Genomic DNA, 251,523 nt, shown 5'->3' with positions numbered 1-251,523 from the left:
TCATGTCTTCGTCAGGTAAATCGCTCACCCCCTTTGCAGGAGCCCTCAAAAGGGCAGGCACTTGTAAAGGCTCCTTTCTCCCTGGCAGTTGGGCAGACAGCACTTCCCTCTCCAGCACTCGATCATGCAGCTACTCCCTCTCCAGCACTCGATCATGCAGCACTTCCCTCTCCAGCACTCGATCATGCAGCTCCTCCCTCTCCAGCACTCGATCATGCAGCTCCTCCCTCTCCAGCACTCGATCATGCAGCTCCTCCCTCTCCAGCACTCGATCATGCAGCTCCTCCCTCTCCAGCACTCGATCATGCAGCTCCTCCCTCTCCAGCACTCGATCATGCAGCTCCTCCCTCTCCAGCACTCGATCATGCAGCTCCTCCCTCTCCAGCACTCGATCATGCAGCTACTCCCTCTCCAGCACTCGATCATGCAGCTACTCCCTCTCCAGCACTCGATCATGCAGCTACTCCCTCTCCAGCACTCGATCATGCAGCTACTCCCTCTCCAGCACTCGATCATGCAGCTCCTCCCTCTCCAGCACTCGATCATGCAGCTACTCCCTCTCCAGCACTCGATCATGCAGCTCCTCCCTCTCCAGCACTCGATCATGCAGCTCCTCCCTCTCCAGCACTCGATCATGCAGCTACTCCCTCTCCAGCACTCGATCATGCAGCTACTCCCTCTCCAGCACTCGATCATGCAGCTCCTCCCTCTCCAGCACTCGATCATGCAGCTCCTCCCTCTCCAGCACTCGATCATGCAGCTCCTCCCTCTCCAGCACTCGATCATGCAGCTCCTCCCTCTCCAGCACTCGATCATGCAGCTCCTCCCTCTCCAGCACTCGATCATGCAGCTACTCCCTCTCCAGCACTCGATCATGCAGCTCCTCCCTCTCCAGCACTCGATCATGCAGCTACTCCCTCTCCAGCACTCGATCATGCAGCTCCTCCCTCTCCAGCACTCGATCATGCAGCTACTCCCTCTCCAGCACTCGATCATGCAGCTCCTCCCTCTCCAGCACTCGATCATGCAGCTACTCCCTCTCCAGCACTCGATCATGCAGCTACTCCCTCTCCAGCACTCGATCATGCAGCTACTCCCTCTCCAGCACTCGATCATGCAGCTACTCCCTCTCCAGCACTCGATCATGCAGCTACTCCCTCTCCAGCACTCGATCATGCAGCTACTCCCTCTCCAGCACTCGATCATGCAGCTCCTCCCTCTCCAGCACTCGATCATGCAGCTCCTCCCTCTCCAGCACTCGATCATGCAGCTACTCCCTCTCCAGCACTCGTTCATACAGCTACTCCCTCTCCAGCACTCGATCATGCAGCTCCTCCCTCTCCAGCACTCGTTCATACAGCTACTCCCTCTCCAGCACTCGTTCATACAGCTCCTCCCTCTCCAGCACTCGATCATGCAGCTACTCCCTCTCCAGCACTCGATCATGCAGCTACTCCCTCTCCAGCACTCGATCATGCAGCTACTCCCTCTCCAGCACTCGTTCATACAGCACTCCCTCTCCAGCACTCGATCATGCAGCTCCTCCCTCTCCAGCACTCGTTCATACAGCTCCTCCCTCTCCAGCACTCGATCATGCAGCTACTCCCTCTCCAGCACTCGATCATGCAGCTCCTCCCTCTCCAGCACTCGATCATGCAGCTACTCCCTCTCCAGCACTCGATCATGCAGCTACTCCCTCTCCAGCACTCGATCATGCAGCTACTCCCTCTCCAGCACTCGTTCATGCAGCTCTCCCTCTCCAGCACTCGACCATGCAGCTCCTCCCTCTCCAGCACTCGATCATGCAGCTCCTCCCTCTCCAGCACTCGATCATGCAGCTACTCCCTCTCCAGCACTCGATCATGCAGCTCCTCCCTCTCCAGCACTCGATCATGCAGCTACTCCCTCTCCAGCACTCGATCATGCAGCTACTCCCTCTCCAGCACTCGATCATGCAGCTACTCCCTCTCCAGCACTCGATCATGCAGCTACTCCCTCTCCAGCACTCGATCATGCAGCTACTCCCTCTCCAGCACTCGATCATGCAGCTACTCCCTCTCCAGCACTCGTTCATACAGCTACTCCCTCTCCAGCACTCGATCATGCAGCTACTCCCTCTCCAGCACTCGATCATGCAGCTACTCCCTCTCCAGCACTCGATCATGCAGCTACTCCCTCTCCAGCACTCGATCATGCAGCTCCTCCCTCTCCAGCACTCGATCATGCAGCTCCTCCCTCTCCAGCACTCGATCATGCAGCTCCTCCCTCTCCAGCACTCGATCATGCAGCTACTCCCTCTCCAGCACTCGATCATGCAGCTCCTCCCTCTCCAGCACTCGATCATGCAGCTCCTCCCTCTCCAGCACTCGATCATGCAGCTCCTCCCTCTCCAGCACTCGATCATGCAGCTACTCCCTCTCCAGCACTCGATCATGCAGCTACTCCCTCTCCAGCACTCGATCATGCAGCTACTCCCTCTCCAGCACTCGATCATGCAGCTACTCCCTCTCCAGCACTCGATCATGCAGCTCCTCCCTCTCCAGCACTCGATCATGCAGCTCCTCCCTCTCCAGCACTCGATCATGCAGCTCCTCCCTCTCCAGCACTCGATCATGCAGCTCCTCCCTCTCCAGCACTCGATCATGCAGCTCCTCCCTCTCCAGCACTCGATCATGCAGCTCCTCCCTCTCCAGCACTCGATCATGCAGCTCCTCCCTCTCCAGCACTCGATCATGCAGCTACTCCCTCTCCAGCACTCGATCATGCAGCTACTCCCTCTCCAGCACTCGATCATGCAGCTCCTCCCTCTCCAGCACTCGATCATGCAGCTACTCCCTCTCCAGCACTCGATCATGCAGCTACTCCCTCTCCAGCACTCGATCATGCAGCTACTCCCTCTCCAGCACTCGATCATGCAGCTACTCCCTCTCCAGCACTCGATCATGCAGCTACTCCCTCTCCAGCACTCGATCATGCAGCTCCTCCCTCTCCAGCACTCGTTCATACAGCTCCTCCCTCTCCAGCACTCGTTCATACAGCTCCTCCCTCTCCAGCACTCGGTCATGCAGCACCTTCCTCTCCAGGACTCGGTCATGCAGCTCCTCCCTCTCCAGCACTCGGTCATGCAGCATCTTCCTCTCCAGCACTCGGTCATGCAGCTCCTCCCTCTCCAGCATTCGTTCATGCAGCATCTTCCTCTCCAGCACTCGTTCATACAGCTCCTCCCTCTCCAGGACTCGGTCATACAGCACCTCTGTCTCTGGGGTTGCACTAGTGGCACTTGTATTTCTGTTATTCTTACTGACCACCACGCAAGGTATTTTGACCACTCCCCCTCCTCCTGGAGTGGGTAGTTCACCATGAAGGGCCCACATTTCCCACATTTGGCCTCTAATGCCCAGGTAGTGGTCCCAGCTGCCCTCCTCGGTGTAGCTGGCAGTGGCAGCAGCTCCTCTCTCTCCGGCACTCACTTGAGCAGCTCCTCTAGCTCTCTTGCTTGCCTCCAGGAACAGCTGCCCCTCCTCTGCTTTAGTTTCCGGGCAGGCAGTACCTCCTCTCCCTCCTGGAAGGGGCAACTCGCCACCTTGTGTCCGAACTCCTCGCAGGCAAAGCACCAGCCTTGATCCATCAAGGAGGTCTTCCAGTCCACCATCACACCGGGTCTGGAATGGGTCGGGTTGTAACAGATCCACTGGTCCATCTCTCTTGTTTCCTAACTGCTCCTTCTTGATGCTCATGGATTCGACCGAATCCCGCTTCAGGCACCAATGTAGCGTTTCTCAAGCAGCAGAAAACAGAGACGCTGGTTGCTCGTTCAAATCTTTTGTCTTTATTTATTTCTGTGGATGCTCTCCCAGCACCAAGAACAGAGACCACAGCTCATAACGACAACACAGGATTCACATACAGGAACAAAACAACCATGGCAACAACAACAACCAGAATGGTGCTGCAGCCCTCCTTTTAGGCTCAGCCCACCCCCTTATGCAAAAGCATACCTGGCTTAGGACACATCCCACTGGCCGACACCAGGACCAATTGGCACAGACAGACACACAATAACTGATGAGGATGCACAGATAACAACCAATAGAAACAGACCAGGGCAGACAAACTAACAGCGGGTTACATAGTATGGGAATACACAAACAAAAGGTAAACAAGCAATGACGGAATACAGCAGGAGGGAGTAACACACACAGCATGCAAGCACACAACGGTACATTAACACAAATGAACGGATCCTATTATGTATATATATATATATATATATATATATATATATATATATATATATATATATATATATATATATATATATATATCTCTTTTTGGTGTTTTGATGTCTATAGTATTTAATTGTTCTATTTGAAAGATATAAATTAAAGTAGAGATTCAGCTTTATAATAAAACAACAAATCATTACATAACATGGAAAAATAACAGGCAAAAGCTTATTTCATACTTTGACAAAAGAATTTGGGCACCCTTACGTTAGTATTTTGTGTGCCCACCCTTTGCTTCCTTTACAGCTTGCAGGCTTTTTTTGTATTTTGAAATCAGTTCCAGGCATCTTTCTGGAGATATTGTTGCCCATTCTTCAACACATACAGCTTTGAGTTCTGCAACCGACTTTGGTTTCCTTCAAATCAATCCAAAACATCTCGATGGGATTCAAGTCTGGGGACTGAGATGGCCAATTCATAACTGTAATCTTCCTTTTTTCAGAAATTCCTTTGTAGACTTTGCAGAATGCGTAGAGTCATTATCCTGCAGGAATACAAACCGCCATCCAATAACCCTTCTAGCACTGGGTAACAAATGAGATTGCAAAATGTATTGATATTCTGCAGCATTCATTGATCCTTCTACAATACAAAGGTTAGCAGTGACTGAGGAAGAAAAACAAGCCCATCCCATCACACAACCTCCACCATGTTTAACACTGGGCATGATGAACCTTTCTTTAAATTCTTCTCCTCTCTTCCTCCAAACTTGCTTTCTTGGTGAAAAAAAGTTATGCTTTCATTCGTCTGACCATAAAATTTGGTTGAAGAAAGGCTTTTTCAAGTATTCAATGGAAGACTCCAATTGCTTTGTTTTGTGTATTGTTTTTAATAAAGGTTTGCATCTTGGTTTTCGCCCATGGACATTCATTTTATTAAGGCATTGTGAATTGCTTGACTATCTTCTCTCAATTCTTGCGTCAAATTTTTTGCAGTAATCTCAGGATTTTTCCGGGCTGCTCGGACGATTCTTCTTCCAGATTTTGCAGAACTCTTTCTTGTTCTTCCACAGCTGGAGCTAGTTGCAGTAGTTCCTGTTCTCCTGAGTTTGTCATTAATAGAAAAACAAGGCTTTTCGGTAAAAAATCAAGTCTTTCTGTTATTTTACTGGTAGTTTCTCCTTTCCAATCTTGATGACTATGTATTTATTTATTCTATAATTATTATCAGGTGTTGGTTATCAAGTATGATAATTGTCAATAATTAGCAACAAATTAGTTTTTTAATTTAAATAATCAATTGCCCGAGCAGCCACAATTTTGTTCATTATCAGATCACAACCTGTCTAAATATAAAAACAGAACTTAAACTGACTTATACTGCTCCCCCCCCCCCCCCCCCCCCACCAGTGGTGCAATGATCTCAGACCCCAGTGGTGCAATGATCCCAGATCCCAGTGGTACAATGATCTCAGATCCCAGTGGTATAATGACCACAGATCCTAGTGGTGCAATGATCCCTGATCCCGGTGGTGCAATGATCTCAGATCCCAGTGGTGCAATGATCCCTGATCCCAGTGGTACAATGATCCCTGATCCTAGTGGTGCAATGATCCCAGACCCCAGTGGTGCAATGATCTCAGATCCCAGTGGTGCAATGATCCCAGATCCCAGTGGTACAATGATCTCAGATTCCAGTAGTGCATTGATCCCAGATCCCAGTGGTGCAATGATCCCAGATCCCAGTGGTGCAATGATCCCTGATCCCGGTGGTGCAATGATCCCAGATCCCTGTGGTGCAATGATCCCTGATCCCGGTGGTGCAATGATCCCTGATCCCGGTGGTGCAATGATCCCTGATCCCGGTGGTGCAATGATCCCTGATCCCGGTGGTACAATGATCTCAGATCCCAGTGGTGCAATGATCCCAGATCCCAGTGGTACAATGATCCCAGATCCCGGTGGTGCAATGATTCCTGATCCTAGTGGTGCAATGATCCCTGATCTCGGTGGTGCAATGATCCCAGATCCCAGTGGTACAATGATCCCAGACCCCAGTGGTACAATGATCTCAGATCCTAGTAGTTCAATGATCCCAGATCACAGTGGTACAATGATCCCAGACCCCAGTGGTGCAATGATCTCAGATCCTAGTGGTGCAATGATCCCAGATCCCAGTGGTACAATGATCTCAGACCCCAGTGGTACAATGATCTCAGATCCCAGTGGTACAATGATCTCAGATTCCAGTAGTGCAATGATCCCAGATCCCAGTGGTACAATGATCCCAGATCCCAGTGGTGCAATGATCCCTGATCCCGGTGGTGCAATGATCCCTGATCCCTGTGGTGCAATGATCCCTGATCCCGGTGGTGCAATGATCCCTGATCCCGGTGGTGCAATGATCCCTGATCCCGGTGGTGCAATGATCCCTGATCCCAGTGGTACAATGATCCCATACCCCAGTGGTGCAATGATCTCAGATGCCAGTGGTGCAATGATCTCAGATCCCAGTGCTACAATGATCTCAGATCCCAGTAGTGCAATGATCCCAGATCCCAGTGGTACAATGATCCCAGATCCCGGTGGTGCAATGATTCCTGATCCTAGTGGTGCAATGATCCCTGATCTCGGTGGTGCAATGATCCCAGATCCCAGTGGTGCAATGATCCCAGATCCCAGTGGTGCAATGATCCCAGATCCCAGTGGTGCAATGATCCCAGATCCCAGTGGTACAATGATCCCAGACCCCAGTGGTGCAATGATCTCAGATCCTAGTGGTGCAATGATCCCAGATCCCAGTGATACAATGATCTCAGACCCCAGTGGTGCAATGATCTCAGATCCCAGTGGTGCAATGATCTCAGATCCCAGTGGTGCAATGATCCCAGACCCCAGTGGTACAATGATCTCAGATCCCAGTAGTGCAATGATCTCAGATCCCAGTGGTACAATGATCCCAGATCCCAGTGCTACAATGATCTCAGATCCCAGTGGTACAATGACTCCAGATCCTAGTTGTGCAATGATCCCAGATCCTGGTGGTACAATGATCCCAGATCCCAGTGGTACAATGATCCCAGATCCCGGTGGTGCAATGATTCCTGATCCTAGTGGTGCACTGATCCCTGATCCCGGTGGTACAATGATCCCAGATCCCAGTGGTACAATGATCCCAGACCCCAGTGGTGCAATGATCTCAGATCCTAGTGGTGCAATGATCCCAGATCCCAGTGGTACAATGATCCCAGACCCCAGTGGTGCAATGATCTCAGATCCTAGTGGTGCAATGATCCCAGATCCCAGTGGTACAATGATCCCAGACCCAGTGGTGCAATGATCCCAGATCCCAGTGATACAATGATCCCAGACCCCAGTGGTGCAATGATCTCAGATCCCAGTGGTGCAATGACCCCAGATCCCAGTGGTGCAATGTGTGGAAGGACCCTCTTCTGTAGAATCAATTTTCCAACCTTCTCCACCTAATAGAACTTTCACTGATCCCTCTCTCCACGCGACATGAGGGAGAGGATTCAGTTGTATGAAGCGAGAGAAAAGTGACTGGAGGTCTTGACTTTCAGTCGACATGCTTTCAAAATGAATGTTCATATTCATGAATGGACCAGGCCAGAATAAATGCGACGCTACAGGTGCAGTTAACAGATGGTAGAGAGAAGGGGTAAGGGCTCCTCGGCCAGACTACGTGAAAGTCTGAACCGATACAACGTCTATCTGTGGCTGAAAGTGATGCTGTATATCACAATGAAATGCTGACCTGGAAAAGGGTGTCTGCTTTGTAAATAAATAATACATTAAAAAAAAAAAAATAGCAATGTTTATTTTTTTATTTTTGGGCGGCAACCTAAATTTCCCTCCGGGCAACCTGGATTTTTTTCTGGTTGCCCTGCATGGTAACTGGAAAAAAAAAGTTAGTGTAAAGTCGTGATATATGGGAGTTTTTAAATCCTTTATATTGCTTTGTAGATGCCCTTTGCTCTCAGACCTTTCAAAGAACACAGAATTGGGTCGTTTCAAAACACTAGTTCTTTTATAGTTCTTTTGGACAGATTGAGGAAAGCAAAGTCAACAGTTGTGATTTTAGATATTGCCGGCCTTTTTTTTATCAGGTTAAAAAAAAAAAATAAGTAAATGCCGAATGGAAAGCAACATTTACTTTCTCTATTGTTTTCGTGAGGTAATTATATGTTTTTTTTTTTGTTTTTTTTTGTTGTTGTTTTGTTTTTTAACAATCAATGTTGTCCGCTTTGAAAACCGGTGGACTGTGTGCCTAAAGCTGAACTGCTGATGGGGGATATCGACTGGAACTCTTAATGCAGTTAAAGCTAATGCCTGACAAGTCTGCCTTTCCCATCTGTGACATCTGTTACATTTCTCACTCACCGCTTCAGGCACGCCACATCACTCCGACCACCGTTTCACTTTCTTTAAAAGATGCTGTTGAATTCTTCAGAAGAGCCAATGAAATTAGCCGTATTGATCCCGGTTTAAAGACTTTTTAATTCCAATCTGGAATTCACTAAATAACCAATTAGCGCCCCCCTTAATTGCTTTGTAATCAGCTAATTTAGTTTCTCCAACAATCGCTGGTAATCGAAGTTTCAATTGAACGTCTTGAAGCGTGTCGTGTGCAAATTAATGACCTGTTAACGGCGTGATTACATAATACACATTTTTGTTTGTATAATACATTAACAACTTTCAAAATTTAAAGCCCTTAAAATACTCCTATACATTTTCACATTTAGAAATTATAAATAATAAATAAATACATTTTACGAGGTTCTTCTTTTCAGTATTTACATTTTGCATTAATGTGCTATTTCACATCACGTGAAAAAAGTGAACAAAACGGCCGCTCTGTATGCTTGTTTTATTTCTGATAACTTGATATCTAAACACATGTAAATCATTGCAGTGTACCTGATTTTGGCGAGCCAGCTATCCAGTATTTTCATAATCAATTGTAGCAATAAAAAAACAGAGCCCTTACAGCCACAATATTTGCAAATGTTTGTACTTTGAAAATATGTAATATATTTTGCATAACATTTCCACAAATTATCCATGTTATTAAATACGGCTCTAATTTCAACAGGGAATGAATGTTAATAAAAATAGATTATTTTATCTAATTATATATATATATATATATATATATATATATATATATATATATATATATATATATATATATATATATATATATATATATAAACTCGGCTAAAAGACACCAAAATAGGTGTAGAGATATGTTTATAAATGGTGGCACATGGCTAGAGTAAAACATAATTTTACATGTATGAAAAATGAATAAGTAAATTAATAAATCCAATATTGTTGCGTTAAAGGACAGATTAGCGTGCACAATAGCAATTAAACTGAAAAAAAAAAAAACCGCCAAGAAAGCTGATTCAGTGCCTTTATTTCTCATACTCAGTAATGGAGATTATGCTTCTTTTTAGGCAGTGCGAGGGTTTATTGATATATTCTTTTTTTCCAGGCTTGGGGGAAAATACACATAAATAAAACTAACTGAAACAATAAAATAAAAAAATCGAACAGCTTATAATGTTCGTTGCAGTGCCACATGCTGCACACTTTTACATTCTTTAATGATGGTCACTGTATTCTTTTGCTTTAATTACAATAGGTATTAAAGACTATGTTATTTAGAGGACTAGTTTTTAGGCCTATTATTATTATTTATTTATTTATTTATTTATTTATTTATTCAGCTTTACCCATTTTCGCCCATTTCATTTAAGAACATAAGAACATAAGAAAGTTTACAAACGAGAGGAGGCCATTCGGCCCATCTTGCTCGTTTGGTTGTTAGTAGCTTATTGATCCCAGAATCTCATCAAGCAGCTTCTTGAAGGATCCCAGGGTGTCAGCTTCAACAACATTACTGGGGAGTTGATTCCAGACCCTCACGATTCTCATGTCACGTCCACACAAAAGGTTATATTTTGTGTGGACGTGACATGTACTCTATTGTCGCAGTTATCAAGTGAAGGCATGCCATTTTTGTTAATAGGTGTAATTATTCTTTATACTATAGGGAACATGTAGAACATGAATAACTGTTTTAGCACAGTGAGGAAATATTAAACATCCCTATATGATTCGTTTTAAAAACACCGAAACAGATTGTCTTACGATTTTATTTAACGTCGGGCTATATGTACAGAAATTGTTTATTTTAGATTTAACTGGAATCTTGCTTGTTTAATTTCGTTTTATTTTTATTTCTTTATTTATTTATTTAAGCAGTGACCATATATCTTTTGTTAAGAATTCAGTGTCAGTCTTTGCAAGATGTTGCATCACAGTCGTGTTGTTTTCAAAGAATACATTGGCAAGTAACCTCATAGAGTTCAAAGTTATGTGTGCAAAAGCATGTTTCCATTAACAAATTGGATCGTCACAAATCGGGCAATATAAAAAGACGGTGTTCTTTCTGAGTGACTTAACTACAACACACCATTGTAATGGAAGAAAATATTCATTAGCGCCTACAACATTTTATTCTCCAAATTATAAATTCAATTATTGTTTTTGTTTTTACTATAGGCCTACTTGTAGGCTATAATCCCATCATGTTTTATATTGTTAAACGAAACAACGGGTATTGACCTATTATTAGTTCAGCATCTATCTATCTATCTATCTATCTATCTCTCTCTCTCTCTCTCTCTCTCTCTCTCTCTCTCTCTCTCTCTCTCTCTCTGTCTACCTAATTGTTAAGTAAAGTCTTTCATAAAGTAAAAAATAAAGAAGTAGCTATCTATCAATATATAAGAGCATTACTAAAGAAAGCATATGAATCCGTGTTTGATTCGCTCTCCAATGTTACAATGCTCCAGTGACCTCGGTGTGAGGATGCGATTGGCTTGCTTATTCCTCGAGAGATTGTATGATGTCATGGTGCCACCTAGTAAAAGGTGGCAGCAGGAGTTTGAAGTTAGAATTCAACAGGAGGCCCCTCGGTAACCTTCCAGAGACAGCGCCGCGCCTCACACACCCGGGCCGCCCCGGACCATAACAACGGCACAAAGTATGCAGGACAAGGGGAGTAAGAGCAAATGCGACGATTTTCCAGAGCTTTACTCAGATATAACTTCCGTGAGCTCCACTGCAGGTGACTGTCTTAGGAATACATGTATTATTATTATTATTATTATTATTATTATTATTATTATTATTATTATTATTATTATTATTATCTGTAGTAGTCTTTGTTTTTGACGCAAGTAATATTATTTGTCATAAATATTCAATACACCGCATGTTGCAGTTATGAACACTACTTTTAAATGTAGTAACTATTAATTAATGCCTTTTATATATCAATATGAATTGTGTTCTGTTTCTGTTCATAAAAATAAAGAGTACAATATAAATATAATTACCGACAAGGTGAAAAGAATTGTTATGATAACCCTAACACAAACAATAGGGTCATTTAGATGAAACTGCTGGATTTGCGAGTCCAACACTTGTAATATATCATTCTAGTGTCGGGTGAAATATACTACAGTGAGCATTATTGGTTTAATTTTTGTAGCGTTGCTTTAACACTTAAATATTATTAAGCATTCTCAATTAAAATAAACACATAAACGAAGACACGTATTAACAAATATAGAAACACATAAAACACCAATTTAATGTTCAAATAATTTCGTGTTTTCTTGCCCTGTAGTGTTATTTTCAGGTACCCAGTATTAACAATGCCTAAACATTCTTTTACATCTTTTCAAATGTATTTATCATTAATGTCATTTCTGATATGTTTCCACTATTATGAAAATAGTATGCGAATATTTATCATTGGGTCTATACATTGGGTCTTGTACTTTTTTTTTTTTACTTGTGCAACTTTGCGGTGGACGTCTCATTTTGTCTTGTTCGTTGTGATTTTTGTTTTCTTTTTAGAGAAATTGATTGTCTTTTTTCAGTTTACGTTTGAAAAAAAAATTCTGCATAATTTATGGTAAAAGTACCTCTGTTTGAGGTTCGTGCCACCTTCAGTGTGACAACGTATCGCTTTCTGACATTACACGGGGTCAAGGTTTGGTATGCATACCACATTCTGACGATGTACCACTTTCTAACACTACACTTTCAACAAATGTTTTACTGGTACACAGTATCATAGTCTTTTATTTGGGTTATGGTACACAAACAATCATACCACGACTTTGAAGGTTAATAATGTCGAAGGCAGTTTTCTTTGTTGTGTTTTTTTTTGTTTGCTTGTTTTGTTTTGTTATTATTTTGGTTTCCTGTGAACGATTGTCCGGGCTCTAGTGTGCATGGGGGATTTTTAAACGGACCAATAATATCAGTGCGTGTAATTTCGACAGTCAGTAGTTTAAAAGAAGCACTGAGAATTTCAAGATAAGCAGTTGGGAAAGTCATAAATAAGCTTTGTGTCGACTTTTGTTATATAATATATTTAAATGGAGGGGGTTAAATGGAGGCTTATGTATCAAGTTGTTTTGTTCAACCTACAGCTGAGAATCGTGCTGTGTAAGAGTACAGTTACTAAATGACAGGATAACACGAGTAAACGTTTTGCAAAGGCAACTGAACATAATTAACAGATGTGTATTGTGAACTAATTGTCCGTGAAATGGTTAACTAAGGGGTGTAGTGTTTAAGAATCAGAAGCGCATATATTGTTAAAAACCAAACAAACAAAACAAAAACAAAACAAAACAAAACAAAAAACCAAGAGCGCCTCAATGTTATGTCAGACCCGCATGTGCCCGATATGGAAACGCGTAATTACGGTTTTCGATTAGCAGTTTGTCAGAGAGAGAGCTGGCGGCGGTATTTCATTACAGTACGAACTGTTTTTGTTTTTTTAATTCCCCGTGTAGTTCACTTGATAGGGCGTGTTGTGTTGCCTGTACTCGTTGGAAAGTTTACCCATCCTTAACACAAAGCAAAAGGTATTAAAGTCTCATTCCGCTGCTTGCTCGCTTGGACGTTTTCTATAGACTTCTGCTAATGACGACCACCTTAAGAAAGCCCATAGTCATCTCGACAAATTAGTCACTTGTGTTGGCTTTTGTTCCCTTACTGAACAATATCCTCCTAGCTGTACTACACTATTCTCACGATATTGAATTGTGGAGGCTAAAGCCAGGTGATTATCAAGTTCCCATCGTAGGGAGATTGGTGAAGTAGCGCTTAATCCACGGATATGTTGGCTGAATGGATGTTGGCTGAATTTCCAGCGGCATGTTCACTTTAAGATTGTCCTGTTGTCACCAGAGATTTCTACTAACACACTACCCGTGTGTTAGTATGGATTTAGTGTGTGTGTCAGATTTAAGAATCAGTCTTTCTTTGATAAAATGTGTTGCAGTCTGAACTATTAAAGTGTGAATCACAGTGCATTAAACGCCAGTCAGTTACTAATTGCATGTATAGAAATGGTATTGAATAATAATAGTAAATGCATTTGTTTACACAACAGGGGCACATTATTGTCTTTGGGCTAATAATACCTTTTAATGTATTTTGCATGCATTTGAAGCTATTTGTTGGATTGGTTCACATGTTTAGAGGGTTGTCCAGACCCATATGGGATTAGGGAAGTAAAGACGTGTTTGTAATTAGCCATGGTGGGGGTCATTAGCGTAAATGTCCACAGAACAGACAGGACATTAGTGTGGCTTAGGGTGTGCTGGCATTCCTACTAGTAACTGCCTTTAAGAAGTATTTACTGGCATGTATTAAATAACCCCATTTGTTAATGTGTTGTTTCCAAAACAAGAAAAGCTGTCCTTCCCTCACCTCTGCATTTGAGTTCCAATTGGTGGCAATTAACTTCTGCGCTGAATGGTTTAAAAGACTGGAATCAAATTTTCCTCTCACCTGGGGACATTTTTACTGCCATGTATTCATTGTCAGTTTATGGCCTAGCTTCCAGTCAGCTTTTAAAACAATGGATGTGGAATTGCCATTGATTGGAACTCAATTGTAAAGGTGAGAGAAGGACAGCTTTTCTTGTTTTGAAATCAATACATTAGTAAATGGATTTATTTAATACATGCCAGTAAATACTTCTTAATTTTTTTGATGAAGCTGACATGTTGTTAAAGCTGACACCCTGAGATCCTTCAAGAAGCTGCTTGATGAGATTCTGAGATCAATAAACTACTAACAACCAAACGAGCAAGATGGGCCGAATGGCCTCCTTTATAAACTTATGTTCGTTTGTTGTAAGGCAATTCCGAGTAGGAGTACAGGTAGCAGCACACCCCTATAGCTTCTCACCCACTCCAAACACTGTACTACTAATGCTTGAACTGTTAGGGGGGACCTTACTGCACCACCAGCTTTCTTCCTGTAGCTTCTGATTTACCTAGGTCCTCATCCACATATTGAGCAGGCCCAAACTTACTTAGCCTCTTTGAACCGAAGGTTAGATCACATTACAATCTGCAATGGCTGCAGAAGGACCCTATTTGAAATTACAGTATAGGATATGAATAAACCACTAGTTGACCTGCAGTCCTGAAAGCTTTTGTGTAGTAAAAAGCAAGGGCTATGAAGGTATGTGATCCCAAACACATTTTGGATGAGTACAAATTTGAAGTGGTGTGTGTTGCTGGTGTAAAGCAGCTGAAACCCAATGAGCTTTGTTCCAGATGTCGACGGCCCCTACAAGAAGTTTCCTGCGGGCCCCAGGAACAGCTCTTTGCTCACTCCAGCTCACTATCCGACCCCGGCTCGCAGGCGCCATCGCACCACCTTCAGCCAAGAGCAGCTGGAACATCTGGAGACTGCGTTCAGCAAGAACCACTACCCTGATATCTACTGCCGGGAGGAGCTGGCCAAGATCACCAAGCTCAACGAAGCTCGCATTCAGGTAGGCGTGGTGCGTCGGGGTGCCATTGGTGCAGGGTGTAGCTGAGGAGCTGTGCATGTGACCAGGAAGAGATCCACCACTGCCACGTGTCTCTGCACTACCTTAGACAGCTTGGAAACAAAGCAGGGAACACCTGTTATGACATTCAGAATTGCAAAAAGTATAGAGTAAATCAACCAATGAGGATTAGGACAGATTTATTGTAATACTGACCACTTAATTGAAATATTTGGGTCTTAAAACAGATGGAGGCACTTTAATTTAAAAAAAAAAAAATAATATATATATATATATATATATGTATAAACTGACTTTGACTTTTGACTTTATAGACTACCTTAGAATAAGTAATGATATTTTAGTGTTATACTGGTAAAGAAACAAAAATGGGTATTCATGTATATATCACTGTTTTAGATTAGTTTTGTGGTTATAGAGCATTCTTCAGTGAAATTCTTTCCTACAAATGTAAACACGTGAGCTAACTAACTATGAATCCCTTTTTTTTCAGGTGTGGTTTCAGAACAGAAGAGCTAAACACCGTAAGCACGAGAGAGCCGTGCAGAAGCCTATGCCCCCCGCTGTGATCTCAGCCTGCAGCAGCCTGATGTCGGGGTTGTGTCCAGTGAGCACGTCAGTGCGCCAGTACCAGTACCCCCACACCATCAACCACCTCCCGCGCTTCTCCTCCATGGCAGCAGCGAGCTACGGGCCACCCCCGTCCGTCAGCCAGTTTAGCTGTGCCAGCAGCCACCCCCACCTCCCACCAGCCGCAGTCCCGCCCAGGCAGCATGAAGATTGGTACAGCCCCCTGCGCGCCATCAGCTCCCCCTCATCCATGCTCTCCCTGCCCCCCATGCCAGGCTTGGACCACCCCTCCCACTGGAATTAAAACCGGCTTCAAGACAGCCTCCCTCTTCCCTTTACCTCCCAGCTGAGTTTTGTGAAGCCTCCAATTTTACAAGCTTAAAATTCACTGTAAATTTCCACTACTGGTAAAACCACACTAAACTGAATTGCATTTGTTAAGTGGCTTTTTGATTTATTTAAAAGGGAAATGCAATGAGACAGTCAGCCTGCCAGCCTTGTGCTTGTGCTACAATGTAAATAAAATAAAGAAATGCATCCATATAGAGAAAGAGCTTTGCACTTGCACCTCTTAAAAATACCTTTTACTTAATGGAATAGGGCTTGGAGCACAGCATGAACATACTGTTGAGTTAAGTTGCTTTTGTGCAGTCTCCTTTTTCTGTTTTACATTCCTGCTCTAGGTTGTTCTGTTTTAACAATATTTTACATCTGCCGTTTCCCTCGCCTCAGAAACACTTGATTAGCTCCTTGCTTCTGGGGGACTGGAAATACTAATTTATATCCTGGGAGTCGGTTTGCAAGGTGTGTAACCCACACGTGCTGCGGCTTATCTAGACGATGCTGAATTTTGGTACTGGCACAGAACAAGCCACTGTGAACAAAACAAAAAAGCCAATTCTGACTTATTTTGATAGAGGATAGTTAGTAATCCCCCCCCCCAGACAGCATTCAACGGCACAAATTACTGGTGTTTCATGAGGAACATAACACAGACAGTCAGACAGATAGATAGATAGATACACACTGCATATTTTACCAAGCTGTTAATCACTGAGGAAGAAAAGTATCCCTCCAGGACAAATAACCCTCTTTGTTTAATCCAGTTGAGTACCTGGAAGGGCTTAGTGCCTTCCTATAAAACAGCAAGAGTATTCACTCTCACTGCTTGATAATGCTACATAGTGCTTTTGTAAGCAGGGTTTAAATACAATTCATTTTTTAATTAAAAAAAAAAAACGTTTATGCAAAGTAAAGCTCTGTTAAATTGCCTCAATAAAATGTGTTTGTGTAAAGTAATTGAACAAAACTTTAATAAATCTATGGGAATGACATAAACATGTTAAAGTGACGAAAACAAAATTAAACGTAAAAACCTGTTTTCAAGTTTAATTAGACTGGATTAGTTTAGTATACCAGAACATAGCAAGTAAAGCATTACATTATTACAAAACAGTTGGATCACACTTAACCAATTAAAAGTCAGAACCACTGGGCCAGACTCAAAGCATTAGCATACTTGTACTGCAGTTCAAAGCATGTAGCGCCATGATTAGATGAAGACGACAATGCTGATTTCACTCTAACCAAAATCTTACAACCAGTTTTCTTTGCTGCCTGTTAGAACTAGCTGTAATATAATTCATTTCCATTTTGTAATGCTGAATATATTTTTGATGTTCGTGTGTATGTTATACTTTACAATTTGAAAGATGCAGACAGATGTATTTATTTATTTTTTAATTTGTTATAATAGCGCAGTTGACCGATTATGCCACTAGGTGTCATCAAGCACGTTACAATCGTATTCGTATAAACAGTACAGAACAGGCTGTGTAACTGAGGCAGCACAGAGACCTGGCGATTTCCAAAGACTTAACTCAGAAGTTAAATATTGTATTCTTTGTTTCTTTTAAAGCCTGTTTTGAAGGAGATTCACATCAGCTGTTTTTCTTAATATACTATATAGAAATGTTGTGAATATATACTTTTTTTTCTCTATCAAAACAAAAAGAATATTCTTTAAATAGTTCATGAGCTGAAGCTTTGGGAATAGGTTCCAGTGTGTTATATTTAGGATGGGGAATGCTGCTATTTTTCCCCACCAATAGTCCTTCAGCTAACTATCTGCTAGAAACTAAAACTAAATCATTGAAACTTTTCATTGTATTTTGACAAAATGTGGAATTTTGACAAACTTCCCTGCCGACCACTGAACCAAGGTGTTCCGTAACGTGGAAATTACCAAACAAACACTCTTAGTAAAGAAGTAAATGCTTGTTCATATTAATAGGAATATTTAATAAGTCATAAAACAGAGGGACAGTTTTTTTTTTTATATTAGTTATATTTACGGTTATAACATATGACATAGTACAAATGTGTCACAGTATCGAATAAAGTTACAGCATGTAGCGTTTATTTGGCATTCTGGATCAAATCCCCCAAATAAACATTTTAAAACACTGACAGAAGATCTTAGTATTAATGTTATTTTTTACAAAACACAGAGCATTGTTAAAAAAAAAAAAAAAAAAACAAAAAAAAACTATTTTACAATGAAGTATACAAATGGTTTCAACTGTCAATATGGCTTTATCAAACATCTATAAAAGCCCAGCAGTATTCAAACACACAGCCATGTGTACCAATTCCACAGAATCACCATGCTCCTGTTTGAATTTAAGGACAAGAGAAAGTGTGACAGAAGAGTCATCTGATTAATGAATTGATTTACTAGATGTGCTAGCCCTGCCAAGCCGGGAGCGATGGACTGGGACTAGGACTGGGGACCACCCCCCAGAAAAAAAGGAAAACTTCAGCTAGGGTCACCGATTCAGTTCTCACTCAAAATGATTTTTAAAGACCAAAGACCAGCAGGACATTTAAGACCTACAAGTCTGAGAATTAACAGATTAACAACTCTCTCATCAAATTTATAACCTAAAACAAGATGACGAATATGCTGGGTTTTTTAAATCAATATATTGTGCTACTACCATAACATAGAAGCGTATGTGCAAACACTCAATCCATAAGAATCTCCAATTATTAGAATAAATTAATACAGTGCATTAGAGCCTCTGAATCTCAAATACTGTATTATTAAAAAACAGCCTATGTCATTACCTTAAATACACCAAAGGCTGCTTTCACATACCCTGAATAGCTAATCTTGGGTTGCCTTACCTAAGGTAACATTAGGAAGTCCAAGATTAGTGCAGATCAGGGTCTGGGAAGATACTGAAGAAACTATAAAAAATACTGTAATGTTCAGCTCCAGACTAAAATATATATATTTTTTATTTCAAATATTTGAGTTGTGTTATTGATTTGGAGATTTAGAGAATTTGAACACTGACTTGTAGTAAACCGGGGTGACTGAAGTAGTTGGCTGCTTGAAATACATAAAGGGCTAAACCACTATTTGTAGTTTCTTTCATGCCAGCGATTTAGCAAACTCTGCATAATCAATATATCCATCGTTGTTCTTGTCATCATCTCTCAGCACGTCATCTATTAAACTAATGAGATCCTCTTCATTCATTTGATGGCTATTTTCTCCTCCTTCCTGATTAAACAAAAACAAAAAACACACACACGCACACACATAAGTAACACTGTACAGCTACCCTGCCGAGGGTTTAAACACTCTACAAATGTGAGCATGTGGTTCTGAAGACACACTGCAAGCCATGGATCAACCCAACTATAGAGAAGCCAGAACTTGCACACAACTTGGGAAAAAAAAAAAAAAAAAAAAAAATACAATGCATATCACTTAAAATGCAATTGTCAACCGGACTACAATATGTAGCCCTTTTTCTTCATGTAAACCATACAATTCCATGAGTACCAGTCCGGGTGTGTCCCATCAGTCTTGGGGGGCCATTCCATTCCAGGAATAACAGGTCAAATTATACAATTAACTACTCCATGTTCTGGGTGGATGATTAATTGGTTCAAAACAATTTAGAACAGGGTTGGAACACAGAGCAGGAGTGGAAGTGCCAACTTTGGCCACCCCTGCTATAATCACTACGCAAGCTGAATGCAAACAAGACTGCAGGTGTGGACGCAGTATGCTCACACACATTGGTAATGTGTACCCACCTCTCTGTGTACATGGGTTATAGCAGTGGCCAGCTCCAAGCCGTCCAGCAGGTCGTTGCCATCGTAGTCGTGCATTTTAAAATAGTGCAGCTGCAGCTCTTGGGGCGACATGTCCGACTCAGGCTTGTCAATAACACCGTCCAAATGCTCCATAATGTGACTGAACAAGAAAAGAACCCAAACATTTGAATTCTTCTGGACAGTAGATCGTTCTTGCTGTTTCATGCGGACAGTAACAAGCCCCACAGATAGATCTACTGGACAGCTTTATGAACTCTGATTGTGTTAAAACAGTTTGTCTCTTTAATCAGCAACAGGGTTTCCACACAGTTTCCTTGTGGAGCAGCAGGAGATTGGTTCTGCAGTACCAGCACATCTTGTGGCTTAGTGCTGCTATAGTACTGTAGCACTTTGACACAAAGTAAAAAGGCTGCAGTCTTATGACATTGCCTTAACTTTACACAATGACTCCATTAGCAAATAAATGGTTTCAGAAGCTAATGAAGCCTTCCCTTAAACTACTGAAGTAATCCATTAATGTTACGAGTGTGTACATTTTGTGTTATGGCAAAATTATTAGCTATGTTTTTCTTGTACTACAACAGGGGAAAAAAAAAAACTTGAACCTACCAATCAGAAAACTCAATTTCAGGCCACTACCACACACACATCAGATACAAATGTCTAGCTTTAAGAATATGAAATGAACAGCAAAAAATTCTTGCAGTAAATAAATCTGTAATTTAAAATTACAATAAAAGCACTGTTTACCGGTTTCTCAGCAAAACGAAACCCTGACTACCAAGTATTACTTTTTCAGAATCATAACGTTCCCAGCATAGTCCACTATCATATTTCCATTCTTATTACAATATGTTTGTCCATCCATAGCAAGGCTCTTTACAATACTACTGCGCTTTACGCTATATAATCAACCGAACAGTTTCTCAGAAAGAAACCAATACTGTACATACTCTCTATCCTGGACCATTTCCCTGTCCAGCTTGATATTGGGCCGATGCCCCTCTCTGACCACATCTGGATGAGCAGGGTCCTCAGCACTGGCAGAGAGAAGGCAGGAGATGAGAAGCAACAAACTCAGCATCCACCATCTGTGAACCGTACCCTCCTGCAACATGATCCCAGGTACCTGAAACAGGAAACATGCCAGGCATCACTCATATCAATAGCAAGCTATACACAACTGTACCCTCCTGCACCATGATCCCAGATATCACTCATATCAACAGCAAGCTATACATAACTGTACCCTGATGCAACATGATCCCAGGCATCACTCATACACATAACTGTACCCTCCTGCACCATGATCCCAGACATCACTCATATCAACAGCAAGCTATACATAACCATACCCTCCTGCAACATGAGTAATGCCTGGGATCATGTTGCAGGAGGGTACGGTTATGTATAGCTTGCTGTTGATATGAGTGATGCCTGGGATCATATCAACAGCAAGCTATACATAACTGTACCCTCCTGCAACATGATCCCAGACATCACTCACATCTATAGCAAGCTATACACATAGCTGTGATCCTAATATATACAAATATAACAAAATTACAGGTTTGAGCAACACAAAGGCTACCATGGACTACATTAACATTGTATTGAATAGCTTAAGATAAGTTCATCCAAATTTCATAGTAGGGCAGGGAATGAGAATAAGCAGTTTCACCCATTTCAGGTTTTACTAGGAGTGTGATTAAACACAGTGTACAGGTAACAAGCTCAAGTGTGTTCTATTAAATTAATAGTAAAACCAGGAATGGATCCAACTCCTGTGCAATGGGAGTCTTATATACATCCCTGCGTGGTCACTATTTGGCCCATCAAAATAAACTTGCAACCTCTTTCAAGGAAATCTGTATGCAAGCACTTCTAAAATATGTATTTAATACCGTACCTGTGGTCATAGTATTTCCCCTAAAGTTCTATTCTGGCATCTTGATATTTGTCACCAATTTTAAACAACCAAAGAAGAATGTCTCACTACTCCGATGGAACGCAATGCACACCTCCATCAGACCTGATACAATGAGCCTTTAACCGAAAGCAACACAGACACAGTACACGTCTGACCACAGCCATCACTTAACACTGCAGAACTTTGAAAGAAATAAAACCGCAACTGTTCAATGTGGAAACTGCTTTGACCAACACAGACCTTTAAGCAGTACACATTCCCTGAATGTGTTCTACTAACAAAGCCAACAGTTACATGCTGTCATTTTCTCCACTTCTTTCTGAATACATGAAGAAAAGAAAACGGCAAATGGTTCACAGGCTTCCACACAGTTTATTTATTTTTATTTTTTGGTATTTTAAAAATAGCAGTTTTTGTTTCATATTATTTCACTTTGAAAATACTGAAAGCAGAAAACTTAATTCGGCTCAACATCTCTGCCCCTTCCAGATCAGCGTGTCTTGTTTTTGACTGCAGTGCCACATGGATATGCATGCACACCAGGACAGTGCAGGCTTTTCACCTTGCAGAGCCACACATTCTGGAATATTTCACCTCACAGCTACCTTTCAAAACAGGTCTACACGTACCAGAATGCATTGCGACGTGACACCTGAACTGTCCTAGTTTACTTAAACCATGTATTTTTGTGTTTTATTAACCTTTAACCCCTTTGTAAATCTTCATCCATTACCAGGAATTGTACTAAATCCAAGAAACCAATGTTTGTTGTTTGCCTTGTGTATCTCTGGTAAACCAGTCAGGGTCATTTGTAGCACACAGTCTCCTCTCTCATATCCAGTCACAAACACACTTTTGCACACTACACCTGAAAGGGTTAGGTGAAACTGCAGCTCGCTTGTGTAAGAAGCCTTGAGATCTGGGTTGAGTTTTCCAATTCCAATTCTCTTTTAATCAATTTCAACACACCACTGATCAAAATTGCAATCGCTGTATTATGTTAATGAGCTTCTCACGGACCGTGGCAACACATTACTTAAATTGAAGTCGCTGTCAAATACATTTGCTTCAAATGTTTGATTGTTCAACTGCTTTCAATGTTAATTTGTCTCTAAAACACCAATTCAAATTCCTCGCAGAACCTTTTCTTTAAACGATGAGTAGATGTATTTGTATACCAACATTATCTGCTAAAGCGATACTCTGTATTGTGTTTTGGAGCTGTTTTTTTTAATAAATAAACCCGCATCTAATCAGAATAGCAGAAGAATCACATTTGTCAAGATCACTTCAGTAAGGATTGAGCTACAGTACAGCTCCTGTGTTTGTTTCGTGCTATTTTTATTTCGGTTTTTATTTGTGTAATTTAATTTTATAATCCTTTTTTGTTTGTGTGTTAGAGAGAGAGGGCTGTGCAAAGACAGAGCATACGGTCCGATCCAAAATCTTAACGGAGCCATTGCCATGCGGATACATTTAACTTGTTGAATATAAAACAACGATACAGTTTACTACTACTACTATTATTATTATTATTATTATTATATTATTATTATAATAATAATAATAATAATAATAATTAGAGATCCTAAGTGATCCCATACAAACAATGCTGGCACAGCAAGTGTTTCATTTAAAACTGGACCTAACTGTGGTTCACGTGCTTTTTGTTTTTATATTTACCAAAAATGTACAACGCTATAAAGAAAATGCACGCAGCCATGCAACTCTCTTTATGTACGCTGACAACACAAAGTACATTTCAAACAAGGCTTACCTCCAGCTTTCTTCTACACAACCTCTGTTCCGCCAGGATCGAGACAACGTTTACTTCTGCCCGAGCTAGCGTGGTTACCATGATGTGTGACCCTTGAACCGAGGGACACGACATTTCAAAGTTTCATTCTGATTGGCTAAAACTGAAAACCACGTGGGTAATTGTCGCCGACAGACGCCACAGGTCCCTTTAAAGTAGTCCACGTGTAACTAATTCCCAGTTGCAGTGAGTGGGAGAGGTGGGCTTCAATACCAGCAGCAAATCAGCATGCAGGAGAAAATACGCTGATTGCTATACTATAGTTTGCAAATACATTTCAATATCTTTAAATGAAACTGTACATTTGAATTCCTACATTATTATTATGTTTATGTTTTTTTTTTTTTGTTGACATATTTCAATTTCAGTCAGTTTGTTCAGTTCCATATATATATATATATATATATATATATATATATATATATATATATATATATATATATATATATATATATAAATCACAACACAAAATATCCGTAGACAAGCGAAAAGCTAGTATGAAGACCATATTGTTGTCAATTGACATAAAAAAGCCAGTTTTGGGACAATGATAGGTCCATATTAACACTTATTCTTTTTTTTATTATTATTTATTTGTCTGGGCCAGGGACTGATTCATGCACATAAACCGCCTTGATATGCTTGTTAATTGTATAGCACTGTTTGATTAGGGAAGGTTTTGAATAGAGCTGGCACCCTTACAGAGTGGGTGGGTCACATTGTACATATTTATATACAGCAGACAAGCTGAATGTATTTACTTTGATTAGAATGCTATAGGCTTTTTAAACAAAGACTGCTCACGATAACAATCGGAAGCGCCCCTTTATTGCATGGAGTATAAGTATTAATTATGCTTACCACCTTCTTCCATACTTTAGCCTTTAATGTACTCCTCTTCATCAGAAAGCAGACCCCCACCCCAACTGTTTCTCACTGTCAGTCTGAGAAACAAATAGACATGCTCAAGTAGTTCCATTTCTTTTCCATATACACACTCATACAGTCGCACCCAGTCCAGGTTTTACAAGGAGTGTGATTAGCCAGAGTGTGTTGGTAACAAAATCAGGTGTGTAAAACCAGGAATTGACCAAACTGCTATGCAATGGGAGTCTTATTTCCAACCTGTTATAATGTGCATTTTTCTACACATCTTTACTATGGTAAACAGTGAGGTTTACAATTTACAGTGAAGTTTACAACTGTATCGCACAGTTCTGTGATTTACCATTCTTTAAAAATGAATGTATTATTATTTACTACACTGTGGTACAGTTATATAGGGGTGTAAGCATTGTCAAGTGGGGTTGAGGAGTTAGTTTCAGTATTATGTCATCGTTGTACTGTGATCTTTGGCAATTCATTTTACTGCCACAAGGGGGAACTTGTGTTTCATTGTTCTTTTAACAACAAAAAAAAAAAGTTAAACAAAACATAACAATATAATATAAACAAACATGAGGAATCTTTTACCTCCAAATACAATTCCTAAATATAAACTAAACTACAAAGGCAATGTCAGGGGTACCATTACCAATTCGAAAGTAAATCAAATAAACTAAAGATATCACGTTTTATTTATTTATTTGTTTGTTTTTTTGTTTTTAATTGTCTCAGTGGTGTTGATGTAATTCTCCACTTTTTTATTTTTAAACAAGGTAGTTTGGTTTATAATTTAACCATTTATTTTTATGAATATGGTATTTCCCCAAAATAATCAAAAGAAGAATCACAAATGTAATCTTCTGTTTCATGTCATCAAAAAGAAAACAAAATGTCAACACCATCAAATCTCACGTTTACCATAAATAATGCTGTGTATCGTTAAAAAAACACCTTGTATAAACACATTGATCAAACAGATGAAGCAGTTTCTCTTCAGTATTACAAATACACTATTATAATCTATGTCCATTTTAACCCTAGCCTAAACATTTTTTTTGTTGGGTAGATCCTAGGAACAATATTATAAGATACTTCTTTAACCTTATTGATGAGACAATATCTATTAAGGTTCTTTCCAACCTTCTTCCAATCTAGATAACCAAACACTGAGCTCCAATAAGAACTTGCAGTAGGAATTGCAGCACCACTACATAGAGCTGACACATGCTTATTGTCACTTTGATGAAGCACTATTTGAATTGTAGCACCATTGCATCGAGCTGTCATGTGCTTATTGTTACATTGATGATGCACTATTTGAATTGTAGCACCACTACATAGAGCTGGCAAATGCTTATTGTCACATTGATGATGCACTATTTGAATTGTAGCACCATTACATCGAGCTGTCATGTGCTTATTGTCACATTGATGAAGCACTATTTGAATTGTAGCACCATTGCATCGAGCTGTCATGTGCTTATTGTCACATTGATGATGCACTATTTGCACTATTTGAATTGTAGCACCATTGCATCGAGCTGTCATGTGCTTATTGTTACATTGATGATGCACTATTTGAATTGTAGCACCATTGCATCGAGCTGTCATGTGCTTATTGTCACATTGATGATGCACTATTTGAATTGTAGCACCATTGCATCGAGCTGTCATGTGCTTATTGTCACATTGATGATGCACTATTTGAATTGTAGCACCATTGCATCGAGCTGTCATGTGCTTATTGTCACACTGATGATGCACTATTTGAATTGTAGCACCACTGCATCGAGCTGTCATGTGCTTATTGTCACACTGATGATGCACTATTTGAATTGTAGCACCATTGCATCGAGCTGTCATGTGCTTATTGTCACACTGATGATGCACTATTTGAATTGTAGCACCATTGCATCGAGCTGTCATGTGCTTATTGTCACACTGATGATGCACTATTTGAATTGTAGCACCACTACATTGAGCTTGTGTGTGTTTATTGACACATTGATGATGCAGTTTGTGTACATCACCTACAAATAAGTTGTTTGAAAGTTTCAAAAAGCCTGTTTTAAAAATAAGTTTCTCTAGGAGATGCATCAGAGACTACAACGAACTCCTCTACAGTAAGAGGGATTTTGAAAGTTTTCTGAAATGTAACAGTCGTCCATCATCATTAAGTAATTGACTCACTAACAAAATTATTTTACGTACCATCTTTGGAAAAAACAAAGATCTAGTTTTATATCTTATATTCTTGTTTTTCTAAATAATGTAATCGTGTGGGGGAAATTATATTTGTACACCAACATCCAATTGAGCAGTGCCTGCTTATGAAAGTTAACAAGAGAAATAGGAAGTTTATTCACATCAAAATTACATTTTGGTAAAAAATCAATACCACTGACCTTTTGAAAGACATTGCTTGGAAAAATGTTACAGATACGTTTCTTATTTTTAATATTTTTTTTTTTTTATCCAATTTACCTTAAAAATAATGTTTGAAGTGTTAAAGTCTAGAACATTGAGACCTTTTTTTAAATAATGAGGTTTATTTCTCCAGATGAGATTCAATACAATATTGTCTCTTGACAACCACAAATTACATTTTCTCTTAGTTTTCTGTATAATGGGATGGAAGTTTCATCTACTTCTTTCTTTTTGGCTTTTGCAAATACTGATTCCAAGATATGTAATTACATCCTTTTCTGGGATATATAACATATTCTTTTAATTCACAATTTTTTTATGCAAATAATTCACACGTTTAATATTTAAAGTTATTCTCTCAACAGCCTTTGCATCTTCCCATTTGTCCTTCAAAAAGCTGGTGGTGTCATCTGCCAGCCGACATCTCTTCAGTTCTTTACCAAACATATTTATACCTTGGAGTGTATCTATATTATATATAGGGCTAATGTTTGTGTGGCTAATAGAAAGAGGAAAGCAGAGACTATTGGAACCATTGCCGCCATTATACAGGGCCCTGATTACCTTTTGAAAATATAAAGCAAAATCAAAAAATTATAGTTTCGAAAATAAATTGCTGTTCAACTGTGTCAAATGCTTTGTAACATTTGGAATGCCCAATCACTTTTCTTTTCACAGTGGCAATTCCCCACATGGCTCAGGAAACCCGAAGATTCAGTGGGAGTCCTCCAATCTCATGACCAAGACAGCTTCCTTTTTCACCCAGGAACCCAAGAGCAGATGTCAGTAAGCTATTGGACTCTGGAGGACAAAGACCCACCCTGCAGGTGTCCGCTCTGAGCTCACTGGGTGCCTGGCCGGCAGGGTTTTGTGTAGAGCGATGAAGAGAAACAGTCCCTACTGGTTTTACCTCCCTAACCATCGGTTGCGCCTGGGTGAATGCAAAGCTCCCTTGGGAGTCCCCAGCAAAGACTGGCCTACTTCGCACAGCCAGGACCTGAAGCTACGCTGTATCACTCGCCCCGTGCACCACGCGGCTGCGCTTCTACCAGGTGAGCCACTCGGGGTCCCCTAGGGAGCTGTTACAGATTTCTTCAGTAACACATTTGATAGGTGCCAACGCAGGACTGCGGTGTGCATAAGCACGTATTTCAGCAATATTTCCCTCTCCTTTATCCTTTATTGTGTTCGCTGAGCTTGTCATTTGTTTACTTTTTCGCTTACCTGACTTCAGTGTTGTTGTATCCATCTGTGCGAAAGGGACCACTGGTCAAGTTGGGCCTTTCCATAGAAAGTTATTTTTCTCCTTATTTCAAATTTCTTCTTATGGTAGATATGCAAATTCGTTAATTCTTCTTTATTATGACAAGAAGAAGAAGAAGAAATTACTTTGAGAAGAAGAAATGGGGGCAGACTTTGTGTTTGCTCTAAAACTGACCATTAACAGTTTTTTATTGTATAGTGTACACAAACCAACAACAAAGGTAATGAGAGACTGCACACATGCACAGTCCATTAATGAACATAGAGGTGGTGAGGAATAAAGGAACCAATACATCACTGTAACAAATGGAGTTTGTAATTATTTCCTTGGTTATGTAGTGACATTGTTTACCTCAAACATTTTTTTTTATATATATATATATATATATATAGTATATATATATATATATATATATATATATATATATATATATATATATATATACAGTGCCTATAGAAAGTCTGCCCCCCTTGAACTTTTTTCACATTTTGTTGTGTCAGTGCCTCAGAGTTTCATGCATTTAAATGAGAATTTTTTCCACTTATCTACACACCATATATACACACCATATTTTTATTGAGAAAAAAATTATATATTAAAAATACAAAACTGAAAGATCATAATTGGATAAGTCTCCAGCCCCCTGAGTTAATACTTGATGGAAGCACCTTTGGCAGCAATTACAGCTATGAGTCTATTGGGATAGGTCTCTTCCAACTTTGCTCAACTAGATTTGGCAATATTTGACTATTCTTCTTTATAAAACTGTTCAGGTTCTGTCAATTGTCTTGGGGAGCGTTGATGGACAGCAATCTTCAAGTCATGCCATAAATGTTCTGTTGGATTTAGGTCAGGGCTCTGACTGGGCCACTCAAGGACATTTACCTTTTTGTTCCTTAGCCACTCCAGTGTAGCTTTGGCTGTGTGCTTTGGGTCATTGTCATGCTGAAAGGTGAAATTCCGTCCCAGTTGCAGCTTTCTTGCAGAGGGCAGCAGGTTTTCCTCAAGGACTTCTCTGTATTTTGCTCCATTCATTTTCCCTTCTATCCTGACAAGTGCCCCAGTCCCTGCCGATAAGAAACATCCCCATAACATGGCGTTGCCACCACCATGCTTCACAGTAGGGATGGTGTTCTTTGGGTGATGGGCTATGTTGGGTTTGCACCAAACATAACGCTTTGTATTTAGGCTAAGAAGTTCCATTTTAGTTTCGTCAGACCACAAAACTTTTTGCCATATGGCTACAGAATCTCCTGAATGTTTTTTTTGCATACTTCAAACGTGATTCAAGGTGGGCTTTCTTGAGTAATGGCTTCCTTCTTGCTACCCTACCATACAGGCCAAATTTGTGGAGTGCTTGGGATATTGTTGTCATATGCACACTTTGACCAGTCTTGGCCATAAAAGCCTGTAGCTCTTGTAAAGTTGCCATTGGCCTCTTGGTAGCCCCTCTGATCAGTCTCCTTCTTGCTCGGTCATCCAGTTTGGTGGGACGGCCTGATCTAGGCAGGGTCTTGGTGGTGCCATACACCTTCCACTTCTTAATAATCATCTTGACTGTGCTCCAAGGGATATTCAAGGCTTTTGTTATTTTTTTTACCCATCCCGATTTGTGCCTTTCAACAACTTTGTCCTGGAATTCTTCTGAAAGTGATTGGTGCTCATGGTTGAGTCTTTGCTTTGAAATGCACTACCCAGCAGAGAGAACCTACAGGGACTGCTGAATTTATCCTGAAATTACGTGAATCACTACAATTTAACTCAGGTGGAAGCCACTTAACTTGGTATGTGATTTTGAAGGCGGTTGGTTACAACTGAGCTAATTTAGGATTGCTATTACAAGGGGGGTGGACATTTATCGAACCAAGCTATTTCAGTTTTTATTTTTAATTCATTTTGTACAAATTTCTAGAATATTTTTTTCACTTAGAAGTTGTGGGGTAGGATGTGCAGATAAATGAAGAAAAAAATGATTTTAGTGCATTTTAATTCCATCAAAACGTTAAATCAAAACGTTTTTTGTTTTTTTTCTTGACTGTGGTAATTTAGTTTGGGCTTTATGTAAAGCTAAACAGGAAGCAATATAAATTTATTGCTCTGTACGTTCTCAGGACATGCTTGTATTAGGAGTTTTATTAAAAACATGGAGTTTAGGAATTGAGAGTAAATGTTTGAACATTTCTTTAAAGATTGAAAGTGCTGGGTGGCCCTGATAAAGTACCGCTCTGAGTTTAGAAGCTTCTCAGCTGTGTAAACACTCCTTGTGTGTCTGAGTACCTCAATAAACAGCAGTTCAGAGCGAGCGGGTTGCTCTAGCTAAAGATGCAAGTGTGTTTTAATACCTGTATTGCACACAATAGCTCTCATTTTCATAACCCTGTGCTGAAATGCCAGGGGTTAGATGCTGTGAGTGTTTTCTCTTTCACGTTTATAAAAATCTCTCATGGCAACCAGTGTAGTTGTAGATTTCCTTTCTAAAACGAGATGAGATGTTTCAGTCAGGTAGGTCACCACCAAGCCCTGTGCAGTAAAACCTGTCTAATCCAACATCTGTTAGGACCAAAACATTATGATGGATTACACAGAGTGCTGGATTATAGGATGACTGGATTACAGAGGTGCTGTAAAATATAATACTGTACCCCAAAACAGTATAATTGACCAACTATTTGAATACTTAAAAAAAAAAACTCCATTGCAGTACATACAGTTAAAGAACTGTTCAGGTCTACCCAGTAATTAAATTTTAACATTTTTTTTTTCATTACGTGAAAAAGGATTTTACTATAGATGTACCATCCGCGCATAACATACTTTATTATAAACTTCGAAAGACAAACACACACGACTCTGTGCCAGACTGCGCAGTCAGATTTGCATTGATTTTTAAGAAAAGATTCCAGAATTGATTGGTTCTGCATTGTTGAGGGGATCACACCATACATGTCAATGGAAATTTGGGTCGGGACCCACAAATCATGCCATATTATACAGAATGCTGGTTTATAGAGGGGCTGGATTAGACAAAATTTACTGTAGATACTATCCCGCCCCCACCCCCCCAATTTCCTCTTACCAATGTCTAATTTATCTCTTACCCCAAAGTTCCTCCATTCACCATCAGATGGACCCAAAGTACTCCAAAATGTCAATTTACTGTATTCCTATCTTGACCCCATAGTGGCATTGAACAACCTGCTGAACTGTTGCCTTGTTCTTCCAAGCATTGCTGTGATATTAGATTTTACCTCAAAAGGGTAAACATGGAAACACAAATAAAAATAACCAGCACCAGTTCTGCAGACGCGCCTTCATCCTGACCTAATCACCTCCTGACATTCATTCCTGGGCCCCTGTTAAGTGAGATACAACAGCTGATTATGACGAATTGTGTGGTGGCTTTAGGTTATGGATTTAATTCACTAAAGGTTAACCTGAAACCACCAAATGCACCAATTTGTCAGGGATGGCAATAAGTCTCCTGTTGTATAGCAGTTTGATCCATGCCTGAATAATGAAAGACACTTGCACTTGTTACTTGTACACTGTGGCTCATAGTAAAACCTGGAAAGGGTTAAACTGCAATGCAACAGGAGGCCTACTGCCATCCCTGTTTGTTTCTCAAGAGGCAAACTGTCAGTTCAGCCTATAATTGACAGGCACTGATTTTATTATTTTCATTGAAGAAATCACCCCCCCCCCCCCTTCCAGAAGATTTTAAAAAATGAGAAAATATTGTAAAAGATGTACTGACACGTCATCTGAAAAGATCAGACTGTACCCATGTAATCACTTCAGAGCTGGCATGCCCTGGACTTGGGTGTTTTTGATTACTGTAGCTGGAGGTTTCAGAGAAACATTAATCTGTAGTTTCTGAGAAACAGAAGACTGAAGGGAACTCATAAGGCTTTCATACAGGTGCACTGTAGCAGTGCACTGCATCTGATCCCAGCAATGACTAGCACTTGGTGTATCCTAGTCTGAGCTGCTGGGTTTTAACTGGTTGTGCTGGTTGAGGAGCTGGTTCAACTGGTCCAAAACAATGTCCTTAAGATTCCCATTGCTGCTCTCCAGTTCTAACTGCTGTCTACAGTCCTCATATATTAATTTGACAGATCTTCTAGAAAGAAAATCACAGACCAATAGAGAAATTTTTAAAATGGCCCAGTGTTGTTTGTAGCGGTATATGTAACAGCCATTTTTGGTCTGCTGTGGTTACTGTTAGAATAAGCAGTAATCAGTAACAATTGAAAACATTCCTAATGTATTCTCAATTTTAAAGTTTAGTAAAATTAGGCCTACCCTATAATTGACACGAAAGCTATTTTTAATTCTACTGTGGCGCGGACTCTACGCTATATGATATTACTTTTTTTTTTTTAAATATCCGAATATGATAAAGTATTCTTCCAGCATGCAATGTCTGCCGCACACATGCTCAGTGTAAAAGTTAACTTGTTGACTAGTTGTCACTCACTCAGTCAGCAGCAGCAGCAGCAGCAGCCAGTGACTTCCTTGTTTAAAAATTACACGTATTGTACTCAGAGCACCATGGCAGCGCGAATCTCCTTCTCCCAGTATCGACTGGAGGCTGAAATTGAAAGATGCCGGGTCGAGTGCCAGTGGGAGAGGATCCCAGAGCTGGTCCAGCAGGCGAACCTCGCCGGAATACACGAGCACGGTGAGTTCATTTGTGCTCGGCATACTTACATTTCTTCAATGAAAACTTTGTAATAGTACAGTCGTTACAGTGCACATCTACAGTTTTGTTTCTCGTTCTGTGCGCTGAACTTTGTACTGCAATGCTTTTTACCCCTTGACTGGTCCTTTTATGCAAATAGAAATCACATGTAAACTTTTGACTTGTTCAACAAGGTTTACCTGGCTTGTTGTGCAAAGGGAACCCAAGTGTTTGTCAAAAGCAACGCGATTAATTAACGCATCAAGTGCAGTATATCAAACAGTAGCCGATCTGTCAGATACGCTTGGCTACTTACTACTTGTGGTACCACAAATGCTAGTAAAAAAGTAAAACCACGTTTTTAAGAATTTAACACATTCGATGCACACGATTTACAAGTTCTGGTTTTGCTGTTTGATAATATATTTGCACACAAAACTGCGTTTTACCTAAGCAGCACTATAGTGTAAAATAGCCTATACAAATACTAAAATGTCTTTAAAACCTGTTGCTTGTAGATTTTTTATTAATTATTAAAACGTTTATATAGTACGGATCAAGTTTTATCTTTGCCTGTAATCAAGCGTTCACCAGGTGTTTACAATGCTTTCTTTACTTACTAAAAGCTGCTATGCTTTACCGTGGCACACCGCAGTAAACCTTATGAGTGTCAATGCTGTCAACGTACATTTGAGCTTTTTGCATTATTTTACATACTGTAACATACAGCTGTATATTATCAACCCGGGGTGCGCCTTCATTGTATGGTGCAAGATGCAGCAGGACTGAACTCGTCAATGGGAATATTTGTCATAACAAGAATAAATATATCTCAGGGATATATATATATATATATATATATATATATATATATATATATATATATATATATATATATATATATATATATAAAGGATATTTTAGGTATTTAAAAAGGTAGAATAATTGATTATAAATCAATTATCAGGACGTTTCGGACTATAAGGCCTTCATCGGCTGAATAGAAAAAAACAGTACTTTAAGAAGTTGATAAAAAAAACAAAAAACAAACAAGTAGACTTTTAAACAATATTCCAGAATGTTGATGGTGTTAATGATCTCAGAATAGAATGTTCATTCATTCTTTTTTGGGTCATAGGATAAGTAAGAACAAGCGGAATACGACTGTTGGTATTCTGTGTTTTGGTATTGTACAAAGCATCTTTTTTGTTTATTGTCGATACACTTAACTCAGCTTCTCTAAGCATAGTGTCTGGAAATCCACAGTTTTTGAAAATCGCACACATGTCATTTGTTTTATTTAAAAATAAAAAAAATCACTATCATCACTGCAAATGCGTCCCAGTCTTCGTAACTGAGAGTATGGAATGGAGTTGCGACGAGCTTTGCGATGGAGGAGCCCTATCTTAGATATGAATGACAGTCTGTTTCTTTGCAGAAAATTGTAGTACTGATGGTACAATTAGAAAGCGTGATGGTAATGTCTGAGAATGAAATGTGTTTAGAAATGTTCCGTGTATATTTTAGAGCTGGATGAGACTGGTCAGTAAAATGTATGAAATGATTTAAATCTTCAGCAGTGTTGACTGAGATGGCAAATATGTCGTCAATGTATCGAAGATATAAAACTGGTGTATGCTTCTTGTACTGTTGAAAAACTTTATTTTCAATCCATCCCATAAAAAGAGGAGGGCATAGGAGGGCCCCATTTTTGCTCCCATATTGACACCTCTAACTTGTTTATAAAAATCTCCATTAAAGAAGAAACAATTCAAAGAAAGAACGAGTTTTGCTAGTTGCAGGTTCTTTTACTGTCCGTTTATCAAGGAAGTATTTTAGTGCTTGTAAACCGTCACTGCTGGGGATAACTGTGTAGAGGCTTTTGACATCCATTGAGAAGAGTGTTATATTTTTACTGTTACCATTTAAAGAAAAATGATGTATTATTTGCAAAAAATGGTTAGAGTCTTTAACATATGAAGGTAGAGATTCCACAGTGGGTCTAAAGACATCATCAAGAAACTGAGGGGCAGGAACATGCTGATACAATAGGACGGCCTGGGTTGTTAGGCTTATGAATTTTAGGAAGTAAATAAAAAGATTAGACATAGAGTTTTGTAATAAGTTATTCTGGATGGCAGAATTGATAGTAGATTTGACTGTAGTTTGTAACAGTTGGGTAAGATCATTTGGGACTTTCGTGTAAAAGTTAGTGTCAGAAAGTTGTTTAGATGCTTCTTCTATATAAAGATCATTTTTTCCAAACTACTACAGCTCCTCCTTTGTCAGCAGGTTTTATTATGATGTCATTATGTTTCTGTATATTCTGTAAGGTGTGCTATTCATCTGTTAAGTTTAAATGAGGCTGGTGTCCAAGTAGTGCTTTTGTTTTTATTGCTGGAAAATATCTATGGAATCAGAAGCTGTGTTAGAGGACTGTGAAGCACTTCATTCATTTGTGTCTGCATGAAAATGGGCAGTAAACAAACGCATGCAGCGAAAGAAAAGCTGTGTGTCATTGATGACTGCAAATATGTCAGTGGATTTCTTTGTAGGTACAAATGTGAGCCCTTTAGATTAAACAGAGTGTTCAGCGGAAGGGAGGGCCACATTTTCCAGGATTGTAACAGCAGTTTTATGTGGTCTTTGCAGTATTATATTTTGATAATTAATGGTAATCTGTAATGTCTAATATTCTTCCTTGAGCTTAATCAATTTTTTTGGTTTATTTATTTTTATGCAATCATAGATGTCTGCATTTAAATTGTGAATAAGGCGAGAAGCTTGGTAGTATAAATCATTATTATTTAACATACTATATATATATATATATATATATAGAAAGAGATTCAGAAATAGCAAACAGCTCATTGTTAAAATAGTGAGTTTTCAGTTTATCATTTACTTCCTTCTTTATTGTCTATCTATCTATCTATCTATCTATCTATCTATCTATCTATCTATCTATCTATCTATCTATATCTATCTACCTATCTATCTACCTGTCTGTCTATCACAAGCTATCTATGTCTTTAAAGTTATGAAAAATCTACAGGAAAGGATACAGGATTTGAGGAAGTTGTTATACTAAAGCAATGGTCACTTTAAAAAAAGTAATGGAAAATGAAACTTTAAATAGAAAAGCAAGTCTAAATAAGTAGCGTGAGTGTTTCCTGCAATGCTGTTGGTTTGTATTGGCTCTCACTGCAGAGCTGACTTGCCCTTGTTGCTGCTTCGTGGCTGCTGTCTTTCAGATGACTTCGGGATCCTGCTGTTGGCTGAGTCCCTGCTGGAGGAGTGTCTCCTGGAGAACGCAGCCCAGCTCAGAGACTGCACTCCGTTAATGGAAGAGAAGCTGCCCAAGCTGCGCCAAGCCAAGGCACACCTGAGCACCATTCTGAACAGAGGCAAGCTGCAAGTGAGTAGGGGGTCCTGGCAGCCAATGGGGACTGGCTATTCGCTGGTACCTTCTCTCCCTGCTTCACCAGCTGGGAGACTGAGCATACCTGGGTTAGGGACGAGGAGGGGCGGGGATATGTACACAGTACACACATACACACATACTCATCGGCCCTTGCTGACAGCATTCAGGTTTTAACAGATATACACTGATATAACATGCCCAAAACAAAGACAAAACAAGACATTGTCTAGTGAACACTGAAAAACACCAGAGACGACCGCTCACTTTGTGTTCACTTCCCTCCACTCAATAACAGTGGTGTAGAAGCATAGCAAAGAGTGCTAAAGCATGGCAAAGCAGAGGTAAGCATTGGAAAGTATTGTAAAGTCCCGGCCTGTATAGTATTATTATTACTATTATTTATTTAGATCAGCTTACAGGTGTCACAGTGCAGGGTTACAATGCAAGATCAGTATTTAAATACAGTGTAGTTTACAGTACATGCTGTGATTTCTTTGCTTCCTCAGCCGAAGTACCTGAACGAAGCCATGCTGGTTCTGGCTAAGCTGCACTATGTCGAGGGCTCCCCGAGAGATGCGCTCAGCATGTACGCCCGAGTGGGACTGGAGAGCTTTGCCATGGAGAACCAGCAGCTCTACCAGAGCAGACTGCTGGCCGAAGCTCTGCTCATTAAAGGTAGGCTTGCTGCTCGCTGCCTGCTCCAAAGTGCAACCATTCATGGAAAAAACCAATAGCACTCAATGAACATTCTAGCAGTATTGGGAAATAGTGATGGGAAAAAGAGCACACAGCTCAAATCAAACAGATGAATTCAGAGAATTACTTTCCTTAAATCAAGCTGAGGCGCTAAGAAGGCCACACTTTGGTTAATCGCAGGAGCCAGCATCATTGCCGTTGTGTGTGCTGATGCGCCAGGGAAGCTGCAACTAGGCTGATCTCTAGAGCCAGCATTACACTTCAGCCATCAACAGCAGGCCAATAGGAAATCCACATTACCTGGAGGAATTGCGCTGAAGGCTCATATATTACAGCAAAGCTACGTCTTTGTTTGTCCCTATCTCTATTTTCTCATTTTAACTTGGAGGAAAGCTGAGTCCAGTATTAGCATGAAGTACATAACAGCTACTATCATGTAATAAAATAATCTTAACTCAAACTCTGTATCTGCTTAGTAACGTAGTGTAATTTGGAACAGTGTGATATTCCCAGTCATTCTGCCATTGGATTTGAATAAATAAGCCATACCTGTTAAAACATGCAATGATTGTATATATATAGTAGTACGAAGTGAAAGCATAGAGAAAAATAACAAGTTTGTGAAAAAAAAGGTTCTTGTATTATTGCCGTATCGATTTCAGTGAATTCCAAATGACATCCGTTAAAAAGAAAAGGTGGTCAACACTGGGAAACGAGGCCCCCGTCTCACTGGGCAAATCTCCTGGTAAAATAAATAAATACAAATGCACTAAATATCTGAAGAGATTTAGTTGCACTAAAATAAATGTTTTCTGTGTTATAATGAGAACCTGAGCTGTCACTGTGGCATGTATAATCAAAGGTTAACTCCCCATGCATCCCTACACTGCGTCAAACAGGAATAACACCAACTCTGATAAACAGTGCATGCAGGGCAATACAAGCTAGACAGGAGATAAAGTGGAGAATAAGGGCAGCAGTAGATTCATAAGCTGAAGAGGGTGTCCAGTCTGAAGAGCAAAGAGATGGTTCTGCAGTACTGTCTTGGCTGCAGTTGCTGGATCAGGTGCTGCCAGGATATCTGGAGACTGGGGAATGTGGCTTGCAAGAGCTTCAGTGGAAATGTCTTGGAATCTTGCATCATTGTTGAGAATGACACACACACATGCTAGCTAACTGTACTCGCTTAGTGAAGCACGCAAGAGCATATGAAACCAAATTCAGGCAGAGGAAGAGATTGCAGGCTTTCAGACTAGGCCTGTTTGATTTGCATTCTGCCCTTATAAGGCCTGTAGGCTAAAGCAAACTCAAAGCACTGCCAAGAAAAGCCTACAGTTTTTTTTTTTTTTTCATGAGCCTGGTACAAGTTTCCACAGCCTGAAGAGATAACATTTCCTAATCTGCACCGATGAGGGATTCTTTCCAAGCCACCGCCCAGCGTGCCTCTGCTGAGCAGTGACTCCCTGAACAAACAACACAGCAGAAGGTCAGCCGCAGCCTTACAGCACTTCCTGCAAATGAGCTACCCGGAGGAAGTAATAGCAAACTGACTCAGAAAGTGGCTGGGCTTCGAGCTGGTTTGAGACTCTGGGCCATGGGCAGAGGCTAAGGCGTGGGCCCCTCCAGAATTAATGTTTTTCTGTACTCTGTAGCTATGACCTAACTTAGCCTAGTGGCCCCCCTGTGGCGTGTATCCCTGGGCAATGGCCCTGGTTGCCAGCCCCTAAAACCGGCTCTGGCAGGGTCCCTATTTTATCCTATCGGAGATGCACATGAGTATACATCTAGAAAAGCTCCTGCTAGATTGTGGTGCAATTTACTAAGGGAATTCTGGAATATTGTAAATTGTAGTCAAGTCGAGACATTTACAATTGGAGCTGTCCGCCCTTTTTGACATTGAAAAGTAAAGCTTCTATTGCAAGATCAGACCAGTCTGGTAATTGATGGGTGCAAGCACCAGGTGGTCCAACATTTCACACACGAGTGCCTATATCACTGATTACTGAGCGGAAATTGAAATCCTCACACCCACAGATTTTCATGCAGGTAGGTATATAAAGGATATCAATGACATTTGCACACTCTGTAGGTTTATTTGTTAGGGTTTCATTCCTGCAGTGTGGGCAGTTCCAGTTCGGGGACATGGTGGACAGATTTCCTGGGGGTGGTCAAGGCTGGAAGGTCATAGTTCAAACCTCCAAACCTGGCAGTCAAAGCAGGGACTGTGAGACGGCTGTGATATCTGGGGTGTGTCATAAATTCAGCTGGCCAGTAATAACAACTCATTGCAATGCCTCTCCACACTCTTCAAAACAACTAAGCTAAACAGTTCAGCTGACCAATAATACCACTGCAATCATTGCGAAATACTGCACAATAAGATCAACTAAGCTAAACAGTTCAGCTGGCCAGTAATACCTCTGCAATCATTGCGAAATACTGCACAATAAGATCAACTAAGCTAAACAGTTCAGCTGACCAGTAATACCACTGCAATCATTGCGAAATACTGCACAATAAGATCAACTAAGCTAAACAGTTCAGCTGGCCAGTAATACCTCTGCAATCATTGCGAAATACTGCACAATAAGATCAACTAAGCTACACTGTTGTTTTAATTGAGCTCCTTGGTATGTGTAAGAATGCAGGCTGCCACAGCATTTGGGCTGAGCTGCCATCATGCAGACTCACAGGTGCTTCCTCTTAATAAGAGGCTGTGGCTGAAGGTAGAAACCACAAAGGCATGTGGGTTAAAGGCTGTAAAGGAGAGGAGGAGGCAGTGTGCAGACAAGCAGCATTCAAGCGATTCAGAGAGTTAGCGCTCAGTGCTTTTGTATGCTTTTATTGGTTGGGCGACGCAAAATAAATAAAAATAAAAACATCTTGCAGTCTCATGCTTTCAGGACTTGAACAGCTGAATAAACAAACTGCTCCACCCAGACTAGCCTCTCTTACATCACACACTCTGAGCTCTCCTTTTTACCCATGGTGTCGTCCTGAATCTGAAGGTGCCGCCACTAAAATATTAATTTTCTTAAACAAGAATTATTGTATGAATTCACATCAATTTTTTTAGAGAGTTATCTTGGTGGTTCACTGTCACTACAGAAGCTGCTTCATTGAATGCCATTCCGGGAAGTCATCTTTATCAGCACTGTTAGCCTCCTTAAAGAAGTAGTTAGTAATAGAAGTTCCTAATGCTCGTTTCATTGCGTCAAGAGAACTAGTGACTGAAGCAGACAGTTTTGTGGGAGATGCTTGCCTATTATGTGCGTTCTGTTTTGGCTACACCACTACTTCTTGCACCCCTGCCCCTCATGTTTCTTTCCAGTTTCATTTCCTTCAAATAAAGTTAATAGCCAATTAGCACCACCCGCTGGACACCTATATTAAATCAGCCATACATGTGTTCCCTGGATGTATGCAGAAATCCAAGTAAAAATCCTAAACACTTTGGCATTCTGCTGAACATTGAAATCAAAACGTTGGAAGTTTTTCACTTACCCTCAGACTTATTCATTAGCATGTTACAGGGAGACAGCTAGGTAGTGCTGCTGGCATCGCGGCGGTGTAGGGTGACCGCTGACTGCTTGCACTGTGCATGGGCTGGCTGACCGTTGGTTTTATTTTGTCTGACAATAATGTACCAAAAGTTGTTGAGAGGAAAACGAAGGTAAAGACATCTCTTCTTAATTTTACAAAGCTTTTGGTTAAATAAGGTGTATCAGCTGATTACATTTTTACTGGGAAAACAACAGCATAGAGTCAGAAAGTATAGGTACCATATGACTCCATGTATATCAGGACAGTGGGACAGTTCAGGCTTTTCACTCAGAGCTCAGTGTATTCTGGTAAGTGTAATCCTGCTGTGAAAAGTACCTGACAAGTAAAACATACCAGAATGCATTGCGATGTGAGTTGAGAAGCCTGAACTGTCCCAATCTGTTCTAGTGTACATGGAGTCATATGGTAACCCTATCAGAAAGGCAAGTCCCCCTCGAGCCAACGAGATGTCTCTAATCCAGGGGTGACGAAGCTGGCCCTGAACCAATTTACCCTCCCTCCGGACCCAGTAGTAGTTCAGTATATCTGTTTAACCTGGAGTGGAATGGTCCTCCAGGACCATGACTGGACACCCCTGCTCTAATCTAACCCCTTATGTCAGTGACCTGTGTAATAATGTCAAGGTCAAAGTGTTTCTCAAACTAGAAAAGTATCATAGACAAAAAAGTTCTATAAAGGTGTTAGTTGAATATTATGCTGGAAACACCATACCATTTTGAAGTGAAGCCCTCTCTACTCCCCCAGGCCTGTCTATGGAGCGCCAGCATGTATCTGCCGCCTCCCAGGCGCGCCTGTCAGAGAGGCAGGAGGAGGCCCTGTCCTGCTTTGAGAAGGCCTGCGACATCACTCTGCTGTACCTGCAGGAGCTGGACAAGGTGAGGAGAGGGGGTGTCATGATTCATAGCCACGCCTCCTTTACATGACATAGTGCAGTGTGATACAGGACCAAAAGTGCTAAGCAGCTCTACTTGGAGTTCAAACGGCTCTTGAATGAAGAGATTGTGTGTTTTATCTTAAAAAATAAAACAACTATTTCCCATGTAAGGGTTTTTTGCTGATCTTTAATTATGCAATGTCAGGTTCTCATTCTGTAAATTCAGCACATTGCATGCCTTTGACTGAAGCACAGGGTTAAAACTTGATGGCATTCTTCTGATAATATTGTAAAGAAAATTGTACACAACTGTACACAATAAAGACGTCATATTTACTGTATGTGGGATATTATTATTATTATTATTATTATTATTATTATTATTATTAATAATAATAATAATAATAATAATAATAATAATAATAATAATAATAATAATATATGTAATGATAATAACCCTTATAAAAGTTTACCACAGTACATATGCATGGTCATTTTGCAGTTTAACCCAGATTTTCCCATGGTTATACTATGCATTTACCATAGTTTACCATGGTTTGCCATGTTTTTTAATACGGTTTCCCTTTTCCACATGGCTTTATCGTGGATTTTTGCTTCTTCATTTGCTCTGTGGTATTGTGGAAAACTTTCAGGGAACCCTAATCACCCATTCTACCCTGTTGGTTTGTTGTTGCCAGTCAGTAAACAGTCCCCACTCCAAGGGTGTGAAGAGCAGTGGCACAACGTCAGAGTTCAGTCCCGGTTTCTTCCTAGAGGTGGCGCTGCAGAACGCTTACGTCACGCACCTCAAGAAGGGGTAAGACAGACCCTGCACTCCCACTGCAGACCCTCATGAACCAGGGTCCTGACTCCTGTAGTGAAAGACAGACCCTGCACTCCCACTGCAGTCCCTCATGAACCAGGGTCCTGACTCCTGTAGTGTAAGACAGACCCTGCACTCCCACTGCAGACCCTCATGAACCAGGGTCCTGACTCCTGTAGTGTAAGACAGACCCTGCACTCCCACTGCAGACCCTCATGAACCAGGGTCCTGACTCCTGTAGTGTAAGACAGACCCTGCACTCCCACTGCAGACCCTCATGAACCAGGGTCCTGACTCCTGTAGTGTAAGACAGACCCTGCACTCCCAATGCAGACCCTCATGAACCAGGGTCCTGACTCCTATAGTGAAAGACAGACCCTGCACTCCCAATGCAGACCCTCATGAACCAGGGTCCTGACTCCTGTAGTGTAAGACAGACCCTGCACTCCCACTGCAGACCCTCATGAACCAGGGTCCTGACTCCTGTAGTGTAAGACAGACCCTGCACTCCCACTGCAGTCCCTCATGAACCAGGGTCCTGACTCCTGTAGTGTAAGACAGACCCTGCACTCCCACTGCAGACCCTCATGAACCATGGGTCCTGACTCCTGTGAGACAGACCCTGCACTCCCAAGCAGACCCTCATGAACCCTGACACAGACCCTGCACTCCCACTGCAGTCCCTCATGAACCAGGGTCGTGACTCCTGTAGTGTAAGACAGACCCTGCACTCCCAATGCAGACCCTCATGAACCAGGGTCCTGACTCCTGTAGTGTAAGACAGACCCTGCACTCCCACTGCAGACCCTCATGAACCAGGGTCCTGACTCCTGTAGTGTAAGACAGACCCTGCACTCCCACTGCAGACCCTCATGAACCAGGGTCCTGACTCCTGTAGTGTAAGACAGACCCTGCACTCCCACTGCAGACCCTCATGAACCAGGGTCCTGACTCCTGTAGTGTAAGACAGATCCTGCACTCCCACTGCAGACCCTTATGAACCAGGGTCCTGACTCCTGTAGTGTAAGACAGATCCTGCACTCCCACTGCAGTCCCTCATGAACCAGGGTCCTGACTCATGTAGTGTAAGACAGGGTTATCACTATGAACTATGAACACTTTTCAAAATGATGTGGAAAGTTGGTCAGTATGTTGAAGATTTGTGTATATTACCACTAGATGGCACACTAATCTCACAAATATATGAGACTACACTGTTCAGGGGCTCTGGACTCCTCAGTGTTTGTGAATTCCTTAGTGTGTGTCTGTATCTGTTTAAATGGGCATTGGGATTTACTTATAAATCATACATCAGTTACATCTGGGTTAGCCAGCACGACAAAACAAAGCAACTGTGCGATTTAAAATAATAAAAAGAACAACAGCATCAGTTTGAAGTTTGAACAAAGCAAAAGGCACATTTAAAACTATTTCTTAATTCCATAGCAACCTGGTCCGAGGGCAGAGGAGGCTGAGGAAAGTCCTGAGAGCTGTGGAGTCAAAGGGCACGCTGAACTTCAAAAAGGTGAGAGGTGTTCGGAAGCGTGCCTGAAAAATCCTATGCAATAAGAATAACTTACAATAATTGAAAACCAGCTTTCATTTTGGGGGTGTGCTGCATTAAAACAGAAGCAAACCACCGGCACAAAGAATTCCAGTTTCTCTGGGCCTTTGTCCAGATCGGTGCTAAATCGGACTTGCGCCTGATGCGATGTAATATCACATATGCAGTTTTGAAAGAAACACATATTTAAAAAACAACATGTACTGTTGTATTATAAAATGCTAACAGGTAATCTAGTAGTTCTAATTAAGTTCTGTTTGCAGTGTTGCATTTCCTTGGTCATTTCATCGAGTGGAATTATCTCCTTGCACTCCTGCTTTGACCGGCTCAGCTGAATTAACCAAGGAAGTTAAGTCAGACAGCAACAGGCTATCTGATTGGAAAGCATTTTTACATTTCTAGTGTGGCATTAGCTACTTCTAGCATCGCCCGATGTCTTATTGTCCACAAGTTATTGCCCAGTGATTTGGTGAGGAAGAGTAACAGTATCTTTAACACACTCACTACACTCACCCCCTTGTTGGTATTATGTAGTTTTTAGTCTGTGGAAGGATTTTGGAAATCATATCTTAATATCCCCTTATGTAATGAAGACAGTGACAGCTTGGCTCTTGGATTTGATATGATGATCTGTATCTCTGCTAGCAGAATTCAATGGCTTTGCTGCAGGTCCGTTGCACTTTGTGCACAGTACAGCTTAATGTGCAAACACAGATCAGTGCTCCACACACCCGCTGACACACACACTGCATCCCATTAGCACCTCATCCAAGTGTGATAAAGAAATCAAATTAAAAGTTGAGAGCTGGTTCCTCAACTGCATGTCGCAATGCAGCGCCTACCAGGATCCGGTATCCTAGCAACGCAGCCTCAGTTTGAGCAGCTTGTGGTTATGCAAGTCTCCTGTTTGACTGCTGCAGGATCAGTGTCTCGCAAACTTAGTTTGTACTGTGCTGCTTTCAAAGAGTGGAGAAAGTTTCTACACTGAGGACATCGGCTGGCCCTCCCTCCCCCCTGGCCTGCAAGGGTCAGCTGTTTTAAAAAGGGCATCGGACCTCATTGATCTCTTTAACAGTTCTGGATCAGTGTGATCGTTTAAAAGGAGGCTGCAAGTAGGTCTAGCTGGTGCAGGGTCACGCTCAATTCTAATTCCAATTCCAATTCCTTCAAAGGAATTCCACTGCAATCATGAGATCAGTATACTGTGTATTTCAGCATATAAAACCAGCTTGTTCTAATCCCACTTGTATGGCACTACAGCATTATGAGACTCACTAAACTTAAACCAGTCCTTTCAAACAGAAAATATCTAATACAGTTTAAAATATATATCTATGGCTTAATATGCCTTTGTGTAGTACAAACATAACTCCAGTCTGGTCTCATTTAAAGACTAATGTAAGGAATAGTCTACATAACTGAGGGACTGTAAATGGGGCTGAACAGTGTTGTTAATAACTGGCTGTAGTTTGGGCTACAAATGAGTGCCTTCAGCCTGCAGGGGGTGTGAGCACGCCTTTCTTGTCCAGTCTATGACGAGATAGTTATGTGATGAACCATTGAATTGCCTGCAGTGAAGAAACAACATTCCCGGCATACGTGAGTGCTGTGCTTTGTCATCTTTCCTGTTGTCACTGCCTGCCTACGCCTCACCAGCGCCGCCCCCTGTGTTTGAGTTGCAGACTGCAGCGAGGCAGCTGGTGGAGTTGCTGCTGCACACGATCAGCGAGGACTGCTACTGGAGCCCTTCCGCCGAGCCCCCCCCAGAGCTGCAGGCGAAGGAGCCGCCGACCCCCGTCAGCTACACCCTGGACCGTGAGCCGGAGCAGTATAGTGGAGACAAGTACGGAGCAGTAGAGTGGAAACAAGTAGAGCTGCAGCAGGCTATACTGGAGACTTACAACAGCACAGTGTGTCCCGTACAGGCCTGCTAAACAGTGTGCTTCACATACAGGACGGGGGGATTCACAAGCAAAGCACCAGAAAAACATTATTACAAAACATAGCACACCTTCTTAGGGAACACAGTCCCGCGGTAATAATTATTACAGGGTAATAGATAATGCGTGGAGGGTTATTTCTTAAAAAATTTAAAGTTGACTAAACTTTGTTTACTTAATTTATCTCAATAGTATGAGCAGCATTAAAGAGAGACCTACAATAAAGTAATTCCAAACTATTGCTATACATTAAAAGAGAGGCCCGTGGCAGTTTAGTTGATGGTTTGAATTCAGTTGATGGTTTGCAGTTTTCCCCCCAGCTTTTCCCATAGTTATACTATGCATTTACCATAGTGTACCCGGGTTTGCCATGTTTATTACTATGCTTTACCATACCTCACTAATCTTTGCAATGCTTTCCCATGCTTTCACTGTATTACACTTTGCTGTGCTTTTACTGTACTAAGGGATAGTTTAGGGACAGTATAGGGAAAGTGGCTTAACTTCATGTTTGTGATGGTATGCAGTTAAAATGGCAACCGTATTACTGTCTCCTGTAGAATGAGAGTTTAACAGAAATACAGACATTTAAGCAGACCAGAACGTTTTCTTCTGCTCCCTAGGAAAAGAAGCAAGCTACTATAACCCTACTACTACTAGTACTGCTAAGAATAATAATAATAGTAATAATAAATCTTGTGTGTGCTCAGCCAGTTCTTCAGCTCATGAAACCGTACCTGCGTTGGTGGAGGGATGAGAGAGGAAGGTATTATGTTGCAGATGAAATATGTATAAAATATCTCTTGTTACGGGTGCTGGAAAGACAAGACTCCTGGCACGAGAGTGACCTCATTTTCTCTTTTCTATGCCAGTCTGTTTTGCCCGCAAGATAACATAGAAGAGGCCCTGCTGCTCCTGCTGATCAGCGAGTCAATGGTAAGACCATTCAATATTCCACACATTACTCTGAATAATATACCACCCTGGGTGCTGAGTGCCTTTGTAGTTATTTAGTTAGGCAGCGGGATGAAGTCTGTGGTGCTTACAGAGATGAGCAGATATGAACTGATAATCCCTTGTGATCGATTGACTGGTACTTTCTAATTTGGGCAGCACAGTGCCACCAGGTGGCTGTTTATTGTAATGGTTTTCCTGCACCTGCTATAGTACCTGGCACCAAGGAGGAAGGATGAGTATTTATAGATTTTTCTGCTTGTCTTGAAATCATTTGAGTGAAAAGAAAGACCTGTGCACTGAACACATTAGGAGCTTACCTCCTGTAACTGAGAGCACTGGGGAGCCTTCTTCTAAAGGGAACAAAAGAAAAGACGCTGTCAGGAAAGTCCCAGGGGACAGGCTGGAAGCTGTGTCCTCCACCAGGGATTTGCTACATGTAAAGCTGTAAAACACATGAAGTATGATTCTGTTTTTGGATATCTTATTATAGAATAAGTGGTACAGTAAGTGTAGTTTCCCTAAACTAAAACACAATGTTAAATGTATTATAGCGATTCTGATCCAGCAGGTGGAGATACTGAGTAAAGTCCCCTGTCATTTCTATGGACTGTAGCGACAGAAAAGCAGTGTATCATGCTAATGAATCAGAATCACAAGGATAATAATCTGCAAGCAGGGTTAAGTGAGCACATGTGTGCTAGGGGGTTAGGATCTAAACCAGGGGTGGACAAAGTTGGCCTTTCAACTCCTGTTCTTTGTTCCAACACTGTTCTAAATTGAACCAATTAAACCTGAATCCAGACCCTAAAGCAGTTAATTATATCATTGTACCTGTTAACCATGGAGTGGGCTGCGATGGGGCACCCCTGATCTAAATGGAAGTGGATCCAAATCGCATGAGTCTTGCAGGTAGGATCCCCCTGGTGGTTAGCAGCTAGATTGCAGAGACTCACACACATTGATTCTCGTAACTTTGGTACATCCCTATTTTAATTACCTTAACAGTGCCATTATTTACATCCTGGCTAAGCCTTGTCCCAGTCACTGACAGTTTAACCCGGGCACTGTGGGACGGAGAGGCTGTGAGTTGGTTCCTGTCCTGGCTGCTTTGTTCCAACTGTATTAGCGTGTGATAAGAAGTGCGACAGGAACCACAGTGGATTGACTAATAGGACAGCTAAGTGTTGCCACCTATGGCAGACCTCTGTATCGTCCCATGTTAAACCCGGGGTGCTACAGATTCCACATGTCTGCTAGCAGCAAGAACACTATCCAGAGACAGAGAAGGAACACCAGGGTTCAGTGCCTCATTTTATCTTCAGCGAGGGAATAGTCTAAGCGGATGTCGTGTGGGCTCCTCTCTCACTCTCATTTAATTATTTACTAAGACTTGTATTTTACATTTCCACTCCTGAGTCGGCCTGACCAAAATCAATCTGCATTGATCTGGAATTGCAGTAAATAAAAGTGAGATTTAATTTTCCACACAACAGAGCTTGCACTAGGACTGGAGCACGGCATGGTAATGTCATACATTTCTCCTAGTGTCTGTGAGAGTAATGCCATGAGTGAGTGCTGGTGGAATACCAAACAGACCAGTACTGTCTGAGTCCACTCTGTCAGGCAGTTACATTGAGGCTCTGCACCACTTATTTATTTCTGTAATGTAGATACGGAACAGGGTGTAACCCCAAGAACGCCATGGCCATTAACCTCACCACACAAACGTCATGAAATTAAAATGGGACACAGAGCAAATGCAGACTGGACTGCACTGATAAAGCCTCCTGTGATCCAGTGATCAGAGCACCTGGGCCGGGGGGGCGGGGGGGAGGCGGTGGTTAGGATAGAGCTAGTGCCACCCTAGATTGAAATACAAATCTATGACAAATCATTAATAAAGTGAAGTTAAACACAAAAATCAAAGTATAATAATCTTTATTTCAGGGTCATTTCTAAGGTTGTATATTTTTACAAATTAGTAGCAATAATACCCCCCATTAGCAACCAACCCCCTTTGTAGGGTCCCATTTTATGTGACATTTTCTAAGCTGCACATTTCAATAATGTGCCCCCTCCAAAACTACTTGGTGCCCCCCGTACTGCACACTGTGCCGACCGGGCATGCACAGCACTGGGAGCTGCAGTGTAATCAGCCTGCTGGATTATACTGAAATGTTACAAGAGTAGCATCCCTGCTGTACCTGTTGTGCAGGCCTGTCATAATATTAGCCATTCTCAATAGCCTGCAGAATTGAGTGGTGTTCCACAGCTCGCTATACTGTCCTGCATTGACTCACAAGTTCTGTTTCAAAATATAACTGGCACTTAGAGAAATGAAGCAGTAATGTCGGAGGCAGCAATCATGATCTTCTACTTGTAGAGCAACAGTTAAGTGTCTTGAGCCGCAGGCTAAGACAAGGTTAGTTATATACAGGTAATGAATGACCTCTGCATTAATGAGTGGCTGTCTACAGGCAAACAGAGATGCAGTCATCAGCCGAGCCCCTGACCAGCTGGAGGACCGGGCGGTCAGTCTGGAAGACACCTCTCAGGTCTATAACCTGCTGAGCATAGCCATGGCCAGGAGGGGGCAGTATGGAATGCTGTCTGAGGTAAGACTGCTCCCAGTTGCTTGTAGGAGTTTTGGTCTCATGAGGGACATTTAATGATTAGAACATAAGAACATAAGAAAATGTACGATTGAGAGGAGGCCATTCGGCCCATCTAAGCTCGTCCATTTCCTAGTAGTTTAAAAGTTGTTATACTGTAAAAATGCATATAGTTGCTGTCTCCCTGCACTGGGTCAATCAATTATCAATCCTTTATTTAAACATGTAGTGCAGTTTAGAACAAATTTACGTTTACAATGGTGACTAGCTGGGTTAGCAAAAAAGGAACCTATGAACATGTATTGGGAATCTCATCTCGACCCTTTCCACTCCTTTAAATAACCTGCAGCATCAAACCCCAGCATTATCGGAAACTGCTTTTATGACTCAGCCTAGATTCGATGGGATGGGGTCCAGATAGGTCTCCATTAATAAGCTGCATTGCCGCTGATGGAAGTGCCAGTGGGCTCCATGCTTATTATGGTGCAGATCCATTTACAGAGTTAAAAACTAAAGGAAAGGTCAGTAGATCCCAGACAGAAAGTTACAGCTGTGCTCAAAGTGATGCTCCTAGGGGGTAACTGTCGCTTTGCTATCTGGGATCTATCTGTGGTTTCCGTAGCAAATAATCAGATGGCAGTCTGCTTCAGTATGCTGAGGCGCGGTACTTACCTGTGTTTCTCGTTGCATAGTTCCCCCCAGGATCAGTCTGACACTGCCTGAGCTTGACAGGGGACTTCACCAGACTGGAACCCAGGTGAAACACAAGGGCATGGCGCGCATTAATCCGGTCCCCCTATAGAGAGTACGTGCATTAATCCGGTCAACCTTTAGGAAGTGCGTTCATTAATCCGGTCCCCCTTTAGGAAGTGCGTTCATTAATCCGGTCCCCCTTTAGGAAGTGTGTTCATTAATCCAGTCTCCCTTTAGGAAGTGTGTTCATTAATCCAGTCTCCCTTTAGAGAGTATGTGCATTAATCCAGTCTCCCTTTAGGAAGTGCGTTCATTAATCCAGTCTCCCTTTAGGAAGTGCGTTCATTAATCCAGTCTCCCTTTAGGAAGTGCGTTCATTAATCCAGTCTCCCTTTAGGAAGTGCGTTCATTAATCCAGTCTCCCTTTAGGAAGTGCGTTCATTAATCCAGTCTCCCTTTAGGAAGTGCATTCATTAATCCAGTCTCCCTTTAGGAGTGCGTTCAGTGCGTTCATTAATCCAGTCTCCCTTTAGGAAGTGCGTTCATTAATCCAGTCTCCCTTTAGGAAGTGCATTCATTAATCCAGTCTCCCTTTAGGAAGTGCCATTAATCCAGTCTCCCTTTAGGAAGTGCGTTCATTAATCCAGTCTCCTTAATCTTTAGGAAGTGCGTTCATTAATCCGGTCTCTCTTTAGGAAGTGCCTTCATTAATCCAGTCTCCCTTTAGGAAGTGCGTTCATTAATCCAGTCTCCCTTTAGGAAGTGCGTTCATTAATCCAGTCTCCCTTTAGGAAGTGCGTTCATTAATCCGGTCTCCCTTTAGAGAGTGCGTAACAACCCCATCAGTCACTGCCTAAACACATCCATGTGCTTCCCCGGTGTAATTAACAGGAATCCCTGGGCTAGTGGTGACCACATGTCCTATGGGCTTAGTGTGGTCTCTGGTAGTAATAATTAACTTCTTCATTGCAGGGCCACCTGAAGCTCACTGATGACCATTTTGAATGCAATTCCTTTTGTTTCATACTGGAACCCTATATTAATGATCTGAACAGCTGTGTAACACAGCCATTAATGCGCGGTCAGGATATCTTCATAGTTTAATGATCTTAATCATTTTAAGCCTTTGTTAATCTTTGGACCAAAGGCGTTCCAATCTACTCGATCTGCCATAATATAATACATAGCCGCTGAAAAGTAGATTTGTGTTTGAGAGACGAAAATGAACGTTGCTTTGTTGAGATCATTTAAACAAACCCCTTTAACAAGGTGATCTGTGTCTGCTATCAGAAACAATGAAAGCAGGCGAATGGGACCCCTGTTGTCATGTTGCACCTGGTTTGTCTTGCAGTGTTTGGAGCGGGCCATGAAGTTCTCCTTCGATGAATTCCACCTCTGGTACCAGCTGGCTCTTTCGCTGATGGCTTGCGGACGGGTGAGGTTCCAATTCTTAGACAGCGTTAAACTTACAGAACAGCCATGCTGGCTTTTTTTCAGATTTTGAATGTTTGAATAAGGCTACACAAGTAATGGATTATATGTGATTTTTATGTTTACATCCAGGTGAATAAAATACCTTTGGTAATGTTGAGATTGAACTATCAGTCACCCAGTTCAGAAGACTGCAGTGGATGCAGTTCTGCTGGTCCCTGCTTGGTTCTGATTCAGTGCTGCACTCATTATATAAATATTTTTGACTAGAATCATGTTTCTTTCTGTTATCTGCAGACATTAACTGGTTTTATTTTGCCTTATTACACTAACCTTGCAAGATGTCAGGCATGATCTTATTCTGTTTAGCTTTGTATTCTGTGCACCTAGTTTACCTGTGTGTCAATTAAATAGTTATCCACCCTAAAAATACATTCAGTTCAATTCAATTATTCTTTATCTTCTTCTTAAACTCAACCTGTAACATCCTTGAACTTCATTCCACCCCCAGGTATAAACTTGGTTACAGGCATGACTATAGTAAACGAGATATGTCTGTGGGTTTCTCATATTTTATTAAATAACAGAAAGACTGCAGCTGGGAAGGGTGAATTGATTTATTCAGGCAGTCTGGTGACTTGATACAGTGAATTGATCAAGTGTCTGGAAATAGCCAGGGTCTTAAACAGGGAATTGGGGACATCCCTTTTGTAGACAATCCCATCTGTGCTGGTATAGCGTTCCTTTCTATTTGTGGAGCACTCCCGCAAGATTCCTGATGAGCCCTCTGCAATGCGTCATGCCACTGAGCATCGGCAGCCTTCTCCCTCTCCTCTTCTTCTGCAGCGGCTCTGTACACATGCCTGGATAAAAAGGCAGGTGCAATGCAGATCGGAAAAGGGGAGACATAGGGAGGCAAAAGAAAGAGAGCCGGAACAGGACCTTCAGTCTGAGTTACGGTTCTTCCTGATTAAACCCAGCTCACCGCTCTGTGATAAAGTCTCCTTCAATGTTGTCGTTACCTCATGCACCTCAGTACGGTGCAGTATTAATACCACCACACACCCTGATTATGCATCGCACATTCCATCAATTGCAATTGCATGCACAGGAATGTACCCACTCTGCAGAATTGTGTTCCATGCTACCCCTGTTGATTTTCTCACTTAGCAGTCCTGGATTCTGGGTAGAAATTGCATATGGGCAGCAATGTTTAACAATAGGATTTTGAAGAACACACTGAACATGTGAGCATGATACCGAAGCTTGAACCTCGTTCAGGATTTGTGTCAAATCCAGAGGTAAATTTGTTGGCCTCGTTCACACTGTCAGCAGTGGAAATGGGTAGCTAATACCATTCTGGTCAGGCCTGAGAAACAAGCAAACAACAGTTAGGAACAAAAGTTTTTTTTTTGCTAGGTTCATGAGATGAAGCAAAGAAGGAGTTATATAATACTGCTCTGATGCTCTGTGGAATGAATTGATTTAGTTTTATACCGTCTGCTGGTTTCCTAGGTAAAACACTGTCTGGTTGCTTGGAAACTGTTAATGAAAACACATTCGTCTTCAAATTGCAAGAGAAGAGCCCCAGTAAGAGGAGAGACACAAACCCACTCAGAGTATTTGTAAGCGATAATTATTCCAGCCTGTCGGCAGAGACATGATCAATTACTAATGCACTCCTTTAATAAAAGCTATCCTTTCTACTTCACATTAAAGAATAAACAGAATTTTCTACCTGCTATGTTTGATTGGTTCAACCCCTAGCCTACGCTACTTTCTGTCGAGGTGCTGCAGGGGCAGCAGGCCTGTTCTGGTGGTGATAAAACAAATGCAATCTCCAGAGGTGACAAGACATGTGCAGCTCACGTTTGAGATGCAAGTGTTCCAATCAGGGGTGTGGTCCTAAATCTGGTGGTGTGCTCCCACTCGACTACAACACTCGTTCCAATATAACACTGTAGGCGGTGCTGTTCTGTTTAGTAACGATTTGGTTGCCGTTTTTTTAATAAGGGAGCAAGCAATGATTGAGGGATGACAATAAGAATATAGAAACAAAAGAGTTCTACAAACGCTAGGAAAACTGGTGAGCTTCTTTGAGCTTTTCAATGTTATTTGCTACTGAAAATAAATACAAATAATTATCTAAGTGACCTCTAATGAACAGTGAAGTCCACAACAGAAAACAAAATGTATACTCCAAAGGATTCATGTGGCATTCTTTAGTCATGTAAAACGAGCTGCTTGTAATTGTAGGTAAATCGCAGCAGAGATCAATTGCTGCCGGTTTCACTCACTGTTGAGTAATTATGCTACAAAGGACATCTGTGTGTTGATTCTCCTGTTTTGTCGAGGCAATTAACACACTGTCCTTTTCTGTAAGTGATATCGCTGATGAACAATAGGCATAACAGGCAAGCTGTTTCAATCACTTCGACCTTCCTGGAGTATAATAGAGATGCTGTTGTGCTTCCTGTCAGGGTACTGTAGTTTGGTCTAGGGCAGTGTGTGTCTGGAAAGCACTTTGTTTTCAGGGTTGTACCAGCTGCAGATATGAACACTGTTCGAATTGTTAGTTTGGATACCTGGTTGATCCTAGCCTCTAGCTGCAAAAATCTATACTAATCTTTAACCCTGTTTCAATAAATCAGTAATTTCTTCCACTCTTAAATTTTACAAATTCAGTTTCCAGGGTGAAGAAATGACAGTTGTGCGGGAGATGTGAGTCATGTGACTTAGTTTGCCAATATGCCATGCTACAATGTTACCCTCTGAAAGAAAAGCCACCCACTTACAGATAGATGAAAGTGTGCTGAGCTTCCAGGTCCAGGACCCAGTTCCAAGTGCAGTATAGTTAGAATGGAACAAGGACTGTCACTGATCACATGATACCGTGTCAAAACAGGGGCTATTGAAAAGATGCCAGTGTTGACTAACTCACAAACAAAGATTGTCTAGTTGTGTGTTTGGTGAACTTGATTTAGCACACTGTGGCATCAGATCATCAGTATTATGCATTATGTGACAGCCAAGCAGCTATTCTTGATAGCGCTATGGTCTTTTTTTGTGACCAGTGTAAATTTAATTATTACTGTGTAATTCCAGAAAGACTCCAAACAACCTCCCCCATAAATCCCTCCCACTGTCTATCTAATATGCCGTTCAAAGCCCTCACTCAATCACCATAAGCAGGGAAAAGTAAGTGTGTGGCTGCCTTGGGTGTATATCTCACTCACTTGCCATTTTTAGAACTGCAGTGTTTATTGCTGGACAGTCTGGACTCTTGTGCTATCACAGTACTTCAGTGATTTCAATGTGGACGACCAGCGTAGGGCTGTTTCTTGTGTTGTTGTCTCATTACAGTTTTAAATCAGAGCCTTTCTGATGTGGTGTCATACTGGCGTGACACCTGCCACAAAACACTGTTTATAATGAAACAGAGCGGAACAAGCATCTGGACTTGCCGACCCTCCCAGTATGTAATAGCTGTGACAATTGGATTATATATATATATATATAAAATATAATCTATTGTACATCCGCTCTGTTTATCCATCATGATCAACATTTTCAGCAACGTTAGTTTATTATTGAATAGAGATCAATTCACCGATTGTAGATCCCACCAAAGTTTCCGTACACTGTGTTGCATGTGCTCCGTGCGCAACCATTGCTGGCAGTGTCAGGTAAGATGTTCAGTGTGTTGATATGCAAATAAATCCTGTTCACCTGCGGGGCGCATCAACTTCAACCTCCATCTCGCTCTCCTGTCTGTCACTTAGCAGTGAACGCACGCACCCACACGTCAGACAGCTACCCTGTCACAAGCATTAATACCCTGTAAAAGCTGAATCTCAAAATAATGCTTGTGTGAATGTAGTAATTGTTACAGCTGTGTATAATGGTATTTAAAACAGGATTCATTCATCCAGCTTGTTACATATCTGCCCTGACTGTTTTCTGCTGCAGTCAGATATGCGACAGATTACTATATTGTGAGCAATGGCCACTGCCAGATAGCTCAGCTACTAGAACTCAGTTCACTCGCTAGTTTCCAGGATTGATTTGAACCATGCCACATAGATATAGGTCAAGGTCTTTTTAGCTAGATCCAACTATTTTGTTTTATTTAAATTGAAGGTCACTAGAACTACTAAAATGAATGTAAGCTGCCTATTCTCTCCTGCAGCAGCAGAACTGGGAGAGAGAGAATCCTCCCCAAATTCATTCTCTTAGTTCATTGTTCTGTTCTTGCTTAGACTATGATTTCAGGAGATGCATTGAGTGCTATACTTGACCAACCAAAGTGCATTTATATTAGTAAGCACCAGCACCATCTAGTGCACAAGAAGTGCATTATCAGCAAATCAAAAGGAAACTTGATACAAAGAGACCGATCACTGGATGGCGCTGGCTCTTCTATAAAGACACTTTTGCCAATCTAGAACGTGTTGCATATATCTATAGCAGGCAACCAGAACTGAAGAGCAGCTCCTGGACTAAGGAAGGAGCACCTTAACACAGACCTACCAAAGTAAAAATAAATAAATAAACAAAACAAAATACAATATTTGAGCAATTGCAATAAGGACCACTCTGTTTGTTAAAAATCCTTTTAAAACATAAATACTGCCAGTGCTGTATCCAGTCAGTGTCGAATGCTCTACATTGCAGATCTGACAAGCTGCTAATTAACTTTGTTATTTTTTTCCCTGTCTCTCAAGTCGGCGAGCGCAGTGTCTATGCTCCGGGAGTGCTCTAAGCTGCGACCGACTGACCCCACCACCCCCCTCCTCGCTGCAAAGATCTGCATCGGACAGCTACATTGGGTGAGTGAGCGAGAGAGAGAGTGGACTGATGCACAGTCTCTTACGTAATGCATGAAGCATGCCGCATTAACAAGACTGGAGTGCTGCAGTTTAGCGACAGCATGGGGGGAGGAGGGGAGGCAAGCAGGCAGGGGGATACTTAGAGCAAGGCAGCTTTCTGCAACGGGGTTACTAGGCTTCCCCCCTTCACCAGGCTTAATGCCATCTGTTACAAGAAAACTTTATTTATCTCTTCATTTTAAATTCTCAGACACACTGAGGAAGGCTTCTAGCCGCAACGTGTCCGTGTTTGCATGTGCGCTGTAAATAACAGAGTAACATGCAGTATTTTCTCTTTGACCAAAGCACCTGAAGTGAATATACTGCGAATACACTGATAATGTATTAAGCCCACCTGTCTCGTTTGCTCAGGTAAAGGCCCTTGCTCTCATTTGCTGTATCCCTTGATGCTGTCATGACCCCGTGTGTGTCAGTGCCTGCTAGTTAAACATTTGTTTGTGTGTTTGGAGAGAGATCTGGAGCAGCTGGGGATTAACCCAAAGCCTGGCTGGCCCTGCCTATCCATACCCTGTACTATGTGCTATGTGTCTCTGGATCAGCAATCTGAAGGAGCAGTGACTCGCTGTTGGAGAGTCCGGTTTGGGTTATGAGATACATATTGTTAGAACATGCAGTATTATAACAACTGACCCTTCATAGAGGGTTCATCTTAACAGTGAATATCTGTGTATTTCCTCTACAGTAATGGGTTCTAGTCAATTGATTGAAACAGTGGCTGAGCTTATTAAATATAAATGCAGTATACATATGAAAAATAGGACAAAACCCACCATTGTATTACTGTACTTTTAAAACACAAAACAGACCAAAACAAAAGTGCATTATTTATGAATAATGAAAGAACGATGTGTCAATAAAGCCTGCTGAAAATTACATTTCCTGATCATTTTTATATGTTAGGTTATAGGTTATATGTGCGCATACTGTGCTGTATTGCCTTGACAAGCATACTAATAGGGATTAGGGAGCAGGAGACAGACAGCTGTGTGAAAACAATGCACTGTACCTTGTACCACGTGGATACTGACCCAGACCCTACAGACCAAGCTGTGGCGTTTCCCATGCAGCCACAACCCCACAGAAGAGACTCTCTGAGAACGGAATCGTAATACACGTGAACGCTCCATCAAAGAGCTGCTGCTGTTGCAGTTTATACACCACACTGCAAAAACTCCATCTCCTCTGAGATCACTTTTAAAGGTAGCTTTAATTGATTTTGTGAGCGCAGGGTGTCTGAAATGAATTTGATTTGAGGCCTGATGGAAGCACTGGGGTAGGGAATGCAGATCACTGTGAGAAATGACGGCATTCATTCCAGATCAGGAGGAATGTGCAGCAGCTCATTGTTTATAGGAAGGCGTGGATAGTGGGATAGTGGGACAGCAGACTGATACTGATGAGGAAGAGACTGAGAACTAATAGGGATAGGGTTCAGGAGCCAGGCAGGACTAGTAGACAGGACAGTATTATTAAACTGCGCTATACTGCATTAGGGTAAAAGCATAGCAAATTTTAGCACAGTGAAAGCATGGTAAAACAAAGGCAAGCAAGGCACATATGTACACTTTAGGTTGGTTGTCCTTTTGACAGCCATGCAAATAAAACATTCTCTGTAAAATATTGCAGATGAGCTGCTGCAGTTGAGCTTCTGTATTTTAAACCTGTCTCCATTTAACCTGTTTCCTTATGACCCTAATAAAAGTTCCCCACAGTAAAAGCAGAGCAAAGTGTAATAAAGTACAGTGAAAGCATGGTAAAGGGTAGGCAAACATTTTAAAGTAGGGTAAAGCACGTTAAAAAATGCAAAAATACCGTACAAAAATACAGTGGTTATCTTTTATAAGGAGACATCGCACAAGTGTTCAACTTCAAGGTTAACCATATAAAAACGCATTTAATTCATAGTACAAGCAAACAGAGCCTGTGCTTGTTCTATCTGGTGTGCCTTAGCTGCACTGCAGTGTCACTGGGATCAGTGATAATGCTGACGGGGACTGCGGTCCAGCTGACAGCCTGACAAGCCCTCTGCAGGAATCAGTGAGGTGTGCTGTGATCTCGCAGCAGCAAAGTCATCACAAGGAATTGGAAGATGGGCAGTTTACACCCTTTTCATTAATTTACCTGAGTCCTGAAGGGGTTATAGGGTGCTGGTACAGATCCAAATGTTCTATCACCTGGTCTTGGTCCAGATGTTCTGTCACCTGGTCTTGATTCATATGCTCTGTCATCATCTCACACAGCTGGAGGAAGGAGAGGTCTTTTCCAGGATGGTGGTTGATATGGCGGAGGAAGCTGGAGAATTCCTGGCCAAGGGACACCTGGCTCTGGGACTCTGCTACAGCCTGCAGGCCTCGGATGGTAAGGGCTTTGAGCTGCCTGTGTGTGTGTGTGTTTATCCAGAGAAACTCTATATGCTAGAAGTTCATGCACTGTGCGGTTGACCCCGCCTCTCGTCGTGTAAGAAGGTCTTCTCATGTCTTTAGAAAGGCAGATGTTTCATTTGGAACCCAGTGAGTGTGTTCTGTATGATTCTCCATCATTGTTTCTTCTCAAATTGTTAACTTCTTGTTGTTGTTTTTTTTGTCTCTTCTTTGCAGCTTCTCTTAAAGGTGATCAGGATAAACTAAACAGGAAGGCACTGGAGACTTTGAAGAGGTGATTGACACAAACAAGTGCTGGAACACTTCACTGCCCTTGTACCATTTCTCTCAGTATATGCAATATACCCAGCACTCAAACCTTTGCCGGCAATACAATGCTTTGTATTAGATGGTACTGCCAAAAATTGTTTAAATGCAGTAAGACCCACTAGGAATGATTGCAACTATCATAAGAAGGTAAGGACTGTGAAAAGAAAATAAAAAAAGCTAAGAAAAGGTCATTTTAATCAGCAACATCCCTTATGAAAGTCTACTGCGGTATCTTTGCAGTTTCTGCATGCTTTTACCATGGTTATACTGTGCATTTCACATAGTTTACCATGCCTTGCTGTGTTTTTTAATATGGTGTACCCCTCTGTCCTTCCCAGTGCTTACAACTGCTTTACAATGCTTTCGCTGTGCTTTATCGCACTTCGCTGTGCTTTTACTGTGGGAAACGTTTATACGGAATTCCCACTATTCCCCCTCTGGAAAACTATGGATTTGTTATAAAACAGGATAATAGGACAAGATTTAATAACAGATGTTGTACAGGATTGGTATTTTTTAAATCACCTACAATATTTCTGATAAGTAAGCTGCTTAAGTTTTATAAATGACAGGCTCAGTGAAATTATTATCACTTTCATGCTTTCAGATCACAGTGTCTTTGTTTTATTATGTCTGCAGTCAACAACAATTAAAGACGTTAGGGACCAGGTGAAAGAGCATACCAGGATATTGCAAGAGAAAAGTTGATCAGATATTTTGCAGAAATCAAAGAAATTAAAAAAATGACTATAATTAAAGGCCCTCTTTTGCTGCAATGCGTGCAGTAAACTGGGGTTTAAAAGCAGAGCCATCACAAGCTTTTTCCATTTGCTGTATTGCTTTATCTTATTAAATGAAGCCATTCTCAGCCAATCAAAGCGTCAGATTTCAGAATGTGGCAGCGCAGCTAATCTTTAAGTGTCGTCACATGCACGGTAGAATAAAGATGTGGATGACGACATTAACTATATATTGTGTTCTTTTTTATTCATGATTTATTTATTATTTATTATTTGTTCATATGTACAGTTAAGCCTGTCTTTTAGGGTATAACAGTGTCATCTTGCCTTGCACTTTTTAGGCCAGGAAGCTTGTCCTGTTGGTGGAATTCAAAAGCCATTCAAAAGCCATTCTAAAGTAATTCAAAAGCCATTCAAAAGCCATTCTAAAGTAATTCAAAAGCCATTCAAAAACCTTAAATAAAAGTACAAGAGGGATCCAATTATAACACCAAGATATTACTCTGTTGCAGACTGACAAAAATGGCAATGCAATAGATTTGGAACAAATATAGCAGAGGTGCTGACATGGTACAGCAATGTGCCTGTACTGGTCCATACCACTGGTATGGTAAAGCATGAGAATTTTGTCTCTGTGATACCAATCGTATGTAGTAGCTGCTACCATTGCCCTTACTTACTGCAGTGCCTGAAAGGTGCACTGCATATGGAGAAATTTGGAAAATAGTCACAGGGAAGACCTTTGGCTAATGGGTCTGTAGTTGTTTTATTCAGTGCTATTTATTGGGGTTCTCTGTTCTAACCAGTAGCATGCAGTTTCTGTACACATCCCTAGATGGCAACGTGTTTTCTCCCTGGTTTCAGAGCCCACGAGCTGGACCCGGACGACCCTCGGATATGCCTGTACCTGTCTCTGCAGCTCGCTCTGGTTAGACAGGTGAGTCTCTGCAGCTCGCTCTGGTTAGGCAGGTGAGTCTCTGCAGCTCGCTCTGGTTAGACAGGTGAGTCTGCAGCTCGCTCTGGTTAGACAGGTGAGTCTGCAGCTCGCTCTGGTCAGACAGGTGAGTCTCTGCAGCTCTCTCTGGTCAGACAGGTGAGTCTCTGCAGCTCGCTCTGGTTAGACAGGTGAGTCTCTGCAGCTCGCTCTGGTTAGACAGGTGAGTCTCTGCAGCTCGCTCTGGTTAGACAGGTCTGCAGTGAGTCTCTGCAGCTCGCTCTGGTTACAGGTGAGTCTCTGCATCTCGCTCTGGTCAGACAGGTGTGTCTCTGCAGCTCGCTCTGGTCAGACAGGTGAGTCTCTGCAGCTCGCTCTGGTCAGACAGGTGAGTCTCTGCAGCTCGCTCTGGTTAGACAGGTGAGTCTCTGCATCTCGCTCTGGTCAGACAGGTGAGTCTCTGCATCTCGCTCTGGTCAGACAGGTGAGTCTCTGCAGCTCGCTCTGGTCAGACAGGTGAGTCTCTGCAGCTCGCTCTGGTTAGATAGGTGAGTCTCTGCAGCTCGCTCTGGTTAGACAGGTGAGTCTCTGCAGCTCGCTCTGGTTAGAGAAGTGAGTCTCTGCAGCTCGCTCTGGTCAGACAGGTGAGTCTGCAGCTCACTCTGGTCAAACATGTGAGTCTCTGCATCTCGCTCTGGTCAGACAGGTGAGTCTCTGCATTTCTCTCTGGTCAGACAGGTGAGTTCTCCTCTCCTGTTATTCACAAGGGCTGCTGTTGTCACACACGACCACTAGTGTTTTTTTTTCTCCATAATCGAGCAACAGCTCTATTCACAAACAAACTCACTAATGTCTGGTTTTAGACTTAGGCACTAGCCTATGGCTGCCTTATGTATGACACACATACATGTGAGGTAGTACTTTAGATTAAGGGGGGGGGTAACATAACCATGTAATAAAATGGTAATAAATGTGTAACTACCAGTGGGTCTAGCTCTTATGTGGCAACTACTAGTGTAATAAATGTGTAAATACTTGGAAATGGCATTTACCATGCTGTTACCATGCAATTCAATTGACAACAAGGAGTTATTCACAAGGTCAATCCCAGGTAAAATATCAAGAAAGAACCATTGTGACTTGCCCATTTATTACAATGTAATTACATGGCTATTCGTGCTCTGTAATCGGAAGTGCTACCAATCTATTTGATGAATAAAAATCTGCAAGGATTATATGAAGCCAAGATTTATAGTTGTACATGATAGATATGTACATAAGATATGTACATAATAAGAATTAACAAAAAAGTAGCTGTACTGTATTAGTTAATGTAACTGTATTTTGAATTGTATTTGATATATGAAATAGATAATGACCCTGGTTTAAGGAAGCCTCAGCATTGCCCAAGCTTGTGTGTAGGATGTTATGACACTCTCCCCTTGTGTCTGAGCCCAGATCTCTGATGCAATGGCGCCCCTGAAGCAGGCCCTGAAGGTTGAGAAGGATGACTTGCACTGCCTGCACCTGCTGGCCTTGCTCTTCACTGCACAGAAACACTACCAGCACGCCATGGACCTCATCAACATGGCCATCAGCGAGCACCCAGAGAACTTCAGGTACCCCCACAACACAGCATAGAAACATTACCAACACGCCATAGACCTCATCAACATGGCCACCAGTCAGCACCCAGACAACTTCATGTACCCCCACAACACAGCACAGAAACACTACCAACACGCCATAGACCTCATCAACATGGCCGCCAGCAAGCACCCAGACAACTTCATGTACCACCACAGCACAGCAGGGGGCAGGCATTAGGCTAATGGGTCTGTACTGGAAAATCTGTAGGATTTAGTGGAGATGGGAGTATAAATTCGTATGCCACATGTTTTGCATATGTCTAAAGAACTGCTAATTGAGATGAAGGTAAACTCTTTAGAACAAGGTATTTAGATTATCTGAATCTGGATGGTCTGTCTGTAATGTGTCTTGTAATAATATGTATTAAAGCATTATTTTAAAATATTATAGTTACGAGATAATGGAACTCCTGAGTCAATAAGCCAGAGACAAGAGTTCCAGCAATGTCATTATCACTATGTTTTGCCTGATTGTCTGAAATAATCACTGTGGTCCCTTTGATAGACCCTTAGAAAGGCTGTAATGATCTGTAGTGTTTCATTCCATTCTGGGTACCGAGAGTCTGTAGCAGTGGACTCTCATTCACTGTAAATGTGACATATTCTTTGTGATCCCTTCATGAAGGTGAAGTATTGGGTTTTAATTGTAACCAGTCTGTTATCTCAAATTGCACGTATACAGAAAACATCATCAACTGTACATCATCAGAAGAAATATAGGCCTTGTGTACAGCACTAGGAAGTGTCTAATTAAATAGGAAAATGTTAAAAACAGCTGACCAGTAATATAAATTAATATACCAATAAACTCCACTGGGATCACCCATAGCTGGATTGTTTTAAAACATTTTACAGCAACGGGAAGTCCATCTGGATTGTATCAACCACTTCTTTTTCCACTGGATAATCATGGTAAGGTGGTTGATCCAGTGTGTAAACCATTATCATCCCATACTGTACATGCATTGAAGTGCACTGTATCTGAACCAGGCAGTCTGCCCTTCAGAACCCGTTCTTTGCTATTTTCTCTGCTGGCTTGTTGTTTTTGAAGACCAACACAGTAGTCGGTACTTTATTATATCCAGATGTGTAGGATCTCATAGGAAAGTATTCGGGCCCTGGTATTTCAAACAGGACGGCTCCACTACATTATTTTCATCTTTTAATCTCTTGGTGGCTTTCCAAGGGGGGCCCAGCTACACTGTAACACTAGTGTGTGCAGATGGAAGCAGTCTAGTTTTATGATGTCATCTGAAACACCTCAGTAAAATGTTATGAAGAGTTCCATCAGTGAATGCGAATGTGGAGGCTGGGTTCATGACTCCCACTTGGCTCCTTCTGGTACATCTTGACATACAGACTTGATTAAAGCGTTTGTTTAAGCGTTTTACAATCAAATAACTTATTAGGTGTAAATATTTGTGCACCACCGATATGAAAGCCAGCATCTCGAACTGTCATTTTTAGTCTATTTTTGTAGATTTGTATTCTTTAAAAATATATCAAACAGCAGGAGGGAGCCTGCTATGTATTACACCACCATTTAGATTCTTCTTCTTCTTCTTCTTCTTCTTCTTCTTCTTCTTCTTCTTCTTCTTCTTCTTCTTCTTCTTCTGGGCAGCTATATTTAGATTCTTAATTTGAGTTTTTAGATCCTACTAAAAGGAGTTCAGATTTGCTAGTGTTCAGTTGAAGAAAATTGGCAGACATCCAGGCCTCGATCCTTGGGGGACACCACAAGTGACTAGGTTTGCAACACCACTGCTTCCATCATAGAAGACAGACTGCATGCATCCGGATAGGTAAGATGACATCCAGGAGAGACAGGTTCCAGAGATCCCAGCATAGATGACAGCAGCTTGCCCGTGAACAGGGAGTAGGAGAGGTAGTGATAAAGGAGTAGATGATAGCTAGAGCTATGAACAGTGAGTAAGAGGGGTAGTGCTGAAGGAGTAGATGTTAGCCAGCACTATGAACAGTGCATACTGTCCTGCACAACATAGCTCCTCGGATGGGGGTGTTTTTCCATTCTGCTGCAGTGCTGTGTTGTTCATCGCCACCAGGGGGCAGTGTTGAGCTCCAGAGCGGGAGAGGCAGGTCTTTCTTCTTGCTCAGCACCGTGTTGGTTGTTAGTCGCAGACTGCAGTAAAAAGATCAAACAGGGAAACCTGCTTGAAGCCGCATGCAGCACTGGCAGACTGCCAGAGTAGAAGAGGAGAAAGGAGCTGTCAGCACATCAACCCCCTCCTCCTCCCCGCCAATGTTGTGCTTGCAGTGTGACCTGCAGAGTACCAGGACCCACTGCTATCGATTAGTGCGTTGCCCCAAATCTCTATCTCAGCAATGACGAGGCTCCAGCAGGCAGTGGGACATACTGCTGTTAGACAAAAAATGCACTGGATATATATATATATATATATATATATATATATATATATATATATATATATATATATATATATATACACACCTGGATTTGGCAATATTTGACCATTCTTCTTTATAAAACTGATCAAGCTCTGTCAAGTTCCTCGGGGAGCGTTGATGGACAGCAATCTTCAAATCATGCCACAAATTTTAGATCAGGGCTCTGACTGGGCCACTCATGGATATTTACCCTTTTGTTCCTTAGCCACACCAGTGTAGCTTTGGCTGTGTGCTTTGGGTCGTTGTCATGCTGAAAGGTGAACTTCTGTCCCAGTTCCAGATATCTTGCAGAGGGCAGCAGATTTTTCTCAAGGACTTCTCTGTACTTTGCTCCATTCATTTTCCTTTCTATTTTGACAAGTGCCCTCGCCCCTGCCGATGAGAAACATCCCCATAACATGATGCTGCCACCACCATGTTTCACAGTAGAGATGGTGTTCTTTGGGTGATGGGCTGTGTTGGGTTTGCACCAAACATAACGCTTTGCATTTAGGCTAAAAAGTCAGACCACAAAACTTTTTGCCATGTGGCTACAAAATCTCCTGAATGTTTTTTTTGCATACTTCAAACGTGATTCAAGGTGGGCTTTCTTCAGTAATGGCTTCCTTCTTGCCACTCTACCATACAGGCCAGATTTGTGGAGTGCTTGGGATATTGTTGTCACATGCACACTTTGACCAGTCTTGGCCATAAAAGCCTGTAGCTCTTGCAAAGTTGTCATTGGCCTCTTAGTAGCCTCTCTGCTCAGTCATCCAGTTTGGAGGGATGGCTTGATCTAGACAGGGTCTTGGTGGTGCCATACACCTTCCACTTCTTAATAATCGTCTTGACCGTGCTCCAAGGGATATTCAAGGCCTTAGATATTTTTTTTACCCATCCCTTGATCTCTGCCTTTCAACAACTTTGTCCCGGAGTTCTTTTGAAAGCGCTTTGAGGCACTACCCAGTAGAGGGAACCTACAGGAACTGCTGAATTTATGCTGAAATTATTATGTGAACCACTACAATTTAACAAAGGTGAAGGCCACTTAACTTGGTGTGTGATTTTGAAGGTGATTGGTTACACCTGAGCTAATTTAGGATTGCTGTTACAAGGGGGGTGGACACTTCTCCAAACAAGCTATTTCAGTTTTTATTTTTAATTAATTTTCTACAAACTTCTATAATATTTTTTTCACTTGGAAGTTGTGGGGTAGGATGTGTAGATAAATGAAAAAAAAAAAAAATGTAATGCATTTTAATTCCAGGATATAAGGCAACGAAAGATGAAATTTTGAAAGGGGGTGTAGACTTTCTATAGGCACTATGTGGGTATATATATATATCACATGACCACAGATAGATCCAACTATTGCCCCTGTGTCTCTGCTTGCGGTCAATGCTTTTTTTTTTTTTTTTTTTTTACAAACTTCCTCAAATTACGTCATCATGCTGAATGTCCTTCTCTTCACACAACAAAGCAAAATGAAGGACAACAGCAAATTAATTACAAAATATACTACGAAACAAAAGTGCTGCAAACACTAAAATCATTGTAAAAAACTTTGCTTTCAGTGTTTTCTAACTTCCTAACATCCAACTCAAAGGTGTAAATAAATACGACTTTAAACACAACGGACTCTTCCGAGAATTCTATACTACAGTGAGAAAGTCAGCCGAACAGTTCTATGCCAAATCTACGTTAATAACTCTGTGGTGTGGATTTCCAAAACATGATTTTCTTGACCGATTTATAAAACAAATCTGGACTGCAGACCTCGGCTCATAATGGGAAACTAAGGGCCCCTCAGGAAGAGCTATAGTTACTTGCAGGGGACAATGCCCAATAGTCCCCTGTTGGTAATTGTACTTCCCTCGGGGGCCATAGTTTCCCACTATAGTGCTCCTCTCCAGTCCATATTCTCTCTCTCTCTCTCTCTCTCTCTCTCTCTCTCTCTCTCTCTCTCTCTACCCTGGAGGTAACACTGGTCTTCCCGAGGGGCATTTCATTTTCCACTGTGGCTGAGTCTGCAGTACATATTTAATACATGAATCAGTCAAGAAAATAAGTGAGGTTGGATAGTAAATATGACTATACAGTATACGTAAATAAATACTGACATATATTATGTTTAAATATAGCTGATACAGCATAAGTAAATTATTATTATTATTATTATTATTATTATTATTATTAATTATAATAATAATAATAATAATAATAATAATAATAATAATAATTTTTCTTAGCAGACGCCCTTACTCAGGGCGAATTACAGCTGTATACAAAAAATACATGTCAAGAATTACAGTACAATTAAGAGCAAGATACAAAATACAATGACTTCAGTCTACTTTCAACAAGAGCAAATACACAACACAGAATACAATGTGCTGGGAGTAGGAGAAGCAGGGGTCCAGGGTTACTCTGAGGTTCTTGGAGGAGGGAGGAGAGCGTGGTGGATTCCAGAGGAATGGAGATAGACAGATAAGAGGAGGGGAAGATGAGAAGGGGAATAAAAGGAGGTCAGATTTAGAGAGGTTGAGTTTGAGGTGATGCGAGTGTATCCAGGAGGTGATAGCAGACAGACAGATAGAGATATGGGAGGGGATGGTGGGGTCAGAGGGGGGGAACCAGTAAATGATCTGAACATCATTAGCACAGAAATGGTATGAGAAACCATATGATGCGATGAGGGGGCCCAGGGAGCTGGTGTAGAGAGGGAACCGCAGAAGAACCAAGACTGATCCTGGGGGGACTCCTGTTGAGATAGGGTGAGGTGTGGAGGTTGAGCCGTGCCAGGTTACCTAGTAGGTGCGGTCAGAGAGGTAGGAGGAGAACCACACCAGAGCTGTGCCAGAGATTCCCTGGTCAGCGAGAGAGGATAGGAGAATATAGTGATTGACAGTGTCAAAGGCAGCAGAAAGATTGAGGAGAATTAGGACAGAAGAGAGAGAGGGATGTTGAGGAGGGAGAATAAGTTAGAGAATAGTTTCCAGGGATTGGATAATAGATTGGAAATAGGAGTGTTTAGCAGAAGCGAGAGTAGAGGAGGAGGAGAGGAGGGAGCGGTAGAGGTCTAGGGCAGCAGGGAGTTTGGTTCTCTTCCAGTTCTTTTCAGCAGAGTACAGTTTGGTTCTTGCTGAGCGGAGCCAGGTTTGGGGAGGGGAAGGGCGGGCAGGTCGGGAGGTGAGGGAACAGAGGGGATTGAGGGAGGAGGTGAGGGAGTCTATAGGAGGGAGGTGAGAGAGAGTGGTTGAGGCAAGGACAGAGGGGGAAAGAGAGCGGAGGTTATGGTGGGAGGTGACATTGGGGGTAGGTGGAGTAGGGACAGACAGAGAGAAAGAAATGGAATAGTGATCAGAGAGGTCCAGAGGGGTGACAGAGATGGTGGAGGGGCAGCAGGCCCTGAAGAAGTTGAGGTCCAGTTAACGGCCAGCTTTGTGGGTAGGAGGGGATGGAAAGAGAAAGAAGTTGAAGGAGTGAAGGAGAGGAAGGAATCCGGCAGAGTGGATGGGGTTGGAGAGATGGATATTGAAATCACCTAACAGGAAAGTTGGGGTGTGACAGAGGGGAGGGAGGAGAGGAGATAGTTGAGTTCATTGAGAAAGTGAGTGAGAGGTCCAGGGGGGACGGTACAGTACAACTAGCAGGATTTGATAGGGAGAGGTTAGTTGGACAGTGTGAAATTCAAAGGTGTTAACAGAGAGTGAGGAGAGGTCAGAGGGGACAGAAAAGAGTAAGGAGGGAGAGAGGAGAAGACCAGTCCCACCTCCCCGTCCAGTGAGACGTGGAGTATAGGACAGGATGTAGAGAGAGGATAGGACATCTTCCAGAGCGCTGCTAGGTTCAGATTTTCTCCAACAGCCTCTCGTCGCTGGACTCTCGCAGCTAGACTCTCGGTTCTTTGGTAGAGAGGCTCTTTGACTGGCTGGCGCACAAATAGGCTAGCTGTCTATTATACTAACTAGATGGTTAAAAGCTGTGTGTAAACCAATTAAATTGTAAATCAACCTTTATTCAATTTAACCACACTCACCTGGTACTACTCACAGCAGAACACCCAATTAAAACCTTTATAATGTTACTTAAATACAGCTAATGTTAAGATTTGGAATGAGGCCTCTAATAGCCACTGGGAGAGAATTGGAGAAGGTCCTCTCTCGGACAGCCTCAGCTCAAACTGCCCTTGGACGTGTGGCCCTTCGACGGCTGCTGATTAGAATGGCTGTCGTTCTAAGAAACTGTTTGCCAATTTATACTGTCCTGCAGGTCTAGACCTGGTCCATTTTACATGCTATCTAAATTCACTTCAATCAGCCACAGCTCTGAACACTTTAATTCCTTCAACCAACTAATGCAGTTACATCAGCAAATGAGCATTCAATTGTTCTCAATCTTTATTCTTACTTTCTGACTTCAATCAGCAAAATGCAATCCAAGCAGGTCAGTCACTGGAAACAGCAATAAATAGCAGAAATAAATAACAGAAATGTTTTTGAAGTTCATACAGTAGTTCTGAAAGTCTTTTTGGCGTCCAGCTCTCCGTGTCGCTTGCTCACTGCTGCACAATCCAGTTTATATCCTGCCCGTCATTTGTTTACATCTTGAGTCAGAAAACAGTGACAGTAACGTTTTAATCACCATTTTAGTGTTTGGAGCAATTTTCTTTGGTAATTAGTTTTGTAATTCATTTTCTGTTAAATCACAGAATAGCTGTTCAGCCATTTTCTCTTGTTGTGAGTGCAGGGGAGAAGGGTGTTCATTTGAAAAGGGGCGGGACTGACAGTGATGTGAACAAATTACATGACAGATGGAGACTATTGGCCGGCAGAGTAAGGATGTCAGGGCAATAGTTCAATCCGTTATCAAGTTACTACTGAGGAATTTTAAAATTGGTTCCAGTGTCCGGTCCTAAAATTTTTCTTATTTTGAAATCAACACTTTAATGAATGAATTTATTTAATGCCTGCTGATAAATATTTCTTCGAGGCAATTCCAAGTGTGAGTACGAGTAGCATTACAGCCCTAGTGTTCATGTAACCCTGTGGAGTCTACCCAAGCAAAAACACATGTGCTAAAACTGAAGAGCCACAGCATAGATGATGGACCTTTAGCGGGAATCTCCACACTTATAATACAGGGTAGTCTACAACACCTGCGATGTAATAATGTGCACGTGGGTCACACTTAAATATATAGATATGGTAAACCTCTATTTATAACAAAACCTATATATAAATGCAAAACAAAAAGCGCTATAAATCAACTATATTAGTAGAAATATATTGAATACTGTATATATCTATAATGCACATGTACATGACAGCTCAAAGCTATGACTGTTGTTGTTGCTTATTCATTCAGCAGACCTGCAAGAGACAAAACAAAAACTCAGGCAGTAGTATGTGCATTATTACAACAACACAAACAGCAATATAGATATACTGGGAACCCTGTATACAAAATACTATCTCTGTAATCAAGTTCAATGAGGCATTGAATTAGGGATTTCCTAGTTAACAAAGGGCTTCTGCCCTAGCACTGCGTTGTTTTTTTCACTTAAGGACACTGAATCAGGGGTATTACCTGACTCATGAAACCACTGCTTCTGTCTGACCTCTTTATTTGTCACGGGAGAAGAACTACAAGTGTAAAGGACGGTGATTGCGGTAGCTCTGAATTCCATGGTTCGAGGCACTGCAGTTGAAAAGCAGGTTGCTACAGAAAGCCAGGATTGGATGGCTTCTCTCTACAGCACTGCGGCTGGGTTTTATAATGGCACTGGCAGCGCTTCCCTGGAAAAAGCCTTTGTGGTTTCAGTCGCAGTTGCAGACCCTGGCTATTGAGGAACCTGCAAGGATTTGTGAGTTACCACCGAGATGTGGGGGTTTGCATTGACATGTGGTAATAATATGGTAGGAGAGCCGGCTCGGTAGTGCAAGCTGTCTGGAGCTGCCAGGAGCAGTTCTTCTCATTTGTGAGTGCTGTTGAAAAAAATCACTTTGAGCAGGACTCTCCTGGACCTGAGAATTGCAAATGAGCCCTGTTAGTTTTTGCATTGCCGCCACCCCTCATACTGGCATCTGTTTGTTAGATATATTAAGAGTTACTTCATGCTCATTAGAACAAGGTCCTTGGGAGGCCAAGAGTAAGCTTTTTGTTCTTATGCTTGAGATGCAATAAAGGTAATTCCACTGTGTTTAATTAGGTTGGCAGCTGAGGCATGTTCTAATGTACTGTGCAGCAGCCCCGAGATAGTAATGCACAAATAGAAAAGCTTTAATGGTGAGGAATTACAAGAACAAGAAAGCTCTTTATCATTTGGATATCAGGCCCCAATTCACAAAGCTTTAAAGGGTCTGTTCAGAGTGCTGTCAGTTTCTTTACCAGTGCTGTAGGACAGTTTGATCTCATGCAACAATTTTGAGTTTGGCTGTAATTCTGCAATATTTGGGAACTTTTTTCTTGTGTATTGGTTGTGCAGGAGGCAGTGAGATTGTGGTTGATTTAACCCCCCCCCCCTCCCCCTGCAGATTAATAAATACATGCATCGTGCAGTTTGCAGGCACTTTTCAGTTCAAATACAGGACAAAAAAATTTCAAGACTCGTCCAAAACATACTTTCATTTCACTAAGCGGGAGAGACATCACTTCATCACATAACCTGTGAGAGGCTAAGTGAAGTAGCCCTGTGTCAGAGCTAGTAACCATGGAGTACCACAGGAGTCATGCTGCAGGGATAAACAGCATTGGCCAGTTACTCAAGCAAGCATCTACAGACCAAGACAATGGCAACGTTTGTCAATGAGCAGCAGCCCAACCCAGCTCCACATGTATTTTACCCTTTTTTACCCTTTCATAGCATCGATTGATCGATGCATCTGCTTTTTTGGAGAACGATATATCGATAGTGAAAAACGAGACATCGCCCCAGACTTATTTATAACCATCGTGCCCTCCTGGCAGCACAACACCACTTCATAGACAGCAGTAGTGACAGGCAAACTCTGCGTAGTGTGTTATATGTGACGCGTCGACCAGTTGGCCGTGTATTATTGACACAAAGGTCTTTGGTTTCATGCTGTGTGCACTGCAGCAGAGCTGTGTGAACCCAAACACAATCCAGGAGTCTCGTGTATTAGTGTCTTTCCTACGGTTTTCACAGTAAAAGGGCTAATTAAAATGCTCTTCAGCTGGATAATAGCACCGTGGACGCCTGCACACTGTCCAGCACGCTCAGGTTTGCTTGAAGACCACCTCTTCCATTGCGAAATACATGTTCCCGTGTTAGCTCCCCTGAGGTGAGTTGTCTCACATCAGCCCATGTGCTGAATATTCAGGGAGTCCCATTAGTCAGCCATAACAGGCGATATGTTACAACGATTACGACAAATCACCTGCATTCACTGACTTTTATCACTGTTAAGATCTGTACCTGATCAGATCATTAAAGTATTGAAGAGAAACCCCTGAAAAGCCATTTGTATGGCAGGCTAAAGCTTTGACATGTGTACTAGTGTGTGTGTGTGTGTGTGTGTGTGTGTGTGTGTGTGTGTGTGTGTGTGTGTGTGTGTGTGTGTGTGTGTGTGTGTGTGTGTGTGTGTGTGTGTGTGTGTGTGTGTGTGTGTGTGTGTGTGTGTGTGTGTGTGTGTGTGTGTGTGTGTGTGTGCATGAGAGCTGGAGATTGCTCTGACAGTATTATGAAAAATTTCAGTATGAAATAGTATAGGACTGAGGGACATGCAGTTGTTCAATGAGTACTGTAGCTGTATTATAATTTACATGCTGCTGCTTTGCTAACAATGAGTTTCTAGTCATAATCTTGGCCTTGGGTAATATTGACATATTCATAATAAATCTGTATGAAGCATTATCGAGTGGGAGCAATAGTTAACGTTTTGTAGAATACTGTAGAAAGACCTTGTTGGAGAAATCACTGTTTTTTTATGATGTGAATGAAGATGTTTTTCACTGATATACATGGGGGTTGATAACATGCTTGATGGATTATCAATGATTCTGCATTGATGGGTTTCTTTGCAAAACAGAACTTCTTCACATTTTCCCTGGAGACCTTGACTGTGGTCACTCAATCAAGGGTTCTCCTCCGTAAAAAGCAGATCCCACCCAATCACCTGTTGGTCTGTCTGGTGTCCCCGTAACCTTGGTAACAGGGAGGTCTTGCTTTCAGAACATATTGTGCCTCTGGCCTGCAAGGTTCTTTTTATTTTCTTTTTTTTTCTTCTTGGAATTTCTGTCTTGGCCTATAAAAAACTCAACTGCTATAAACAAAAAATATATGAATTGATATATAAATAACTAACAAAATAATAAAATATATATAGTATTTAAAGAAATCCTTGCATGTTTATTTTATATTTATTGACATTTCAGTTGTAATTCTGCTTAAACTAGTTCCTTATCACACAGCTTGGATGGCGCTAGTTCGCGTCCGGGTTGTGCAAACAGGCCGAACTTTGCTGGTGACCCCGAGGGTGGCGTCACATTGGCTCTGACACTCCCGGCGTAGGGGGTGGGTTACCAGCAGGGACTGATTCTCCTCAGCGAACCCTACTGGCCAGACACCAAGCACACTCAGAGCAGATAAGCAGGGCTAATCCCTGTCTTCCAGGATTGATTGCCTGCCCACATCTGCTCTGGATTGCTCGACGTAAAAGCAATTCTGGCTTTAGGCTTGTGAGAACGTCCATGCCATGCTGGGACTCGCTGTTGTGAGAAGAGTCATAATTGGACATTTCAAATTGGAGGAAAATAAATAAATAATAATAATTGGTCACTCTAAATTAAAAAAAATACAATTTCTTTCTTTCTTTCTTTTTCTTTCTTATTCAGTTTTAGATCTTAATATGAAACCAAACGCAATGGTATGTCACAATTTCTTGTTGTGTATTTTTGTACTTATAATAAAAGGTTTAATTTTACTCTGAAGCGTTTGTGTGCGCCATATGTTTTTGTATTTAAATAAGCAAATATATGTGTAGGAAGAAGAGTATGATTTTGTAAGTCATGCCCCCAGGGGAAGAGATGATAATTGACATTCGATTTTTAGAGCTGCGTTGTACAGCGGGGCACATTCAGGAAAATGTGTTAAGAATAAAAGTAAGAGAAGGGTGTTTTGTGTTTAGTGGAGTGTTGTGAGCTGTGCCTGGTGAAGGGGGGGTACACTCTGGGCTTTGACAGACCAGCAATAAAGAGAGCCGGATTGCTTGTTAGCTTCATTTCCAACAGCCCTCTGCAGTCTCCCTTCCTCCAGACCTCCAGCTCGTGTGGGCGTAGCAAGCTGTCAGCACATCTTCTTACAGAGCTGTTTAAACTAAAAATGTGATCAGGCTGCAAAACAGGGAGGACATGTTACATTAAACTGGGTCATTGGAAGAAGATACCGTTCAGTAATTTAAAATGCATGTGGAGAGGAGAAGAGGGAAGATAGGAGAGATAAGAGGAGGGGAGATGAGAGATGAGAGGAGATATAAGAGGGGGAGAAGAGGAGATTAGAGGGGGATAGGAGGGATGACGGGAGAGTAGAGGAGAGAAAAGACAAGAGGAGAAGAGAGGGAGAGGAGAAAGAGGGGGATGAGTAAGGAGAGGGGGTGAGAGAAGTGGGGTGGAAAGAGGAGAGGAGAGCGGGAGGAGAGAGGAGATGAGAGAGGAAAGGAGGATGACAGGACAGATAGGGGAGGATAGGAGAGGGGAATGAAAGAGGAGAGGGGATGAGAGATGAGTGGGGAGGAGAGAGGAGAGGAGAGAGGACAGGGGAGGGGGGGGAGGGCAGAGGGGGTTATTTTTTATGTAACTGCAGTATCCTATGCATGTGTAAAAAAAGAAAGTGCCATTCAGAAAATAATAAAGAAAATAAGATGTTTAATTCAGAAGTTAGGATTCTAAAGGGGGAAACCACGTACTGCAGGTGGATTAAAAGCCTGCAAGGCTGTGCTTCCTAGCACCATAGGCTATACTGTTACATACAAATGGCATACTTACCAGTCAGTATATGGGGGTCCCTCAGAGAAAGACGCTGGAATCTAACCACTGAAAAAAAAGAGTCTTTCCTTGTGTTGGAGGTCATTTATAACAGCCCTCTCTTTATTGCTTTAACTAAGAACATAAGAACATAAGAAAGTTTACAAACGAGAGGAGGCCATTCGGCCCATCTTGCTCATTTGGTTGTTAGTAGCTTATTGATCCCAAAATCTCATCAAGCAGCTTCTTGAAGGATCCCAGGGTGTCAGCTTCAACAACATTACTGGGGAGTTGATTCCAGACCCTCACAATTCTCTGTGTAAAAAAGTGTCTCCTATTTTCTGTTCTGAATGCCCCTTTTTCTAAACTCCATTTGTGACCCCTGGTCCTTGTTTCTTTTTTCAGGCTGAAAAAGTCCCTTGGGTCGACACTGTCAATACCTTTTAGAATTTTGAATGCTTGAATTAGGTCACCACGTAGTCTTCTTTGTTCAAGACTGAACAGATTCAATTCTTTTAGCCTGTCTGCATATGACATGCCTTTTAAGCCCGGAATAATTCTGGTCGCTCTTCTTTGCACTCTTTCTAGAGCAGCAATATCTTTTTTATAGCGAGGTGACCAGAACTGAACACAATATTCAAGATGAGGTCTTACTAGTGCATTGTACAGTTTTAACATTACTTCCCTTGATTTAAATTCAACACTTTTCACAATGTATCCGAGCATCTTGTTAGCCTTTTTTATAGCTTCCCCACATTGTCTAGATGAAGACATTTCTGAGTCAACAAAAACTCCTAGGTCTTTTTCATAGATTCCTTCTCCAATTTCAATATCTCCCATATGATATTTATAATGTACGTTTTTATTTCCTGCGTGCAGTACCTTACACTTTTCTCTATTAAATGTCATTTGCCATGTGTCTGCCCAGTTCTGAATCTTGTCTAGATCATTTTGAATGACCTTTGCTGCTGCAACAGTGTTTGCCACTCCTCCTAGAAGATTGCTTTAACTAGAAATTGCTAAACTAGCTGTAAAAAACATATACTGTGTTCACAGAGGGCCTATTAAGTGCTCCAGACTGTACTTAGTGTACCCTGTAGAATAGGCTTGAGTGATGGTGCCTTTTAGTACAGGTACAGGGGCCATAAAACTGACGCTAAATGTATAGTAAACCTTTCACAAACGCACTTCAGTCGTCCATGGTGTTTAGCAATAATACATTAATAGATTGATAGATAGATAGATAGATAGATAGATAGATAGATAGATAGATAGATAGATAGATAGATAGATAGATAGATAGATAGATAGTTAGGCAAATAGTGATATAGAAATATAGTATAATGTACACAACAATTGCATTTTCCAAGTACTAAATCTGTCAAACTGCAATTGCATGTCATCATTGACAAATACGGAGCAAGCCCAGCTTAGCATGCATGCTTTTGTAATGTTTATTGGAATGTAATTAAATAAAATACACACGTTTGTCACTTCATTTAAACAGCAGCCTCTTGAACGGCAGCCTCTACCTGGTGCAGCGGTGTCTTGACACCAGGGACTTGACTTGGGCACAGTTAATGAGCGAGAGACACACTGACCATATGGAGGACCAGCGTACTGAATTTAGGTGCAGTATCTTAGCCTAAACAAAGCAGCACACGTTGTTTGGGATTCAGTTAAAATAACGTAGGTTGAAAAAGACATGGCTCATTACGTTTTTTTTTTTAGTACGTCTAATGATTGTAACAGGCAGTGTTGTGTGATGCACTGCTATTACAGATAGCGCTGAATTCTGAATTCATGTGAGACAAGGTGGTGGGATCTGAGCTTGGAAAATAAAAAGCACTTGACCCTGCAGTACGGTGAGACACTCACTTAGATCAAAGGCTGAAATTAGTATACAGAGGATGAAACTATGGAGGAATGTGGACTCCCAGGAATGACTATATTTTAACATAAAATTGGGTCGAAACAGGACTGTAGGACACTGTGTTTCAATTAATCCCCTTAAACCCTGCAATTTAGGTAACAAGAGGAAGATTTTGAGATACACTTATACAATTTAACAGTAGGTGATTTTGTGTAGAGATAAGTGCTTGTCTTATAAAATCCAGTGGTGAGTTTGAAAAACTGTATATTTTGCTGCTGCACAAAAAAGTGTTAGAGTGTTAAGAGTGTTAAAGCTGAATCAAAACCAGCAAAACGAAATCAAATAATAAAAGTAAACTAAGCCTAACTTTAAAAATGCGTACAGAGCCTGAGAGCTGGCATGTCTAAACAGAGGCCTGTCAACTTAAGCCGCTCTGTCGAAACAGCAGACTGTCAGCATCAAAGAGCAGAGCCTGAGAGCCGGACAGAGGCCTGTCAACTTCAACCGCTCTGTGGAATCAGCAGACTGTCAGAGCCTGAGAGCCGTTCAGAGGCCTGTCAACTTCAACCGCTCTGTGGAATCAGCAGATTGTCAGCATTAAAGCAGAGCGTGAGAGCCGGACAGAGGCCTGTCAACTTCAACCGCTCTGTGGAATCAGCAGACTGTCAGCATTAAAGCAGAGCGTGAGAGCCGGACAGAGGCCTGTCAACTTCAACCGCTCTGTGGAATCAGCAGACTGTCAGCATTAAAGCAGAGCTTGAGAGCCGGACAGAGGCCTGTCAACTTCAACCGCTCTGTGGAATCAGCAGACTGTCAGCATTAAAGCAGAGCGTGAGAGCCGGACAGAGGCCTGTCAACTTCAACCGCTCTGTGGAATCAGCAGACTGTCAGCATTAAAGCAGAGCGTGAGAGCCGGACAGAGGCCTGTCAACTTCAACCGCTCTGTGGAATCAGCAGACTGTCAGCATTAAAGCAGAGCATGAGAGCCGGACAGAGGCCTGTCAACTTCAACCGCTCTGTGGAATCAGCAGACTGTTGCGTGAGAGCTGGCATGTCTAAACTGAGGCCTGTCAAGTGTCTCTTCCAAGAAAACACACTGGTGCCTTTTCAGAGTGGATTGCTTTTCTTTTCAGAAATGACTGCTGTCAGAACTTATGTCTGACTTTGCCTTGGGGCAGGAAGTTCAGTACTGCATCGCATTTAGGTCCATATTCAGGATAAGATGATAACTTTTCAGTCTTAGATAGAAATACCTAACATTGCGTGTATTATCTTGTTAAAGGAATGTAAGCTACGTTTTTATAATATTACATTGTTTCACCTGTTTCTGCAGTATATGTGTCATTTCTGCTTGCTGATGTTACATTTCCATCTGCACCATGAAACTGTAAAACTCTCGATCTAACAAATCTCGATCTAATACCAACCCGGGGCTTCATCCGCTTCCATCTGCAGTCTGCAATCTGCAGTCCAATCTGCAATCAGACATTACACAAAAGTCTAAGCTCATCTGAATGCAGCAGGCTTCTCTATAACTGCTATTTACAAATGAATTCACCAACCTGCAATATTTCCCTGCCAGTGTAATATATTCACAGCCTTTATGTTTAGTCTGGAATTTAAAACCCTCCCATGGTCTCCTTGTCATTGGACGCTCAGCGCGATTTGTAGAGATGGAGTTCTGTCAGCCCGCAATGCAAACTGGGGCTGAGGGAGTCCTAGATGTCTAAAAGCAATTAGGCTATTGTCCAACCCACTGAAGATGGCTTGGGGTATAAAGCTTTATGGGGAAGCATTACTATTTTATTAATGCGTATATTTTCTATACCAACTGTTGCACAGTGGCAATCTTGGGAGCTGTTCGCTGCTGGTAGAGCTGTCACCTAAGAATAAAGGCGCTTTTATCAGGGACGGCTTTGTGCGGTTCAGCAAAAAACAAAAGCACTGGGCTTCAACTTCTGTAGCCATTCAACTTGCTTTGTTTCCTAGGGTTATATTGTACCTTTTACAACACTCATCCTTTTATAAATTCTGTGTGCAGTATTCGCATGCTTCTGTATTCTATGTATCATACTGTGGCCATTCAACTTGCTTTGTTTCCTAGGGTTATATTGTGCCTTTCACGACACTCATCCTTTTATAAATTCTGTGTGCAGTATTCGCATGCTTCTGTATTCTATGTATCATACTGTGGGCTTTTGGTAAGATAGTATACAAGAAGTGCAAGGCTCTGTTTCAAAGCTCTTTTGAAAATGGATGCTTTAGTGCACTAGGGTTTCATATCTGTCCTTAAATCACTGCAGGAAGAGAGATTAAAAAAAAAAAAAAACATAACAAGTGCTCTGGCTTTTCTGTTCCGTACCACATCATGGATTGACATTGCTGTGCTACCTGTTTGACAGTGTGGGCAATAATCCTGACACTGTCAGTGCACTAGAGCAGACATTTTGAAAAGAGCTTTGAAACAGAGTTTAAAGTTATAAGTGTAGAAAGTTGGCAGGATGTTAACAGTGAAAAGAAAAAAATGACAGGTACATTATTTAAACAGCTGTAGCAACACGTGAAGATGTGTAATGCTATATCTTTCAAAACCTCGCTCCTTACTCTTTAAGATTTAGTTTTATTGAGTCCAGGGGGAATGAAAATTGTAGAACGCTCTTCTCTGTAAGGCTGCTGCTCTTTTATGGTCAGGAGGTCAAGCAGTCAGGAGATCAGACAGTCAGGCAGTCAGTTAAGGGCTGTGCAGCAGTTTTGCTGACTCGGGTTTGGCAGGGCGGTGAGGTGACTGGCAGGAAGCACTGCAGTCCTCTGTCCCCCACACGTTCTCCACAGTCCGGATCACCACTATTTACATTTATTTACAATAAGAATATTCTTGCGGGAAGGAAGCATCCATCTCCTGCTGCTGTCTCACCCAGCTCCTGGTTTCCAATTGCTAAGTAGCGTTATTACTGCACTGCTCTCCTACCTGTGTTCTGGTCCTTAATCAGCTTCCCTGTCCGCCTACTCCCTGGAAACCTGGATTGAAACCTGCATTTGATTTAACAGCAATACTGCAGGCCATCCAGGTAGCGATCCTCCCCATTCTGTCTCCCCAAGCACCACGCCCCGCTTATCAACACAGTTTCCCTTTTATGCTCCAAGCCATGGCCTGTCAAGCCTCCATGCCCAGTTGCTAGTCAATTGTATCCATAGAAAAACACTGGCTTTGAAACACTCAAAACACCTGTGTGACTGTCCTTCTCAAGATGTCCACCACAAGCCAACTCTACTTAAGGTATGTTCCATCTTGGTGATGACCCGTTGGTCAATCGCTCTAACGGGAGGCCAGGTTATACCCCACTTCTTTACCTTCACCTTGCTACAGACTCCATTGAGTCCACAGAGGAGAGTGGCTGCCATTGCTGCTGTTAGTCCACACAGCTATCCCATTTTGTCATTGTCATCACCAACACTTACGTTTTTTGTTGAAACTATGATTCTGTCACCCCAGGCAATCTCGGAGTGCCCCTGGCCCTTGATAAGGCGGGGCTAAGGTACACTACTTTGTTTTCCCCCTGAGTGAATAGTGGCAGCAAAATCCCCTACAGAGACAGTCCCTCCTGCTCCTGCTTAGCCAGGCTTGTTAATTAGGAAGGCAGCTCCCTTCAGTTTGGTTCACTGCCCTTTATGACACATAGCGATTGTTGGTTTCATTTAGCACAAAATGCAGACGTGTCATCATGTGGGACTCATCAACAGAGGCAAAGCTTCAACAAAAGAGACAAGCAACTAAAAGAACATCTCTTGAGTTGTATGTCACTGTAAGAGACAATCTTAAAAACAAAAAAATAATAGATTTTTAAATAATATGTGTTCAATCTTATAACAAACATATTATCAAATATATAACTTTAACATTCATTCATGTAGAAATCTAAACTCATAACCCATACTACTTATTAATAGATGGAATAGTATTTACAAATGTTACAACATGTTTTAAACGTCACTGTAGTGAGCTGACAGTTATATTTTTATATATATATATATACACACACACACACACACACAGTGGCTTGCAAAAGTATTCAGACCCCTGACCAATTCTTTCATATTACTGAATTACAAATGGTACATTGAAATTTCGTTCTGTTTGATATTTTATTTGACATTGGTTTTATGTTGGGAAATATTTTTAAGAAAAATAAAAAACTGAAATATCTTGCTTGCATAAGTATTCAACCCCTGTGCTATGGAAGCTCCCAGTTTGCACCGATGAAAGAAATCGCCCTAACGAGGACACAATTACCTGTGAACCATTAAAGTTGCTGTCACATTTTCTGGATAAAAACCCCACTGTTGGAGGATCATTGGTAAGGCTGTGAATCTGAAGGAAAATGAAGACCAAAGAGCATTCTACAGAAGTTAGAGATAAAGTAATACAAATGCATAGATTAGGGAAAGGGTGCAAAATAATATCCGAGTGTTTGGATATCCCAGTGAGCACAGTTGGATCAATAATCAGGAAGCGGAAGCTGTATCACACCACCCAGGCACTGCCAAGAAAAGGCTGTCCCTCAGAAATCAACGCTAAAACAAGAAGGAGACTTGTGAGAGAAGCCACAGAGAGGCCAACAATCACTTTGAAGGAGCTACAGAGTTCAGTGGCTGGGAGTGGAGTAATGGTGCACCAGTCAACCATATCACGAGCTCTGCATAACACTGGCCTGTATGGGAGGGTGGCAAGAAAGAAGCCGTTGCTCAAAAAGTACCATCTGAAATCACATCTGGAGTTTGCCAGAAAGCATGAGAGTGACCCAGCTGCGATGAGGGAAAAGGTTTTGTGGTCAGGTGAGACCAAGATAGAGCTTTTTGGCCAAAACTCAAAGCGCTATGTGTGGCGCAAACCTAACACTGCCCATGCCTCAAGACACACCATCCCTACAGTGAAGTATGGTGGTGGCAGCATCATGCTGTGGGGATGCTTCTCATCAGCAGGGACTGGGCATCTTGTTACAATTGAAGGAAGAATGGATGGAGCAAAATACAGGAAAATACTGCAAGAGAATCTGCTTCAGTCTGCTAAAAAACTGAATCTTGGGAGGAAGTTCACCTTTCAGCAGGACAATGATCCCAAGCACAAGGCCAAAGCAACATTCCACAAGCGTCGTCAAATCAACCTGAACAACCTGGAGCAAATCTGTCAAGAAGAATGGGCCAAAATCACTCCGACACTGTGTGCAAAGCTGGGACATACTTACCCCAAAATAATTAAAGCTGTTATTGCAGCAAAAGGTGGCTCTACCAAATATTAATGTGTGGGGGTTGAATGCTTATGCAAGCAAGATATTTCAGTTTTTTATTTTTCTTAAAAATATTTCCCAACATAAAACAAATGTCACCTTAAAATAATTGATTTTGAGTTTAAGTGTTTTAAAATAAAATATCGAACAGAACGAAATTTCAATGTACCATTTGTAATTCAGTAATATGAGAGAATTGGTCAGAGGTCTGAATACCTTTGCAAGGCATGTATATATATATATATATATATATATATATATATATATATATATATATATATATATATATACACACACACACACCACACACTCTATATATCGCGGGTATCGGGATCCAACAGTGGAGGGTAATTGCTTCTCATCAACTTCAGTTTCCCAGTTAATTCCACGAGTCTTCCTCTCCTTTCTCAAAATACACAAACCTGCTGCATTGAAATAATCCATTCAGAACAACAATATAGGAGGCTTGTTGCTAGGGAGCTGATGTCACTGCCTTGTGGCTTTTGCTAGTGCATTGCTGCCACACGTGAACACCTCACTGGCTAAAATAAAAACCACTTCAGCAAGTAGATATTCCATTTGCTTTGTGTTATTGTGCAATATGTGTGTATATGATAACAGTACGACATTTATGCTTTGTTTTTAATAGTTTTGTATATTATTATTTGTGATGTGCAGTACGAAATAAAACAAACAGTAATTCTAAGTGCCTGTGTATATTGCAGCTAAGGCATACGCAGTTAGACATTAAAAATGAGGAGCCAACTCCAGCACCGCGATATATCAGAATCCGTAGTATAGCGAGGGGCGATATAACGAGGGGTGGGTGTAGGCCACATATGGTATATATATATATATATATATATATATATATATATATATATATATATATATATATATATATATATATATATATATATATATATATATATATATATATATATATATACACACAGTATATATATACAGTGCCTATAGTAAGTGTTTACTCCCCTTGGACGTTTTCACAGTTTTATCCATGTATTATAAAAAAGAGTAGATGGGCTTCTTCAGTAAGTTACAGGAAAACAATTCCATCTCGGGTTATATATATATATATATATATATATATATATATATATATATATATATATATATATATATACATATATATATACACATATACACACACACACACACACACACACACACACACACACACACACACACACACACACACATCAATTTTTGTAATTAATTTCTAACATATTAATCAGGCAATAAATCACAGTAACTAAGCATGATAAGGTCACGTTGTAATGCTTTGTTTTATTACCCTAACCCACACGGTTTCCCTCCCATGCATCTTATTGACGAACATCATCAGAAAAATGAAGAAATTGTAGGTTATTCCCATAATACTGTAATTACTGCCTCATCCTGGATCATTAGCGCCCAGCTTGTGGAAAGCACAGCCAGCAGTCACGCATCACGAGGTTAACAGGAGGAGGTCAAACACAAGAACAGTCATTTATTAAACTGACTGTTAAACACGCACCTATGTCATTTATGTAATTGCAGCTCAGCTAAATATTGCTAAATACACACAACACAAATGTGATTCCTTTTTCGAAGAGGGGATGTGAGGTCAGCTTGAGAAATGCATCTGTGGTTTGTTTGAGGGTGAAACCGCACAAAGGGTGCAAGAAGCTGGAAGATCTGGTTCATTGTGAAATCTCCAGGATCCTTTGGTTAACAGAGCTCACATATCATTTCCACTGTTTGATTAGTATCTACAGGGTCCAGGACACAGAGGAGGGAGTTTTCAGTACAATGCCACCATCACCCAGCTGACCTCTTTAGCAGACTGGTCACTTTTCAATGGGGTTTGTCATTGTGGAGTGCTTGACTCAGAGCAGTGCCTGGGGCTGTTCAGATGCACCGTGATGTGAGTTGAATTCTAATAGTATAATGTGACATTCAGCTTCACCTCCCCATTGCTACAGACAGGGGTCACTGCAGCGGGTCTGTCCTCTACAGATCTCCCCATTGCTACAGACAGGGGTCCCTGCAGCGGGTCTGTCCTCTACAGATCTCGCCATTGTTACAGACAGGAGTCACTGCAGCGGGTCTGTCCTCTACAGATCTCCCCATTGCTACAGACAGGGCTCACTGCAGCGGGTCTGTCCTCTACAGATCTCCCCTTTGCTACAGACGGGTCACTGCAGCGGGTCTGTCCTCTACAGATCTCCCCATTGCTACAGACAGGGGTCACTGCAGCGGGTCTGTCCTCTACAGATCTCCCCATTGCTACAGACAGGAGTCACTGCAGCGGGTCTGTCCTCTACAGATCTCCCCATTGCTACAGACAGGGCTCACTGCAGCGGGCCTGTCCTCTACAGATCTCCCCATTGCTACAGACAGGGGTCCCTGCAGCGGGTCTGTCCTCTACAGATCTCCCCTTTGCTACAGACGGGTCACTGCAGCGGGTCTGTCCTCTGCAGATCTCCTCACTGCTACAGACAGGGCTCACTGCAGCGGGTCTGTCCTCTACAGATCTCCCCATTGCTACAGACAGGGGTCCCTGCAGCAGGTCTGTCCTCTGCAGATCTCCTCACTGCTACAGACAGGGGTCACTGCAGCGGGTCTGTCCTCTACAGATCTCCTCACTGCTATAGACAGGGGTCACTGCAGCGGGTCTGTCCTCTACAGATCTCCTCACTGCTATAGACAGGGGTCCCTGCAGCGGGTCTGTCCTCTACAGATCTCCTCACTGCTATAGACAGGGGTCCCTGCAGCGGGTCTGTCCTCTACAGATCCATCCTGGATAGCTTGTGTAAGGTCAATCTCTTACAATGACAACATTCATTCTGTTATTGTAATAAAGTATACGTTATCAATAAAGTATAAGTAAGACTTGAATGACTCATAATTTAAACTTAACCAGCTTAGATTTAATACAAACTCACATGTATTAAACTTCGGTTCCACTGAGTTATGTAAGACAGTCACTAGCATCAAACAGCAGATTTAAAGGTAACGGCTAAGTGACCTGTTTCTGCTGGGAGGTGTCAGTATACAACTTGTTCAGGGGTGGAGAGAAGATCTAGAGGGGTTGGAATCCTCTCAGTATAGGACTCCTTCAGGGTTGGATAGGAGATCTGGAGGTGTTGGAATCCTCTCAGTATAGGACTCCTTCAGGGGTGGAGCTGAGATCTGGAGGGGTTCGAATCATCTCAGTATAGGACTCCTTCAGGGGTGGAGAGGAGATCTGGAGGTGTTGGAATCCTCTCAGTATAGGACTCCTTCAGGGGTGGAGAAGAGATCTGGAGGGGTTGGAATCCTCTCAGTATAGGACTCCTTCAGGGGTGAAGAGGAGATCTGGAGGTGTTGGAATCCTCTCAGTATAGGACTCCTTCAGGGGTGGAGAGGAGATCTGGAGGGGTTCGAATCATCTCAGTATAGGACTCCTTCAGGGGTGGAGAGGAGATCTGGAGGTGTTGGAATCCTCTCAGTGTAGGACTCCTTCAGGGGTGGAGTTGAGATCTGGAGATGTTGGAATCCTCTCAGTATAGGACTCCTTCAGGGGTGGAGAGGAGATCTGAAGGGGTTGGAATCCTCTCAGTATAGGACTCCTTCAGGGGTGAAGAGGAGATCTGGAGTTGTTGGAATCCTCTCAGTATAGGACTCCTTCAGGGGTGGAGAGGAGATCTGGAGGGGTTCGAATCATCTCAGTATAGGACTCCTTCAGGGGTGGAGAGGAGATCTGGAGGTGTTGGAATCCTCTCAGTGTAGGACTCCTTCAGGGGTGGAGTTGAGATCTGGAGATGTTGGAATCCTCTCAGTATAGGACTCCTTCAGGGGTGGAGAGGAGATCTGGAGGGGTTGGAATCCTCTCAGTATAGGACTCCTTCAGGGGTGAAGAGGAGATCTGGAGTTGTTGGAATCCTCTCAGTATAGGACTCCTTCAGGGGTGGAGAGGAGATCTGGAGTTGTTGGAATCCTCTCAGTATAGGACTCCTTCAGGGGTGGAGAGGAGATCTAGAGGTGTTGGAATCCTCTCAGTGTAGGACTCCTTCAGGGGTGGAGTTGAGATCTGGAGATGTTGGAATCGTCTCAGTATAGGACTCCTTCAGGGGTGGACAGGAGATCTGGAGGGCTTTGAATCGTCTCGGAGTGTCTTTAAAATAAGATGGGGCCCCTTAACTATTCCCTTTTATCTATTCTTATGAATTATCCATACACCGATTTCCATAAAACAGGCTATTATGCTTGTCACCCAGCAATCACCTTACGATATATACCATATGTTAAATACAGGTCAGTACATATATATTCTCTTGCCAAATCTTGATATAATTCATCAAGGCAGTGTGGTCCAATGGCTAAAGTCCAGGCTTGTAACCACAAGGTCACCGGTTCAAATCCCATCTCTGCCACTGACTGACTCACTGTGTGACCCTGAGCAAATCACTTAACCTTCTTGTGCTCCATCCTGTGGATGAGATGTCAAATCAATGTCCTATTGTAAGTGACTCTACATATAATGCACAGCCTACCTCTGTAAAGTGCTTTGTGATGGTGGTCCACTATGAAAGGCGCTATATAAAAAGAAAGATATTGTTATGTGTGGAAACCATGTCTTTGAACGTATCTTTTGTACACTCAATCATTTCCACTTGATATCTTTACCTTCTATACATAGTTCACTGAGCACATCATTCAAACTCCCACTTATTCTCCACACAGAGCTATACAACTCTCACTCCAGTTGCTGGTCCCCTTGGTGTACATCATCATCACATTTATCTGCAGACGCAAGACACAATCCAATCTTACAGCGTCTTTCAAGTTCCCCAATTCCCCCTAGTGCCTGAATCGCTCATGTCTTATCGCTTTGAGGCAGTCAGCACAGCCATATTTAGATTCATGTCTGTTTTTTTTAGTCTCCTGAACTCTGGGAGCTCTGAAGCATTGAACTCACTGTACAGTACACTCTCTAATAATAAGGACTTATCAGGGTTTGAGTATTTGTCTTGTATATTCACATGATGTAAATCAATTATTCTGTCTGAAATCTGCTAGAGGGTACAGTTAGTACAAATCCAAGAACAGGGTCAGCTTTGAAGTTATTACCAGATTATAATTAGCACAAGCAGATGCTTGATGTTGCACACTTCACTTCAAGTTTATATATGAGCCTTGACAGCTTGAGGGTAAAGCTGTGACACTGGGTATAGCTTGGTCCTTCTGTGTTCTTATGTTGAATCACAGCTGTGCTCTTCTGGGGTAAATGATTAACGACATGTATTCAGGGCCCCTGAACATAAGCATGATGTCATGATCGGCATTTCCTGTAATGTGTGGCATCACTTTCTTGGAATTTGAACCTTCTGCGGGTGTATTTATTTCACCGTGACAGGACAGTATTACCGGCTAGAGTCGCTAGTGTGAGTTCACCTGACTCCCAAAATAAAATACAATAAACCCTTACACCAGGATGATGCATGCGCAGCTCAGCTGAAATATAATGCTGTGTCTAATACAGTAGTACTCTAAGCAAATTCCTGGAGCTCATACTTTACTGACAATGCTATGGCTGTTGGAAGTATTGAGAGCTCCTACACTGTACTCTACTGACAGTGCTATGGCTGTTGGAAGTATTAAGAGCTCCTACACTGTACTCTACTGACAGTATAAAGTCTCAGGCATTTTACCATTTGTGGTTATGTGTGGTTATCTGATAAATTTCACCTCACTTGTGACCTGAACAAGATTCTCACCAGCTTACAGCCTACAAAAAGAGGCAGCTTACAGCCTACACATTTAAAACTGATTTAACAAAAGTACCATAATAGAGAGAGAGAGAGAGAGAGAGAGAGAGAGAGAGAGAGAGAGAGAGAGAGAGAGGAGAGGGAGAGGAGAGAGAAGAGAGAGAGAGGAGGAGGGGAAGTGGAGAGAGGGAGGGGGGAAAGGGGGAGAGGGAGATAGAAAATCACAGTAGCACAAATCAATCAAATTGTTAACAAAAAGCAGTAGTATTGTATATCAGTTAAAGTGCCATTGTTTCACATTTCTGCTATTGTTAGCAGTAGTAGTGGTGGTGGTGGTAGCTGTATGAGTAGTAACGTCCTGTCGAATAAACGTAGGGATGTTTGATTCAATACTGTTCCTTGTTTTTAGTTCGTGGGTCTTGAGAAGTTTGCTATTTGGAAGGTGGTGTAATGGGAGCCTGTGACAGGAAGAGGAACTAATAATAGTTTTTCATGTGACAATGCTGACAGTTGTGCGCTGTGTTTAGTATATAGTCACTGGTCTGCATTCTCAAAGCTAGTTCATCAGCAGCACATTTTATTTTCAGAAAGGAAGCACACACCCACTAAAGCAGAAATAAACAAGTCATAGATTTCATTTAGCGGATTCTAAGAAGTCTAAAGTTGTTGTTTGTGTTTGTTGGTCTGTTTTTGTATTAGAATTGTAATTGCAATATTGACAATTTGAAGATACAATAGCTTTGAGATTCTAGCTCAATGCAATGCTTATGACTGCAGTTTAAATCATGTTTGTAACAATGTTTACTTGAGCTAATTTAACTTTATAAAAATGTAAAGCAAAAAATTAATAAAATACCAACTCTTACATGCAATTAAAAAAAAAAGTTTCTTTCAGCAAAACGATAGTAATTAAACTGCATTAATAACCGTTGCATACACTTCTAGAAGGTTGTGCACACCCCTGAAACAGTCTCCTGATACCACATTCTAAAAAGGGTTTATTTATTTATTGATTGATTGAGTAATTGATTAACAGTACAGGTAGCTTAACGAGTCAGCTCCAGTCCTATTACTATCAGCGACGCAATGCTGATTAAAATCCTCATTACTTTAATGGCGTGTTGGACTGAAATGCAACACTCAGTCATGCCTGGCAGGTGTCCAGTGTCTCCTGCTGGCCTCCACACAAAGTGAATAATCCAGGTCTCCAGCTGGCACCTGTGCTCCAAGCACCGCATTGCTGGATGAGGTTACACGAGCCGTTGTGGCTGTGCACTGAGGGATGCATCATGAATGGAAATGTTTAATAAATAACGATTGTGCGAAGATATTAACGTTTCATGAGGCACACACTCAATCCCCCTTGTTGCTGAATCATTTGTTCCCCTTTGAAATGAAGCAATTCCAGACGAAAGTAGTCCTACACTAAGGCGGTTCTGGTATGGGCATCAGTATGGGCATCAGGGTTTGTTGCTGGTGCTGGCAATCTACCTGGTTTAATATAAACAGGCAATGGTACATGGTCTCTCCAGTCAAACTTGATCTCTATTTAGAATAAGACATGGTTATACAATACAGTCAACCAGATAGGCCAATGGTTGGTTTGTTCATGTCTAGATAAAATGGCTTAAAGCTCTGTGATGATTGTATACTTACAATGAACTGGCATCTCAGCCCATTGAATTGCATGGAAAGTGAAAGGGCTGGAACCGAACCTCAAATCATATAGTTCAAAGACAAACAGCTTACAATTCAACTAAAGAGCCAGTCGTCTAGTCAAGAAGCAAGTACATGCCTTGTGCTGGTGTCAGTATTATTAACTCATTAGGTGCTAAGAGGGGATCCATTACATACTGTAGGACCATTATTGACATGCAAATCCGCTCCTGACAGTTATTCTTACTGTAAATTTACATTTCATCAATACTAACAAATACTCAAAAGCTTTAAAGAAATTTATATTTATGTTATTCCTGAAACTTTTCCAGACTTTTATGATGGAGAACAGTTTCAGGAATATCAGACTATATTACTGTGGCAGTGTGTTAATGTTGTTGTATATATTTTGGTCCACTGGTATATAAATGGGTCTGTGTAACATGAATGAATTTAAAATATATAATTGTACTTAGACACGAGGATGGCACAATCACGTCATGTGCAGGTTAAAAGGGGTATTTGTATGTGAGCTCAGGGAAGTGCACAAATTAGATCAGATGTACAGCAGATGTACTGAGATTCCAAATTGAATGATTGATTGAGTACCAGCATGGTACTTGTTTATTTAGTGTTCATGCCCTGTTTGTTAGTGTCTGTTCGTTTTGTTTGTCTATTTATTTTGGCCCAAAGTGCTGTGTGCTGCTTTTGTTTAAATCTTTTATTTGTTTGTGTGTTTAATGAAACACTGAGCACCACAGTGTCTGAGTTTCACCTGCCAGTACTGCCTGCCTCTGTGTACTCCTTTCTGGCCTGACGTCACCCCTACAGCCAGCCTGCTCACAATTACTCATAAAGCAGACTTTAAAAAAACATTCTTTCATTGTGAAAAAAGCCCAGTGTATCTAAAGGCCTTGTGTGTTGATATATATCCGACATTAATGAAAGCAGCTCTTAATGCACTAGTCAGCTCTCTGCAAGTTGAAGTTCCTTAACCTTGACTGAGATGGCAGTGGAATTGATTCCATTGCTTCTGTCTTGCTGTGTGCACAGTGCTCTTGTTAGGCAGTCACCTTAACATCTTTGGTGTACTTGATCTGTGCAGAAATCAGGTTGCAGTGCGTCAGCAAAGGAAAACAAAAATACTGTTCTTCAGTACCAACTCTTCCATTGCACAGTCTGCCATTGTGTCCTGAAGAGATATCTTCAATTATATTCCAGACAATAACCTAGTCTCTGAGCAATGTCATGTTTATTTTTGGTTATTATTGCAAAAGTTGTCTCCTGAAGTTAGTAAAGCACATTGGCTTGGTTTTGTTTGTGAGGCTCACATATCCTTTCTGCACAATACTGAACACTGCTTTATTAAATGTGTAATAAATGCAAAACCTTTTAGTGATGTACGTTGGTCTTGTTATTTGTGTTCTGTGCTTTTGTATATGTATTTAAAGGTTTGCTCATCTACTTGTTTTGTGAGCTGGGTGTGAACTGGCGACTCCGTGCACTGCACGTGAGTGTCTTATCTACAGTGTAAAAGAGCCAGTGCTTCTGCAGTCGTGGTTTTAGAGCTTTGGACTCATCTCATCTCACCGATGGAGGACAGGACAACATCCTTAACAACATTGCCTGTTCCACTGACTTGACCCAGCAAAGAGCTATTTGCAAACACAGCCTGATATATTCAGCTGCTGAGCTTAGTCACAGTCTCTTTACAATTCAGCCCAGGTCACATCAACTTATGTTTATTAGAGAATAATCCCCCAGCAACAGAGAGCTAGTTGTACATTTGTCACGTCTACATTTTAAAATATATATCCACCGTCTCCCTGACACCAACCTCTTCCTTACCCTGCTCATTTCATCTCAAATTAATCATACAAGATGCTTACAAAACAAACCCAGGTTAGTGCTTGCCAGCCAACATTGGAACAGCCTGACATATGTTGTGTTGGTCACTGAAAATGTGTTTTTGTCTCGTGGCAAGGCCACAGCAGTATATAAAGAACTACTTGAAGAGTGTGCTTGTAGCTTTGTCAAATTAACAGTTAATTGAAAATATGGTATTTCCACGGCCAGATCTACACTGTTGTGTTTGAAACAAAAGAACTGGAGTCCAGGTAAATAAATATTGTACAGCAGCTTGTCTCTGCACAACAAACAAACAGAGGGTTAAGAGTTACCTGGCTGACAGGCAGGGTTAGGTGCATTATGTACAGCCCCTCGGGATAGGACTGTGTACAATCTTTTCACAATGGTTCAGCTGGACCACACAAACCACCTTTGTGAGAGCAAAGCCTTGTGCTGGTTAGAGTGATGGGGAGCTGTCGCAAAGTGGTTAACTGTGCAGTTGCTGGAGTGCAGCAGTGATCAATGAACAGACGGACAACAATAATCCAGGTGCAATGTTATTTTATTTTTAAATCCAATTGTCTGATGACACAAAACAGAGTAAATAATAATAGCGATAAGCAATACCGCGGCGGATATTGCTTTTTTTGTAATCCACGGGTTGGTCCCGAAATAATAATAGTCCTGTTCTTAAACACACACATGAAACACAAAACACATACACAAGTCCACAGTGCGTGCTAAAGTGCTTGAGGTGTAAATATAGTTTATCGTGATACAGGTGTAGTGATGTTCGGGTTAGTGTTGGCCTCTGGCGACAGCTCCAGAATGTGTTAGCTGTCTACTAATAATAACAACAATAACAATTAGTGGCAAACAAACAAAACACTCACGGTACGATAAACACAAATACTGGACAAAGGAACAGATTACGTCGCTTTGTTCCCTATTTGTACCGTCACACATGACCCCTTGGTAAACGATTGCAGCCGCTCTTCCAATCCGCGGCTGCCACATCATTTCCCTTCCGGGTCGATGAGTTAGTGCACGAAGCTCCACCCCCTTTCTAGATGACCGACTTCCTTTTAACCCTGGGAATGAAGTGTTAGGCCAAACAGTCCAGGGTACTCTGTTCTCGTTGCTTAACGCCCTCACAGGTCAGGAGGGAGATTTACCACCAAAGATCATTCTATTTCTGTCACAGGAGCGTAATGCAGCTGAAAGGGCTAATGGGCATCCAGTGCTTTAGAAGGCAATGCACAGTGCAGCTGCTGTACATTAGAGGGAGTGCTGTAATAATACAGGGTCTGCTATTGAGAAGTTATCCTGCTGCAACAGTACAATAGCTGTTGCCTAATGGGGCAGTCCCTGAGGTGTTCAAATCCATTCCACTGCCGTTTATTAGCAGAGATGCATTCTTCCCTGAACTGCTGTACACCTAATTGTATTCAGTTCTTATGTAACTTTTTGGATACCATTACTGTATTTAAAGGTTAAATATTTCAGCATTGTATTAAAAAACAGACTAACAAAAAACCCTGAATGTACACCTTTAGAACTGAGCATGATTTGTGTGCTGTTTTGTCCCCAGCCTGCTGTTCACAAAGGTGAAGATCGAAGCAGTTCTGCGAGGCCCTGAAGAGGCTTTGCTGACCTGCAGGGCAATGCTGCATCTGTGGCAGACCTCCTTCCACTCCTCGCAGTCCAGGTGAGGACTACTGTGCAGTTTCCCTTGTTTTTCCCATGCCCTTCCATGTATTTGAATGTGCTTTACCATACCATACATGCTTTACCATGATTACCTATGCTTAACAATGCTTTCTCTATGCCTTATTATGCTATGCTTTTACTGTGAGAAGCTTTTAAAAGGGGTAGCTTGCATGTGCCCGCGTCAGTCAAACAGAGCCAGTATGTGTTTTCACATTAGAAGTCTGATAAAGACTGTTTCACCCCTGTGTGTTTCAGTGAAGGAGACGAGGGGAGCAGTGCGGACGATTCCGCCCCTCTGAGCAGGAAACCCAGTGGGCTGCACCTCACCCTGCCAGACTTCCAGGACGCTGAGACTGGTAAGAGGACACAGCAGGGTGGCGAGCTGGTAGCTAATCCACAAGTGGGGGATACAACAGAGCTCTTTGTATAGACACGCAACACATAACATAGTGTCAGAGTGTTGAAATGAATGCAGAAGAGTCCAGCTTGTACTGCCAGTCAGCACTGAAGATAAGTGTATGGAATTTCAATAGGTAGGTTGGTACCAGAGCCAAACAGCAGATGCTAAATGTATAGTAAACCTTTCAAAAACGCACATGAGTAGTCCATGGCATATAGCAATAGCAATAATATATAGATAGATAGATAGATAGATAGATAGATAGATAGATAGATAGATAGATAGATAGATAGATAGATAGATAGATAGATAGATAGATAGAAGTTAATTAAATTGGGTTTTTACGTTTTACCTCAAGATGGAAAGATAGATATATTGTACCCTTCTAATCATGATCAGAATTGTAAATACTACTCAGAATAGACTGTACGACATCTGCAGGAAGGACTGATACCCCCTCTGCAAATAACTTGTTTTGTCTCAATCAATGACCAAATGCAGATTGTGGGAGACTGACAATCGGGAACACAGGGCCTTAATCACTGGCAAAATTGAACCCAAATTATGAGATATAGATCCACAACCAAATGAAACAGGAGTTAAATATTCAATTTTCAGATTCATTGTAGGTCAGTGGCAATGCATTATAATGGCTCTAATCAGAGACTGGAACCAGGAACATTAGAACATAAGAACATTTACAAACAAGAGGAGGCCATTCAGCCCATCTTGGTTTTTAGTAGCTTATTGATCACAGAATCTCATCAAGCAGCTTCTTGAAGGGTGTCAGCTTCAACAACATTACTGGGGAGTTGGTTCCAGACCCTCACGATTCTCTGTGTAAAAAAGTGTCTCCTATTTTCTGTTCTGAATGCCGCTTTGTCTAATCTCCATTTGTAACCTCTGGTCCTTGTTTCTTTTATCAGGTCGAAAAAACACCCTTGGGTCGACATTGTCAATACCTTTTAGAATTTTGAATATTTGAATCATGTCACTGCGTAGTCTTCTTTGTTCAAGACTGAATAGTTCAATTATTTTAGCCTGTCTGCTATGACATGCCTTTTAAACCCGGAATAATTCTTGTCGCTCTTCTTTGCACTCTTTCTAGAGCAGCAATATCCTTTTTGTAACGAGGTGACCAGATCTGAACACAATATTCAAAATGAGGTCTTACTAATGCATTGTACAGTTTTAACATTACTTCCCTTGATTTAAATTCAACACTTTTCACAATATATCCGAGCATCTTGTTGACCTTTTTTATAGCTTCCCCACATTGTCTAGATGAAGACATTTCTGAGTCAGGAAGTGACAGTGCCTCTGTCCCAATGCCCAATCAGAGTGCAAGCTCCTTCCCTTTGCTTTTAGAGTCTGAAATGAAGACATTCTGCTTTGTGTGTTTGTAATGGCTGAACGAGGGCACGATGTAGACAGACAAGCCTCGCAGTACATGTGAAGGACGTTGTCTTATCCAGAGTGAGCTGACAGCAGCTGTGACATGTGCTATTACCAGCCTGGCAAACAGCAGGCAGACTAGCTGGAAATTGATTCACTTTAAGAGTGTGAGAGCTGTCCTTCTCATGACAGGCGTACTTTACTGTGGGGTTCAGCTGACAGGGTAAAGATTAGGGACAGAAATAGATAGTTTAAAACAAAAAATAGGCACTTTACACTTTGTAGGCACTAGCGTCTTACAAGTACTGAGACTGATGAATAAATGTAGACAGCAGGTTGGGGACTTGTTGTCCAGTTGACCCCTTTCAGATCTAGCTAAATATCTTGCTTTTCCCTGTTAGATAACATCCCATCTTCAAATATATGTTTTTATGAGCAAACGGCCCTACAAGAACTGTGGATTTTAATAATGGTGACCTGCTAGACTGTTACAAGATCCAGTTATACCAGCATTCAACAATGTGGAAAACATTCTCAAAGCTATCTTCTCCAAATCCAGTTTCATAGCAGTTTCACCTATTCTGAGTTTTACTATGAGCTTGATTAGCCAGAGTGTGTAGGTAACAAGCTCAGGTGTGTCTCATTAAACCGTTAAGCAATGGGAGTCTTTATTTCCATCCCTGAAATCGTCAACAGTTATCTTTGTCTGACAAAACAACTTCACACTACTCACAGACCCCTGAATTAGAAGTTTGAACAGTTCGTTTGTGGTTTGGTAACTTTATTGGGTGTGATTTTACGATTTGAAAAAAAAACAGCTGAGAACCAGCCCTACGTGTATCATTACTCTTACCCAAATACTTGCGCAAAGCAAAACAAAAAAACAAATAAATGATGACAAAGGAGTGGAAAAAAAATAGTTTTTCTTACTGAATGACTTCTAACAACCCTATGGTTTTTATGAGCATGGTCTTTAAATATGCTATTTAAAGCTCTGAGCTGCCAACTGCTGCCCTGCAAGCCATCTCCTGATTTGTAAAAGTTAATGCAAGCAGCAGGCGGAGGGTTTGGAATAGCTGAGCCAGCTTGGGGTTGGGTTTATAGTGCCAGTCATTCTGTGCAGGAATCCCAAGCCTGCCAGCCTGCCTGCTGACTGTCTGTCTGTCTATCCCTCGGGATCCATCACATTTACTGCAAGGCTCTGCAGCCCAGTTATAGGATTCCCGGGTACGTTCCAAACATTCCTCATGAGCAGGCCTGCGATGGAGGGACACTTTTAGAAAATGCCATCAGCTTTGTCAGATCAGCAGCTTAATAAAGCATTAAAGATATGACATTTCAGATCAGGGATCCAGCCCCCCCGTCCCGTATTGAGGTCAGATCTTCCTTCTCGTGTTGCGCTTGTGGCTGGTCTGGCACATGGGACTGCGTGTAATTTCATTTCGTGAATGTTGACAGCTGTTAGCAGGTCGAATGTGTTAAGTACAAGTTCATCCCCAAAGCAAATGCTTAAAAAAAAAAAAAAAATATATCACTGGGTAACTTTGTTTTTGTTTTTTAATTAACAGTGATTTAATAGGAATTAGTTAGTATTAGGTGTGATGGTAACTACACACAACTAGAACATCATATCTACAAAATGTATGCTAGTTGCAGTGTTCTGAGTCTCAGCTCACAGTGATATTGGTTGTGCAGCAGGATATACAGCAGTTCCTATTGTAATTCACTTTGGGTTCGTGCCCCCTATAGAAATGTGACATGTACAATCTAAACATGTACAGGGCCTTGACTAACTAAGCTGTTTACCTGACATCAAAACGAAACGCTTTTACACACAATTTTTTACCCAAAGCACTATGGTTCTTTTTCTCTTACCTGATCTCTGTTTCTCAGCTTCAAGCTCTCTTTCATAGTCTATGGCTGTTCCCAATTGACACCACTTATCTCATCTGGGAACAGCCACATTCTCACATGTTTTTGGCAGGGAGGATTTTTAGCTAACGTACCGCAGAGACAGGGTGCGAATCAGGTGCAAGCCAGGCTTTCTTGTGAAAGCTGTTACAGACCTGGTAGAGTTCTGTTTGCATGCAGTACCTCATTTCCACCACAGGGGTCAGCCTTGTGCCAACTTTTCTTACCCTGTGTATCACTTGCCACATTGAAAGTCTTTAAGATTGTTTATGGAGGCTTGTCTTGAAAGCAAGCTAGAGCATAATGGAATGATGTTGACTAGAAAAACAATTTCCCTTTAAACATGACTGTCTGTGTTAGGGCAAGCATGCTGCTTCTGGATACAGCATGCACTGGTATATTAGTATTTGTTTTTAAAGGACGGGTCCTCTGAAATCATGCAATTGCAATCTAACCAATCTCCTTGCAACCCTTAAACACCCATCGGTGTCTTCTGATCATACTCTGAAGCTTGCACTGTTACACAGCTGCAATCCTACAGGCACCGGTTCAGTTCAGTCTGCCAGGAAGCGAGCACAACATAATAGGAAGAGGCCTGTTTGAGTCCGATTCATCACTGAGGTGTAGATTGAAAGCCATGTCTTATCACTGGTGCCACTTGTGAGTTACTGCTCCTATAATGCTGTCTAAAAGAGTGGAGCAGCTGGTACTGCTAAGGCAGGGGTGTGCTGTAGGGTCGCTTAAGCGCATGCTGTGAAGGTGAGACTGCGGCGTATTTTCTTCCTTTTTATTTTTAGATTATCTGCAAACTGAGATTCTATGTATTGTTTGCTGACAGTGGCTCGTTGCTAGGCAACATAGCAGATCCTTGGCCACTGGGGGAGGGGGGGGTGGGAGAGGATGCAATAGAACTGAAATGAATGTAAAGAAAATACATGGCTGAGCTGGCTCGCGGATAGCCACAGCACTGTACCTTATATTCTGGCTGCAGTTGTTTTTACGGGTACTCACAGATCTGTCTTCCTGTGTTATCTGTGCTGGGGGTAGCGAGATGCATGCTGATTCGCAGGCAAGCCATATAGGCCTGTTTGGGCACTACTGTTTTGCCTCTGCAGATTACTAGGGCAAACAATGAGAAGGATGAAATATGACTGCACCCCGCCAGTGCTTCGTTTGGGAATGTCCTTTATAGTTTGCTGTGGTTCAGAGATATTTACTCCATGCAGGGAAAGTATTTGTCAAGCTGTGGCCATGGTGTTTACAGCAAGTAATGCTCACACACTACAGTAAGGTAATCACTGCCTCTCTTTGGGGTGGCCTTACAACATAACGTCAATTTAACTCATACGGGAATCAAAGAACAAGATAAATCTGCAACGCTGCTATCACATACCAAGCACACTTGACTCAGGTGGCTCCAATCCTTGGTCAAGCCTCCTCCTCTTTAAAGCCAGCATGGGACTCTTTACTCTCTTGGTTTCCAGTGTGTAAGTGTTTGTTTTGTAATTGTGTACAAGTGTTGAGGCCTGTATGTTTCCTAGGACACTTGTGGGATGATATTGAGTTTTTCCTCAGGTAAAATGGGTTTCAATGATGAGGTAGGTGGCACTGCAGGTACTGAAGTCATTGCAGTCATCATCACAAAGCCACTTCAGCTTGAATAGCTAGTCCCACTGTCCTTCAGCTTTCATTAAAACCAAGTGTACAGCAAGAGAGATGGTTGCTGTTTCTCAATTCTCTCTCTCTCTCTCTCTCTCTCTCTCTCTCTCTCTCTCTTGATAGCCAGTGATACATTCAAGTCTGGCAAATATAAATACTGATAAAAAGCAGGCTGGTCGACACACAGGCTGGTCATTACAGATGTTCCTTTTCTCAAAGTCCCCTCTTCTTTTCTTTTATTTATTTAAACAGTGCAGAATTTAAATCTGCCACTTTTGCAATCTCTTGGATGAACCCTGGCATCTCCTGTGCCCTCGACTGCATTCTTCAAACTGGCTCCAGTGACAGCTTCACCTCTGAGCAGCTCTCCTCTGCTGACGCCCCTGTGTGTTATGACAGCTTCCCCTCTGAGCAGCTCTCCTCTGCTGACGCTCCTGTGTGTTATGACAGCTTCCCCTCTGAGCAGCTCTCCTCTGCTGACGCCCCGTGTGTTATGACAGCTTCCCCTCTGAGCAGCTCTCCTCTGCTGACGCTCCTGTGTGTTATGAGAGCTTCCCCTCTGAGCAGCTCTCCTCTGCTGACGCTCCTGTGTGTTATGACAGCTTCCCCTCTGAGCGGCTCTCCTCTGCTGACGCTCCTGTGTGTTATGAGAGCTTCCCCTCTGAGCAGCTCTCCTCTGCTGACGCCCCTGTGTGTTATGAGAGCTTCCCCTCTGAGCAGCTCTCCTCTGCCTACACCCCTGTGTGTTATGCTCTCCTCTGCTGACGCTCCTGTGTGTTATGACAGCTTCACCTCTGAGCAGCTCTCCTCTGCCTATGCCCCTGTGTGTTATGACAGCTTCTCCTCTGAGCAGCTCTCCTCTGCCTACGCCCCTGTGTGTTATGACAGCTTCCCCTCTGAGCAGCTCTCCTCTGCTGATGCTCCTGTGTGTTATGAGAGCTTCCCATCTGAGCAGCTCCCCTCTGCTGACGCTCCTGTGTGTTATGAGAGCTTCCCCTCTGAGCAGCTCTCCTCTGCTGACGCTCCTGTGTGTTATGACAGCTTCCCCTCTGAGCAGCTCCCCTCTGCTGACGCTCCTGTGCGTTATGAGAGCTTCCCCTCTGAGCAGCTCCCCTCTGCTGACGCTCCTGTGCATTATGACAGCTTCCCCTCTGAGCAGCTCTCCTCTGCTGACGCCCCTGTGCGTTATGAGAGCTTCCCCTCTGAGCAGCTCCCCTCTGCTGACGCTCCTGTGCATTATGACAGCTTCCCCTCTGAGCAGCTCTCCTCTGCTGACGCCCCTGTGTGTTATGACAGCTTCCCCTCTGAGCAGCTCTCCTCTGCTGACACCTGTGTGTTATGAGAGCTTCACCTCTGAGCAGCTCTCCTCTGCTGACACCTGTGTGTTATGACAGCTTCACCTCTGAGCAGCTCTCCTCAGCTGATGCTCCTGTGTGTTATGAGAGCTTCCCCTCTGAGCAGCTCTCCTCTGCTGACGCTCCTGTGTGTTATGAGAGCTTCCCCTCTGAGCAGCTCTCCTCTGCTGACGCTCCTGTGTGTTATGAGAGCTTCCCCTCTGAGCAGCTCTCCTCTGCTGACGCTCCTGTGTGTTATGACAGCTTCCCCTCTGAGCAGCTCTCCTCTGCTGACGCTCCTGTGTGTTATGAGAGCTTCCCCTCTGAGCAGCTCTCCTCTGCTGACACCTGTGTGTTATGAGAGCTTCACCTCTGAGCAGCTCTCCTCTGCTGACACTCCTGTGTGTTATGACAGCTTCACCTCTGAGCAGCTCTCCTCAGCTGATGCTCCTGTGTGTTATGAGAGCTTCCCCTCTGAGCAGCTGTCCTCTGCCTACGCCCCAGTGTGTTATGAGAGCTTCCCATCTGAGCAGCTCTCCTCTGCCTACGCTCCTGTGTGTTATGACAGCTTCCCCTCTGAGCAACTCTCCTCTGCTGACGCTCCTGTGTGTTATGAGATCTTCACCTCTGAGCAGCTCTCCTCTGCTGATGCTCCTGTGTGTTATGAGAGCTTCACCTCTGAGCAGCTCTCCTCTGCTGACACCTGTGTGTTATGACAGCTTCACCTCTGAGCAGCTCTCCTCAGCTGATGCTCCTGTGTGTTATGAGAGCTTCCCCTCTGAGCAGCTCTCCTCAGCTGATGCTCCTGTGTGTTATGAGAGCTTCACCTCTGAGCAGCTCTCCTCTGCCTACGCTCCTGTGTGTTATGACAGCTTCCCCTCTGAGCAACTCTCCTCTGCTGACGCTCCTGTGTGTTATGAGATCTTCACCTCTGAGCAGCTCTCCTCTGCTGATGCTCCTGTGTGTTATGAGAGCTTCCCCTCTGAGCAGCTCTCCTCTGTCTACGCCCCTGTGTGTTATGAGAGCTTCACCTCTGAGCAGCTCTCCTCTGCCTACGCTCCTGTGTGTTATGACAGCTTCCCCTCTGAGCAGCTCTCCTCTGCTGACGCTCCTGTGTGTTATGAGAGCTTCCCCTCTGAGCAGCTCTCCTCTGCTGACGCTCCTGTGTGTTATGAGAGCTTCACCTCTGAGCAGCTCTCCTCTGCTGACGCTCCTGTGTGTTATGAGAGCTTCCCCTCTGAGCAGCTCTCCTCTGCTGACGCTCCTGTGTGTTATGAGAGCTTCCCCTCTGAGCAGTTCTCCTCTGCTGATGCCCCTGTGTGTTATGAGAGCTTCCCCTCTGAGCAGCTCTCCTCTGCTGACGCTCCTGTGTGTTATGAGAGCTTCCCCTCTGAGCAGCTCCCCTCTGAGAAGCTCCATGCCACTGAGGCCTCTGTGTTTTACGTTTAGGCTCTCAGCGTACCCCTTCCATCGCAGCGTCGCGGCTGGAAAAGGCCATGTCGGAGATGTCAGACTACAGTGCCACCCAGAGGCAGGGGCCGGTGCAGGTGTGGACCACTCTGGAGCACATCTGGTTGCAGGCTGGTATGTCCTGATCATGAATGTCTGTGATGTAAAGACATGTGACACTGTATTCATTACTGCAATGAGGTCTTTATTATTATTATTATTATTATTATTATTATTATTATTATTATTATTATTATTATTATTATTATTATTGTCAATAATCTTACCATGATCTTTGTCTTTTAAATGCATAGTGCTTGTTTGGTCAGTTTCTTTGTAAACAGCAAATGCTTTCATGTTCACATTATCTCAGAAAAAGTGAGTATTTAAGCTTTTCTCTGGCCACTGGATAAGTATCAGTGATAAGAAGACACAGCCATTGCTAAAGCTGTCCTATTGATTGTGGTGGATTAATACTTACAACCCCTCCTGAAATGAGGAACTACTTCTGCACAGCTTGTTTGAGTTGTGTGTGATGAAATCATGTTGTTTGCAGGCCCTTAATATTTTATGGTGGTCTGAGCGGTTTTGAGTTCTGTTGCTCATATATTGAGATTTTTATAATTTTTCTCTGAATCTGTCTTTACCTGGCTCTAAGTTTGCTTTGAGTTTGTCTGTAGCTTTTGACTTTGCCAGCTACTCTCTCTCTCTCTATAAATGTAGAGTAGAGTTGAAAGTTGTAGAATAGAGTTTTTAAAAAATATATTTTTAAAACTCCTTCCCAAATACAGTGTACACAGCAAAACATACTTGAAAAAGTGTATTTTACAGTAAGTGTGGTCGCAAGGGGTTAAAGTGTCTTGAAGCCGCTGAAGTACATACTGTCAGAGGAAGCCTTTGATAAAGATTAATACCATGAGAGCTGACAGGGAGTGTGTGCTGCCTGCTGGGGATGGCCACCAGGGAGTGCGCTGAGGACAAGTCTAACCGGTTGGGCTCACACTACAGCAGTTCCAGTGAATGCCCTTATTTAGTAAAGTGTGAGATTAGCGCAGAGGCACAGCTTCCTGCTGAAAGCACGGAGGAGGCTGGGTGCACAAAAGGGGTACTGGACTCACTTGAATACAGGGGAAAAAAAATGTGATGTGCGATGACTAATCAGCCACCAGAGAGAAGAATGACAGGAAGATGGGTGGGGAGTAGCAGATTTTTCATTTGCAATGTAAAAATAAAGCCAATCCAGCTGCAGGTGTCAATGTTTGCCATTGAGGAAGGTATAAAAGGGACTTGCTAATTATACTTTGCCGTAAGGATGAAAGGGCTTAATTAGGGTTTGCATCTTGCAACGATCTCCAATCCAGGCAGTGCACATTGATTTCTTTAGCTTGTTTTGATGTGCACAGGCTGCTTTTCAAAGTTATTGTTGTTCAAGTGGTACATTACAATACACATGTATTTTTATATAGCGCCCTTCACACCATGGCATCCCAGAGCGCAGCACACAGTTAAAAACAAAACGAGCGCTCATATGTACAATATGGACAAGCTGAGGCCTTCTAAGTTTAGTGACAGGTGTACTAGAGAATATACAGCATGTCAAGTAGAGAAATGTTTCTGCTAATGCTTTCATGATAGAACACTGTCAAAGCCTTAGCCAAATATGTCCTTTGAAGACAGTTTTGCCTTAGTGTTTCAAACTAACCTGTTGAAGAAGTATTGAACACACTCAAAAACAGGAACTTAAATCTATTAATTCCAGCGTTCATCTTTTGACAGCTGGTTTCTCAGACCCCAACTAGCACTAACCTTTACCTTACCGTTAAAGAGTTCTTGTCTGGCAGACCCAATGCATTTCCCGAGAAGGATGTTATCTCTAAGATAAACCACCAGTCTCATAATCATTTCTAAACCATTCAGCTTGGTTTTCTGTTTCTTAAAATGTCTTAGTTGGTTTCAAAGTCTTCAAAGGAGAGGAAATATCGAATTCCCACCATGTTTCATTTGGGTTCTGTGCTACTGAGACCCTCTCAGACAGAACAGCTGAGCTGAGATTTGAAACCTGGGCCTCGTAGCCCATCAGCGATACCCACCAGGTCAGCACATCTCCTACACTGCTTCAGTTCCATGACAGAATATGACAGCACTGCTAAAAGGGGTTGCTGTCTCTTTCTGTGAGCATACACCCTGGGACAGAGAGAGGGCTCTACTGGCAAAGCTTAAAACAAACAACGTCTGTTTTTATAAATATAATAAAGTTCTGTATTCATGTTCAAGACTGACATTAAAGAATAACAGTGGAGAATAGATGCATACATATCAAACTGTCTTATTCATAAAAACAGACTTAAAAAAAAACAACATTATTTAAAGTTATAGCTTTTTGAGTAAGGCCCATTGTATATTACATGTAGGAGAAACACTGATCGATTTAATTTACCAGTTCTCCATGTTCTGTTTCGCGAGTATTCATTTCACTAAGATCAGATTGTCTTAGCAGCAGAGATATAAAGGAAATCCAAAAGCCAGTAGAACATGTAGTGAATGTGAAAGGGACTTTATAACTTGTACATTTCATTTCAGACCTATTTTATATATTTCTTGCATCTCATGTGTGCTGTGTGATTCTCTAGCGCTGTTTCTGCTTAGATCACTCTGGCTTTGCTTACCAACTACTCACACACTATATTTCTATACACTATACAAAAGACTCCTGGAGAAGCCTGTTACCATTGCACTGTTCAGTGCAGCATTGTGCACTGTGCAGCACTGGTGCTCTTCTCTCTCAGCCTTGAGGAGTCACTTCAGAAGCACTTTTTTGCTGGAATATTTTATAAGCAAACAGCTAAGCTGATTTAATTTGATTTGATTTGATTATACAGAACACACAAAACAGATAAGAAATTTAATATTTAGAGAAAATACATGATGTGAAGTATCCCATTACCTGTGGTCACAACAAGCAAGATTCACTGTCTGTTGTTTTGAATCCAGTGTCCAATCAGTCCCTTTTCACTCAGCCGGCAGTGTCTCTTAGTGGTTAATTAAACTCAACACTCCTCCAGTCCTGGGATGTCTTTAATGTTCGCACTCCCCTTAGCTGCTTTAGGTTGCCATGGTAACACCAGACTTGGCAACACTACAAACACGGCAACAAGAGTATTTTAAGATGCTGTATTGTTCACAGACACGGCACTGCACGGGATAGTATAAAAAAACAACTGAACAATTTTGACATGTTTGCAGTCCAATGCATTGAATATGCCCCCCCGATCTAACAAAGCTATAGAAGGTCTTACATGCAGTACAACATGCCATCAAAGAACAAATAAGAACATGTCGGAGAGTCAGAAGTAAGAAATTTCAAAACACATCTGGTGGTGCTGTGGGCTAATTCACCAGTCCTTCTCTGGAGATCTGGGTTCATAATTGGCTTAGCCATTAAAAAAGTTCTTATAGTAGAAGCCTAGTAAAGTGTAGTAAAGTATAGTGAAAAAGCATGGTAAAGCACAGGTGAGCATTGTAAAGAATAGAGAGGTATAGTAAAGAATATTAATAAACATGACAAACCAAGGTAAACTATGGTAAATGCACAGTATAACCATGGGAAAAGCATGATAGAAATGCAAAAATATCCTGGTAAACTTTTATAATGGAGGTTACAAGTGAAAGGTTTGAGCATTGTCCTTAGTAGATGTTATTCCACATCTCAACCATGTGTGACTTATAGCCAGTATCACAGGGATATACTATACTTTTTCTCTGTTTTCCATAGCTGAGCTGTTCATGGAGCAGCAGCAGCTGAAGGAGGCCTCGTTCTGTGTGCAGGAGGCGGGGGCGATCTTCCCGGTGTCCCACAGCGTGCTGCTGATGCGCGGCCGGCTGGCGGAGCTGAAGGGCAGCATGGAGGAGGCCAAGCAGCTGTACGACGAAGCCCTGAGCATCAACCCCCAGGGGGTGCGCATCCTGCAGAGCCTGGTGAGCTGGGACATTATTACATTGTAACATCTCTGGGTGACTACTTCATCTAGTCAAAATACTTACCAATGGAGAGCAGGCTGAGACATGCAGTCCAGAGCTCTCTTGTTGGAATCCCTGTAGTGCAGATCTTGTTTGGGAGACCACATGGAGCATGCAGTGGCCTATATGCGCTGATATAATGCTCCCAAATAAAAAAAAAAAAAAAAAAGATAGTTTGGTAGTATATTTCTCGCAGCCTCCCCTCCTTCTCTTCTCTGTCAGACTGTATAAAGAAAAGGATGGTAGCACAGCATGGGTCATTATGATCATGCCACACTCAATGTTTAGAAAACATTCCCCTGTGAATTGACAAGACAATGTGCTGGAGTTGCTGAGTGCTGGACCCCTTGTTTAACTAGCGCACCCTCTCCTCCAATCCATGGATGCCACACCGTTAACCTTCTGGGTCAATGATTTAGTGTACCGTAGCTCAGTCCTCTTTCTAGATGGCCGACTTCCACCTAACCCTGGGAATGAACTGTTGGGCAATCCAGTCCAGGGTACTCTGTTCCCTTTACTCAGCACCCTCACAGGTCGGGAAGGCGATCTAACACCAAGAATCATTCGATCTCTCTCACAGGATGTTATAACAACACAAATGTACCGATACACTGTGGCTAATCAAGCTGTAAAAACAACAGGGGATGAGGGTGGCAGTGTCATTTTATTTTATTTCACCAACATTACATTAATAATCATAATCCCTTGTAACAGCCCTCTGCCTTAACCCTGTACGTCACAAACGAACACAGCAGAAGATGATAAATACACAGCTGCCTCTCTGCCGCTTTCATTGCATTTGATAAAACAGAGTAATCTGTCAGAGAGGATCTCAACCTATCTGCAGATTTCACAGTTTCTAGTGAGAAGAGAGGGAAGCATAGGAGACTGTGTGGTCCAGTAGTTAAATGCACTGTGGTTCAGTGGTTAAAGGACTTGTAACGAGGAGGTTCCCCGGATCAAATCCTGGCTCACTCACTGACTCACTGTGTGACCCTGAGCAAGTCACTTCGCCTCCCTGTGCTCCGTCTTTTGGGTGAGACGTTGCTGTAAACGACTCTGCAGCTGATGCATAGTTCACACACCCTAGTCTCTGTAAGTCACCTTGGTGTCTGCTAAATAAACAAATAATAATAGTAATGTATGTGAACTGCTGGCTTTAAGTTTCCTACAAACTGTATTGAAGCACAATAAAAACAATGAAGTGTATTATTATTAGAGAGGTAAAGATTATCCTTCTGTACATTTGGCACAATCCTTATAAAAGTTTCCCATAATAAAAGCAAAGTTTAATAAAGCACAGTGAAAGCATATGTAAGAATTGTAAAGACCAGCAAGGCATGGCAAAGCATATTGAAAAAAAAAAACCCCAAAACAACAACATAAAAACCTGTGGTAAACTATGGTAAATGCATAGGATAACTGATGGGAAAGCATGGCAAAAAAAGCTGTAAAGCTGTAAAGCTGTAAAATTATTGGAGATTTTCATGCAACCCAACAGGTAAGGATATTGTTTTTCCTCCCACAGGCACGAGTCCTTTTAGCACAGTGATGTAATTAATAGAGGAGCTGAGTCAGTTCCGTGGCAGATTAATGTGCAGCTAACTTGTATGCAGGTACGTCAGGGTGGTCTGAATGCAGTTACTAAGCGCAATGCATTCTGAAATGTCACACTACTCTATACCCTATTCACTTTTTTTCAAGTATTGTTGTAGTGCACTTCAGAGCAGTATTAGATACTGTATGGTTGTGAAAGGTAAAGAGTGAAGGGGTGAGGCTCATATGGAAGTGGGTGTGTGGGTGTATTTCACTGAAGCTTCATTGGGGTTGGCTGCATTGCCAGCCTATATAGGGACAGAGAAGCCACAGACAGAGGTGCGGCTGAGCCTAGCGACAGGCTGGAGAACAAGAGACCATTGATTGCATGATCGCTGTGTCCTTGTATTTATTATAATAATAGCTTCTCCTGTGCAGCACTGTGAAGGACAAGGGCAGTTCACTGTTTACCAGGTCGTTGGCTTCAGTAGATAGCCCAGTATAATAAACAAAGAAATCCAAAATTAGACCCTTTAGATATGCTCCCGGAGCGTTAACGCTGAGAACAACACATCCTTTCAACAGGCCTCTCTTAACACTTGCTGTATAAATATTAATCAAGCAGCTGGAGGGACGGATCATTGTGAATGGCTGTCAAAATTAGATTGGCTTATAATGACAAACAAAAACGTTTAATTAGCAAAAGACACAGATGTAGGAATGACAGGAGGGAGACGAGCTGAGATCATGTAGCTTTAGCTCCGCACAGGCATTAAACACTGTAGCACTGGTATCTCTTAATTGTTTCATGTAATTGATCATTAGATTATTTAGTCTGTCTTTGCTTGGCTTTGAGCCTGTCTGGATCATTTTAACTGCCTAGGACTGAGACTTCCCATTCCACTCGAAGCATGTGACCTTGAACACTGCTGGCCCCACCTACTCTAGAGTCTTGCAATCAGTGTTGCCAACCTTGTGATTTTGTCGCTAGATCTAGCGACTTTTGGGCTCCCCTAGAGACAAAAACAATGTCAGAGCGACTAGCGACAAATCTAATGACTTTCATTGCCGACAACAGGGCTTTTCAGATAAAGAAGTCACCAAATTGTGTCATCAACATCAGTCACAAGCAGCTCAATATACCATACTTCTCCCTTCCTGAAGTATCCAGTGGTAGTGTTCTTGTAGTGCAGATTTCCGCAGTTCTGCACAGATCTGCTCAGTTCTGGACAGAATCGCAGAGATGCGCATTCTTCAAGGGCTGCTGCGTGACGCCACTCAAATCCACTCTCAGAAATCTGTGCAGATCCTGCGCAGCCCAGCGCAGCTTTGAAAAGTTGCTGCAGAGCTGGGTGTGTCTGTGAACCAGAGATCACAAGTGACCTGCTAATCATAATGCAAATAACTACAACTGCAGCCCCTTTGCTAACAGAAGTGAACAACATCAATTATTAAAACAGACATAATGTAGTAAATCAGTGATAAGTGATGTATAATGTTACAATAAAGTTAATCAGTTACATTAAACTGACTCTTTATAGGTAGATAATCCTGACAAATATAAAACGTTTATTTTTGGTGACTTTAGAATGTCCAAATGGCAACATCTGGCGACTTTGTGAATTTCTCTGGCGACTTCTTGCTTTGTGGAGTTGGCAGCATTGCTTGCAATGGAATGGGCTGAAAACACACCTAGAATATGCTTGTTGATTACGTGATTTGATTTAAGTGAGTTCCCAACAGCTGTTGTTTTTTTTTTTTTTTATTATTATTTATTAGTCACCAGTTAGTTTTTTGTTGTTTTCTCCCCAGTTTAGAAGTGTCCAATTATTATGTTTAGCTCAGCTCACCACTACCCAGCAGTCTTAGTTTTGTTTTTGCAAGTCTTCCCTCGGGTCAATAATTTTCCCTCCTCTTCAATCCGTATTTACTATGTATCTATGGATAAGTACTATAATTGCATCTCACCCCATATAAAAAAGGGATTATTACCTTACAACCAGCACTCTAGATAAGGTTTTGGGTCTGGGAGTAACTTACCCTCTAATTTTAACACTAAGAGTAAAATGTATTTTCAGTTAAAATGGAGGTAAAATGCAACATTGCCTTGAAGTCATGAGTAATCTCGATCAATACTCTTTAATGGTAATGGGGTAGGCATTAAAAAAAGAGCCTTACATTTTAACTGCAATGTTACTTTGAGCTACTGTACAACCACACGTGTGTTCTACAAGGTTATTTATCGACACAGCACTTTCTTTTGTTTTTAGGCATCACACTGACTTAATTACATTACTTATATTTTAACATTACATTCTTAAACTCAGTGAACCTGTTAAAACACCAATGTAAAGCCATACAGATTAAATAGTAAAGAAATGTGTTAATAAGTTATAAGTTTGTTTAATATTATAGGCACCTTTTTTTTAGAGGTTGTCTCTGACGATGGTTCCAGTTGGGTTTGTAGCTGGATTGTGGTGTTTACCCTTCAACCTGTGTAGCTTTGAATTTTTCTTATTGTTACTGTGATTGACTGAAAAGACAACAGGTCTAGCCAGAGATTGGATAATGTTTGTTGGTTGTCTTTTCTTGTGTACAGTATCCTAGTAACTGAAGACATTGTATTCTGGGAGATGTAGTTGAAGACATTGTATTCTGGGAGATGTAGTTGAAGACATTGTATTCTGGGAGATGTAGTTGTTAGTGGACGTTTTTTTGACCAGTACAAAGCATCTTCTCCCAACTTTCCTCAAGATGGATCAATGTCAAAACAACACTGAGCCAGGAGCAAAACCACTGGAAATTATGCCAACTCAAAGATGTCCTCACAACTATGGAATTCTGTCTTAAACTGCTTCAGATTAACATCAATATTCCACTGTTAAAATATGGATGTTATAAGAACATAAGAACATAAGAACATAAGAAAGTTTACAAACGAGAGGAGGCCATTCGGCCCATCTTGCTCGTTTGGTTGTTAGTAGCTTATTGATCCCAAAATCTCATCAAGCAGCTTCTTGAAGGATCCCAGGGTGTCAGCTTCAACAACATTACTGGGGAGTTGATTCCAGACCCTCACAATTCTCTGTGTAAAAAAGTGTCTCCTATTTTCTGTTCTGAATGCCCCTTTTTCTAAACTCCATTTGTGACCCCTGGTCCTTGTTTCTTTTTTCAGGCTGAAAAAGTCCCTTGGGTCGACACTGTCAATACCTTTTAGAATTTTGAATGCTTGAATTAGGTCGCCACGTAGTCTTCTTTGTTCAAGACTGAACAGATTCAATTCTTTTAGCCTGTCTGCATATGACATGCCTTTTAAGCCCGGAATAATTCTGGTCGCTCTTCTTTGCACTCTTTCTAGAGCAGCAATATCTTTTTTATAGCGAGGTGACCAGAACTGAACACAATATTCAAGATGAGGTCTTACAAGTGCATTGTACAGTTTTAACATTACTTCCCTTGATTTAAATTCAACACTTTTCACAATGTATCCGAGTATCTTGTTAGCCTTTTTTATAGCTTCCCCACATTGTCTAGATGAAGACATTTCTGAGTCAACAAAAACTCCTAGGTCTTTTTCATAGATTCCTTCTCCAATTTCAATATCTCCCATATGATATTTATAATGTACATTTTTATTTCCTGCGTGCAGTACCTTACACTTTTCTCTATTAAATGTCATTTGCCATGTATCTGCCCAGTTCTGAATCTTGTCTAGATCATTTTGAATGACCTTTGCTGCTGCAACAGTGTTTGCCACTCCTCCTACTTTTGTGTCGTCTGCAAATTTAACAAGTTTGCTTACTATACCAGAATCTAAATCATTAATGTAGATTAGGAATAGCAGAGGACCTAATACTGATCCCTGTGGTACACCGCTGGTTACCACACTCCATTCTGAGGTTTTTCCTCTAATCAGTACTTTCTGTTTTCTACATGTTAACCACTCCCTAATCCATGTACATGTGTTTCCTTGAATCCCAACTGCGTTCAGTTTGAGAATTAATCTTTTGTGCGGGACTTTGTCAAAAGCTTTCTGGAAATCTAAATAAACCATGTCATATGCTTTGCAATTATCCATTATCGATGTTGCATCCTCAAAAAAATCAAGCAAGTTAGTTAGGCACGATCTCCCTTTCCTAAAACCATGTTGACTGTCTCCCAGTACCCTGTTACCATATAGGTAATTTTCCATTTTGGATCTTATTATAGTTTCCATAAGTTTGCATATAATAGAAGTCAGGCTTACTGGTCTGTAGTTACCTGGTTCAGTTTATGGTTGAATTGTTTGTATTGATAATGTTGCTGACCACTTGTGCTCATTCTCTTAACTGATCCCTGGGTCCTGCAAAGTATTTTTACCCATTCAATTAAATGTATTCAATGTATAGTATTTATACAGCGCATTTCATACAACAGCAGTACAAATTATAATTACAAAGTCCTTAATCTTGACTTAAAAATATTGACCGACGCAGCATCTCTGATTGACAAGGGCAACGAGTTACACAATCTGGGGGCTATAACTAAATAACTGTTGGGCAAGAAAAAACCCAGCCTTTGTGTATGAGAAATGACCAGGTTGTGTCTGCTGGATGATTGCATATTCATAGTGCTCACTGCAACCATGACCCCGACGTGAGTCTCAATCTCTGCACTTCAGTTAGAATTCTGCAGAGGCTAGACAGATAAAACCCTTAGAGAATAACAAGAGTGTTCCACTTGTGTTCAGTACATACTACAGCTTATCAAACATGTCTTTAAAAATAACAGACCACCCTCTTTTTGTTAACCCAGGTAGTCTTTGTTTGTCTTGTTTTTATCTAATTGTGAAGCTCATCCTAGCAGATTGCAGCTAACCATGGTCAGACAGATGCATTCTCCTGGTCTATCACAAGTAAGAATCCACCGAGACACAATCAAGCTAGAAGTGAACCTTGCAGTCCATTGATGCTGCACAACTGGGAGAACTGGTGCAAACTTGCCAGTTGTAAAATAATTTACTGGTAATGATCCACACTGCTGGGGGAGCATTCTGGCAGCATGGGCTACTTATATTAATGACCAGGGATGGGGGCCGTGAAGAACACAACCTGGGCTTCTTCATCTTCAGGGACTGAGAAAATGGGACGAGAGCAGCATCTCACTCAGTATTATAGAGCAGCAAAGACAGCGGCAAACTGCTCACCCATCGCTTTGGGGAAATTACTGACGTTTTGCAACTTGGAAAATAACCAAGCGGCAGATAGAAATCGCAAGTGTAAAAATACTACTGCTGTAGAGAATATTATAGAATAGTCCATGTTTTTGTTTCAGTCTAGAAATGATATATCTCTGGTAGTTATTGTACATCCGAGTAAATGACCAACACAACAATATTACCTCTATCATCACTAAGTAATGTGACAAGAAGACAGCCCTGCTATAACTTATTGAATAGATTCATGTCTGGCTTCACAGACCACACCAGTGACTACTTTGCCTGAAGTAACAGTAGGTTGTACAAGACAAGATTAGTGCTAAATGTGGTCTGATAGACTAGCTGTTAGTGTCTTAAATGGAAAAACAACTGTCTGATTGTGGATAACTTATTTAATGCCTTTATCTCATAAATATATAATGCAAACAATGACAATTTCTTTAGGTAAGTCAAATTACAGAGTTTACTTAATAACACTCATTCCATCACTGCATAAACAATAGACAGTAGTCAAACTATATATAAGATAACAGCGCTGGACTGATCAGATATACCTGTATACCGGGAGCGTTCTCTCAAGGCAGGGCTGGAGGTCCTCTTCAGGAGCTGTATTCCCCGAATCGCTCACTTGTACAACAGGTACTCTGCCTTTTTGTACTCACAAAAATAACCTTACTGTCCCAACATAAGCGTATGTATTCTAAACTGATTGGCTGTCTAAGCTTGCCCAAACCACGTTTTCCTCTAAATGGGTACGACTGTTGTTGCTATGATCTTATTCCAATCATTCTATCACTGTTGTGCTTTTATTATTCTTTTTAATCTCAGTGTGACAGTGTAGTGTTGCAGTCCCAGATGGTATTGGCAGGGACAGAGACTCAGAGACAAGGAAAATGCAGTTTAAGAGCTGGTGCACATTTTATCTAAACACAAAAATAACAACAATCAAAAACAGACAAAACCAGGACAACATGTTAAATGAATGATGCCATATAGAGCTATATTACCACAGTAAAGGACCTGGGGCAGGAGGAGCCTTACTGCTGCTCATTTTTATTAGTGAAAGAGCCAGCATTGGTGCATGTGTACTCATTGTTCATCGTTGTTATGGAACTGCAATGACTATAGATGTGTATGGATGCTCATCTTGTGCAAGATTGTGGTCACCAACAGTGAATAAAAAACAGAGACATTCTGGAAGCTTTTTTTAAAGTTACAAACCTTCTAAAGACAATTCAAATATATTCTTCTTTGCTTTTTTTTGTTTGCGTTGTTTTGTTTCATGACTTACCGCTTGCTTATGCTTCTCATAAAGTACAGAGACAGCTCAGTCAGTCCGTAAGTCAGTTAGATTAAATAAGGACTAATGTACATCCAACTGCCCATAAAAAGGCTGCAGTTCCTAGGAGGGGCTCTGATATGAATCCTAACAGAATGTTTTAAGGGACCACTTAAGAATGTCAGTGCTGCCATGTTTCGGAAATCTGACCATGTATTAACCCGGAATAAGAACTATTATTGGCTGTTGTCAGGTCAGGTTTTGTTTTATCAATCTGCTGCTGGTGGATCAGGTAACCATGAAACGTGTGTTGGTTGTATTTATTTCTCTCGTCTGGCAGCTATTGTATAAACACATATTTTGTAGTCTGTACCTGATTCTTACAAAACAACTTCTAAAACTGTACTGAATTCCCCTCCCTTGGGTCTCTGGTAAATGGATTGTGAATAACCCAGCTTCACAGTAAACGGCCCGCTTTTCCTTTCAACAGCTATCTTTTGCATCTCTTTCGGGTACGTTGCTCAACAGGGTTATTTTAATAAATGTAATAAAGTACAATGATAAAAGCAGGACTGAGTGGTGTGCAGGTTGGGTCCTGGCTGAGGAGTGAGTGGTGTGCAGGTTGGGTCCTGGCTGAGGAGTGAGTGGTGTGCAGGTTGGGTCCTGGCTGAGGAGTGAGTGGTGTGCAGGTTGGGTCCTGGCTGAGGAGTGAGTGGTGTGCAGGTTGGGTCCTGGCTGAGGAGTGAGTGGTGTGCAGGTTGGGTCCTGGCTGAGGAGTGAGTAGTGTGCAGTTTGGGTCCTGGCTGAGGAGTGAGTAGTGTGCAGTTTGGGTCCTGGCTGAGGAGTGAGTAGTGTGCAGTTTGGGTCCTGGCTGAGGAGTGAGTGGTGTGCAGGTTGGGTCCTGGCTGAGGAGTGAGTGGTGTGCAGGTTGGGTCCTGGCTGAGGAGTGAGTGGTGTGCAGGTTGGGTCCTGGCTGAGGAGTGAGTGGTATGCAGGTTGGGTCCTGGCTGAGGAGTGAGTGGTGTGCAGGTTGGGTCGTGCAGTCAGGGGTGTGTAGGATTACATCCTGGCTGTACAAAGCTAGCAGTCTTCTTTTAGGAATTGCATGGAGTGTTGTATTGCCGCTGGCACTCCCACATATTAGGGAGGGAAATATTGTCTGGGATTGTTTCTCCTCAATGCTTACAGTGGCTCTACTGGTAAAGCTCCTGGTGTAAAGAGGAAGTTGGCTGTTGTGGGATTGGAGGACACCCACGGACTTTCACTTCTCTCTCTCTCTCTCTCTCTCTCTCTCTCTCTCTCTCTCTCTCTCTCTCTCTCTCTCTCTCTCTGCATACCCAATCCTTATTGGAAATGCTGTATAGCTATACAGGACAGGTGCATGCAATGCGACTGCATACCCAATCCTTTTTGGAAATGCTGCATAGATATACAATACAGGTGCATACAATGCGACTGCACACCCAATCCTTATTGGAAAATTTTTCCGCTGTGCTGAAAAGGCAATACAAGTTGGAGCTGCTTTGGCTTTCATTCACCCAGTGCTGAATGAACAAGCTGGATAATGAGCAGATGTAAATATTGATCAAATGAACGCCTGTCAGCAAAACTTCTAAAGGACATGACAGATGATAATTGAGAAGCAGGGGCTATTGTTGTAGCTGCTGAACGATGGAACGATTGTCCAATACAAACTGGTGCTTTAGAGCTGTGTAGATACTTAAGGACTTCAATAGCCCTGTTCAGTTTTACACTAAAATCTACCCCGTTTCTTTTAACTAAATTCTTTCATAGTTTAGTCTTCTGTGCCCCAGGATTAAATTATAATTATGAAACCGCTACGCTTATATCGGCTTTTATAAAACACCACAAGTCAACCATAGTCTTTTGAAGTAAGTCACACACTGTGTATGTTGGAAGGCCACTCGTTTTAAAGGGTGGTAAATGTTAATGCATCGCACATGGGCAGTGATCATGCTTGAGCTTTAACATTCAGCACCACAGACAGCACTCTGTGGTTTGAGTCCCTGCTGTTTGTTACAGTGTGTTTGCCAGGCAGTGATACAAATAAACATTGTGATCACACTTCATTTGCATCAAGTGTTCTCCAAAGACATTTAATTAACATGTCAAAAGAGACCCATATCTCTGGTTAGCAGCGCCTCTTCTAATTATTTCAGACCCAAATTAACTTCTGAATGTAACAGAACAATGGGTCGTCTGGCTTTGTTCAAGGGTAATCGATAATGAAGCTGATAACAGCTCACAGGAAATAGGTGGATAATGTGTACCAAGTCGCAATTAAATATCTCAGACAGAAGATACAGCACTTTGGGTCTGAAATGCTGGTAATGGCAATTATATACCGTAGCACAGACAATTGGTTGGTGTGCTAAAACATATTATTCAGCTATTTATAAATGTCTTACTGCTTTTTTGTGATACTCTCTTATCACGTAGGTAGGTTGCATGCGGGTCTATTTGAGAAAAGAGTTGGAGGAAAGGTTTTTGTGTAAAGTAATGCAAATGTATAAACATCTAAGTTCCTACACAATTCAAATCCACTCCAAAGGGGCAACTATTCGCAGACACTGGCGCACGACCATATATCTGAAACAGAAAGAGTACCTGCATTTTCACAGTAAGCAGTGTGTACCTGGTCTATAGGACTGAGATTCCACAGTAAGCAGTGTGTACCTGGTCTATAAGACTGAGATTCCACAGTAAGCAGTGTGTACCTGGTCTATAGGACTGAGATTCCACAGTAAGCAGTGTGTACCTGGTCTATAAGACTGAGATTCCACAGTAAGCAGTGTCTACCTGGTCTATAAGACTGAGATTCCACAGTAAGCAGTGTGTACCTGGTCTATAAGACTGAGATTCCACAGTAAGCAGTGTGTACCTGGTCTATAAGACTGAGATTCCACAGTAAGCAGTGTGTACCTGGTCTATAAGACTGAGATTCCACAGTAAGCAGTGTGTACCTGGTCTATAAGACTGAGATTCCACAGTAAGCAGTGTGTACCTGGTCTATAAGACTGAGATTCCACAGTAAGCAGTGTGTACCTGGTCTATAAGACTGAGATTCCACAGTAAGCAGTGTGTACCTGGTCTATAAGACTGAGATTCCACAGTAAGCAGTGTGTACCTGGTCTATAAGACTGAGATTCCACAGTAAGCAGTGTGTACCTGGTCTATAAGACTGAGATTCCACAGTAAGCAGTGTGTACCTGGTCTATAAGACTGAGATTCCACAGTAAGCAGTGTGTACCTGGTCTATAAGACTGAGATTCCACAGTAAGCAGTGTGTACCTGGTCTATAAGACTGAGATTCCACAGTAAGCAGTGTGTACCTGGTCTATAAGACTGAGATTCCACAGTAAGCAGTGTGTACCTGGTCTATAAGACTGAGATTCCACAGTAAGCAGTGTGTACCTGGTCTATAAGACTGAGATTCCACAGTAAGCAGTGTGTACCTGGTCTATAAGACTGAGATTCCACAGTAAGCAGTGTGTACCTGGTCTATAATACTGAGATTCCACAGTAAGCAGTGTGTACCTGGTCTATAAGACTGAGATTCCACAGTAAGCAGTGTGTACCTGGTCTATAAGACTGAGATTCCACAGTAAGCATCTCACCCCAGACTGTTCAGTGTGCAGTATTTACATATCTCACCCCAGACTGTTCAGTGTGCAGTATTTACACATCTCACCCCAGTTTAGAGCTATGATCACAACCAAGTTCTTTGTATGTCAGGTTGTCATGTCTTGATTATAGCTTTTAAGCCAGGATACCTCCTAGACCAGACCTTAATCTAAGAAAGTGGACCCATGCCAATATTCAGCAGCTATGCGGTTTCTGATATAACACAGTAATCGCTGTCAAAGACACTATGTCCAGAAGCTCAATCATTCAGAGACAGACGACACTGTGACTGTTGTAGCAAGTGTCTCCAGGAGTGTGGGTGTGATTGTGAGTGCCATCAGCATTCATAAGACTGAGGGAAGGCAAGGCGGTGGGGGGCATTTTATAAACAGAAGAAATAACAAAAAAGACCCTAACATGGATCCCCCCCAAGCTGGTTTTTATTGATGACGCATATCCACTTGCAGCCAAATGTTGGAATGTGTTACATAAATAGGACTGGAGCAGTTACATAGTTGTTATGCCCTGTTGTGTCTTCCAAGCCTTGCTGTTAGAGAAGACGCTGGAGTTCATACCAACATCTTTCTGCAAGACCGGATGAGTAATGTTCTGTCTCAGAGAGACCAGACAGGCGTACATTGAGTTTGTTTACATCAGCAAAAGCAAGGTGTATGGCTTCCAGCAATACTCCATGAGGGCCACTCTCTGTCACTCCCTTTGAAGACCACCTGAGCTTCTCCCTCTATTATGATCAGCCCCCTATTCATACTATTCTACTCAATGTAATTAGTATATTAGTAAACCATCCTACACAATACATTAACACAGAAACCAAAAGAAAACAGTTGGAATTATTTAAGAGAGAGAGAAGACACAGTTGTGAGTGGTGAGTGTATGGAATGGGTTACCTTGCAATGCTGTTGATACTAAATCACTGGGATCCTTTTAGACCTGGCTTGAGCACTGATGTGCTGAATGACCTGTCCTTGCTGGTAATTCTTTACTCCTGTGATCACATGGACATGCTCAATCTTCCCTTAGCCACCAGGACATGTAGCAAAAACCCTACTAACCCTACTAACAGGAAACATTTCCAGCTGATTAGATAATGCAAATACATTATTTATATTACTCCAGCCTTTCTGTCACATTAAAGGATGGCCTAGCAACAAGAGAATGTATTCTGTTTAGCCTGGTACATACCGTATGACAAATATATTACTAACAGTACATGGGGGCTTAGGGAAACAAGGTGGGGGGGGGGGGGGGGGGGGGGTTGGCACGGGTAAGGGGGGGTTTGGGTGAATTCCAAGGCAAGGTAACAGAAGTCAATATGTTAGTCTGCTAGTAAGAGATCGTCTCCAAAGTCAGAAGTTCCACCACACAGTTTTTATTGGAACGTTGCTATCAAATTAAAAAGATAAATCAAAGTATATCTTAGGAGGGCCATATTTATATTGGATTCCGCCAGCTTTGATTTAGTGCACAAGATACCGCAGGGTGTTGATCAAACCTCTGCACTGAGACAATGCACTCTGCTTGTGGAGGGGATCCAGCCACAGTGGGAGCTTTTTATATATTGTTTAGATGGTAGCAGCTTATTCAGAGCTTAGGCAGTGCTTCGTTGGCAAAGGTGTAAGTGAAATGGATTCTGATTGAAGGAACTGGGAATAACTTGAGTTCCACCTTTGAGCTGGAGCCCTTTGATTAAAACCAGAGAACATTAAAGACACCCTAAATCTTGTAATGCCATCAGTACAGTAGGTGCCTTCTCCTCCCTTTGCCTTAAGATCTGACATCTCTGTATTATACCCCCTATCCTCACACACATTACACCTGCACTATGTGTCAGTCCTGCCAACTCAATCAACACATAACACTTGCTGTACATCCCTGTGGCAAAGTGGTTAATAGTGTGCAGGTGCAGGAATGCAGCAGTGATCAATGAACAGACAGATAATGATAATTCAGGTGCAAAGATATTTTATTTGTAAATCCAAAGTCTGATGACACAAATACAGCGAACAATAACAATACTAACAGGCAACACAGCAGTGTGTGTTGTTCTGTTTTAATCCACGGGTTGGTCCCGAAATAATAATAGTCCTATTTTTAAATCCTCACATGTAACAGAAAACACAAACACAAGTCCCCAGTTAGTGTGATAGTGGTGTAAATACAGTTTATTAGTGAACAAGGTGCAGTGCTGTCCGAGTTTAGTGCTGGCCTTTAGCGACTGCTCCGGATCGTGTTAACCGTCTAGTAACAACAAACAAACAGTTTTTAGACATGACACTCACGATTACAATACAAGTCTCTCCTTCCAGTTTAGCATTTAACCATAACAAGGAACAAATCACTTTGTTACGCCCCCTTTTGTAGCGTCAATCATGACCCCTTGGTTAACTAGTGCAACTGCTCCTCCAATCCGCAGCTGCCACGTCGTTTCCCTTCTGGATCGATGATTTAATGTATCGTAGCTCCGCCCCCTTTCTAGATGACCGACTTCCGTCTAACCCTGGGAATGAGTTGTTTGGCCATCCAGTCCAGGGCACTCTGTACCCTTTACACAGCGCCCTCACAGGTCGTGAGAGAGATTTACTACTAAAACTTATTTTGTCTCTGTCACAAGCCCTTATAAAAGTTTAACACAGTATTGTTGTTTTTTACCATGCTTTACCCTATGGTTGCACTGCATTTGCTATAGTTTAGTGTGGTTTGCCATGTTTTTTAATATGCTTTACCATATCTCTCTGTGCTTTACAATGCTTGCCTATGCGTTACCACGCTTCAGTAGGTTATCAGTAGAAACTAGGAAAATACCCTTAAATGACTTATAAAAACTCCTATCGCTGCAGCTGCACTCTAGTCATGTTATCATAAGTGCAGCTCATTTTTATTGAGTCGAAAATTTGCTTAAAAGGTTGTGCGGAGTTGAGAAGTGTTTCAATATTTCTCAGGTTTTTTGGAAGCACTGCAGATGGTTTATTGAACTGTGGCCTTTCATTAGTACGCTTCATTGATAATTAGATCAGACTCAGTGATGAGGAAAAGGTTCTTTCTGAACACATTAGCTTCTTGGCATAGTGCTTAAAAAACACAACCCCTCTCTGAAACTGAGAACATCTCACAGTCGAGCTAAACTGCATCTATGATGGCTCATAAACCAAAAGGTCTTCCTGGCATTAGATATTATCTACTTACAAATACCTCAGCCATCCTTGGAGACTTCCAATAGCTTGAACCCTAATAAAAGGCTGGTTTGAACTATAATACCTAATGGCAGCCTGTCCTCCCAAATGAACCTGTTCAGTGCCTCCAACAAAAGGTCTTAATTCCAAATACAATACAATTCCAATTAACGACCTATGTCAAAAAGTGTTTTGTTTATTTTTGTGTACTAAACATAATACAGTTATAGTTTACAGCAAATTGATTTGAAAAAATGTGGTAGTAATATTTTTTTTACATTCAGACACAGCTGATGAAAATGCCCCCCTCTATTTAGCTGCCCAACTCATGCTGAAAAGCCATTGAGTGTATCTTTCCTCCATTGAGGAAGTTATATGGTTGAGTTTGAATATAATGGATAAAACAGACAGTCACCATCCACAGTTACAAAGACTGAACCTCCCTTTTATCCAGCAACCTGTCCTCTATTTACTGCAGGCATCATCACTAACTAGCTGTTCCATAAACCCTAGCATTTGATCGGCTTCCTCGTGTTCTGTGTGCAGCCTTGTCAGTACACACAATTAACAGTATGAAATTAGTAGGCTTGCACAGGGAGAGTTAGTCTCTGAGAATCACATCAAAGACTCAGTCATGCTACCGCTGCTGTGAGCTGATGTTCTCTTTTCATTGCAGCAGTCACTTTGACAGCAGCTTCATCACAGTGGATGGTGCAGCTTAGCCTTTGGCTGCATTGGTTTTTGTTCTCTAGCTGAGGGAGAATTACAGTATGCAGCACTTGCCACTTTCTTGTTAAGTACAGCTTAACCCTCTAAACACTGGATGCAGGCCATCTTTTTAGATTGTCAGTTTCTGCAATCCGGTTGAACCCTGCTTCTCATAACAGGCGGAGATGAATTTGCAGCTCTTTTATTTTTTAAATGATTTTATTATTCTTTCTTATAATAAATGAACTGTCAAGCTGTGGTCAGTACTTGCCTTGGCACAATTCTAGAATACTGCTGTATACCATGAACAAGGGCTCTCGTTTCTGCCTGTGCCAAGGGGCAGGAGGAGATGTGAAAGGCAGACAGTTTTGCAGCTGCAGTAAGAGAAAGTTGGCATGAAAGTGAGATGTGAATGAAGTGAATGGGTTTTATCTGAACTGAGTGGCAGGAATATCAATGTCTTGGCACAGGGTATAAGGGAGGAGAAACAGTGACTCAGTGGCTGTGCAATGTGAAAATTGCAATTAATTTAAAATAGTAAGAGAAAAGGAACCTGTATGGTAAATTCATGAGGCTTTTTAGAAGTTGTTTAAGATGCCTAATTAAAGCACAAAATATTGAACACCCTGAGGTTTTCATGCAGGTAGGTGTGTATATATATATATATATATATATATATATATATAATATATATATATATATATATATATATATATATATATATATATATATCACTCAATTTTTCAAGGTGGGGTATCCAAAGCATAATCAACAAATACAGAGAAACATCATCTATAATTGACAAACCCAGGACTGGAAGACCCAACAAGCCGTCTAACAAGGATGAGCAATACTGGAAGATAATATCCATAAGGAATAGAAAGAAAACAACCATTGAATTGACAACAGAACTGGCAGAGGTGTTGCTGTCCATGAAATCAACAGTACGAAGGTCACTTTTGAAATCACGACTTAAAGGATGTGTTGCAGTAAGAATACCTCTGTTAAGAAAGGGGAACAAGACTAAAAGGCTAAAATATGCACAAGAACACAGAAACTGGACTATGGAACAATGGTCAAAGGTGCTTTGGACTGTTGATGGATGGACAATGACACCTGTGCCTTCTGCCAGTTCTGTTGTCAATTCAATGGTTGTTTTCTTTCTATTCCTTATCGATATTATCTTCCAGTATTGCTCATCCTTGTTAGACGGCTTGTTGGGTCTTCCAGTCCTGGGTTTGTCAATTATAGATGATGTTTCTCTGTATTTGTTGATTATGCTTCGGATACCACACCTTGAAAATCGAGTGATGCGAGCTATTTCACTCAATCTTTTTCCTTCTTTATGCAAGTCAAAGTTGTTATAAAGTAGAAAACACTAGTGGAGGCTCATAATGCATCAGAGTAGAAAAATGCAACATTCTGACTTCGTGAACGTGTGTGTGTGTTATATATATATATATATATATATATATATATATATATCCACCCATTATCTGTAACCACTTAATCTGATAGAGGGTCACAGTGAGCCAGAGCCTAACCCAGGGCTGCAAGGCAAGATTACACCCTGGATGGGATGCCAGTCACAGGACAACTAAAGGGCAATTTAGAGAGGCCAAGCCATCTAGTCTTTGGACTGTGGAAGGAAGCCAGAGTACCCGGAGAAAACTGGGGAGCATGCAAACTCCACATAGACGGAACCTTGAGGCCAGAATTGAACCCAGGACCCTGGTGTTGTGAGGCAGTAGCAGTAACCACCGTGCCACCATACTGCCCTTAGATATATATAGTGTTATTGCCATTTGTTAGACTTAATGTTATAGATTAATATATGTATCCTATCCTTTCAAAAGCTATTGCTAACCTGTGTTTGATTAGTAAAGAGCAGTCAGTCATGCAATTGTGGCATGCAGTCTGAATTACAGTTTGTTCTCACTTCATGAGTGACTAATGGCTAAACTAAATCTGTACCTCTGCCCTGTACATGATGAGAGTGATATATATATGGAGATTTATATATATAATATATATCACTATAATATATATATATATATATATATATATATAAGAGAGAGAGAGAGAGAGAGAGAGAGAGAGAGAGAGAGAGAGAGAGAGGTTCAGTGTTAGCTTGGCATGAGCTCACCAATCAACTGATGCAACTCATCATTTTGAATAATAGGGCTATTTAACCACTTCATTATTTTAATGGAACAGAAAAAGTCAACTCACACAAGGGCTGTTGCTGAGCATGCAGCTTTTCTAACTAACCAAACAGACAACTAGAAAGCGTGGTGTAAGCACATAGGCATCTGTTTATTATATGACAAGCAGAATCTTTCTGATGGATTCCAAATCCTGGTGTCCAGCGATAACATGACACAGTGCAGTTTAGATAAACAAACAACAGCAACAATATGATTGATTTGGCCAGAAGTCAGACTTAGAGCTGAAGCAGTTCCATAACCACTGCCGGTAAAATACCCTTAACTCCATTGACTTGTTACACCCTGTAGCTGAAACGTTATACTCATTGCAGCCACAAACTCCAAACCCCTGAACCAAGACCAATCTGTTGTCCTCTCATGCTTAACCTCCAGTCTCTTTGCTCAGTATGCGTCCAGCATTTACCAATCTCTTTGCTCAGTATGAGTCCAGCATTTACCAGTCTCTTTGCTCAGTATGCGTCCAGCATTTACCAGTCTCTTTGCTCAGTATGGACTGGTTTTGCACTGGTTTGTACCAATCGCCTTGCTCCGTATGGACTAGTTTTGCACTGGATTTTAACAGTCTCTTTGCTCAGTATGCCGGTGGTTTTGGGCTGGTTTTACCAGTCTCTGCTCAGTATGCCAGTGGTTTTGGGCTGGTTTTACCAGTCTCTTTGCTCAGTATGCCAGTGGTTTTGGGCTGGTTTTACTGGTCTCTTTGCTCAGTATGCCAGTGGTTTTGGGCTGGTTTTACTGGTCTCTTTTCTCAGTATGCCAGTGGTTTTGGGCTGGTTTTACTGGTCTCTTTTCTCAGTATGCCAGTGGTTTTGGGCTGGTTTTACTGGTCTCTTTGCTCAGTATGCCAGTGGTTTTGGGCTGGTTTTACTGGTCTCTTTGCTCAGTATGCCAGTGGTTTTGGGCTGGTTTTACCAGTCTCTTTGCTCAGTATGCCAGTGGTTTTGGGCTGGTTTTACTGGTCTCTTTGCTCAGTATGCCAGTGGTTTTGGGCTGGTTTTACTGGTCTCTTTGCTCAGTATGCCAGTGGTTTTGGGCTGGTTTTACTGGTCTCTTTTCTCAGTATACCAGTGGTTTTGGGCTGGTTTTACCGGTCTCTTTGCTCAGTATGGACTGGTTGCCTGTTGATTTCACTTGTCAGATGCATCATTACTCGGAGGTCTGGGTGGCTAGATTGAAAGACTTGAAGAACAGTATATGGTGCCTGGCCTGTGGTTGGCCAACTCTAAGAGGCTGGATAAGTGACTCTTAGTACATCTGACTCTACCATGCCACATGTATCGTCCAGTGCTTTTTTAAACAGCTTAATGGGAACTAGAGTAAAAGCCAGGATTCCTTGAAGATTGTAAACTAATACTTTCTTAATATTAAGTTTTCACCTCTGGGGCAAATTCACTTGAAATAAAAATTGCCAAAAGACGATTAAAACGTTATTTGCAGATTGTATGTTTGTATATTTTCAAATTTGTGATTTTTTTTTTTTAATTATATGTATTTTGACGTGACTCTTGTTCCCAGTAAAGCATAAATAAATGTGTGCAGCTCCCAGTAAGCCAAGGTGCAGTAATTTATATTACCAGCCGTGAGATTTTAGAGGATTAGGAGTGAGATTGCTTTTGTTTCTGTTTGATAGTAAATATGTGCAATGCAGTTAGCATTACCATGACAACCTCTTTTATTTTATTGACCAATATATTTAGTAAAAGAACAATGTGGGTGCGAGAGAGATCGAGTGGTTCTTGGTGTTAGCTCTCCTTCACGACCTGTGAGGGTTCTAAATAAAGGGAACAGAGTACCCTGGACTGGATTGCCTGACAGTTAATTCCCAGGGTTAGGCAGAAGTCAACCATCTAGAAAGGGGACTGAGCTACGGTACTGTGGCAAAGTGATAAGTGATTACAGATGCGTGCAGTGCAGAGTTGATACAAAACAGACAGACAATGATTTCCAGGTGCAAGGATGTTTATTGGTTTATTAACAATGTCCAGTGCCTTATGGCGATTACCTGTAAATAATAAATGATGGAAGTGAATACAGTGGCGTATATTACTTTGTTTGTAAAAATTTGTTTGTAAAAATTCGATCTCTGTCATAGGTACACTAAATCATTGACCCAGAAGGTTAAAGGTGTGGCATCCACAGATAGGGGAAGAGGGTGCTCCTTCTATCTGATATGTTAAGGGGATCTGGTCCTTTGTGAATGGTTAAACTTTGAACCAAAAGGAGAACTCTGTGCTGTTAATCGTGAGTGTTTTGTTTGTTTTGTCTTGTCTAAAAATTCTGTTTGTTATTGTTCCGGAGCTGTCGCCAAAGGCCAGCACTATACCCAGATCAACAAGGCACTTTGTTTTACTCAGGACTGTATATTCACAATGAGCACTAGAGCATGCACTATGGACTTGTGCTTGTGTCTGTGTTACGTGTGGGTGAATAAGAACAGGACTGTTTATTATTTGGGAACCAACCGTGGATTTAAACAGAGCAATACACGCCACTGTATTGCCTGTCAACATTGTTAATTATTTACTGTTGTAACACCATGAGGCAATTGCATTACAAACTATTAAACAACATTGCACCTGGATTATAACTGTCTGTCGGTTTATTGATCACCTGCACTTGCACACTGCTAACCACTTTGCCACAGTGGGAAAGAAAGAAAGAAAGAAAGAAAGAAAGAAAGAAAGAAAGAAAGAAAGAAAGAAAGAAAGAAAGAAAAAGAATAGCTAGTGTGCTTTAGCATCTTAAATGATTGCATACTATAAGCAAATGTAATATGCTTCACAATTAACCCCCGGGATTTTACAGTGCCAGGACTAACATAACATTTTAACAGCTTGGCAAGTCTTTCCAGCACTTGATAATGCCTTTGAGCCAACATAACAGTGGTAGCTTTGGATGCTTTACATCTGTAATTCATCGCTTGTATAAACCACTTCCTCAACCCCAGTGCATATATCAGAGGTTGAGAAAACAGGTTTTTTCAAGATTGAAGCTTGAAGCGTCAATTTAATTGTTGTAGTTGCAGTCAAACAGCTCAGATGGAAAGAGCCAAACCAGCATTGCCAAGCAGCTACCTTGTCATGTGGGGGGGGGGTTTCTCTATAGGTCTGCAGCGTATTCATTAGGAGCCAGCAGAAGGGTTACATTTCAAAAGGATTTGGTTATGTTGGCTGTGCAACGTGGAGTTAATTTGCCTTTATGTTGAACTGCAAGCAGTCCAGATAGAGAGGATTGAATATACCTGGCAGGTATTTTAAACTGGCAATGTTTAATACTAAAACTTATAAGTCAGGCACCATAGGTATAAATGTAATGGTTGTCTCTCAGGTGTATAATGTATTGCAAGAGGATGTAATTCAGGTCATTTTGATTTGCTGTGCAGATAATTACAGGCTTTTATTTTATTCCATTTACATTACTTTCAAAATGTAAAGAAAAGTTACACAAGCAGTCAACTGTACTTAATGTAAACAGTGTCCTACAATCTGCCACAGTAAGCATGGAAGAACCGAGCAAATCAGGGATCAAATGATGACTGATCAGATTATCAGTGGATTAGCAACAAATCTGTCTGCACCTTGGACAATTATTGATAATATGTACCTTGTAGTGAGTGCATTGCTGATGCATAGGAACAAAGCCACAAGGAAATGAATCCCACTTATTTGGGTTGAAACCTGTGTGGTGGGTAAACATATAAAAGGATTAATAATAACTAAATCAAATGGTATTTATAATATGAAGTTTGTATAAATATGAATGTTTCATATGTGTATGGTTCATACAGGAAGTGTAATTATTATTATTATTAATTATTATTATTATTATTATTATTATTATTATTATTATTATTATTATTATGATTAGGGGTCTGCCCAGATTCTCAACCAGAGTCTAATTAACAAAAAAAATTCGTTAAAGAGCTCGTCGCAGATTAATGTTTTTTTACAATTTAATCGTGCAGATTCTAGCGTAAAAGATCACAGTCAGCAACCAGTATTCACTCACATCACATATGTATTGTTGCTCTTCCATAAAGAAACGGAGCTGACTTCTAGAACTCATTCAAATTGAAGGGATCTTTACAAACGCTAAACGGTTACCGCTAATTGATAACCAATAGGAATGTTAACGATTTGCCAATGGGATTTTATTGATTTAGAATATTACTATGCAGGACAGCCGGTATAAGATTGTTAGCTTTAATAAAAATGTTGACGGATTAATCTACTGATTAATCTACCGAGTAATCAGCGCAATTTTTTTATCGAATAACAGCCCTAATTATTATGCTTCACAGACGCCAGCAGAAGTGTTTCACGACCTTGAGCCACATAATCAAAATCCACAACTGAATTATTCTATTAAGGTAGTGTCAGTTCCCTGTTGTCAATTTCCATCTACTTCCCGCAGTTTATGTTGGGGTAAGTTAATTAAAGTTAATACACTGTCCCTCTATGATAACTTAAGTAGCTCTCTATCGACCATTCTTAGTTTGGCTTTACTAAATACAAGATCTCTGGGTAATAAATCTGTCTTAATTAACAACTTCATTTTTGATATTTTAACTTCTGGAGCAGGACGAGAATGCACCGCTAGTAGAGGCCTGTCCAACAGTGTTCTCCTTCTATCAGATGGTCCTAAAGGGCCAGGTGGAGTGATTGCTATCATTGTTTGTACAGTGTTTGCTCTTAATCATGAGACCATAACAAATCCACATTCAGAGTTTGATCTGTCAAGTGCTCATCAATGCTGTGATGACTTTATGAATCACTTTAAGAAGAAAGTCACTGGCATTGGAAATCATTAACCAAACTGCATACCAAATTTAGATGTATCATCTAACAATAATAATGATACTCTTACCCTTGATCATACAATACCCAAGCAAACTTTACAAACTTTAGAGCCTTTTTCCATGCTTTGTGAAATGGATCTAGCTACTATAGTTAAAAACTTCACTTTTTAAAGAAGTATTCCCCAAAATAAACACTGCAGTTTTGAATATTGTTGGGCTCACCTTCAGTTCTTACGTTATGAGATTTAAGTGTTACATTTGACACTATTGATCATTCTGTTTTATTGATCACCTTAACAATATGGTGGGATTGTCATGTAGTCCTGTCTTGGTTTCAACCTGTCTCTCAAATTGGCTTCAATTTGGTACAATTGAGGTTATATGTGGGGTCCCACATGCTCAATTCTTGTCCCAATTCTGAATTATTTGTATATGCTACCTTTGTGCAACATTATTCATAGACATGGAGTTCATTTTCATTGTTACGCTGACGATACCCAATTATATCTATCTCTCAAACAGGGTGACACCTCTGCTGCAAATATTTTGAATACCTGTCTTGCTCACATCAAAAATTGGATGTTTAAAAACATTTAGTTAAACTCAGATAAAACAGAGGTGATAATTCTGAGATCTCGCAAACAACTAAAATAATATGCATTTGTCTGATTTCGCCTTTGACGGCTTCTCTGCTGAATTTAAAGTGGAGATGAGAGACTTAGGAGTGATCTTTGACCCAGATCTTTCTTTTGAACCACAAATAGAAATGTTACCAAAATCTCTTTCTTTCATCTAAGAAATATCACCCTTTTCACTGGTACTCATAGTCATGTTATTTCTCTTCTGCAACTTGTACAAAATGCTACTGCTAGAGTTTTAACAGGGACTAAGAGACAAGAACACGTTACCCCTGTGCTAGCTTCTTTGCACTGGCTTCCTGTCCATTTTAGGATAGAATTCAAGGGTTGCGTTTAACCTATAAGGCTTTAAATGGCCTTGCCGCATCTAACTTCAATGATCTTTTAACCCCATATGTTTCTGATGCTCAGTGGTAGAGCATTCAGCTATAAAGCCTGTAAATTATGGAATGACCTGCCTATCTCTGTAAGGAAAGCACATTTTGTATATAGACCTTATAGACCTTAAAATGTTTTCCTACCTCTTCTTGCTTGTTTTACTGTTTTATTGTTTTGTTTTTATTCTGCTGTTCATTTTTACTGCTTATTGTTATAATTTTGTAATATTTATAGATGCTTTTGTCCTCATAAACCGATCTATCGCTAAAGGCGCTATATACAAATAAAGATTGAGTGAGTGATTTTTTGATTATTAGTAGTAGTAGTCCTAGACACCAACTTCTGTTTTTGCCAGTGGGTGCTTTGAGATGTGCCGCAGATGTACTCACACACACACACACACACACACACACACACACACACACACACACACACACACACACACACACACACACACTCTTGACTAATGCATGACTTTAATATTTGATTGTTTAACAGCTACAATAGTTCTGCTTGTGAAGTGTCTGCACCACAGTGTGACTGACTGATACTAGAATGGACTGAGGAATGTGTTTGCACCATGCGGGACCTTTTTAAAGCTTGATTTCAGGGCAGTGTTTTTAACATGACTGATCATGAATCACCTTTATCGCATAAAACAAAAGCTGTGGAGGGGTGTGTGCTGAGCACCTGTTTATTATACCCAGGGGTGCTTGAGCCCCGCAGCCCCACATAGCCGGCACCTGTGCTAGTAGTAGTACTGTAGTAGAAGTAGTACTATACAAGCAAATGTTAAGGAAACTGTATCTATTTAAATGCATTGTTTGCATGATGCTATATAAGGGTGTACAGCTTTAATCACATTTTTTAATACATTTGTTTTAACATTTATTCTTAGCTGCACTGGACGTTTGGATATTTTTAAATCTGTAACGTAATATATCCCTACAACCTTATCATTAGTGTTGTCATGCAGCTATCTCGCCAGCATCTGCTGCAGAGCTCCTGTTAGCAAGGGTTTGGTAGATAAAATGAAAGAGCAGAGAAGGGGTCCACTTGCAACCCATTCTATGACAGGTGTCAAGTTGGGGGAGGGCACCAATGGAAGTTGAGTTATAAATGCTTGGGCTAGTTTACCAGGGGAAGGGTGAAGGGCCAGGCCCCTGTGGCCATTGCTTCAGGTGACGACAGCTTTATCACAGAAATAAAAAGCTCTGGCCATCACCCTTTTGGGTGATCTCTCATATGTGTACATACAATATGCTATTGTGCAAATACCAATTATTTAAGCATACAAGAGTTTCTGATGAAAAATAACTAGTCTAATGACATTAACCTAACCTATTTGTTTTTATTGTTTCATTTTTGGTTACACATCTTAAATAGTTATATACTGCATTTTCTGTTTTACAGGCTGACTGATTATTAGTAGATGATGTTTTGGATATGCTAGTGAAGCAGGCCTTGGGAATAAGGCCGAATTGCAGTGTTTCTCATGTAATTGAATCAGGTTCAAGTGGTGCTGTAGCCTTGACGAGCTCTACACAGCAATAATAGGGAACAGGATACAGAACCAAGGCTGTTTATTCCAACCACAGTGTGGGCTAGAGAACAGGTTGAACACAAGCTCCTCCAGTTCTGGAAAAATCACTGCAGCTCGAGGGATGATCAGGAGGAAGTGTTTGCTTACTGCTGTCTAGACCAGGCTGCTGGTTCACACAGAGGTTATGACAGCTTAATAAACTTAGAAAGAGAAGAAGGAGAATGAGCTGCCATGATGGCAAGGCGCTGTAGACAGGCATTCTCTCACTGTGCTGCAGCGTTGCGGGAACAGTGGAGAAACACACACCTTGAGAAGCAGAGCGCTGATTAACGTGCATGTCATCTATTACCCATTTTCTACTGGCACATCCGAGCTGCGAGGCCCCCAGGCCCCCAGGCCCTCACATTATGGTTGGTTTTACCTCTGGTTATTTGTCGAGCAGAGCGAGAACCAAACAGGAGCCGAGCGGGGCCAGGGGCAGGGTTAATGATTTCTGTCAATACAATGAGTCACTCAATACGGAAAACAAAGAACAAAAATGAAGGAAAACACTACCATAACCTCTGCATCTGCCATTCTCAAACACAGAGCCTCTTAATATCGCATCATCTGCATGCTACATCAGTCGCACAGCTCAGTTGTACAGTGAGAAAGAGAGATACTATGGCAATACCCAATAACCAAGGTAATATTATTACACTATGTAACACAATTTTTGTTCCTGGGTAGTAAGTGTTATTTCCTAATTGCTTATACCTCAAAAGTATGGAAAATGGCTATTATTCCCCACAAACTTTGCTTTTGTCTCCAGGACAGTGATATTTCAAAATATCACTATTTCCAATGGGAAAACGGGCAAATGTGTGTCTTCGTTCACATAAAGTCAGAAAAAAACAACATATGAATCCAAATTAACATGTATTTATACTAAAGTTAATACAAAAAATGACTACAAAAGATTTAGAAGTGAGTAGTTTTTCGAGATTTACAATTATACTGTAATTGTAAATCTCGAAAAACTACTCACTTCTATATCTTTTGTAGTCATTTTTGTAATACTTTAGTACAAATACATGTTAATTTGGATTCATATGTTGTTTTTTTCTGACTTTATGTGAACGAAAAGACACAAATTCGCCCAGTTTTCCCATTGGAAATAGTGATATTTTGAAATATCACTGTCCTGGTCACAAAAGCAAAGTTTGTGGGGAATAATAGCCATTTTCTATACTTTTGAGGCATAAGCAATTAGGAAATAACACTTACTACCCAGGAACAAAAAAAAAAAAATTGTTACACGTGTTATTATTATTATTATATAATTATTCCCCCTTTTTATATTCTATAGTATTATTATAATCAGTCATAGTACTGTTTAGGTAAGTAGTAGTATTGTATTATTTATATTATTATTATTATTATTATTATTATTATTATTCGTAGTAGTAGTAGTAGTAGTAGTAGTCTTATTATTCTTATTTATTAATAAATTATTTTCATCATCGCTATTAGATCATATTATTTGTAGTAGTATAATCGTATTATTATGTCTAGAAGTCTTCTTATTACATTATTAATTAATATTAGTAGAATAGTAATAAGTAGTAATTATTATCTATTATATTATTAATATTAATATTATTATTATTAGTAGTCGTATGTAGTAGTATTCGTAGTAGCAGTCATAATTTTATTCATATCAACCTATTCGTTCACTTTCCATTAATAATTCTTCTTATTATTATTATGATTATTATTATATTATTATTATTATTAGTAGTAGTAGTAGTAGTATTATTAGTATTATTTTATTATTAGTAGTATTATTACCTTCCTTATTCTTTTAATTTTTATTCAAAGATTATTAGTAGTATTATTTTTTATTATTAATTATTTTTATTATTATTATTATTATTATTATTAGTGAGTAGTAATAGTAGTAACGAATATTAATACTTATTATTATTGCGCATCGCCATTTATTATTATTTGTATGATTAGTAATACTAGTATAATGATAGTATTCATGTATTGCATCTTATTCAATGGTCGATAATAAGAACGGGCGGTAATTATGATTACCACTGCATTCAGTGTACTGAAATTGGAATGTAATAATACAACATGATGATAAATGGTTTATAAGTGGCTGAAACATTTAGCCAGTGGAGATAATGGTAGCCTCAGGATGTTATTGATCCTGACCGGTGGTACTGAAACTGTAATGTGTTTTCTAATATCCGGAAGACTGCCCTCCATTAGCCCTTACCTGCAGTGTTCCCTGTGCTGTCGACAGTGTCAAGATGAAACTTGCTTCTCTGGTTATTATCTCCTGTCTCTGTTGCTTTTTCATTTGGTGTGCTCATTGGCTGTGATCGTTCTCATGGCTGCAGCACAGACTGAAGAAAGTTATTGATTAACATTCTTTAATGGGAAAGAGCCCTTGAAAATAATTGAATGCTTTCTGAATCACTTAGTATTCAATAGAGATCTTTTTACTTTGCTTCCTCGCTATAAGGCCCTCGGTTAATAGGCAAACTGGCCTGCTTACACAAAGGAGTTTTCTGCAGTGACACACCACGCCGAAGCGACTTAACGATTTCAAATCGCTTCGAAGGTACTCTGGATAGCGACAGCGAGTGGGAGAAGTACAGGCGTGGAAAAGTACAGAGCAGTTTCGAAGCAGAAAGGAGAAATTGCATCTTGAATAGCTTTAATCAGAAAACAGAGAACATTGGGGAAACACAGCAGCAGCCGCGTGTGTTTTTGTGATAACAAACAAGCTGAAACTCGGAGCAGCTGATTCAAATTCAGCGCCGTTTTGAGACACGGGCGAGGGGAGGAGCCGACAGCACAGCAGAACAACGCAGTTAAACGAGGCAGTCTTCCCAGCGACAGCGAGTGGAAGCGACAGCGAGTGGGAGAAGTACAGGCGTGGAAAAGTACAGAGCAGTTTCGAAGCAGTTTGAAAGCAGGTTGACGGCTGCAGAAGAAACTAAACTTCAAAAAAAAAAAAAACCCTCAACATGGTCTTCAAGCCAGTAATCTGTGACACCTGCTTGATGTGGGAAATCCGAGAAAACCCAGCGGAGCTAAACCAAGTGTGCGTAAAGTGCCGCGCGATCCAGGATTTGCATAAACTAGTAAGTATGCTAGAAATGGAGCTGGAAGAAGTGAGACAGCAACAGGATCTTGAGGAACTGGCACACCCACAATTCATGGAAGTCTGCATCACCCCTAACAGACTGAAAGCCACCAGGGAGATAGAAGGTCAGAACAGCTGGGTTCAGGTAGGCAGAAGCAGGGAAAAAAAGAAACTTCGTCAAACACAACCACCAGAAATCAAAACAACCAACAGATTTGAGTCACTTCAGAATTTTGATGAGCAGAACCAACAACAAGAGAATGAAAGGAACAACATCCAGGACCCCATTGACAGTGGTGACCAGACAGCAAAAAGAAGGGAGGTCATGATTGTTGGGGACTCCATATTGAGAAACACAGCAAGTTCAATTCGCAGTTTGGACCCCCTTACTACAACAGTGTGCTGCCTTCCGGGAGCCTCGGTCAAGCACATCACTGAAAACGTGGACAGGCTCCTAGAACGAACAGGAGACGACCCGGTAGTAGTCGTCCACATCGGTACAAACAACATTGGAAGAGACAGACCAAAATCCCTGCAAAACAAATTCAGAGAGCTAGGAAGGAAATTAAAAGAGAAAACCAAAACTGTGGTATTTTCTGGTATACTACCGGCACCTTGCAAAGGACCATATGGACAGCTGGAAATAATAAATCAAAACCAATGGTTGAAGACGTGGTGCACACGGGAAGGCTTCACCTATCTTGATCATTGGACCACATTCTACAACGAGGACTATCTGTATAGACGGGATGGACTGCATTTAAATAACAAGGGAACTAGTCTACTTGGAGAAAAGATCCTCGAGCAGGTTCGGAAGCATTTAAACTAGAAAGGAAGGGGGGAGAAATCAACAAAAAAACAGAAGGGAGACCGCATCAAAACAAGAACAACAACTCAGGTAAGACAACCATTAAATGTATTTATCTAAATGCTAGAAGTATCAGAAACAAAATTCTAGAACTTGAAGCTACTGCACTAACAGGTAACTATGATGTGATAGGTGTTACAGAAACGTGGTTGTCTGAGAGTGATGGGGACGAATATAATATTTGTGGGTATACACTGTATAGGAAAGACAGGCAGGACAGAAGAGGAGGAGGGGTAGCGCTATACATAAGAAACAGTCTTGAAGCCCAGGTGTTAAACCTGGACAAAGAAAATAAAACCGAATCAATATGGGTCAGAATAACAGACAAAAATTCAAAAGGCATAATAATAGGAGCATGCTATAGACCGCCAGATTCAGACGGTGAGCACAATAATCTGTTATACAATGACATTAGAAATGTGTGTAGCAAAGGAGAAGCCATACTAATGGGGGATTTCAACTTCCCCCAAATAAAATGGGAAAACCCGGTGGGTAGCGCGAAGGATGAAATAGAAATGGTGGAAATGACAAATGACTGCTTCCTAACACAATTTGTGAAGGCACCCACTAGAGGGGAGGCATGCCTTGATTTAGTCTTTTCAAATAACGAAGATAGAATAACTAAAACAGAGGTCAGAGAACCACTGGCAAACTCAGACCACAACATGGTCTCATTTGAAGTGTTTTTTAAATCCCCAAAAGTAAAGACTAAAGCTAAGGTTTACAATTTTAGAAAAGCAAACTATGAAGGCATGAAACAGAGACTAACAGAAGTAGATTGGAGTAAAATAGAGAAAACACCCACAGAAGAAGGATGGTTGTTCTTCAAAAACGTAGTACTAGAGGCGCAAAACAATTACATCCCTAAAGTAGACAAATCTAAATGTAAAACTAAATTGCCAAAATGGTTTAATAGATCAATTAAAAAAAATATTCAGCGAAAAAAGGCACTTTACAGAGCATTAAAAAAGGACCAAAAAGAAAGTACACAGAAAGAGTACACAGAACTGCAAATGCAAGTCAAAAAGGAAGTTAGAAAGGCCAAGAGAGAAATAGAAATGAACATTGCTAAGGGAGCTAAAACCAATTCCAAAATGTTTTTCCAATATTACAACAGCAAGAGAACATTCAAAGAGGAGATTAAATGTTTAAGAGATACAAATGGCAAAATCGTAGAGGAAGAAAAAAAATAGCAAATATGTTAAATGATTACTTTTCACAAGTTTTTACAAAGGAAGATACTGACAACATGCCCCACATGTCATCCAGTTCCTATCCAGTTTTAAATAACTTTAGCATAACTGAGGCAGAAGTGTTAAAGGGACTAGGAGCTCTTAAAATAAACAAATCCCCTGGGCCGGATGAGATCCTCCCAGTAGTACTCAAAGAAATGAAAGAAGTAATTTACAAAACGCTAACCAAGATCATGCAGCAGTCTCTTGACACAGGGGTGGTACCGACAGACTGGAAAATTGCAAACGTAATACCGATCCACAAAAAGGGAAACAAAACTGAACCAGGTAACTACAGACCAGTAAGCCTGACTTCTATTATATGCAAACTTATGGAAACTATAATAAGAGCCAAAATGGAAAATTACCTATATGGTAACAGGGTACTGGGAGACAGTCAACATGGTTTTAGGAAAGGGAGATCGTGCCTAACTAACTTGCTTGATTTTTTTGAGGATGCAACATCGATAATGGATAATTGCAAAGCATATGACATGGTTTATTTAGATTTCCAGAAAGCTTTTGACAAAGTCCCGCACAAAAGATTAATTCTCAAACTGAACGCAGTTGGGATTCAAGGAAACACATGTACATGGATTAGGGAGTGGTTAACATGTAGAAAACAGAAAGTACTGATTAGAGGAAAAACCTCAGAATGGAGTGTGGTAACCAGCGGTGTACCACAGGGATCAGTATTAGGTCCTCTGCTATTCCTAATCTACATTAATGATTTAGATTCTGGTATAGTAAGCAAACTTGTTAAATTTGCAGACGACACAAAAGTAGGAGGAGTGGCAAACACTGTTGCAGCAGCAAAGGTCATTCAAAATGATCTAGACAAGATTCAGAACTGGGCAGACACATGGCAAATGACATTTAATAGAGAAAAGTGTAAGGTACTGCACGCAGGAAATAAAAATGTGCATTATAAATATCATATGGGAGATATTGAAATTGGAGAAGGAATCTATGAAAAAGACCTAGGAGTTTTTGTTGACTCAGAAATGTCTTCATCTAGGCAATGTGGGGAAGCTATAAAAAAGGCTAACAAGATACTCGGATACATTGTGAAAAGTGTTGAATTTAAATCAAGGGAAGTAATGTTAAAACTGTACAATGCACTTGTAAGACCTCATCTTGAATATTGTGTTCAGTTCTGGTCACCTCGCTATAAAAAAGATATTGCTGCTCTAGAAAGAGTGCAAAGAAGAGCGACCAGAATTATTCCGGGCTTAAAAGGCATGTCATATGCAGACAGGCTAAAAGAATTGAATCTGTTCAGTCTTGAACAAAGAAGACTACGTGGCGACCTAATTCAAGCATTCAAAATTCTAAAAGGTATTGACAGTGTCGACGCAAGGGACTTTTTCAGCCTGAAAAAAGAAAACAAGGACCAGGGGTCACAAATGGAGTTTAGAAAAAGGGGCATTCAGAACAGAAAATAGGAGACACTTTTTTACACAGAGAATTGTGAGGGTCTGGAATCAACTCCCCAGTAATGTTGTTGAAGCTGACACCCTGGGATCCTTCAAGAAGCTGCTTGATGAGATTTTGGGATCAATAAGCTACTAACAACCAAACGAGCAAGATGGGCCGAATGGCCTCCTCTCGTTTGTAAACTTTCTTATGTTCTTATGTTCTTATAACAATCCTCAGATATAACGCTCCTACAGCATGTCCCCCAATTCCCTAGACTTGTGATTCATGCAATATTTCTACAGTAAATACAGTACCAGTGTTGTTCAAACTGTAAACAACTTGACCTGTACAGTATTTACAGTATAATCGTAAATCTCGAAAAACTACTTACTTCTAAATCTTTTGTAGTCATTTTTGTATTACTTTAGTATAAATTCATGTTAATTTGGATTCATATGTTGTTTTTTTCTGACTTTATGTGAACGAAAAGACACACATTTGCCCGTTTTCCCATTGGAAATAATGATATTTTGAAATATCACTCACTGTCCTGGTCACAAAAGCAAAGTTTGTGGGGAATAATAGCCATTTTCTATACTTTTGAATAATTAACATAAGAACATAAGAAAGTTTACAAACGAGAGGAGGCCATTCGGCCCATCTTGCTCGTTTGGTTGTTAGTAGCTTATTGATCCCAAAATCTCATCAAGCAGCTTCTTGAAGGATCCCAGGGTGTCAGCTTCAACAACATTACTGGGGAGTTGATTCCAGACCCTCACAATTCTCTGTGTAAAAAAATGTCTCCTATTTTCTGTTCTGAATGCCCCTTTTTCTAAACTCCATTTGTGACCCCTGGTCAGACCACCCCTGTGTCAAGAGACTGCTGCATGATCTTGGTTAGCGGTTTGTAAATTACTTCTTTCATTTCTTTGAGTACTACTGGGAGGATCTCATCCGGCCCAGGGGATTTGTTTATTTTAAGAGCTCCTAGTCCCTTTAACACTTCTGCCTCAGTTATGCTAAAGTTATTTAAAACTGGATAGGAACTGGATGACATGTGGGGCATGTTGTCAGTATCTTCCTTTGTAAAAACTTGTGAAAAGTAATCATTTAACATATTTGCTATTTTTTTTTCTTCCTCTACGATTTTGCCATTTGTATCTCTTAAACATTTAATCTCCTCTTTGAATGTTCTCTTGCTGTTGTAATATTGGAAAAACATTTTGGAATTGGTTTTAGCTCCCTTAGCAATGTTCATTTCTATTTCTCTCTTGGCCTTTCTAACTTCCTTTTTGACTTGCATTTGCAGTTCTGTGTACTCTTTCTGTGTACTTTCTTTTTGGTCCTTTTTTAATGCTCTGTAAAGTGCCTTTTTTCGCTGAATATTTTTTTTAATTGATCTATTAAACCATTTTGGCAATTTAGTTTTACATTTAGATTTGTCTACTTTAGGGATATAATTGTTTTGCGCCTCTAGTACTACGTTTTTGAAGAACAACCATCCTTCTTCTGTGGGTGTTTTCTCTATTTTACTCCAATCTACTTCTGTTAGTCTCTGTTTCATGCCTTCATAGTTTGCTTTTCTAAAATTGTAAACCTTAGCTTTAGTCTTTACTTTTGGGGATTTAAAAAACACTTCAAATGAGACCATGTTGTGGTCTGAGTTTGCCAGTGGTTCTCTGACCTCTGTTTTAGTTATTCTATCTTCGTTATTTGAAAAGACTAAATCAAGGCATGCCTCCCCTCTAGTGGGTGCCTTCACAAATTGTGTTAGGAAGCAGTCATTTGTCATTTCCACCATTTCTATTTCATCCTTCGCGCTACCCACCGGGTTTTCCCATTTTATTTGGGGGAAGTTGAAATCCCCCATTAGTATGGCTTCTCCTTTGCTACACACATTTCTAATGTCATTGTATAACAGATTATTGTGCTCACCGTCTGAATCTGGCGGTCTATAGCATGCTCCTATTATTATGCCTTTTGAATTTTTGTCTGTTATTCTGACCCATATTGATTCGGTTTTATTTTCTTTGTCCAGGTTTAACACCTGGGCTTCAAGACTGTTTCTTATGTATAGCGCTACCCCTCCTCCTCGTCTGTCCTGCCTGTCTTTCCTATACAGTGTATACCCACAAATATTATATTCGTCCCCATCACTCTCAGATAACCACGTTTCTGTAACACCTATCACATCATAGTTACCTGTTAGTGCAGTAGCTTCAAGTTCTAGAATTTTGTTTCTGATACTTCTAGCATTTAGATAAATACATTTAATGGTTGTCTTACCTGAGTTGTTGTTCTTGTTTTGATGCGGTCTCCCTTCTGTTTTTTTGTTGATTTCTCCCCCCTTCCTTTCTAGTTTAAATGCTTCCGAACCTGCTCGAGGATCTTTTCTTTTTTGTTATCAGAAAAACACACGCGGCTGTGTTTCCCCAATGTCCTCTGTTTTCTGATTAAAGCAATTCAAGATGCAATTTCTCCTTTCTGCTTCGAAACTGCTCTGTACTTTTCCACGCTGTACTTCTCCCACTCGCTGTCGCTTCCACTCGCTGTCGCTGGGAAGACTGCCTCGTTTAACGAGGTTTTGAGGCATAAGCAATTAAGAAATAACACTTACTACCCAGGAACAAAAAAAAATGTTACACAGTGTTATACATGTAAATAACAAACATAGTGAAGGCCCTGCACACTAATAATTGCAGGATGTTTAGTTGATTTGGCTGAGAAGGGGTCAAGAAATCCAGGTGCATGTGGTCAGGTTTAGTTCATTGCTGAGTAGAAGGGCCATGTGTATAAAAGCACCGAGTTCTTGTAGTGTTCTTACCATGTGCTCATGTGCTTGAGTTCAGGGGTAGGATTCATGTAGTGTTGCTACCATATGCTCATGTGTTTGAGTTCAGGGGTAGGATTCATGTAGTGTTGCTACTGTACCATGTGTTCATGCCTTTGTTAAAAAGAATGCTGGTTTGTATCTGGTTTATTTAGATTGTATTTGTAATAAAAGTGCACACCCCTGTGATGAAACATAATTCTGCTGGTCCAGTGATTCAGCTAATCTGTTACATATGGCTTAATTCCACATTATCTTCAGGTTAGGCTATAGCGGCACAACCCACCATACTGTAAGGCTTTAGTGGTGAGGCAGGAGAAAAATAACTAGCCATCAGCGGCCAAGCAGTCGACAGGCAAGGTTGTTTTCAGTACAGCTTCCCGCAGTGACGTGTGCTAACATACACACTCTGTTCAAATAATATTTTCTGCAATAGCCTTATTTGCCAAGCACAATCTGAATGAAACAAATGTGTATCTCATTAAGCCCTTCCTCTCCTTGGTTTGCCATGGTTACAGAGCACAGTTGACCTTACACAAAGCTAAAGCTCAAGCTGAAAATTCCTCGAAAAAGCAGTTCAACTCAAGATTAGCCTTAAACGTCAGGCAAGAGGAATGCTCTTATAAAAGTCTACCCTGGGATTGGTCACTTACAGCTGTAAGTGCTTGGGCATGCCCTAGAGGCTATGGGATATTGGAAGGTCTCATCCTGTGCTGTCAGGATCCATTTGTCTTTGAAAGCATCAGCCAAACGGGCTGAGTTAGGCATTAGGGACAGCCTATCCTACAACTGGGACAGTATTCCATGTAATATCAGGCGTGTCAGGTTTATTTGGGATAAAACAAAGAACACTAAAATGTCCCACTCATTCATTTGAATTGGTAGTAAATGGATTACAGTTGATGTATTACTAAGCTTGTGAGATGGATGGCAAATTTAAATTGTCTTATTGCTGCTGCCCCAATACTCATTGGAAGGTAGGGTTGCAACATATTGCTCTGCTGTGCTTGCCATATAGTCTAGCCCTGCCTTCTTAATGTCAATCCATTAGTTTATCAAAGCTATTTGACTGAGACCAGTCTAAACAGGTGTGCTTGTATTGCATTACTAGAGAATTTGTGTAATCAGACTCTCTTTCATTTTGTCTCTTGGACTGTAAACTGGACCCCAGTATGGCTGAGTCAAACTTTTAACATTATAAGCCCCTACAGATCTTTAACACTGGTCCAAATTTCATAATAACCAGGCTACAAGCTAAAACACAATCCCCGTGTTCATTACTAAGAGAGAGATCGATTTAAATACTAAACTGCTTACTACAAAGATGAAGAATGGCTGTTGTTTTGAATTGATTGTCTCTTGATATCCTTGTAAGAAACAGCTCTGGTTTGACACAGAATGTGCATGCCCATAATGTTTTGAATTCCTCATCAGCCAAATGAGGTGCTGCCAACCTTACAGGCGTGCAAACAAACAGTTAATGAAGTATCTCTGTCTCACTCTTCCTTGCAGTTTTGAAAGTTAACAAAATCCATCATAGTGATGCAATATTCCCTCTTGTTGCAAACCCAATTTAAATAGCTGTATGATCCTTTTGGGAACATTCTGAGCAGTTTCCATGGTAACTAAAAATGAAAGTAGGTCTGGAATATGCTTGTCTAAAAGTTGTGTGTGTGGTGGGGGGGGCTCTAACTTTTATAATATTCAGTTTTCTAGCTATACAAAATTAATATTTCAAGCTCTAGCACTTCTGATTGAGATGGGATATTTAATTTAAATATAATAAGATATGTTCATTTGCATCAGTAGGTAACTATATATTTTTTCATATTGAACATAACTTGTTGTGATTTATCAAATTCTCATTTCAGTGTACGGCACCAATTTTAAGTGCTTATCCATTCAACTCTTTTTTTTGTAGGAAACAATAACTATGTCCAGCATATCTTTCTGTAAGTGTGATAGTCTCATTCACTGTTAGTTTAATGGGTTATTAGGATAAACAAGGTGTTGGTTACAGATTGTGGTAAGCGTATAATTATAAAAACAATAATTACAATGCCTGATAAAGTATCTGGCACATTTCAGTACTCTGCCTGTGTGCCTGCCATTACCAATTGATCTCCACTGGCAGTGCAGCACTGGCTCTACATGGCAATGCAGCCGTTCTGCACTGGGGCATAGGTACCTCAAGGGCAGCTACAATGGCGAGAACAGCACACAGTAACATATCCATATGTACACATACGAATGGAATGAGAATCCTATGAACCAATGAGCGTAAACGTAGCAGGATCACTGTTCAATATTTGTTGATGGGAATCCTGTGGTATGTAAATGGTCTGGTCTAGGTTTCTTTAAAGTACTGGAGTAGTATTTGGTTTCCCAGTGGTAACAGAAGAGTTATTTCCTTAAACCTCAAACTCAAGTAACAAAAACTCTTTGTCCAAAACAATGGGACACTTGTATGTGGCTTCCTCAGTCTGAATGCTTTCTTTTCTGTTTGTAAATTTAAAAAAAAATGTTGTTTTTTTCAGTCACTTTTTCAGTTACCAGTTTTTGCTTCACTTACTTTGTGTGGCTTCTTTGGAATTGAGTTTGTCTTTATTTGGCAGTGCTTCTCTTGGCTTTGTAAGCTAGTCAGGCTGTCATACTCTGTCGTAGGGAAGAATCTTCCCATAGCGAGCTGACCTTCTGTGAACTTTATAAGCTCTTTATAAGGTCCATGGAACACGGCAGTACATGACGTATATGTGAAACCATCAGGGCAAGTACTTGATAAGTCTCACATTTTGATATCATGTTATTTCCCTTCCAAGACTGCTGTTTAAAGAGAGCATTAACAAAAAAAAAAATCATTAGATCATTATTAGCATTAACAACATGAACACCAGTCCTCTGGGTCCTACTGTCACCATCACTGGCTGTTATGGATTCCCATCTGTTGTGGTGGCAGCATCCAGGAATCAATGTCTGTTCTGTGTCAGTAGACAAGTTACCACAGGCCTCAAGCTTTTCATTGTGAACACCGTTTACACACTCAGTTGTCACTACTAGTAAAAACACAGGGAACATGTACTTGAACTCAGATTAGCTCTACAGCAACAAGCAATTGCTATGCAAATAAAGGCAATACACAGCTGTGGTTGCTATGCATCAGGATTCTGTGTGCCCTTTTGGTTTATGTGTCTGTCACGGGTGCAATTGAGCTCAAAAGAAGATTAGCAGGGCATGGCGCAATTAAAGAGGAAAGCAATTTGTTCTAATTCAGAAAAAAATGAGCCTCTCTTCTCTTATACCAGTTCTGTGAAGTGTGTTCTCCCTGTTTTTCCTGTTTCACTACATTTGCATTGGTTTCACGTCTGTGCTGAAAAGTTTGGTCACGTTGCATATTTCTAGGTACAGCGCTATATAAAATAATACAGATTCACCTATCAAACATAAGAAATAAAGTAAATTAACCAATAGTTTACAAAAAAATGAACATAACATGAATGACCCACAATTTATAGATTTATAAGAAACAAAATGAGATAATATACAATACAGAAGAATAAAGGAAAATAAATGGATGAATAAACTCAGTACCAGGATGCCTGAAGGTTTAAATAGAAAGGAATAGTAGATCATTACATCATCAACTATGTAGTAAATGACACCACAAGCACATTAACAGATTTCAATAGAAATAAGTGAGTGTAGTTACCATGGCATCAGAAGCCTGTGAGTGGCTCCACTGTTGTTACACAGGTATGTTAAACATACCAAAACGTTGGGAACTTGACTCTTTTGAGCATATATATTGTGACAAGACGGCCGTAATTTGGGTTTGTGCCCCTCTAAAAACGGGACATTTTTACGTGCACTTTTAATAATACAAAATAAACAAAACACAAACAAAAACCTAGCTCCACTTTGGAGCGCTAACGAAACACTTTTTATCAGGAACCTTCCTACGCACAACACATCTAAGCTGGTTACATGTCAAAACAACAACAACAACACAAATGAACCTTGCTGTACAGTGTTGCAAGGTACACAGTTGTTCTCACAGAAAACTTCTTGGGCACGACTCGCCCGGGATTACAGCTGTATCCTCTCTACAACCAGGCTTCTTCCTTCAGCAGCCACAGCCCCGAATAAACTAACTAACTGGTATTGGCAGCTGGCTCTAATTTAACAATAATGAGGCCAACTGCCAAAACAATACAACCATTCACAAATAATAATTAAATCAAATAATAATACAATTAAATCAATTAAACCATAAAACTAAACAAAAACAATCAGCTTGTTAGGGAGACTTTTCACCTGGTTCCCTGCCATAAAACAAACTTTTTTTTTTACTTGCAGGGCCCCTGCCCTGCTAATATATATATACAGCTCTGGAAAAAATTAAGAGACCACTGCAAAATTATCAGTTTCTCTGGTTTTACTATTTATAGGTATGTGTTTGGGTAAAATGAACATTTTTGTTTTATTCTATAAACTAATGACAACATTTCTCCCAAATTCCAAACAAAAATATTGTCATTTAGAGCATTTATTTGCAGAAAATGACAACTGGTCAAAATATAATAAATAATAAAAGAAAATAAGTTCATATTCATTTTTAAACAACACAATACTAATGTTTTAACTCAGGAAGAGTTCAGAAATCAATATTTGGTGGAATAACCCTGATTTTCAAGCACAGCTTTCATGCGTCTTGGCATGCTCTCCACCAGTCTTTCACATTGATATTGGGTGACTTTATGCCACTCCTGGCGCAAAAATTCAAGCAGCTCGGCTTTGTTTGATGGCTTGTGACAATCCATCTTCCTCTTGATTACATTCCAGAGGTTTTCAGTGGGGTTCAGGTCTGGAGATTGGGCTGGCCATGACAAGGTCTTGATCTGGTGGTCCTCCATCCACACCTTGATTGACCTGGCTGTGTGGCATGGAGCATTGTCCTGCTGGAAAAACCATTCCTCAGAGTTGGGAAACATGGCTTGATTCATGCCAAAGCTGCCTGATTCCAGCCTTGCTGAAGCACCCCCAGATCATCACCGATCCTCCACCACATTTCACAGTGGGTGTGAGACACTGTGGCTTGTAGGCCTCTCCAGGTCTCTGTCTAACCATTAGACGACCAGGTGTTGGGAAAAGCTGAAAATTGGACTCATCTGGGGGAGCTTCAGCAAGGCTGGAATCGGGCAGAATTGTCTTTGTGAAGGACACATGAATCAAGCCAAGTACAAGGTTGTCCTGGAAGAAAACTTGCTTCCTTCTGCTCTGACAATGTTCCCCAGCTCTGAGGATTGGTTTTTCCAGCAGGACAATGCTCTATGACACACAGCCAGGTCAATCAAGGTGTGGATGGAGGACCACCAGATCAAGACCTTGCCATGGCCAGCCCAATCTCCAGACCTGAACCCCATTGAAAACCTCTGGAATGTAATCAAGAGGAAGATGGATTGTCACAAGCCATCAAACAAAGCCGAGCTGCTTGAATTTTTGCGCCAGGAGTGGCATAAAGTCACCCAACATCAATGTGAAAGACTGGTGGAGAGCATGCCAAGACGCATGAAAGCTGTGCTTGAAAATCAGGGTTATTCCACCAAATATTGATTTCTGAACTCTTCCTAAGTTAAAACATTAGTATTGTGTTGTTTAAAAATGAATATGAACTTATTTTCTTTGCATTATTCGAGGTCTGACACTGCATCTTTTTTATTATTTTGACCAGTTGTCATTTTCTGCAAATAAATGCTCTAAATGACAATGTTTTTATTTGGAATTTGGGAGAAATGTTGTCAGTAGTTTATAGAATAAAACAAAAATGTTCATTTTACCCAAACACATACCTATAAATAGTAAAACCAGAGAAACTGATAATTTTGCAGTGGTCTCTTAATTTTTTCCAGAGCTGTATATATGTGTGTGTGTGTGTGTGTGTGTGTGTGTGTAATGTTCAATAATGTGAATCCTGTTTAAAACATAGCTGTGGTGACATAATGTTATTCATTTCAGTAAAAGGATCACTGCATGGACTTGTTTGCACAAATTTTCTAAGAATGTAGGTCACAAGGTACAGTATGCAAATAATATGCATGTTAACAGAACCACATTATGTAAAAATGAAAGCGTCCTTTTAAACACAAGGGGAATACCTGCTTTTCAACTCATTCTTCTACACTGTACCCTTTCACTGCCATGACTACTAGTGCACCAAAAAACTATAAGAACAGGCAGCCAGCACGTGCCTCGGGAACACTGGGAGCTGTTAAAGCAAAGCCAGTTACTTCAGACGCACTCCCTGCTAACCCCAACCACAATGTGACTTGACAGAGACTCCTCCACCTTAGAAATGTAAAGAACAGTGAACATCGGATCCTGTATGAACGAGAGGAGGCCATCCTGCCCATCCATACTCACCCAGCCCTGTTAATAATGGGTCTTCTTTCGGTTTAATGTTTTTTACTGTTATATAACCTATGTGTTTCCTATATTATTTTATGTGCTGCTGCTGCTGGAGATCACAGGACTGCTTGTGTAAGATTGTAGTGTACATGTTACTAAGGAGCACCTTTGAGCGTGAAAAACTGTTCTATTATCTAATTTTAGTGGAAAGGCACTCCAGGAACATAATTGGTTGCCCCGCATTTAGACAATGCAGCAGTGTGAAATTGGACCTGCCCTGTGGATAAGGGGTGGGGGGAGGGGGTTTCTGGGAGCACCTCCACTGGCTCAGTCCTCTCACAGGTCAGAATATTGAGTATGCTCAGTGGAGGAGAGATTCAGGAGGTACAGCTGTAGCTTTTCAGAATGTAAACAGCAGATCCGCTCTATGTAAACAAAGAAACAAAAGTGACGACTGACCTGTAAAAAATCTAGCTCCAACCAGTAAACATCATGGTGCTTGCAGATAACCCAGATATTAGCCTTATAATGTCTTTGATCGGTTATTGACATGAAGGTGTGAAGTAAAACTAGCTTTGAAAAGTCAATCTTCAAGGTGGGCTTTGAAGGATAAAAGTGCTTGTCATGTTTATTGAGGTAGTGGTATGCATCTGCAGATAACCAATTTCCCCCAGACCTGCTTGCCCTGCTTGTCTGTTTGCCTGTTTGCCTGCCTGCCCGGGTAATACCTCTTTTTAAACTAATGAGGGCAACAACCTAATATTGCAAAGGCTAGCATTTAAAAGGCTTTTGCTCTAAGAGCCTGTTTGTTATCATTCGTATTGGTGGAGAATAGGGTTAATACGCCCAGAGGGTGGCCTTGATACTGAATACAGGGACTGCCTTCATGCTGAAGGTGACTATAGCAGTAGCCTTAATTGTAAGGTGTCTTTGTACTGAGGTGGCCTGAGACTGGGGTTTTATTATATATTGTGTGTTTAGTAACTGTAACTAGATTGACCTGCGTGGTGAATCTGCCCTTCGGTTTGTTGTTCAGTTGTTCCATTGCTCCACTCTTCCTTTTTGTTATAGATGATAAGATGTACAGGGCAGGCATTGCTCACTCTTCCTTTTTGTTATAGATGATAAGATGTACAGGGCAGGCATTGCTCACTCTTCCTTTTTGTTATAGATGATAAGATGTACAGGGCAGGCATTGCTCTCTCTTCCTTTTTGTTATAGATGATAAGATGTACAGGGCAGGCATTGCTCACTCTTCCTTTTTGTTATAGATGATAAGATGTACAGGGCAGGCATTGCTCACTCTTCCTTTTTGTTATAGATGATAAGATGTACAGGGCAGGCATTGCTCACTCTTCCTTTTTGTTATAGATGATAAGATGTACAGGGCAGGCATTGCTCACTCTTTCTTTTTGTTATAGATGATAAGATGTACAGGGCAGGCATTGCTCACTCTTCCTTTTTGTTATAGATGATAAGATGTACAGGGCAGGCATTGCTCACTCTTCCTTTTTGTTATAGATGATAAGATGTACAGGGCAGGCATTGCTCACTCTTTCTTTTTGTTATAGATGATAAGATGTACAGGGCAGGCATTGCTCACTCTTTCACTTTACATCCTTGATGTGTAAATATGCTCCTTGATACATGTTAGCAGCTTCGTTCAATACAGCACAGGGAGCAGCTTCACATCAAAGATCCTACAGAGTTTACAAACTCCTGCTCTCTGAAGGCATTCATACACACTTGTGTTCACAAATCATGCCTGTAGGCCACTGTTTGCACTGGCTGACAAACGGTATAAGTAATTGTTTTAGTGTGCTTGATCAACAGTAAAAGAGCAATGGAAAAGGAACACAGCCTCCATCTCTGACCTTGTCATGCTGTGCGTTATGTAACCCCTCATGCCCCAAACGCTAGGACCACCTGGTACTGCTGAACACAGGGCTGGAATTGCACCTGGTAGTGCTGAACACAGGGCTGGAATTGCACCTGGTACTGCTGAACACAGGGCTGGAATTGCACCTGGTAGTGCTGAACACAGGGCTAGAATTGCACCTGGTAGTGCTGAACACAGGGCTGGAATTGCACCTGGTATTGCTGAACACAGGGCTGGAATTGCACATGGTACTGCTGAACACAGGGCTGGAATTGCACCTGGTACTGCTGAACACAGGGCTGGAATTGCACCTGGTACTGCTGAACACAGGGCTGGAATTGCACCTGGTACTGCTGAACACAGGGCTGGAATTGCACCTGGTACTGCTGAACACAGGGCTGGAATTGCACCTGGTACTGCTGAACACAGGGCTGGAATTGCACCTGGTACTGCTGAACACAGGGCTGGAATTGCACCTGGTACTGCTGAACACAGGGCTGGAATTGCACCTGGTACTGCTGAACACAGGGCTGGAATTGCACCTGGTACTGCTGAACACAGGGCTGGAATTGCACCTGCTGTACTGCTGAACACAGGGCTGGAATTGCACCTGGTACTGCTGAACACAGGGCTGGAATTGCACCTGGTACTGCTGAACACAGGGCTGGAATTGCACCTGGTACTGCTGAACACAGGGCTGGAATTGCACCTGGTACTGCTGAACACAGGGCTGGAATTGCACCTGGTACTGCTGAACACAGGGCTGGAATTGCACCTGGTACTGCTGAACACAGGGCTGGAATTGCACCTGGTACTGCTGAACACAGGGCTGGAATTGCACCTGGTACTGCTGAACACAGGGCTGGAATTGCACCTGGTACTGCTGAACACAGGGCTGGAATTGCACCTGGTACTGCTGAACACAGGGCTGGAATTGCACCTGGTACTGCTGAACACAGGGCTGGAATTGCACCTGGTACTGCTGAACACAGGGCTGGAATTGCACCTGGTACTGCTGAACACAGGGCTGGAATTGCACCTGGTACTGCTGAACACAGGGCTGGAATTGCACCTGGTACTGCTGAACACAGGGCTGGAATTGCACCTGGTACTGCTGAACACAGGGCTGGAATTGCACCTGGTACTGCTGAACACAGGGCTGGAATTGCACCTGGTACTGCTGAACACAGGGCTGGAATTGCACCTGGTACTGCTGAACACAGGGCTGGAATTGCACCTGGTACTGCTGAACACAGGGCTGGAATTGCACCTGGTACTGCTGAACACAGGGCTGGAATTGCACCTGGTACTGAACACAGGGCTGGAATTGCACCTGGTACTGCTGAACACAGGGCTGGAATTGCACCTGGTACTGCTGAACACAGGGCTGGAATTGCACCTGGTACTGCTGAACACAGGGCTGGAATTGCACCTGGTACTGCTGAACACAGGGCTGGAATTGCACCTGGTACTGCTGAACACAGGGCTGGAATTGCACCTGGTACTGCTGAACACAGGGCTGGAATTGCACCTGGTACTGCTGAACACAGGGCTGGAATTGCACCTGGTACTGCTGAACACAGGGCTGGAATTGCACCTGGTAGTGCTGAACACAGGGCTGGAATTGCACATGGTACTGCTGAACACAGGGCTGGAATTGCACCTGGTACTGCTGAACACAGGGCTGGAATTGCACCTGGTACTGCTGAACACAGGGCTGGAATTGCACCTGGTACTGCTGAACACAGGGCTGGAATTGCACCTGGTACTGCTGAACACAGGGCTGGAATTGCACCTGGTACTGCTGAACACAGGGCTGGAATTGCACCTGGTACTGCTGAACACAGGGCTGGAATTGCACCTGGTACTGCTGAACACAGGGCTGGAATTGCACCTGGTACTGCTGAACACAGGGCTGGAATTGCACCTGGTACTGCTGAACACAGGGCTGGAATTGCACCTGGTACTGCTGAACACAGGGCTGGAATTGCACCTGGTACTGCTGAACACAGGGCTGGAATTGCACCTGGTACTGCTGAACACAGGGCTGGAATTGCACCTGGTACTGCTGAACACAGGGCTGGAATTGCACCTGGTACTGCTGAACACAGGGCTGGAATTGCACCTGGTACTGCTGAACACAGGGCTGGAATTGCACCTGGTACTGCTGAACACAGGGCTGGAATTGCACCTGGTACTGCTGAACACAGGGCTGGAATTGCACCTGGTACTGCTGAACACAGGGCTGGAATTGCACCTGGTACTGCTGAACACAGGGCTGGAATTGCACCTGGTACTGCTGAACACAGGGCTGGAATTGCACCTGGTACTGCTGAACACAGGGCTGGAATTGCACCTGGTACTGCTGAACACAGGGCTGGAATTGCACCTGGTACTGCTGAACACAGGGCTGGAATTGCACCTGGTACTGCTGAACACAGGGCTGGAATTGCACCTGGTACTGCTGAACACAGGGCTGGAATTGCACCTGGTACTGCTGAACACAGGGCTGGAATTGCACCTGGTACTGCTGAACACAGGGCTGGAATTGCACCTGGTACTGCTGAACACAGGGCTGGAATTGCACCTGGTACTGCTGAACACAGGGCTGGAATTGCACCTGGTACTGCTGAACACAGGGCTGGAATTGCACCTGGTACTGCTGAACACAGGGCTGGAATTGCACCTGGTACTGCTGAACACAGGGCTGGAATTGCACCTGGTACTGCTGAACACAGGGCTGGAATTGCACCTGGTACTGCTGAACACAGGGCTGGAATTGCACCTGGTACTGCTGAACACAGGGCTGGAATTGCACCTGGTACTGCTGAACACAGGGCTGGAATTGCACCTGGTACTGCTGAACACAGGGCTGGAATTGCACCTGGTACTGCTGAACACAGGGCTGGAATTGCACCTGGTACTGCTGAACACAGGGCTGGAATTGCACCTGGTACTGCTGAACACAGGGCTAGAATTGCACCTGGTACTGCTGAACACAGGGCTGGAATTGCACCTGGTACTGCTGAACACAGGGCTGGAATTGCACATGGTACTGCTGAACACAGGGCTGGAATTGCACCTGGTACTGCTGAACACAGGGCTGGAATTGCACCTGGTACTGCTGAACACAGGGCCTGAATTGCACATGGTACTGCTGAACACAGGGCTGGAATTGCACATGGTACTGCTGAACACAAGGCTGGAGTTTGCACTGCAGTTTCAGCAATTCCAAATCTCAGTGTGGGCGTCAGCTATCTTAACTAATGTACTTTCTGTTTAGAATTATTCTGACCTATTCTGTTTCTGTCATCACTTCCTGGTGACGTTTTTTAAAACTTAGCAGTTTAATCGTTTCAGTCCTGGCCTTATCTTAACGCCGTATGTTAACACATGCCATTGGAAATCAAGTTGCAACCTCACTGGACTCCTAGGGCCCAATCTGAGGTAATGTATTTATATGTGTTAACAATATTTTGTAATCCTGTTCTCATGTACACTCAATAAATGAGTCCCTTTTTGAATCAGCTCAACAAAACTAATTCAGGGCAGAAAGGGTTAAAGCACCCATGTTGTCTAAATCGAGCTTGCAGAATCATGCCCAACTTTCAGGTACACCAGAGTGTAACCATTAACCTGTCCTCCTGCAACGCAGCAGGCACCATGAGAGCTTCCCCTTACAGCTACTGAGTGCATCTCAATACTGGCCTGAACAACCACTTCCTCTATGTACACTCATTTCACCTGACCTGAGCAGAACTCAAGCTCAGAGCCAGATTTAACACACCACTTCATTGTGATCTCATTTAAAAAATGTTTCCAGTCTGTCATTCAGAATGGCTTCCATCCCAACAGGATAATAAAATGAATCCAGTTACTGGCCTCGGAAAAGCTTGAGTTGGAGCTTGAAAAGGTCTTGTCACGCTCTATTGAGTTAAAACAACTCTCACTGCCTCGAGGGAAAGGGAAACCCATGGCTGGGAAGCTGCTGAAGCAAAAGGCCGGTCTGCCCAAACTAGATCAGAAAAGAATTAAATCATGTGGCCAGATTTCACAAACATTAAAATCCATCTGTGTTACTCACATTGTACAACACCAGATGGACTTCCTGCTATTCTGCCTTGAAGGGCAGCATACAGTGCCTGCTGCAGTCCTAATTCTAATAGATACAGTATTTGCAACCACGTGAACTTAGTGGCCACCTGCTCTTACCAGCCAGTTAACCCCTGATCAATAAAGGTAAATGAGAAAGGCACCTTGAATAAGCAGCAGGAATGCAGCCCCTTCGTTGACTGCTTAGCTTCATGGCATTAACACTGTTGCAGGCCACGCAGCAGGCAGCTGTAGCACTGTGGTGTAAAACCCCGCCCTGTTCTTGAACAATAACTGTTTGTCTGTTGAATTCAAGCAATTTAAATTATTTCCTCATAGAAAGGATGAGTAGGAGGACTTCTTCAACCACAGATATGCACTTGTCGTTATTTGCTGCCTGCTGATGCTTTTTTCAAATTTACACAGAGACCCTCCCCCCTCTCTCCCCTTTCTCTCTCACCTCCCTCTCCATCCCCCTCTCTGTCCTCTATCCCTCTATCCCTCCCTCTCACCCTCCCTCCATCCCACTCTACTTTCACATTACACACACTCCACCCAGCGAAACCCAGTATCCAGTTAAAATATGTAAAAAAAAAAAAAAACAGCATAAAATTTGTCCACCAATCTCACCAATATCTGCAATCTTATTTCATCTCTCTTCCTGTCTCCCTTCCTCTCCCTCTCTCCTCGCAGGGCCTGATCCTGAACCGCATGGGCCGGAGCAGCCTGGCGGAGAAGGTCCTGAGGGACGCTGTCCAGGCTCAGAACACATCTCACGAGTCGTGGAGGTGCCTGGGGGAGGTGCTGCAGGAGCAGGGGAGGAGTGAGGCAGCGGCCCAGTGCTTCCTGACCGCCCTTGAACTAGAGTCCAGCAGCCCCATCGTGCCCTTCACCATCATCCCCCGGGAGCTGTAGACCTGCTCACACCACAACGCACACAGCAACATTTACTAAGCTTCTACTCCACGTACAATAAAAAGTGATGCATTTACCATCCAGGAGGAATGGAGAGTGCAGGCTCCACCTTAGAACGATTAGGAAGAATGTATTTATTTATGGTGTTGTTTTTAGAGTCAATATGTGTCACACATTCTGTGATGTACTGTGTTTCCATTCTAGTACGAATGTTGTTTCTATTGGTCTTTCATCACACTAACTTATAATCAACAGCTCTGCAGTCACAGAGTAAACTGGCTAAAAATTGCAGAATTTTGCTGAGCCCACCCTTGCTATGTAGCAACGCCTGTGGTTCCGATAAGAATGGTGATAACAGTACAAGAACATACACAGCCGTTATCTGTTGAGTAAAGGAGTAAAGGAGTGGCCTTTGAAATGTACTATGTTATTCACTCCTCCACTCCACTGAAGGGATGGGGAGGGTCATTGTAATTGAACTCCCATTGTTATTTTAGGTAATCATTAATATATAATATATATATATATATATATATATATATATATATATATATATATATATATATCGATAATCTCGTAGTTTTCTTTATAAAACATTTATGTAAAAAAAAGGTTTTTTCCATATCAGTCACTACCTAACTACGTTGAATTCGCAACGTATTGCAAGCTTGAATAAAAGCAATAAAGAAAATCACAGAAAAAAAAAAAACAATATACCACTGTCTGTCAAGAGAGCAGCGCCTTCGTGCAATCGGCATGTTGGAGGCTGGACTAGGGCAGAGCACTGTGGCTCGCCGTCTTGGGTGCTCACAGCCAGCAATTTCAAACGTGGTGAGACGGTATAACCAAACACACTCTGTCAATGACAGGCCACGAACTGGGAGACCAAGAGTCACAACACTATATATTGATATATTGATATAGCACATCTGTTTTAAGTATTTTAACAGCACATTTGCTATTGATCTGAGCTTTTCTATCATTTAATATCCAGCTTGGTGTGAAGTAAATCTACATAAATAAACTACATATAGCATTCTTCAGTGTCACAGTGAAAACTGACAAGTACAGTACCACCTGTCACATCCCATTGAACTGTTTCCAGGGGTCCGTGGGATATGTAGCGATATCATACCTGAGAGGGAGTCGTTATACTACATTGTATTGCTTTATTAACATTGGGGTATTCTAAATGAACAGTATCAGGAATATCAGCATTTTTGCAACACCCCGGTACAGGGCTGCATGTATACTATGCAAAGACAATCTTTGAAAATGATTGCAAAGCAAAAGACTGTAATAAAGTATTTGACAATTTACAAATAGCATTTCAAGAACCGCTCTTACCGTGCTTTCTCGGTCTATACTAAATCTGCTGTAATACTTGTTCCAATAATACTACAAAATTATATTATTTATGATCTCAAAAATTGCAGTAAACATAACCTACAAATCACACACATGCAACTGGAAGAGAACTTGATCAGTTACAGCTTTGAACCACAGCGCTTCTGCAATACTTTATTCATTCTTGACATGCACTGCCTGTATACGGAACAAGCAATACAAGTTTGATAATGGAAGTATTCTCCCCTCCAGGTTTAGAGTAAAACACAGATGAAAGGGGGCAGGCAGGAATATCTCGATGGGCAGGTTGGTCAGGGACTCAGGAGCCTCAACACACAGAATCCATCTCATCCATTCCACAGGAGATTCCCACACTGATTCCTCATTAGGATTTCATGCCAGCTTCCATCACAATCACACAGACTGCCCAAGGCACCCATTAATGGTGATTTGAATAGGAACTCTGCATGCGACACATGCAGATTTTAAGTGATCCAAGGAGAAGGCATCAAATTACAGCACGACCAATATATTCTGTGCCACTTCACCAAGTGAAGATACACAGACTCATCTTAGATGCAGGGAGGAGCATCTAACAATGTGTGTTAAAATGAAAAAGCATTAGCTCCACAGCCTCTGGTACAATGTCCTGATATTCCAGATCATGGTACCATTGAAGACCTGCATGAGCTGAACTTTGATTATGGTGGCATCTATCAAGCACGACCTGACAATGGTTAATCATGGTAAATGACAGCCAGATCAGAGCTTTGTTTTTTTAAATATCATACCAATATGTGGAATTACAGCTCTGACCAATATAAGACTCAAAGCAATCGTAGTTGCATCGTTAAAGAAACGTTCACCAATTCACAGTGCAAATGAGGCAAAAACAGTTAAAAACAAAAGAAAAAGAGATGCGGTGTACCCCTGATTGCAGTCATCGAATGTAACTAAATTCAGATTTTTCTGGGATTTGCAGTGTTCTTCTGCAAGCATCAGACTTGTGACAGGAGGATGACTGCTCCCTTGTTATATCATCCTCTGACAGGCAACATCCTCCTGCTATTACACCTGCAGGCATGCATGGTTTTTAACATCTATGAGAGAGAGAGAGCTATAGCAACTGGAAAATAAAAAAAGCAGAACTACATTAATACCATGCACTGCTGAGTCGCTCAGGTACAGTATCCATACGCAGCACCATCGACTGAGATCTGAAATCTCGTTGCTTCCACACTGTGGCCAAGACCCAAACCACAATTCAATCCACTTTTAGCTGGGGAAAAAAAGTATTTTAACAGTCAAATCCTACTAATATATTTTGTGTTGAATTTCCTCTGTGTTTTATTTTTGTGTTTATATTGTTTTATGAAGTCAAAAAATGAAAAGAGCATCACAAACTAGTAATATATGTTAATTTATCAGCCCACCAAAGCAATCTAAGATGATTCTAACAGCTGGACAACACAAAACCATCAGACCTACAAAAAAAGTTGGCAACAAGCCCGTATCAAATCAACAAACTCTTCAGCCAGGATCTTCAATATCTGGACAAGAGCAAAGAAACTCCCCATCAAGTATTCATTCTGCTGATTACCTTGATTGTTGGAGTGAACAGCAATATCTGAAATATAAATAGATGTTTGTTTGTTTTTTCGAAAGTTTCTGTCATGATGCAAATAAATGAAAATGAAATTCAAGTTGTTACACAAGCCCCTCAGTAGTACAGTATATTCTCGTTTGGAAGCATCCCAAAACTTCAACAGCAGTCACTAAAAAAAAAATGTTTTAAACATTTAATTTATATAGATCTTTATTATGCATAATCTAAAGGCAATTGCCTGTAAAAAAAAATATTGTCCTTTAAAAAGGTTAAATAATAATAGCATATTATAGATGGCACTTAATCCTTAGCTCTGTATGCCAGTATGTACATTTGTTTTATGCTGGCACCTTTTTCAAATGACTTTGAACACTGGCTTCACTCATACCAATTTATTGAGCGTTTGATTTTTTCTCCACATCCTTTCCCGGTACTAAAAAAGAAATTTGAAAAACGAGAATCTTCTACAGTAGTTAAAGCACTTATCAGGAAGCAAAACCATTTGCATTTCAGTCAAATCCATTATTTAACACATAATGTGACTTATTAATAATATGACAGAAGACATTAGTTGCTTAAATATAAGGTTTAAGGCAAATACTTGTATAGTATTCAAAAATAAAATAAAAGGTATAAACCCCAATAACTTATACCCTACAAGTCACCCTGTTAAGTGAACACAGGCAATTAACCTGCCTGTCTCTTCAGTATGTCAGGTAGTGTAATCCCCTTGAAAAACATGTTTTTCTTTTTTTTTTTTTTTTTTTTTTTAATCCATACCTTGCTTGTGTTTAGTGTCTCTAAAGTTAAAGATCAGGGCCCAGGCCCTGCTGCTTTCTGTCGTCTGGACTTGTAGATGTTACAAGATGAACCTAGATTGTTACCATGTAATATCACCCAGGCCCTTTAGACCCTAAGCTTTGGAACAATGACTCAAGTATTGTCTCAAATTTCTAGTTCAGGTTTCTTTGACAGTTATACTCTGCACGAGGGGGGAACCAAGGAAGGGACATTATTAATTCACCCTTTGGTTGTCTTGTGGGGTGGGTGGAGTCTTGTGTCATTGCAACAGTATTGCTTCTAAATAAAGGGTTGAGAGTCAGGGGTCAGGGATTTGTGGGGCAGGCAAGGTAAGTTTTCTACCTCAATACAACAGGACGCTGGGAGAGCTAACACTGTGTGCTGTACAAACACACCAGCGATGACAAACACACATGCATGCTGTGCAAAGTCAGTGTAAAATAAATACGTTTTCACCCTTTCCTTCACACAGCCCCTGCATATCAAATAAATACAGTAAGAGGGTCATTACCACTGCTTGATTTGCAGCTGGGGGCTACTGTGTCAAACAGGACAGGAATCATCAGTATCTTTGGTGTTAAACATTTCTTTAGACCTCAGTGTACGACCAAATAGGGACGTATGGGATAGTTCGTATGAGATGATCAAATCAAGGAGTTCCATTGAAGTCTTTATAAATAACTTTAAGGTCAATATATCGAACAAGAATAAAAGCCCATGGACTGATTTAAACATTTTAGAACGAGTATGAATTAGTGCTGGAGAATTTTGAAACCAGCATCTCATGACTGACCCAAGAAGAAAAAGTTTGTTTTAAAGGTATGGATAACGCAAGTTGCAAAAATCGATTACAGGATAATGCTACTGCTCTAACAGAAACATAGCTTTGAGCAGGATGTATAATGTACATTGTATATTACTGGTTCCTTCTCTTTCATCGTTTAATAATAACTTAACTGCCCATAGGGAATAAGCCCTGTGTTCTTTACCTACCCCACAGATACTTACAATGCAAGTTATTTTAAAGTTACTGCTTTTCTTATTTAAAAAAATTATAATAATGCAGTAAGACTGCACTCAAGTGCTTACCTTCAATATAACTACAGTTCAGTTACACTGCCCCTGTTAGAAATGCCAGAAATGGCCATCATTTCAAACTAGTCATCGCAGGCTGTGTGGGTTTACAGCAGCTCAGGTGAATTGTATGTATTTTTAACCAATTAAGCACTAAATAATTACACAGAAAGATTACAGTTTAAAATAAGAAACCTTTTGTACTATGAATTTCCATTGCACTGAAATTTGTGATGGATCTCTTGCTAGTGGCTAATGAGGTGAACAGCAGCGTAAAACCCATACTTGTCTCCCGACTACGGAGCTTGCTAGTCAGCTGAATGGTAATACGTTAGCCATTGACCTGCAAGATTACTGGTTCTCATCCAGCCCATGCTTCACCATTCAATTCAATGGGCTGAAATGCTAAACCAATACAAACGTGTACCGTCCGCAATGCCAAATTACCAAAATATAACACGCAGCACTCAGCTCAAGTGTCCCAGAGTAGGGCACTTAATCAGAGAGTAATGAAACGTGAAGAGTTTGGAGCTGCGAAAGTGTCTCCCGCGCAGTGCTCTGATTCCCCAGCTGTGCACTCTCAGCGTTTTCATTGAGTTGCATAGGAGAGCTGGGGAGTATATTCAGACAGGGTGTCTTGATGACAGTTGCTCTGAGAGTTCATTAAGCGAGGGGTTCTGTTCTGAATCAGCAGCTGCAGTAAATTGTTGCATTGCCTGCTGTTACAGCAAATAGGAAAGGAACACGTGGTTATCTATGAGCATAGAAATCATCTGTTTAATGCTGTAACTGCTGAAGCCCCAGTCACCACAATGCTCCATTACAAGACAAGTTTGCTATCTAAGGAAATTTACATTTTGCCTTTTGTTCCCAACATTCTGGCAGATCTCATAGTAGTTTCATGTGGTAAATTTGCATTGTTGTTTTCCCATTTTTATCATATTTAAAAAAAATCTAATAAAAACTGCTGGCCTATACCTGACCTTTATTGCAAACTATCTCTCGTTCAGTGACCACTAGGTTACATTTTTCTACAAGTCTTTCTACTTAATCTGGGAGTGTGAGTTACCAGACTAATGTAATACGGAAGCAACTAGAGATGCATATTATTTATGATTACTATATTTATAGTAGGGTATTATTTACAGATTTTAATGAGACAATCTTTTGACAAATGGCTACAGCGTGAAATCTAATTCCCCGCAATACTGTGCCTATTTGCACAATCAATGCATGTTGAAATCTGTGTTGTCATTACATTATGCATTTTTTACTGTATGCATGAATAAAAAAGAAACAGGAAGGAAGGAGTCGTATTTTATTGTGTCAGGACTGTGAATTATAGTACAAAACATAAAGAGCAAGCTCTCGCTGGTAAATTATACTTGGAATGATTTGTGTAAGAGGACAAGGAAGCATAGATACATCTTAACAGCAATGATGGTAATGTGGAGAATATTATTAAACATAATAGGGACTGCAATCAAATTTAACAGCATTACATTTTAAATGAGCATCTTATATTGTAGAATTGCTTACTTTAATCACTCAAAAACAACCCTGTATGCCCCTGAGCCAGATAGCTAGCCTAGTTTAGATATCTTATTTGAAACAGGATTAAGTGAGGTTATTCAGTGCTTTGAATATGTCACAATGACCAACATAAATAACAACTAAGTTGTGCCCAAATGCATGACTCACACATTGCACTTGATTGGAAGTGTGCGGAATTAAACCCAAGTATAGGGGCACACACACTGGCTTTTGCTGATGCCTGTAAGTGAAGAACAAACTGTCCTACAGGCATATCATGTGCTTTAGAGATCAGCGATTTAAAGGCTGGATGCCATTATCCAGGGAGTCCAGGGAGAACAGAGTTGACTGCAGCTTGTTTCTGGGATGTTGAGGACTGGTGTAGATTAAGCCGAGTGGTAAGGTAGCCAGGACATTGGTTTTAACACCTCTCCTAACCTTGGAAATATGCCCTGGTACCTTTACTCTACAAAATATATTTTGATGACATTTTCTGAAATATAATCAAATACAGACAGGTATTACTGAAGGATGTCAAAGTTGCAGTTACAGTATGTGTTCTAACTCTGTTACCATTTTGAAGGCATAACCTTTTAGTTTTATTAAAAAATAAAGTTTGGAAAATTGAATCGCAAGTAAAACTAAATTGGTTTCCTACAGATTTATTTGAAAAAAAAAAATAGAAATCAAACAAGACAGAGTTATTAGTAACCTTGTAAATGACTCATTCAGCTAATGGTAACCATTTGGCTGTGGAGACAGTAAAATGTTGTAAAGTAATCCAATGCTAGCACAATAACCATTTCTACATTGTGGTGTTGTGCTTTAATCAATAAGCCTACTAACTAAAAGGAACAAGAGGGGGCTTCAGGTTGCGTGCGGTATTGACTTACAATGGAAGGTAGTTATGAAGAATACATAAACTAATTTATGGTGTAGTCTTTAGGTGACTATGTGTTTAAAGATTGATGACTAAGTTGCCTAGGTTATTCCAAATGAGATACAGCAGCTTGTTTTTCTGTAACTTGCCATAGATAAGGTTTGCTATTAATTACAACCACTAATGGTTTCCAGTCAATGGGCTGAATGTAACTTTCTTATATGGTACTACCGTTTCTTTACAATAGAATTAGACTATAATAATCAAGTACTTCTGCTTTGCTGTTTGTGCTTGCGTACGTTCCAGGCTGATGCAATAAAAAGTTCAGGCTGAGATATTTCACTTGTTGTGGTTGTGATTGAACAAGATATAATGCAAGACAAGGACTTCATTTAGATGTGAATGGCTAACTGTCGCTAGGTCCAGTTGAGATAACAGTTGAGATTTCCTGTTTTGTTAAGTTTACTTAATTTCTAATACCATTTGCTTTTGGTGGCTGCAGCCTAAGTATCCACATGAAAGCTCCTTGTATTTTGTAGTTGCGACTCAACAAGATATAATAAAATGAACCCTGTGGGGGCAAAAAAAAAAAAAAAAATAATTCTACAACAGTTTGTTGAATTGTAGTGAGGAATAGCTGATGAGAAACAGTAATGATGAAATCAGTTTAGAATCAGTATTGCTTGTTTACTGTTTACAGCCGCCAGGGCCAGGGGCTCGGGTTTATCCCAGATTAATAATAGCCATGCATTGACCGCTATGCTTCCAATTTCCTAATAAAGAATTCATGCATTTCCAGGCTAACCCTTAAAACAATTCACACTAGTTACTCTATCCTCTCCGTTTAATCTGAAACCACACCATGCATTGAAAAAAACAACAACTTTGAACGCAGGTAAAACAGTAGAATTATCTGCTGTCTATTTTAATATTATTGGTACATAAAACTTTTTTTCAGCGGTTATCATAAGATGAGCCCGATCCTGTCTGTCTCTCTTCACCATGCACATTGGGATCGTACTGTTTTCACTCCATGCAATGTTGTTGTAATTGCATTGACGTAGTTTGTTTATTCCATCGCCATGCACTGAACAAGAACAGCAGACTTGCAGATTGCAGAAGTGACACCCAAGATCAGAGACTAAGTCAGTGCTTACCAAGATTGTTTCCATGTAAATGTCAGTTTGACTTCTTATTAACCTGTCATTATCTGACATAGAAAATGCACTATTCCGACTCCTATTTAAAGTATGGGGCAAGTAAAGTGGTTCCTTTATATCAGGAATGGCCAGTCACGGTCCTTGAGAGTAATTACACTGCTGGTCTTTGTCCCAACCCTGCTCTAAATTGTTGAATTGAACCAATGAAACTTCCATCCAGACACTGAAGACTTATTTACTTAATTTTACCTGTTAAATCTGGAGTGGAATAGCCCTGCAAGGACTGGGATTGGCCACCCCTGCATTATATGGGGAGGTCCTATTAACCATTCTACAGTTGTGATTTGATTATCTGAACAATGTAATGACTGTATCTGAACACTCCTGGGTACATGTGGCAGGGCTGAGACCCTGAACTTGTAAATATTGTGTGTAATTTTTTGTAAGTAAAGTTTGATATATGATGAATGTAAGTTTGGCAGGGATGGGGTTAAAATCCCATCAATCCAAATCCATGTGCAGAATGTGGCTGAGCCCTAATTGATTAATTGAGGGTCAATGAAGCCCAGCCACATGGTTTAAAAGAGGAGCCAGAGGCTTTATTCTGTGCTGGATAGTTTAGGGATGCTGCACTGTGACAGCACAGCTTGGGTGAGGTTTTTATTCTGTCTCTGTGTCTGCTATTCCTGTTGCTAGTCAGCCTTGACCTCAATGATGCCCTGCCTCAGCTCCAGTTCGAGGTTTTATTATATGCATAAACCCAAACTCAAAAGAAAACTCCTTTTGGCAGAATTTAGCCCAGTTCAGATTTGTGGAGCATGTCAAACAACTGTCAGTTTTGTAACTGGCGAATGACACCCTCCAAGCATGCTTCTGCTAAAGCCAATGAAGCAAATGAACACGTAAACACCTCTCTTCCAGAATGAAGATTAAGTAGAATATGCCAGTGCCTAACTGGGAGCAATTACTGGAGCTTTTGTAGCCTAATCTTAAAGGTCTACTCTACAGAAACCTAAAACTGCTGCCTGCAGCGTCCAACCTTTTTATAAAGCACAGATGATCCTACTTTCTCATCTTGCCCCGTTACACCACTCCTCACTATTGATTTCAAGCCCTGATGAAACTAATCTTACATAAAGAATGAACTGCTGTTCACTTACAGCAGCCCATTCAACTGTATTAACATTTCATGAGCCATTCAATAGAGGAGCAAAGTACAATTGCAATGTAAGTGACTAGAAAACTGATACAGGGATAACACAGGGCGTTCTCAGTTACTGTACAGGTTGCAGCCGGCCCATGCTTGATGGAAAGCTATGGCTAATTAATTAGCACTGTGTTTAGACCTAATTGCTCTATTTCGTGGTTTGTTTTACTGTCAAAACTATTGAATAGGCCCCCATCACATAGCACTTCACTGGGGATGTGTCTGTAATAGCATTCACAGAGCACTTCACTGGGGATGTGTCTGTAATGCTGGCTGGCATACAGGGGATATTATCAGGCTGTGTGGTCCAGTGGTTAAAGTCCAGGCCTTCTAACCAGCAGGTCACTGGTTCAAATCCCACTCTGCCACTAACTGACTTGCTGTCTATAACCCTCGGCAAGTCACTTAACCTCCTTGCGCTCCATCCTGCGGATAAGATGTTAATTCAATGTCCTACTATAGCCTACCTCTGTAAAGCACTTTGCGATAGTGGTCCACTATGAAAGGTGCTATATAAAGATATTATTATTGCAGGGCTTTCCATCTTCTGGTTTTCATTCCAACTGAGCTCTCAGTTACGTAACTAAACCCTTAATTGAACTAATCATTTGCTTAATTTGACCTTTTTTAATTGTTCTCAGCTCCTCGGTGCAGATTTCAAGTTACTTATAAAATATTGTAGTTCTCTTGAAATCTCCAACTGTTTAAGAGCTGAAAAATATGAAAAGGATTTAATTAAGCAGATTAGCCCAGCTAAGGGTTCAGTTAAGTGCTTGAGAGCTCAGCTGGACAGGAAAATCAGAAGATCTGTGATAGTGGTTTGTAGGCAGATGCTGCACTTTTTGGGCCAATAAGAAGGTTAAATGGTCAAGCAGCCTACACTGTATAATATATCTCTGCTGGTAAATTAAAAAAGACCCAAGAACAAACATCGAGAGGAGAGCTTGAGGAGGACACGACTCTGTCATGTTATATTGGCCTCTTGATGTGGGTGGAAGAACATCAAAGCCGAGGGAAGCCTCCTTACCAAATAATAACAATATAACACAGGAAAAAAGCATGATCTTAAATGCAAATACCCGGCAAGATCTTTTGTTCTTTTGTGCTTCATCGTGAAGCGTGAGAGCGCCATGGCCAGGCATTCATAAACATGGGTGACTGGCCTTTGTTCATTCAGAACATGTTGATGTTGCAGATGTCAGATGTTGTTAGTTATCGAATGAATGTAATCTGCTGCTGATTCACTTGTTATGTGCAGTATGGTACAATTCTTCGGGCTGGACCCGTTTTAGCTGAATCTGTCACCGCAGTTTTTAAAGAACAAAACAAACATTCAAATACGTTCTTTAGCAAACTTAGTAACAGTAATTAGAGGTGCGTAATGTAAAGTATTACCCAATGTGACATTCATATGGCAAAATGAAGTCAATTGAAAACAATTGTAGTTATTTAGAATTATAATCAACACTATGTGGTAAGATTGTTCTAAAAGTCTAGCTGTATGTATCCAGATTGGAATAACTTTGCTGGGATGTCTGGCTCTGCTAACTCAATCTTTAACTTTAAATCCCAGTTGTGTAAAGGAAGAAGGCTCTTGCTGTGTTGTGCTCTGGGATAAGATGGCTAAAAGATGAAGGTTTTAATCTACTCCCTCTGCTCCAGAGCATATGTTCACAATGTGACTTTTTGGTGTCAGAAGTCTGTGTAAGTTGTTCCTTGTCTAACGATTTGCCTTAAAAATGGAAATGTGAGCACTGTTTTGGTCATACCTTGCCCACATGCAGCATCGCAACCTGTCAATAGCAGATAGCTTTTATGTTTGCCTGTGGTAAACTTTTTTTTTGAGGGGAAGGGCACATAAAGGAGGCCCACCTTTGTATTCCTTTTTAATATCTCATACTTTCCAAAGATTCTGTTAAATTATACCCCCTGACTACATTTTCACTGTCTTCTGTAATTTCTTGAAATTTTTTTTCATGCCTTTATTGTTATGTACTGTTTGTAATCAATGCGAGTGGCTTCTGCTGCTGTAGTGTAGGATTCTCATCATTGTTCTTTAAATCTTCCTTTACCTGAACTTTCTGTGATCCTGTCTGGAAAAACATAAGACCTGGGACTGAACAGCCTTCCTCATTCCATTCAAATCAAGTGACAATGTGACCTTTCAACTCTCCAAGCCCCACCTACTCTACAGAAACAGCATATACCAGTTGGAAAGTCATATTGTCCTGTGATTTGAATGGAATGAGGAAGGCTGATCACAGCTGGCACTGCGTATTCCCCAGACACATTCAAAGCGTCTCAGAGCAGGTAAAGGCAGATCCAGAGAAAAATTCTAATTGGTATCGGAGCAACAGAAGCACTAAGAATGATTGCAAAAACAATGAAGTAGTAGGTGGCGTGTGGCACGGTAGCATCCCAGCCCAGATGGTATTGACAGGGGAAGAGACAGACACAGAAAGCTGCAAGGTTAAATGCGCAGGTTTAATTACCAAATAAACAACAATAAAACGGTACAAACACTAACAAAAACATATTTGTCAAAATAAAAGGCACAAGGGCCAGAACAAAAGGCTTACACCAAACTCACGAACGCAAACAAACAGCACAGCACGAAACACAGACACAGTCCTCCACCTTTATCACAAACATCCATTGTAATCAACCCTTTAACACCCGTGAACACCTATTGTATACACCTGTGGCTGGAGCCTAATTAACCATTAATCTTGAATTCACTTGTCAGTTCCAGCCACATTCCCACCTGTTTTGACAGGGATAAATTTAACCCCCTCCCTGCCTACCCAATATTCCCCACACAAACATGGTGCCACAGGGTATAAAAACAATACAGTGGTAAAGTTGTAAAAACAGTAAAGTGTTAGAGCTGTAAAAACAGTAAAGTGTTAGGGGTGTAAAAACAGTAAAGTGTTAGAGGTGATTACAATAACATTTGAATATACTCCTTCAGGGGAATGCACATCTTATATTTCATATGATGCTGCTGAACTAGTTTTGAAACTTCACTGAGTAGTTCACAAGGGAGTTCATTTTGTGAAGCTGAACAGTAATCTGTGCAATAATCCACATATCTGATTGCCCCTGCCATTAGAACAGTTTGCCCCATGGTGTGAGGGGCAGTGGGCTATTTCAGTGCTTCCTAATTGAACTAAAATCCATCAGTGTAAAGTATTGATGTTCCATGTACTTAAATAATCTATTGTAACCTGATAATTGGCTTGCAGTTTGAAAGCTGGCAATTAGGTGGAGTTGGCTAGTGTGGATTTGTTTACTGTGGCATAAAAGATGCATCCATTGTTTCAATAGTGGAATTAATCAACTAATGTATCATAGAATGGTATGATGGTAAAGTAAATATTAAAAAGAGATTATTAAAGAGATTATAAACATTCACTCCAATGCCATACAGCTACTGAGATAGCACATTATAGCAGCTTTTTGAGGGCTTCTTATTACCAGTACAAATTATACTGCCAGTATAAGAAATCTTTACATTTTGATCTTACAGAAAGGGAGGCAGGTCGTTGCATTCAGAATCTGTTTTTTTCTGTGCAGCTACTTGCAACAGCACAATTGTCTGCCTTAGTGGCAGTAAAAAATACCTGCAGGTTTGTTTTTTAAGCATACAGAATATTTTGATATTTAATTATGGGTAACACTTTACATTAAGTGTCTCTAATTACTGTGTATTTACATAGTAGTTACTGAGTACATACATGTGTACTTGCACATAATTACAATGCAATTATGCACAGGTTTAGGGTAAGGTTTAGAGTGGTGAGGGTTAGAGTTGCGAGTGGTGAGCTGAGGATACAGATAATATATGGGCATACAAAATTGGGGAGAAAAACCAGGGTAATACTCATCCACAGGAGAGAAGGTTTGTGTTGTGTGAGAGGTTGTGAGGGGGGCTTGATTAGGGCCAGGTTTGATAATTTAGCACCAGTAGACTCTCTGTTAATGCAGTATACTAGTGGCCCATCACCTCTGGATTAACCCTTGGTGCTTCGAAAGGAAATGTGTAAGATTTATCCTGCTGCAGCACATTGTTATTTACTGTGTGTGAGTGAGTCATTTTGATTTATTAAAGAAGCACATCACTGACAAACCATGTGAGTCTATTCTGTGTAAAACTCTAGATCAATTACATGATGGACCGCAATACAAGTATTTAGCAATAATCAAAACCTTTTTCATGATCATTGAATTTTCATACAGAAAATACATTCATTCATTCATTATACTGTACGAAAAAGGCCATTACTATACTATGTGTAGTATGTTTTAATATTTCAGTGTGAATAACATAGTTGTCATTATGTGAAATATATTTGGTTCTTTAATCTGTTTGGTGGTCTGTAGAATTTAAATATCCCACTGTCGGGTCCCGAGGTCTCCCCTGGTAAAGCCGGTGGAGTCATACAGTCAGGGGAGTTTGTGTCCTGGCTGTGCGAAGTCGCCGGTCTTCGCTGGGGATTCCAGAGGCAGTATTTCATTGTTCTTGCTGCTCCCCTGGGTTAGGAAGGCATAACCTCCCACAGGAGACTAGGGAGTGCCAGTTTGCCGGTCTTCACCGGGGAGAGAGAGAGAGGGATTACAGAGGGAGAGCTGGCCTTTGTCCTCTAGAGGCTGGTAGCTCACTGACATCCGCTCTTGAGTTCCAGGCTTGGTCGTAGGATTGGAAGACGCCCACTGACCCTTCGGATCTCCAGAGCTGCATGGGGAATTTCTGCAGTGATGTAAAAAATAAAAATAATAATAATTGGACATTCTAAATTGGGGATAAAATCGGGTGTAAATAATTTAGCACACTAAATGTATATAAATAATGCATGAATATACACCTGTCTTTGACCAAAGCTTTGCATTTCTTGCAGATCCTCACCTCATTTCTGTTATATTATGCTCCCTGTGTGATGTCAGAATGCACTGTCCAGTGAGGATGGAGGTGATTCATTAGCCCTGCCCCCTGCCCCTGTACAACTCATGAACCGACCCTGTCCTCTCTGCACAGGAAAGCACCGATTATCCTGCGCTCACAAAGACAATGATGAAGAGATTTGAGACTACAAGCCTTTAATCATTCCATCTTAATTATGTTTATAATTATGTTTATTTGAACTCACCAGGGGAAAACTCTTTTAAAAGTTTCCCACAGTAAGAGCGTAGCAAAGAATAATAAATGCATATATGACCATTGTGTAGTGAAGCACATAGAAAAATATGGCAAACCACTGAAAACTATTGTAAATACCATAGTATAACCAAAATTATCGCACACATTTTCAGTGGTAAACCTTGATAAGGGAAATCCTTTGAGACCTCCCCACTTGTAAGGCTGTCCAGAGTTCACACAATCAAACATTTATTCAGTGACATAACTATATCCATCAAAATGATTGATCACATTCTGTAACACACGACTTCCATTAAAAATTAGATTGGAGTGAAGGTTCAGTGTGAATGTTGATAATATTTTACATGACAGTAGGAGGCCAGCTCAGATCTCACTGTGGGAATTTAGTCAAAGCGCTTCACAGAATTGCATCCCAAGCAGTTCATCAGCTTGGAATGGAAACTCTTCCTCTCTCTCTCTCTCTCTCTCTCTCTCTCTCTCTCTCTCTCTCTCTCTCTCTCTCTCTCCTTTTCAAGCTGATCAGCTAACCCCAATAAGCAGAACAAATCGCAGTGCTTTGTGGAATTCCCTATGCTTTCTCTTGGTACTTTACAGTGAGTGGGTGGGTGATGCAGCATCTCCTATTGAAACAGTGGTGTGTCGAGGGCAGAACCGTTGACTGACTGCTAATCAGAACTCAAGGGTCCTCCTCAAGAAACTGTCCACCAGACTGCTTTCCTCCCTGCTGCCTGCCTATCGGTCAAGCATACTGCATAATGGGTTGCCACAGCAACAGAATCAATGAGACATCTTTGGAAACAGCAAGGTACAACCAGCATCCATTTTCCTAATGGAATATGGGCTACGTAATAATCAACAATATTACATGCATTGAGAACACTTTAGCTGGGGTCCCTAAATGTCTCCCTTGTAAAAGCACAGCTATAGGGAGAGCTGGTTCACCGGTTTTCACTCAGGATTACAGAGGGAGCACTGTTTTTCCTCATCGCGCTACAGCGTTAGCTCAGGTGGCTATTGGCAGGGATGCCCTGTCCTGCAGAGGTCGATAGCTTGCTGACATTCGCTCTTGAGTTCCTGGGTGTAAAGGAGGAAGCAGGCTTGGTCGTGGGATTGGAGGATGCACTCTGAACCTTCAATTCTCCTGAGCTGTGTGGGGAATTGCTGCAGTGCGGGGAGAACAATTATTGGGCATTGTAAATGGGGTTGGAAATCAGGGGTAAAAGAAACTGAAATAAAAATTTAAAAAAGAGAACACTTTAGTATTCAAAAACATTCAGAGAGGACAGGGAAGGATTAATGTTATCATAAGAGTCACACAATACTCTATGTTTTAACTTATTTTAAATCACAAAAAGGGGGATTGTACCAGTAAACATAAAGTTTTTTTTTAACTATTCTTTTTTTTAATTGTCAGCTTATAAAAAACAATCTTGAAATAAAAAATACGCCAGCAGACATTTTTTAAATGCTGCTGCTGCAAAAAAAAAAAAATCATAAAGAAAGCATTGCACTGAGCTAAATGACAGCCATGTGGAAAAGCATAGAGGTGGCTAGGATTATGCCAGCATTAGTTAAATCTTTGACAGCTCCACGGTTTTCTTGTATAAGGGCAATTTGTTACATTTGCCCATTGTAGCAGGAGATTCCTGTTGTGATTTCAGCATAGGGCAGTCTCTCAGAGACAGTCTGGACCGGGCAGTCAACCCAAGGACAGAACGTGATAATGGAGCTCTTAAAGTGATTGCAGCAACAAAATAACCATAAATCCATCAGCTACACGGATCTCAGGTGTGGAGTTTGGAAAGAAACACATGTTTTAGCAAAAATGTATTTCCATTTTTAAAACATGATATCTGATGCTACATTAGGTTAAAGGTTTTTTGGTTTCCATGCTTTATTTTCAGGAAATCTACACTTGTACTTCCTTAGTCCTTTCCCCAAAGCAGTATCTTCGGGAATCAATGCATCTTAGTGGCTGCAAGAAAGCATGTCAGTCAGTAGGGGATACAGCTGATCAGTGGGGTCAATGTGACTACATACGATAAGGGGTGGAAAAAGTATTCAAATGTGTTACTTGAGTAAAAGTACTGTTACTTGGGAAAAAAATAATGAAGTCAATGTATCCTTCTAGAAAACTACTTGAGTAAAAGCTCACAAGTATCATATCGTAAAAGTACCAGAAGTAAAAAGCAGCCGCCCTTAAATTCTACTCGTGGAAATCCACCTGAAAAAAAAAATAAAAATCCTTCCTGCAGATCTCCAGTATGTATTCTCTTCTGATATGATTTGTATTTTCCTGCTTGATGGAAGACAATCTCCCTTCTTATTGTACACACACTCTGAATGCAGTCTGTCAATGCCTACTTCCTAGCTGTCCTTACTATAGCTATTTCAATTTAGAATAGCAAATATTATTTATTTATTTATTTATTTATTTTTATAGCAACTACTCTATGGTTTTATTCGCAAGTTGTAAAACAAATGGTGACTGACATTCAATAACTTTATTACAATGGATCACCAGCAACACAGACATGGCACCTGTTCTCTGACAGCACTTTGAATGAACTTTATGAACACAACAGCATAATTACCAATAGCAACACACGGGAAAAAAGTAACCTAACATACACATGTGACAAATAGACAAAAGAGGGAACAGGCTGACAGACAGCATCTATAGATCCCAGGATTGTGCTATAATGAAAATTGATCTCAACAAGACAAGTGTGACCTTCATATGGTACATACATTGCTTATATTTCATCCAACCAGTGGGACTATGCATCCTCAGCAGGGATAGTTAGCCTGAAATCAGCCACTTTCTTTCACAGATGCCCACTTTTACAATGGACCAGATTTTTAATGATTCCATTTGGCTGCAGGGCTAAATGAACTCATAAGTGCAGACTGGCCTTTGCAGCTCCTTGATTATAAAATCTAATTTCCGCGTCTCCTGGTTTGTGCTGACGGGGATACTAGCCGTTCAGCTATTGGATCATTTCAGAAGCAAGACACTCCTGGTCATGGCAGGTTATCTTTGGAGTAAGATAGCGGCGGGTATTTGTCCTATTAGGGGGAATTATATATTCCAAAATTGGATTTGTTCTACTCAGAGGGCCTGGAAGACACAGACAATCTAGCTTCAAGATTTCATTAGTTTTGATTGATGGGTCAGTGGTTTGAGGTTGGAATGGTTGGTCAAAGTTTAAGTCCTGGCTGAAGGCTTATTTGTTATCTCAAGCCTCTGGAGTGTGATTGTATTTCATGTTTTTATTTTCTGTTTTATTTTACTTTATTCTTTTATTGTTCAGTCTTGTTTCACAAGCCTTTTTTTTTCTTTTTTTGATTGTGAAGCCAATATCTTTTCTTAATATCTGTTAACTGTATCTGCTAATAGCCTGCCTGTTAAATATTCTACTGTTAGTGTTATTTCACACACACACACACACACACACACACACACACACACACACAAACCTTAAAAAGCAGATCAGGGCTGATAATGTGACATCATCTGTTCTCCACAGGAAAACAGACAAAATATTAGGCCTAACCAGGCTGAGGGGCTATATCTCGCTTCAAAATCAAGAGTTATTTCCCTGTAGTCTCATTATATCACTTCTAATCACTGGCTAGTAAGGCTGACTTGGACAGTGCAGAGAAGGGCTTGGAAGGTACACTATTAAGCAGCTCATTGTTGTTTGGCCTCAAAGGCTTTCCGTACTTGTAGTTTTTCTGGCAATGGTGTTGTGTAAATATAAGAGATTGCCCTCCACATTTTTAAAGAATTCTTTATTTATCTCCTCTCTTTTAAAAGTAGCAGATGCAATTGGATACTGGCAGCAGCATATTTGCATCAAGGCTCAGTATGGGGAATGCTTCATCATGATATTGAGTTATGTTTGAAGCTTAATTAGCCCGGAAGCATAAATGCAAATCAATGAACCACAAAGCAATAAAAATAAGATAATTTACAGCAATCAAAAAATACAAAGCGAATTACATTAAATCCATGAACGATACGGCTTGCATTTTTATTTCACTTCAGGGAAATCTAATACTTACAAAAAATCTGCTTGAACTATTCATGAATATTATGGAACCAGCACACATTTGGAAATTGCTTTTGATGTGATCTTCCAATTACATTAGTGGCTCAATTAAAATGTCACCACAGCGTCCTTTGAACCACTTTGCAAACCATAAAGGCCAGTTATTGAGCAGTCAAAGAACAGCAGCTGTTTAGAAAGGTTACATTGTTACAATGAACACGATGGCTCCAGAAACATAAGGAATTGGCCTTTTGTTCTTTGTTGATTATTAACCACTTCCTGAAACTGTTGTCACATGTGCTATATTTACATTAGTAAAGCAATCTACCTTTAAGAGTAAATGGGTTGATTTCCCCTAAACAATGCATACCTCTACTCACACAAGTTGCCCATGAAGATATGTTGATAATACTCTTACTTGCAACTCTAAAGTAAAGCCTTACCTCACACACCTTATTACAGAACAGGGTTTACAAAACCACATTGGTGACAAAGCAGTGCTAAGGGTTGGTGATGGCAATACTTCAAAGTGAGTCTATGTTGTACATTAAATTCAATCAATGAGCGAGGGCAATGGCAAAGTATTAAAACAGCAGTACCTTATAAAAGTGTCAGTACATTAAACTCAATCACTGAGCAAGAGCAATGGCAATGTATTAAAACAGCAGTATCTTATAAAAGTGTCAGTACATTGTGGTTGTGATTGTTGCAGTTTTTGCATGCTTTTCCTATGGCTATACGATGCATTTACCATAGATAGAAAGATTTTGCAATGCGTTTTAGTATGCATACTAGTATGCAAGTTGTGCTTTAGAATGCTTACCCATGCTTTACTATGCTTTCACTGTGCTTCATTACACTTTGAAATGCCTTTACTATGGGAAATGTATAAGGGTAGCTTCTGAATAACCCATCTGGTTCTCGCAAAGGATCTTTCAGTTTTATTTAGACCCCTGCCCCCTTCTCACGTTCAGCTAGTGTGATTAATGTAGATCCCATCGAAGAGGATTGCAGAAAGCGCAACACAGGCTCCTGAAAGAGCGTTGAGCAATTACTGGACTTTCATTATGAAAGAGTAAACAAACAGAGCAGTGAAACCAGTCAGTAACACCTTGACGTTAATGTCATGATTCCTGAATTGGAATATAGTATTGAGATAGCACCTAGATCACTTATCTGCAGCCTGGAGTAGTGTTTAAGATATTGATGATCACACCAACAGATTTCCTTCTCACCGCAGGACAGACAGGCTGTGCAATGGGACAGACACATTGTGCAATGGGACAGACAGGCTGTGCAGTGGGACAGACAGGCTGTGCAATGGGACAGACAGGCTGTGCAGTGGAACAGACAGGCTGTGCAATGTGACAGACAGGCTGTGCAGTGGGACAGACACGTTGTGCAATGGGACAGACAGGCTGTGCAATGGGACAGGCAGGTCATGTAGTGGGACAGACAGGCTGTGCAGTGGGACAGACACGTTGTGCAATAGGACAGGCTGTGCAATGGGACAGGCAGGTCGTGCAGTGGGACAGGCAGGCTGTGCAGTGGGACAGACACATTGTGCAGTGGGAGAGACAGGCTGTGCAATGGGACAGGCAGGCTGTGCAGTGGGACAGGCAGGTCATGCAGTGGGACAGACAGGCTGTGCAGTGGGACAAACAGGCTGTGCAGTGGGACAGGCAGGTCGTGCAGTGGGACAGACAGGTTGTGGAATGAGACAGACAAGCTGTGCAATGAGACACCTCGTTATGTAACGTAAATAATGAGAGCCTCATCTGGCAGTAATCTGTCAGACACACTGGGAGAGATGTGTGATGATTCACCTTGCCTAGGGAGTATAGAAACTCACCTTCAAACGTGCCTTACCTTATAAAACCCTGATAAAAATAAGCCTGCCATGGTAACTACTGTAAGTTTCGCCCACGCTTATGCTCTCCGTTTCATGTTCTGTATTAGCTTAGTGCTTCAGCATGATTTCATCATTTTCAACATACAGTCCCATATATATCACAGCTTCAGAGAAGATAAGGGAATCGGGTTTGATAAGGTTGCAAGTGGCTGGTTAAGTGTTGTTTAAGGGCATTGTACAACAACTGAAATACCTGTCAGGATAAAGCAAGCTGTGTATTCCTTGGCAAACCTGTTGTAACGGGGTGACACGTCCGAGCCACAAGTCCACCTTGTTCACAGAGACACTCGGAGCTTTTCTTCTTTTGTTTTTATGGTACAAGCATTTGTTTTCTTTTAAATAATATTAAGCATTGATTCACATATTAGTCAGTCCTCTCCTTTTTTTCCCTTACAGACAGACAGCCTTTTAAAGAGCTAGCCACACCCACTTTAACAGCCTTATTTAAACAATTTAGTACCGTTTCTTTTTATAACAAAAATATATCTTTAAATAGTTAAATATATAAAACATCACATATAAAACCTTAGTCATTTGTTTCTTTTTTATACTGTGCACTCGCACACACAGTATTTTTAACAATGCATAATAGTACCTACAAACACGCAAGCATTTCATTTATTTTCTCGACGTTAGTATTTAGGGTTTTAGTTACTGTTGTTATGCAATATACCATTATGATATAAAACACAGTGGCTCAGCTGCACACGAAATTAAACCAACACGGCTTCATACCGCAACAATAAAAACACCAGCCCAGAGTCAGTTACATATAACATAGTGCAACACGACACATCGTAAACATCATGCCCCAGTGAGGGTGCTCCCTCACACCTGTAATAACACGAACTGGGGCTAAATGTGCTGTCAGGCTTCTCAGGGAAGCAGAGCAATATTGGAAAGTGGGAAAGTACAAAAATAATAAAACAAAACTGGCATGAGCGATTATGTGAAACCGAAGTGGAAGAGATGTTAAAGAAATCAATGGATGTTAGTAATGTGACCCAATAGAGGTCATCTGCATCAGTGCTTTACATTATATAGTTTTACAAGAGCATTATTTAGAGATTCAGTGAATCCTAGCAGGGATTGTATCAGCTGCTTCCACACCTACAGCTCTGCTCGCCACTGTGCTGTTTCTTTGGTTTGTTAGCCACAAAAGAGAATGTTTTCATTGCGATCTCAGCGAATACAAAATAGATGGTATGGCCATTCACAACTGTGAATATGATATTATTTATTCATTTAAAATGCCTTCCTTTTTAAAGCAGGTAAAGGAGGCGATGGAGCTGTCTAGAATGTCATTAGTGCACAATTCCTCCACCTGACTTGGGCTTCATTGATGTGTACAGCACCGTCGAGAGAAGAGCATCATCTGTCTAGCTATCATAACACACCTGTCAACAGGGCTCAGGATTCTACACAAGGAATACTTTACTGAAACGAACAGCCCCCTGAGATGTATCTTCGCTCAGACACATGATTATTTCTATAAACCACAATGCACGGACTGATGATTCCCTGCAGTGCATTTCCAAGATGTGACCCAGATTACCTGCTGATTTATAGGGGACATGAGCCCATTACAGGCTTGATTGTAATTCCCGTCGAGAAGCTTGCCAAGCCACAGTGGCAGGTGATGAGTGTGCTTCTGCAGAGGGCTGGGGCTTCACCCGTGAGCCAGGGCTGAAACTGTCTCTGCAGGAAGCCTCCAGCAGGGGTGTGCACTTTCCCCTGCCTCACCTCTCTGAGCATCCCAGAGCAAACAGGGGAGACTCGATCTCAGTGAACACAGTGGCATGTTTAACAGAGACAGCGAACATAAGGAAGCCACACAGATGCTGGCTGACTCCAGGGCTAGCAGGTCACGCATTGAAATCTAGCTTCAGGGTAGATACAGTACGGACGAATTCCATCTGCCAACTCAATAACCCACTACTGTGAGCTTCTGGAATACACAGGATGTCACCACAGTATTTGGAAAGGGTTTATGCCTTTAGTCTAGGGGCCAGAGAAAGACTCAGGACAGAGGGTAGGATACATTTCTTCACACAGAGTGGTGAGGGAGTGGGATGGGTGGCTTAACCATGCTGTGACCCGACTTGTCAGCCAGCATTGATGGACTAATATTTCTTCCTCTTGATCGCACATTTCTCATGTTCTTTTGTTCTTATTTCAACAAAGACCCCAACTTCATATAGGTTTGAGCCCTTCAACATTTTACTATCAGTTTAATTAAGCTCAATTAAGCAAATACTTTTAAAACCTGAAATGTCTCAAACTGCTGTGTAATGAGTCTTTTTTCCATGTGCTGTTGAGAAGTCTAACTGCAGAAAGGGTGATCTATAGCACAGTAAGTGGTAAGATACTAGATAAAACTTTTTTCTTGTATCTAAAGTGCTCTACATGCACAGCCTGAATTATTAAAAACAAGTAAATTATTAAATTATGACTGAGGGGAGCAGTTATTGCTAAAAAAGAGGTAAGAAAAGACCTCCTTCAAGATTTCTCTAATTTGCCATCTCTGTATCTTAAATATTGAATTAAGATACATGGCTTTGTTACTGGTGGATTACCCCACAAAAGATAGCTCACAAACCTGATCTGTATCAAGATTAACCCTTTGACTTAACAAACACTGGTTAAGCCCATTGAGTAACAAGAAGTATGTGTCAAGAGCTGGAAATCATGCAAGCTGGCCTACTACAAAGATATAGGATCCAGTAGTTTCTCTATAGTGCTGTTCCTCATAGAAATAACACAAAAACTATGATCAACTTTCAATGTATTCTTCTTTTCACATCAGCTGCATTGCACACTGTGTCTGAGTGACAGGGACTAGATGGAAAGTCCTGACAGCATGCAAGCTGATCCAGGACTCGTACCCCATAAACGCCCTTCTAAACAAAGGAGAGAATCACTCTTGTGCACAGTAGAATTAATGTGGTTCTTTTATCAGACTGATGCACTGATTTTTTTTTTTTTTTGCGTGATATCTTTTTGACATGGTCAACTTTAAACTCCATTACAGGATCAAGAAAGAACATGGTACGTTTTGTCTCTGAATACATTTGAAGCAGTTTTTATTCACATCTTTAAATATTTGTCCCAGCACTAACTGAGGAAAGCAAATACAGGAAACTCCATAACTCATATCCTCTTCCATCCTATGACTGAACTACATATTAAAATGTCACTGCAGCATGCTGTGTCACAAAGCGCACACAGACACTGTTTTCAATAGAATTTAAAACTCAAAAGCATTACGGAAGAAGAGCCCATGCAAGTGGCCCATGGTTGCGATTGCTTTCATCTTCGTTGGCACCTGCCTTGAAGCCTCATACGTTCCGGGTCCAGGAGTTTTCTGTCAATATAAAACAGACGGTAACTAGAGCTTCAACAACATTCCACTGTACAATAACGACACAATAAAGGCATCCATGTAACCAGTTTATAAGCTTGCACTACAGCAGCACCAACTGCAGTGGACTGAGGCAAAACAAAGCTTTATTTAACAGTCACCGTTCCAAGCAGGTTATCCGTCACAGTCAAATTTTACTACTACTAAAAATATGAATAATAATACTAATAATAATATGAACTTACACTTGCCAAGTGACCCTAGAGATTGGTTGTGCCTCCAAGATACATCTGCAGTTGTTTGAGCAGTTTGCATTCAACTTTTTTTTTGGTCGCCTGGGCAATTAACAAAAAATCCTTAACAGCAGAGGGGTTTCGAGACACATCTTTCAATACAGCTTACGCCATACAACTCTTTGCTGTCAGGATGGCAAATTAAGAAATATACACTACTCCATACCCGGCAGCTGCACCATATAGAGCTGCTACGTATAACGATTTGGTAGTGAATTTTAATACAACTTTTGTTTATGTAATATGCATTATACAAATCAGAAGATCAAATTGTACACATGAGTGACATTTATTGTGTGTTTTATAGCATCAACACACTGTCAAACAGTTTCTGTTAACAGAAATAAAAAAAAACATTTAATGAATGCAACGTGAATGCAACTTGACGAACCTACAAAGGTTTAAAACTACCTCTGACGACTCCTGAGTGGCGCATCCGGTGGTCGCCGGTTCGAGTCCAGACTATTCCACTGTCAACTGTGGATGGGAGTTCCCAGGGGGTGGTGCACAATTGGCCGACCACCACCCAGGGGAGAGGGGGCTTAGGTCGACCAGGCTGTCCTCGGACCACCGCGCACCAGCAACCCCTGTAGACTGGCCGGGCGCCTGTGGACTTGCCTGTAAGCTGCCTAGAGCTGCATTGTCCTCCGACGCTGTAGCTCTAGGTAGGCTACATGGCGGGCCTGCAGAGTGAAAAGAAGCAGTCGACTGACAGTGCACATGTTTCGGAGGACAGCGTGTGTTCGTCTTCGCCGCCCCTGAGTCAGCGTGGGAGTGGAAGTGGTGAGATGAGCCTAAATACAATTGGCCATTTCAAATTGGGAGAAAATCAGGGTAAAAATCAATTGGCGACTACTAAAAAAAAAAAAAAACGAACCTTCAAACACCTAGCAAACGAACCTTCAAACCTTCGAACATGGCCCTAGTATGTATATAAATATACAGTGCCTTGCAAAAGTATTGAGACCCTCTCACAGTTTTTACATTTTGTTGCTTCAAAGCTTGCAGTCATGACACTTCGAAGTAGGAATTAATATATACACAACCTACTCAACACAAAAACAAAAAGAAAGAAGTAAATAGATCATTAATATGAAATAAAAATGGAAAAGTCATGATTGCATAAGTACTCTTTGCTGTGGCAAACCTAAATTAATTCAGGTGCACAAAATGACCTTAACGAGACACACAATTAGTTGAATGGCCTCTGTCTGTGTGCAATATTAGTGGTTCTCATGATTTCAGAATAAAAACACTTGCCTCTGTGAGGTTCCTTGCTCAGGTAGTGAATTTCAAGCAAAGACTCAACCATGAAGACCAAGGAGATTTCAAAGCAAGTCAGGAATAAAGTCATTGAAAAGCACAGATCAGGAGAAGGGTACCAAAAAATATCAAAGTCTCTGAATATCCCTGTGAGTACAGTCTACTCAATCATCAAGAAATGTAAGTTGCATTGTACCACCCAGACACTGCCTAGATCAGGCTGTCTCTCCAAACTTAGCAGCCGGGCAAGGAGGAAACTGGTGAGGGATGCCACTGTGAGGCCAACGACAACTTTGAAAGAACTACAGAGTTCAATGGCTGAGAAAATGTGCATCAGCCAACAATATCCAGAACACTTCACAAAAGTAGCCTGTATGGCAGGGTGGCAAGAAGGAAGCCATTACTAAAAATAAGCCATCTCAAAGCCTGCATGGAGTTTGCAGCAAAGCACCTGAGTGATCCTGCAAAAATGTGGCAAAAGGTGTTGTGGTCAGACGAGACCAAACTGGAACTTTTTGGTCTAAATGCCAAGCGTTACGTTTGGCACAGACCCAACACAGCATATCACCCAGTCAACACCATCCCTACAGTCAAGCGTGGTGGTGGCAGCATCATGCTATGGGGATGCTTCTCAGCAGGGACTGGAAAGCTTGTAAGGTTTGTAGGAAAAATGGATGGCTCAAAGTATAGGCAAATACTAGAGGAAAAACTGTTTCAGTCTGCTAAAGACTTAAACTTGGTTGAAAAGTCACCTTTCAGCAGGACAATTATCCAAAGCACAAAGCCAAAGCTACACTGGAGTGGCTTAAGAATAAGAAAGTGAATGTTCTTGCGTGGCCTAGTCAAAGTCCTGACTTGAATCCTGCTGAGAATCTGTGGAAAGACTTGAAAACCGCTGTCCATAAGCGATCCCCAAGCAACTAGAGAGAGCTTGAGCAAATCTGCCAAGAAGAATGGACACAAACTGCACCAAGCTGGTGTGCAAAGTTGGTAGAGACTTACCCAAAAAGACTTGCGGCTGTAATTTCTACTAAAGGTGCTTCCACCAAATATTGAGTTGACGGGTCTGAATACTTATGCAATCAACATATTTCAGTTTTTTCTCTTTAGTTTTTGCTGACATTTACTGTAACTTATCTTACCCTTAGAAGTCTTCAATTTGAGCATTCAAGTTTTGAATAAAATATTACGTTTAAAAAATGTTTATGGATCATTTTGTAATTTCACAAAATGAGACACCATGGGAAGGGTCTGAATACTTTTGCAAGGCACTGTGTGTATTTTGTCTTACTTAAAAATAAATACAGCAAACATTTGCCTTATTGATGCAGTACCTGCTACACTGCTGGAAGTCGGTTTAGTTAGTTTGCTTCCAGGAATTGAACACACATTGCATAGTGCTGCACGCTTTTATTTAAAATTTGTCTTTTAGACAGCTGCATCAAAGATCGGAAATATTTCTGCTAAAGATCACTCTGTCCAGTACAAGAAGGGGACAATTCATGTGTCTGTTGTTATTTTCTACATTTATTCTTTTTATTTTGCTTGATTATTCACTGATGGTGAAAATAGAATGCCTTCAAAAGTTGAACATAAAAATGTAATATTCTACAATTTAGCATTTACTTTTTACATTTTGCACCAGCATTGTTGCAGGAGGGAGCAATACACTACGATGCTCATGCTAGAAATTCTCGTTCTCCTGGGGAACGCTCCCAAGTAAGAGAAACGCATGCCTCTGATTTAGCAAAGCAATCAGGATTATGTTGAAACACACATGACCGTGGTAGAGACAACACGGGATACAGCAAAGGTAAAGTAATGGGCTTCTAGTAGACATTGCTGCTGGTTCACTACTCCTTTAATAAACCTCTCCTACTGTGTTTTTAATGTGTTAAATAGGGCATCTTGGTACCTGGTACCATACTGTATTTTTCAGTACAACTTCTGACTCATATCTCTTTGTTAATAAAATGTTATAAGTGCAGCAAAAAAAATTATGAATAATAAAAAAAAAAAAAAAAAACTGAACTTTAGTGATTATAGGGGGAAGAAACGGTTGGGGTGCAGAGATAAAATCAACAAATCCCAAGGGTAGATACAATGTTAGACCTTTATCTTCTTATACTGTTGAGAATGAGAATCTCTTCAGAAAGGTTCGGGGACTGTAAAGCTCTTTTCTCCTATCATACCACCAGAAAGACACCTGGCTGGGATTTCTTCCATGTTGCTTTCCATGGTACAGTTGTTTCCTTTTCCTTTAGGGAATTTCTTCCAGGTTCCTCAAGCTTCACTCTGCGCTGCACAGCCTCTTGTTTAAACAAGCCTGCCACAGATTCTCAGTGGACATGTGTCAAGTGCTCAGAGAAATGTGAGTAAAGCAAATATAAAAACAGTGCTGAAATTCTCCCTGAGGAGGAGGTCTTCTCCATTGTGTTCTTTTTACCCGTTAGCTGTTAGCCTAAGAGCACTGGGCTGTGTTGTGTAATTCACTGCTGTTACAAATTCTGTCCATGAGATGAGATGAGGTTAAAATCTCTAAAACCACGAATGCAGAAATGCCAGTTCGCGCCCAGCCTGCCCTGTTTCATAAGCCTGATGCCAGGTGCCTCACACTTTGTGGCATGAATGCAACCTAGAGAGCAATTGTATTAACTGGAGAACAGAACCCTGAACCATACATAATTGCAAACACTTTAAAAGAGTGTATTTTATATATAATTTTTACTATTGGTTTTAGAAAGCTCCACTGAATGCTCCATCGTATGTTCACACGCTGTATTTACAAACCTGCTTGGTGCTGTGCCTCATAGGGGTTAAAGAGGCCTGTGTAACAGAAGAAACCGTCCACAGACACACAGCATCCTCTTAATAGGGCCGTCCTTCCTGTCATTAAGTCAGAACCGAATTAATAAAACTAGGAAAGCTGGCTAGGCTGCGAGATACTCACACTGCGCGCTGTGACCATGCGGGGCACTGCTGAACGAAAGCAGGACGTGATAGCAGGCGGAGGTTCTCTTTTCACACTGTACTGACCAGGACTGGGACCTTCTTTCTGAAAGGGAGAACACAATACTCATGCTGTGTTTTCCACTATTCTCATGTCACAAACTTATCTCCCTCTCTGCAGTCCTGTTTATCACCTTCTCCTGGTGATTCCCAGGTATTGCTATCCTTGTGCAACAGTAATGGAGACAGATGCATTTGAACTGTCAGATGGAAACAAGGATTACTGGAATCTGGACTCCACTGGGGTAGAATACTATTCGACAGACATACTGGATAACATTACAAGGGCTAACACACTTTTTGCACAAACAGAGAGTTGCTGTATTTCCTTCAGGGCTGATTTGATTGGCAGCACCTATAGAGTACCGATCATGAATAACCATGTCATTACATTGCAAGAACTGGGTGACTGCCAATGGCCATTGCTTTTACACAGTAACACATTTATAATTACAAGGACATTACTATACACACTTATTCCACAGGTAGTTACCATGTTATTACTATGTTATTACAAATATATATCTTTCCCCCGTAAAGTGCAAACATTTTATTGCACTGCATCCTACTCCCATCTCTTTGTTTTGAGAAAAGCTAAACATAAATAAATAAATAAATAAATAAATACAATTGTTTTACTATAAATATACTTTACTGATTACAGTGCTAAGAAACTGTTGTCATGCATCGATTAAATAAATAAATAAATAAATAAATAAATAACAGGCATTATAAGTAAAAGCAGCAATAAATAATCCACATTTCTTATCATCAAGAAATACAGTAGTTACTGTTGTGAACACTTCACAGCCTCTGTCCCTCTTTATTTGCAAACTTCCAAGACACTGATTTTCCATGTGTGAGCAGCTCAGGGGACTAAACACAAAAATCCACAATATGACGATTAACAGTTTCAGCTGCAAGTTTACTGCATAAGACTGAACATGTTAAGAAATTGTGAGCTACCCTCAATACCAGCATGCAGGCCAGATAATAATACAACAGACACTGTGCTGCACTCATATCTTAAAACAATTGCTCAACTGCTATGGAGCTCTGAGACTTTAATTAGCATATGGTACTAATGACTACCAGAAGGTTAAACGCTCCTGCTTTTATTAACAGAATCCGATTCCTAACCCTCTGTCACGTCAGTATCCCAGACTGACGTTACTGTGTCTGCCACTTGAAGTCTGTGTCCTTGCAGTTAATGGAAACCAGACGGATTTCATTTTATAAAGTTTACACTCTACTTTGTTTCTCAAACAATTTCTTAATTGCAGTACATTTCCTCTGCGTTGAAAGAAGCTATGCATATGAACTTTTGACTTGGCAGCCGCTGCTTCAAACGGCTTTCTCCTTACCTGTGGTTAGAGAGGAATGAATGGGAGTCGTGCTGATGTTTCTAGCATACGTTAGGCTGTAATCAAACAGGGCTGATCCTAAGATACTCTATCTGTGAAAAACTCCTTCAGGGTGCTGCTGTTTCTCAACCATGCCAGACAAAGTGATGTTAAAAGCACAGCAGTTTTTGTCATTCCAGACCTTCCTGCAAGCCTTAATTGAAAAGGTGTGTAGTATGTTTGAGAGGACACTGAAAACCAGAACTAATATGTAACTGTAATCTTAAATGATACCTTTAAAATCCTATAGACAGCACCTTCTCTCTTTTATAAATATACCCCCAACTGAGTAATGTACAGTAAGACAACGAAACTGAGTTTCCTGTTTGGAGTGGTTGTTTCTTGGGAGAAGTTGTAAGACTTTAGGTCAGACTATGCTGACACAGACGATTCTGGCACGTCCCTTTTGTGCTATAAGTCATTAGATCCTTTTGCATGGAAGGCCTCGGTTGCAAGGGTGTGCGGTTCTTTGATGGACCCAGATTCAGTTAAAATGTGTTTTCCCACTGATGATGGGAATGAGAATGCAGAGATGGGAGCCCAGCTAACAAGATTTAAGTTTTTGCAGGTACCAGGTTTTTAAAGACTGTCACCCACACCCGTGAGCAGAAACTGACCCAAGACTGTCACAACTACTGGAAGCAGGCTGATCTTTGGGAAACAAATTGAACATTTGTGAAACTGCAACAAATATTGTAATGACTGTAATGTATTTTAAAGAACATACAACCAGTAGAAAATATTATCTATCTATAGACAGAATCTATGGAGCACAGTTAATATGCCAGAAGCAATCAAACTAGGTTTGATTATAGAAAGAAAAAACAAAAGTATTTAAATAAATAAGAAACCAAATATAATAATATTAAGTAAATGTATGAACAGTCTTAAGTTTTAATGTTCAATTAATATTAATAATAATAATAAAAATTAGCTTCTTGCCTTCTGTGTATATCAATGAAGTAAAATAGAATTGCAGTTTATAAGAGATTGCAATATTGACATATCTGAATTAGAGCTATATGTTAGAAAATCATTTAAAGTATAAACTGTAACTTTATATATACAGTGCACCGATTTATAACCTCGTTCTCACCTGCTTGTAGTACAGGCAGTGTTGGAGATGACTCACTGGTTTTGGTCAATGAAATGGGGATTTTTGATGGTCAGCGACTTAACAGCCAAGATGATGAAGATCTCTGAAAAACTTGAAGTCAAGTCTCTGCCTTTTGAAGACAGTTCTCATTTTTCATTATATCCTACACTACACTTCCATATACTGGAAGGTAAGCATATATTTGCATATAACATCTCTTTTATATTGATGCATTGCTATGAGGTATAGGATTCATACATTAGCTGTAGACAGTGATATATTGAATGTTCTAGAACGTAGCAGTGGGTGCTTTAGCTTTTTGCGTTTTATAGCCTGAAGGCTAAGCATATGATAACCATTTGTATTACTGTATTGAAGTACTAATGCTGTTAAACCTATACAGGCACTGGAAACACCCATACTTTAGCATGAAAGCAACATTATTATACAGGACTTACCCAGAGAATGACCCTGCTATCAAAGTGAATGCAGCTGAGGATTGTAAAATGATTCTGTAACTCTTCCCTGTTCCGCTCTAAAATTGGCTACTTACTGTAGGTCTCAAACGTGCAGTTTTAAAAGAAACTAATTGCAAACATGATATAGCAAGTATTATCATTTTCAAACACGTAGATCTGCAGTATGTTAAAGGAAGTTTCCACGCCTTGTTCTCAGGAAATCAGTTACACATGCATGTCCCAGGTCATTGCCCCTCGGGAGTGTCTTCTGGGTCAAAGCATGTTTTGAGGGAACGATTTTGTTAGCTCTGATCTCTTTATCCCAGTATTTACTAAAGGAGCATTACATGTCAGTGTGTTTCAGCCCAGAGCACTGTTTTTCTGCTTGTTAGTTACACACACCGCACTGTTTAACTTTTCACTCTGATCGTTGTGCTTGGTTCACCTCCTTCCACCTCCTTCATTTCCCTGAGGTTCAAAGTGTTGAACACTAATTGCTTCTCACTATTTTCAGATTCATCCCCCCCACGGTGCATCCAGGCAGTGTGCCTGAAATAGCACAGAAAGAACTATTCTCATGTTCCTTTCTTTAAAAAAGAATAGAGACTTGATTTCCGTGACCTAACCGAGGGACCATACACACCCCTACTCCCCTACCAAGCTATCGGGTCACTTTCCCTTGTCCCCCAACTGTCTAGTTCCTTCTTATGTTCCGTTGAACCTGTAGCTCTGCAAGAAGATACCATTATACAGGACAGCAGGTCGCTTCATCTCTGCTAATTAAACTGATCAACTTGACCTGTTTTCTCCTTTTACTAAGCAGCTCACTTTTCTTATCTGCTGCTGGCTGAGAACAAGCTTGACAGCTTAGCTTAAAGATGTAGCAACTACTGTAAGTGGATGAGATTCCTTTTCACAACCCCCTACCTTACAATTGCTGTATGAGTACCATGGGCCAAATTATCATCACTCTGAGCAAGACCCCGCAGGAAAGCTACGTTGCAGGTTTGCATTTGCAAGGATAAAACTGCATCTATGCGGATCTGTACTTTAAAGGAACAGTGTGTCTGTGTCTATGTGTCATTGATCTTTCTGTTTCAGTACAGTAGGACGGCACAGCAGAGTTCTAACTAGAATGGGACTGGCCAGCAAAGAAAGCATTGAGGACTAGACTTTTGTATTCTTTACGAAGAAGAACTAGAGGTAGAAAATAGAGAGTTGGGTGCCTACTATGAAATACACAGACTACCCATTTGGGTAATTATAAGCTCATAAAGAAATGCACAGATCTGTTGTAAGCTGTTGTGCTTCTGCAGTATTTTTAGAGATGGAGTGCTGTTTTAGTGTTACCAGTGCTGCTCCAGCAGAAATTTGAATCCCCATATTTGACAATTCCAACACAGTTGCGTGTTTATAAAAGGTAGGTTACCACCTCTAATATTAACACCTAAAGTGCTTTTATAAACAGCAAACACAGAACTTTAGTGTGACATAAATATAAAGCTAAAATAAGATCTGGATAAACACTTTCAACACGCTTCACCAAGCAACTTGTAACAGTGTTTAACCCACAACACACCATAGCAACTAGTAAAAGAATGTCAATTAACTTGACTGAGGTGTTTTAAATAAAAGGTCACAGGTTTACAAAGTCAGCAACAGACACTGCAGTGGTTATTCTGCAGGAAATTATAATGTGTTTTATATAAAGGAAATGGATATTTTCTTGCTCTGTTTTCAAGAAGATTAAGCAATGTCGTACACACACTGATTAAACAACAATGGCTTCAGCATTGCTCACTGGCACATTCACGTGAAAAGGAGCAATACCTAACTGAACAACGCAAGTGGAGGCAGGCACTAATCAAGTGAAACTGTTTATCAGGGAGATAAGACGGGATTGTGAAGTGAGTACTGTATAGACTGCTGTTTCCTAATAAATCCCATCGAACACTCATTGATTTTACGTCAGGCATAAACAGCTGTAGAGAAAAGGCAACATGACCCACAAACATCTTTTTCACTTCAAATCGATGGCTGCATCGGGCTGGCAATACTCCATGCTTTCCCATGCACAATGCTGCAGCAGAATCTACTACGCAACTGGCAGAGCCCTGCCCACAAAACCAAAGGCGTATTAACTGATTCATTAGATGTGAGTTTAGGCCGCTTTGACTACTTTCTTTCTGGAATTTGCAGTGAACAAAAGTGTTTTGACTAGGCATTATACTTAAATGACCTGCATAAACTTTGGATCTATTTAGCATTAATGGGAAAATGGATCCCTTGGTATGAATTATAGATACTGAGGAAACATTTTGAGGATTAAAACCATCAGAGTTTTATCAGTGGGGAAATAAGCAGAGCATGAATTACAGCATACACTCTTATGAACAGCGCTAATATGATAAGTGCAGAAAACGAACTTCAAAAGTGAAAGAGAAAAGGGTCAGATGAACAGGAGAAAGCAGGTTTGAATCCTGATTGTGCTGAGTTGCTGACCATGGTTATACTATGTATTTACCATAGTTTACCCTGGTTTGCCTGGTTTATTAATGTGCTTTACTGTACCTCGCTGGTCATTACAATGCTTACACCTATGCTTCACCTTACTTTCAATATGCTGTATTACACCTTGCTGTGCTTTAACTGTGAGAAACTTATCAGGGCACCTCTGTCATCAGAACAGGTAATGTGGTGTGTTTCTGCCCTGTTGTCATAGAAAGGGACACCAGCACTCTATGGGCATCAGTACTCTATATGTTATTTATTTCAAGATAAAGTGATGATATTGTACTGAAAACAAAACAGACAATCCCATTTTTTTGGATGATGAACATGCCATTTTTTAATAAGAAGTTAGACCTGCTGAGGAGATCTGCTTAATTTTGAACAAAAAAAAAGTAGACTTATTTTTTTTTATATCCAAAAAATGGTAAGTGATGTTGTGGCAGTTGAAAAATGAACTCAGAAATACTCACAGGAACAAAGTAGATAGTGGGGAATCGTAGAACTGTGGATCGAAAGTTTGCATGCCTGAGGGAATGAAGGAGTAACATTTTCAAGTTGGTTTAGGCTTCAGAAAATGATCATAGTTGTAATAACTAGTACAATGAAACCAATATTAATATCCAAACTCACTTACCTACAAGGCAACCTGGCCACTGGTTTTGGTAACATGTCGTACTGGCACGGTGAGGTATTCATGTCCTGAAACAGATACATAAAATGCCTCTGTGGTTTTAGAAAACAGAGAAAATAATACTAATCTGCAGTCAGTCTGCATGCATCCATTTGTCTAGTTAGGGATAAAGTAATACATTTGTTAAAGTCTGTATGTATTTGTTAATAGCCCATACTGAAGCAGCAAATGTTTTTCAGCTTTAAAATGATGTGAGAATTTAAAACAATGTCTGCAAAAGAAACTGGTAATATAGAACAGGATGAGCTGTTGGAAAGGCTGATTGCACATTGTGGGGAATCTGAATAGAGGTATAGGACAGTAATCTTTGAAATTAAGACCTGACACTTCAGTAAAGCACTATATTGGATTGGTTTCCGGTCTATAGTAGAAATGTCCAGTCTTCAAATCATACTTAGGCTACTACACTACTTTGCATGCAAAAATATCCTGAGTTTTCCGAAAACTTCAGTCCATGTGTACAGTTGAACTCTAATTAGATTTGCTATCGTTAATCATGTAAACACAGAAAAGTGACATGTAAATGTACTGATTCAATTGTTTTGTATTCTTAATTCCACGAGTGCACTTAATCTCTACAAAATGACCTATATAAATAAACAGTTGGAAATTGTTCAAGCTCTTGAAAAAAAAAAACAGAATCAGACACAAGTCTTCGAGCAATTTGGTGTTTCCTGTTCTAGCAAGTTGCTTCACCATTCTGTTAACAATGTGCATGTCTTGTATATAGCTGCTGCACTTTGTAACATGTGTAGGGGTGCTGTGTTAATTTAGTGTGTAGGGGTCCAGTGTTAATTTAGTGTGTAGGGGTGCTGTGTTAATTTAGTGTGTAAGGGTGCTGTGTTAATTTAGTGTGTAGCTGTCCTCTGTTAATTTAGTGTGTAGCTGTCCTCTGTTAATTTAGTGTGTAGGGGTGCTGTGTTAATTTAGTGTCTAGCTGTCCTGTGTTAATTTAGTGTGTAGTGGTGCTGTGTTAATTTAGTGTGTAGGGGTGAGGTGTTAATTTAGTGTGTATTGGGGCTGTGTTAATTTAGTTCAACAGCTAGTTTATTAACATTGTCAACCCAAAGTAACTGCCATTATTTTTGCCTCTGCCATTGTGAGAGCCCTAAACACCCCTGCTATCTAATTTCATAGTACATAACGATTTAAGCTTTCTGACCATGTTGTTTTGCTTTAGTTTTATTAACGTTAGTTTGTCTGTTACCGTCTGATTATAGTTTATTAACATACACTAGCCTATTGTTTTGCTTTTACTTATCGAGTAAGTAAACACCTGAGGGGTGTTCTTGTAGCCGAAGACTACTGTACTAACAATCACTATGCATACACTGAAATGACTAAAAAAGAGTTTAAATGCAAAGTGCCCAATTATTTTACCCTGGATTGTCTTCTCAATTTAGAATGTCAAACAACTTTTTCTCTTCACTGCAGCAATTGCCCACATAGCTCAGGGGAATTAAAGGTTCAGTGGGCATCCTCCAATCCCATGACCAAGCCTGATTCCTCTTCTTAACCGAAGCAAGCTAACAGCCTCTGGAGGACTGCCTTGTAGTTTTGCCTCCCTAACCCAAAGGAGCACCAAGGACCCTGCAACGCTCCCTCCAGAATCCCCAGTGAAGATAAGGGACACTATGCGGCCGTGCTTTTACCAGATGAACCGCTCAGGTACCCCTGCACTCCCCTGACTGTATGACAAACTCTGCACACCACACAGCCGTGCTTTCACCAGGAGAGCCACTCAGGTACCCCTGCACTCCCCTGACTGTATGACACACTCTGCACACCACACAGTTGTGCTTTCACCAGGTGAGCCACTCAGGTACTCCTGCACTCCCCTGACTGTATGACACACTCTGCACACCACACAGCCGTGCTTTTACCAGGTGAGCCACTTGGGGACCCTCAACCTCTAAATCTTAACCTTCGTGTGTTCTTTCCTTTGCATTGCATGCATAACGCGCAGTTTTGAAAGAAGCATGTTTTTGTAACAAAATGTATTTTCAATTTAAAAATGATACCTGGCCCAATGCTAGGTTAAATAAAGTGTATGCATGCCTTACTTTCAGGTAGTTCTCCATGTATTTAATCAAACATTTAAAGAGGAGGCTGCATGTGTCTTTACCTTGTCTCTATAGCCCAGCATGAAGGCATCTTTCCTGGAGCAGTTCTTGAAGGAGTAGGTGACTTGTTGTTTCTCTAGTAGCTGGATGCAGTCAGTGTAGGAGTAGGCACCAGGCAACAGGAGGTCCCCTTTGCGGGCTGCACCAACACCCTTCTTCCTGCCTTCACCCTTGAAGCAGTATGTCTGCTTCACTGGATTCAGCTGAGCCTCTCTGATAAAGTCTCGGATTTCATAGGTTCCAGGAATAGGTGATTCCTAAATCAAATAAAAAATAAAACTACAAACTCAACATACATACATACATTGGGATCTGCCTAGCCGACTGGATACGGCAACATCCTGAATTAGAGATGTAAATTAGGTTGCTTGTGTCATGTGACATGTGGTTCCTGCAGCACTGTGAATGTGTGGGAGCAGCACAATTTCAAGCTGTCTACCAAAGGAGGAGAAAATCAAACAGCATTCAAAAGAGGTGTGATAATGGGTTAACCCCTCGAGACATCTTCCAGCACCTTGTGGCTATGCCATGTTGTGATCAGGGCAGACATGGGCTCAACTTGATATTAGGTACAGGTCCTAATAAAGTGACCAGGAAGTGTATGTGGAATTAAATGGGCTGCAGTGTACTGCCTGGCTATTATATTCATCAGAGAGTTCTGCTGGCACGATGAATCACAAGGGTCCCCAGTATAGAATACTACCCCCATCTCATCAATCTCTAATGAACTGCAGTGTTGAATGATTTCAAGGAGATGTGATTTGATTTGAATCCTGGAATAAAGGAAGTCTCAGTGTGCACACTGTACCCCTGTCAACACTAAGCACACACTCTGAAATGAGGGATTTCCTTGTGGAGGGTACACAACATAAGTATGCAGAAATGCAGCATTCCAGATCTAAATTCATTTCACAAACCCGTGGTTTCTCCACATGGTTCTGTCTTACCATGATTCCTAATCAAAACTAATTAAACCTACTTTGATTGTGCTTCTCCACCAACCGCTTCGGTCCAAGCCTTTGACTTTAGGGCTGTTCTGTAAAGATAAAGGAAGTCAAGTCAATGCGTTGCATCCGCAGTGAGTACTCAACACGAACTCCAAGGCATTCACAATCTTCGCGGTTACACAGTAATCACTGGGCAATTGTTTGGAAACAACAGTGTAACAACAAGATAGTTATTGTCTATCTTGTGCATAGCGCTGATTGATGCTGTCTTTGTAATGATCTCGTTCATGGTAATGTACAGGTGTCTTTCGTCTCCTGACAGTAACTGATAAAACGGTTATTAACTAGTTTTAACTGAGTGATTTCTCAGTGATTTGTACTTACAAGGTCTATAGTAATACTGAAAGAGTATTTTCTTCAAACATATAGGTGGTTATGGGTCCCAGCCAAGATCGGCAACTCCTGACCCCTGAACTGAGCCAGCAAGCATGACTCACCTGCCCTCCATGCGGTAGTGCATTCACTAGGTGGGCCATCGCTGACCCCACACTGCACCATATTGGAACATTACAGAGGTACATAGAACTGCTCAGAGTTATTCTGGGAAGTAAAATAGCAAGATAGGTAAAAACAAAATGTCAATGTTCCATTTCAAGCTACAAATGCTATCTAAAGTACAGTATTTATTTAAGAAAACAAGCTGTTTATTATCTATTCTCCTTGTGCCTAAAAAACAGAGCAGCTCAGAGCCAACAAGTGCATTCCTTCAGTGAGCCTTGTGTCCTTGAACACTGTCCTGTACTCTGGAACTAGACCAGCTCTCACTTATCTTAAAATGTGCATAGGCCCTGCTGGAAAACGTTTGCAGCCCATAATGCAGGCCATCTAACTGTATTTCCCAACTACCTTCCACCACTCCAGACCTGCACATGAAGCCAAAATGAATCACTGTTTTTTTGGCACTGTTTTTTTTTTTACTCAAGGCTTCATATAGCTGCTTTCCCTTTTTAAGTACTTCACTTAGAAAATGTTTTTACAGCTTGAGAATGTCTGGGATCTGGGGATTTTAAACATAAAACCTTAAGCTGAGCTCCACAAGTGCAACAAAACAACGGCAGGAACATAACGTGTTTTTCTTTTTAAAACGAACAGAAAACTGGCATCATCTCAAAAACTCCAAGCGACTATTAATAAGACAAGCTATAGTGTACATACTCTACAGTAACTGTAGGTTATATGCACATTTTGAATGTACTGTATTTTGATTGGACAACTCCGGTCCTGTTAAGAACGTATTTTAGAATAAAAATGCGACAGTTGTATAAATTCCAATAAGTAAATAAATGAAAGGTATTTATAAAAAAAAACCGTGCCTGTAGTTTTTGGTACGTCATTTCAAATCCAAACGGTACATTGTCAATAATGCAGGCGGTACATCTTACTGCCAGTGGCTACCGTTTCTGTTTACTTTCTAAGGTTGCTTTCTATGACGTAATAAATACATTATGTGAACAGTGGCTGATTATGATAGGGCAAAACTCTCTTGCCACAAATTAAACAAACCTTACTGGAATGCGATATATTTTCTAATCATCGGGTCATCTCCTTTGACAGGTCATGAAAGGCAACGGTCTTTTTGTTTTCCAGCTTGCTCACCCGCTTACCTTGACTGTTGAATTTCTGACAAAATGATCCGCTTTCGCGTGTTTTAAATTGGTCGTTTCTCTTATCTGTCCGGCTGTCATAATGAAGGCCCTGGTGTCTCAGATCCAGTGTTCCTGTGCTTCGCGTTGTTAGGGTCTCCCTTGCCAGAAGAAACTCGGTTGCCTGGCTATAGTATATTGTACCATTAGCAAACAAACTGCCCTGCGGGGAAACACACTCCGCGCCGTAGATTTTCCATGCTGCTTTTAAAAAGAATGATCACAGTAACATTATACCTTGGGCTGTTTTTTTTTTTTTTTTTTTTTTTTTTTTCACAAGTTACAAAACTATTGCGTTTAGTTAAAAAAAAAAAAAAAAAAAAAAAAAAAAGTTTTTTCTACAAGCCTTTATGGCGCATAACTCCCAACCAGGAACATGTAATTGTATTTTTCAGTAGATTTTTTTAATATCAGATATGCGTGCCTCAAACGGATTTAAATATGCTAACACACTGTGTCATGTATTGCTGAGTGTGAATTTTAAACACATAGCTGTGCAGTATATTGCTTATTGCTTGCATAAATTTTTTTTGGCGCGAACCAAGTTTGATACCAAGAAACCTTTAGATATTTAGACCAATCGCTTCCATATGTCAGCAGTAAAGCCTGTTCGCCTTAACGGAATGATATCAAATTGCGCAATACAAACGTTCTTAACGTACTGCATATTTAAAGACATGTTCCAAATGTTCAGTTATGTTTTATAGCAGATTTTTCAACAGAACATATCACAACCCTACTGGCCCTTAGGGATCTTATAAACAAAATCAAACAGGGAAAAGCATGTTGGATCTATGCATTAGTGTACACGGGTCTTCATATCTTGGTATATAAAGGGCATTCTATACAAGATCACGGGATCCATCACATTGCCAGCCTAGTGGGTTGGTTCAACACTCTAATTAGCATCATTCTTGGACTACCCAATGTTGCTTTAGCTAGTCCAAAACTTGTGCTAATTGGGGTCTGTGAACCCAGCCCAGCAGATTGAAAATGAACAGTGTAGTTATAAACATGTTTCTGTATGCACAGTATCTTTCATGGGAGTAGTAGGGGGTAGTCTATACACTGGGTGGATGGAAACTAGTTGGCAAAGCAAACACACTACAAGGGATCCCTTAACCATGAGCTTGGGTTATGCATTCTCAAACAACAAGGGTCTATTAAAATAGAAAGTTTCCTACTAGTCACGGCCAAAAATGAAGTATTTAGACTGGAGGCTGTGCCACCTTTAGTGAAACTATCAGTGCACACAAGCAGGAAGTGATGTTTTACAGGTGTATTATAGAATATGATAGCCTAGGTGAAGAAAATGAGCTTACGTTAAGGTAGTTAGTTGTCCCTACTTATTGATATTCAGATAATCTGTTCCAAATGCTGGTGAAAAACCTGAACTAGGCAGATTCCCCCCCCCCCAGTTTACAGGTCATCTATGAAGTACATGGATTAGGATACAAGTAACTATTACACAGTATACCAAAATAATCTAATGCAAGAGAAGCAAAACTGGAACTCAGGATGTCCCCCAGCCCTACCTACTGTACACTTTTTCACGGTGCAGCTTGTCTCTTACTTTAAACACAAACATAGCATGCCATACATGAAACAAAGTCAATAACATGATGTGGTTTATTTCAACATGGTCTGAAATATATTTTATTAAAAAAACAAATCTAATAGCCAAAGAGAAACAAAAAAAAGATACATTTCTCCCACATTATGGGTGTTACTGTATACCTTAGGAACTGGAATTGAAATATAAAACATTTTACTACAACTATGACATGTTCCAAGCACTTGAATGCTTGTCCACTTACAGGAGGAACAAAAACTTTTGGGTTACTGGACTGGAATTATATGGCTAGCCTGTCACTCTCCACCACTGCACAGCTTGGAAGTGATCAACTCTTTCATGTGCACACAAACACATTCCCCATCAAATACCAGCCCCTTGTATTTCAAGTAATGGACATTAATCAAAATCTGGAGTGATTTGCAACGCCAATTATGAGGATTCGCAGCACTGAAAAGGTCTGGAATAAAGTACAGCCAACACTTCTAGTTTCAGACTAGCAAACCACTTAGAGTGATAAATTCCTTGCCAGCAACTAAATTCCAAGTTATATAAGACCAAAGCCAGTTTTATGGACAGACAATAACTATAGCTAATGTATAATAACCACTTGTGCAATATCAAGGATGGCCACATACCAGTTATGGAATCCACAAGCTTGCTAGAACATACATTACAACATTTTATAAACATGACCTGCAATATGTAGCTGCTCACAATTCCAAACCAAGATGAAGTCAGTTATCCAATTCAGGATCTACACAAAGTTTCGAATTACAAGTTTGCCTACAGATTTGGTTGTAACCCTGCCCCGCCACATGTGTAACATTAACTGAAAGGCCACAGGTTGTTTACCTGACTGTTTAGCATTGTACTATGCCGATGTCAAACACACCCTTCTGTGGTTAAAACTACTACATTGCATACCCAAAAGGAATCTTAAACTAAATTGGTTTAACTTTAATAAAGACAAGAAGTTTGGGTTAAATTGTAAATTTTATTGGAAAACAAAAATATACAACTTGGAATGGATCTTTGAGGCATGTCTGCCATAAGCAGTTAAAAAAAAAAAAAAAAAAAAAGTGTCTAAACAAAATTAAAAGCATAGTAAGAACAGAACAAGTTCTCTGGTACAGAACAGCAAATACAAAAAGAGTTAGTGTACGAGTACCTGGATGATACACCCGTTTTGCAATAGTGCAAGGCTGAGAAATTTCATATATACTTTTGTCCATAGTCCATGCAGAGTAACTACTCCACATTAATGTTTACATGCCAACATTGTTGCCAAGTGACATCCAACTTCAAACAGGTATACCAAGATTTTCTCACTTCAAGCTGTGGTAAGTGTATCGTGCACAAAGTTTAAATGCACTTCAATGAAGCCACATACATCTGTTAACTTGATCGAATCTCAACACAATGACAGCAAAGAGGGGGACAGGAGGACTTGAATTCTAAGTACTATACATGCATTTCCTTTGGACAGCAGGGGAGGGATAAACATTTTACAGATAAATTACAAACAAAGAAAGGCAAATAAACATTTTTATACAATAAATTTCTGTACAAAGCCTTCACTTCGCTGTCATCATCTGTACAAACTCTGGAAAAACAGAATAAAATGAATTAGTACAAAAACAAAACTGTTCACTCAATGCAAAATACACCAGGCTTCCCACACTTCAAAATTACAGCAGCCAAGTACACTGCTTTGGACAACCTCTGCATCTTAAGTGTTAGATTAGAAAAGGTCATTGAACATGTGGCAGCTTAGCTTGATCAGCAGCCTACACACTGCATCAAAAGGTTTTTGTTAAAGCAACTTCCAATTAAACAAATAGCAAGTCAATTTGGTGTATCGAGAAACAAATTTAGACAAGTACAAATTTACCTTTTCATGGTGCTGCAGCATATTGGAAGATTTTATTCTATCATGAATGTTTAATACAGCCTACATGTCATATGTACTGTTTAAATGGTAAGTGGATAAGTTTGAGCACTGACCCACAGTGCAAGTCAAATTTAAACCAGAACAGGTTGTACACCCTTCAAACTCAAATGGAAGTTTAAAGACATACCTTCATAGTTCACTTGACCATCGCCATCAATATCTGCTTCCCTGATCATTTCATCAACTTCTTCATCTGTTAACTTCTCACCCAGGTTTGTCATTACGTGACGAAGCTCTGCCGCACTAATGTACCCATTACCATCCTATAAATGGAAAAGAAACAGCCACATATGAAGTGAAGTGTAATATTTGCATTCCCACTACATGCCAGTGTTAGTTCAGAAATGCTGGTTTAACCCTCCACCCTCTAATATTATGCAAGAGCATAGGTTTAATAGCATATACTCCCATTTGTATAAGGCTTTGCACAGAACATTTGAAATCCACCCCACCATACATATACAGCGACAGCTGGTTGTCAAAGCACACAGGCCGGGGGGTGCACAAATTAAAATGGGTGCATAATTTCAAACTGTACAGGTGCAAAAAAGCCACACATTTTCCTAAATGCAAGGATATTGTGATGGAACAGATTTACCTTATCAAATACACGGAATGCTTCTCTGATTTCCTCTTCACTGTCTGTGTCTTTCATTTTCCTTGCCATCATGGTCAGGAATTCGGGGAAGTCGATGGTTCCATTACCTATTGCAGACAGATTATGTAAAAATTGCACCTATAAAAACAAAATTCACTAAATATTATTTGTACTCACCATCAGCATCTACTTCATTGATCATATCTTGTAGTTCTGCTTCTGTAGGGTTCTGACCTAGTGACCTCATAACTGTTCCCAATTCCTTTGTGGTGATTGTGCCATCGCCATCCTTGTCAAATAGTGAGAAAGCCTCTTTGAATTCTGCAATTAGAGGGAGGATTAAAAGTTACTATTAACACTGTTTTCACGTTGACATCCATTTAGAGTTACTTCAGAATAGAAAGATTCTTAAATACAAGTACCACCAGAAACATTTGTAACAATAGGAAACAGCAAATTACTGGAGAAGCTGACAAAGCTGCTGGACAACATTTCTAACACCAGCTAGACATGCCACACAGAATTAAAATGAGTTATTTCTAACAATACTGAAGGCCCTTTCTTTTACAACATTCTTTCCACAGTCAACTTTACCAAGCAGGATTAAAACAGAATATAAAAGATTACTTGTGGTGACCTAGTTCACATTGTTCTCCCCAGTCTAAATGATAACCAATGTATTGATAGTTCCCAGTTAAGCAATATTCTGAAAAAAATGTCTAAAAAGCCCGGTCGAGACATTGACTGCAGAAGGGGAAGGTTAAGCATTCTCAAAATAGGATCTGCAAATGCTTTATAAACACATAACCCTTCATTTGAGGAGTAGAGCTGTACATTTAAAAATGTTACTAAACTGTTTTAAAAAAAATTAAATCAGAAGACGCAATCACAACTGAAAGCTTAGAGATCTGGAAAGCAGTTGCATTGTGATTTGAGCATAACTCAGCAGGTAGCAATGCAGGAAGCGGGGGCTACTGCATTACAATGCCTCACTGCAGAAGTCATACGGAGCACCCACAGACCTGCTCTTCATGTGTTCTACCCACAAGTTTCAAGACGGACTTTAACAAAAGCAGACTAAACTGACAGCAAGTTATCTTAAGGATTAATAGCATGCCTTAAATCATGAATTAATACTGGCCCACTTTTAGCACACAAAGCATTAAGTCTTCACAATACTGCTAGGAAAAGAAAAAAAACATCCCACTGTGGTAATCAGCACTTGTGCATTTGAGTAATTAAACATTACTGTCAAGATAACTTAATCACTCCTACTTTATCAATAAAGTGCTTTCAGGCTAGGCACAATTTAGTGTGATACATTAGGATTAACAATGACCTTACATATGTACTGATCAATTCAGTACTTCATTACCATTAACTGGCCAGACGGAAATAAGACAACCATATACAAGGAGCTCCTATTAAAGCAGTGCTTAACTACATGGTATACTATGAGCCATTTGCCAAGTCGTTTAGCTTAACTATGATAATGTTAGTGTTACACAGTACATTTTAGAATTCAATGCAAGATCTTAAGTTTACAAGGCATTCCCAAGTTAATTGTAATGCTTCATACAAAAGCATTAAACAGACCTCCCCCAGTCCTTTGCGTGGCCACGTGTGTAATATAGAACAGGAATAAGGGACCGATCCTTACCACCCCTCACAATGTAGGCCTCCACACTGAAGCCTTACGAGCTTTGAGATTACTTTGAATCTGGGTCCGTTTATTCTGCACCTCACTAGACTCACTGAATACTGCTTCCAAATCGAGGCAGTGCCTTGTGTACACTTACTGTACTACCCCCTTTAATGAAAAGGATCTTACCAGCGATCTGCTCCTCTGTCAGTTGATCAGCCTACAGGGAAAAAGAGAAATGCAATTAGTGTTTTCATAAAGGAAAGACAGGCTTGTTTCCTGTCAAACTCAGAACAGGAAGCCCCGCTTACACAATTCATATCTATAACGTGGCTGAATGAATGCACAGGGGATCTGTTTGTACAACCTAGCAGTAACTGCATTTAGAACTACGCATTAGTCACACGGCAAACATGCAAGATTGCTCAAAAGTATTCAGGAGCACCGACTAAAGCGATCGATAGGCTGCGAGAAGTTATGCACACACCAGACAGCGTTTGCAATGAATGCCGGCTCTGTACCCCAGCCGAAGGAAACTGAACCAACACTGGTACCTACTAATACTGTTAGTAGTCAAAATTCAGTTTTATAAATTTAACTATTCTACGGTTTTGCTCGAGTCAATCTGAATAGTTCAAATTCATTTGCTTTCTCAAACTAAGCATACCCGCTGCTATTTAGCGCACCACGCCTAACTGCGGATACAAGGGTCTAGTCAAACACCGACAATATGCAGAACATTTACAGTTGACACGAATTACCAGAGCGATACACGGGCAATTGCAATTAAAGTTTCGAGGATATTTTAAAGTTTTAAAAGGAAAACGTGGCAACACCGACTTTTTACAACCCCGTCGTTTTTAGTTTGCAGGTGTGCTTGAGAAATAGCACTTACCAGATATTAATGCAGCCAGTGAATCATGTGGTAATGTTTTATGTATTGCATAGCTACTCTTCGGTTAGGTACATGAAAAAAGTAGAAGCTGGGAACGCCTCAGTGCCTCCTCAGCTTTCACAAAACAGACTAAAGGTTAAATTACGTAATGCACGTACAGCAAGAGAAATTAAATATGAAGTTCCAGACACCACGCGCTTAAACTGACGACAAATCAAAGACAGATTAAGCCTCCACGCGTTAAACTTCACCATAGAGTTTTTTGCGTAAGAAAACTAAATTTCACCCACGTTGCTTACTGTGCAATGCAAACCGAAGTCAAAATACAGCCCGGCTATGTTGTGCAAAGAAAAGGCCATATTTCCATCTTCCCGCGCCACCAATTTCGGCAGCCCATCCTGTGCTACATCTCCACACAAGTTACAACTAACACTGCAGCCTAACTCAAGCGTGCAATATCCCAGCTGCGAGAGCCTTCACATTTAAACGCAACGCATGTGCCACGACTCCGTCCCATACAAGACTCTCCATCCGCAGTCACTACATCAGGCAGGAAATGATTCGCTCCTGCCCATCCCCCCAAACAACGACTAAAGTCTCCATCTTTATATTGTTTCAGTAATTAGACTAGTGCCTTGTTTAAAAAAAAAAAAAAAAAACTTACAATAACAATACATGTTTGAATTACAAAAATACTCACCATTGTATTATTCTAGTCTCTATTACTATAACCCGAAAGCTACGACACCAACACCGCCGCGGTTGAAAGCAGACTGACTCCGACCTGCCGTTAACTGTCGCTCATAAACGCCTCCCTCCGCCCTGTATCCTTCCGCAAGACTGCCTTTGCCCCAATCACAAGCTGAGCCAAATCACAAAAAAAAAATGCGATCGATATATATATATATATTTTTAATGCCACTAGAGAAATCACATATCCCAGTAATAGAGATCCGTGTGGCCAGTGACAAGGCGCTGCAAACAAACAAACAAAAAATAAATAAAAGATAAGACAGTAGCCAAGGAACTAGATGATTTTGCGGAAGTTGGCGTGCTGCGGGCTTGTCACCCGTATCGGACGTGTAGGATGGGATGGTCGTTCTGATTGGTGCGTTGCTACCCGCAATGCGTCACTCCCTTGGACATGCACAGCAGCGCCAGACTGCGCATGAGCACAGCCAGGCGGTGCAAGGATGGAATAGCGCCTGCATGATTGGTGGTTCACTGGGAGACGGGGCAGATTACTCATTCATTAATGCAACTGTGCATCTGTCCATCCACCCTCTCACACAGCGCTTCACTCAGTACTACGAGTCCGCCTTCACAAAGGCGGACCGAGGGCTTTGCATTTAACGGCAAGAACAATTATTGTGTGTGAGCGTAGTTAACATTTAGTGGAAGCGTGCGCGCATTTTTTATTTTTGCTGTAATTAATTTTTCAGTCAATACTGAAGCGAGACGTTACGTTATGTAAAACCGTGCATAAACAATGTTTACGGTTTTATTTATTTTAGTGATGATGTAGGCCAGTGGTGCGCAGTGTGGATTGGGAGTGGGCGCGGAGAGTCAAGGGGCGCGCAACTGAGTGCCAGTTCTGTAAAAAAAAAAAGTTATTTTTTTGAAGGATAGAACATTTTAAATAAATACATATAGGACAGAAAATTAGTCCAAGTTTACACTTCAAATGAGCTTTGACGACCATTAGACTGGTGGAGCCGGGGAAATGATGTTTGAAGTGGCGAGTGTGTCAGTGAAACTGCAGTGAACAGAGCCGAAATGGCGGCTTCCATGTGGCGCGACAAGTTAAAAAGAAAGCACTAATGTTTTAATAGGTGTTTTTTCGCGGATTTAATGTAAATCGTGTATTTTTCCTAGATTAAACCACAAAAGGTACAGATTTAGCTAAATACATAAATGCTAACAAATTGTTAAAATATTTTTTATTCGTTTGGTATTGTATGCAGAGACGCGAAGGCGATAGATTGGCTCTCGCAGCTCTGCAGCGCGATGCAAGGCAAACGCGTCAATGGGCGTGGCTCATTTGCATCTTAGCTTCAGATTTAGCAGCCAAGTCAATTGTTATTTATTTTTTATTTTTTGAAAACCCAGATGTATGTATGCTAAGAACAGGGGGCAGCATATAAAAAGTTTGACCAACACTGATCAAGCCTACCTTGCAAAATAATACTTTGCTACGTGAGCTGCTCTTCCATTTATTCGCTTCAGACAAGGTCTCGGGTGTGGGAGTAACCTGCCAGGGTTGGCGATTTGTGTCTATTTGGGACACCACTGCACTGCCCATCAGATGCTTCGGCGAATATGTTAATGATGGGGCAGGCGCCGTACGGGCTTGCTCTCGCATTTGCGCTGTGATCAGAATACAGCCCTAAGAGTTTTAGTTTATAGACTGTAAGCATTTAAGGTGTTTGTGTCAATAAAATGTTTTTAAAACATGCTTTTCACACATTTTCCTTGAGGAGCTATATAAAATAGGTAGTACATGAAAAAAATTATTGAAATCAATTATTATTATTTTTTTAAATCAGGTGACTCCCCACTAATTTTAACACTGAGAGTAAAATGTAATATTACCTTGGAAGGCATGAGTAATCTCGATAAATATTACTGTACAATCTTCAATGGCAATAGGGTAGGCATTGAAAAACAGCCTTCAATTTTAACTGCAATGTGTTGTTTTAATAAACATGTTCAGGTCGGGTCGGGTTACGTTAGCAATTGTCTTCAGATTTTACACAAGAATGTGCCTTAGCTGCTTTCGGGACACTGAGAAAGCACACTGCTGCAGAGGTGTCAATCACCGGCTCTAAATACAGCAGTTTGTATGGCAGCAGTTTCTATTGGTTCACAGAATCAGTGCCAAGTAATAGCCGTAATAATATTACGGCCTAGTAATAGCCAATCAAATGCGTTTTAAGAGATGCTGTGCCCGCCTACCGATCTCCTAGGGAGAGAGTGATGACGAGAAAAGGTCATCAATCGCGTTTTTTAAAAATCCGAGCTGCGTGTTGTTGACAGCAACGAGCACAAAGACAGGAAGGAAAGTTAGATGGGTAAGATACCGCTGCAAAGTTAAGCGGCATCTGGGGGACTTTTAAATAATAAATACATTAATGCAATTGTATTGATTTTTAATACATAAAAACATAAAATCCCTGCATGTTTGCAGTACAATTTTACATTAAAATATTACAATGCCCCATTGCCTCGTACATGCACTTTGTGGTTAACCACATTGGTGTGTATTACTACGTTTCTCTTCATTTGTCCGATGCGGCAGATAGACAATGGCTACCTCCCTAAATTCAACGCTGAGAAGCAACAGCTCTCAAAATGGTCCCTAAACTCAGCGTTGAGAGCTGGACGCGCACACACCAGACTCGACAACTGCGCTGCGGAAACACAGAAACGATGAGGCAGCTGGAAGATCTTTCAATTACTAACAAACGCAAGAGAAAGTGGCATATTATTATTATAGGTCAGGGAAATTAGGTACTGCCAGTATGATCTTTACCTCCATTTTCAGTGAAAGTGTTGACGGGGTGTCCACAACTTGTGTGCATTTTATTATTTATGTAGGTATTATTATTATTATTATTATTATTATTATTATTATTATTATTATTATTATTATTATTATTGTCGAAGTAGTATGTAAATATATTGTGTTTATGTGCGTACGGATGAAAGCCTTCTGACAGAATATTTATTAAGATGACCGCGAAAAGCACTGCGTTTGTGGTTTGTTATAATAATAATACTAATACTAATAATAATAATAATAATAATATAATAATAATAATAATAATAACCCCGTCACAAAGTGAAACTGCTTGATTTCAAACCACATGACATGAAGCTGTTCTCTGATTGGCCAGTTGTGTATTCGTCGCTCGACGAATTCGCAAATTCGTGTCAGTTTCTATTTTTGTTCTCGTCGCTCGCAATGGGATTTGTGCCGCGGCGATGTCCTTGTCGTGTCGTGTGTGGTGTGAAGGGCGCTATTGAAAAGCAGAGGTTTTATTGATTTAGCTGTGTGTAAGGGCCTTTACTCACCGACTTTATAGAACTATTGTAAGAGCAGTTGGTTGTGTATTACACGACGTTAAAAGCTTACTAGTTTATTTTTTGGTTGTGTTTCATTTGCTGACAATCACGTTTATTAGGGTGTGGGCAGTTTATATTAACTATGACGTCACTTATTTAGTATTTATATAATCTCACGAATCGCAGTTTTAAGAATGTGAGATGTGAGTTTTCTTTGAATTGAGTCGGGTCGGCTCGGCCCCCAAAAAAGATGTGCTTGCTCGGGCTAGGGTTGGTTTCGGGTCGAGCACACCTCTAGTTCTAAAAGGTTATTTATCGGCTCAGCGCGTTGTTTTCGAGGTACTGTACAATGAATTACGTTACATATATTTTAACAATACATTGTTAAACTCAGTGACCGTGTTAAAAATTCAATATAAAGTCAATATTATTATAGACAGTGTTTTTTTTTTTTTTTAGTGTTTGCCCCTGACGATGGTTCCACTTCCAGCTGGATTTGTAGCTGGGCAGGGCGGGGTGTTTACGCTTCAGCCTGTGTAGCTTCGAATTTTTCTTATTCTTGCTGTGAGGGCTAGCCAGAGATTGGATAACGTTTGTTAGGTTGGTTTTTCTTGTGTAGTTTCCTAGTAACTGAAGACATTGTATTATGAGAGATGTAGTTGATAGTGAAAGTTTTTGGGGGGCAGATAAGCTGTGCAACAGAACTGTTTTGCGTATTTGCACGCATTACATTTCAATTTAGTGTATTTGTAGTTTTTAATGCGTAAAAACGGCAGGTACGCAGTTTATCTGGACCGCTGCTTGACAACATTTATACATAAATACATATTTTGTACTCCAGTCATTGTTAAACAAACACTTTATTTTTTATTTTTTTGTTGCTTCGATAGATGGCATTTTCACTTGCTGAACCCAATTCAATATATATATATATATATATATATATATATATATATATATATATATATATATATATATATATATATATATATCAGAACCTTCAACACTATGTTTCCTGTGATCAACGACTGCTGTACCTTTTTTTATACCTCTTTTCCACTACACCTGAGCTGCACCAAGCCAGCCCAGCATGGCTCAGGAGGAGCCTGGCTGTGTTTCCTTGCAGAGCCAAGCCATGACGCTGATGTCACACACAATGACAGTGTAAAGTGGCATGCAGATCATGTGTTATTAAGAGGCTCTGTGTTTGAGTTGAGAACGGTTGACCCTGTCTCTTACAGTACACAGCTGCATGAGAGTAGAAATATTGAAGACATCATGTGCTTAGGGGAGGGATGCTTTTGAAAGGCCAGCCAGTACTGTGGTCACATCTAGTGTTGCACAAACCAATTATTCTATTATTTGAGCTCTCCACTGAAATCAGGTGCTGGCAATCAGGTGAGGGTTGTTGGTGTTGATTGTGCTAATGTGCCAATCCAAATGAAACAAGTAAAGAAACAGCTGCTTGGATTTGTGATGATTGCTGCTTTTCTTAGATTGAAAAGAACAGCCGTCCACAGAAACCTGATCAACAGCAGTGACCCTTTCCTGTGGTGAATAATCGAATGATCCGTTTGTGCAGCTCCAGCCACACCCACTGCTTAGGTTCTCTGATTTCCAAGACAGTGGGAGCTGAGGCAGTTCTTTGATTTTCAGTCCTCCAGAATAGATACTGTATGTGGGCTGTCGTTCGAAGTAGTGATTTAAAACTGGGTAGAACACAGGTAAGGTGCATGATTGAGCCATCTCAGTGCTTTAATAAAAAACCAGGGCAATAAGAGTACTTTTTGCAGCAGCTCAGTGTTTAAGTTTTCATAACCTCCACTTTGCTATGATTTGACTCTGACTCACCATGTGGTGTGTAATGATCTCAGTGATCTTTAGCAGCTTTGTACCTTTCTTGACTTCACTTGTATAAGCTAGTATGAATGAATCATTTTCCTGGGATGCTATTATATCTGATTCTACAGAGTAATACAGAACGTTTCCTTGTGTGTTGCTGATAAGGTTCCTCTGATAACACAACAGCTCGCCCAGAGAGGTGTGAAACCCATCTTTTGAAACTGCAGGAACTGATTAAGTATTTGGGCAGATTCACTGGCACCCATAGATTGATACTGTATTCAATTGGACTGTTGTTCCCCTGAGTTCTGGGTTCAATGGAGATCCAAACCCAACTTTTGTAAGCAGACATTGCCAGCATACAGTAACTGTTGCATCTGCATTAAGTTTAAAGATCTGTCAGCACATGTGTGCTGTCTGTATTCTGTATTATAAACAGAATACATCAAATTCAAATACAGCAAATGCCTCTCTATCCAATGAGAATCAGGATCCAACAGGATACTCATCAATTACTAGATATACTTAATGAAGAAGAAACGTAATTGGTAACACTGTTTTAAAATTAGCTAAAACAAATTAGCTTTCACCTTCTTCTGATAGCATAGCAGAAAAATATATAAATACATAGATATGTAATATAATTATAAAAGCATTCATGCTGATCAAAGCTGTTAAAAAAAAAAAAAAGGTGCTGACCAGTATAAGGCACTTTGTATATTAAAGAATGTCTCTAAAGTCATTAAGTAGTTCTTAGCAATGGTAAACCAATCATGCAAACCTTGCTTGATTGCTGAGACGAGAATGGTAGCACCCTCAAAAAAGCTATACTTGACAAAGGTATGTTGAGCATACTGAAATGTTGGGAAGTTGGCTCTTTTGAGCAGTTTCTTTTCCAATTCTCTCTGTTCTTCAGTCTTATACGACCCTGTTCGACTCAGCAGCCCGCTATTTATCCCTCAGTCCAGGCCACGCCCCCGGTGCACCAGCCACCAATCCAAGCATGCACGGCTTCCCTCTCTTTATTGTTGCAACATTTTATCCCCTGATTTGTGACAAAAATGTTGCAACCAGTCCCGCTCGCGCGGCAAGCTGAGCTTCTGATTGGTTGTGATTCTCCCATCTCTGACAACCCTGAACACCTGCTGCAATTGAACCTTTGACCCTGGGTCACAGAACTTTTGTGAACATGGTTACAGCAGACCCTGGGGCGTTACTGTGTGTGTGTGTGTGATATATCAGGGATAATCAATATTACTATTAGATTTTGTACTAAGCACACAGTATCATCAGGGTTTGATAACCAGAATTTGCCCTCTTCCAAACCAATATCAATACATGGTTAATTTGTGTTGGATCGCACAGGATCCCAGATCCGTTGCCTTTTTGTCTGACATGCAAGAATTAAACAGTTTTCAAATGATGAACCATTTTACTTGCCCTCTTCCGATCCACTATCAATACATGGTTTCTGATGTATCTGCTAATCTGTAATTGCCTCTGCTTGTTTCAGAAGAGTTTTTTGTAGAAACTGCACCTGTAGATGGTCTTCATTATTGCGGCAGAGCTAAGTAAATGACTGCTTTCATTTATATTTAGTCTTTGTGATACAGCAAATCAGTCCTTTGATGTTAGTGTTATTACACAACTGGAATGTAATAATAATAATAATAATAATAATAATAATAATAATAATAATAATAATAAAAAACTCTTGAATGAACAAGAATCGTATTGAGCTTCTTTCAACAGATAATAACCAGAGGACTCAATCATTGTCACAGCACTTTAATAAGCAGGTGCTCCTATTGTCTTCTGTCAACATTAATAAACCACACTATGTGAAACATGACTATTTACAATGTGTTTCAATAGGAATTAAGTTTAGGTTCACTTGCAGGGCAAAAAACAACACTATTGTCCTTTTTCTCTAGGCTATGTTTCAGTCCCCTCTCCATGCTTCTATGCCAAACTGCAGGCACTGTAGACATTAGCTAAAGCACTTGACTGCTGTAGTTCTCTAACCCTAGCCTAACTCTCGTTTCTCCTTGCATTGAAACACAAGGACAAACAGCCCTGGTGCAGGTATAGAAAGCAAAGAAGCAGATGAACTGTTGGAATAAGATGAGGAACAGAAAGACTGCAGTGCTGAGTACTGCAGTGCCCAGCTCACACACACCTGCAAGGTCACTGAAGATGTGTAAGCTGGCACAAAGCTGACAAACACAGAGACAAATAGCTACAGGTTCACAAAACTAGAGTGCAGCTTTACCGGCTCCAGAACACTGGCTAAAATAGGACACATCATCAGTACACGCTACGCAGAATATTGTGAGATTTTAAACATAATCATAATTATCATCATAATATGCTGATTTTTCTGAAACTGGAAATTTTGTAGTGCGAACTGAAAGAAATTCAACCTGAGAAAGCAAGGCATTTTCTGTGCTACTGGGTATAGTTTCCACTGAATCTAATCTCCTGTACTATACTGCAATATGATGATGTCTCTTGAAACACATTTCAGCATTATTACAGTGTCTATGCTGTACCTGCAGATTTAATTAATATTGGTTCAGCAGACTATAAAATGGTATTGCCATTGTGTTATCTATTATACTCTAGTTCTACCATTATAAAAGTTATCACAGTAAAAGCATTGCAAAGTACAATACAGCATAGCCCTTAGGGGTATGGTAAAGCATGTTAAAAGAGAAGTGCAAATTTACTGTGGTAAACTTTTCTAAGGGATCCTAAGTGTAAGCAATATAAACCTGTAGAGTTGCTTCTATAACAGCTTTTATTCTGGTATTCTATATAAACTATAGGCAGGCTACTAGCCTTCTGAATGGTTGAGGGACCTGCATTGTTGTTGATTGGTTCTGCTATGCAAGCTCACTTTTTGACCGGTTCTTAGCACTGGCAGCCGCTTGGTCACTCTTCATTGTAAATGAGCTGGGTGGATTTCATCCTGGCTCCTCAGGGAAATATCAGAATACAGAGCAGCCACACATTTACTCCTTACCTGGCAGTGCCTGATGAAGAATCTGATATGAGGGGTGTACAGCTGATCTCACTAAGTTTCCCTTATAAAAGTTTACCCTGGTAAATTTGCAGTCATTTTGCAGTTCTCCCCTTGCTTTTCCCATGCTTGTATTGTGCATTTACCAGTTTACCCAGGTTTGCTGTATTTTTTAACAGACTTTCCTATACCTCTCTGGGCTTTACAGTGCTTACCTATGCTTTACCATGCTTTCACAATGAGAAACTTTATAAAGGTTGGTAGTTGTAGAACATTGTTGCACAAATACCAAATCCTGATCATTTGACTTGATACGGTGCTGGCTATACAGGCCAAGTCTCAGCTCCAAGTTCTGCAGAACACACGCCAGGCTGGAACGGAGCTTGCTTCAGCACCCATGTGGATCAGCACCCACCATGTTTTACTCAGATCTACTTAGCCCCATGTCAGCTCTGGACTGGATGTAACTTTGAATAGATTTGTTTTACTTCATAGAGCTCCTTAGATGTATGATTAAATGTTGATAAAGACTTCATTGATTGATCCCCCTCCTGCATGTACTGCATTATGCTTTACTAAAGGTGTCTGAAAAGAGCCAATGAGCAGTATATATCAGACACAGGAAATCCCTCAGGGGAACACACTGGAGGCATTGGAAACAGGAGTTACGGGGCTGACTTCTAAATACAATTTATCTCAAAATGAATTTGTCTATGCAAAGCAGATGCACATGCAAAGTGATAAACCACACAGGGTGAGCCATGTTAACACAGATGTTAAGATAGCAAGCCTGTGCCATAATGTTTTACTGATCGCTAAAACAAGCATGCAGCTGTGGCCCTGATATTAAGGCTCCCTGGACCAACCCAACACCCACCTCATGTAAAATCAAATACAATAAAAACATAGTATTTACGGTATTTCGATAACCACTCAGAAAAGTTATTGGGACCATGATATTTCATTTTAATTGCAACTACTTGCTGTTGTGCTAACTGGACCAGCAATAAACCACAGCCTCACACGACTTGTAAATTACAGGAACTTGCAAAGGGCTAGAGAAAACCACAAAGAAGTTACTGCAGCTTCCTGTTTGAAATGGACACTAACAATAGCAATGTTTACAATAACAAGTTGTTTCTTGAGGCTCTGAGTTCTCTAATAGAATGTGCACTGCAGTGCACAGGATTGTTCCATTGTTTATTTATTTAGTGGCACTTCGACTTGCTGCTCGTTTCCATTGTAACCAGTGACATAGTTACATTTGTTTTTATACACGGTCCTGGATTATTGTCTTTTAAAGTTTGTATTTGAAATATCTGTACAAGAAGCAATTGGTGGCGTACAAACAAAACACAGCTTTGTATTCATTGCAACTAAGAACAGTTTCTTTAAGGAATCCAACTGAAAACGTTTCGACAAACTATAATCATTATACAATACTGTATAATACTGTAATATTGGGACTACTTCAAATCACATATATGCAGATTGCCTAAAATGTATTTTACAAAACTAGTTATAATGATAGGTGCAAATGTATAGAGGATTCAGTAATATGAGTTATTAAGTTTATAGAGGATTCAGTAATATGAGTTATTAAGTTTATAGGGGATTCAGTAATATGAGTTATTTCTAGTTTTAAAATATCCTAAACTATACATAATACATGTGCATACTACATACACTTTATATTTTTAGTAAAATGAAATGCTATTACAGTATGTGTCACAAACACACAGCAAGCATGACCCAAGTTGTTAATCTGTCTAGGTCTAAATATTAAGACTAAAGCTATGACTTTTGCACCTGGACACAAATTTTGACTTTTAACGATCCTGCTGTCATGTAGATAACAAGATCTAAATGGATTTGTTTCTATGGGAGACATGGCAGCTGAGGGCCTTTCAGTTTTCAGCAATGCGTATTGCTTCAGCTATCACCAAGCTTACTGTTTGCATTAGTTTCAAGGAAATCATTTCCATTGGTCCTGCCTCTACAGAATACCATTGTCTCACTGTTCTTTTGTAAACTTAACAACATGGATTAACCAACACAAAAGCTGCAGTGTAGTAAAGAGCAGCCTTTCAGAGCAGGCTTTACATTTCTTTGAGAGTCCCGCCCCATCCTGCCCCTCCACTCTGTGTTTGGGCAGGACCGTCCATTCTGCCTGCATCTAATAGGGGCTAACAAGGCACTAGACCTTTGTTTTTTAAAAGTCGAGACAGTAAGATTTTTTTTGGATTCGCTGTCCCACTGCCCAGAGTTTATAATTTTTATTAAAAGAATAGTTCCTGTCTCACCCCTGGATTGAAGTGCACAATGGCACTCAGGTGTATTCACCCCCCTTGGACTTTTCCACATTTTGTTGTGTTACAACATGGAATCAAAATGGATTTAATTAGGAGTTTTTCCCACTGATCAACACAAAAAAGTCCATGATGTCAAAATGAAAAATAAAATCTGCAAATTGTTCTAAATTAATTACAAATATAAAACAGAAAATAACTGATTGCATAAGTATTCACCCCCTTTGCTATGACACACCTAAATAAGCTCTGGTGCAACCAATTGTCTTTAGAAGTCATATAATTAGTTGAATGGAGTCCACCTGTGTGCAATTAAGGTGTTTCACATGATTTCAGGTTAAATACACCTGTCTCAGGGGGGGTCCCACAGTTGGTTAGTACATTTCCTAACAAAAACTATATCATGAAGACAAAGGAACATTCAAAGCAAATCCGGAATAAGGTTCTTCAAAAGCACCAATCGGGTAGGATATAAGAACATTCTGAAGGCATTGAATATTCCCCGGAGCACAGTAAAGTACATTATTAAGGAATGAAGAGAATATGGCACAACTCTGAATCTGTCTAGAACAGGCAGTCCTCAAAAACTTGAGTATCCGGGCGAGAAGGGCACTAGTTAGGGAGGCCACCAAGAGGCCTATGGCAACTCTAAAGGAGTTACAGTCTTCCACGGCTGAGCTGGGAGACACCGCATACGGCAACAATACGGCGTCACAAAACTGGCCTTTATGGGAGAGTGGCAAAAAGAAAGCCATTGAAAAAAACACATCAAATCTCGGTTAGAGTTTGCCAGAAGGCATTTGGGAGACTCTGAGACCAAGTGGAAGAAGATTCTAGTTTGATGTGTCCAAAATAGAGCTTTTTGGCACAAGCCTAACACCGCACATCATCCTGAGAACACCATCCCTACCGTGAAGAATGGTGGTGGCAACATCATGCTATGGGGATGCTTCTCTGTGTCAGGGCCTGGAAAGCTCATGAAAATTGAGGGCAAAATGGATGCTGAAGTCTGCAAGAGACCTGGGACTTGGGAGACGATTCATCTTCCAGCAGGACAATGACCCCAAACATACAGCCAAAGCCACACATTGAGTGGCTTAAAAACAAAAAGGTCAATATCCTGGAGTGGCCCAGTCAAAGCCTGGACCTCAATCCAATTGAGAATATGTGGAAAGAGTTGAACATTGCTGTTCACCAAAGGTCCCCATTCAACTTGACGGAGCTTGAGCAATTTTGCAAAGAAGAATGGGCTAAAAATTGCAGTGTCTAGATGTGCAAAGCTGGTAGAGACTTATCCAAATAGACTCATGGCTGTAATTGCTGCCAAAGGTGCCTCTACCAAATATTGACTCAAGGGGGTGAATACTTAAGCAATCAATTATTTTCTGTTTTGTATTTGTAGTTAATTTAGAACAATTTGTAGATTTTATTTTTCACTTTGACATTATGGACTTTTTTGTGTTGACCAGTGGCAAAAACTCCTAATTAAACCCATTTTGATTCTATGTTGTAACATAATAAAATGTGGAAAAGTCCAAGGAGGGTGAATACTTTTGAGAGCCACTGTATGCATAGCAATTGTTTGGATGTGTAGTAATTATTCAGAATTATTTTATTCTTGTATTGGTATTTTATTGAGTTGGTCTACTTACTGTAGGTCTCTCTTTGTATTAGTGCTGCACTATTGAGATGTACCTGTGCTGGCCCTGCGGGCACAATGTGAATAAACTAAAACGAATAAACTAAACTAACATGAACGATCTACTGAGTTGTACCATCTAATATTTGGGCTTCATTTACAGGGGAAGTAGAATTGAAGACTTGTTGGTGAATTGGACAAGGATACAATTCAGCCAGTGTAGAATGTAACCCTTATTGTAATCTAACCAGGGGACCCTTGCTGCTTTGAGATCTCTCACACCACCAGAGTACAGTCTCTTCTGAAGAGCTGCTCCTTCTACAACACAGTGCCTCTTATTCTAGCACCCTGCCTCACAATTGGTTAGATCAGCTAAATGTTCCCAAGGCAAGGTTTACCATCACAATACAAAACCAGAATTCAGGTTTGTCTGACAGCAGGCAGCATGTAGCCCAGAGCTAACCCTGTGAAGTGCTTTGAATTGGGCTTGTCTCCAAAATACTTCAGGAAACAAGGTATTGAGTCTGTCACAGGCTTTCCTCAGTTCCTTTAAATAAATAATGAAGTGTGGTGCAGTATAATTCAAAACCAGCACTTGTCTTTGCCATGTCAGAAGAAAAGTGGAGAGAAAAAACTACAGAAAATTGCCTATATTAATTACTTAAATTGCCAAAGTCAATTAACGAGGAATTTCAAATTTAAAGCAAATGCTGTTTGCGGCTACACTGTTTATTCAATTAAGCCACTACCATGTGTTCTCTAACAGTGCAGGTGATTAGAAAGGCTAGAGTTCAGTTAATAAGCATAGGGCAAAGATCTCCTCCTAGTGTGTAGAAGCAGAGTCAGAAGCTATATCTGGCAGTTTTTATATGACTGCTTGGTATTTACTATTCAACCTCCAAATCTATGTTACCTAGCAAACCAACAGAAAATTAAGTTTTTGTATTTTACCAGAAATTTTACATCAGCATCAGCATTGGTGATGCAAAAAAACAACCAAGGACACAACCTCGGTGCCCTCATAACTAGTCACAGCTATGGATAGAAGGGCTAAATCCAGCTCAGTGACTGTCTGGTGTGTTTGGGTTCCAGTGCTATTGATGGATGGCCATGTGTGTTTGGGTTACAGTGTTACTGATGGATGGCTCTGTGTTTAGGTTCCAGTGCTATTGATGGTTGGCTCTGTGTTTGGGTTCCAGTGTCTATTGATGGATGGCTCTTTGTGTTTGGGTTCCAGCATCTACTGATGGCTGACTCTCAGATGCTACAGTCCTCTGCACTGTAGTTTCCCCTACCGATGTACAGCATATTAATCTGAAGATCTCTGGCCATTCCTTAAGGATGTGTGACACAGGGGTTTCTCAGTAGTAAATGCACCCTGCATTACAGGAGCTGCCTGGCCGCCTCCACACTGATTAATTGTAATTACATTGGTGCAGACACTAACACCAGCAATTGTCTACTTGAAGTTATTTTGTAACTTTTACCTATTTAACTAAGCCAACAGCTTTAGGCCTTACACACTGCTCAGCAGATCACATGGCACATTGGTCGAGGCAGTTGTATGCTCAATGCTGTGTCTAGTCTTCTAGATCTGTTAATGGTCCTTTGTAATTTCAACAAACTGCAATTGAGGATCATTAGATATGGGTTGTTCTTGTGCAGTACACAGTATCAACAGTTCTATTAAAAAACACAACCATCAATCAAATAGCTCTGAAATCATTAAATAAATGCATTACTCAGCGCACGCTTTACTTGACACTTCATATGACAGAACAGAAAGCTGGCCAAACATGGCAGACAGTGACATCATTGTGTTTGATTTTCACTGCCTTGGTGCAAAAAGAGCCTCGTTGTATTTAGCAATGTTCTGCTATGGTTCAGATCAATTAAAAAAGACATCATTTGAACCTGAGTGTTGTGAATATATTATACCGTCAGGTAAAAACATTGGAGGAGGCAGACAAACTAAAAAGGGGATATATGCAAGTGATCTTTGCGTTTTGTGTATGTCAGGTTGCAGATTGGATTTCAGACTGCAGATAGGACTGGCGGCAGTCCCAGTTTGATACTGGAACGAGATGAGATTGAGGTTTTTACAGATTGGTTTGCAAGCAACATGAATGCTCTGCCCTGAGCCAAGAGATGAGCACTTATTCACAAGGTGACACATTGCAAGCCTCCGTTTACAGCACTTCTATCTGCATCTCATCTGTGCTGTTTCGTTTAATCCATTATAGCTATCTACATATTACACAAGAAAGGGTCTGTAACAACAAAGCACTCAGAAGTGTGAAATATCTGATACTCTTAAAGCTTCTGGCCTCTTACTCTCTAACTGAACCTCTAGGGCCCTCTAGTGATGGCTAATGTAAATCCAGCTCCAGGTGGCATTTTGTTCCCTTTTCAGTTTTGACTAGTTGTTTGGGGGTTGGTTTGACCAGATGAGGCAGTTCACAGCTGTGTTCCAAACTCCTTATGAGAATAAAATAAATGATTGATCAGTATTTTATCCGAAAGCAATTTCTCTTTATTTCTAAGTCACCCTTGGTCAGGGGATACAATGTTATTGTAACTTAGCAGCTGTGCTTCTTTCTTTCTTTGCCTAAACAGATGAATGCACTTTTATACTTTGGCATAAAGACTTCAATAACTATAACCACTGAATTATTAACTGTGTGAATGGAAATGGATAGGAATCAACCACATGCTAAATATAGAAAAGCTGTTTGTAACAGAGCGAGCAGCCCTGTACAGTGTATTTTTAGAATGGGATCTCCCCCTCCTCCCGTGTTATTTCGTGTTTGTATTATTTATTTTTTTATTTTTGTTTAATAAACGGCGAACCACGCGTCTCTTTTTCAACTGCAGTATGTCCCTTTGTGTGCTTCCTCATTCTGGCCTGGCGTCACCGCAACACCATTTCCTGTCACACGTGGTGTCCAGCGTGGGATTACCAGCCCCTCCTGGACTCAGGCCAGAAGAGGTACTTCGGATAAGGGTACTGCAGATTTTTCTTTTTTTTTATTACGTGTGGAGTAAGAAGAGGAAAAAGGAGGATGGGAAGGAGACAGCAGCAGCTGCAGCAGCAACAGCAGGCACAGGAGGTGATCAGCTGGGAAACCCTCCACAACATAGGCAAGACCTACTGTTGCTGCATCTGTGGTGAGTGGGGGCATTTCCCAGTTAATTGCCCCCTCCCCAAAGAAGAGTGGTCTTACAGCTACTGGAGAGGGGTCGCTGCGTCCACAGCCCAGGAGGGAGGAGCCCGAATGTCCTGCACCTGAGTGGGAGGAGCCCGAACGTCCTGAGCCTGAGTAGGAGGAGCCCGAGCGTCCACAGCCCAAGAGGGGGAAGAGTGAATGTCCACAGCCCAGGTACCCACCAGCAGAGGGAGAATGCCTGCTGGTTCCTCCTCCACCACCGTAGGAGGACTACTTGTCACTCCCACCTCCACCAGCAGAGGGAGAATACCTGCTGGTTCCACCTCCACCTCCACGGTAGTACAACGTGGCGCTCCCACCTCCACCAGCAGAGGAAGAGTACCTGCTGGTTCTGCCTCCACCACCATGGGAGGACTACGTGCCACTCCCACCTCCACCAGCAGAGGGAGCATGCCTGCTGGTTTCCCCACTGCAGCCTGAGGGGGAGGAGCCCCTGCCACCTTCACCACCAGAAGGGGAGGATCTCCTGCTGCCTTCACCGCAAGAAGGGGTGGCGGCCCTGTCGCCTTTGCCAGGAGCAGAGCAGCAGAAGCTGCCTCTGTCTCCACCACCACCACCCAAGGGAGAGGAGCAGGAGCTGCCTCTCCCTTCACGACAGGACGGACCAGGACAAGAGGTTGCCAGGCCTCAGCAACCCCTGCACATTTTTGTTTAATAAACGGTGAACCACGCATCTCTTTTTCAACTGCAGTACTTGGCTTTGTGTGCTTCCTCATTCTGACCTGTCATCACCGCAATGCCATTTTCTGTCACACTGTTAAATATAGCTTCAGGGGGATTTGACTCAGTGGAAAATCAGTCAATATTCAGAATTCACTCATTCTCATTGCTTACTTTAGTGTCACCATGCCAACAGCTGTTATATTGGACTACCTATTGTAAGTAAACACCAAAGGGGGCCAGTACAAAAAAAAAAAAAAAAGGATAATGTCACAGGAAGTTATATAATTGCTGGTTTTCCAGTCTTTATCCAGTAAGTGTTCACAAATTAACATAATCCAGCATAAATTAAACATGAAAACATCTGTCAACTTTCCTGAGGGGAAAAAAACAGTTTAAAATGATGCATTCCTATTTTAAAGATGCCTTATAATGAGGTAATATTGGAACGTGTCAGCCCTTCCGGTCTGGGTGTAAAAGGCAGACTGAGTTACAGCCCAGCTTCACTGTCCAGCATTAACAGTTTAATAGTATAGGAACATTATGGTAGCATTCATTTTGTATTTTTGCTGCATAATAATACAATAACACTTGTTTATATAGTGCCTTCATGTGCAAAAGATGTATTTTAAAGAACTTTATTTTGTATTGCAGTTGTCTATTTCTACACTACTTCACCTAAATGAGGGTTAAAAAAGGAACAGTGCTCCAAACATACAGAATATTGATTTATTACTGAATTAGAAATGAATATTATTGATAATGGCGATGGGGGGGGGGGGGGGGGGGGGGGGCAGGATGCATGCCACAACTCAGAGAAACCCAGTAAAAGTTTCTCTGTGATATGCTGCCCCCTCCTGGATGCATGCCAGAACTCAGAGAAACTCAGTGAAAGTTTCTCTGTGATATGCTGCCCCCTCCTGGATGCATGCCAGAACTCAGAGAAACCCAGTGAAAGTTTATCTGTGATATGCTGCCCCCTCCTGGATGCATGCCAGAACTCAGAGAAACCCAGTGAAAGTTTATCTGTGATATGCTGCCCCCTCCTGGATGCATGCCAGAACTCAGAGAAACCCAGTGAAAGTTTATCTGTGATATGCTGCCCCCTCCTGGATGCATGCCAGAACTCAGAGAAACCCAGTGAAAGTTTCTCTGTGATATGCTGCCCCCTCCTGGATGCATGCCAGAACTCAGAGAAACCCAGTGAAATTGGCACATATACCAGTATAACTGAAATTCCGTCTAATTAAGCTGCCATTGCCAATGACCAGGAATCAGGAATAGCTGACAATGTGCCATAATAAACACCGCATAACTGATTTACCATTACATACTTAAATTATTTCAGTTTCAATTTACACATTGACTCTGAATATATATATATAATATATATATATAATTATATCTATATATTATCGGAGGAGCAGCTATATTCATGGATATGTATATGGTTCTTTCTTTTGTTTCAGGTTCTAGAGTTTTCCATTTTGCATTGGAGGTAAGCAATGTACTTTGTAGAGCAGGGAAGGGTCTGTGTAGTTAAAAGGTGGGGGAGCATTCTCCATGAGTACGACCCCTGTGTGCATTGCAGGTATACTGTAAAACAAACAACAAATAACAAACAGCTCATTAAAAACACACCTCTGTACGGGCTCCAGCTTTAAGCTAGTGCAATGGACCAGGGGATATAAGATGGGGAGTTTTCATGTAAGTGACAGCTAAAAATAATAATTACAAGGGAAGTGATGGCTAATAATTACAAGGGAAGTTTTCACCTTTACTGGAACTATCATAGGGGGTATATTTGCAGAAATTAACATTATTTGTTCCATGTGTATCAAATCATTATGTACAGTGATACACGTTCATGAGAGATCCTCTACTGTCAGTCCTGTACAGTGATACGTGTTCATGAGAAAGCCTCTGCTGTCAGACCTGTACAGTGATACGTGTTCCTCTACTGTCAGGTACTTACTCTCCACTCGTTATCTTCCTCCTCATGCAACAAAAGCAAATAATCCCTGCAATGAGGAGCAGCAGCAACAGCGGGACCCCGATCCCCAGAACCAGAGCCACTATCAGCTTTGTGTAATCCTCAGGCCTAAGCACCTCCTGTGTAACTGTGCTATTGTCTCTGGGAAAAGCTGCTGGGGAAGCGAGAACAACTTAGTAAGAATTGGACCATCATACAGCAACAGTAATCAAGATGCATGCTTCCCTTGTGTGGAAATAAGAGAGGCTGAAATTGGTTGGTTCAGGAATAATCAAAAAAATAGTTTACATCATTTTTTGATTAAAAATCCTTTTTGTAATGTCATTTTTATTTGTTACAGTAATTTGTATCCAGACTGTAAGTTGTCAGAAAAATTCTGCATCAGAAGGAACAGTGGGAGGAAAAACAAAACAGGTTGTAATATTCATCCTCCCACCTCTACCACCTGAAACAAACTATTCCTGTTTCAGCCTCTCTATGTGACTTAACCCTTTCAACAATGCAGACCTGTATAGTGGTGTAGGAAAGAACAGTGCTCAAAACTGCAGTGTATCAGCAGTGGCAAAACGAAGGGCAAGAGGATGTCGAAGTCTGAACTATTAATGACTGAATGGATGCACTTGGTTAGAGACACCTGGCACCACCTTGTGGAGGCTGTGATCAGGGCAAACGCTGGCCCAACCCAATGCTTGGTACATGACCAGGCAGTGCATATTGCTCTATTAATGTACTTAGTTCTGGAAAACTAAAGTCAAAATAATTTAAAGTTATAGGTGAAACTTTTTTTTTTAAATATTTTATAATATTACAAGTCTATAAATGCGATGTTGGAGTTGTGCATTTATGATTGTTGTGGCCCTTGTTTGCATTACAGTAGTATTGAATGATATAAATGCTTACCAGTAGCATAGACACAGGACTCGGACTCCATATAAGTACCACTGTTGCAGATGCATTTATAACCTCCATAAGTGTTTTCACAGTACGCTGCTGTGCTGCAATTTGCTTCCCCTGAGGTGCATTCATTTAGGTCTATGACACAAGAAATAAGACGGCTTTAACATGTAGTATCCCTGTTCCTAGAATTATTAAAGCAGCATCTAAAAGCATTAGTCTTGCTCGGAGTCACTGCTCATGACTGCAAGGTTGTCTGTACCATACCTCCCACTGTGATGGTGGCTGGGTCGATGCTGTAGAATCGGCTGACTCGTGAGAGGTAGTCCCTGACATACCAGTGTGGCGTGTCACTGGACATGTTGACCCTGTACTCCACTGCAGGACCCTCAGCTGGAACCGATTTCAGACTCGCGTTGTAGAACTTGTTCTGGAAGCCCAGAGCCAGGATGTTTCGTAACTGCGAGCAACGAAAGAGAAGATTACACCAGGAATCTAATAACAACTGGCTTTCAAAGTAGCAGGGGGTCTCTTATAGATATAACTCTAACCTTATTATATATCTAACCCTAACCCTAAACCTGATCCTAAAGACATTGTTTTAGAATTAGTCTCTCTCATATTTAAACATTTTTACACTGAAGAGGATTTTAGGGGATACCGTGCCATTTACAATAAGAACATAAGAAAGTTTACAAACGAGAGGAGGCCATCCGGCCCATCTTGCTCATTTGGTTGTTAGTAGCTTATTGATCCCAGAATCTCATCAAGCAGCTTCTTAAAGGATCCCAGGGTGTCAGCTTCAACAACATTAGTGGGTAGTTGGTTCCAGACCCTCATAATTCTCTTTCTCTAATCTCCATTTGTGATCCCTGGTCCTTGTTTCTTTTTTCAGGTCAAAAAAGTCCCTTGGGTGGACATTGTCAATACCTTTGAGAATTACATGTAGGTACAAGTAGAATTTTAATGAAGAACAAGCACTAGTAAGACAACCTCCAGTCACCTGCCTAACTAAAGGAGCCAGTATCACAGCCATATACATTATAAGAAGGCTTGCTACTATTCGATTTATTTATTTATTTTTGCCAAATCGACGTTTATTTCAGAAAGAATTTACCGGGTTTTTGTCTTTATTTTTCCATTCAAGCAGATAATAAATGGGTGAAATGGACCTTTATGCTTAAACCCCCCCCCCCCAAAAAACAGACGTTTTATGCCATTGAGAAACTCATTTATCATATTCAACATGCAACAAAAACATAGTTACCAACATTCTAATTGGAATAACGTTTGGTCACAGCGAAGCTATACCGTACATAGATATAAATCCTACACACATTAAAAAATTGTTTCAAATAAACCGTAGAAAAAGCAGCATATAAAAGTGTATTAACAGAATAGCATAAATATATGAGTAAAAATAATATGCACAGAACAAAACATTGACAGCTGAACAGAACTAACTTGTACTTATTATTTGGAGTCTGAGCTCCGCCCCTCTCCTGCTTAAGCACAGCCGGACTCGGAGTCACGGGAAGGTAATGTAGACGGGCCCGCTTCGTCCTGCCGCGGAGACTTCAGCCGTTGGTCCGGCGATTGTGAACAATGTTCATTAAGCGTTTTCCTCTTGCGCCTCATTTTCAAATCAAACTAGTAACTATCACTGTATATAACTATACCAAAAGCCTCACCTTAACCTGCTAATTTCAAAGTAATGAAAGTGCACAGTTGGGGCAGGTCATGATAATTGACAGTCATTTAATCGAATGAGAGAGCATTGCAGCGCTGCTTCAGGTAACGAGATCTGTAAAAACAGGTTGAAATGACTGTGACAGTGAACTACTGGACTAAAGGACCACTGAGATGATTGACAGCGACCCCTGGCCATTCTGAGCGGAAAGGAGACGGGACAGACATCAGGTATAAAAACTACACAAACTAGAGATGATTCTTATGTTTGGGAAGAAAATAAAAAATAGCGAGTGGTTTTATTGGCATTTATTCTATATAAATGTATGTCAGTAGAAGTCGTACTTTGGGGGAATTCGACGTTTAACGGGCTTTACCGGTTAATACGAAAGTAGCAAGCCTAGCGCCAGGATCACTTGAAATACCTTTCAGTGCTTTTTCTATCGTTAACGCTTTGTGATTTATTTACATTTTTGGCTACAGTCCCGTAATTAGTGTCTATGTTGTTTCTGTTCCCTCTTGGCCCAAAGAACAACCAATTAGTGTTCCCACATGGAAGCATACTGCATTGTAGTGTCTGCGAATATCGTCTAGAACAGGCAGTGAAATCTCCAGCTGTACTGTAACCAGGCGAGAGCGAAGGTGCTCACTGAAGGACAAATGAAACAAGTGCTCAGTTTTGATCAGTTCTCTGATTATTGATAGACAGATGCACCCACACACAGAGGCAGACCCCAGCAGTGCTTTGAGTGTAGACTCGTGCTCTAGAATAGGCTGTTTGCCTGTCCAGAGAACATTTACACTATTACAATTCCCATTGGGACCACAACGCTAGACTATCTACCTATGGAGGAAATGCACACTATCGTTCGTGTAAACCCATAAACATTCAGCATGGATTCCATCCCACAGCAATACAGTTATTGAACTATTTATAAAGGAAAAGCAAGATGTTCATGAATTATGAATGAATCACAGCTCTCGCCAGGAACAAAAAAACAAACAATTCACAGCCACATTAATATATGCATGGAAAAGAAGACAATATAGCTTGTTCTAAAGAAAGTCCAGACCAAGTTTCAATGGTTATAAGTATAGATATATGTAGGTGTGACAGACCGACCCAGATATTCATACCTATATAATTTGTGATAAAGAAGCTGCTTGACAAGTTTTATCAAAAAACTAGGACAGTTTCTGCACTGTGGTGTATTTAATGTATCTCAACACTGTCAGATCTGTATGTGGCGAATGAAAGGAAGGTTGTGGGATTGAAACATCTAATAATGCATGTAAAATCATGTTGAGAGCTCTTACCTGCTCAGTGGTGTGTTCTGGAGCACTGCGCAACAAATTCCAATTCAAAGTGCAGTTGAAAACGTTCCACCCTGTTAACAGAGAGAGGAAACAGAGTACTGGTGACAATGCTTCACTCTCACAGGTATTTACAATCACTCTGGAATCTCAACAGAGAGAGGAAACAGAGTGCTGGTGACAATGCTTCACTCTCACAGGTATTTACAATCACTCTGGAATCTCAACAGAGAGAGGAAACAGAGTGCTGGTGACAATGCTTCACTCTCACAGGTATTTACAATCACTCTGGAATCTCAACAGAGAGAGGAAACAGAGTGCTGGTGACAATGCTTCACTCTCACAGGTATTTACAATCACTCTGGAATCTCAACAGAGAGAGGAAACAGAGTACTGGTGACAATGCTTCACTCTCACAGGTATTTACAATCACTCTGGAATCTCAACAGAGAGAGGAAACAGAGTGCTGGTGACAATGCTTCACTCTCACAGGTATTTACAATCACTCTGGAATCTCAACAGAGAGAGGAAACAGAGTGCTGGTGACAATGCTTCACTCACACAGGTATTTACAATCACACTGGAATCTCAGAACACAGAGAGGAAACAGAGTGCTGGTGACAATGCTTCACTCACACAGGTATTTACAATCACACTGGAATCTCAGAACACAGAGAGGAAACAGAGTGCTGGTGACAATGCTTCACTCACACAGGTATTTACAATCACACTGGAATCTCAGAACACAGAGAGGAAACAGAGTGCTGGTGACAATGCTTCTCATCTGTGGATGATTCTCACCTGGAGGGTTTTCTGAGTTCCCTATAAATAAATAAGAGAGTAGTTAATAAAAAAAATACTAGACTCATCATCAATTCTTTAATTAATTAGTTAATTGCAAGCCAGACATAATTCAGTTTACATGCCACAGAGAAAAATTTGATGCATTTTGTTTTTATGTAATACGTTGTGTGTACGGTGTCATTTATTGTAAGTCAGAGGTGCCCAATGCTGGTTCTTCCACTCCTGGTCTTTGTTCCAACCTTGTGCTAAATTCTTTAATTGAACCAATCAAACCTGCCCTCAGCCTCTGAACTAGTTAGCTATATAATTGCACCTGTTAAATCTGGAGTAGAATGACCCTCCAGAACTGCAAGTGGACACTGCTGGTATAAGAGCTGTCTTGTGTATGGCTCAAACTGACCACAATTATTACCGTATAAATCACAAAGCTGACATTGCAGCGTGGAACTGCTGTTAAACAGAACACCTACAGTAGATGTGCTCTCACTCACCGCAGGCGTCTGCGTCTTGAGCAGTCTGGTACCTGCAGGAGCACGTCACTGATCCAATGGTATTGACACAATTATACTTTGCACTTGGACATGCAGCTGGGTTCTCACACTCATTAATGTCTGTGGAGGAAGCATGTTAACCAAGATCTTAGTTTCAGTTTAGAAATACAGATTGACCGATGTGTTCATTGCAGTGTATAGCCTCTGTAAAACTACAGTACAACATGAACAAGACTTTTTACAATTGATTTATTTCATTTCATATTCCTCTTCTACCCAATCTATGACTTTCCAATTGTCAGCTAACTACCCTAGGCGTTATATTCTCACCGCCACATGATTTTGCTCCTTTGAATAACAGTGATGTCCATATGTCAGTTTTCAATGGCTCCTAATACCCTGTGGATATAAAACATGTGCCCCAGGTGATTGCTGAGTTGTTCCTACCTGTGCAGTTGAGCCCATCCCCTGAGAATCCAACCTTACACCTGCAGGTGTACTTAGACCCTGAAGTGAAGCATTCAGCCATCTCATGGCATGGGAACGGGAATGGAGGCAGGCAGAAATCTAGGAAGGAGGTCACAGGTAAGTCTTGACAGGTGACACCTGGGCACTTCCATAAATAGGCTGTGTGAAGCACATCTGTTGTGGACGATGATGATATAACAGGGCAGAGTCTGGTTGCAAACCAACGGTCAAGCCATCTTAACCACTATGCAGGCTCTTCTGCAGGTGTGGCAGTGGAGCGTTTAGCTTTTGCATCACACCAACACTGCCTGATACACTGACCTCTGCTGGTGAGATGAAGTAATGTTATAGAAGTGCTATAAATAATTAAAAAAAAACAACAACCCAGCCAATTTAATGTTGTATTTTGTTACTCAGGGTAATTTTACTGTATTCTGAATCATTCAGTGAAACATTCAAGTCTGTGTAAATTTTAGCATGCTCAAAAGGCTAAAATAGCCTAAATAAAATGTTGATAGGGGGTTTAATGGTTTCATATCAGTTCCCAGCCTGGTTTAAGAACTCTATTGCGATACACTCACTGTTTATAAAGCACTTATGTCCATTCTTGTCTTGGGCCACTGTTCCTGTAGGACATGTATCGCATGTGAAGAATGCTGGGCTGGGCTGGTTAGCACAGGCTACACCTGGGAAACAAGGCTTCCCTCTGCATGCATTGACAGGGTCAGAGCAGAATGCTCCAGAATAGCCTTCTGGACAAAGGCAGCCTACAACCTGGGGAAGCAAAGAAACAAACAAACCCAGGGTCAGGCCTGCAAGCTGACGGACATTGCTGGTTCAGAGGGTTGGGGTTAGTGTTAATGTTGGGGTTGGGTTTAGGGTTAGTGTTAATGTTGGGGTTGGGGTTGGGGTTAGTGTTGATGTTGGGGTTGGGGATTTGGGTTAGGGTTAGTGTTAATGTTGGGGTTGGGGTTAGGGTTAGGGTTGGGGTTGGGGTTGGGGTTGGGGTTAGTGTTAGAGTTAGGAATTGAGTTTGAATTAGTTTTTCTATTGCTTATATAATAACTATGTAGAACCCAAGTTGATCATGACTGCCATCATAAATAAGCGTATCTTCTTATTAGGAGTTTTCCAGCAAGCATATTGAATGGTCATAGACCAGAAGGTGTATCTGAACTGTGATAGGTGCAGATACCAGATTATATTCTTCTAGTTACTGACTACATGTGTCTGTATAGTGATCCTCAACTTTCTTACCTGAAACGCTCCTCTGTGGTGGTTCTGGATGACGCTGGTGTAATCACAGGTCCCCCCGTTGGCACAGTTACAGACCTGAAGGACAGGGCTTAATACAGAACCCGACAGCTGATCATTAACCTGCACTGTCAACATCACCGGAGCCGTGTCCCGCGGAGTCCAGGTGAGCACACCGTCAGCTAGTGAGAGAGAGAGAGAGAGAGAGAGAGAGAGAGAGAGAGAGAGAGAGAGAGAGAGAGAGAGAGAAAACAATCCATTCACTTCCAGAGCTTCAGGTTGCCTGCTTATTAACTCTTCAAATGAAGAAAATCCTACCCTATTCATTGGTTGTTACATAAGCAGTAGCGTTACAAGCCTTTTAAAAATGTATTGCATTCTAAATCACGCTGGATTAGCTTGGAGCTGAATTGTATATCAACAGCAGTATTTCACTTTATAAGTTGTAGTGTCTACACTGCCATCTAGTGTCTCAGTGGTAGAAGCACCACAGTTGATGAAATAATTTTCAAACCACCTTTGAGATATACAGGCTCGCAACTGATCTGACACTGAAGTTCGTTCTGAATTCAGGATGTAGTTTTATTGAGAAGTACCAGCAATTTTCATCTTCAAACACTGTATGATGTTGAACTTGAACAGGATTTCTCAAACTTTCTGCTTTTCGTTCCAACTGAGCTCTCAATTACTTGACTAAACCGTTCATTGAACTAATCATGTTCTTAATTAGGCTTTTTTAAATTTTTCCAGCTCTTAAACAGTTGGAGATTTCAAGTTAACGATACAATTGTATACGTAACTTGAAATCTGCAACTTTTTAGTGTGTGCTTCACTCTGCTTACCACTCCCAATGTGCACTAATACAGATACATGTGCTTCACTCTGCTTACCACTCCCAATGTGCTGTAATACAGATACATGTGCTTCACTCTGCTTACCACTCCCAATGTGCACTAATACAGATACATGTGCTTCACTCTGCTTACCACTCCCAATGTGCACTAATACAGATACATGTGCTTCACTCTGCTTACCACTCCCAATGTGCTCTAATACAGATACATGTGCTTCACTCTGCTTACCGCTCCCAATGTGCACTAATACAGATACATGTGCTTCACTCTGCTTACCGCTCCCAATGTGCACTAATACAGATACATGTGCTTCACTCTGCTTACCGCTCCCAATGTGCTCTAATACAGATACATGTGCTTCACTCTGCTTACCGCTCCCGATGTGCTCTAATACAGATACATGTGCTTCACTCTGCTTACCACTCCCAATGTGCACTAATACAGATACATGTGCTTCACTCTGCTTACCGCTCCCGATGTGCTCTAATACAGATACATGTGCTTCACTCTGCTTACCGCTCCCAATGTGCTCTAATACAGATACATGTGCTTCACTCTGCTTACCGCTCCCAATGTGCTCTAATACAGATACATGTGCTTCACTCTGCTTACCGCTCCCGATGTGCTCTAATACTGATACATGTGCTTCACTCTGCTTACCGCTCCCAATGTGCTCTAACACAGATACATGTGCTTCACTCTGCTTACCGCTCCCAATGTGCACTAATACAGATACATGTGCTTCACTCTGCTTACCGCTCCCGATGTGCTCTAATACAGATACATGTGCTTCACTCTGCTTACCGCTCCCAATGTGCACTAATACAGATACATGTGCTTCACTCTGCTTACCGCTCCCGATGTGCTCTAATACAGATACATGTGCTTCACTCTGCTTACCGCTCCCAATGTGCTCTAATACAGATACATGTGCTTCACTCTGCTTACCGCTCCCAATGTGCTCTAATACAGATACATGTGCTTCACTCTGCTTACCGCTCCCAATGTGCACTAATACAGATACATGTGCTTCACTCTGCTTACCGCTCCCAATGTGCACTAATACAGATACATGTGCTTCACTCTGCTTACCGCTCCCAATGTGCACTAATACAGATACATGTGCTTCACTCTGCTTACCGCTCCCGATGTGCTCTAATACAGATACATGTGCTTCACTCTGCTTACCGCTCCCAATGTGCACTAATACAGATACATGTGCTTCACTCTGCTTACCACTCCCGATGTGCACTAATACAGATACATGTGCTTCACTCTGCTTACCACTCCCGATGTGCACTAATACAGATACATGTGCTTCACTCTGCTTACCGCTCCCAATGTGCACTAATACAGATACATGTGCTTCACTCTGCTTACCGCTCCCAATGTGCACTAATACAGATACATGTGCTTCACTCTGCTTACCGCTCCCAATGTGCACTAATACAGATACATGTGCTTCACTCTGCTTACCACTCCCGATGTGCTCTAATACAGATACATGTGCTTCACTCTGCTTACCACTCCCAATGTGCTCTAATACAGATACATGTGCTTCACTCTGCTTACCACTCCCAATGTGCACTAATACAGATACATGTGCTTCACTCTGCTTACCACTCCCAATGTGCACTAATACAGATACATGTGCTTCACTCTGCTTACCGCTCCCAATGTGCACTAATACAGATACATGTGCTTCACTCTGCTTACCACTCCCGATGTGCTCTAATACAGATACATGTGCTTCACTCTGCTTACCACTCCCGATGTGCTCTAATACAGATACATGTGCTTCACTCTGCTTACCACTCCCAATGTGCACTAATACAGATACATGTGCTTCACTCTGCTTACCACTCCCGATGTGCTCTAATACAGATACGCATGTGCTTCACTCTGCTTACCACTCCCGATGTGCACTCCCTCTGGCTCTGGAGACACAAGTGAGAAGATGACAGTGTCGTTGTTCGGGTCCCGAGCTTTGAACGTCACCTTGGCTGTGTAGGTTAAATTACACTGGATAAGTGAAGGTCCGGTAAGCACAGGTGGCATGCTTCCTGCAGGAAAAGGAAGGAATAATGGGATCTACTTGACTTATTAAACTGTGTTGAAATAAAGCCCTTTGATTTCAGTTAAATAGTGTTGTTTATAATACATGAAATATGAGGTTAAATGTAATTTCAGAGCAAAAATGTAATTGTGAAATAGGTTTGATTACAGAAATTATGGGCTTACTGAGTTCAATAGGTTATGTCTTGGATTTCACTACAGCACAATAAAACAAAATAATAATACTGCTTTGCTGGCTGATAGTATAGTACAGTACAATGTAGTACAGTATTGTATAGTACAGTATTGTATAGTACAGTACAGTATTGTATAGTACAGTACAGTGTAATACAGTATAGCACAGTACAGTGTAATATAGTATAGTATAGTACAGTGTAGTATAGTATTGTATAGTACAGTACAGTGTAGTACAGTACAGTATAGTACAGTACAGTGTAGTATAGTGTCGTACAATACAGTATAGTATTGTATAGTATAGTCAGTACACTGTAGTACAGCATAGTATAGTATAGTACTGTACAGTGTAGTATAGTGTAGTGTCATACAATACAGTATAGTATAGTGTAGTACAGCATAGTATAGTACAGTACAGTACAGTGTAGTACAGCATAGTATAGTACAGTACAGTATAGTATAGTATAGTGTAATATAGTATAGTATAGTACAATGTATAACCATATCAGAGTGTCTTGCTCTGGTTAGTTGTAAACTTTTTTTACTTAAGGAACATGTTTTGTGTTATAGAACCACCTTATAGCCTCTAGACTATCTCAGCAATATTAGATATACTCACCAAATATGACGGTGAGTTTTTGGAATCTGTGGCTGTACTGTGCGGTCTGCAAGCCCATAGCCATGCTGCTGGTGGCTAGAGTGTCATGAATGCACTGCTCGCTCCCACTGCAGGTCTCACTAACTCCCTGCAGCCGCTCTGTGCTCACTGAAGCCAGCAGCTCCGCAGTGAAGGCAGGGCGGAATGTCCTCGTCGGCTGGTTTGAGTGAAGAAGGCTCTCGGGAGAGGGAACAGACCCTGGCAAAGCAAAGACACACATGAGATTGTGTGGGGAGAGCTGGCTATTCTATTGTAACCCCCCCCCCCCCCCCCCCCCCCCCCCTTTTTTTTTTTTTACACCCCTGGTCTTTTTTACATTCCTGGTCTTTTTTTTACACTCCTGCTCTTATTTTATATTCCTGGTCTTTTTTTACACCCCTGGTCTTTTTTACATTTCTGGTTTTCTTTTACACTCCTGCTTTTATTTTATATTCCTGGTCTTTTTTCACACCCCTGGTCTTTTTTATATACCCCTGGTCTTTTTTACATTCCTGGTCTTTTTTTACACCCCTGGTCTTTTTTACATTCCTGGTCTTTTTTTACACCCCTGGTCTTTTTTACATTCCTGGTCTTTTTTTTACACTCCTGCTCTTATTTTATATTCCTGGTCTTTTTTTACACCCCTGGTCTTTTTTATATACCCCTGGTCTTTTTTACATTCCTGGTCTTTTTTTACACCCCTGGTCTTTTTTACATTCCTGGTCTTTTTTTACACCCCTGGTCTTTTTTACATTCCTGGTCTTTTTTTACACTCCTGGTCTTTTTTTACATTCCTGGTCTTTTTTTACATTCCTGGTCTTTTTTTACACCCCTGGTCTTTTTTACATTCCTGGTCTTTTTTTACACTCCTGGTCTTTTTTACATTCCTGGTCTTTTTTTTACACCCCTGGTCTTTTTTACATTCCTGGTCTTTTTTTTACACTCCTGGTCTTTTTTTATATTCCTGGTCTTTTTTTACACTCCTGGTCTTTTTTACATTCCTGGTCTTTTTTTACACCCCTGGTCTTTTTTACATTCCTGGTCTTTTTTTACACTCCTGGTCTTTTTTTACACCCCTGGTCTTTTTTTACACTCCTGGTCTTTTTTACATTCCTGGTCTTTTTTTTACACTCCTGCTCTTTTTTTATATTCCTGGTCTTTTTTTACACCCCTGGTCTTTTTTTACACCCCTGGTCTTTTTTACATTCCTGGTCTTTTTTTACACCCCTGATCTTTTTTTACACTCCTGGTCTTTTTTATATTCCTGGTCTTTTTTTACACCCCTGGTATTTTTTTACATTCCATTCCTGGTCATATTTTACACTCCTGGTCTTTTTTTACACGCCTGGTCTTTTTACATTTTTTTTTTTTTTTTTTTATTACCCCCCCCCCCCCCCCCCCCCGGTCTTTTTTTACACCCATGGTATTTTTTTACACGCCTGGTCTTTTTTACATTCCTGGTTTCTCATATTACCTGCCTCGTCTGATTTATTTTTCTACTATTTCCTCTCAGTATTTAATTGAGAGTACCCAGTTATATACTACTTGTTTTTCTCCCTGATATAGAATGTTTCTGATTTTGATTCATATTATTATTATTACTGCATGTGAACATACAGTGGAAGTTAGATGGGCCCAGCCCTACTTGTAACTCTGATCTTTTTGCTTCCATACACAGCTGTGCTTGCAGGCGCACATCTCATTACGTACAGGAGAGGCCGAAGTCCTGCAGCTCCTCTTCAGAGGGGAGCTTCCCGTCTTCAGAAGCTAAGCGTTTCCCATTGGAGTAGAGGAAGTCGTCTGCATGGTTGCTGTTCCACATGCCCAGCAGGCCCACAGTCTTGTTGTAGAAGCTCTGCGGTGCTTTAATCAGGGCCATGAGGTATCCACTGATGCCCATCTCCACCTGCACCTGCAAGCCTGAGTAGTAAACAAGGCTGCACTGCCTGGGCTGGGGGCAGCTCAGGGCAAACCCGTCCTGATTCATATAGCTGGCTCCTGCAAGACAGTCACACAGGTTGATCCATGTTCTGTGGAGTTAGGCTTGTTGGATGTGGTTAATGAGGTCAGAAGATCATTTTTGCTTATACTTGTGAACTTGTTTTATTTAAGCTAGGATTTCATTTAGAACACTTATCTCTGATTAGATTCTTGCCAGCAGTCCAATAGAATGCTTGAGCAGTCCAGTAGACTGTTTGTTATCCTGGATTGCTCATTAAAAAAAATAAAACTCAGCTTTTTATAGTTGAAAAGATATCATTATGTTGTTTTCTCATCGGTGTGATCAGAGCAGTCTCTAGTATTACAAGTCAGTCAATCAAGCGAATGTCATGAAAATGAATGCAGCAGCATTAAATGATGCGACTTGAATTTCAATATATATATATATATATATATATATATATATATATATATATATATATATATATATATATATATATATATATATATATATAGCTCAAAGAGCCAGCTGCATAATAGACACATGGAAATGAGCATTTTTTTAAAATAAGAATTGGTTCTCATTGATTTATTCTTACCAGCATTTAAATCTATTGCTTCATCATCCACCAGCACTCTCAGCTCCTCCTTGCTGTCAGATGGTCTCCACTCTACCTGAACACAAATGGGAACTTTAGAGCTCTTGATAAATTATTCTTAGTGTGCAGAGTGATGAAAAAAAAAGAAGGAAGTGGGCAGAGTCACAGAAAGTGTCTGAAGGTGCCAGTTTTATAACATGGTACAGTTTGGCTCTAGAGCAACCACATGACAAAGCTTGATATGGTGTTCATTACATCAAAGCAACAGAAACTTAAATAGAGGGCATCACCCCATTGGGAAGGCGTAGACCAGGTCAACGACCAAGCTAATTCCCAATAATCAGGGGTTTCTTGTGAAGAAAAAGGCCGATAGTGCCTGTACTGTTATTGGTTCTTTCACCTTTATTGCTTCGCTTTACTGCTGTTTTCTAGATATTCTATCTGAAAGTGTTGGTCATCTATCGTGTGGTAGTGCCTTGCATTTAAGCTTCTTGATTGGTGGATACAAGTTATATTTTGTTATTAATATTTCTAAAATGTGTCTTTAAAAGATCTTATAAATACTAGTAGACAACGATTGCTTATGACTAAAGAAGTGCATCTATTTGAATGACCATAACAAAATATTAGAATGTGGTTCTTGATGCTAACTATTCCTGAAGCCCACTCCCTTGTTATAAACCTCGTAAAACAAACGCACTATGAAGACTAATGTGCTAGTAACAGATTACAGGAGATAACTGTGCAATTAAAATGACATTGCAACAAAGTTACGTCAGTTATTAATATTTATCATAACCTGTTTAGTTGTAATAATCTGAACTGTTTGACCCAAACATTTAATATCACTGAAGGGAAATCACTTACTTTGCTTGTTCCCTGATAAAAAGCCGCTAGCCGTACAAAAGCTGTCACATTTGAATGTCTTCCGTCAGTCACCACAGCGTCCGTCTGCCCCTGCAGGGTGAAGACGTTGGATCCTTGGCTTGACGACAGTCTGAGAAGGACAAATTCACCCAGTCCTTTAAAAGTGTAGTCAGTCCCGTCAAAGGTCTTCACATGCAGGGTCCCGTAGACCAGGCCTTAGTAGAAACAGCAAACAGACTCACTTTGTTAACATTAAACATCACAGAGGCATTACAGAACACGCACTAAGAAACAAACTGGAGAGCGCTTTCAGAAACTCAACCCTTACTAACTTCTACATTCATCACTGGTCAACTTTGCATTGTGGGTCTTTGCTTGTTTGTTTTTTTTTTATATGGTAATTCAGTATATGCTAATATTTGAAATGGTATGCTATTGATTAACTGCTTCCTCTGGATCTTGGGCTATAGATCACATGATCTGACTGTAGATCCTGAACATCGTTGGGGTGGGTTTGAGCAACAACCCAGGAAGAGATTAGACACCAGCAAGCAGCAGCAGCGATTCAACTGTAGTGTTGCAGTGAAATAGCTGTAGACAAAATAAGCAAGGGATTGGATGATTGTTGCTGGAGATAATAGGATGTCATTTATGGATTTAAAAAAAAACTTGTTTAGGAACTTTAAATGCTATTACTTTGTTTGTTTCTAGTTTTTGTGGGAAAACAAACTGTTACAGCCCATGAACTTGTCATGCTTACCTCTGGGTAATATCTGAAGGTGAGCTAGCAGTTTCTATTACCGTAGTAGATTTCTAGTACAGCCTTCCTAGTTAGGAGTGTGGTTACCTCTGCTGGTTTAAAACGGTTGACTTCAGAATGTTTTCAGAGGGGATCTGCACCTTATACTTTCTGTCCTTTTTTTAAAAAAGTAACTTAAATAACAACACAGGCCTCTAATGTTCCAGATACAACAGGTGATTGTCAAAAGAGCAACACATGAGCATCAGATGGATCAAAGATGCAGTCAGGTCTGAAAGAATCTTAGTCAAATGTATTTCCATGTGGAAACACTCCATTAGTAAGAATCTGGACCTACTTACCCATCCCTCCGGGAGTATAATGATCACAGTTTTCTTGTGGTCGCTTTGTGTAGTACATGTGACACCGGGATGATTTAATGCAGCACCAGTCGAAGGGCAGCAGATCCTTGTCTGTTGGTAAGGAAAGACAAAATCAAGCCTCCGTTACAACTTTTAACAACAAATAAATACATAAAGAAGTTGTTTTTATTGATATATATTTTACAAATAACACACTTGCCAGATAAATGCAGTAACACTAAAAGAATGTTAACATTTAAAAAGTGTTCCAAGTTTATCAGGCGCTGTCAGGGATTACAAAGGGTTTTCACAGGCACCTGTAAAGCAAGGTTAATGATGACAGACTTTGTTAAGGGTGAATGCTGAAAGAATAAATGGCGAAAAGGAAAAGCAAGAGAATATTAAGATTACACCTACTGATGTGCTCCTCAACCCAGGGGATGGCTGGGCTACTAATAAAGAAACGATCGCTGCTCCCTCTGAGCAGGTAACCCTGGGAACTGAAGGTGCACCTCCGGCCCGCATTGTACTTATTGGGCAGCATGGACTGGAAGACGAACCCCTCAGTCTGCAGGCTACGAAGCGCCTGCACCTTCGCTGCCATCTCCTCCGGAAGAACCTCCAACGTGAAGCTGGCATCTTCAGCGGCTTGAGAGCTGTGGCAGGGGCAGGGGGTTAACCCAGCAGTCCACGAAGAAGCGTCAGGCTCGTTCAGGTACCACTGCTGACACATGATGCGGTAGTCTGGCTCCTTGTTGACGGCGGCTTCCGACATGTCTAGTTGATAAATCCACTGACCCCGCAGTCCGGTGTTGCCGAGCGCCTGATCTGGCCGGTACCGTCCCCCCGGCCCATAGGAGTTGTCCTGTTGCGTGTGGGGGTCGTTGTAGAAAACCCCCGCCCCATCTGTGTATCCCATGAGTGCTCTGTGGTTGACTCTTTGACCTGGACCCCACAGCATCTTGGAGTACTTCAACAGGGCAAACGTGCGGTTACCGTCTGTGGTGAGGATGCACTGGAAAGTGTTTGTCTAAAATATCAAGATCAATACTGATCAATGCAAGATCAATGCAAACTTTGAGTATACTGTAGGTATCCATGGAGAGATTAAGGAGTTATTTTTACCACACCATAAGGATCACAGAAACACTTCCTTCAATGAATTTGACATTCTCTGTTCTTCTCAATGAAAACATATCTGTAGAGTAGGTTGGGCTACCTATCTAGTCCTGGGACTTTGGATTCTGCAGACAAGCCCAAAGTAAAATGTTTTTTTTTTTCCAAAGGACACCCATTTTACTTCACCCAGGTCCATTGTTGGCAGCTTTTTTCCCTTTCTATCAATGACTAGATTCCACAAAGTGCAAAAGCTCGCAACAGGGGTTTGGCTGAAATGTGACAGTGTCTTTCTCAAAACATAACAATAGAATAATCAGACTTCCTTTTAACTGTATTGTTTGCTATCAGGAACACTTGCTTGCCTGCAGTATTGTGAAGGACACCACCCAATTGAAATAATATTACATTATTGAAAAGGATCTCTTAAATCTTTTTTAATCATAGCTTAAATCTAGAGCTCCGGTCTCAAACAATGTCATTATGCTTCACCAGTGAACAACCCATACTTGACTAAAAACCTGCTAAGCAGCATCTTTCGTTGCCAGGTCTGAGGACACTGAGTACAGTATAAAACTCTATTAATAAAACTGACAGCAGCCAATGATGCTATTTCCAGCATATTTACCTCTGAGGCGTTACTTGACTGAAAGGAAATGGGCAGCACATGATCCCATGTAATCTTCAGAATCCATCTCGGTACAAATACAGCTCTGTCTCCCTTTTCAACTAAATACTTGTTCACGTCTCCTGTGGTTCTGTTGAATGCAATTTTGGAAAAGACGTCCTGGGCATCCGGTTTGCTGTAAACCTATAGAACAGACCGAGAAGAAACTACAGTGGCTTGAAAATGTTATAGGTGAACACAAGAACATAATGTATTTTACAAACATCACCCAAAAACGTTGTCAAGTCATTCTTAGAGGATCCCAGTGATTTGGCATCAACAGTGTGGCTCAGTAACTCATTCCATACACTCATCCCTCTCTGTGATAAGTGTCTCCTACCTTCTATCCTAAGTCAGTCCAGCTGTGTCCTCTGAAACCATTGTCAGTGGATTATGTGGTCAACTCCTTTAAGAGTTTAAAAACTTTAATCAAGTTCCCTTTAATCCTTCTTTTTTCTAGGCTCAATAGATTCAATTCCCTCAAGCTATCTTCATAACTCCTTCCTTAAGGAAAGGAATTAGTCTTGTTGCTTTTCACTAGACTTTCTCCAACCCTTTGATGCTCTTGTATCTGGTTGCTGAGAGTAATTCCCGTTCATGACCATTGCTGTAAATAATTCTTACATAGTTTGGCCTAAGCGTGGGGGATAACTTCACGTGTTTATTTGACCTGGGTGACGAACACCTTTTTTGAGTCATAAAATAAAGTGTTATCATGAAGAAGCCTTTACTTCAAAGCTCTTACACACCTGGTACAAGAGTTTCCCATCTCCTGCAGTGAGGTCGGAGTCATCCCAAAAGACAGCCAGCATCGACATGCCTTCATCGCCCTGGAAGCCATTCTTCGGTGGGTTTGGGAAAGAGTACTTCTCATTGGTGTGAGGCGACTGAAACTGAACCAGTCCATTATCTGAAAACTGAAATGAGGAAAAAAAAAAAACATGTTGCCTTGCTTTTATAAACAAATGCATCTGGGTCACAATATTAATCAACCAATTGATTCCATTGGTGTGTAACATATTTCTGTAACATCAACACAGCTGCTTGGAGTTGTTTAATGTGTACTGGACTTGCAGTGGACGGTTCACTTAGAATTAGCATTGACAAGTCAAGAACTTTATAATTGTAACCATGTCTCCATCAACTTGTCCTGTATTGACTTTGAATGAATTATGCATGCTTTACTAAAGTTTGGAAAGGAATCCAGTACTAAACAATACAGAAGATGATTCCTTACAATGGATTAAATTGATTGTCTACTTATACCAAAATCCATTCCAAAGAGAGATGTGCTTGTCGGGAGTCAAACTGAACTGAAAATAAAACAACCCCATTTTCTCCAGCTTCAACAATAAATACAATCCAATGGATTATTTTAATAGCGTAGTCACTGGAAAAAGAAGAACTACTTACTGCTTGCAGTGTGTCAAGCCAACCCAGCTACTACTTACATAGAGCCTTTCCCAAAGTGATCCAAGGAAAGGGATTCCCATTGTAGGTGAAATATAGGGTGAGTTTACATCACTGCCTGTGGGGAGAACCATCCTGTCCCCCACATCCTCTCCATAGTGGTAAAGAAGACTCTCTACAGGGGAAAGTAGGACATTCATTGATTGCTGTCGTTGTTCAAATTAATAGAATAAGTCCCTCCCTACTGGAGTATTACACGATTTTACAGACAATAGGGACTTTCATGAACATTTCAAATTTCTTTTATCTGAATTATACCTACCTTAAAACTAACAAAAAACAATCTAAACTATGTAAATAACTATATACTGATTTTTAGTATCGTTTTAGATTCTTAGAGATTGAATGACCCATAAAAGAGCTTTTCTTTAACTTCTTTCTGATTTCCTAAAAGTTCTGCAGATTATTGAGCCTTAATACATGTTTGATGTTGCCTTGGAATTCATAATTTCCTCCAGGGTTTCAAGATGCATTTGTGAATTTCAACTTTTGAAGCTAAAATTACATCATAGTCTTTTATTCTACAAATGACAATACTGTTTCTTTCTTATAAAAACAAAAAGCTAAGCTCATACTTTGTATATTCAGCTCATGATATTGCAACATAGTAGACACGGAGGTAGATTCAAAGCTTTTTTACTCTATAAATAAGTAAATGTTTGGTTAAAAAACAAATACAAAAAACACAATTTCACGTAACAATATTTTAATCTTTAGGTTTACTTAAACTACCTTAAATTAAACATCTGCTGTGCTTGTTTCTAGTAATTACTTTTCAAGTAATTTACCCTTTAGATTAAAAGCCTTTAAAAGTCAGCCCATTGGTTTTGGAAAAAGTAACGCACCATGTGCTGAGAGTGGGTCATGGTCAGAAAAGTTAGCTGGAGAAGTGCAAGTGTATGAGCCCAAGGAATTAGTACACTTGGTCCTGGTTTGACAGGAGGAAGGAGAATCACACTCGTTGATATCAAAGCAGGTCTTTCCATTGCCAGTGAAGCCCTGGTTGCACTGGCAGTAGAAGCTCCCCAATGTGTTCACACACAGGGCCTGAGCATGACAGGTTCTCCTGTCCAGTTGGCACTCATCAATATCAGTGCATATGACACCAGCGGAAATAAACCCAGTCTTACAGGCACAGTGGTAGGAGCCAGGGGTGTTTAGGCACAGGGCCTGTTTATGGCAAAGACTCTTAGTTTCAGTGCATTCATCCACATCAGTGCAGGCAAGTCCATCCCCAACATGGCCTGATGGGCATTCACAGTGGTATGAGCCAGGTAAATTGGTGCATTTGGCAAGTGGGTGGCAGTGGTCGGTTTTGTTTAAGCATTCATCGATATCTGAGCACAAATATCCATTGCTTTGGAATCCACTTAGACAAGAGCATTCAAATGAACCACCTGTGTTAACGCATTTGGAATTGACATCACAGTTTGTTATATTCAGTAAGCACTCGTCTATATCAACGCAGTCTGTGCCATTGCTTTGAAATCCATCATTGCACCAGCACTGGAATGATCCTATGGTGTTGAAACAAGAGCCATTTGCGCAGAGCCACTCACCACCTGAGGCCAGGCATTCATCAAGGTCTATACAAAATGACCCATTGCCTGTGAATCCTGCCTTACACTGGCACACGTAATAACCGTCAGTGTTTATACAGGAACTGTTTTCGTGGCATGCTAGGCTTCCAAGGCATTCGTTAATATCATAGCATGCTGTACCATTGCCTTCATAACCCCCCAAGCATTCGCAGTGGTAAGATCCCAAAGTGTTGTGACAGGTGGAGCTGTTATGGCATTGCAAGCTGACCATGGAGCACTCATCCAGGTCATCGCAATGGGTCCCATTCCCTGTGAAGCCCGGCTTACAGCTGCAGTAGAAGGACCCATTCATTTCAATGCATTCTGCATGCTCGTGGCAGCTTGACTGATTCTGGCAGCGCCCGATGTCCATGCATATTCCTTTGGCATTCAAGAAGCCGTGAATGCAAGAGCATTTGTAAGAACCTGGTGTGTTTTTACACTCTGTACTGCTGTGACAGATTGAAGGGAAATCACACTCATCGATGTCTTGGCAAGAATGTCCATCCCCTTCAAAACCCACACTGCACTCGCACTTGTAAGATCCCACTGAGTTTAGACACTGCCCATTCTCACTGCAGTTGCTAACTACAACGTCTGCACACTCGTCCACATCCCAGCACTCGGTCCTGTTGCCCGTCATTCCTAGAGGACACGTGCAGTGGTATGTCCCAGCAGTGTTCGTGCAGGTGGCAGACGGGTGGCATCCTCCATTTTGTTTTTGGCATTCATCAATGTCTAAAATTTATCAACAAAATGGAAAGTGTCAGGAAAACAATACTGAAGGGTTTTGAGTAAATCTAGCATATAACACGACGCACCACTACAAAAGCAGCACTATGCTGGTTACTAGCTACAACACACATGCTACAAATTTTACAAATTTCATCAACTAGTTGTGCGTAACCTTACCAGAGCAGTGTAACCCATCCCCACTGAACCCGCTTAGGCACTGACAGTGATAGCTTCCAATGGAATTAAAACACTGTGCGAATGGACTGCACTTTTCAACTCCTGTGAGGCACTCGTCAATATCTGTGGTGGGGTTTGTTTGTAGTGGTTGAAAGAGACAAAATGCAAGAATGTTAAAATGCAATAAATTTTTTTTCTCAAAAAAATGTATGATAAAAATAAACTTCAAACATTCAACTGACATGTTGGTTCAAACTTTGCTGTACAAAGAGTAAACAAAACTTCATCCACAGCAACTGTGCCTAACACCTCCATGTAAATGCTGTAAGAAATGGCTTCAGCCCAGAAACAAGGAACAGTATTTCCTAAACTAGTGGGCATTAGGACTTATTTGGCAGAAGTTTAATTGATGCGGTTTTATGTAATGACTGTTTTAGAAAATACAGCACCTGCATTATTTCCTTTTTCTATGGCTGTATTCAATCAAGCTTACCTTTGCACAATGACCCATTCTGGCTGAATCCTGACTTACAGACACAGCTAAATGATCCAGGAGCATTGATACACGTTGTCTGTTTGTCTGGACAGACGTTCTCTTTGCACTCATCTATACTGTTTTCGTGGCATGCTAGGCTTCCAAGGCATTCGTTAATATCATAGCATGCTGTACCATTGCCTTCATAACCCCCCAAGCATTCGCAGTGGTAAGATCCCAAAGTGTTGTGACAGGTGGAGCTGTTATGGCATTGCAAGCTGACCATGGAACACTCATCCAGGTCATCGCAATGGGTCCCATTCCCTGTGAAGCCCGGCTTACAGCTGCAGTAGAAGGACCCATTCATTTCAATGCATTCTGCATGCTCGTGGCAGCTTGACTGATTCTGGCAGCGGACGATGTCCATGCATATTCCTTTGGCATTCAAGAAGCCGTGAATGCAAGAGCATTTGTAAGAACCTGGTGTGTTTTTACACTCTGTACTGCTGTGACAGATTGAAGGGAAATCACACTCATCGATGTCTTGGCAAGAATGTCCATCTCCTTCAAAACCCACACTGCACTCGCACTTGTAAGATCCCACTGAGTTTAGACACTGCCCATTCTCACTGCAGTTGCTAACTACAACGTCTGCACACTCGTCCACATCCCAGCACTCGGTCCTGTTGCCCGTCATTCCTAGAGGACACTTGCAGTGGTATGTCCCAGCAGTGTTCGTGCAGGTGGCAGACAGGTGGCATCCTCCATTTTGTTTTTGGCATTCATCAATGTCTAAAATTCATCAACAAAATGGAAAGTGTCAGGAAAACAATACTGAAAGGTTTTGAGTAAATCTAGCATATAACACGACGCACCACTACAAAAGCAGCACTATGCTGGTTACTAGCTACAACACACATGCTACAAATTTTACAAATTTCATCAACTAGTTGTGCGTAACCTTACCAGAGCAGTGTAACCCATCCCCACTGAACCCGCTTAGGCACTGACAGTGATAGCTTCCAATGGAATTAAAACACTGTGCGAATGGACTGCACTTTTCAACTCCTGTGAGGCACTCGTCAATATCTGTGGTGGGGTTTGTTTGTAGCGGTAGGAAGAGACAAAATGCAAGAATGTTAAAATACAATTCATTTTCTTTCTCAAAAAATTTAATTAAAAAAATATACTTCAAACATTCAACTGATATGTTTATGCTCTAGAACTCATTAGCAGAATACCATCCACAGCATCTATGCCTAACATCTCCAGGTAAATGTACACTTATAACTTTAAAGTCTGTTTCAAAATGTCCGCTCTCGTGCATCGATAGTGTAAGGATTATTGCCCACATTGTCAAACAGGTAACACAGCAATAACGATCCATGATGTGGTACGGAACAGAAAAGCCAGAGCACTTTTGTTATGTTGTTTTTCACTCTCACTGCAGTGATTTAGAGGACAGATCTCAAACCCCAGTGCACTAGAGCGGCCATTTTGAAAATAACTTTGAAACAGACTTTAAAGTTTTAAGGGTAAAAAGTTGGCAAGATTTTAATAATGAAAAGAGAAAATACAGGTCTATTATTTAAACAGTTGTAGCAACACGTGGGGACGTACAACACTATATATTTTTGAAACCCTGCTACTTTAAAATGATGCAGTTGTATATAATGGCTGTTTTATAAGATACTGCTTTATTTCCCTTTTTTATGGCGGTATTCAATCAAGCTTACCTTTGCACAATGACCCATTCTGGCTGAATCCTGCCTTACAGACACAGCTAAATGATCCAGGAGCATTGATACATGTAGTCTGTTTGTCTGGACAGACATCCTCTTTGCATTCATCTATGTCAGTACAGCTTAATCCATTCCCTTCAAATCCAACATCACAGATGCACTGGTATGTGAGTCCAGCTGGATGACACAACCCTTTGGGGTGGCACATTGGCTTGCAGCTCAGGCTTGGCAGCTCACAGCTACTGTTATATGCCACAGTGCCATTTAAGCAAGAGCAAACATATGAACCCACAGAATTTATGCAAACAGTGCTATAGGGACAGGTGTCATTCCTAATCAAGCATTCATTTATATCTGTACACAAATATCCGTCTCCACTGAATCCTTCAAAACACTTGCACAGGTAGCTTCCTGGAAAGTTGCTGCAGATGGCGTCTGAGTGGCAAACACCAGTGAGATTACATTCATTGATATCTGTGCATATGGATCCTTGTCCTGCAAACCCAGCATTGCAAGTGCAGGTAAATGAACCGAATGAATTGTTGCAAATAGCGTTGGCATCACACGGTTTACTGAGGCATTCATCTACATCCATGCAGGTTATTCCATTTGCTTTGGAAAAGCCCCTTTTGCACAGACACTGATAGGAGCCTGGGCTGTTAACACACTGTTCAGTAAACTGGCAAGGCCCAGAACCTGTTACACATTCATCAATGTCTTGGCAGATGGTACCATTGATGAGCTGAAATCCACTAGCACACCGGCATAAAAAGGACCCTAAAGTGTTTGTACAAGTGGCATTGTTAAGGCAGCCGCCATTGTCAACTTTGCATTCATCTACATCTGTGCACTGGTAAACCCCATCACCAGAGAAACCTCTTTTGCAGGTGCATGTGTATGCACCAACCTGGTTGTTACAAATAGCTTCAGAGTGGCAGTGCCCATTGTTTACCAGGCACTCATCAATGTCGTCACACCTGGTGCCAATCCCGCTGAACCCACTGTTGCATTTGCACGAAAAGGAGCCGAGGAGATTCAAACAAGTGGCATGCTGGCTGCAGAGGCTAAGAGCACACTCGTCAATGTCTTCACAGTTGCTGCCATTGAAGGCAAGCCCTTGACTGCAGTCACACCGGTAGGAGCCATCAGAGTTGATGCACTTGGCTTCAGCGGGGCACATGCTTGCTACAGAGCACTCATTGACATCTATGCAGGAGACTCCATTGCCCAAATACCCTGGCCGACAGGAACAGTTATAGCTCCCCAGAAAGTTGATGCAGTTGGCTTTAGGGTGGCAGACATTGGCTCCAGTGCATTCATCAATGTCTACGCATGTCAAGCCATTTCCACTATAGCCACTATAGCAGGTGCAGCTATAAGAGCCGGGAAGATTGATGCAGCTTGAAAACGGGCTGCAAAAGTTGGTTTCACACTCATTGATGTCAGTGCATGTATTTCCATTGTTCTGGTATCCCTGGGCACACGTGCACGTGTAAGAGCCAGGCTGATTCTTGCACCCTTCATACCCAAAGGCTGCAGAGCAGATTCCTGGCTTTTCGGCACATTCATTTATGTCCAAGCACAGATAATTTCCATTGCCCTTAAACCCTATATTGCAAGTGCAAATGTAGGAACCTGGGGTGTTGTCACATGTTGCATACCAGTGGCACATCCCTGTATTGGAGCACTCATTCACGTCATTGCAAGTAAACCCATTCCCAGTGAAGCCAGGTCTACAGCTGCAGGTTCTGTCACCCATTGTGTTGGTGCAGATGGCATCACTGTGACACCCGCCGTTATCTGACAGGCATTCGTTGATGTCATCACATGCAAATCCATTGCCGGTGTAGCCAGATATACACAGACAGTTGTAGCCTCCCAGAGTGTTCACGCAGGTTGCCTTGCTGTGGCACTGGCTGGGAGTGATGACACACTCATTAATGTCGCTGCACTGGAGTCCATTCCCTCTGAATCCGCTTTTGCACACACACATGCCGGTCCCATCAAATGTTTTCATACACTCCGCATTAATGTGGCATACCAGGCCGATGTCAAGGCAGTCCTTTAAATCAGCTGCAAAATACAAAACACAGCGAGGCTTTAGTCTCGAATGCCTCTCTTTTTCTTAATTAACAGAAAGTAACTTGACAATTGTGTGATGCACTGCTTCTCCTACATAGAATGATATCTTCAATTAGATTACAGTGGGCACAGTTAATCACCGAAACAGAGACAGGTCCAGCCCAGCTATATTAAGTTCGGAACAGTATCTGTAACCAGGTATATCCTAAACAAAGATATGTTAAGGGAGTTAATGATCTCATAGTGTATTATTGCACCCCAAAACGTTGTCACTCACCAAATGATTTACAAAACACCATGAAGAAAAAATACCACCAAAGAAGCAGGGCTCTGAAAGAGAATTTCAATATCAGAGAAAACATTAAATGCATTGCAATTGTTTGTGTTGTGGCCTTTAAAATAGATATAAAACTTAAAGCTAAATTTGTTACATGTAGATTTCCATCTATAGTCCTATAAAGAGTAGGAACACCTCAGTTTGAATGAATAATATTATCTGCACAGATAACAGGATTATGGACATCTGGACCATCACTCATTGTTGAAGTCATACCAACCAAAGCATTGGCAGCATAGTCAGTGACTGTTGAAAAATATCAGCCAGCAATTATATGAATAAGCACACCCAAGAACTCTGTAGGGCTACACCTCCTGTACCAAGACAAGATTTGTTTTACAAATCAGCATATAAGTTGCACTGACACTGTACTGTACTTGGCTTAGAGGAAGAAGATCTTTTACTATTCGTCTAAAAACAAGTTACCAGCTAAACAAAAGGGGACACATTACATAAGCATTCTATTGCTATATCTTAGCACCAATATTTTTGACATTTTTGTAAAGTGATGCTTAAAGTACTTTCTTTAAATTAAAGCACAACATTATGGAGACTTTTTATAAAGCATAGATTAGAAAATGTTCAGCAAGCAATACAGTAAGGTTAATGATACAAGACTAGCAAACAAAAAATTCAGAAACGCTTATTTAACAGTTCCACCCTTTTTTAGGAAGTTTGCCTTGGAAATGGGTCTCTGTGTGTTCCTCATAAATTATTATCTGTTTACCAAACATATAAAAAAGGCTATCCCCTTTCTAGTTTAGATCATTTTCATAATACAGCTGATGTCTAATCTATAACTCCCTGCTAATGCACGCAGTAGCAATATCTAAGCCATCACTTTACTTTACAAACGTTTCGTGTCACAGTTTTTGTTGGTTTGAGAAAAGGCACCTGTTATGTTTTGTAAACAAAGTGGACTGGCAACAACAGCTTTCTGATTATGAAAAGCTTACATAGTATCGAAGAAAAAAACTATATAATGTACAAATATAGCAAAAAAAAAGTAATTTCTGTTAACACAGTATAGTTTAACATTTGATAAATTAGGGCTAGTCTGTCATTAGTCAGGTGTAAGTATTGGAGAGAATATTTGCAAATACATTTTCATTATTCATGTATAATTAACTTTGGTATTACTAAGATGTTTTTGGAAGCGTTTTTAAGAAAAGTTGCTTACCCCATTTTGATTATCTTCTAACGTTGCTCTTTGCAGGTAAGGAGTATTCCTCAAAGCCTACCAGATGTGAATGCTAGACCTGTCTTCTAAAGTCTGACAGCATGTCTCTTAAGAACTGGATTGCTATGTCACTCTGCTGTTGTGTTTTGTTTCACTTGGGATACTTGACAATATCTCCTTTAGAAAATGCATGATATTATAGCCCTTCCAAGATTAAGAGCAACACCCTCATTGTCTGCTTTCTGGTTTTCACATGAAGTGTCAGATTATGAAAGGTGAGACAGTGGAAAGAATCCATGTGAGCCTGGCCTCAGGTCTCACAAAGACATTCATCACAAATAGATGGCACTGACTCTGTATCAATTTAATAAGAGTACAACATATCAGGTTTGCTGTACACTGGTTTCATGTGTCTTATGCAGCTGATCATTTAGTTGTCTTAATCAATGCAATACTTGTTATTAGTTAAATAAATGCTTCAGTAAGTTTTAATAAGTTTCATAACTTTCGTTCACAATAGATATTTTTTTTACCATTTGTCCAAAATTAAAATGAACACTAATACATAAAAAAGGCCTTGATGTCCCTTAAGTGTTTCACCTGGCAGCGGCATGGCTGTGTGGTGTGCAGGGTGAGTCATACAGTCAGAGGAGAATAGGTTCGTGACCTGTCTGTGCCACACTGGCGTGCCCATGGGTTAGGAAGGCAAAACTAGCAAGGACTGTTTCTCCTCACCATGCTGCAGCGGCCCCTACTGGTCAGGCATGCTTTAGTGGGCCAGATATTGTAAAAACAGGATTTTTTTGTTTGTTGATAAAAACTAATAAAAAAGACCTTGTCGAATTCTACAGAGTGGAAGTATAGCCTGCAGAATCCCCTAGTCTAGAAGTTGATCAAATGTAGGGGACAGGTCAGTCTACATTTACAGGATTAATGGAACGGATCAGACAAACAACAGGCTGGTTTCATTCCACATGCTGTAAGATCCAAGGTATATTAGCATGCTGCTGTCATTTACAACAGTTTACATGTTAAATTTTACTATTTAAAACCAATTAAATAATAAAGACAATTCATGTAGAGTGGGAAACACTCCCATTCTGGAATGCAAGAAGCAGAATCTTGTCTAGCCGTGTATGTTTGAGAATTTCATGGGATTTTGTGGAACAGAATACTTGTGTATGTTCACCTTAATCTGCATCATCAGTTTGTAAGACAACATGAATTGATCCAGTGAGTAGTTAAAGTGGATTCAAGGACAGCCTTAGAGCTTCAGGTTCCCCAAGCGAGAACAGATCATAGTGTCTCATATGATCAGAGACGGAGTTTTTAGCATGGTGTGGAAGGGTGGTGGGCAATTCACTGACACATGGGAAACAGAAAGGTGTACTTGAAACATTTTTATATTGTTTTCTTTTAGCTTACAGAGGGCGCTGTTACCCATGGCCTGAATACCAACGAAGGCCATGATTTGAAACATTATTTGCTGAAATATAAGCTATCCTGCATAATAAAGTCAAACAATGGATTCCTTGGCAATTCTTCGTAATGGAAATCCATGACAGTATTGGCAGGTTCAGAATCTTAAAAACAATACCGAGATTCCCAGTGTCAGCATCTAGCCTGCTGCCAAGATGAATGCGTCTTCCTAAGGGGTGATTACCTGACCCCCTGCTGTATCAACAACACTAGCTGCCATAACTATACAGGGAAATGAGGTCCTCAAAAAGTCAGGTTTATAAATGAAAGAGTCTATGACAGGATGACTTGTCAGGCCGGAAGCATTTATTAAAGACAAAAATAAATACTTAAACAAAAAACAAAATAAAATAATAAACAAACCAAAGTCACAAACAAATAATACCGGTCAGGCTGGGCAATCACTTTCACTGATCCTATATATTATTTAAGATTTCTCTCTCTTCTCCTCTTCTTCCTCCTCTGAACACCCCAGTGCAGAGAGCTGCAGGTTTATACTGTGGCCGAAGGGTTTAACTAGCTCATAATTATCCTATTATTCAGCTACAATCTGCATGAGTTTATTAATTACGTGTGACTGCCAACTAGTTTAACAATGCACTAGCCGACAGCCACACATTACCACAAGGTTTATAATTTTTCCTGGCTGAGGAAGAGCTTCCTACCTTGCCTCTGCCAGAACACATTTAAAACAATAACAAATGAGACTCACGGCTACGCTGTCATATTTAAATACAATAAACCATAATAAACAAACACAAAATAACACAGGGGCGGAGGGGGAAACCCCGTAATAAAAAGAAATAAACAATAAACAGCAGACTTTGCCCCGCCCACTTTTATTGTGCAGGGCTTTCTACCGTCCTGTATAGAGTCATATTAGGATCTGCCACTGATTAAAATAGACGTAACAAAACTAGCCTTATAGAAATAATGTAGTATAGTCCACAACAACTATAGTTTACTAGAATATACTATATGATCCCTAATTATTAAACTCTCCATTGTGCCGAATTAAAACAATACTAATTTAAATGCCATGATAAACATTTAAATGTTTCTTTTAATATTTTTTTTACAACAATGTACTTCAGTACCCTGTGGTATACTATAGTAAACTATAGTGTGTAGTGTAAGATGGGTAGCAACAAAGCAAGCTTGTAGTTCTAAATGTTTGATTTTGCTTTCAGAAAGGCGGTGCACATTGTAGTATGATGTGGAGACACTGGTCTGACAGAGACACTGCTTTACATGGGCAGAGCTTTAAAACCTGAGGGTGGAATCTGTTTGGATTTAAAAACTTGCTTAAAATTGAAAGAACTTGTGGCATGTGGAAATAATGTGAACAAACAGGTAAATACAGTTGCAGTACTTCAAACACAAATGTTTTTCTACAGCATGTGGTGCAGTTGATGCAGATATAAAAGAATGCAAACTATTTTTTTTAAAGCCTGTACTCCACCTTTTTTTGCTCTACTTTGTAACTCTGGCTTTACTTTTTAGTAATAGTAATTCATTAAACATTGGAGTAAACATTTTGAAAATATAGTCCTACATGCTTATGTGGCAAAGTGGTTAACAGTGTGCAGGTGCATGAATGCAGCAATGATCAATGGCAGTAAACAGTAATAATGAGAACAAGCAATACAGCAGCATATATTGCTCTGTTGTAATCCCCGGGTTGGACTAGAAATAATAACAGTCCAGTTTCCTAAACACCCACGCATAACACCAAACACAAACACAAGTCCACAGTGAGTGATTTAGTGCTCGTGGTGTAAATACAGTTCATCGTGAAACAAGTGCAGTGATGTCTGGATTTGTGCTGGCCCTTGGCGACAGCTCCGGATCGTGTTCAGCAGTCTAATAATAACAAACAGTAATTCTTTAGACATGACAGAACAAAACAAACAAAACACTCACGATTACAATACACAGTCTCCTTCCGGTTCAGCTCTAACCATCAAAGGAACAGATCACGTCACTACGTCCCCTTTTGTACCATCAATCATGACCCCTTGGTTAACTAGTGCAACTGCTCCTCCAATCAACGGCTGCCATGTTGTTTCCTTCCGGCTCGATGATTTAGTGTATCGTACCTCCGCCCACTTTTTAGATGACCAACTTCCTTCTAGCCCTGAATTGTCTGGCCATTTAGTCCAGGACACTCTGTTCCCTTTACACAGCGCCCACTCTGAAAAACACTGCTAAAAACTCCCATCTCTGAAAACCCCCTGCTAAAAAATATTGTCTCTGATAAACACCTGCTAAAAATATTGTCTCTAATAAAAACCTGCTAAAATCTCCCATCTCTGAAAAAACCCTGCTAAAAACTTCCATCTCTGAAAAACATGTCTAAAAAACTCCCATCTCTGAAAACCCCCTGCTAATCCCTGAACAGAGCGGATGTGCTGGCATCCCCAGGCGATGATGAACTGGCATTCCCAGGCGATGGGGAACTGCCATCCCCAGGCGATGGCGCCCTGGCATCCTCAGGCGATGCACAACAGGGCAGCATTGGTCCATTGGAAGGCAACGGCGTCAGCAGACCCTCGGGAGGCAACGGCAGCAGCGGACCCTCGGGAGGTGACGGCGGCAGCGGACCCTCGAGAGGTGGCTCCAGGAGGGGAGCCTGGACTAATGGTGGTGCTGGGGTTGGCCCTCTTCGTAGCCACTGCGACTCAGAGATTTTCCCCTGTGCTCTCCTTAGCAACCTATGCAGGGCTGCTAAGGACCAGCAGCATCTTCTCCTGGTCCCTCCAGTGGTGAAGGGAAAGGCAGCTTCTGCTCCTGCTCTTCTCCTCATGATGGGGGTGAAGGCAGAGGCAGTTTCTGCTCCTCTCCTCCAGATGGCGACGAAGGTGGCAGGGGCTTCACCCCTTCTGGCTGCGGTGGGGGAACCAGCAGGCATGCTCCCTCTGGTGGTGGAGATGGACACAGCAGGTCTTCTTTCTCTATTGTGGGTGGTGGAGGCAGTACTAGCAGGCACTCTCCCTGCGCTGGTGAAGGCGTGGGCTGTGGACGTTCGGTCTTCCCCCTTTTGGGCTGTGGATGCAATGGCTCCTTCCTCTTGGGCTGTGAAGGCTTGGCCTTCCCCCTCTTGGGCTGTGGACGCTTGACCTCCTCTCTCTTGGGCTGTGGATGCCTCGACTCCTCCCCCTTTGGGTCCATCTCTCCTCTCTCCCATTCCTGGCAGACCCAGTCAACCACTGGGTCATCCACTTCAATGCCTCTATGAGCCCTGGATAGCCTTTGGTGATTGCTTTTTTGTTGGACTTCTGGCTTCAGCCTGATGAAGTCCAATAGGATATCCAGGTTGCAGTCTCCCAGCAGATGTCTCCCCTCTGTTTTTAGCTACAGAGGGGCGCTGGGGTCCCTCAGCCAGCTCTCGCACCTCTCCATCCTTCTCTGGAGAGGTGGCCTCTGGGGAGCGCTTTCCCTCCTGTAGTGTCTCACCTCCATGAAGTGCAGGGACCACGAAGCTTCCTCCATCCTCCTTTTCTACAGTAATTCAGAAAACCAAGATAGAAAATAAGGCACCTGCAGTACCTTTTCTGGCCTGAATCTAGGAGGCGCTGGTGATCCTACTATGAGCACCACGTGTGACAGGGTAGCCGTGTGGTGACGTGAGACCAGAAGCATGAACAAAAACAAGGCAAGGTAACTGCGGTGCAAATGTGCTGCGGCGCCGTTTATTTTCAAACAAAAATATTTAAACAAAAACACTTTGCTCACAGAGCAAAAATAAGAGCTTTAAGTAAAACGCAAACACCAAAAGTAATCCTAGGTCAGGCTGGGCAGTTGCTGTCACTGTCCAAGAATGACTGGTTATGGTTTTACTTTTAATTCCCTTTCTCCTCCCGCTCTCCCGTACTCTCCTGTGCTCTCTGTACACCCACCCAGATGGCAGAGGGCTGCAGGCTTATATGCAGATGACCATCTAAATGCGTGAAGCGTGTGTCTAAACGAGACTAAATATAAATGCCGTTCTGTATGTGACTGAAAGCGTTAGAGAAAGCTAACTAACCTATACAAAAAAGAATGTAATTCTGCCTCAGGTTTATTGATCTGTTCCTCCTTTCTATGGTTTTGCTGAACCAGAAGGAGAACCCGTGTTGTTATCATGAGTGCTTTGTTTGTTTTTGTTGCGTCTAAATACTGTTTGTTGTTATTATACGGCTGAAACATGATCCGGAGCTGTTGCCAAAGACCACCACTTTCCCGGACATCGCTGCACATTGTTTCATGAATAACTGTATTTACACCACGAGCACTTTAGCGCTCACTGTGAGCTTGTGTTTGTGTTTTGTGTTACGAGTGGGTGTTTAGGAATGGGACTATTACACAGTGTAACATATATATATATATATATATATATATATATATATATATATATATATATATATATATATATATATATATATATATATATAGTTCCTGGGTAGTAAGTGTTATTTCCTAATTGCTTATGCCTCAAAAGTATAGAAAATGGCTATTATTCCCCACAAACTTTGCTTTTGTGACCAGGACAGTGATATTTCAAAATATCACTATTTCCAATGGGAAAACGGGCAAATGTGTGTCTTTTCGTTCACATAAAGTCAGAAAAAAACAACATACGAATCCAAATTAACATGTATTTATACTAAAGTAATACAAAAATGACTACAAAAGTTTTAGAAGTGAGTAGTTTTTCGAGATTTACGATTATACTGTATTTACTACTCCCTTCTAAATCTTTTGTAGTCATTTTTGTATACTGCTGTATATAACTGCATAGCACTACTCTACATTATTACTGTTTATATTGTGTAGTACTACAGTACCCTATAATACTGCTGCATTGTACTCTATAGCAATACTGTATATTAAGCCAAAAGACCAATAATTTAAACTCCCCTTCCCGCAACTGTCCCTACCATTTCAATTATTGTTACTAATAATCAGAAACTGTGATAACTGTGTGTATTCATTAATTGGTTAATAGTTTTTTTTTGTAAAAGCTGATATAAGGTTGCTGATATAAAGCTGTTTCTGGCTAATGCTACACTGTTTAAATTGTTTTATTTCTAACAGAAAATGTGTTTTGGCACTCACAACAAAATAGGGCTTGAACGAGTACAACATTTAATTAGCTAAAAACTTGAAATAAAATATGAATAAAGCATGTATTTGATTATGTCTGGTGCTCTATTTGTGAATGTTCCCTTTTCGGTGGTTTGTGCACTACATTTAAAAACTGCTTGGAATTTTAAAAAATAGTTATCAATATCCGAAAACATATTGCCGTCTTTGTCACCCTGGCCTCGTCGTACGTCACATGATGAAAGTGATGATGTCACAGACCTGTCAAAGCCCCACATGTTCACAG

At 41.1% G+C, this 251,523-nt stretch overlaps 7 protein-coding genes and 1 long non-coding RNA gene across 12 annotated transcripts; 3 read left to right on the top strand and 5 right to left on the bottom strand.

Moving 5' to 3' along the window:
- Positions 1-11,094: 11,094 nt before the first annotated feature.
- On the top strand, positions 11,095-18,028 carry prop1 (PROP paired-like homeobox 1). Its single transcript, XM_041251395.1, has 3 exons — positions 11,095-11,387; positions 14,914-15,134; positions 15,646-18,028. Exons 1-3 carry the CDS (start codon positions 11,306-11,308, stop codon positions 16,024-16,026), a joined length of 684 nt encoding a protein of 227 aa, XP_041107329.1. The 5' UTR covers positions 11,095-11,305; the 3' UTR covers positions 16,027-18,028.
- A 99-nt stretch (positions 18,029-18,127) lies between these two features.
- LOC121316336 (multiple coagulation factor deficiency protein 2 homolog) lies at positions 18,128-23,676 on the bottom strand. Its single transcript, XM_041251396.1, has 4 exons — positions 23,564-23,676; positions 20,810-20,985; positions 19,836-19,995; positions 18,128-19,293 (listed from the first exon to the last, which is right to left on the bottom strand). The coding sequence occupies exons 1-4, from the start codon at positions 23,642-23,644 to the stop codon at positions 19,162-19,164; spliced, it is 549 nt and encodes a 182-aa protein (XP_041107330.1). The 5' UTR covers positions 23,645-23,676; the 3' UTR covers positions 18,128-19,161.
- Positions 23,677-32,656: 8,980 nt separating this feature from the next.
- ttc7a (tetratricopeptide repeat domain 7A) lies at positions 32,657-153,058 on the top strand. Of its 2 annotated transcripts, XM_041251391.1 has the most exons (20): positions 32,657-32,859; positions 36,114-36,277; positions 36,790-36,958; positions 41,288-41,418; positions 42,116-42,234; positions 43,687-43,765; positions 45,487-45,647; positions 46,617-46,680; positions 49,179-49,316; positions 51,358-51,441; positions 56,162-56,266; positions 58,567-58,684; positions 58,924-58,981; positions 60,621-60,693; positions 62,149-62,309; positions 92,736-92,852; positions 93,110-93,210; positions 101,003-101,137; positions 104,775-104,977; positions 152,718-153,058. In XM_041251391.1, the coding sequence occupies exons 1-20, from the start codon at positions 32,730-32,732 to the stop codon at positions 152,937-152,939; spliced, it is 2,532 nt and encodes an 843-aa protein (XP_041107325.1). In that variant the 5' UTR covers positions 32,657-32,729; the 3' UTR covers positions 152,940-153,058. The 2 variants fall into 2 exon arrangements, with proteins under 2 accessions (XP_041107325.1, XP_041107326.1); XM_041251392.1 differs by lacking the exon at positions 101,003-101,137.
- A 23,609-nt stretch (positions 153,059-176,667) lies between these two features.
- stpg4 (sperm-tail PG-rich repeat containing 4) lies at positions 176,668-192,743 on the bottom strand. Of its 3 annotated transcripts, XM_041251388.1 has the most exons (8): positions 192,492-192,579; positions 191,325-191,427; positions 190,860-190,916; positions 189,883-190,137; positions 187,701-187,765; positions 187,537-187,591; positions 181,540-181,644; positions 176,668-177,036 (listed from the first exon to the last, which is right to left on the bottom strand). In XM_041251388.1, exons 2-8 carry the CDS (start codon positions 191,406-191,408, stop codon positions 176,920-176,922), a joined length of 738 nt encoding a protein of 245 aa, XP_041107322.1. In that variant the 5' UTR covers positions 191,409-191,427; positions 192,492-192,579; the 3' UTR covers positions 176,668-176,919. The 3 variants fall into 3 exon arrangements, with proteins under 3 accessions (XP_041107322.1, XP_041107323.1, XP_041107324.1); XM_041251389.1 differs by lacking the exon at positions 191,325-191,427 and having other exon boundaries at positions 192,492-192,743; XM_041251390.1 differs by lacking the exon at positions 181,540-181,644.
- Positions 192,744-195,080: 2,337 nt separating this feature from the next.
- On the bottom strand, positions 195,081-199,994 carry LOC121316330 (calmodulin-1). Its single transcript, XM_041251387.1, has 6 exons — positions 199,893-199,994; positions 198,487-198,517; positions 196,833-196,976; positions 196,656-196,762; positions 196,185-196,320; positions 195,081-195,709 (listed from the first exon to the last, which is right to left on the bottom strand). The coding sequence occupies exons 1-6, from the start codon at positions 199,893-199,895 to the stop codon at positions 195,681-195,683; spliced, it is 450 nt and encodes a 149-aa protein (XP_041107321.1). The 5' UTR covers positions 199,896-199,994; the 3' UTR covers positions 195,081-195,680.
- A 17,423-nt stretch (positions 199,995-217,417) lies between these two features.
- Positions 217,418-242,627, bottom strand: si:ch73-105b23.6 (fibrillin-1). 2 transcript variants are annotated; one of them, XM_041251385.1, is made up of 25 exons: positions 241,069-242,627; positions 240,299-240,421; positions 239,351-240,124; positions 238,858-238,980; positions 237,211-238,683; positions 236,347-236,480; positions 235,645-235,812; positions 234,857-235,039; positions 233,530-234,142; positions 233,113-233,223; positions 232,012-232,226; positions 231,145-231,220; positions 230,315-230,602; positions 228,587-228,823; positions 227,628-227,780; positions 224,867-225,045; positions 224,191-224,383; positions 223,589-223,708; positions 223,142-223,261; positions 222,648-222,668; positions 221,850-221,920; positions 219,111-219,303; positions 218,850-218,981; positions 217,932-218,103; positions 217,418-217,552 (listed from the first exon to the last, which is right to left on the bottom strand). In XM_041251385.1, the coding sequence occupies exons 1-25, from the start codon at positions 242,252-242,254 to the stop codon at positions 217,429-217,431; spliced, it is 7,182 nt and encodes a 2,393-aa protein (XP_041107319.1). In that variant the 5' UTR covers positions 242,255-242,627; the 3' UTR covers positions 217,418-217,428. The 2 variants fall into 2 exon arrangements, with proteins under 2 accessions (XP_041107319.1, XP_041107320.1); XM_041251386.1 differs by having other exon boundaries at positions 217,932-218,100.
- Positions 220,320-227,639, top strand: LOC121316329. Its single transcript, XR_005950378.1, has 4 exons — positions 220,320-220,763; positions 223,636-223,726; positions 224,916-225,029; positions 227,602-227,639. It is a non-coding gene; the product is annotated as an uncharacterized LOC121316329 (long non-coding RNA).
- LOC121316457 (adhesion G protein-coupled receptor E1-like) lies at positions 242,410-244,678 on the bottom strand. The gene is made up of 4 exons (XM_041251523.1): positions 244,674-244,678; positions 243,434-243,486; positions 242,557-243,147; positions 242,410-242,447 (listed from the first exon to the last, which is right to left on the bottom strand). Exons 1-4 carry the CDS (start codon positions 244,676-244,678, stop codon positions 242,410-242,412), a joined length of 687 nt encoding a protein of 228 aa, XP_041107457.1.
- Between the last annotated feature and the right edge of the window lie 6,845 nt (positions 244,679-251,523).

This window comes from Polyodon spathula, chromosome 5 (assembly GCF_017654505.1).
Source record: "Polyodon spathula isolate WHYD16114869_AA chromosome 5, ASM1765450v1, whole genome shotgun sequence".
Taxonomy (NCBI): domain Eukaryota; kingdom Metazoa; phylum Chordata; class Actinopteri; order Acipenseriformes; family Polyodontidae; genus Polyodon; species Polyodon spathula.
This window is presented reverse-complemented; position numbering and strand designations above follow the sequence as displayed.

What these genes read in the sequence shown, in the direction of transcription:
- stpg4 (XM_041251388.1), bottom strand. Translation starts at nt 191,408, where the DNA reads ATGTACCTCTGTAATGTTCCAATATGGTGCAGTGTGGGGTCAGCGATG. An exon ending in CCACTATCTACTTTGTTCCT is followed by an intron (nt 181,645 to 187,536) that starts GTGAGTATTTCT and finishes TCTCCCTTTCAG; the next exon opens with AAAGAAGGTCCCAGTCCTGG. An exon ending in GCATGGTCACAGCGCGCAGT is followed by an intron (nt 177,037 to 181,539) that starts GTGAGTATCTCG and finishes TTATATTGACAG; the next exon opens with AAAACTCCTGGACCCGGAAC.
- si:ch73-105b23.6 (XM_041251385.1), bottom strand. Translation starts at nt 242,254, where the DNA reads ATGTGCCCCGCTGAAGCCAAGTGCATCAACTCTGATGGCTCCTACCGG. An exon ending in ACCACAGAGGAGCGTTTCAG is followed by an intron (nt 224,384 to 224,866) that starts GTAAGAAAGTTG and finishes TTGCTTCCCCAG; the next exon opens with GTTGTAGGCTGCCTTTGTCC. An exon ending in TCAAGACGCAGACGCCTGCG is followed by an intron (nt 222,669 to 223,141) that starts GTGAGTGAGAGC and finishes ATTTATTTATAG; the next exon opens with GGAACTCAGAAAACCCTCCA.
- LOC121316330 (XM_041251387.1), bottom strand. An exon ending in CATTCCGTGTATTTGATAAG is followed by an intron (nt 196,321 to 196,655) that starts GTAAATCTGTTC and finishes TTCCATTTATAG; the next exon opens with GATGGTAATGGGTACATTAG. An exon ending in TGGTCAAGTGAACTATGAAG is followed by an intron (nt 195,710 to 196,184) that starts GTATGTCTTTAA and finishes CTGTTTTTCCAG; the next exon opens with AGTTTGTACAGATGATGACA.
- LOC121316457 (XM_041251523.1), bottom strand. An exon ending in GGTGTTTTGTAAATCATTTG is followed by an intron (nt 243,148 to 243,433) that starts GTGAGTGACAAC and finishes TGTATTTTGCAG; the next exon opens with CTGATTTAAAGGACTGCCTT. An exon ending in TGGCTCTTACACGTGCACGT is followed by an intron (nt 242,448 to 242,556) that starts GTGCCCAGGGAT and finishes CGGCTCTTATAG; the next exon opens with CTGCACCTGCTATAGTGGCT.
- LOC121316336 (XM_041251396.1), bottom strand. Translation starts at nt 23,644, where the DNA reads ATGGTAACCACGCTAGCTCGGGCAGAAGTAAACGTTGTCTCGATCCTG. An exon ending in GAAATGGTCCAGGATAGAGA is followed by an intron (nt 19,996 to 20,809) that starts GTATGTACAGTA and finishes TTTCTTGTTCAG; the next exon opens with TCACATTATGGAGCATTTGG. An exon ending in TAACCCATGTACACAGAGAG is followed by an intron (nt 19,294 to 19,835) that starts GTGGGTACACAT and finishes TTGTTTAATCAG; the next exon opens with GAAGGAGGAGAAAATAGCCA.
- prop1 (XM_041251395.1), top strand. Translation starts at nt 11,306, where the DNA reads ATGCAGGACAAGGGGAGTAAGAGCAAATGCGACGATTTTCCAGAGCTT. An exon ending in TTCCGTGAGCTCCACTGCAG is followed by an intron (nt 11,388 to 14,913) that starts GTGACTGTCTTA and finishes GCTTTGTTCCAG; the next exon opens with ATGTCGACGGCCCCTACAAG. An exon ending in TCAACGAAGCTCGCATTCAG is followed by an intron (nt 15,135 to 15,645) that starts GTAGGCGTGGTG and finishes CTTTTTTTTCAG; the next exon opens with GTGTGGTTTCAGAACAGAAG.
- ttc7a (XM_041251391.1), top strand. Translation starts at nt 32,730, where the DNA reads ATGGCAGCGCGAATCTCCTTCTCCCAGTATCGACTGGAGGCTGAAATT. An exon ending in GTCACGCACCTCAAGAAGGG is followed by an intron (nt 42,235 to 43,686) that starts GTAAGACAGACC and finishes TTAATTCCATAG; the next exon opens with CAACCTGGTCCGAGGGCAGA. An exon ending in GCACATCTGGTTGCAGGCTG is followed by an intron (nt 101,138 to 104,774) that starts GTATGTCCTGAT and finishes TGTTTTCCATAG; the next exon opens with CTGAGCTGTTCATGGAGCAG.